Source organism: Bos javanicus, chromosome 4 (genome assembly GCF_032452875.1).
Source record: "Bos javanicus breed banteng chromosome 4, ARS-OSU_banteng_1.0, whole genome shotgun sequence".
NCBI classification, from domain to species: Eukaryota; Metazoa; Chordata; class Mammalia; order Artiodactyla; family Bovidae; genus Bos; species Bos javanicus.
The window spans coordinates 114244883-114489437 of NC_083871.1; the positions used below are offsets into that span (position 1 = coordinate 114244883).

At 57.7% G+C, this 244555-nt stretch overlaps 13 protein-coding genes and 1 long non-coding RNA gene across 37 annotated transcripts; 6 read left to right on the forward strand and 8 right to left on the reverse strand.

Moving 5' to 3' along the window:
• Positions 1-12592: 12592 nt before the first annotated feature.
• Positions 12593-31334, forward strand: NOS3 (nitric oxide synthase 3). Of its 2 annotated transcripts, XM_061415180.1 has the most exons (26): positions 12593-12797; positions 14097-14214; positions 14516-14664; positions 14907-15069; positions 16407-16498; positions 16591-16732; positions 17387-17526; positions 17617-17791; positions 18486-18587; positions 19074-19268; positions 19378-19451; positions 19630-19774; positions 20025-20129; positions 22774-22841; positions 23267-23383; positions 23503-23677; positions 25717-25849; positions 25991-26069; positions 26345-26532; positions 27160-27332; positions 27632-27842; positions 27953-28040; positions 29042-29163; positions 29925-30073; positions 30404-30598; positions 30740-31334. In XM_061415180.1, exons 1-26 carry the CDS (start codon positions 12640-12642, stop codon positions 30899-30901), a joined length of 3618 nt encoding a protein of 1205 aa, XP_061271164.1. In that variant the 5' UTR covers positions 12593-12639; the 3' UTR covers positions 30902-31334. The 2 variants fall into 2 exon arrangements, with proteins under 2 accessions (XP_061271164.1, XP_061271165.1); XM_061415181.1 differs by lacking the exons at positions 12593-12797; positions 14097-14214; positions 14516-14664; positions 14907-15069 and adding an exon at positions 15557-16309.
• ATG9B (autophagy related 9B) lies at positions 31216-39127 on the reverse strand. Its single transcript, XM_061415204.1, has 14 exons — positions 38578-39127; positions 38379-38422; positions 38171-38235; positions 37892-38053; positions 37206-37347; positions 34902-35656; positions 34583-34736; positions 34269-34448; positions 33329-33565; positions 33034-33167; positions 32785-32881; positions 32462-32588; positions 32236-32378; positions 31216-32079 (listed from the first exon to the last, which is right to left on the reverse strand). The coding sequence occupies exons 1-13, from the start codon at positions 39125-39127 to the stop codon at positions 32251-32253; spliced, it is 2775 nt and encodes a 924-aa protein (XP_061271188.1). The 3' UTR covers positions 31216-32079; positions 32236-32250.
• Positions 39128-41589: 2462 nt separating this feature from the next.
• On the forward strand, positions 41590-59213 carry ABCB8 (ATP binding cassette subfamily B member 8). Of its 2 annotated transcripts, XM_061415190.1 has the most exons (17): positions 41590-41812; positions 46580-46892; positions 47232-47387; positions 47470-47564; positions 47660-47765; positions 48479-48640; positions 48754-48839; positions 48958-49055; positions 49437-49542; positions 52838-52871; positions 53075-53211; positions 53404-53498; positions 53631-53764; positions 54480-54627; positions 56249-56499; positions 57151-57279; positions 57611-59213. In XM_061415190.1, exons 1-16 carry the CDS (start codon positions 41718-41720, stop codon positions 57274-57276), a joined length of 2142 nt encoding a protein of 713 aa, XP_061271174.1. In that variant the 5' UTR covers positions 41590-41717; the 3' UTR covers positions 57277-57279; positions 57611-59213. The 2 variants fall into 2 exon arrangements, with proteins under 2 accessions (XP_061271174.1, XP_061271173.1); XM_061415189.1 differs by having other exon boundaries at positions 57151-59213.
• Positions 59214-59296: 83 nt separating this feature from the next.
• ASIC3 (acid sensing ion channel subunit 3) lies at positions 59297-65132 on the forward strand. The gene is made up of 12 exons (XM_061415198.1): positions 59297-60514; positions 60851-61688; positions 62683-62833; positions 63011-63138; positions 63253-63448; positions 63540-63596; positions 63713-63860; positions 64146-64237; positions 64337-64416; positions 64525-64599; positions 64785-64843; positions 64944-65132. The coding sequence occupies exons 2-12, from the start codon at positions 61155-61157 to the stop codon at positions 65020-65022; spliced, it is 1599 nt and encodes a 532-aa protein (XP_061271182.1). The 5' UTR covers positions 59297-60514; positions 60851-61154; the 3' UTR covers positions 65023-65132.
• A 988-nt stretch (positions 65133-66120) lies between these two features.
• CDK5 (cyclin dependent kinase 5) lies at positions 66121-70489 on the reverse strand. 2 transcript variants are annotated; one of them, XM_061415201.1, is made up of 12 exons: positions 70345-70489; positions 69584-69672; positions 69427-69494; positions 69251-69311; positions 69096-69152; positions 67967-68062; positions 67755-67829; positions 67514-67610; positions 67303-67373; positions 66692-66751; positions 66500-66580; positions 66121-66388 (listed from the first exon to the last, which is right to left on the reverse strand). In XM_061415201.1, the coding sequence occupies exons 1-12, from the start codon at positions 70379-70381 to the stop codon at positions 66302-66304; spliced, it is 879 nt and encodes a 292-aa protein (XP_061271185.1). In that variant the 5' UTR covers positions 70382-70489; the 3' UTR covers positions 66121-66301. The 2 variants fall into 2 exon arrangements, with proteins under 2 accessions (XP_061271185.1, XP_061271186.1); XM_061415202.1 differs by lacking the exon at positions 66121-66388 and having other exon boundaries at positions 66495-66580; positions 66692-66750; positions 67304-67373.
• Positions 70490-72354: 1865 nt separating this feature from the next.
• On the forward strand, positions 72355-87371 carry SLC4A2 (solute carrier family 4 member 2). Its single transcript, XM_061415179.1, has 23 exons — positions 72355-72445; positions 74689-74802; positions 76625-76796; positions 76940-77181; positions 77272-77390; positions 78870-79102; positions 79197-79339; positions 80774-80954; positions 82213-82348; positions 82428-82593; positions 82724-82838; positions 82943-83127; positions 83240-83465; positions 83588-83803; positions 83900-84048; positions 84213-84407; positions 84933-85187; positions 85308-85397; positions 85560-85726; positions 86075-86328; positions 86440-86609; positions 86870-87043; positions 87133-87371. The coding sequence occupies exons 2-23, from the start codon at positions 74752-74754 to the stop codon at positions 87211-87213; spliced, it is 3720 nt and encodes a 1239-aa protein (XP_061271163.1). The 5' UTR covers positions 72355-72445; positions 74689-74751; the 3' UTR covers positions 87214-87371.
• Positions 87372-87468: 97 nt separating this feature from the next.
• Positions 87469-92036, reverse strand: FASTK (Fas activated serine/threonine kinase). 7 transcript variants are annotated; one of them, XM_061415196.1, is made up of 11 exons: positions 91817-92035; positions 91542-91595; positions 90575-91000; positions 89776-89874; positions 89444-89583; positions 88734-88947; positions 88469-88628; positions 88162-88253; positions 87964-88078; positions 87775-87889; positions 87469-87677 (listed from the first exon to the last, which is right to left on the reverse strand). In XM_061415196.1, the coding sequence occupies exons 1-11, from the start codon at positions 91896-91898 to the stop codon at positions 87570-87572; spliced, it is 1605 nt and encodes a 534-aa protein (XP_061271180.1). In that variant the 5' UTR covers positions 91899-92035; the 3' UTR covers positions 87469-87569. The 7 variants fall into 7 exon arrangements, 6 of the variants coding, with proteins under 6 accessions (XP_061271180.1, XP_061271175.1, XP_061271177.1 ...); XM_061415191.1 differs by having other exon boundaries at positions 89695-89874; XM_061415193.1 differs by having other exon boundaries at positions 89695-89874; positions 91484-91595; positions 91817-91907.
• A 261-nt stretch (positions 92037-92297) lies between these two features.
• TMUB1 (transmembrane and ubiquitin like domain containing 1) lies at positions 92298-95026 on the reverse strand. Of its 2 annotated transcripts, none has more exons than XM_061415199.1 (3): positions 94690-95026; positions 93364-93782; positions 92298-93111 (listed from the first exon to the last, which is right to left on the reverse strand). In XM_061415199.1, exons 1-3 carry the CDS (start codon positions 94801-94803, stop codon positions 92760-92762), a joined length of 885 nt encoding a protein of 294 aa, XP_061271183.1. In that variant the 5' UTR covers positions 94804-95026; the 3' UTR covers positions 92298-92759. The 2 variants fall into 2 exon arrangements, with proteins under 2 accessions (XP_061271183.1, XP_061271184.1); XM_061415200.1 differs by lacking the exon at positions 94690-95026 and adding an exon at positions 94133-94388.
• Positions 95027-97656: 2630 nt separating this feature from the next.
• Positions 97657-154177, forward strand: AGAP3 (ArfGAP with GTPase domain, ankyrin repeat and PH domain 3). 6 transcript variants are annotated; one of them, XM_061415182.1, is made up of 18 exons: positions 97659-98274; positions 127774-127832; positions 128092-128179; positions 128391-128476; positions 128638-128779; positions 129203-129337; positions 129466-129593; positions 131106-131264; positions 134699-134791; positions 139092-139196; positions 145375-145543; positions 148628-148747; positions 150121-150258; positions 151931-152085; positions 152174-152264; positions 152359-152581; positions 153228-153483; positions 153595-154177. In XM_061415182.1, exons 1-18 carry the CDS (start codon positions 97950-97952, stop codon positions 153799-153801), a joined length of 2679 nt encoding a protein of 892 aa, XP_061271166.1. In that variant the 5' UTR covers positions 97659-97949; the 3' UTR covers positions 153802-154177. The 6 variants fall into 6 exon arrangements, with proteins under 6 accessions (XP_061271169.1, XP_061271166.1, XP_061271167.1 ...); XM_061415185.1 differs by lacking the exon at positions 131106-131264 and having other exon boundaries at positions 97657-98274; XM_061415183.1 differs by lacking the exon at positions 148628-148747 and having other exon boundaries at positions 97660-98274.
• Positions 154178-180179: 26002 nt separating this feature from the next.
• On the reverse strand, positions 180180-197319 carry ASB10 (ankyrin repeat and SOCS box containing 10). Of its 3 annotated transcripts, none has more exons than XM_061415216.1 (6): positions 196406-196854; positions 195947-196214; positions 190814-191333; positions 186427-186540; positions 185991-186176; positions 180180-185041 (listed from the first exon to the last, which is right to left on the reverse strand). In XM_061415216.1, the coding sequence occupies exons 1-5, from the start codon at positions 196704-196706 to the stop codon at positions 185991-185993; spliced, it is 1389 nt and encodes a 462-aa protein (XP_061271200.1). In that variant the 5' UTR covers positions 196707-196854; the 3' UTR covers positions 180180-185041. The 3 variants fall into 3 exon arrangements, with proteins under 3 accessions (XP_061271200.1, XP_061271201.1, XP_061271199.1); XM_061415217.1 differs by lacking the exons at positions 180180-185041; positions 196406-196854 and adding exons at positions 185505-185843; positions 197002-197319; XM_061415215.1 differs by lacking the exon at positions 180180-185041 and adding an exon at positions 185505-185843 and having other exon boundaries at positions 196406-196844.
• LOC133246662 (uncharacterized) lies at positions 196916-202365 on the forward strand. 6 transcript variants are annotated; one of them, XR_009736101.1, is made up of 6 exons: positions 196919-197053; positions 197725-197787; positions 198256-199024; positions 199420-201001; positions 201342-201399; positions 201664-202365. It is a non-coding gene; the product is annotated as an uncharacterized LOC133246662 (long non-coding RNA). The 6 variants fall into 6 exon arrangements; XR_009736100.1 differs by lacking the exon at positions 196919-197053 and adding an exon at positions 197093-197605; XR_009736097.1 differs by having other exon boundaries at positions 196916-197053; positions 197685-199024.
• Positions 198220-216831, reverse strand: IQCA1L (IQ motif containing with AAA domain 1 like). The gene is made up of 19 exons (XM_061415220.1): positions 216725-216831; positions 215598-215925; positions 214220-214339; positions 213780-213965; positions 210838-210909; positions 209284-209489; positions 208265-208349; positions 207721-207843; positions 207511-207586; positions 207055-207161; positions 203831-203914; positions 203677-203735; positions 202912-202994; positions 202642-202749; positions 201813-202012; positions 201284-201370; positions 200856-201033; positions 199907-200145; positions 198220-199497 (listed from the first exon to the last, which is right to left on the reverse strand). Exons 1-19 carry the CDS (start codon positions 216733-216735, stop codon positions 199390-199392), a joined length of 2460 nt encoding a protein of 819 aa, XP_061271204.1. The 5' UTR covers positions 216736-216831; the 3' UTR covers positions 198220-199389.
• Positions 216832-218742: 1911 nt separating this feature from the next.
• LOC133246660 (histone H2B type 2-K1) lies at positions 218743-224257 on the reverse strand. Its single transcript, XM_061415218.1, has 2 exons — positions 221161-224257; positions 218743-219005 (listed from the first exon to the last, which is right to left on the reverse strand). The coding sequence occupies exons 1-2, from the start codon at positions 221290-221292 to the stop codon at positions 218769-218771; spliced, it is 369 nt and encodes a 122-aa protein (XP_061271202.1). The 5' UTR covers positions 221293-224257; the 3' UTR covers positions 218743-218768.
• Positions 224258-224359: 102 nt separating this feature from the next.
• Positions 224360-239069, reverse strand: ABCF2 (ATP binding cassette subfamily F member 2). Of its 2 annotated transcripts, none has more exons than XM_061415208.1 (15): positions 238995-239069; positions 238084-238286; positions 233508-233720; positions 232677-232859; positions 232422-232593; positions 231186-231281; positions 229820-229922; positions 228267-228362; positions 228005-228124; positions 227824-227913; positions 227352-227462; positions 226659-226721; positions 226325-226453; positions 225654-225857; positions 224360-224983 (listed from the first exon to the last, which is right to left on the reverse strand). In XM_061415208.1, exons 2-15 carry the CDS (start codon positions 238241-238243, stop codon positions 224846-224848), a joined length of 1878 nt encoding a protein of 625 aa, XP_061271192.1. In that variant the 5' UTR covers positions 238244-238286; positions 238995-239069; the 3' UTR covers positions 224360-224845. The 2 variants fall into 2 exon arrangements, with proteins under 2 accessions (XP_061271192.1, XP_061271193.1); XM_061415209.1 differs by lacking the exon at positions 238995-239069 and adding an exon at positions 238473-238555.
• Between the last annotated feature and the right edge of the window lie 5486 nt (positions 239070-244555).

Consider the following 244555-nt stretch of genomic DNA (forward strand, 5'->3'; position numbering starts at 1 on the left):
CCAGTTTCTGCAGAGAGAGGAAAGTGCTCAGCCTTAATACCTGAGCCACCAGAATCCGCCCCACCCCCACTGGGGCTCACGAAGCAATTTGCAGGGATGAGTTCTAGGAAGCATCCTCCCCCACCCGGCCTGAGACCATGCAAGGGGAGAGGGAACAGGCTGCACACAGACAGTGAACCACAGAGGCCCTTCTCAGCTCCTAGAAAGAGACAGCGCAGGAAGAAAAGTCTTTGGACAACATCCTGCCCACCTCACTCTCTGCTCCTGCTCAGTCTGAGGGCACCTGTCCCTGGAGACAAAGAGGAACTGAAGCCTGCTCCAGCTGGTGAACCCCTAAGGGACAGGCCAGGCGAGTTGCAGCAGGCATGGGGCCCAGGAGAGCCAGTGACAACCACCAGGACCAGGGAGCAGTTCCGGGCAGGTGGGCGCAGGAAAGAGAACTCAGAGAACGGGGCTTCTCAGAAACCCGGGGCAAGAACGCAGAATGCAGAGCCGGCCCTTGCGGTGCGGGGTGAGGGGCGGGGGTGCGGTAGGCATGGATAGCACGTGGGGCCTGGGTTTCTGTGTGACTGGGTCCTGAGAAGGAAGGTATTCTCAGAAATGAACAGGGGTTAGAGGAGAGGAAGGTCAAAGAAACAGCACATTTTCCCTCCAGAAATGGGTGCTCAGGGCTTGCTGAGAGCAAGAAGAGAGAGGGAGGGACCCACCACAAAGCCCTGGCCAGGAGCCAGAGCTCCATCCCTGCCCGGCCATCTGCAGCTTCACCCCCAATGATCCTGTCACCCCCAGCCACAACCAAGGTCTTCTCCCACCCACCTGATAGCCTCCATGGCTGGGACTTTCCCCTGCCATGGTGCTATCCAGAGAAGCAAGCACGGTACTGGAGACTAGGGTTCAGGACACCTGACTTTCCATTCTGGTTCTGCTACTAGTCACGTCAACAGATGTTTGCTGGGGCCTCCTAGGTACTGGGCCCTCTGCCAGGTGCTGTGAGGGACAGAAGGGACAAGCCAGGTTCCCTCCTCCAGGGATTCACAGTCTGCTGCAGCTTGAAGAGGCAGTGTGCAGACAGAAACTGTGCAGTCTGCAGTAAGTGCTATGGGATTCCAGGGAGGTGGCGATCACCTCCAACTGGAGGAGTGCGGCAGGGCCCGGTGAAGGGGCGAGATTCCAGAACAGGTCCTTGAAGACCGAGAAGGTGGGGCAGATGGAAGGGACAACATGAACGAAGGCAGAGAGTGGAGAGTGAATTCAGGTTCAGGGACAAAATATTTCAGTGTGGTGTCTGGAGCGGTAGGCTGGAACCATGAGCAGAGGGCTGAGGAGTATGGGTTTTATTGTGTGTGCAGAGGAACAGTGGTGGCACCTGAAATGTATTGTCCTTGAGTGTAGAAATCATGTCTGTTTTCATACATCTCCTAGCATATGATCGGCATCTAATACAGATCCATTGAATTAATGAAATGTGTATCATAGTTTGGAGAAACAGAGGCAGACATAAGGTGTTTCAATCATCCCAAACCTCAGTAACTTAAGTCAATGACAGCATTTATTTTGCTCATGGGTCTGCCATTTGGACCGGTTCCACCAAGACCACTTGTGTCGGCTCCACTCAACCCAGGACTGAAAGGCTCATTCACTCACATTTGGTGGTTGTTGCTGGCTGTCAGCTGGGACCTCAGGACCGGGGCCAGATTGCCTACATGAAGCCTTTCCTCGTGGCTGCCTGGCTTCCTCACAGCGTGGTGGCTGGGTTCCAAGGACAAGTGTCCCCAGAGAGGTCCAGGCAGCAGCTGCACCACCTTCAATGACTTAACCTAGAAAGTCACACGACATAAGTTCTGCCATAACGATGGCCCATCAGATTCAAAGGAACACAGACCCCCTCTTCTCAATGGAGGAGCTGACATAAGACAAGCACGTGCAATGGATCTGTTGGCATGACTATCTTGGAAAAGTATCACCTGCCACATGAAGCTGTGCAGCAGTCCAGGGAAAGATGTGGAACACTTGAACCAGGTCAGAGGTGATGGAAAGGGGCCTGTTGACTGTGTAACTATAGGAGGATCGCTAAATCTCACTTTCCTTACCTGTAAAATGAGGAGACCAAACAAGCTGATCTCTGAGATCCCTTCCAGCCCCAAGAGTGAGTGATTCTTTCCTTCTACACAACCACATTCCCTACCCACCAATCCACTCTCCATTTGCCCTCCTTACCCATCTCCACCTCTACTTCCACCTCCAGCCTTTGCTCTCTGATCTTAGGAATCCTTGAGACCATTGGTTACTCCTCAGCTAGGACCTTGGCCCATTCTACATGTTTATTTCAGACTAAAAATAAGTGGAGTGGGAGATACCTCAAGGGCAGGTGAGAAGATCCTTAAACCCATCCATCTCTCAGTCCACCTTGCTGTGTATTTCTCACCGTGGGGTCTTTTAAAAACAGACAGATGTATGATATGGACCCCCACCTGCAAGGGGGTCATAATCTAACTGGGGAGGGAGAACCAATGAACCTGAAATGAAAATGATCTGGTGTGACGCTGTTCTACTGACAACACGTTCGAGGGAGTCCAGAGGAGAGAGGGCTCTGAGGGCGCCAGGGGAACCAGGAGGGCTTCCTGGGAGAGCTGAGCCCCCCTGGATTGGAAGACTTCTCTCAGGCACAGAGGAAGGGAGTGAACATCTTCATAAGGCAAGATCCCCATAATCGTCAGGTGTGAGTCCTCACACCGATCTACTTACTCCCAAATGAAAAAGAGGAGGGACCAAGTTAAGTTTATTCTGCCTGCGAACTTAACAGCCATCTGTTCCTTTGATTAAAGAATGGGGCTTGGCCTCCTCAAACACAAGAAGGGACTTAAGTGAGGCTCTGAAGCTCAACAAGTACCGGAAGCTCCAGAATTATTATATAGGAGGTGCTAATGAGGAGGGGGAAACCTGATTATAAGGGGGGATGGCTAGGACACGTGTCTGGAGGCTGAGTTTTCATATGTTCTTTTAAAGTGTTTACTAAGCACCTACTATTAATACGTACCTGAAACTGTTGTAGGATATAGTTGTTATTGTGGCAGTTGTGAAACCATGCCATCAGAATTTGCAGAACTAGTGCACTGTTTTGACATAGATTGGAGGTTTATTTTAGGGTGTCTTTGAAAAATATTAAGGAGCAAACCGGCTTTGGTGCCACTCTGCCAGAGAAGCTGGCCTGGCAGGCAATCCCAAGCTCTCTTGGCTGCCCAGGAGCTCTGTCTCTGTCCAGGGTGCTGAAAGCCCTTCATGCCAGGCTCAGCAAGAAACCAGCAAGGGCAGCTCAGGTGACCAAGACCGGGGCTCTCCTCCAGAAAAAAGTAAGTTAAACAGTCCCCCAAAGCCATGGAAATGTTTCCGGAACTGGTCAGTAGCTCCAGGAGGCAGCATATGATGAATCGAGAGCTGGCTTTGCCAATCAGTGCCTGGAAGCCTCATCTCATTTCCATATGACCAGAATGGGCCTTCCATTCTCACCCCTACACAAGTCATCAAGGAAAGGATACGAATCCTCCTCTGAGCTTTACCCTTGCAACTCTTTCCCCTGAAGATTTATGGTGCTTTATGAAATATTAGAGCCAGAAAGAAATAACGTTCATGTTTCAGATGAGAAAACAGATTCAGAGCAGTACAGACCCTTCCTCGAGGTTATGCTACAAGTGAGAAACAGAAGCAGGTCCTCTAGATCTCAGTCAAGGGATTTCCTCATGGCATATACCAGATCGGGTATACAATCATACACCACATACAGTAAGAGCTAAAAGAAATTGAGGGGCTTCCCTGGTGACTTACTGGTAAAGAACCCACCTGCCAATGCAGGAGACACAGGTTTGATCCCTGGTCCAGGAGGATGCCACATGCCAAAAAGCAACTAAGCCCATTCACCACAACTATTGAGCCTGTGCTCTAGAGACCGGAAGCCCAACTGCTGAAGCCCTTGCTGAAGCCCTTGCACCCTCAAGCCCATGCTGCACGTCAAGAGAAGCCACCATAATGAGAAGCCTGCGCACTGCATCTAGAGAGTAGTCCCCTCTCCACAACTAGAGAAAAGTCCACGCAGCAAAGATGAGGCACAGCCAAAAATAAGTAAATGAATGAAATTATTTTTTTTTTAAAAGAAATTGAGAATTCAAGGTGTGTGTGAGAGAGAGACAGAGAAGATACAAGACACAGAGAATTCTAGATACAGATGCGGCTATGTCAGCTCTCCAAAACTATTCCCTGTTCATTCTGTTAAATTCATCAGGCAGAATTTACAGCATCGGGACTTCCCTGGTGGTCCAGTGGCTAAGACTCTGAGGTCTCAATCCAAGAGGTAGAGGTTCGATCCCTGGTCAGAGAATTAGATCCAACATGCTGCAACTAAGACCCAATGCACTCAAATAAACAAAATAAATATTTTAAAAAAGAAGAAGAAGAAGAATTCATAGCCTACCCCAGCTAGGTGGTAGGGATGAGCTTTGGAATGCTAACCCATCACTAGCTCCATATCCTGAATGAAGGGTGTCCATCCCACCCCATGAATCATCAGGCGACATGAAGGACTGGAGAAAAGAACTCAGGTCCAACCGAGTCCCCCATTCCAACATCTCCCCAATCTACTCACAAACAAATATCCTTTCTATGCATCCCATGATGTGAAGAATCCAGCCCCTGGGCCTGAAAAAGTTTGTAATTAGGAAGAAAAGATGCTTACACAGAAATAGACAATATTACAGGAGCCAACTACAAATAATGGCAGCCAATTAAGATAAGCCGCATGGTCCAAGATCGCAAGTACTAGGTACTGGTGCAAACCATGAAAGCTGTGACTTCAGAACAGGGAGAGATCATTTTAAGGCTGGAAAGGAAAAGGAAGTCTTCACAAAGGAGCAAGGCTTAAGGGGAACTTGGCTGAGCTGAGAACGGCAGTCAGGACACCTCATCTCTGTCCCTCTAGAGAACATCAGTCCAGCATGGGCCCTTCTGGCAGGAAAACAAAGTTGGTGATGCTCTGAAAGTGACAGCAGACGCCGATCACGATCACGGGGGCAGGGGCCGGGAACGTCCAGGAAGACAGGATTCTTATCTTTCTCCCCTGGAAATAAAAAAGCGGAGGCTTGGAGGGCTCCCTCTTCTGGATCCACAAAGCAAAGCACCATATAAATCAGGCTCCTCTAAATCATGGGCTTCCCAGGTGGCGCTAGTGGTAAAGAAGCTGCCTGCCGGTGCAGGAGACATCAGAGACAAGGGTTCGATCCCTGGGTCTGGAAGATCCCCTGGAGGAAGGCATGGCAGCCCACTCCAATATTCTTGCCTGGAGAATCCCATAGACAGAGGAGCCTGGCGGGCTTCAGTCCACGGGGTCGCCAAGGGTTGGACATGACTGAAGTGACTGAGCACGCATGCACACAGAGCAGGGGTGTACCAATTCCTACAGCTGCCTAGACTAGAACTAAGGAAGCCAGACAACAGAATGAGGACCCAGGAAAGGCCCAGGTCACCATCGACAGCAAGTATAACAAGAATGGCCCGTTTGCTGGTAACCGGAAGTCAATTCAGTCAGTTCAGTCACTCAGTCATGTCTGACTCTTTGCGACCCCATGGACCACAGCGTGCCAGACCTCCCTGTCCATCACCAACTCCCCGAGTTTACCCAAACTCATGTCCAGATGGTGACTGCAGCCATGAAATTAAAAAACACTTACTCCTTGGAAGGAAAATCATAACCAACCTAGAAAGCATATTAAAAAGCAGAGATATTACTTTGCCAATAAAGGTCCGTCTAGTCAAGGCTATGGTTTTTCCAGTGGTCGTGTGTGGATGTGAGAGTTGGACTGTGAAGATAGCTGAGCGCCGAAGAATTGATGCTTTTGAACTGTGGTGTTGGAGAAGACTCTTGAGAGTCCCTTGGACTGCAAGGAGATCCAACCAGTCCATCCTAAAGGAGATCAGTCCTGGGTGTTCTTTGGAAGGACTGATGCTGAAGCTGAAATTCCAATACTTTGGCCACCTGATGAGAAGAGCTGACTCATTCGAAAAGACCCTGATGCTGGGAAGGATTGAAGGCAGGAGGAGAAGGGGACGACAGAGGATGAGATGAAAGTCAAGGGGCTTGTGATCTGGTTGGGAGGAAAGGAGAAAGACAAAACGACTGAAGATGTACCAGGGCTTGGGATCAGGGTCTCTCCATCTCACAAATCAGAAGCAAGGATACAAAGTCTTCTCTTCCACTCTGATTTGGAGAGAGAGCCCGTCCCCGGCTCAGGGGCACCTGAGAGGAAATGGAAGAGATGCTGCCCTGCCAGTCCCCAGCGATTGTTGCTAAGGAATTTCCATGCTGGGCACACTAGATGCTCAAAGTCCTCGTTCCCTAGAGACCCAGAACCACACCAGCAACCACACCAGGAAACTGGGCAGCCAGAGGGATTGAAGGAGAGAGGAGGAGAGAGGAAGTGGGTAGGGCCTGCCAGGCTGATCCCCGACAACCACCGCTTCTACGTAGGGCCCCCCATGGTCGTCCATCAGGAAACCTCAGCCTGACCCTAAAAATACCTCATTTTCACTCAGGATCTCAGGAACAAAGGGCATTTTCTAGTCCCCAGGGATGTGAAAACATTCATTTCCACCCTGATGTTCTTGGTCTACGTTAGCTTTGGAAGGGGCAGGGAGCAGAAGAGAAGGCAGGGAAAGGAGTGACCCGCCCCGGGTCACACTACCTAAGGGCATGTGCACACGCAGACACACATACACATGTGCATACACACACACATCATATACACACACACACACAGTCACAATCAACTGTGGCTGAGAAGGAAGAGTCTAAACTTCAAGGAGAATCAAGGAGACACCAGGTTTCAAGGCAGGGGTGGGGGGAGGTGGGGGAGAGGGGGTTGGGGGGAGGGACAGTGGGGAGCGGGGAGGGACAATGGGTGGTGGGGATGGGGTTTCTCAGGCTGGACTGGTCACAGAGTCATCATCAGGAGCTTCAGGTTTATGCAGACGAACCACTCCAGGATCCCAGGGAACTAGTGTGGACCCACCACCCCGGCCGGGCACACGCCACAGTCCCCAGCACAGCCGGGGTCTCCCTGAGGGTCTGAGGATCTGAGCTCAGGCCTTTGCAGCAATCTCTTCTCTCCAGCTCTCTGCTGCCTCCATGTGGCGTCCTCAGGAAGGGCTCGCTAGATGGCTGCCCTGGTGCCCTCCAGGAGCCCCTTGCGGACAGACAGCATCTTCCAGGGCCTGAGCCCTGAACACCCCACACCCTGCCCATAGCCCCCACCACCACCCCCAAATACCCAGCTTTCTGCCTTGCAGTCGGGAAGCTCGGCCAACCTCTCTGCTCCCACCCTCAACGTGAGTTACGTTCTGAGAGTCAAACCCCACCCCACCCCCAGCAGCCTCGGGGGAAGGGGGCCCCAGAGGGCTGCCTGCTCCTCCCTCACCCGCTTCCAGCTTCCCTCCCCTCCTTTCCCCTCGGCTCCCCACCCAGGCTTGCCAGCAGGCGGGAAGGAAACTGCTCATAGCAGGGAGGGTGGGGCACTTCCACCTCACACTGAACAACCCCGGGTTGGGCTATAAAGAGCCAGGGTCTTCCGCTCGGTCCCCCTGCCAACGCCACCACCCTCCACAGTCCCACAGCCCCGACACAGGCCCCCACCCCCAGCCAGGGCCTTCCCTTCCTCAGGGTCAGGGCATCCCGCTCCCAGCCCCGCAGGGCTTCCTTCTCTGACGGGGAAGGCAGGAGTAAGGTGGGTTGCCTTCTGAGGGAGCAGCAGGCTGGCTTACTCACCCACCAAAGGGTCTCTCACCCTCGTGGATCAGGACTGATGGGGGCTGGGGGCTGGGGGCTGGGGGCTAGGGGCTGGCCTCCCCAGGGGCAGAAAACACAGCCACTGTCAGGGCTGGGGATCCCAAACTGATCCTCTCCAAGTCCATTCCTGCTCGAAATCCCAAGTAAGTTAAGACAGCCAGTGGGAATTTGCTGTATGACTCAGGGAACTCAAGCAGGGGCTCTGTAACAACCTAGAGGGGTGGGATGGGGAGGGAGATGGGAAAGAGGTTCAAGAGGGAGGAGACAAGGCTGATTCATGCTGATATTTGGCTACTCCTTGGAAGGAAAGCTATGACCAACCTAGACAGCATATTAAAAAGCAGAGACATTACTTTGCCAACAAAGGTCCATCTAGTCAAAGCTATGGTTTTTCCAGTAGTCATGTATGGATGTGAGAGTTGGACTATAAAGAAAGGTGAGCACCCAAGAATGATGCTTTTGAACTGTGGTGTTGGAGAAGACTCTTGAGAGTCCCTTGGACTGCAAGGATACCCAACCAGTCCATCCTAAAGGAGATCAGTCCTGAGTGTTTGTTGGAAGCTGAAACTCCAATACTTTGGCCACCTGACGGGAAGAACTGACTCATTTGAAAAGACCCTGATGCTGGGAAAAGATTGAAGGTGGGAGGAGAAGGGGACGACAGAGGATGAGATGGTTGGATGGCATCATCGACTTGATGGACATGAGTATGAGTAAACTCCAGGAGTTCATGATGGACAGGGAGGCCTGGCGTGCTGCAGTCCATGGGGTCACAGAGTCTGACACGACTGAACAGAACTGGTGGCTGATTCATGTTGATGTATATTGCTGATTCATGTTGATATTTGGCAGAAAACAACAAAATTCTGTAAAGCAATTATCCTTCAATTAAAAATTTTATTTGGAAAAATGAAAATTCTTAGAAATTCCCTGGCAGTCCAGTGGTTAGGATTCCCTGCCTCCACTGCAGGGGGACCAGGTTCAATCCCTGGTCGGGGAACTAAGATTCTGAAAGCCATGCAGTGCAGCTAAGAAAAAATAAGTTAAAATTCTCTCCCATCAACGGAAATTTCAACTCTGCGGATTTTGAAATTTTTGTTTTTTCAGCAATTGCTCTTTTTTTTTGGCCATGCAGCATGTGGGATTTTGGTTTCCCGGACCAGGGATCGAACCCACACCCCCTGCAGTAGAAAGGCAAAATCTTAACCACTTGACCACCAAAGAAGTCCAGCAACTATTCTTTAAAATGCAATTGCTAACCTAGATGGTGGAATTGGGGGAGGACAAGGGGGAGGGGATATGTGTATGGTGGTGGTTTAGTCACTGAATCATGCGACTCTTGCAACCCTGTCGACTGTATCCCAGCAAATTCCTCTGTCCGTGGAATTCTCCAGGCAAGAATACTGGAGTGGGTTGCCATTTCCTTCTCCGGGGGATCTTCCTGATCCAGGGCATTGGCAGGAGGTCTCCTTTGCAGGCAGATTCTTTACCAACTGAGTCACACGGGAAGCCGGATATGTGTATACATATAGCTTATTCACTTCACTGTATGGCAGAAACTAACACAACATTGTAAAGCAATTCTACCCCAACTTCAAAAAAAAAAATGCAGTTGCTAAGAAGAGTAATAAGCCACTTAGACGCATAAGACTTAATGCCCACTGGGGATGGCTGGTAAAGATCAAGGCAGGGTCTACGGGGAGATGGGAATGACCTCAGCCCAGAGGTGGGAGGGTCAAACGATCAAGCATGCCAGGGTCTCTGGATGGGAGCTAGGACACGTGGGGCAGTGCTGGCCAAAACTCCAGGAAATGCAGCCAAACAGAAACTCCCCTGCGGCAAAGCCTCATCTCTGGCTTTCTCTAACTCTACTTTTTCTGTCTCCCTTCCTAAAACCCCTGCCAGGCTTCCTCTGCCCAGACCAGTTCAGGGCCCCTGGTCCTCACCGTCCATGCAGCGGTGCTCCACTCTCCCCAGCCTCCCTGGCCAGAGAAGGCCCCCTCTTGGCACCATGACCTTGCCCAGTCCAACCCGCTCCTTCTGCCCATCGAGACCCATGAGCCTCAGCCAATTTCCTGCTCAGTGGCCCCTCTCCAACTGCCTTGAGAACATAGCTGCCAGGCCTGGACAGCTGCAGGCATCTGGAGCTGCGCAAGCCAATATCCACAAAGCACCTACTTGGTGTAGAAGACACAGGCCTGGTAGAACCCCAGAGGAGCAGCGCTTGCCCTGTTCTTCCAGAGCAACACAAGTTCATTTGGAAGAGAAATCTGCCCGGGAACCGCCCCTGGGAGGAACCAGGACAAGAGATATTCCCAAGGCCTGGGGAGCCTGGAGAAAGGGGCTGGTGGAAGCAAGGAAACGCAGCGGGGCCATGCATCCTCTGGGAAGCACACCCAGAAGGAACTGGAAGCAAAGGGATTCATGCCTGTGAAAGATAACGGGGAGGCAAGGGACAGGACACAGGTCTGACATCTGTGGGAGGAGAGGGGAGAGAGGACTGGATGGGATTGGCCTCGAACCACAGCGAGGCCTGAGATGGTCTCAGCAGGCCAACAGGAGCACCGCAGGAAGGCAGCCTGGAGAGACCCCCTGCAGTGGGCAGCAGTGCTGAACCCACGTACCTCGGGGGCCCAGGGACCCTCTGAAGCCCTGCAGGAGCAGGTGGTCTTGGGCTGGGTGCTGGGCAGTCTCAGGTCATCACACCTGCTCTTCCTGTCGCAGGTCCTCCCCGGGCAGGATGCCTCCGGGGCAGCCACGGCTGGGCCACGAGGAAGGAAAAGAAAGATCTCCCTTAGTCGGAGGGCTAAGGGAGAGGGCATGAAGATGGCGTAAGCAAGGGCCCGGGGGCAGGAGGTCACAAGGACTGTTTGGAAACTGTGTGGAAGCCCGTTGTCTAGAACAGAGGGTTGTGAGTGGCACAGGAGGGGAATTGAGGCCCGGGGTCAGTGTGTCAACCTTGGGTTGAAGGTTTCAGGAAGGGTCAAAGCATGAGGTCGGCCCTGACTTTGAGGTTGATCTGGCGGCAGTGTGGAGCGCAGATGGGAGGGGAGACCTCGAGGTCAGGAGTCCACAGGGAAGGGCTGTGGCCAGGGCTGCAGGCGAGAGGTCGTAATGACTTCAGCATCTGCGGTTCGTTGCCGCTTTGTCCCTGGGGAGGCCAGTCACAGCTGTTAGCTGGCATCTGGAAAAAGGAGTCATTTTCAGTCATGTGCATTGTAGGTGGTGGCTACATGGGAGCCAGAAATGGGGTCCATCTGTTTCTGCCGTGGTGGGGAGAATGTCTGAGAGGTAGGGGCCTGGACCCCGTCTCCTGCCTCCGGTGGCAAGTGGGGTGGGGCCTCGGGTTTCAGGGCCAGTGGAGGGGTGGCGGTGGGGGGGAACAGGCCCAGTTGAACACAGGTCTCATACTTCTGAATCTCACCTGCCCCCTGGCTGAGGGAGGGGCAGCAAAGTTTCTGGGAGCCCAGGAGGTCAGGCTTGTCCAGGCATACAAGGGCCCCCTCACCCTCTTCCCTGCAGACCGGCAGACCCCACCTTCTTGGTGTGACCCCAGAACTCGCAGCACGGCCCGTTCCTTCCGGTTGGTCCGCCTGCTCGCCCCCCACCCAGGCCCGCACCCATCATATCTTCCACTGCTTTTCGAAGGAGCTCAGCCAACACAAATCTACATGTTTGTTTGTCTGCCTGTCTGCCTCTCCCGGTCTCTGCCCATCCCAGTCGCTCAACTTCTGTTTCTTTCTCGCAGTTTCTCTTGGTCTGCGTGGTCTCAGATCCATGAGGCTCGAACCCCTGTAGATGCTGAAGCCCCAGCTTACGGCCCTTCTCCAGCCCCTAGATGGCTTAGAACTACAAACCCCAGCATGCACTATGGCTCATGGTGCCTGAGGAGTGTCTGAGTACACCACCTGCATTCTGGGAATCGTAGTTTCCCTCACCCCACACGCTTACCAGGGATCCATGGTCTCCCCAGTGGGCAGTCCCTGCCTCAGCCCTGACCGCTGGGTCTATCTGCTGACCTACCCCCCACCCCCACCCCCTGGGGAAGCATGCGTCACTGGATGACAGGGTGGGGGGTGGAGGCCCTGGATCGCAGCTTCCTGCCCTTTTGTGTCCCCCAACTTGAGTCACAGGGGGTGGCGGGGTGGGGCGGGGGTTCCAGGAAATAGGGGCCGGGAGGGAATGGAATACCCTAATGCCAGACCCAAGGACAAAGGGTCAGAGCGCCCTTGCTGGGCCTGTATCCCCAGGAACCCGAAAGGACTCAACAGTAGGAGTCCAGGAGTGCTTAGATGTCGGCAAGGTGGTCAAGCAGAGCCCTGGGGTAACCCTAGCAGTCCCTGTGGTCACTGAGAGCAAGGGACTTGTTGTCACCTGCTGCGGCCACAGTGCCCACCTTCTGCTTGACGCCTCAGGGTGAGGCCAGCAAGGGCGAGGTGGAAGGCCTCCCCTCTGGTCAGACACCCCCGCAGGGTTCTTTCGGGCACTCTGGCTAGCCCACCCCGCCATCCCACTTCACCCCAGTCCCTGCGCTCTGGCCCCAGGGTTCTGCCAGACACCTGGGTTCCCCCTTATCACCCTCCTTCTCAGAGCGGAACCCAGGCGTCTGGCGCTCCACCCTCTGGGCCAGCGGGCATGGAGCCGAGGCTCTGGAGCCTCCCGGCCGGGCTAGTTCCTGTCCCATTGTGTGTATGAGGGACGGGGCGGGGCGAGGGCCCCCTCCTACCGCCCCCTCCCCTTCCTAAGGAAAAGGCCCGAAGCTCTGCTGGGAGCCACAGAGCAGACGGAGGCCGCCCGTCCGCCCCAGCGACATGGGCAACTTGAAGAGTGTGGGCCAGGAGCCCGGGCCCCCCTGCGGCCTGGGGCTGGGGCTGGGCCTCGGGCTATGCGGCAAGCAGGGCCCAGCCTCCCCGGCACCTGAGCCCAGCCGGGCCCCCGCACCCGCCACCCCGCACGCGCCAGACCACAGGTGAGGGCCACGGAGGCCAGGGCACAGGTGGCAGGGTTGGGGCACGGCCGTCGAGGCCTGCAGGCTGGGCTGGGGAGGGTTGGAGCCTGCTTCCCACTCCAGAGAGCCAGGTGGCAGATGCCAAAGGCTCTCGGTGCAGACAGATCACCAAGGAGGCTCAGACCAGAGACCCGAATCGGGGCCAGCAAGCAGCAGGTGAAAGCTGAGGGCGAGGCTGCCAGCGTAGCAGGTGCGAGTGGCCAGGGTTTGAGGGCAGCTCAGCTACCAAGAGCTGTGTGACTCGAAACAACTTACTTAACCTCTCTGAACCTCCGTTTATATCAAATATGGACCGAGCGGTCCTTTATCCCTACGGGGTTGTTCTGAGTTGCTGGTTTACGGCAAGACTTCACACACAGCCGTGACGATTTAACGGGAATGGAAAGGAGCTGGGGAGAGAGAGGGTGAGGGACTGAGGCCATGGGGGAGAGACTGAGAGCCTTGGGAAGAACTGAGAGCACAGGGCAGCCAGGTCCCCCTTCCCCTCCTGCAGACCCCTCATCCCACTGGCCATCAACCCCAAAACTCAGCCTGCAGCCCCGGCCCCCAGCAGGGCCACCCTGCTCCCACCACCCACCTCCAGGGCAGAGGTCCCTGGGGACAAGGACCAGGTAGGGTGCCAGGCCAGGCAGGTGGCTCTGCGGGGAAGGGCTAGGGGCCAGAGGCCCTGAGCACCGGGCGCTCCGAGCCCCGAGGTCCTCCCTTCCTCCTCGAGGCTGGGCCAGCGGCTCTGGGAGGAAGTGATAAGGCCCGTTAGGCTTCCCTTCACACACACACTGCAGCCACTGTCAGGAGGGGCGTGAACTGGAGGGAAATCTGGGCCAGGAGTCTCCACCGGGGCTTCCTTAGGCTCATCCCGCTCCAGGCCAGCAAGGGCTCATGTCAGCCTCCGGGAGGATGTCCAGAGGAGGCCGTGGGGACCAGGACCAGCCTTGCGCCAGGGCCTCGGGATCCCAGCGCCACAGCCCCCATGGCTCCGGGTCTGGCTGAGAATCTAGGGTGGATGTGAGGTGGGCCTGGGTATAGAAGGGGCAGTTCAGCCCCTGGACAATCTTGACGTCCTCTGAGCCTCAGATCGCTCATCTGTACCCCCAGGGGAGGCAGGGGGCGATACCACCCACCTCCTAAAGCCGTAGTGGGTGCTGTGAGGAAAGGTGAGAAAGCATGTGGCAAGAAACGAGTCACGGGGCTCCTGACGCGGCCAGAGAGGTCTCTGGGACACTCCTTGAGGGTCCCGTGCTTCTCTCTCTCGTGACCCAGCCCAGCTCCCAACAGCCCCACGCTGACCCGGCCTCCGGAGGGGCCCAAGTTCCCTCGCGTGAAGAACTGGGAGCTGGGGAGCATCACCTACGACACTCTGTGCGCGCAGTCCCAACAGGTAAGGCCTGGAGCCCTGCCTGTGTCCCAGGTCAGGGTCCAGAGGGCTGAGGCCCGCCGTCCGGGAGGAACCGGAGGGGCTGAGGGACACGCTGGTGGGGTACTTTGTTCATTCTCAAGCCGCCCTAAGCCAGCCCAACCTCCCGGCTGTTCCCGGCTGTTTGCTAAAGTCTTAGCTGGGAGCCACAGCCCCCAGCCCTCCCTGGGATCCCAGACTCTGCCTCCAGGCCCCAGCCCCATACCCCTCAACCCGCCATCAGCCCTGATCTGGTCCTGACCTTGGCTCTCCTCCACCGACCCAGGACGGGCCCTGCACTCCCAGGCGCTGCCTGGGCTCCCTGGTGTTGCCCCGGAAACTGCAGACCCGGCCCTCCCCGGGACCTCCACCCGCTGAGCAGCTGCTGAGCCAGGCCAGGGACTTCATCAACCAGTACTACAGCTCCATCAAGAGGTGAGACCCTCCCCTGAGCCCCTCCTTGTCCTACGGCTCAGGTCCTGCTGCGACCAAGAAGTGGGTGACACTTCCCTCGAGGCAGCTCCCATTCCCTCCCCCCATCCTGATACTACACGGGGGAGGGGGGGTCCTGAGCTCAACACCCGCCAACACTGCACCCCCCCTAAAAAACGCTTGCCGAGCCTGGGGGGGGGTCCTCCCCTGCCTACGACTTCCTCCTGCTCCCCTCTTCTGCCTAGGAGCGGCTCCCAGGCTCACGAGGAGCGGCTTCAGGAGGTGGAGGCCGAGGTGGCATCCACGGGCACCTACCACCTCCGAGAGAGCGAGCTGGTGTTCGGGGCCAAGCAGGCCTGGCGCAACGCACCCCGCTGCGTGGGCCGCATCCAGTGGGGGAAGCTGCAGGTGTGGCCAGCCGGCAGGCACCCAGTGTGGGGGCCAGGGGATGTGGAAGAGAAAAAAGAGGGGTGTGACAAGCTCCCGAAGCTTCCTGGGGCAGGGGGGGTGGTCCCAGTAATGGGGAGACCCCTGCCCATTCCCCCTAGAGACTAGCATCCTAGGAGAGCCCTCAGCCCAGGAGCCAATGGCTGGTTGTTAAGACCCACAGCAGTGCCCTGGCTGGGTGGGGAGAAACAGCCAGATGGGCAGAGGGGTGCACTGTGTAGGTGAGGACAGCTGAGCAGTGATCCCTGGGGCAGGGGTGGAGTGGGGGGGGGGGTTGTCAGAGCAACAGAATCTTCCAGAAAAGTCCCTCACTTGCCCATCCCAGCCTCCTCACCCCAAACACTGCTCCCTCCCAGCACACACACCCCCCCCACCCCACTGGAGCCTCTGGCCCACACCCTCCTCCGCACGCCCGCCACATGACTCACAGCCAGCCCGCCCTTGTTACTGGGACAGCCTGACCCATGGGGGAGCTGGGTCCATGACCTTGGCCTCCTTAGCAATAACTGGACACCAGAGAATTTGGAAGGAAGCCATGTGCCCTGTAAATCCCAAAGGAGTCCCAAATAAAATCAGAACGGTCCTGTCTGACTCTGGCACGACCCTGGAAGTTGGTCGAGGCTGTGGCTCAACTCTGAATCCATCAGAGATTTTGTATTTGACCCACCCTTGACCCCAGGCCTGCCGCCGTCACCAACACAAGTCCCCTCCTCCCTGAAGCAGGAATCAGACCTCCCAGCCTCTGGGGCTTCCACCCCCCAATTAGGATGGCTCCTCCTAGCATCAGAATGCCAGGATGGGCAGGGTCCCCGGAGGCCGCCTACTGCAGCCACCCCCATTCCCATCATCTGTGTGCCCAAGGAGGGTCAGAAGATGGAACGGGCTCACCCGCCTTTGCTTGAGCACCGTGAGAAACAAGGAACTCTCGCCACCTACACCCTGGGTGGCCTCACGGCCACGTGGTGGCCTTTCCCCAGTGATCAGTTTGGCAGTGACTGGGTCCCTCCTCTGTACCAGGGACCAAGTCAGCCTACAGGGATGGGGAGATACTCGCCAGCATAAGGAATAGGCCAGGCTATGCTGGGTGTGTGGGGTGCAGGACAGGAAGGATCGATGTGGGGCCAAAGGGTCAGGGAGGCTGCCCAGAGAAGAAAGAGCCCTAGTTCACAGTTCTCGGCACCGCCAGCCTTCAAGGGCTGTGGTAAGGTTGTCAGTCCCTGCCCCACTTCCCTCCTTTCTCCTGGGGCTGCTGCTCAAGACCCACACCTCCCTCCTGTCTCCCTGCTGGGATGGCTCAGGTGTTTGATGCCCGGGACTGCAGCTCAGCACAGGAGATGTTCACCTACATCTGCAACCACATCAAGTACGCCACCAACCGCGGCAACCTTCGGTGAGTGCCTCCCTCCCTGTCGGCTCGAGACCCCACCCTGCCCCAGCGCGAGCCATGGACCCGGGCCCTAACCAGCTCTCGTCCCCTATCAGCTCGGCCATCACAGTGTTCCCGCAGCGCGCCCCGGGCCGCGGAGACTTCCGGATCTGGAACAGCCAGCTGGTGCGCTACGCAGGCTACAGACAGCAGGATGGCTCTGTGCGTGGGGACCCAGCCAACGTGGAGATCACGGAGGTGGGCACAGGGAGAGGAGAAGGGGGACCCAGCAAACGAGGAGATCATGGAGGTGGGCACAGGGAGAAGAGAAGGGGGGACCTGCCAACGTGGAGATCACGGAGGAGGGCATGGGGAGAGGAAAAGGGGGGACCCGCCAACATGGAGATCAGGGAGGTGGGCACGGGGAGAGGAGATGGGAGGACCCACCAACATGGAGACCACGGAGGTGGGCACGGGGAGAGGAGAAGGGGGGACCCGGCCAACGAGGAGATCATGGAGGTGGGCACGGGGAGAGGAGAAGGGGGACCCGGCCAACATGGAGACCGTGGGGGTGGGCACAGGGAGAGGAGAAGGGGGACCTGCCAATGTGGAGATCACAGAGGTGGGCATGGGGAGAGGAGAAGGGAGACCCGCCAACATGGAGATCAGGGAGGTGGGCACGGGGAGAGGAGATGGGAGGACCCACCAGCGTGGAGACCACGGAGGTGGGCACGGGGAGAGGAGAAGGGAAAGCCAGCCAGTGAGGACCCTGGGAGGAGGCAGAAGGGTCCAATGGAAGAGCGGTCAGCGTAGCAGGGGGAGGAGACCTCACTGAGACGAAGGAGGAAGGGGGCCCTGAGGAGACTGCAAGGCTCGGCCCCCGAGACCCCGCTCCTGCCCCTCTCCCCCCAGCTCTGCATCCAGCACGGCTGGACCCCCGGAAACGGCCGCTTCGACGTGCTGCCCCTGCTGCTCCAGGCCCCAGACGAGGCTCCAGAGCTCTTTGTTCTGCCCCCCGAGCTGGTCCTTGAAGTGCCCCTGGAGCACCCCACGTGAGCACAGAGGGGCTGGGGCAGGTGGAGGCGGGGTGGCCAGGCGGGTAAGGCTCTGCAGAGGCTGATCCCACGCCCTGATGCCCCCAGACTGGAGTGGTTCGCGGCCCTGGGCCTGCGATGGTATGCCCTCCCGGCCGTGTCCAACATGCTGCTGGAAATCGGGGGTCTGGAGTTCTCCGCGGCCCCCTTCAGCGGCTGGTACATGAGCACGGAGATTGGCACGCGGAACCTGTGTGACCCTCACCGCTACAATATCCTGGAGGTGAGGACCAGTGTGGCGGGGGTTAGGGGGGATGTGCCGGATGTCAGTAACAGGGAGAAATCTGAACACGCCAGGTCCAGCCTGCCTGCTGAACTAGAACCGAAGGTTGGGGCAAAGGGGGTTCCCACGTGTGAAGATGTAGTTATTTTTCGGGGGATGGGGGCTGGAGCTTTCATCAGTTTCTCAAAGCACAAGTGTGCATCATGTGTCCTAAGTCGCTCAGTCGTGTCTGATTATTGTGACCCCGTGGACTGTAGCCCACCAGCCTCCTCTGTCCATGGGATTCTCCAGGCAAGAATACTGAAGTGGGTTGCCATGCCCTTCTCCGGGGGATCTTCCTGACCCAGGGAATGAACCCGCATCTCTTACGTCTCCTGCATTGGCAGGCAGATTCTTTACCACTAGTGCCGCCTGGGAAGCTCTCTCAAAGGGTATTTTGACGCAAAACATGTTAAAACCCATTTTAGAGATGAGAAATCAATGGGGCGGACAAGTCACTGGCGCCAGGGTCCCTTTCTGCCCTGAGGTGCCTTTGCAGGCAGGCACGTGAATCAGCCCCCAGTGAAGCAGGCGGGCCTCCGGATGGCCACCCACGCACCCACACTCCCTCCCCTCATGAGTTAGAGACAGAGCTGTTCTCTGCCCACCCTCCCCCACCTCCATCCCAACCGATGCCGGGCACCCCTGCCCCCAGGATGTGGCCGTCTGCATGGACCTCGACACGCGGACCACCTCGTCCCTGTGGAAGGACAAGGCGGCCGTGGAGATCAACCTGGCTGTGCTGCACAGCTTTCAGGTACACGGGCCCCGACGAGCCAGGAGTGGGACTGGAAGAGAGGGAGGCACTTAGATGGTGGGCTCTGAGCACCTAGGCCGCTGGTCCCAGTACAGGAACCCAGCCGACTGGCCCATGCCCGGTAATTGCGGTCCCCGGGGGCCTTCCGGGCTTCGCACTTTAGGGGACCCACTGGATTCTGCAAACTCTAATTCTAGGATCGAGTATTATAATTTGAGGAAACTAGGGTTTGCCGAGGACTTCCGCGGGATCTCAAGAGCTTCGGCTATCTTGATGTGTGGGCTGGGGACAAGGTGGGCACACAGACATCGGAGCTCAGAGCTGCTGCTTCTGCCGCTGACTTGGTAGCAGGACCACGTGTGCCCCAGGCAGGGGTGACGCTGGCTCCGGGAAGGCCGTGCATGTTAGGTTTGGGGTGAGTGGCCGAAGTGCGGGTCTGTGGGCTGGGCCTCAGCCTGGCCCCACCCCTTCCCTCCCTCTCCCCAGCTCGCCAAGGTGACCATCGTGGACCACCACGCCGCCACGGTGTCCTTCATGAAGCACCTGGACAACGAGCAGAAGGCCAGGGGGGGCTGCCCCGCCGACTGGGCCTGGATCGTGCCCCCCATCTCAGGCAGCCTCACGCCCGTCTTCCACCAGGAGATGGTCAACTACATCCTGTCCCCTGCCTTCCGCTACCAGGTACCCACCCCACCCTCCACGGGCTCCTGCCCACTCCGCCAGGGGCCTCCGACCTCCCTTTCTTCTCTCCTCTCCCCGCTCACTCCCGCCCCTCCTCATCCCCCTACAGCCAGACCCCTGGAAAGGGAGCTCGACCAAGGGCGCCGGCATCACCAGGAAGAAGACCTTTAAGGAAGTGGCCAAGTAGGTGCCTCCCCCCGCCGGGTGGGGGGCTGCCCTTCCCCCACACCCCAGGGGACCGCCCCACCCCCATCAGTGGTCTGGGCACACCACCCCTGCAAACCCACCAAGACCCTGCTCTTATGGGGAGGCCCTTGGCTCTGTGCGCCTGGGACCCCCTTCATCCCCTCCTCGCCCACAGCGCGGTGAAGATCTCTGCCTCACTCATGGGCACCCTGATGGCCAAGCGAGTGAAAGCAACCATCCTGTACGCCTCTGAGACCGGCCGGGCCCAGAGCTACGCTCAGCAGCTGGGGAGGCTCTTCCGGAAGGCCTTCGATCCCCGGGTAGGGCTGAGCCCAGCAGGCAAGGGTCTGAAAAGAAGTGGTGGTGGTGGTGGGGTGTCCTGGCCCTATCCTCATTCACACGCTGGAGGACGGGAGAGGGTCACAGTCAGGGCCCACGAAGAGTCCGGGACCCTCAGGGACTCAGGGATCAGGTGAGGGCCTGAGCCTCGCCCTGCAAAGAGGACTAGAGTGAAACAGACCGGGGCAGTGGGCCTGAGTCCCCAGGACTCCATCTTCTCCCTGCCTGCAGGTCCTGTGCATGGATGAGTATGACGTGGTGTCCCTGGAGCACGAGGCGCTGGTGCTGGTGGTGACCAGCACCTTTGGGAATGGCGATCCCCCGGAGAATGGAGAGGTGAGGCCTGCCAGGGAAGGGGGCACCTGGCAATAAGGGAGACTCAAAACTGAGCGCGGCTGGGCAGCACCCTGAGTCCGAGTCCCTTCCACTATCAGAGCAAGTGTTTCACACTTGGGAGGCACTTCCTGACTGGTCAGGCATTGACAGATGGGAAAGGCGGCAGCTAAAGTGAGATCGCAGCTTTTTGTCTTTTCTTCCTTTCTTAACAAAAGAAAAGACCACTGCTCGGATGCTAACAGAAATTAGGTAACCTCACTTTCTGAACGGATCTTGAAAGAAACCAACTGGAGTAGAGTCCCACGGGCCAGATGACTGACTGTTAGCCCTCGCCTTCCCTGCTTCCCGGTCGCGGCAGCCCCCAGCTGCATTCCTTTCTGGAGCTCTTGTCTGCTTCTGCTTTTAGACGTCTTCCCACTTACACCTCAAGTCCCCTAGAGCAGGACGCCCAGAGGGCTTCTCCCCCACCACGCTGCCCCTTCGGTCCTGCATCTGACCTCGCTTCTAAAGGAAAACACACTCACCAGCTGTTTCTAGAGTGAGAGTCATGTTTGCATCCGTGGGACCCACCATCCTATTGAGACAGAGAACATTACCAGCACTTAGAAAGGCCCCTAGTCAACTCCTCGAGTCAATCCACTTCCCAGTCTCCCCACCAAAGGCGACCCCCGTCCTGATTCCTGTCGCCTGCGTTAGAAGGTCACGGAAAGGGGGCACGCGGTGTCTAGCTTCTTTCACCCACCCCACTTTGGAGGCTTATCTGGCTGCTGGACGATTCAGTGCTTCATTCCTGTCCACCTCGGGGGCGTAAACAGTTTATTTCTCTGCTCCCCTGCTGACAGACACCTGGGCTGTTTTACAGTGCTTGGTATTGTGGATAAAGCTATTATGAACAGTTTTGTACGAGGCTTTTGTGGCCTTATGTTTTCATTTATCTTGGATAAATACCTAGGAGTGAAACTGTTGGGTCACTGGGTAGACCTATGTCTAACTTTGAAACTGCCCAATGGCCAAACCAATTTGAACTGCACCCTTAAATTCCGTGCATTTCAACGTATGTACATTTTTACCTCAAATTCTTTTTTTAATGGAGGAAACCTAGGAATCTGCCCCATAGAAAATGGCATATATTTACTAACGACATGAACAAGAATATTAATAGCAGCCTCCTCATGGTATCCCCGCACTGGAAACAATTCAAATGACTCTCAGTCATAAATGGGAAAAATATATCGTGGTCTATTCAAACACAATGCAGCAACGAGGGTGAACAAATTACAACCACACACAACGAAACAGATGATCTCAGACATCACGTACGAGTGGGAAAGAAGCCAGACACGAAGAATCAGACCATCAGACTCACTTTGTACCAAGTTTAGAAACAGGGAGGACACATCTCTGGTGTTTTAATCAGGAGAGCGGGTGGTGACCCCAGGGCAGGAGGTGGGGACCTGGTGACTTCTAGGACGCTGGTGACGTTTCTTGATGGGATGCTGACTACACAGGTAGGTTCAGTTTGTGAAAAGCTATAAAGCTGGGCGTTTTATAACATGGGTGCTTTTCTGTGGGTACATTATACTTCAAGATAATGTTCAGAAAATAAAATTAAAGTAGCACATGTTAATTGTGGAGAACTTGTAGACCCACCACCTAAATGCATCTGCAGCGAATCCCGGGATGTTATGGCCTTGCTGTGGTTTGTTTTTTCCTGTGCAAAGGTTGGCATGTGTAGTTCTAAGCTGTTTCCATGGCAGCACGTGATAACGGCTTAGCTTTCTAGAAGGTGTTAGCGCCGCTAGTGTTCAGGACAACACAGGGAGACTGAGAGCTGTTTTCCACCTATCAAATTGGCTGAAACATTACGGAGTGGTCACCTCCAGCGTGGACAGGATCCTGGAGGACAATCTGATGACCCATTGAGTTTTCAAATCCTGGCTCAGAAAGTCCACGTCCAAGGACTACCCTCCTGAAATATGCAGAGAAGGAAGCAGGCACACATGAGTGTTTGAGCATTGTTCGTAGACCATCCAAATGTCCCTGTCAGAGGGAGATCTCATACGTAATGGTACCTACAAATGATGGGGTGCTGGGTCGTCATTTAAAAGACTGAGGTCAGTGTTGGTGTGTGGACATGAAGGACACCCATGATAGGTTATTGGCAAAAAGCAGGTAAGCATAATATGGTCCCATTTTCACTCAAAAGGAAAACTAGGGACTTCCCTGGCAGTCCAGTGGTTAGGACACGGTGCCTTCACCTTGGGGGACCCTAGGTTCAACCCCTGGTTGAGGAATTAAGATCCCACAAACTGCATGGCATGGCCAAATAAATAAATAAACTTTAAATACAGACATATATTAAGCACAATGAAAAAGGGGCTAGAAAGTGTAACAGCTGTCCGTGGTACACCTGCTCTGATGGATGAGACTGGAGGGAAGAGAAGGGTAGGGTTTCTATTTTATTACTTGACACACTTCTGTAATGTTTTCCAAAAGCCCATACCTCTTTTTGTTTTTGTTCAAAACAAGTTAAAAATTAAAATCATAACTAATGGTAACACGGACTGCTCCAGTGCAGTATGAGCGTCTGTACAGTCTGAAATAAAACAAAACTAATCACGATGCTAACACTTGCCCTCACCAGAGTTTTGCAGCTGCCCTGATGGAGATGTCGGGGCCCTACAACAGCTCCCCACGGCCGGAACAGCACAAGTGAGCGGGGGCGGGGGTTGGGGTGGGGCGGAAGGGAGGAGGAGTGAGGGAAGGAGGAGGAAGGGAGGCATTTGGAGACACAAAAGGAAAGAGGGCTCTGGGCTGCAAGTCAGCCTCCCAACAAGCTGGAGGAAGCTGAGCGCAGGCCTGAGCCCCCCCACCTCGCCGCAGCCTCAGCACACCCTCTTGCTTGTGACGCACCCACTTTCAGTCCTGGGACTCTGAGGGGCCCGTCTCCTGCAGAGAGAGGAGGGGAGGCGGGGCCTAGGGCTCAGGGACCCCTGGACGTGGACCCTTAGCCAGGAAGCCAAGCCGCCCCCCACCCAGCACCATGGAGGCAGAGCCCCTGAAGCTGCCCCCGGGCGGTGTTCAGGCCCAGATGGGTCTCCTCCCCTGTGACACCCTTGTCCCCTCATCTCCTGCAGGAGTTACAAGATCCGCTTCAACAGCGTCTCCTGCTCAGACCCGCTGGTGTCCTCCTGGCGGCGGAAGAGAAAGGAGTCCAGCAACACAGACAGCGCGGGGGCCCTGGGGACCCTCAGGTCCGGGGGGCCTCAGCGAGGGGGGCTCTGCTGGTTGCGGGGGGGTGGGGGGCGGTGAGCTGCCTGGGCACCAGGGGCGAGGACGAGGGGATCTGCCCTGACGGCTCCCGGTACCCCAGGTTCTGTGTGTTCGGACTGGGCTCCCGGGCGTACCCCCACTTCTGCGCCTTCGCGCGAGCGGTGGACACCCGGCTGGAAGAGCTTGGAGGGGAGCGGCTGCTGCAGCTGGGCCAGGGCGATGAGCTCTGCGGCCAGGAAGAGGCCTTCCGTGGTTGGGCAAAGGCGGCCTTCCAGGTGAGCTCCCCCACTCCTGCCACTCCTCCAACTCCAATGCTGACTCCTTCCATCCACCCCCAGACCTGCCACATGGAGGAGGCTGGGGCCTCACCAATGCCCTGACTCTTTGGGTTCTCCAGCCCCTTCCAGCTCCTCCAAAATCCACCCTTATATTTCACCCCACTGCACAGCCAGACCTTCTGGCTGAGTCCTGATTAGTAATGATAGACATGGCCCCGACGGCGCCGGAAGCAGCAGCCAGGGCCCCAGCAGGCAGGCACAGAGGCACAGTCGCTCCCTCTCCCAGGTGGGTGCAGGGGAGAGGGTGCAGGGCAGGATGAAGGGAAAAGGGAAGACAGAGGCAAGGGCTGAAGCTGCGAAACTACAGGAAGTCAGGGGCCAGACAGGCTTGGGGTGGTGCCTGGGCCGGAGGGGGTTCCTGGGCTAGGGGAGAACAAGGCGGGACTTTCTCAGCCTGGACTTCCTCCAGAGCAGCCCTGCCTGGTCTGGGGACCACTCCTGGAGCTGGGGGCGGGGGGTTCCTTCTCCCAGTCCTGACACGGCTCAGGACACTGCTGGCCCCACCAGGGTTCCCAAGGTTGAGCTCAGCAGGCCTGGACTGATGGCCGAGGAGGAGGGCTCCCCAGGAGGAGGGGTGGGGAGGGCCAGCCAGCACAGATGGAGGCTTTGCTGGAGAGGAGAGTGTTAGTCGCTCAGTCGTGTCTCACTCTTTGCAACCCCATGGACTGGAGCCCGCCAGGCTCCTCTCTCCATGGGATTTCCCAGGCAAGAATTCAAGAGTGGGTAGCCATTCCCTTCTCCAGGGGATCTTCCTGACCCGGGGATGGAACCCAGGTCTCCTGCATTGCAGGCAGATTCTTTACCATCTGAGCCACCAGGGAAGCCCTCGCTGGAGAGGAGAAGAGGGAATGGAAAACAGGAGTAAAGAATCCAGACAAAGGGAAGCGACAGGAAGCTGGGAGCGCGAGGAGAGAAGGCGGGGAGCAGGCATGAGGCTGGCGGACAGCGCTTAGAAACACAGGGCTGACGGGAGGGGCATCCAGACAGAAGCAGGAAGGCTCTGAGCTGACCAGGGTGGGAGCAGAGCGGGGTAGGAAGGAAGGGAGGGGGCCAAGGAAGGAAGGAAGAGATATAAGACATTACACACACAAAAGAAAGATTAACAGGACTGGCGATACGGGTGGGAGGGGAGGCGGCAGCCAATCCTGGATGAGCCGTAGGTTTCACACTAAGGGACAGGCTAAGTGGTTTGCCAGGCTTGCGCCTGAGCAGAAACAAATAGGATACACACCCTCCCAGGGTCCTGCCCCAGGCCCCGCCCCCCTGTAGCCCCTGGTGTGTGGTGCAGACCAGCCAGAGACCCCTCCCATTCTGCACCCACTCCAGGACCACTTAAGGGCTTTACCTAAGCTTCTCACTTCATCTGCAGCAGACTCTAAGGAGGTGTGTAAAGACTGGGAAATGGAGGCTTGCAAGCTGTTAGTCTAGGAATCCCTGGGCTTCCCCGGTGGCTCAGATGGTAAAGCGGCTGCCTACAAAGTGGGAGATCTGGGTTCGATCCCTGGGTCAGGAAGATCCCCTGGAGAAGGAAATGGCAACCCACTCCAGTATCCTTGCCTGGAAAACCCAATGGCAGGAGGAGCCTGGGAGAAGCCTGGTAGGCTCCAGTCCATGGGGTCGCAGAGGGTCAGACATGACTGAGCAACTTCACTTTCTTTCACTTTCAGTCTAGGAATCAGACCGTGACCTTGGGTCTGAACACACAGATGCCCTCGCTGAGGGCTACTTACTGTGTGCAAGGAGTTCTGTGCCTCTTGCAACACGAGATTAACACTCACCAGGTTAACTACTGAGTGGGTGTGACATAAATACATGCAAAATAGTAGCCAGCACAGCGGCACCAAGTGGGCTAAAGGACAAGGTGCCGTCAGCCTCTGTTTCGGGGAGGTGGCAAGGATCCAACAAGCCCTTCATCAGCCCAGCCCGTCTGAGCTCCCTGCTGCTCCGCTGGTCCTCAACATTCACCTCACCCCCAGGCCTCCTGTGAGACCTTCTGCGTTGGGGAGGAGGCCAAGGCCGCCGCCCAGGACATCTTCAGCCCCAAACGGAGCTGGAAACGCCAGAGGTACCGGCTGAGCACCCAGGCCGAGGGCCTCCAGCTGCTGCCAGGTGGGGCCTGACGTCACCCCAACCCTGCTGGCCCTCTGGGCTCCGGGGGGGGCCCAGGACCCACTGACTCGGGGACCAGGCCTGAGTCCCTGGCTCGGGTTCAGTCTCATCTGCTCCCCTCCCCACCCCCTCACTCCTCAGGCCTGATCCACGTGCACAGACGGAAGATGTTTCAGGCCACAGTCCTCTCGGTGGAAAATCTGCAAAGCAGCAAGTCCACGTGAGGAGGGCCACTCCCCACCCCCACTCGCCCACCCCTGCTTCCCCAGACCCCAGCACCCCCAACCCCCACCCACCCACCCCCGCTTCCCCAGACCCCAGCACCCCCCGCCCCCACCACCCACCCCCGCTTCCCCAGACCCCAGCACCCCCCACCCCCACCCACCCACCCCCGCTTCCCCAGACCCCAGCACCCCCCACCCCCGCTTCCCCAGACCCCAGCACCCGCCTCCTCGCCCCCAGCCCTCCTGTAACTTCCCCCTCTCCCCACCCCAGCCGGGCCACCATCCTGGTGCGCCTGGACACTGCAGGCCAGGAGGGGCTGCAGTACCAGCCGGGGGACCACATAGGCATCTGCCCGCCCAACCGGCCGGGCCTGGTGGAGGCGCTGCTGAGCCGCGTGGAGGACCCGCCACCGCCCACCGAGTCTGTGGCTGTGGAGCAGCTGGAGAAAGGCAGCCCAGGTGAGGGGCCGTCTAGGGAGCGGGGGGGTGGGGGGCCAGCGAGGGCCGCTCCATCCCTCTGGCCCCAGGGTCCCCTCAGGGTCAGGACCCGATGGAAGGCTGCTGCAGCCCCCACTCGCAGCCACTGTGCTATCTCCATGGATTGAAGCTCCTTTCTCAGAACCCACCCCGAGCCCCCACAAAAGGCCACCCCTCCCTCTGGGCCCGTCCCCATCCCCAGCTGTCTAGCCTGCTCTGCCTTCTGCTGCCCCCTGGCCTGGAGTTACAATAAGATGAGTGGGGGAGTGGCAGGGGCCCAGACCAACCCAATCCAGCAGGGGCCCTCAAACACACACACACATACACACAACCAGACCAACCCAATCCAGCAGGGCCCTTGAACACACACACACACACGCACGCACGCACACAACCAGACCAACCCAATCCAGCAGGGCCCTCGAATACACACACAAGGACTACCCAGACAGGCCCACCACCACTGTCCAAGGGCCAGCCGTCCAATGACACCATAAGGTGTGGTCAGCCCCCACGTCCTCCCCAGAGAAGCAGCCGTCGCCCCGGACAAGGCGGGCCCAGCGTGGCCCCCATCCTCTGAGCGTCTCTTCGTGCCCCCCACACCCCCAGGTGGCCCTCCTCCCAGCTGGGTGCGGGACCCACGGCTGCCCCCGTGCACGCTGCGCCAGGCTCTCACCTTCTTCCTGGACATCACCTCCCCACCCAGCCCCCGGCTTCTCCGACTGCTCAGCACCCTGGCCGAAGAACCCAGCGAGCAGCAGGAGCTCGAGACCCTCAGTCAGGTCGGGAGCCCCCCACCCCCACCCCAACCCCTGCCCCTGGTGGGGCAGCAGGGGCCCGCGAGACAGGATGAGCTGCGGGGAGGGGGACTTCCAGCGAAAGTCCGCCCCCAACTCTGGAGTTCCTATTCATCTCTGAATTCTCCAGCCTTAAAGAGGCACGCGGAAGGTGCTGGAGAAATGTTTGTGGCCCCAACTGAGGAGCAAGAAGCCCCCTACCAGGAGGCTCAGCTCAGGGGGGTCAGGAAGGGAAATCGACAGGAGGCAGGTGCCAAGCTCACTGCTGCCCCCGACCCCGCCAGGACCCCCGGCGCTACGAGGAGTGGAAGTGGTTCCGCTGCCCCACGCTGCTGGAGGTGCTGGAGCAGTTCCCGTCCGTGGCGCTGCCCGCCCCGCTGCTCCTCACCCAGCTGCCCCTGCTGCAGCCCCGGTACTACTCTGTCAGCTCGGCCCCCAGCGCCCACCCCGGAGAGGTCCACCTCACAGTGGCCGTGCTGGCGTACAGGACCCAAGGTGAGGCAGGGGAGGGGGGACGGGGCCGGGACCCCGCAGTGACCCCCGGGGCGGGGTGGGGGGGTGCGGGTCCCTCACCGGTGGCCCTCTTCCTCCTCCCCACCCCCTAGATGGGCTGGGCCCCCTACACTACGGGGTCTGCTCCACATGGCTGAGCCAGCTCAAGACTGGAGACCCCGTGCCCTGCTTCATCAGGGGGTGAGTGAGCACTGTAGGGGGGGCGGGGGAGGGCACGGGGAAGAGGAGGGCGTCTGTCCAAGCTGGGATGGACAGAGCGCCACGCGGATGGCTGAGGACAGATGGACAGGCCGGCTGCACAGGGGGAAGGGGAGAAGCCTTGGTGGAGCCTGTGAGTGAGAGCAGGCAGGCCCCGCCTAACCCAACCAGGAAGGGGCATCCCGTTAAGCCACTCACTTCACAACTCTGGCTTAGCTTTGGGCCTCTCACTGATTCGGACTTCAGGTCCTACCTTGAAGCTGCAGCTCCCAGGAACAGGCTGGGATCCCACCCCAGCAGGCCGTCCCTTTTAGAAGGTGTACCGTGTCCCTCCCTACATCCCTGGGGTCCCTCGGATATTGGCAGGCAGGCACCTGGGAACTGTGCTCCACCCGCCTTTAGTCCGGGGAGAACTAGTTAGCTCACCATAATGTCACTAAGGACTCAAGGGAAAGGGAAGGATCTCAGGACACCCTTCCATCCCTGCTGTGTCCAGAAGTCTTGCCCCATCCAGCACCCAGGAGCTGGAGGCCTAAGGTGGCACAAGCAAGAGTTCCCAGAATGCAACAGCCAGGCCCAGTGACCCGAACCCATCCAGCAGGCCAAATTATAAATAAACTGCCCATCTAGTGAACACATACCAAATGCTGATATTGAGGCTGTGGTTTCAAATACACTCAGTGAACCCATTATGAACCAAAAGGCTGTCTGCCCTTCCCTTCCCCATGCTTTCTATATCTCCTAAACGGAGACATCAAAACGTTCTTCAGTTCAAACTTGAGCTTTACTTCCTTTGACGCAACCTCCAGAAACTACAGGTCCAGAGAGTCTCTGCCAATATGGAAAGTTCTTTTACTAAACACACCATGCTCACTATAAGCTAGACCCAAACAGGTTAAGTTCTCCTCTCCACCCTGCCGAGGTTGGTAAGAGTGGGGGGTCTGGGGGTACAAAGGGGGCCTGATGGAGGGTGTCTTGGCCAGGGCTCCCTCCTTCCGGCTGCCGCCTGACCCCTACGTGCCCTGCATCCTCGTGGGCCCTGGCACTGGCATCGCCCCCTTCCGGGGATTTTGGCAGGAGAGGCTGCATGACATTGAGAGCAAAGGTGAGGCTGGGGCCCAAGGGAATGACCGGAAGGCAGGAGGGAGTCACACAATTTAGGTGGACCAAGGGGCAGGGCGCTGAAAGGCAGGAAACAGGGCAAGAAACAGGTCTCCAAAGGTGAAGTTTATTAGACCGGGGGGTGGGGGGAACCCCCTAGAGACAAGAGCAGTGCCCTGTTGGTCTGGCTTCCTGGTGCCTAGCACAAAGTAGCGTTGGATTGAATTAAGGACAAAGGGAACCTGGAAGCCTGGAGAAGACAGGGTTGGAACTCAGAAGATGGAAACGCCCCAGGTGGACTCTGGACTGTGTCAGAGGTCAATGAAGTGTGTCTGAGATCCCAGGAAGCTGACGGGTGTTCAGATTGGGCGCTGGGTGCCCAGGGGAGCTGGCCGATCAAAAGAAAGGGGGCTCGTGACTAAGAGGAAGGCACAGAGTGCAGAAGCTGAAGGTGTGGGAGAACGTGGGGTCCGAGCAGGGACGGCTGGTTGTCTCAGGCCTCAGGGCACGGATTCTGAGTCAGAAGGCCCTGCTGTAGCAGTGTCACCACTGGCCATCCCGCCAGAGGGAAGTCACCACCTCCTGTGACTTTGGGCTTCTCTGTGAAAACATCCCTCTCCTAGAGGCCAAAGAGTGGAGGGTGGTGGTTTCTGCAGGAAAAGGTGGGCTGTCGGCCTGAGTGAGGGAAGCCAGTGGGGGGTGTCTCCGGAGCTGGGTCCCCCAGGAGGGCTTGGGGGCGCTCTCAAGCCACAGTGATGCCCGCAGGGCTGCAGCCCGCCCCCATGACCCTGGTGTTCGGCTGCCGGTGCTCCCAACTCGACCATCTCTACCGCGACGAGGTGCAGGACGCCCAGGAGCGCGGGGTGTTTGGCCGCGTCCTCACCGCCTTCTCCCGGGAACCTGACAGCCCCAAGGTGCGGGACCCTGAGGGTGCTGGGGTAACCCGAAGCTAGGGAGGGAGGAAGAACCGCGGTGCGCTCCAGCTGGGCTCTGAGACCCAGGCCGGCCCGGCCCACTCCGATCGACTCGTTGGGCTCCCTTTGGGTCCCACTCACCCTCGCCCAAGCCCCGCCCCTGGCTCCGCTCCGTCTCTCCAGACCCCAGCCCCGCGCACCTGGGCCCCACCTGGCACCCGGGGCATCTCTTCGCGCCCAAGACCCGCCCGCCCCACCTCGCTCCCCTGGGGTCTGCCCTTACTCCGCGGGCCCCGCAGGGGTCCGCCCCTAATCCCGCCTCCCCTTCAGACCTACGTACAGGACATCCTGAGAACCGAGCTGGCTGCCGAGGTGCACCGCGTGCTGTGCCTCGAGCGGGGCCACATGTTTGTCTGCGGCGACGTCACTATGGCAACCAGCGTCCTGCAGACGGTGCAGCGCATCTTGGCGACAGAGGGCGACATGGAGCTGGACGAGGCGGGCGACGTCATCGGCGTGCTGCGGGTGCGGAGGGGCGGGGGCGGGGCCAGACCCGGACGGGGGCGGGGCCATGTCCGGGCGGGGGCAGGGCCAGACGGGGGCCGGGCCGACTTCCGCTCCACACTTCCACCGGGGTTTTGATCCTTCGCGCTCTTTCCCTCCCAGGATCAGCAACGCTATCACGAGGACATTTTCGGCCTCACGCTGCGCACCCAGGAGGTGACAAGCCGTATACGTACCCAGAGCTTTTCCCTGCAGGAGCGGCATCTGCGGGGCGCGGTGCCCTGGGCCTTCGACCCGCCCGGCCCAGACACCCCCGGCCCCTGAGACCCCTCTTGCTTCCCACTGCAGTTCCCGGAGAGAGGGGCTGTCATTACACTATGGCTCTACCGCTGTCCTGTCGGCCTTTACCGGGACCGGCCACCTCTCCCTCCCCTCCCAAGGTGACTTCCCAGAGACTGTTGGGATTCCCTGTACTATCTCATCCTCTCATCTCTAGGTCTATTTCCCCACCCTAAGTCCATCTGGAAGACCCCTCCCAGCAGCGGTATTCCAGAGCCTACAGTCAGCCCTTTGGTGTTTAGGTGAATTTTAGATTCCCCTCGCCTCTCTCCGGAAGTATCTTATCTTGAAACCTGATCTCTAAATCATTCAAATATTTATTATTGAAGATTTACCATAAGAGACTGGACCAGAAGTTAGGAGACCTACTAAGATGCCTAAGCCAGTGCTGTCAATTACAGTTACAGAATAATGACAAGCTTTGTCTTTTAACTTGTGCACAAGGTGTGGGGGTGGTAACTCTTGGACGGAAGAGTCCTGTCCCACAGGCTCCTCTCTGACTCCTGCCCTGGAGAAACCTGGTTTCCAGCCAAGAGCAGGCAGTTCTCCAGTGTGGCTTCCCTGCTCTTGACGAGAAGCAGGGACAGCCCTGGCTGCCAGGCATGGGGAGTCCAGGGCTAAGGTCACAAAGATGAGCAGCACAGCCGTGAGCAAACTTGACTGCTGGTTCCCCACAGCAAGAGGAGCCACAGCCACTTTCTCAGACGTCACACCGCCGTGAACTCCAAACACATCAGGCCCCTCTAGTCTTTTCCGCTCACAGTGCCCATGCCCTTCCACCAGTCCCATGGGAACCTAAGGGCCAGATGAACCTGAGCACCTACTGCCTTTCAGGTCCCGTCCCCCATCGCTCCCTGATGTGTAGCTTGGCCTCTACCTTGGCCCTGCCCACCGGCATGAGGTCACTTGGTAACTTCTCCCCGGGCCACCACTCCAGGACCGACAGTTGTCCCTTAGCCCCTCCACGTGGGGACTGTCTCCAAGACGTGTTTCCTGAGGCCTTGGGAAGCTCCTCTCCTACCGTTCCTCTGTGCTCTGGGCGAGTTCGTCAATGACTCCCAAGTCCTGCCCAACTAAGCACCCGTGGGGGTCTTGAAAGAGGGCTTGGCGTGCCTTTCCACTCTGCCTCGCCCGATCTCCTGTGACTGGAGAAGCCAGGGAGCCTGGGGGAGGAAAAGCTCTTGGCAGGCAGTCCAGGGGTTCAGGTTCCAGAGATGAACCCCCCGTCACCCCAAATTGCCACCACTCTTCCCGCCCCTTCAAGTCTGACACCACCCAATATCCTACCCATTCCTCCAGCCCCGTGAGACGATACTGACCCCCGAGGAGCCCACTCAGTCAGTGCTAGTAGCCTGGCCAGGCTCCTTCTGGGTGTCTGTGGGCTCCTGGAACCCTCCAGGAAACGAACTCTGGGTCCTCTGGGCACTCCACTGCTGTCTGGGGCTGGAGGCGGGACTGGAGCCTGGTGAGAAAGGCCATGAGTTGGGAAAGGCCATGGTGGCCGCAGCTCCCCAGCGTCTGTCCCCTGCACACCCAACCGCTCACCATCACTGGACCAGCATGGCTTCTCCTCATCTGGAGAGAGGCTCTGTGGGGGGCTGGGCCAGGCCCGGGACAGCGGAGAGGCTGAGGCCTCGCCCCACAGTTCCTGCTGCTGCTGCTGCTGACGGAGCTAGGAAGGGAGAAGATGAGAGGCCTCCCTCCTGTCCCGGTGTGAGGCTCAGCCCCAGGCCAGGTGCAGAGGCTGTCGACACCTCCTCCCCCAGCTCCTGTTGACTAAACTCCTTACACTCCAGCCCCTCCACACTCTCCCCTTTGTTCAGCTGCCTCCTCCCTCCCCTTCTCTTTCTGGCACCCCCTCTGCTCACCTGGTGCAGGTAGATGGCATGGAGACTCATCTCAGCAGATGCAAGCTCTGGGAGCTGGGCCAGCTTCTGGCCCCCAGTGCCTCCCGGGGACACACAGCTAGAACAGAGGGCACCATGAAGACACGCACAATCCCCCAGGGAGAGCCTGGCTTCAACTCCCCTTCCACATCACTCCCCACTCCAGTGCCCCTTCTCCTGGAGGATCAGCCCCACCCCTTGTTCCCGGCATCTCAGGCCCCCACCCCTCACCTTGAGTCCTGGGTAATTCGGGAAAGGGAGGCCAGGAGGCTGGCCGTGGCTGCGGCCGGGCAGGGGGCTGTGGGGCTGAGGTCTTGAGGCGGCCGGAGGGGCTGCACCAAGAGGTTGGCCAGGAAGGCCTCCGGCTGGGAGCGAGAGGAGAGAGGGTCCGGAGAGAGGACAGAGGAGAGGGAGGAGGTCTGGGAAGGCAGGAGAGCAGACGGCACCAGCGAGCAGGCTAATAAAGGGGTGAGGCCGAGGGTGGTGGGGACGGGGGAGCAGACGGGCAGGTCCGGCTCCGACTCACCAGAGGGGAGGGAGAGTTGCCGAGGGTCCCGGGGGCAGGGGGGCTGCGCAGCGAGCTGGCGCCCCAGGAGGCTGCGTCTTGCTGCACCCGGCCTCGCAGGTGTCCCAGGAACTTGGAGCTGTGGCCTGGGGGGCGCCATTGTGGGTGAACCAGGGAGAACCTCATCAAGGAGAGTTCCGTCTTCCCATCCTCAGCGCGCTGAGACAGTGAGGCCTCGGTCTGTCCCTCGGAGAGCCACTAAAAGGAACGATGGCCCTTCACGTGCTGCCACGATCGTGCAGTACAGCTTGCAGGATCTCAGATCCCTGGCCAGGGATTGAACCGGGGGCCCTGGTAGTGAAAGCGCTGAAGCCTGACCACTAGGCCACCAGGGAACTCCAGCCAACTCCACTTGGATAGCTGTGGTGGGGGCCTCGTGGGGTAGGCAGGACAGGAAACACTAACCCAGGGCGAAAGGATGGAGGCCACAAGGGGATGAGTTCAAGATCAACCAAAAAAAACACAGCCGGAGGGCAGGACCCGGGTCCAGACCCAGCGCTAGCGTAGGACATGGGCTTAGTGTTTTGCCGGCCCATGCACACTGGCTACCACTACTGGCCCAACAGCCTTGGTCAGGAAACCCATCCGTACCCCAGTCCCATCCACTGACCGAGCCGTTTCTCTCCGGTGGTCTGTGCTCCCATTTACTGGTGTGTGATGGTGCTGGGCACCCTCTTAGGGCTCTCCACCTGTCATCTCACGTGACCCTCCTAAGAGCCCCAAGCACTGGCTAGTCATTGCCGGCATTTGAGAAATGAGGGCTCAGGAAAGTGACGTGAGGAGCTCGAGGTTGCAGGTGCCAAGCAGTGAAGGTGGGGGTGGAACCCAGTTCTGCTTCCAGTGAGGCAAGCCAACGCCTACCCAACCTACCTACCCAGCACCTCCGGGGACAGGCTCTCACCTGCGGGTGGCCGTGCCGCTTCACGTCCATAAGGGCAAAGGAGCAGATGTCGCCGACCCCAGCCACATCCACAGTAAAGTGCCGAAAGAAGTCGATAATCTCCAAGGCTCGGGGCCGAAACCAGAAGATCAGAAACAAGGGGGTGAGGACAGGGGACAGGAGCTCCTCCACCAGGGAGACCTGGAGAAAGCAGGCCCGAGGCCGAGAAGGGCTTGCTGAGGGCAACCTCCAACCCCATCACTCCGGGGGCCCACCCCCAGACCCCGGCGGGCAGCCAAAATGCCCCGCAGCGCCGCTTCCGGCGTGACCCTCACAGCTCGGTATTGCAACAGCCGCGCCATCTGCCTGTAAGAGCTGGTCCTGCCGGCAGGGCCGGTCTCCTCGGGGAGGTAGTGCATGTGGGCCAAGGCCGCCTGCAGCAGGAGCTGCGGCGAACGGCCTTGGCCTTGCTCATCCGGAATGAAAGACCTAGAGGGCGGGATCGGGGTGGGGAAAGAAGGGGGCCTGCGGTTCAGAGGATGTGCGGGGGTGGGGTGGGGGTACACTAGCGGGGTGGGGAGAGGGAGGGGTGCGCGGAGGCTCCGACCCAGGACCGAGGAAAAGGGCCCCCTTCCCGGCTCTCTGCCATCGCACCTGGCCACGGTGGCCGCGATCCCGAGCGCGGTCATGGCGGTGAGCACGTGCTCCACGGCGAGCACGTCCTCGTCGTACACGGTGAGCACGAGCAGCGCAGCTAAGGGCGCGCCGGCGAAGAAGACGAGCTGGCGGGCCAGCAGCGCCAGCAGGGGCGCGGGGGGCGCGGCGGCGCGCAGGAAGGCGGCGGCCGGGCGGTAGGCGCGGGCCAGCCGCGCGCGCAGCTCGTGCGGCAGCTCGTTGAAGTGGCGCAGCTGCAGGCGGGCCAGGCGGGACCAGCGGCGAGTCCCCAGCGCGCCGGGCTCGCGCCGCAGCAGCTCGGCGTGGCTGTAGAAGGCGTGCAGCACCTGCCAAGCCAGCACCAGCGGGCTCAGCGCCAGGTTCGCGGCCGCCAGCAGTAACACCGTGCGCCGCCAGCGCGCGGCCAGGGCGGCCCGCCGGTCGCCGCGCTTGTAGGAGTCGGGCAGCTCCCAGCCGCCGCGGAAGAGCGAGAAGGGCCCGCGGAAGAGCAGCAGGTCGACGTTGAGCGCCAGGCCGCGGCTGAGGAAGGCCGCGCCGCCGCCCCAGGGCAGCGCGGCGCGGGCGGGCAGCAGCCCCTTGTTGGCCAGCGCCACCTGGTAGTTGGTGTAGCGCAGTATGCGGTGGTGGACATCCAGCTCCGTCAGCGGCCTCGGCTGCACGCACAGGCCCCCGCTCCTCTGCAGCGCCAGGAGGCGGGACTGCACCTCTGCCCAGGGCACCGAGCTGAGCTCCTCCTGCGGAGAGCCGACAGCTGAAGCCAGCGCCCCCGACCCCTCTCTATCGCGATGCCCACCCTCCGCGTGGCCAGAGCGGCATCCCGGCGTGCCCTCCCCGCCGGCCTCACCCGGGCCCTCCCGCCGGAAACCCACCGCCTTTCACGGCCGCCCCTTCGCCCTCCTCTCTTTGCCACCTACCAGGGGCACCTCATCCTCGGTCTGGGCACCTCCCCAGGCCCTTGCCCCTCCTGGGCCAGGAGTCACGTGCTCGCCAGGGACCCCCCCCCACCCCCCCCACCCCCACCCCCCGCGCCATAAGCTAAACTCCATAGGTATATGAGCTCGGCCCCTTCCAAGCAGATCTTCCAGACACGCCCCCTCCCCGTCCTGGCAGCCCTACAGGCACAAGGCACACCACAGCTGGAGGTAACAAGGCGATCACTCTTTCTCCTTCCTAGGGTGCCAGCCAGCCGGACGCAGAAGCCGCACAAGCTTTTACCTCGGCATGCTTGGAGACCCCACCCCCACCCTCATCCCCTCCATCAGATTAATCTTCCTAAGGCAGTGGCCACATCCCCATCTGGGGCAGGGGGAGGCCGTCAGATCTCACTTGCTGCTCAGCTGCAAAACTCATTTTAGCCCAGTTTCACCCAGCTTCCCCAGCCCAGCTTAGTCACGTCCCTCCAGGCCAGCCTCTCCAGTCCATCCCAGGGTCTCCCCTACCTCTGAAAGGAAGCAGAGAAGAGAAGAAAGAAGGAAGGAGAAAGAGAAGGGGTCAGGCGCCTTCCTGGAGGAGCAGTGGTCCAGCTCCCGACGTTCCCTGCGTCTGTCCCCAGCCCTCTGCTGTGGCTCGGGCTCCCCTACTCAAGGGGGCTTTCGGAGGACCTCTCCCCTTTGCTGCACTGGAGGGCAGGGTTCTGGACTTCTGAGGGGAGCAAGGGAAGTTGACTGCTGAAGGTAGCCTTTGTGCTGTGCCTTAGAGAAAGAATTAAGTACAGAGGCAGATGGAGTGAGACCAAGAGGAGGAGGGGAGAGCGAAGTGTGGCCAGGAACAGTGAAGGGGCCCACGAAGTAGCTTCCTGCAAAGAGAAGCCAGAAAGGGGGGTGGGCCCCCCGGACAGGGCCTGAACACTCAGTGGCAAGCTGGTAGGTCAGTCTCCTCATCGCTGCCGGAGATGCTCACTGCTCCCCCCTCCACCCCTTTCCTTCATGGGGCCTGGAACACCATCTCACCTCCTATCCTTCCCAGCCAGGTCTCAGTCCTTCCTGCTCTGTAAAACCACCCCTCTAAATCCCCATCATCTGGACCACAGGCACGTGGCTGTACATATCTTCCATAACTATCTGCATCAACTAAGAGCCACAACAGTAAGGACCTCAGGTTCTAACGGGTGGTACTCCACTTCCTAGCGTTATTTGGGGCTAAGCCTAGGTAGGTGTGTCACAAAGGTCTTCTGCCCTCTTTGCAGGGGCTCCTCCTGTCCGCACAGCCCGCCACTCCTCCCTATCCTCTGCCCCCCACCCCCCCGACATGGCACCCCTCCACAGACACGCTCATCCAACTCACCGGGGGGATGTGCAGGGCCTCCCTGTAAAACACCTGGATGTCCCAGTAGCTGAAGAGGTTGCAGACCGAGCGAAGCAGCTGGAACAGCCAGAAGGCAGCAGCCAGGATCAGCAGGAAGACCAGGAGGGGGCTGGAGCAGATCCTGTGTGAGGCGAGACAGACAGCAGAGACAAAGTAGGGCCCCATAGCAAGGGAGACCAGTCTTGGGGAACGATGGAGGTCAGGGAGAGGGGGCCCTTCCAGACCAGCGATTCTCAGAGTGTGGGTCCTAGAGGTCCCCTGACTCTTGTGTCTGCAAGGTCAGAACTTTTCAGCTAATATTCAGGTTTTCTGCCATTTTCATTCTCATTCTCCCAAGAGTATCCAGTAGACTTTTCCAAAGTCTATGTGACATCATGTTCACAGACGGGATGTGTGTTCCTACATTCATAGATTTTAAAGCCGTTCTTGGCTTTGACGTCTAACAAGGTAAATGCAGATAGGATGCTCAGAACAAAAGCCCCTGGGAGTTGGTTCTCAACAAACATTAAGTGTATTAAAGGTGTATTCTCCACCAACATTAAGTGGATTAAAGGTGTCTTCAAACTAAAACCTCGGAGAATGGATGATCTAGACCAAGGAACAAAAGGAGGGGAGGCTTTTGTGTTGGTCTCCCCCAGCCCCTGCCCCCGCTGGCTTTCACTCACCGCTGGGCACACTGGGAGGAGGGTAGGACAGCGTCCGACAAGGTCACTTTGCTATGGAGTGGCTCAGGTCGTGTTCGGTTACTCAGTTGGTTGGCAAAGAGAACACTGTAATCCACGCAACGAAGGAGGAAGGTTGTGAAGGTGACGATGAAAATGAATTGTCTGGGACGAGAGGAAGAGCGGTGTGCTCAAGCCTGAAGGCTGAGTGGGCTCCTGCCCCAGGCCCCAGGCCCACCGAGTCGGTTAGCCCCTCCTGCTGGGCCCCTGGGCACATCTCACCCCAGCTGGAAGACATCCTCCAGCAGGATACAGGTAAAGCCATTCCTCTGGTGGTAGCTGTAGATGTGGCCACAAGTCAAGAAGTCAGCCTGAAGCCTGATGGGCTTTTCCTGAGGATGCCTCCTGATTCCCACCAAGTCCCCAGCCCACGGCACCCATCCCCCTGCCTGCCGTGCCCCTTCTGCCAGGCTGCGCACAGAAAGGATATCTTGGTGAAGAAGCTGTCCAGGTTCTGGATGTGGTGCCAGGAGCCTGGGCACAAAAGGGAGAGCATTGGGGCGTGGCGCTCACCCGACTCCATGCCCTCAAGCTGCTGCCAGAGGCCCAGCCAGGGGCGGGGTTGGGGGGAGGGGGTGGGCAACCCTAGAGCCTCCAGGGCCTCCCCAGCCCCACACCCACCCGCTCACCTCGGAGCCCTTCCGGCACATGAAGCAGGGGCTGCTGCTCCTCCCCATGGAGGGGTGAATCTTGGGACCCCTCGGGGTCACCATCCTCCAGCCGCTCATAATCCTGCTCGGGGATCAGAGGGCCTATCCGCAGCCCAGGAGAGTCCTGGGGGCATCGGCGTGGGGGAGGGGGAGTCCCCGAGGCCGGGGGAGGGGCAGAGTGGGAACCCCAGAGAGGGGGAGCAGAGACGGGTGTCATCAAGGGCTGGGGCTGCACTGGGGGTGTGGCTGGGGTGGGGAGGGCACTGTGGCAAGGCTGAGAAGCCCCTGGGGCCTGCACCGCTGGGCAGGGGAGCCCCGAGGCTGAAGGAGAAGCTGAGGAAGGGGCCCTTCTTGTGGGAGGGACAGGGGACAGAGAGAAGAAGGAGACCCTCCCGGCCCCAGGTCCCCGACAGGGAGGAGGAGGAAGAGGAGGCAGTGGCGTGGGGAGGAGGGGCACAGATCCAGGCCCCAGGTCTCCCCAACGCCCCAACCGCCCCCTGGTCCCCCCCCAGCCCATTCGCCTCACCATCAGGCCAGTGGCTTCTCCTGAAAGCTCAGAAGGATGGGAGCTGCTGCCGTCTCCGCAGAGGGCTGCGTGGCTGAGCGGGGACTTTGACAACTAGGACGGGTGACAACAACAGCTCATGACTCAGTGGGGGCGGCCTCAGGCATCCCAACTCGCAGGCACCAGTCCAACCACTCACACCCCTTCCAGGGCAACCTGTGGCCAAACCTCTTAGGGCTCCACCTCCACACCTGGCCAGGCAGGAGCTGCAGAGGTCGGAAGGAGATCCCCACAGTCCCACCTTCAGACCTCCAGGGGATTTAAAGCCGAGGCCAGAGAGCAGCAGCCAAAGCAAAGGCAAAAAGAATCCTATTAAAGATGCTAGAGCTATGGGGCCAGGACAATACTGTACATCTTTGGTTTCTTAATACCTAATCTCAAAACAAAACAAAACTTCTCTCTCCTCCCTACATACACACACACAGAATGATCAGCAGAGAAACACTTTGAAACCAAAAAGAAAAGAAAAATGTGTGCATGTTTTGTTGTTATGACGGTACTAAAGAAGGGAAGAGGGGAGACTGACATGGCAGTCGGGTCGGGGGAAACTGAGGACAGGAGAGAACTGAAGAGAGAGGAGGGGGTTCTTTTGGATATGAGATGGTTTTTGGAGCTTTTACAGTAGGAAAGCGTGGTTCTTGAAGCTCCATTATGTTTACTGATTCATCCTCTTGAAACCCTCTCCACCAACTTCTGATCCAGTTTTGCCAGCCGCCTCCCCCCCCCCCCCCCACCCCAGCCAGAAGCATCAGGGCTGACCCAGCAGAGGGCAGCTGAAGGTCTGGAATTTGCAAGGGCAGGTAATTTGGGTGCCCCGTGACGGAGCTGAGTTCCTTGTTGCCACCTCAAGAGGGGGCGGAGGCCCAGACAGCTGGTTTGGTGGCTTGTCCAACGCCATTCTTGAGGTCCTGAATCATTAGGTTTCCTACTGAAGCCCATTCCTGCAGTGCTGACTCAACCACCCAGGTGTTAGGGCCCCCAGGGCTTAGGCCCAGGGGTTGATGTAGGGACCAGCCCAGGAAATGGAGAGAGAGAGAGAAACAGAGTGCATTCCAGACTGTCTTCTGGAGGAACTTGGAGGAGGAACCTGTGCGTCTTTCCTGGGAGGGAAAGTGTCATAATAGCTCAGGACTTATAGAGTTCTATCCCAGAGAAGGAGGCAGAGCTATGAAAACAAGACTTCTGGTGTCCCCAGATGTAATCTCACACTGCAGAGGGGCCAAGAAATTCCCACGATCTCTCTGACACGTCTGCCCAAATGGGTTTTGTGGGGTTTCCTCTGGTCTCTCCCCAACCTCACTCACCCCACTCACTTTTCCACCATACGCACTTTAGGATCCTCTCATACACCCTCTGCACCCAGTCGAACTTCAAACTAATCCTGGCACATATTCCTCCCCAGTTTCACTCCAGATTCATCAATGGACAGCCTCCCTACCACCAGCCCAATTCAAGTTATTGTAAAGGGCACTTTTCCTTGCCAGGCGTGGAGAGGGGAAAGAGGGGACCGATGAGCGAGACACAAGAGGAAGAGGAAGTCACAGCCTGGTAGGGAGGCGGCTATGCAAGCAAATAATTACACGGAAGAAATAAATAAGAGAGAAATTGCAGGTGTAAGAGCTGTGCGGTGGCAGCTACAGGCAAGTCAGCCTGACTGCGGTAGGAAGGCATCTATCAGGGAGATGGCTCTGGGGTCGCGCCAGTGGTTCTAAACCATGGTGTAGCGCGAGCTTGTCAGAATCACCAGGGGAGTTTTTCCCCAAATATATGTGGTGGCCACAGCGTGTGGCGAGCTAGTAGTAAAGAATCTGCCTGCCAATGCAGGAGACAGATGCAGGTTCTAACCCTGGGTCAGGAAGATCCCCCGGAGGAGGGCACGGCGACCCACTCCAGTGTTCCTGCCTGGAGAATCCCATGGACAGAGTAGCCTGGCAGGCTGCAGTCCGTAGAGTCGCAGAGTCGGACAAGCCTGAAGCGACTAAGCAAGCACGCACGTTGTCCCCGGAGCTCTGACTCGCCTAGGGGAGCAGGGTGGGTGGAAAGGCACGTGCACATATTTTGGGGAAAAAAAAAAAAAAAAAACACCTCCAAACGATTTTTGTCCCTTGGTCTCCCAGAACCAGCGTTCTACACTCCCCGGAGATTCCGGGTCACCTAGAATGCTCTGAGAGAAAACGTGAGAGACTAACCCCGCGGTCGGCCGCTGACGCGTTTCTATGGATACCCGGCGGGGCGGGGGAGCACACTCGGCACGCCCTCAAGACGTCACCTCAGAGCCAACCCCGGAGGCGGGCGGAAAACATTGCCGCTTCCGGCTCGGCCCCGCCCAGAAATGGATGGGAGGGGGCGGTCCACAGGCGGCTCTCGCCAATTATCGTTGAGGCGCGAACGAGGTTACCTCCAATCACAGCTTGCAGTGAAATTGATGCTTCTTTCCGCCAATCAGCGCCGCGTCGCGCGGGGGTTGTCGGGATGCGGGCCGGAGCCAACATGGAGCCCTCAATGGGGTCACGGTGAAGCCGCTCTTGCCGGCTGGTCCGGTTCTCCCCACATCATGCTGGTGCACTTGTTTCGAGTCGGGATTCGGGGTGGCCCCGTCCCAGGCAAGCCGTTGCTACCCCTCCGCTTCCAGACATTCTCGGCTGTCAGGTAAAAAGGGACGAAACCTAACTGGGAGCGTGGGATACTGACCCGCCTGAAGGGCGTGGGGCTCGCCGGGAGATGGAGTCCCGGGCTCTCGCAAGGTCTGCTGGGGGCTGTAGGCCGGCCTGGCCCGGGGGTCGACTGTCGTTCCTGGGAGGATCGGCCTCGATTATTTATAGAGACGGCCAGGTGCCGGCGCGAAGCTCGGCGCATCTGTGTCCGCGCGAAGGCTGGACGGAGGGGGGCGCTCTGGGTCGGGGACCACGCTAGGTCTGCACTCCCCACCAGGGGGCACCGTGCTGCACAGGTGTCAGTTCGGTTCAGTTCAGTCGCTCAGTCGTGTCTGACTCTTTGCGACCCCATGGACTGCTGCACGCCAGGCCTCCCTGCCCATCACCAACTCCCGGAGCTTATTCAAACTCATGTCCATCGAGTCGGTGATACCATCCAACCATCTCATCCTCTGTCGTCCTCTTCTCCTCCTGCCTTCAATCTTTCCCAGCATCAGTTTTTTTCAAATGAATCCGTTCTTCGTATCAGGTGGCCAAAGTGTTGGGAGTTTCAGCATCAGCATCAGTCCTTCCAATGAATATTCAGGAGTGATTTCCTTTAGGATGGACTGGTTGGATGTCCTTGTAGTCCAAGGGACTCTCAAGAGTCTTCTCCAATACCACAGTTCAAAAGCATCAATTCTTTGGTGCTCAGCTTTTTTTTATAGTCCAACTCTCACATCCATACAAGGAGAAGGCAATGGCAACCCGCTCCAGTACTCTTGCCTGGAAAATCCCATGGACAGAGGAGCCTGATGGGCTGCAGTCCATGGGGTCGCGAAGACCTGGACACAACTGAGCAACTTCACTTTCACTTTTCACTTTCATGCATTGGAGAAGGAAATGGCAACCCACTCCAGTGTTCTTGCCTGGAGAATCCCAGGGGCGGGGCATCCTGGTGGGCTGCCCTCTGTGGGTCGCACAGAATCGGACACGACTGAAGTGACTCAGCAGCACATCCATACATGACCACTGGAAAAACCATAGCCTTGACTAGACGGACCTTTGTCAGCAAAGTAATGTCTCTGCTTTTTAATATGCTGTCTAGGTTGGTCATAACTTTTCTTCCAAGGAGCAAGTGTCTTTTAATTTCATGGCTGCAGTCACCATCTGCAGTGATTTTGCTGCTGCTGCTAAGTCACTTCAGTCGTGTCCAACTCTGTGCGACCCCATAGACGGCAGCCCACGAGGCTCCCCCATCCCTGGGATTCTCCAGGCAAGAATATTGGAGTGGATTGCCATTTCCTTCTCCAATGCATGAAAGAGAAAAGTGAAAGTGAAGTTGCTCAGTCGTGTCCAACTCTTAGCAACCCCATGGACTGCAGCCCACCAGGCTCCCCCTAAAGTCTGTCACTGTTTCCACTGTTTCCCCATCTATTTGCCATGAAGTAATGGGACTGGATGCCATGATCTTAGTTTTCTGAATGTTGAGTTTTAAGGCAACTTTTTCACTTTCATCAGGCCCCCCGTTTCTGGCCTCAGTCCTCATTCTTGGATTGGTCTGGAGATGTGGACAAAAATTAAGTGTCCAGAGACATTTAGCATGGCTGTTGTTCTACAGATTCAGTGTGAACTGAACAAAAATGGTTCCTAATCTGTATAGTTTCAGCAGAGATAAAAGAATATGTATATGTTGGTGTTCATTTGCTCCGCACATGTTGGTCCCAAGAGAGAAAAACACAAATGGGGAATGAAAAGGACCCAGAGACTGCGACTCCATTGTAAACGCTTTACAAGAAGCAACTGATTCCTTTCTAATCCTAGAGTGAAAGCCCAAGAGCCAGGCAGGCAGTAGATCACAGGAGCAGGTGGATGTGGACTTGTGTCCTTCGGGAAGCACATTTGACTGATGGAGGGCAAGAGGGGTGGAGCTGCAGCTTAGACGTACTGGTGCTGGGACGTAATCGCCAGTTTTTGGCAGTGTCCAAGCACTGCTTAGACCTTAGTGTGGAGAAGATGAGAAAAGCTGGAAAGTGGCCATGGTAAATTATTAAAAGGCTTGAATACAGTCCTTAGGAAAAGAGTAAGGGTGTCGATATTATTTAAACGAGAGCACAACCCCAGGAAAGACATCAGATAGTGTGTTAGAATTTGTGTGTTCATAGCGCAGTGTTTTTCAGACCTGCAAGTCACAACACAATAGATCAGAAAGTGCATTTAGTGAGTCTGGACCCTCTAGAAGGGATATAGGACTTCCCTGGTGGTACAGTGGATGGGAATCCACTTGTCAATGCAGGAGACACGGGTTCAATCCCTGGTCCGGGAGGATTCCATATGCCTCAGAGCAGCTGTGCCCGTGGGCCACAACTGCTGAGTCCGCACTCTAGGGCCTGGCCAGCATACTGCGACTACTGAAGCCCACACACCTAGAGCCTGTGCTTCGCAGGAAGAGAAACCACCACAATGAGGAGCCCCAGGGCAACACACAGTATCCCGGGTACACCAACGAAGACCCAGCACAGCCATAAATGAATGAAATTTTAAAGAAAGTGAATATAACAGTATACATGTTTAAAAAACAAACGAGGGAGGGACTTGCCTGGCGATCCAGTGGTTAGGACTTGGGCCTTTCACTGCCAGGACTCAGGTTTGATCCCTAGTGGAGGAACAAAGATCCTGCAAACCTTGAGGCAAAAAAAAAAATAATAATAATAAGGAAAGTATTGTTCTGTGAAGCATTTCGATTTTCTGCAACATGCATATGTTCACTGTGCTGGGTCATAAAATATATTTCGTACTATTGTCTACAGTAAGTCTAAATCTTTACAAACATTGCAGCAGTGAATCAGTTTACTTGTTGTTCAGTCACTAAGTCATGTCCAACTCTTTGTGACCCCATGGCCTGCAGCATGCCAAGCTTTCCAGTTCTTCACCATCTCCTAGGGTTTGCTCAAACTCATGTCCATTGAGTCAATAATGCTGTCCAATCATCTCATCCTCTGTCGTCCCCTTCTCCTCCTGCCTTCAATCTTTCCCAGCATCAGGGTCTTTTCCAATGAGTCAGCTCTTCGCATCAGGTGTCCAAAGTATTGGAGCTTCAGCTTCAGTCCTTCCAATGAACATTCAGGGTTGATTTTGTCAGATTGTTCTGCATTTCTAATGAGGGCATGCACTCAACAAACATAACATTTGCTGAGCTCTGTTTTGTACCAGAGCTCTGCTAAGTGTTGTGGGGATACAGTGGTGAATAAGATCTGACTTCCTGCCACCAAGGAATATATATAGTGTGATGGGGAAGTGGGGCATTTACAGAGAGCAGGACAGTGAGCTTCTCTGTTTATATATTTTTTCCATTTATATTTTGGATAGATAGGAAATATGCAGTGGAAAACAGGCAGGTGGATGGGGTGGGGGGAGATGTCACATAGAGGTGGCAAGAAGCGCAGGCAGGCCTCATTGAAACAGGGAAGGATGAGACTGAGTGTAGTTAGGAGGGTCTGGAAATAGGAAAAACCATTGTGGTAAAGGAAAACCCTCTCATCCATTTGTTTTTTAAAAGCCTCTCCTCATCAGTAATCTTATTTGCATCTTTGATCATCCTCCCATCTACTCTTGGTCAGGTAACAGATACTTCTAACAGGCCTCCCTATAGCTGCTCCTGTCCTTCAGCTCACTCCTCTCTGCAAGGATCTTTAAAATGCAATTGTGATTATGGTCTTCCTTGCCCTCTCAAGTCCACATGTTTTAAAGGGACAGTAATGGGTCCCCCCGCCCCCACCCCCCCACCCTCAGCAAGCTTTGTCGTTAGCCTTTTTTGTGTCCCCCCTGCCCTATACACTTTTGTTGTTCAGTCACCAAGTCATGTCCAACTCTTTGCCATCCCTCGGACTGCAGCACGCCAGCCTCCCCTGTCTTTCACCATCTCCTGGAGTTTGCTCAAGTTCATGTCCATTGAGTCGGTGTTGCTATCTAACCATCTCATCCTCTACTGCCCTCTTCTCCTTCTGCCTTCAATCTTTCCTAGCGTCAGGGTATATATATTCATACACCCACGCTAAAGCTTAACCACCACGAGGGCCCTTACTTGGTCTGTCCTGTTGGCCTCTTGTTCCCTGGACCTCGGAGCAGAGTGCGGTGCACAGTAGGCTGGTCACCCTGCATTGTCATCTACAGATACCGAAACTGCAGGATACAGGGGATCTTGGCCTATGTGAGATGACAAGATACAAGTTACTTGGATTTTATCGTCACCCTTTTTTTCCATACCTTGTCTGTCATGTTAGCACTCGAGGCCCAGGAGGGGACATGGTGATGGGGTGTGATAAGCTTCCAACCAGTGGGCAGAGTCTTGGGATCACTCCTGGCCTCCCCACATGTAACTGTGAGCTCATCACACCTAATCCTGAGCCTGGATTCTGGAGTCAGACAGCAGGGGTCCCACGTTGTCCCAGTTCTGCTGCTTGTCTATAAGGGGAGCACCATCCAGCTCTGATGACCCGTCATTCTTCTGAAAGAGCAGGGGTTGGAGGTGGTCACTGATTAGGGCCAGCCATCCCAGAGAGGAGCCAGGGGCAAACACCTTTGAGACTCGATGACTTTCCACTGGGTGTGTTCGTCTCAGAAATGGAGGTTGCTTAAGAGCCTCCGAGACGGCCAGGGGGAGCTGTCACAGAGAAGCCTCTGTCCCCCAGAGGGCTGAGCCAAGGGCCGAGAGCCAGGCGCTGCGCTGCTCAGCTGAGGGCCAGCTAGGCCCGTGAGCCATCATGGTGTTCTCTCCCTGCAGGTCCTCCGATGGCCGTCCCAGCGCCTGCCTCCTCGGGGCCATGGCCCGGCTGCGCTCCCAGCTCCGGGCCCGCCTTCCTCGAGCACCCCCGGCTCCCGTCCGGAGCCCCTCTGCCTGGCGCTGGGTCGGGGGAGTCCTCCTGGGCCCCCTGGTTCTGAGTAAGTGCCCCCGCCTCAGCCTTGTGGCACTGTGTGAGGCAGAAGAGGCCCCCCTGGCCCGCTCCAGACCCCGTGTCCTGGAGCCCCGCTTTAACTGGACGCTCTTCTGGCAGTTTCTGCGCCCCCACCTGCTGGTCCTGGGGGCAGCCATCGTGGTGAGGTCTTCTCCCGCCCCGCCTCCCAACACCAGGGAAGGGAAGGATACACCCCCGGTTTGCAGAAGCCCCCCAGCCAGGGCCGCATGGGGACAGCTTTCCTGCTGGGCTGAGTCTCAGAGACCTGGGGCCGCTGGCATGGGGACACGGCCGAGGGTCCCTTGGAGGACCTGCACAGGGTGGCTGGGGTACAGGGTCCAAGGGTCCCCAGGGGCTGGCGGCTGGGTTTGCCTTTCTGAGAGATATAGGAACCCCCACAGCGGGGGCATCAGTGAGAGAGGAAGGTTCAGGGACCGGGTAGAGGTGGTTCCCCTCTGACCGGCTGCCCCCACCCCCAAGCTGGCCCTGGGCGCGGCCTTGGTAAACGTGCAGATCCCCCTGCTCCTGGGGCAGCTGGTGGAGATCGTGGCTAAGTACACGAGGGACCACGCGGGTAGCTTCCTGACGGAGTCCCGGAGCCTCAGCACCCACCTGCTCCTCCTCTACGGCCTCCAGGTACCGCAGGAGGGAGGGCTGGGGGGCCTGCCGCCCCCGCGAGGAGCCCTGGGCGCCCCTGAGAGCCGGGCCTGTCTCGCAGGGCCTGCTGACCTTCGGGTACCTGGTGCTGCTGTCGCGCATCGGCGAGCGCATGGCCGTGGATCTACGGAGGGCGCTTTTCTGCAACCTGCTCCGGTAGGGGGCGGGGCCCTGGGGCCTGGGGGCGTGTCTGGGGCGGGGCCTCGTCCTGAGGGCGTGTCTCCCTCCTCTCCACCTGCGGCTGCCGCCAGCCAAGACATCGAGTTCTTCGATGCTAAGAAGACAGGGCAGCTGGTGAGCCGACTGACGACGGACGTGCAAGAATTTAAATCCTCCTTCAAACTCGTCATCTCCCAGGTCAGTGTCCCAGGTGGGGAGGACCTGGCCTGGGGCACTGTTAGAGTCACACACACATTTGCCCACACTGTCGCAGGCCAGCCCCGCCCCAGTCTTGGGTCCCCTCGCCTCCAGCTCACACCAAAGCTAGAGGCCTGCCCTCTGGTGAGGATGTGGATGAGGGTACAGGGACATTGACGGGTGGGAGGACTCATGGCCGTGTGTCTAAGGTCAGGACAGGCTGTTTCTCTCCCGCGGTGAAATCCAACCTCCCCCGGAAAACCCTTCCCAAGAACTCAGACAAGAGCCTTTGCCAGCCCTGCTTGCCAAGATGTTCGTAATGGCCTGGCCCCAGAGTGCCTGGCCGGCTGACAGGAGAGCCAGCGACAGCTCTGCTGAATTCCTGATGTCCTCTCTTCATCCTCTGCTCCCCACGTTGTCACCGACCCCCTAGCAGGCCCTGGGTGGCATCGCCAGGCGGTCATTTTTTTGGTTCAGTTTCTGGAGCAGAAGAGGGCAGTGGCATTAGGAGGAGGAGGAGGAGATCTTGGTCCGTAGTTTCTCACCCCTGCTGGTCAGGAAAGGGTTACAGTGTGTGACCAGTGGCCTCCCGGGGGTTAGACCTGTGGCCTCAGCCTGTGAGTGGAGTGGGGAGCTGGCTCTAGCCATCTGATGCTTGGCGAGTCCCCACGTCCTGGTGCTGACGCCTCACAGGCTTCCTGTCCACTGCCCAGGGGCTGCGGAGCTGCACGCAGGTGGCCGGCTGCCTGGTGTCGCTGTCCATGCTCTCTACACGCCTCACGCTGCTGCTGATGGTGGCCACGCCTGCCCTGATGGGAGTTGGCACCCTGATGGGCTCAGCTCTCAGGAAACTGTCTCGCCAGTGTCAGGAGCAGGTATCGGAATTCCCGCCCTCCCCTCCTGTGCTCCCCTCCTTCTCTGCGCCTTGTGCTCCTCGGTCCCCCTCCCCATCTGCATCCTGGCTTTCTAACTTCTGGGTCCCTTGCAGGTCGCCAGGGCAACGGGTGTGGCAGATGAGGCCCTGGGCAATGTTCGGACCGTGCGAGCCTTCGCCATGGAGCAGCGGGAGGAGGAGTGAGTCCTGAGCAGGGGTGGAGTGCAGAGCCAGGGGGTGCTCCCCAAAGGCCCCTCCATCCGCCCTGGGCCCAACCTTGCCAGCTTCCTGAGGGCCGGGCTTGGCCTCTGTCCCCAGACGCTACGGAGCGGAGCTGGAGGGGTCCCGCTGTAAGGCAGAGGAGCTGGGCAGAGGCATCGCCTTGTTCCAGGGGCTCTCCAACATCGCCTTCAACTGTGCGTGAGCAGGGACCCCCAGGGGGAGTACGGGTACAACTCGGGGTGAGCTCGGAAGAGCCAGGGCAGCCCTCCCTCCACCTGCTTGGTGGCCAACGTCTCCCGAGTGCCAGGTAGCTGGTCTGCTAACTAGGGGAGAAGGCTGCCAACTCAGGCAGGGAGTGGGCACACAGGCCCAGTACCACATCTGAGCCATGGGCAGAGCTGCTGGAGAGGAAGCAGTGAGGTGCCCCCAACCCCCTCACTGCCAAAGGAGGAACTAAGGCAGAGATTCGAATGACTTGCTGAAACAGCAGTCGGTAGAGCGTGGCAGGGGCCAGCACAGGGGCCAGACTCTGTCCCCCGCCCTCCTCCCTGACCGCCTCTCCTTGCCCCTCGCAGGCATGGTCTTGGGCACCCTGTTTGTTGGGGGCTCCCTCGTGGCCGGGCAGCAGCTGACGGGGGGAGACCTCATGTCCTTCCTGGTGGCCTCTCAGACTGTGCAGAGGTGAGAGTGGGCCGTTCTCTTCCCGAGGGGCCCAGCTGGGGCAGGGGGCGCCAGTCTTCTGTGGATACGGTGACCAGCTCCCCCAGTGAAGTGCAGGGCTGGGGAGGGGGCCCCTGCCTCCCAGCAGTGCCCACTCAGGGCTCCCCGCAACCTCATTCACTGTGCCCTCAGAAACACACCGTCAGCTTCAACTTCCCAACAACTCAAAAGTGTCCTTGATAAGCTGTTTTTAATTTTGATAAAATGTACATAACAAAATTTACCGTCTTAACGTATTTAAATAGTTTATTAGCATCACATAACGCTCATGTTGTGTGACCTTCACCAACATCCGTCCTCAGAACAGCTTCACTTTGTGAAACCGAAATGCTGTCCCTAGACGACCCCCTCCCCAGCCCCCGGCAGCCCCATCCTGCTGTCTGTCTCTGTGAATCTGTCTGCTTCAGGCCCTCATGTAGGTGGGCTCATACGGTGTCTGTCCCTGGTGAGGGCGTCTTTCTCTGAGCGCGACTTCTCCCAGGTTCATCCACGTCGGGGCAGGTGTCAGAATTGCCTTCCTTTTTAAGGCTGAGTAAGACTCTGTGTGGGCTTCCCTGGTGGCTCAGACGGTAAAGAGTCTGCCTGCAGTGCGGGAGACCTGGGTTCGATCCCTGGGTGGGGAAGATCCCCTGGCGGAGGAAATGGCAACCCCCTCTAGTATCCTTGCATGGGAAATTCCACGGACAGAGGAGCCTGGCGGGCTACAGTCCATGGGGTCGCAAAGAGCTGGACGTGACTGAGCGACTTCACTTTCTTTCTCTAAGACTCCATGTACGGTAGGCCATCTGTGATGCGCTCACTAAGAGCTGGCCTCCCGCCCTCTGCCTGACCTTCCCCTCCACGTCCCACCCAGCTGGCTCACCGTGTCCGCAGCTCCGCCGGCCCCGTGTGCCCACCGGCTCTGCCACGAGAGGACCCAGGGTGGGAGGCCTCCTCCCCCCCCGCCCCTTCTAAGCTGAGTTCCTGGCAGCTCCTTCCCCTGATTCCGTTTCTCCTTGCTTTGTCCTCTCCCCCATGTACCATATACACCAAAACACATAAAATGTAAATAGGCGCTAGATAAATAGAGTAAATGTGAGATAACAAGTAACTGGAGAGTGAAGACCCGTGTTACCACCAACCATGTGGAGAAAACGGCATCAGCCCCAACGCCCCCCTGGGTCCCCCTCCTCACCCCGATTCCCCCAGTCTGTGTGTCCTGCTCTGCTCCGGGTCTCACCCCCACGAGCGTGGGGGGCATTTCTTCCAGAGTCCTTCACTATCGGCCTTGTTACCATCCGGGGCAGAGGGCGCTCACCCCGAGGCAGGGCAGGTAGAAAGAATCCACCTTTCCCAGCCCCAGGCCAGTGTCCCACAAAGACCAGAATCCCCCCGTTTCTGCTCAGTGCTGCCTAGTCAGGTCCCTTCACACCCTCTCTGGGCCTGGGCACCCTTACCCTCCCCTGTGGCCTTGGGACACAGAGGTCTGAGGGTTCCAGAGACGGAACGCGGGCTGCCCCTCCCGCGGTGCTGACCTGCGTGGACCCCTGGCTCCCTGCACGCGGCCAGCCCTCCTCCCTCAGACTCGCCTTCCGCTGGGCCCCTCCCACTGTGGCCTGGGCACAGACCTGCTCCTTCCCTCCCCACTGCACGGCCTGGCAGGCTAGCAGACTGCCGTTACAGGCTCAGGAAAGCTACTCGCAGGCTGCTAGGTGGGGCTGCTCGCTGGGCCCTTGGCCCAGCCTTTTGGGGGCCCCTTGCTAAGGATGGGGCTTCCCTGGGGGCTCAGATGGCAAAGCGTCTGCTCACAATGTGGGAGACGTGGGTTCAATTCCTGGGTCAGGAAGATTCCCCCGGAGAAGGAAATGGCAACCCACTCCAGTACTCTTGCCTGGGAAATCCCATGGACGGAGGAGCCTGGTGGGCTACACTCCATGGGGTCACAAAGAGTTAGACACAACTGAATGACTAACACACACACAGACACACACACACACAGACACACACACACACACCCCCCCCCCACATGGAGAGCCTTCACCACCCACCTTGGAGAAACTGGGTGTCAGTAAAGAAGCTGGTGTTTCCTCCTGGGGTCCGGCATGGGGAGGCAGGGAGGCAGGCCTGCCTGGAGTTCAAGCAACCTCAAGCAACCCCACCCGAGGGGTTCTCAGTGGTGGCCCTGGTGTCCTGGAAGGGAGGGGGAGGTGCCCAGATGGACCAGGGTCACAGCCAGGCTTCCGGGTCTGGGTCCCCCTGGGAATGGGCCCAGCCACCACCCTGCCCTCCGGGGCCTCCAGGGAGGGCGAGGGCTGCCCCCCACACCATCCCCGTGAGCAGGGTCACGCGCAGCTGGTTTCCAGTGGTCGCATGGCACCCCCGCCAGGCCCTAGTGGCTTACAGGTCTCTGGTGGACAGTGCTCTCCCGACATTGGCCGAAAGCGCCCCGTCCCAGCTCCCCTCCGTGTCTCTCGCCCCCTCCAGCAAGTGCTCTGAGCCCTGTCTGCCCCCCCCGCCCCCAGCCCCTACCTGGGTGCTGGGACAAGTGTGACCCTGGGGAGGCAGTCTTGCTTCTAGAAAAACCTGCACACACCATCGCAGACGCACAGTCACGGGCGGCCAGGCCAGCCGGGCACTGTGACTAAGGAGCAGTGACTCACCCCCCTCCAGCCCCGTGTGACAGAGGCAGCCGCCCACCGTCTGGGTGCAGCTGCGATGAGATAACATCTTCAGGGAATTTTCTTATGGGGTCCCTCCGGCCGCCCCCACCCCTGCGGCCTAGTGTCTTCTGTTTCCTTCTTCCTGTGGAAGGAGTAACATCCTTTTTTTCCACTTCATTAGGCCTTGCTCCCCCGGGCCTGGACAGCCCTAGATCCAACCGCCTGGGTGGGCCTCACCCCGTGCCCTGCAGGCTGTGGGCAGCCTGGAGCCCAAGCCCCCTGCCCGCCGCCCGCCTTCCTGGCCGTTTCCTCCCTGGAGCCCGGCCCTCAGGGAGTCCCTGGCTGTCAGCCCCCTCCGGGCCAGGAGAGAACGCGGCTCTGAAGGGAGGAGTGACTTGTCCCAGGACTGGGTGGTCTGCCCAGGGTTGCCAGGTCCCGGGGCCCCAGGGGCCCCAGGTTTCAGGAGAAGCCTCTCCGTTTGGCCTCAGGCTGCCCGGTTTCCCGCCTCGCTCAGCACGCCCGCCACCCACCCCCCCCCAGACCTGCCCCTCCACCTCCGGGCCGCCTTCTCTCAGCCTCGCTGCTGCCTGCTTTCAGCCCACGTCGTCTCCTTGCAGGTCCATGGCCAACCTCTCCATCCTGTTCGGGCAGGTGAGCTGCAGAGAAGGGTCTGGGGGTGTGGGCCCGGGATCTGGGCTGGAGTCCCGCAGCCACCCACGTAACTTGCATGCTGCGAAAACCAGGCGTCCGGTGAAGGGGACGCCATGAGCTCTTCCCGCCCGGGTCGGCCAGGAGATGCTGCCCCTTCCCTCGGACCCAGGCCTCCCTCACCCCAGACTCGAACCCCTCCCCAGGTGGTGCGGGGGCTCAGCGCAGGCGCCCGCGTCTTTGAGTACATGACCCTGAGCCCCGGCATCCCGCTCAGCGGGGGCTGCAGCCTGCCTCGGGAGCACCTGCGCGGCTCCATCACCTTTCACAACGTCTCTTTCAGGTCGGTGTCAGCCGCCTCCTCTCCTCTCTGGGCTGAGGGCAGGGGAGGGGGAGGTCTGGGGACCCGTAGGGCAGTGTGGCCCTCTGAATAAACCCCCCTCCAGGGCTCAGGGAGACTTGAGAGTTCAGGAGGGACCAGGTGACAAGGGTCCAAGAACCTGGTGCGACCTGAGGGTCTCTCGCCTCCCACCAGCTACCCCTGCCGCCCCGGCTTCCCTGTGCTCAGAGACTTCAGCCTCACGCTGCCCCCAGGCAAGATCGTGGCCCTGGTGGGCCAGTCCGGGGGAGGTAAGAGGGGCCCACTACCCCCCCGCGCACCTGCGACTCCGCACCTGGAACCACCCAGTGTGGCAGGAGGGGCCCCGCTTTCCCGGAACATGCTCTGGAAACCCATGCCCTCCTCCCCTCCCTGACCCCCAGGAAAGACCACCGTGGCCTCTCTGCTCGAGCGCTTCTACGACCCCACGGCGGGCGTGGTGACACTGGATGGGCAGGACCTGCGCACCCTCGACCCCTCCTGGCTCAGGAGCCAGGTCATCGGCTTCATCAGCCAGGTGAAGCTTGTTCTCAGTCCTGCGGCCCTTGGTGGGGGGGCGGGTGGGCTGTCTTCACTGGTCCTGGTGTTCATTCACCGGGTCCCAGCTGCTCAGGAGCCAGGTCATCGGCTTCATCAGCCAGGTGAAGCTTGTTCTCAGTCCTGCGGCCCTTGGGGGGTGTGGCGGGTGGGCTTGTCTTCACTGGTCCTGGTGTTCATTCACCGGGTCCCAGCTGCTCAGGAGCCAGGTCATCGGCCTCATCAGCCAGGTGAAGCTTGTTCTCAGTCCTGCGGCCCTTGGGGGGGGGCGGGGGGGCTGTCCTCACTGGTCCTGGTGTTCATTCACCGGGTCCCAGCTGCTCAGCTCTGCCTTTGGACTCTGTTCCTCAATTTAAGAGATCCCACGGGGCGGTCTTTTTAGGATCTCTGACAGCTCGTGGCATCCAGAAGGTCAAATTGTAATAAAATCTGATTGGCCGTCTTCCCAGAGTAGGGTGCCCTGCCCGGCCAGCTGGTCTTGCTCTCCTAGCCGCCTTCCCGAGGGGCCCTGTGTCCTGCAGCGAGCTCGGCCTCTTCCCACTCTTGATGGGTCTCTCTCTGACCTGTAACTCTGAACCTCCCTACCTGCCCTCCACGGGGTCCTGTTGTGGCCAGAACTCTCCTGATTACACCCTTCAGGGGTTCGGAGCAGAGTTGAGATGTTTCCTGTGGTTCCCCCCACCTCCTGCCCCCAGGAGCCCGTCCTGTTTGGAACCACAATCATGGAGAACATTCGTTTTGGGAAGGTGGACGCCTCTGACGAAGAGGTTTACGCAGCCGCCCGGGAAGCCAATGCGCACGAGTTCATCACCAGCTTCCCGGAGGGCTACAACACCATCGTGGGTGAGTTCAGGCATGGCGTCCCACATGGGCTGGGGTGCGGGGGGGCGGGAACGCGGTCATGGCCTCAGGGGAGACCAGACCGGGACTGTGGCCTCGAGGGACAGAGGCGGCTCTCCGGGGACAGAGACCATGCTGGGGTGGTTCAGGCACAAGCCGGCTGCAGGGACAGGAGCGTGGCAGGGATACACATGATCCATGACGTGGGGACTCTTCAGAGTTCACCACGTCAACCCCCGAGACCTGACCAGAAGCACAGGGAATCATTCTCTTTCTCTCTCTGGGTTTTATCCTTTAATGAAAGGTGTTTCCACTTTTATCCACAGGGATGGTTTTGGTTGAGCACATCTCTGTTCTGACTTACCCAGAAGAGGGCTCTGGTGGTTCTAGAACATTAGAACGTTGTAGCATCACACGAGAATCTTCACGTCGAAGCTTGCAGCTTCGTGTGTTCCTCTCAGAGGTTCTCTCTTCAACCTCTGGGCTCGTGTCCATTATCCAGAGTCTCTTGGCTCTGTTGCAGAATGTTCCAGCATGTCTCATGGTGCTGGACATGTCCTCCTCTTTGTGACAGGCTGCCAGGCTCCTTTGTCCATGGGATTCTCCAGTCAAGAATACTGGAGTGGGTTGTCATTTCCTCCTCCAGGGGATAACCCAGGTCTCCTGCATCTCCTGAATTGCAGGCGGATTCTTTACCCCTGCGCCACCTGGGAAGTCCTCTCATGGTGCAGGCATATCTAAAGTTCTCAACTCTCTTTTTTTGGCCACACCTTGCTTCACACAGGATTTTAGTTCTCTGACCAGGGATCCAGCCAGCATGCCCTGCAGTGGAAGCACAGACTTGTAACCCCTGGGCCACTGGGGAAGTCCCTCTCAACTCTTCTTGACACTTAGGTCTCAGTCAGGGCTTCCCTGATGGCTCAGATGGTAAAGAATCCGCCTGCAATGCAGGAGGCCCAGGTTCGATCCCTGGGGCGGGAAGATCCCCTGGAGAAGGGAATGGCTACTCGCTCCAGTATTCTTGCCTGGAGAATCCCATGAACAGACGAGCCTGGTGGGCTACAGTCCATGGGGTCGCAGAGTTGGACAGGACTGAGCAACTGACACAGTCAGGCCTCGATCTGCTGAGCTCAGCCTGCCCCGTCGAGCAGCCATCCTTTGAGGTCCGTGTTTCTTGCTGCTGAGGCTCTGCTCCTTGGACGCTGCCCTGCCTGGAGGAGCTGGCCCTCCCTCTCCCTCTGGCACCTGCTCTGTGACTGTCGTCACCGGGAGGCTCTTCTTGGTGCTCAGTGTGCCACCTCTGCTGTTCTCTGTGGGCGTTTTGGACTCCACATGTGGTCTTTCCAGAATGTCCAGGGGTAGGGTGGACTCCCGCTATTCTGCCACCCGAACTCCAGGAGCCACGTCTGGGTCCAGCAGGGACCCAGGAGGCCAGGAGAAGGCGGCTAGAGCTTCAGGGCCAGGGCAGGTGGGCCCGGGCCCGTCGTGGCTCCGAGCCGTGCCCTGGTGCGAGGTGGAGCCTGGCCTCCTCGGGCGTCACTGCGCCCCGCTGTGTGCACAGGGGTGGGGGATCAGGGTGCTGCCAGGCATCACGCCTGCCCTCTCCCCACCTCCTGCCCCCCAGGTGAGCGGGGTGCAACCCTGTCTGGTGGCCAGAAGCAGCGCCTGGCCATCGCCCGAGCGCTCATCAAGCAGCCTGCCGTGCTGATCCTGGACGAGGCAACCAGCGCGCTGGACTCAGAGTCCGAGAGAGTCGTGCAGGAGGCTCTGGACCGTGCGAGCGCCGGGCGCACCGTGCTGGTCATCGCCCATCGGCTCAGCACCGTGCGCGCAGCCCACCGGATCGTCGTCATGGCCCACGGCCGTGTCTGCGAGGTCAGCCAGGGCCCTGGGGCACGGGTCGGTGGTCTGGGATGGACACAGGGAGGTTGGTGGCTCAGCTGAGCTGTGGGAGGGTCTGGCCTGACCCTGGGGGCTGGGGGTTATGGTCTGGTAGTAGCACCGTGTGGATTCAGGAGTTCTTGCCCTTCAGTAAGCCCTGGCTGCTCTGGGCCCCTGTTTCTTCCCCTGGAGGTGGGCGAGCAGTGAGCAGAGCTGCAGTGAGACCCCCAGTGTCACAGGGGAGAGTTCTCAGAAGCACTTGGTGCTGGGGGAGGGCCCCAGGGCTGAGGGGCTGAAGTGGGGGCCCAGGGAACCTGATCAGGGCCAAATGGAGCAGCACCCCAAGGCTGGGTCTGCAGCAGGGCTCGGAGGCTGTATGGGGCCCGGTTCACAGTCCCCCAGCCGCCTGCACTGGGCGAGGAGCGCCAGGCCCTGTAAGGCGGACAGGGGGATCCGGAGGCTCTTACACAATCCAGCTCGGCTAACAAGTACAGATGCACCAGCCGCGACCTGTGACCGACGGTGCTGTGTCCTCCGGAGGGGCTCTGGCTTAGGTGGAGGCTAGCCCAAGGAGCTGGTCCTCTGAGGGCTGTGAGCTCTGGGCCGGGCGGGGGATGACCATCTGCCCCTCCTTCCTTTGTGCAGGTGGGGACCCATGAGGAGCTCCTGAAGAAGGGCGGGCTCTACTCGGAGCTCATCCGGAGACAGGCCCTGGACACCCCACCTCCCGAGGCGGCCCAAGTCCTTGGGCACCGGCACTCCAAGTCCTGAGAGGTCTGGTCACCGCCAGGCATCTGTGGCTGAGGCCAGAGCTCAGCTCAGGGGGACCTCCTGCAGACTCCACCCCCAGGAGGAGAGCCAGCATGCTGGGTGGGGCAGCTCCCCCTGCTTGGAATAAAACCCCGGGCCAGGCACTGGGCTGGAAGGAGGCTGGCCCCAGCTGTCCTCCTGCCGCCAGGCTGCCTGCCTCCTGCTGGAGCTGAGAGTCCTTGGGCTGGCCGCCCAGGGGAGGGGGTGGGCTCCCAGGCCCCAAGTGGGTCCCCTCCCTTTGCCCAGCCCTCCTGACCCCTCTCCCTACCCTGCTGGCCTCCCTTCTACCTGACAGCTTAATGGTGTCCAGGCTGCAGCTGCAAGGACTCTTCACAAGTCAGCGCTGGGGAAGGGCAGTGGGGACTCACCCCAGCGTTCCTCCCACACCCAAGCCATGACCTCGAGTTCCTCCACGGACTCTTAACGTGTCTCTTGGACCCTGGGAGAAGCGGACCAGCCTCTGAGCCAACCCTTCAAACCCACAGCCCCATCCTGGGCACAGCTTCCCTTCTCCCTGCCCCGTAACAGTCCTTTAGATGTCGCCCCCGCCACCGCTGTCTGAATGGGACAGGTGCCTGGCGGGCCCCCTGGCTCGGGGGCAGGGGGGCGGGGGTGGCTGTGGTCTGTTCCACACGAGGTTGCCAGGAGCCAGCCCGTCTCCCCACTGCCCCGGCCCCGTGCACCTCGAGCCTGTCACCTGGTGAGAACGTGGACCCTCACCCTCTAGGTGGGGACACCTACCTCTGAAAGTGACAGAAGAGGGACACAGGCCCCAGCCCCCAACCCTGGGGGACAGTCAGTGCTAACGCCCACCAGAACCCACTAAGGAGCAGCTGACGCCAAGCTCCTTGGGCTGGCGAGACAGAAAATCAGGCCAACGAGGAGCGGTCACAGCCAGCCTCCCTGGGGTGGTCAAAGAGGGTCCCAGGTACAGGTCTGACCAGAGCCGCTTCTTGAAAGAGAACAGGCCAGCTGCCCAGTGGCACGAGCCTGCGACCCCAAAGCTGTGAGTGGGGCGGGGTGTCAGCTTCCAGGGGACCTCGGAGCAGCCAGGGTTTCTCTCCAGCCCTGGTCGCCCCAGAACTGGTCACCCCTCCTCCCTGAGTTCTGCTCATGGCACTTCCCTCCAGAAAGCTTTCCGCCCTTCACAGCCCCGTCCAGGCTGACGACCCCACTAAGTCTCACCCTGGGGTGAGGAAGCAGGTTGCCCCAGTGAGCCCATTTGGGTTTATCCCACGGCATAGAAGGGTGACTGCGGGCAGCTGTGGCTGGAGGCCAGCCTGGGGCAGCTTGCACAGCTCCGGTGTGCATGTGGCAGCCAGGGCTCAGTCCCCCCGCGGCCTCCATGGATGTGGTCCGGGAGCAGATGCTACCGTTGGGCCACGACCAGCCTGTTTGGATGCCCTGCTTTCTTGCTGATGAGAGGTCAACTCCCTGGGCAGGCCTGGCCTGGCTCCAGCTTGCTCTGCCACTAAATCCCTCCCTGGAGAGGGCAGCCAAGGGCAGGTCTCAGCTTCCCGCCCTGGTCCACACTGGCCGGCCAGGCCCCTCCCAGCCCTGGCCAGCTCCTGCTCCACCAGCAGCCTCGACACCAGATCCCAGGTCTTTCCTTACCTCTGCAGGGTGGCCTCTCTGAATCCTGTCCCCCACTCCCACCCCACCCCCTTTAGGGAAGTAGTGAGACCACGGAAGGCCGGGCAGTCAGCCGGCCACTCGTAGTCTTAACCTGGACCTCGGTTCCTGCAGCCATTCCGAGTGGGTCATAAACCCAGCTGTACTTCATTTTGAGAGCTTGTTTTTAAGAGTTTAATTAGAATGACCTGTGGTAACGTACTTAGGGCTGCAGCCTCAGAAGCTGGTTACATCTGTGCAGTAAACGGTGTTATTCACTCCTTCAAGATGTGTGTTCATTAAGCGCCTGCTGCGGGCCGCCAAGCCCACGACGGGGGTACGGGGAGGCCCCTGCCCACTGCAGTCTCACTGGGAGGATGGGCGGTCACGGTGCAGCGTGGCTGTGTTCAGTTGGCACACTTCCCCTCCCTGCCAAGAGCCCACGTCTCGTGGAGCCTCGCCACAGAGGCTCTGTGGAAGGACACGGAGTAGAAATGAACCCAGTTGACAAACCAGCGGAGATCAACCCGCAGCATGTCTCAGGCCGGCAGCGCCTCCTGCAGCGGCGGGCAGACCAGCGGCTAACCAAACAGGGTCTGGCGGCCCGGCAGGCCCTCCCCAGCTAGGCCCCCTCAGCAGCTGCCTCCTTCCTGTCCCCTGTACTTCAGGTCAGCAAGACACTGGAACCCCACGAGGCCAGCAGGCCTGAAGCTCTGCTGTCTGTTTTCCAGTAGCCGGGAGCTCTCCTCCGCCGACCCATCTCTGAAACATCTGAGGCCTCATTCAAGGGCCCCGACTCTGCCCAGAGACGGCCAGTGTTACCACCCTGTGCTGGGCCCTGTGGCCCAGGACTCTCCAGCTGGCCCAGGGGCCATGTAGTTCCTCCTTTAGAATAAGCGCCCCCACCCCCTGCTCCCGCCCACCTTTGGAAGACAGACACACGCCCCTGTTCCTGATGGGAGCGCCCACTGTGGGGAATTTCACCACGGTGTCGATCAGATTCCCCATGCAGTTACCTCTTCTTGACCCGGCGGCTGTATTTCTGGGAGTTTCCATCTGTGCAGCGTTACTGAGAGCGCTGTTGTTTGCCACGAAAGACTGGAAACCCCCAGTATCCATCAACAGGGGTGTGGCTGTGTTAATACAAACGATGGTGCATCCGCATAAATGAAATGGTATGTGGCCATTTAAAAAACACAGAAGGTTTCCGGGCGCTGGATACCACACAGCCTCTAGGATGTGTTGTTAAGTGAAAAGAGGTGTGAAGTTCACAGAGCATCCGTACTACCCCAGAGGGCGGCCCATGGGCACCTATGTCCCACCTGAAGGGTGACGGGTGAGCCCACCGTCCCTGCGGCAGAGGCCAGCCCCCCCCCACCCAGACAGGAGGGCCTGCGCACGCGGAGGTGGGAGAGGATCGCCGGAGATGGACCACCTCTGGACGTGGGGCCAGAGGAGCTCCCAGCACCCAGAGTCGTCTGGGACACTGGGGGCCCGGAAGGAAGAGCTCACTGATGCCAGCTCCCCATCGCTTTCCAGCCTGGTCGAGAGCCAGCTCCGCTGTTTGCGAAAGAGCAGATGAACCGGGGTGAGGTTGAGGGGGTGGGGGGGCGAGGGCTGGGCCTGAGGGTCAGCGGCTGCCCCTCAGGCCCAACATTCAGGGGCTGCAGCTGGGAACCTGGGGTCCACCTGGAGCACCCCAGCCCCGATTTGTCTCCGGGCTCCCCCTCCTCAAGCCTGATCCAGGAATGCTGTGGTTTCCTGCTGGCGCCTCTGGTAGTCTCCACTGCCACCCCCCTCCCTTACCCCCCCCAACGCTGCACTAATGGCTCAGCCTGGGGCCCCAGGGACCTCCCCGCCCCCCCCAGACTGTTCTGCCAGCCCCCTTGCCCCCTCACCGCTGAAACCCAATCCTCTGCGGCAGCTCCGGCTCAGCCAAGCAGCCTCCAGCAGAGCTGCCCTGCCTGCCACGTCGGCTGCACCCTACCTGGTCTCTGCCACGGAGTGCCCCCCGCACCCTGGGGCCCATCACTGTGCCCAGCGGGGCCACCACCTGGGGCCAGAGGAGGCCAAGGGGACCCTCCGACAGACAGGACAGCCCGTCTCCCCAGGCCAGTGCCCCGCCTCTCCCCTCCTTGACCCACCCCTGCATGACCCTTCCCAACCCTTGACTGACCCTCTCGCCTGCCCCCTTGCGCCCCTGCACCCCCGCCCCGGGGGCTGCAGCCATGAAGCCCCCTGCGGGCCCGGAGGAGGCCCGGCTGCCCGCCTCGGATATCCGCGCGTTCGCCAGCAGCTGCACCATGCACGGGCTGGGCCACGTCTTTGGCCCGGGGGCTCCGCCGGCACGCCGGGGGCTGTGGGCTGCCGCCGTGCTCCTGGCCCTGGCCACCTTCCTGTACCAGGTGGCGGGGCGGGTGCACTACTACGGCGAGTTCCACCACGAGACGGCCCTGGAGGAGCGCGAGAGCCGCCGGCTCACCTTCCCGGCCGTCACCCTGTGCAACGTCAACCCACTGCGGCGCTCACGCCTCACACCCAACGACCTGCACTGGGCCGGGCCTGCGCTGCTGGGCCTGGAGCCCGCCGAGCATGCTGCCTACCTGCGCGCCCTGGGCCGGCCCCCCGCGCCCCCCGGCTTCATGCCCAGCCCCACCTTCGATGTGGCCCGGCTCTATGCCCGGGCCGGGCACGCCCTCGAGGACATGCTGCTGGACTGTCGCTACCGAGGCTGGCCTTGTGGGCCTGAGAACTTCACCACGGTGAGCCGTCTGTGCCAGCCTCCCCCAGAGCCAGGGGTCCTGGACAGCCGTGCTGCGCCAGGGGCCAGGGGTCCCCTCCCCTCGCCTCACCAGTGCCTTTCTGTTCAGCCCAAGAAGCAGTCCTTCTCAGTCCCCTCCCAACTCTCAGCTGGACTGCAGAGGGCAAGGTCACATTGGGGGCACTGGGGGCCCTCACCCAGGCTGGCTCTGGGCCCAGGTCTGGTCTGGGGAGAGCCTGCTCCTAGGGAGTTGGGGTGTGCTGGGAGTGTCTGGTGTGCTGGGCCAGGGCCCCCTACTTCTCTGCCAGCAGGGAGGGAGCTTGGTTTCCCTCTGCCTCTTCTGCCAAACCTGAAGGAGGGCAACTGGGACCTTCTTCCTTTTATGCCAGTCTCCAAAGAAACACTTGTCCTGCGGGCTGTGCCCAGGGCCTGTGGTGAGGGTGAGGCATGGGGGTGATGGGAGCTGGTGAGAGTCCAAGTCCATGTGCCGGTTAAGGGAGGGTCTGGAGGCATGAGGCTTCCCTGGTGGCTTAGCTACCAGGTAAAGAATCCGTCTGCAGTGCAGGAGACCCAGGTTTGATCCCTGGGTCGGGAAAATCCCCTGGAAGAGGAGATGGGCTACCCACTCCAATATTCTTGGGCTTCCCTGGTGGCTCAGCTGGCAAAGAATCCACCTGCAATGCAGGAAACCTGGGTTTCATCCCTGGGTCGGGAAGACCCCCTGGAGGAAGGCATGCAACCCACTCCAGTATTCTGGCCTGGAGAATCCCATGGACAGAGGAGCCTGGCAGGCTACATACAGTCCATAGGGTTGCAGAGTCAGACACGACTGAAGCAACTTAGCACACATGCTGGGGGCATGAAGATGCGGGCTTCAGTGTTCAAAGAGAGAGCCAGGTAGAGGCCAGGGAGGAGAGAGGTGGCAGGGTCCTCGTGCTGGCCTCGGGAAAGGGCCTGCTGGCCCCGGAGACGTCTGTCCTCTGCCTGCCCCTCAGATCTTCACCCGGATGGGGCAGTGCTACACCTTTAACTCTGGCGCTGATGGAGCCGAGCTGCTGAGCACCCCCAAGGGTGGCATGGGCAACGGGCTGGAGGTTATGCTGGACGTGCAGCAGGAGGAGTACCTGCCTGTGTGGAGGGACGTGGGTACGGGGAGGGGAGCGTGCAGGGGGCGTCCCGGGAGTGGGCCCGCATGGAGCCAGGCCTGTCCTTTACTGTGGGAAGGGGTGGGGTTAGCTGGTCACAGTCCTGGGGAGAGGGGGCTGCAGCAGGGGGCCCCCTGGGACCTGGGCCTCAGGACTCAGGGTCCCCCTCTTCCTGCAGAGGAGACCCCGTTTGAGGTGGGGGTCCGAGTGCAGATCCACACCCAGGAGGAGCCGCCACTCATCGACCAGCTGGGCTTCGGGGCAGCCCCTGGCTACCAGACCTTCGTGTCCTGTCAGAAGCAGCAAGCATCCTCCCTGGTGCCCCCACCCTACCCGCCCCAGACCCCATCCCAGCTCCTCACACCTGCCCCAGGGACCTCACTGCCCGCCAGGGAGCCTCCTTAACCCGCCCGCCTCCAGCTGAGCTTCCTGCCGCCGCCCTGGGGGGACTGCAGCTCTGTCTCTCTGGACCCTGACTTTGAGCCAGAAGCGCCTGGTCCTCTGGGTACCCCCAGCCCGGGCCTCAGCCCTCCCTATAGTCTAATGGGGTGTCGCCTGGCCTGCCAGAGCCGCTATGTGGCCCGAAAGTGCGGCTGCAGAATGATGCACATGCCAGGTAAGAGGCTGGGGGCCGCGGAGGAGGGGGTATGGGGAAGCGGGGGTCCTGGGGGCCGCTCCTGAAGCTGTCTCCTGCCCCCGCCGTGCAGGCAGTGCCCCAGTGTGCAGCCCCCAGCAGTACAAGGACTGTGCCCACCCGGCGCTGGGTAAGGGGAGAGCCTCCCCCGCACCCCGGCCCCACCCCCACCCCGCACCCCGGCTCTGCACCCGGCGCCGGCCCCGCGGGGCGGGAGGACCTGACCCGGGCGCCTGTGGCCGGCAGATGCCCTCCTGCGGAAGGACGCGTGTCGCTGCCCCAACCCGTGCGCCAGTACGCGCTACGCCAAGGAGCTCTCCATGGTGCGGATGCCCAGCCGCCCCGCCGCCCGCTACCTGGCCCGGAAACACAACCGCAGCGAGGCCTACATCGCGTGAGCCCGGCGGGGGGCCTGGGGGCGGGGCGGGCCCCCTCCTCCGGGCGGAACCTCCCTGCGCACCCAGGGCTGGGAAACCCGGCTACCCATCGCTCCCCGGCTCTGGGGGCTCTGGGCAAGCGCCTCAACCTTCCTGAGCTGGGCTCTTCTGAAAAACGGGCTCCCCCCACCACCACCCTCCCCACCAGGGCTCACGAAAGGTCCCAGAGACCAGAGAACGGGGTACCCGTTCCTGCCAGCAGCCGGTACTAGGGGTGTCCAACAAACACTCTCCTCCTCCAGGGAGAACGTGCTGGTGCTGGACATCTTCTTTGAGGCCCTCAACTATGAGACGGTGGAGCAGAAGAAGGCCTACGAAATGTCTGAGTTGCTCGGTGTGTCTGCGCCTACGTGCAGCTAGCGCCCTGCAGCCCAGGGGGAGGCGTGGGCAGGGCAGACAGCTGTAGGCTGACGGGGTGACCCCGCCTCCACAGGTGACATTGGGGGCCAGATGGGACTGTTCATCGGGGCCAGCCTGCTCACCATCCTGGAGATCCTGGACTACCTCTGTGAGGTGGGTGGGCCTGGGCCCCAGCTGGGGGAGGGGGAGGAGTCAAGGCACAGCATTGCGGGGTGGGGGTGGGTGGGCGTGGGGTCCACCTCCAGCGCTGCTTGTCCCCAGGTGTTCTGGGACAGAGTCCTGGGTCGTCGCTTCTGGAACCGAAAGCGCCCCCAGAGGCCCTCCAGCGCCAATCTGGTAACAGCCCCCCGAACCCTACCCCTGCCATCGCCACTGTGGGTGCTCAGCCCCCTCCTAAGTGTAGAACACCATCCCTACCCAGCTGGGAGGCAGGGGAGGGGCAGTGACCCTGGCTGGGGTGGCGGGTGGGAGAGACCCCTCCATCCCCGCCCCTACCTCTGACCCTCTCCCTCCTCTCACAGCTTCAGGAAGGGCTGGGCAGCCATCGGACCCAGGTTCCCCACCTCGGCCCAGGCCCCAGGTAATAAGAAATGGCCTCCTGAGGTCAGGAAGGAGGGCAGAGCTTAGGTCTGGGAGGGCAGGGGCCAGGCAGGACCCAGCGCTGTGGTCTGTCTCCCCAGGCCTCCCACCCCCTGCTCCGCTGTCGCCAAGACCCTCTCTGCCTCCCACCGCACGTGCTACCTCGTTACCCGCCTCTAGACGTGGGGGCGGGGGCGCGGTGCCTTCAAGGCCGCACCCCGACACCCTGGATGTGGCTGACCTGCCTGCCTCTTTGCCGCCTTCACCCCAAATAAAGTTCTAGCACGTCAGCCTCCTCTGCCATTCCTCTTACAGGCCAACTGGCCCAGCCACCCTCAGCCCTACTCAGCCCCAAGAAGGCCCCTGCCCACCATCACCCAGCAGATGCGGTGTCCAAAACATTAACCCCCCAGAAATCTATGAGAGAAGTGCGCTGGGAAGGCAGGGGTCACTGCACCTCCCTGTGAGTGAGTTTTGTCAAACGGACAACTCAGAGGCAGGCAGACCCGAGGCAGCGGTAGGACGCACCCCTGGGGTCCTGTCAGGGAAAGGCGGGCAGGAGGCTCTTATCTGGAGCCCCCCCGAGAAGCGGGGGAACAGGCAGCGGGAAGCGGAGGGGCAGCCCGCTCCCAGGAACCAGACTGCTGTCCTGTTTGAGGTGGTTGTGATTTTTTCTCACGTTAGGGACTGAGTGCTGGTGTGGCCCCCATCTCCAGGGGAACCTCTCTTTGCTTCCCCAGCCTCCTGGCAAGAGCCAAAGGCCCCAGCTTGGGGTTGCGGGGGAGCCCCTTCCCACCCCTGCCAGGAAGCACACACCCAGACCCACTTTCCCTGCACCTTCTCTGTACCCTAAGTGTTGGAAAAGGACAGATTAGGGAGCAGGGCTGGGGGGGTTCCCAACCACAGCTGTGGGCCTCTCCTGGCCCAGCCTGCAGGCCTAGGTGTGGGGGATGAAGATGGAAGAGGAGGGGCGGGTACACAAGCAGGTACCTCCTGAGCAGAGGAAGGGGCGGGGACAAGAGCACACGAACCACTGCACACACACACCTGCAGGAGCAGCGTTGCCTCCCGCCCCCAGCACAGACACATGGGGTGAGCGTCACAGCCTCCAAGCCCCAGCCTCTGGCCACTTACAGTAGCAGAGCAAGGGTGGGACAGTTAGGTCGCTGGAGCTGGAAGCAGGGTGACAGAGGGTGATGCAGTGAAGCAGACGCTCTCCCCCCAGCACTGCCCTGCCCCGCCCCACCCCAGAGCCGCGTCACCACCACATCAGCCAGACAGTGGGAAAGGAGCCAATTTATGAAATTAAATAAAGTCCACGGAGGGAGTGAAGACCACGGGTGAGGGCACCTCCACCCTGACCGGCCCAGCACAGCTGGAGCTCGGCACACGGCGCATCCCTGCCTTTCGCCCCTCCCCAGAGGGGGTGTCAAGTGGGCCAGGCCCCCAGCCCTGGAGCCTAGGGGGGGCAGAAGTCGGAGAAGTAGGGATGCTGCAGGGCCTCCTCCGCCGAGATGCGCTGGACCGGGTTACACTTGAGCAGGTTCTGGATGACAGGAAGAGGTGAGGTGGGTTCAGGCCAGGAGGCCTTGGGCTACCCCAGTCCACACCAGCCCCAACAAGTGCGCTGGCCGCCCCCCACACTGCCCTTCATCACCTGCAGCAGGTCCCTCCCTGTGGCGTTGAGCTTGGGCACGACGTTCACCAGGGACGTTGTGGCCGGGTACATCGGGTAGGGCTGTGGTGGGACAGGGAGAGTCAGACCAGCGGTGAAGGGGCGTGGAGACTGCCAGGGCCAGACACTTGGGGTGAACCACGCATGACCCCCGCCCCCCTTGCCCCATCACACCTTATAGTCTGGCAGCTTGGTCATGGCAGGCCACTGCTCCTCGGTTGGCGTGCCCAGGAGTGTGTCCACGGGGTCAAGGGCCACTCAGGTGGAGGAAAGGGGCAGGCGAGGGGTTCTCTCCCCGGGAAAGGAGGTTCCTCCTACCCACCCCCACCCCAGCCCTCCTCACTCCATCCCCCAGTTCATGACACAAGCCCATGCCACCCTCATGCAGTCTCAGCTGCATGCTGTTCTAGCAGACCAGATACTTGACAGCCATGATTAACTACTTTGACTGAAGCCCTGAGGTCCATGGCCCCGGTGAGGCGGTCAGCCTCCCCCTCTATCACCTTCCTGCTCCTTTCTGCTCCCTCACCCTAAGGATTCAGCTCTCAGCGGGGGAGGAGAGAGCCCTCCCTGCCTCCCAGCCACACCAGCCAGCAGCACGCACCTGCCCCATGACCTCTAGGCTGCTCACCACCCTCTGCCCTCAGGACAAGCCCACAGGTGCCCCCAATCCTGGCCCCGCCCCTCACTGCCCTCCCTGCCTGCACTCTGAGCTCTGGGGGGGGCTTTCAGATCCCCTCTCAGGGGTTGGGGGGTGGCGTGAGGTGAAGGGAGATGGAAGGATATCGGAAGATCCTCTTCAGCTGGTCGTCTACATCATTGCCAGGAAAGAGGGGCCGCCCAGCGTTGGCCAGCTCTGGGGGAGAGGCGGGGGCGATATAAGAAGAACCCCTCACCCCCATGCCCCCCACTCCCACCGCAGGGGCCCCACTCCGTTCCCCGGAGGTACCCTCCACTCCAATGGGAGAGCGCCTCCGCAGAACCCGGACACGTCACCTGCGAAGATGCAGCCAGCTGACCACATGTCGATGGACGTGGAGTACAGCTTGGCCCCAAAGAGGACATCGGGTGGGCGGTACCACAGCGTGACGACCTGGAGAAGACCCCACCCATGGGAACCCCTAGTTAGAGATGGAGGAGAGTGCTCAGACAGGAGTCCTGGAGGAGGAGCTGAGCGATGCTCATTGGGGACCCCCTCCCTCACTCCCAGCATCCCACCCTTACCCCTGCAGCTCACCTCAGCTGAGTAACAGCGAACAGGGATCCCAAAGGCACGAGCCAAACCAAAATCAGCCAGTTTCAGCTCCCCATTCTGGGGGTGGGCAGGGAGACAGTCATGGAAAGGGGCTCTTCACAGTCTGAGGGCAGGCCCCCTGCTCCCACCTTCCTGCCTGGCTCCCCTCACCCTGCCCCCACCTCCCAGACACACTGCCCCCTCCCCTGAGGTACCCTGTTGATGAGCAGGTTCTGAGGCTTCAGGTCCCTGTGCAGCACGTTTCGGCTGTGACAGAAGCCCAGGCCTTTCAGCAGCTGGAAGAGGAATGACTGGGGGCGGGGCAGGGAGGAGGTCATCAGACCCTCTGGATGGGACGTGCACCCTGCAGGGGATTACGGGCCCTGAAACCCCAGCCGTCTTTCAGCACCAAGCTCAGGGCAACTCACCCCTTCACTACTGAGGACCTTCTTTGTACTCTGCTGGGTACTCGAAATGAAGGCCGAATGGGGGAGCCCTGGTCCCCACCTTTCTGGAACTGGCAGCTTGGTGGGGCTTCCTGCCTTCCCATCCCACACTGCTGTCTGTCCCCTACCTGGCCTCAATTGAACATGGACATCATAACCATTCATGTGTATATTGTGCCGTGTTATCATTTATCATTCTTTTTTTTTTTTTTCCATTTATCATTCTTGAGAATCCCTTGGACAGCAAGGAGATCAAACCAGTCCATCCTAAAGGAAATCAACCCTGAATATTCATTGGAAGGACTGACGCTGAAGTTCCAATACTCTGGCCACCTGATGCAAAGAGCCAACTCGTTGGAAAAGACCCTGACGCTGGGAAAGATGGAGGGCAGGAGGAGAAGGGGACGACAGAGGATGAGAGGGTTGGATGGCATCACCGACTCAATGGAATGAGTTTGAGTAAACTCCAGGAGATAGTGAAGGACGGGGAAGCCTGGCGTGCTGCAGTTGATGGGGTTGCAGAGAGTCAGGACTGAGCGACTGAACGACAACAACAGTCATCAAGCACTTATTTCCCTTGGAACCTTGGACAGGGCACTTGGGCCTAGAACAGTGCCTGGCACACAGCATTCAGTAAGAATCTGTAGGATGAGTGAATCTCTTGGAACCTCATTTTCCCACCTCTCGAATGTAAATCCGATCACTGACATCAGAGTTCCTTTCAGGTTAAAGGGGTCACGTGAAAATGATCACTAAAACGGAGGCTCCTAGAAGCAGAAACAGGGTTTTCTCCTCCTCTCGTTCCCTGAGTGTCTCCATGCGGGGCCTGGGAACATGTTCACTGAATACAGACTCCAAATCCAGCCTCAATGAGCTCCCAGGAAACCGGTTTCCTTACCTTCACAATTTCAGGATCTAGGTCACCATTGCAGCTGTCGAAATACTTCTTAAGGTCCTGAAAAAGGAATGGGGGTGGGGGATGGGACAGAGATGAACCTCAGCTGGGGTCCCTGTATCCTCCCAAGGCTACTGGCCCTCCAGCCCCTGTTTCACCTGGTCGCAGAACTCAAAAACCAAAGTCAGCTTCTTGTCGCTGTGCAGGACGTCATGGAGCCTGGGGAGAAGCGAGGGCTTGGGCAGGCAGGGCCACAGCCTGCACCTAAGAGCCCAATATCAGCCCAGCCCATCTCTGAAGCCCCCACCTCCTCTGACCCAGCCCACCCACACACCTGACGATGTTCTTGTGCTTCAGCTCCTTGAGTAGGCAGATCTCCCGAAGGGCAGAACTCGGCACACCCTACACGTTGGAGGGGCCAGGTGGCCACAGTCACATCCCACCCGGCCCAGGCCCCCAGCCCCTCCCTGGCCCTGGCACCCAAGTCCTACCTCGTCATCGTCATCCAGCCTCACCCGTTTCAGAGCCACAATCTCATGAGTCTCCCGGTTTTTGGCCTTGAACACTGTTCCATAGGTGCCTAGAGGAAGGAGGGGAGGGGTAGGGAAAGGATGGGGCACACTTTCCCAACTCAGGAAGCCCCTGCCGGGACAGCAAGCAGCGTGGGAGGGTGTTACTGCTGATACTGGAGGAGCAAGGGAAGAGATCTGGGGTAAAGGTTGGGCACGGCAGAGAGCTCTGTGTGTGGTGATGTGGCAAAGAGGTGCTGCAGATGGCTCAAGGGTGTCTGCAACAGGCAGAGGCTGCAGGGGCCAGGTGAGGAGGTCTATCACAAAGGCCGAGCTTCTGGAGGGTCTGGAAATAGGGAGCAGGGGTCTGGGAGAAGAATAAGGGCTGGCAGGAACGCAGAGGTTGGAGGTCTGCAGAGAGAACTGAGGCTGGGGGTGGGTGAGGTTGTGCAAGAGGTGCTGAGTGAGGATGGAGAGGAAATGCAGGACGTGTAGAGGTCGGGAGGTGGGTCACTGGGAGTGCTAAGGTGGGGAGTGGGGCGTCCATGGGGAACGCTAGCGAAAGGGGGGTGGGGTGGGGGGACTGCTGTCTGCACGGAGTGTTGAGCTAGGGGGCCAGGGCTGCAGCCAGTGCTGAGGTCGGAATCTGTGGGTACTGCTGACGGTAGAGGAGCCAGGGCTGCAAGTAATGCTGAAGGGTCTGGAGAAGAAGATTTTGCAGGAGCATCTCGCGGTCCCATTACCTTCCCCAATCTTCTCCAGTTTCTCGTATTTCTGCATCACGGCAGCCGCGCGAGGACCCTTGCGGGCCCTGGGTTCTAAGACTCCGGGCCCGGCGTTGCAGAGGAGGCGGTACCCCAGCCTCCGGGCCCTGCCCCGCCCTCCCGCCTGCGCATGGGCTTCTGGGGCTTGTAGTCCTAGGACGCCAGGTGTCCCAGTAGCGCCCGGGATGGTAGGCAACAAAAAGACTACAACCCCCAGCAGGCTGCGCTCGGGCTCGCTGCAGCTCTTGCCTCCCGGGGACTCCGGTTCGACCGCGGAGGCCACTCTTGGACTTCAAGTTCCAGGAAGCACTGCGTGTCCGCTTTCCCGGCTCCCCACAGTCGCGCGCGGCTCCCAGGGTGCCCCGCTCGGGTATTCCTCTCAGTGATTACACGCTTCTTTGGGAAAAGAGTCTCTCCGGGACTACACGTTCCAGAATGCTGCAGGGGTGGGGGCGGTGGTGGGGTGGGGTGGGGTGGAGTGGAGGGGCGCTTTCCAGAGTCCGGGCTTTGGCAGCCTGCCTCCCGAGCCCAGGTGGCCCTGGCTCTGCCCGGGTTGATGGTGTTGAGCTTCCAGCGACCTCCTGACACTCCCATAACCGGTTCGAACCTCTCCCTGGGCCGTCCAGTGAGCTCAGGATTGCCTGGGGAATGGCTCTGAGCCATATCTTGCCGATGATGACCTCACAGGGGCCAGCTGCCCGCAAGGCTGGAAAGAGAGACAGGTGTGCCCCACTGGAGGCTGGATTCACCATAAGCCAGAGACTTCTCTCTCTCCCCTTTTTGTGGTCCCGGAACCCACCCGACTCCAGCAGTTCGCTCCTCCCTGATATTCCGAGGCAAGCTGGCGCACTGGGGAGGTGTACCCACCCTCTCCCACCCCACCCCCACCACCTTACAGAGCCCCGGCCCACTGGAGTCGGCCAGGGTGTGGCCCTAGAACTGGCAGGTTGGTTACCGCCCTCAACAGACAGAAGGACAGACAGAAGCTACACTTGAAGCGGCCTTGACCTCATCCCTTAAGGAGTTGATTATAGATTTATCTTGTGGCTTCTCTCTAATTGTCTCATGATTGCATTCTTGAGGGCTGTGAACTGGATGAAAACTGCCCTCAAACAGCACTCCTCGGCGCCGCCGGAACCGACGTAGGGGCTTAAACAGTTTGTTAATTAACTCGTTTATGTCTGAACGTTTTCTGCGTACACAATGCTGTCCTTCCCTCGGTGGCAGACTCTCAGAAGCGAAACATAGATTCGCTTATCTGGAAGAATTTATAATTTAAGAAAACAAGAAATAGATCTTTAAATGACAGGTGATGACTATGAGTAGGGTTCGAGAAAGGAGGTCACGGCAGGGAATCTCTCCGAGGCAGAAGTCCCCCGGTTCGGAAAGACTTAGCACAGAGCAAGGGGTATCCAACCCGCGCCGCCATCACCGCTCTTCGACCCCACCCCCGTCCTCCTGGCAAAGATAGGGGCTTTCTTGGAGGCACTGGGGACTACAAAGGGTGGAAGGCTGGGGCTGCCTGCGGGCGCTGAGAGATTCTTGACCCCCGATGCATTGATATTTCAATTTCCTCCGAATTGCCTAATAGCTTGGTGCCTCTTTTTTTTTTTTTTTCCCCCTGCCTGGGATTCCTAGGATGAGGCGGGCTTCCTTTCCGCCCAGAAGGGCCAAATGAAGCTAGGAGACGGCGTCTCCAGGCACCCGAGCTCGTTGCGGGGAAGCGCTGGGCGGCCGCCTCCCGCCGCGCGGAGGGTCAAGCCAGGGGCGGCCTCCTTGGCTCTGGGATCCGGGCGCCGCGCAGTGCTTGGCCGCGCGCCTCCGCCCCCTGGGTCTCGGCCCCACTCCCCGCCTCCAGGCCCGCCGCGCCGGGAACGCGCACGGTGCGCCGGGGCGCGCGCACGTAGGGGGCTGGCCTGCCCGCGACGCGGGGGAAAGTTGAGTTGGGAGAAGTTGGGAGCGGCGGGGGGCGCGCCCCGAGGTGGGCCCGGGGGAAGCCGTCGGGAGCGTGCGAGGGCTCCAGAGCCGGCGGGGAGAGAGACCCCCGAGACCCCTGGAGCGCCAGGTCCAGAGGAAGCGGGTAAGCTGGGAGGTGGCGCCGGGGGAGGGCTGGGGCCGCGGAGAGAGGAAGGGAGGGGGAAGGAAAGGGGGGAACTCGGCACTCGGAGCGGGGAGGGAGTGGAAGTGCAGGAAAGGGCGGAGACTGGGGCGCGGGGACGCGAGCTTTTGGGGGAGAAGGATGGGGAGGCAAGCGGAGTGATTGCGGGTCGGAAGAGGGGTCCAGAGTCCGCTTCTTCGAGTTCCCTAAAGCGAGGGTGCCGCGCCCCCTGCCACCGGGAGCGGGTACTCTTTGGCAGGCGCCGCCGGCCCTCCCGAACCCGGGCAGTACTCCAGACGACACCCTTCCCGTGCCACCCCCTACTCTAGCCTTAAGGCCCGTCCAGGGCGCCCCTGCCTAAGAGTTGCCCCGAGCCTCAGCCTCTGCCCCCCAATCTCGGGCTTGGGAGGCGGAGCCAGGAATGGGGGTGGCGGGTCAGGTCGGGACAAGGGGTCAGGCCGGAGAAGGAGCAGCTGGGTGGTGATGGGAAAGACGAGCCCTGGAGAGTGCGACCTAACTAACTCCTGGCGGGAGTGGGAGAGGGGGTGCTGGCTGGCCCAGGTGGGGAGCTCTGTGCTGGGTGTAGGGGCACGGCGCTGACCTGCACTCCAGGGTCCACTTTCTCCTCCTCCCTGAGCTCCCCACTCCCGCCAGCCCCTCGTCAGGAGAGCGGTGGAATGTGAGTCCACTTGGGGGGCGGACGGCGGTGGTGATTAATGCCCAAGTGGGGGTCCGGAGTGCTAATCCTCCGGGCCGGTCGGGGCTGGTCCCTGGAATGTGCCCCCACCCCGGATTATCGACACCGATGCTCTGGACAGAAGCAGCTTTGTGTTCTGGGGACAACGCGGTGGGGGTAGGGGGAGGTAGAGGGAGGAGGGCGGGGGAGGACGGAGGAGCACACCAAGAGCCCAGTGGGAAGTGGGAGCGGGGCACGGGCAGGTGCCAGGCACTCCCTCCCAGACCCGGTTGTCTTTTCCAGTGCCCGGCGCCCCGACAGCAGACTTGCCCTGGCGCAGAGCCTGCTAAGGGGGGAGCTGAAGAGAGCACTCAGCTGAGCTGGAATGCCCCGCTAGGGGCATGTGTGGCTCCAGGCTCCCCACCCTGGACCGACCTATATTGTTTGACCCTACACTGACCTGTGTCACCCCTGAGTTGGCCCTAAATCCGGTAACCCTGACCACCACTCCGACACGAGCGACACACCGGGGAGCTCAGTTCTCTTGCCATCACAGAGCACCCCCTCCACTAGGAATGGGTCCCCCCCAGTTTGCTGGTCAGCTTCCCTAACCGCAGCCCTTCTGCTGGCCTCCTTCCGCGCCCGGCGGCCTCCCCAGAAGCCCCTACAGTCACAGTCAGGAGGGCGTCAGCCCGGCTGCTCAGATTTTCCTGGCCGCGGGTTTGGGGAAGGGAAGCACTAAGACTGCCCCCAGGGCAGAACCTCGGGGTTTCTGTGCCCCCTCCTCCCCGGGCGTCACGTGCCCCTCCCCCAGTATAAAGCGCTGCCCGGCCAGTGCCGCCTGCCCGGCCGCCCTCCCACTGCCAGAGTGGAGCTGGGCTCCTGCCCCTCCCTGGGAGCCTCCTCCTCCCCCACTTCGGGGCTGGGCTTTTTTTTTTTTTTGGAGGAGGGGGGGCACAGGACAGCAGCCCCCTTTGCGGGTTGCTCTGGGCTCACTCCAGAGTTCTGTCTGCCTTCCTTCATCCCCCTTTGCCCCGGCCCAGCTCTGGGTCTCACCCCCTACCCCCGTACACCCGTCTCCGGTCTCAGCCCCCTCTGCCAGCCGTGACCAGCCCCCTCCGCTCCCACTGCACTTCTGGCTCGGCCTGTCCTCCCTCTTCCTCTATCTCCCCAAGCTGATCTCTGCTGCCGTCTCTCCAGGTCTGGGCCTGTCTCCTTCCTGCCCCCAACCCCAGGGGTCTCCCACCCTCTGCTCTCTCCCCCTGCCTCCGTTCAGTCCCTGGGCCTGCTGGGCCTCCATCCTCGCTTCAGTTCTTTGTTCCTCTCTTTTCTTAACTTTCCTGTCTTAACTTTCTCTGCTCCCCGCTCCACCCTCCCAGAGTCAGGCGCCAAGGCCCTTGGGAGCCTGGGAGGATCGTGTGCAAGCAGGAGACCCCCCCCCACCCCCCGCAGGGCCCTGCCCTCGCCTGGGCTGGGGGAGCTGTGTGATGTGGGGGTGCTCCCGCTGGCCTGGGGCCTCTCTCACCTGGTGAGTGGTGCCCTCCCCCAGGTTATGCCGCCACCTCGTCTCCCTGAAAGGCGCAGCTACAGCGAGAAGGGCTAAGATTTGGCCATGAGCAGCGGCCCCCGGCGCCCCGCGTCGGGCGCGGATTCCTTCCGAACGGTGAGTATTGCTCACTGCTCCTGTGCACCACCATCACTGGGGCTGTGGCTGAGGGTGTGTGAGTGAAGAGGCCACCACTGGGGCTTTGGCCAAGGGTGAGGGTGTGTGTGTGTGAGTGAGAGGCCGCCACTGGGGCTCTGGGCAAGAGTGAGGGTCTGTGTCAAACAGGGGTGTGAGTGTGTGTGGGTGTGCGCGTGTGAAGAAGCCCGAGAGGGGAGCCTGGATGGACTTGGGAAGGGCATTGCCATGCCTCTCCTTGCACGGGCCACCGGGTCTGGGACAGGTACTGGTGGTGGCGGTCAGATGGCTTCCAGCCCTGGGGAGGGCCTTGCGGCTCTGTTCCCTGAAGCCTTGGGAGGTTGTTTATCCTCCTCAGCGGGAGAGGAGGAACTTTGGGAATCCTGGGTCTCTAACCGATGACAGCCCCCTCCCCCGCCCTGGGTCTTGGAGGCTGTGCCTGCCGGGCCTGCTGCAAGGGGCTTCTGGGCAGACCGCCCCGCCCCCCGGCCCCACGTGCCACCCAGGCCCGGCCCCTCCCGGCCCCCACGTGGCCGCCGCCCCACGTGTCCCCCTTCCAGTGTTCCTGGGAAGGGCAATGATTAACCCCAGCGCCGGCATCATCCGCGCCTCATTGGTCACTTGGGCCCACGGGGGCACGTGACTGGGGCGAGGTGCCGGCCAGTCCCCTCCCCCTCCGCCCCCAGTTCACCCCAGCCCGCAGCCGTGGACTTCCTCCTGCGGCCTCAGGTGCGAGGGGCTCTCTGCCCTCCTCCCCCCACTCCGGGCTAGCCCCCTTCTGCTCGCTGGCTTCAGCCGCCCCGCTCTACCGCCTTCCTCCGGTGCTCTTTCTGGTGAGAGTGGGGCCCCGTGCCTGGGGGTAGTTGGCGGAGAAGCCGGGCTCGAGCGGCAGAGATGGGCTGACCAGGGTTGGGGCGGGGGGTGCAAGCTTCTGGTCCTGGCCTCTAGTATCCAGTGTGTCCCCCCTCCCTGCCCCACCCAGCGGCTCCTGACCCCACCTCCCAGGCTCTGCAAGGCCCGCCCTCCTTCCCAGCCCACCTCCCTCCGCTCTTTCTTGCTCGGGTACCCCTGCCCTTAGAGATCTTGATGTCCTTCAAGTCCAGAAGCTCTTGCTTGAGCAAATATTTGGTGGTGCCTGGAGCTGAGACCAGCCGGCAGGGGGTGGTGGTGGTTGGGGGGGCGCTGGACCAAAGCTGCAGAGTGGTGGCTGCCTGCACTGCTGGGCTGAGCTCTCCGAAGCGCCACCACGGTCCTGGGCTCCCGCAGAATGACTCAGGTGCGGGGGGTGGGGGGGTGGGGCGGGGCGGGGCAGGGCTGCAGCCCAGGGCGCTGGCTCCCTCCGGTGGGCTTCCAGTTGACTCAGACCGAGCCTGGTCGGTTGGTTAGCTCAGGCGCCGCACCCCCCCCCCCCCCCCACCAGGAGTTACTTGGCTCAGTCGGACAGGTCAGGGTCGCATTCACGACCATCAGTGTCAGCCATGTGAACGGCCCAGGTCACACCTCCGACCTTGACCTCCGGGGTGGACACACGGGAATTCTGCAGAGGCCTCCAGGGCTGACGCTTCCCACCTGCCCTAGAAACCGACAGGAATGGGCCCAGCCAGGGTGCTGATGGCCCAGGACTCCGGTGGGGGGGCGGGGAAGGCTGCTGGGGATAGGGTGCTGAGTCCCCGGCTTTGGAGTCGGGGCAGCTGGGGGAAAGGTACTGGATTTCTTCTGCTAGGCGGGCAGGGGGTGTGCTGGGACACCCCCCCACCCCCACCCCCGCTCCCCGAGAGTCCTCACTGCCCCTTCTTCCTTGCAGCCAGAGCCTGAGAGCCTGGGCCCTGTGACTGCACCTGGCTTTGCAGCCGAGCAAGAGGAGGATGAACTCCACCGCACCCTGGGCGTGGAGCGGTTTGAGGAGATCCTTCAGGAGGCGGGGTCCCGAGGAGGGGAGGAGCTCGGCCGCAGCTACGGGGAGGAAGACTTTGAATGTGAGGGGGTCGGGGGAGGCGAGTTGGGGGCTGACAGGGTGTTGCTCCGGGCTGGGGGCCTGGGGGCGGGGAGAGGCTGGGGGCCCGCCAGCTGGAGAGGGGGGAGCAGGGCCCATTGGCAGCCAGTGCACCTGTCCCTGCAGACCATCGCCAGTCTTCCCATCACATCCACCACCCGCTGTCCACCCACCTGCCTCCTGACACCCGGCGCCGAAAGACACCCCAGGGCCCAGGGCGGAAGCCCCGCAGGCGCCCCGGAGCCTCCCCGACTGGGGAGACCCCCACCATCGAGGAGGGCGAGGAAGAGGAGGATGAGGCCAGTGAGGCCGAGGGGGCTCGGGCCCTCAGCCAGCCTTCGCCTGCCTCCACACCCTCTTCCGTGCAGGTGAGCTGGGCAGGGCTCCCCGGGGGTGGGAGCGCTATCTGCAGGATCTCTGGCCCAGCCTCCCCTGCTCACACAGCTTCCTTGTTCTAGTTCTTCCTCCAGGAGGATGAAGGTGCCGACCGGAAGGCAGAAACCACCAGTCCCTCTCCACCTCCACCCCTGCCCCACCAGGAGGCAGCTCCCCGGGCCACCAAAGCAGCCCAGACTGGGTAAGGGTCCCCACACAGAGACCCCCCATGCCAGCATCGGTCAGGTGGGGTGAGGAGACAAAGCAGGAGCCTTGAGAGGCTCAGGCTGTGGTTCAAACCCAGTTATGCTGCTAGGATTTGACTCTGGACAAGAACTGACGTCTGTGAGTCCGTTTCCCCATCTGTAAACCAAGCGTAATAGGACTTTTCCCACAAGGTGGTAGTAGGTTTCAAGGGTGGTGTGAATGAAAGTTTTAAATATGGTCTAGGCGCCTCCTCCCACACCTGCCATCTCCCCCCGGCCATGGCTTCAGGCGAGCAATGTCAAACACAGGTCAGACTGGACAGGTGACCTCCTCACACCCCCGGGACCCCAAGGGGGTGAGAGGAATAGGAGGCCCCCCTCTTGCTTTTGGGGAGTTGCCAGTCCACCCTGGCTGTGGTCTCGTGAAGTGGCAGTCAGCACAAGTTACTGCGCCAGACGACTGGGTTCAGGCGGAACATCGGTACGAACAGGTGATTGTGGAGTTTGGGGACATCAGCCAGGGAAGGCTTCCTGGAAGAAACCACTTTGAACGAGGTCTCAAGGTCACTACTATCGCCTCCCTGTTGTCTGGGTGCCAGGCAGTGTGAAGGGGTGGGGGGAAGTGAAGGGCAAATTGCCTCTCCGGGGCGGCACAGACTCGCTGGGGAGACAGGCCGTGTGGATGGAGCCAGGTCCACCTCAGCCGTCTGCGCGGGGGTCGCAGGCCTGCGGGCCAGCAGACGGCCAGGAGGCGGGGGAACCCAAGAGAGAACAGGGCGTCGGACAAGGGGTTCAGATTTGTGGGCAGGAGTGCGAACAGAACCTCGGGCACGGAAGGTGGGTGCAGGCGGAGAGAGCCTGGCTCAGGGGGTGCTGGTCACGGCGCGGGACAGGGGCTTGGAGCCGTGGGGGTGCCGGTCGCCAGGGGAACGGTGTACAAAGGTGTGGCAGGGACAGGGCCCTCTAGGGGAAGCGGGGAGAAAGGAAATCCCCACCCCCAGTTTGGGAGCTAAGAGCAGAAGCCAGAATCCTAAGGGACAGGTACTCATACCCTTCTCATGGCTGTCGGGTGGGGGCAGGCGTCTCCAGCTCCAAAGGCCCATTTCCACGTCCTTTACTCCATTTGATTAGAAACACGGGCCCCTGTGAGCCCTGAGTCCGTTGCTAGCGGTCCCAACCTGGGCACTTTCCCGACATCACTGGCCTGCCCCGGGGAAGGCTGGCTTCAGCCTCCCTTTGGCGGCTTGAGTTTCTGTCCCAGGGCAGCTCGGAGGATTGCTGGGAAGGAAGGAGCTGGGTTCAAACACCACCCTCTGCTTCCAGAACCCTCTCTGCACTTCCACATCCTCACCTACCAAGGCCTGTGGAGAGGGAGGTGGGGTTGGGGCCTGTGGGGGTCCCCTTTCCTGGGGGCCCTGGCTGAGCGGGAGGGGCCGGCCTTCCCAGGCTTGCTCATGGCCGCCCTGTCTGTGCAGGGCCCAGGTGGAAGAGGTGGTGGCCGTGGCCAGCGGCACGGCGGGAGGCGATGATGGGGGTGCCTCCGGGCGCCTCCTGACCAAGGCGCAGCCCGGGCACCGCAGCTACAACCTGCAGGAGAGGAGACGCATCGGAAGCATGACGGGGGCTGAGCAGGCGCTGCTGCCCCGGGTCCCCACGGACGAGAGCGAGGCACAGACGCTGGCCACGGCTGACCTGGACCTGATGAAGAGTGCGTGCCGGGCCTGGGCAAGCCTGGAGCTGGTGGGGCGGGGGGTGGGGGTAAGAGAAAGGGACCTTTGACCCTCTCCTCCCCACCACTGCAGGTCACCGGTTTGAGGATGTTCCTGGGGTACGGCGACACTTGGTGCGGAAGAACGCCAAGGCGTCTGTGCAGAGTGGCCGGGAAGGGCGAGAGCCTGGCCCCACTCCTCGGGCCCGGCCCCGGGCCCCCCACAAGCCCCATGAGGTGAGTTCAGCGCTCCATGGTCTTCCATCATCTCTCTGTAGATCTGCTGTCCACAGCCCCCACCGCTTCTCAGACCAGCGGTAATCTCAAGCCCCAGGGTGGCCATGTATGGTTTTCAAGGTTGCGCACTGCACAAGAGTGCAGTCTTCAACAGTGTTGATTTTTTTTTAATTGACATAGTTGATAACACAATATTATGTTAGCCTCAGGTGCCCCACATAACCAATCAACATTTAAACAACATTATAGAATATTCACTACGGTTAACTCTAGTAGCCATCTGTCCCCAAACCATTATTACGGTGTTACTGAGCTGCCGTTGTTGGTGTGGCTGTTACAGTTCTGGTCCACATTCTAGACACATTGACTTCTCTCACAGCCGTTTTCTGGCAGCTGGCAGTGAGGTGTCTGAGGGTGGCTTCATGCAGCAGTGTGCTTCAGGTCTCAGAGTCCAGTCACTTCCCCACTCGAGTCCTCCCACATCCTGTCAGGGTGACAGGCACAGTGACTGGCCAGGGCCACTCAGGTATAGTCAAAGTGAAAGTCGCCCAGTCGTGTCTGACTCTTTGCGACCCCATAAACTATACAGTCCATGGAATTCTCCAGGCCAGAATACTGGAGTGGGGAACCGTTTCCTCCTCTAGGGGATCTTCCCAACCCAGGGATCGAACCCAGGTCTCCCACATTGCTGGCAGATTCTTTACCAGCTGAGCCACCAGGGAAGCCCGGTCCTTAGTGATGCTGCCCATCTAAGATTCCAGCACTCTGGTTTTGAGCCCTAACCCTGCCAGTGGGTTTTTTTGGGTAACCTTTTGATTGCGGTCAGACACAGTAAAAGCACACTGAGGTTAAGTGCACAGCTCCATGATGCTTTGCACATGTAAACCCTAGCCAAGCCTACCTTGATACAGGATGTCCCCACGCCCAGAGAGTCCCTTCAGGCCTCTGCCTCATCAGCACCCTCAGAAGTCACCGCTGTGTCCCTCTCCAGTTTTGCCAGTTCTAGAAATGCGTGTAAATGCATCCTGCCAAGTTCCTGTGTGTTTAGTGACCGTTCATCAAACACTTCCTCCGAGTCATGTACGATGCTAAGTGTTCTGTGTACTTTTATCGCCCACTGTGCCCCCATTTTTTAAAATTATAGTTGACTTATAATGTGGTGCTGGTTTCAGGTGTATGGGAAAGTGGTTCAGTTATACGTACGTATACATACCTGCGTTTTCAGGCTCTTTTCCCTTATAGGTTATTACAGACTATTGAGTGCTTAGCTCTATGCTGTACAGTAGGTGGGTCCTTCTTGGCCCGCTAGAGGCCTTTGAGGTGGGTGGCATCGCTCTTACTTCACAGACGAGGGAGAGCCGCGAGGTGGGCTGCGCCCTGTGCGCCCTGGGGTCACAGCCTCCATCCCACCACGCCTTCTCCCATCACCCCAAGGTGTTTGTGGAGCTGAATGAGCTGCTGCTGGACAAAAACCAGGAGCCTCAGTGGCGGGAGACGGCCCGCTGGATCAAATTCGAGGAGGACGTGGAGGAGGAGACAGAGCGCTGGGGGAAGCCCCACGTGGCCTCCCTGTCGTTCCGGAGCCTCCTGGAGCTGCGCCGGACCCTGGCCCACGGTAACGCGCGCCCGCCCGTCCTCACCGTGGGAACGGCCTTTGCCCGAGCCCGTTCTCCGAGGACCAAACGGTCCCACACCTTTGTCTTGAGCAACAGGGTGTGTAATGTCACCAGAGCCCAGAAGGGAGCATCTCTTGTCATGATGTCACTTCTCACGAGGCCAGCCGTTCCTCGGGCTCTGTCGTTGGGTGACTGCAGGGCAGGCCTGACCCTCTTCTCTGGTCTGGCATCTTCAGCAAGCAGCTTCTCTAAGTGATATTTTCAGATAAACTGAAGCTGGTATGTTTTGGATGCTGCAGTGTTGTTAAATGGTTTTGGTGGAATGCTTTCTGAGATCCTAGACGTTCTGGGCAGCCTGACCTAACCTGTAGGGCGGTGTGGGCTCCCAGCAGTGTGACCTAACCTGTAGGGCAGTGTGGCCTCTGCTGCATGAGCGCAGGTGCTCACGTCTGATGTTCTGCTCTCGGCTTGTTTCCTCCTTCCTGGTGGGGAACTGCTCCCACTTGCTGTCAGCGGCCAAGGACTCAGAAGCCTGCTGTCAGGACTGTTTCCCAACTAGGAGTTACTGGGCTCTGAAGAGGCTTGAGGGCTTTGGGTGAGGTGCCAGAGCGCAGGGCTTGATCGCCAGGCTGTGCCGTCTGGCTTTTGGCTGCTTGGGGGGCCTTCGGTTTTGTTTGTTCCATGTCCCCCAAGTTGACCTTGACGGAAAAATGACCTGGTGACTTTTGAGAGGACCTTCATCTCTCTGGGAAATGGCAGCTCGGAGCAGGGACAGGCTGGGTGTCCTTGAGCAGCTGCTAGACTTGGGGACACTGAGGAGTCCAGGGTTGGGGGGGTACTCTCTGGATGGCTCCGGGGCTGCCACGACCGGCTGGGTTGTGCTCTAGAGGGCAGAACTAGGCCCTCAAGTGGACAGCAGAGGTGGCAGCTCGGTCCGGAGGAAGTTCCCGGCAGCGAAGGGCAGTCCAGCCCATGTGGGTGGCCTGGGACACTTCCTGCTGCGTGCTTCCCAGAAGGGGTGTCTGGGCAAGGTCTAGCCAGGTGGCCTCTCTGAGAGCTGTGGTTTCCTGGCCTCTGCTGAGCGTCACAACATTCCTGCAGGGAGAGAGGGCTTGGGGACTTGGGCCTCAGGCCGAGCTGGGCCCCGCTCACCGGTTTCAGGGCTGGGCAGTGCCTCCCTGGCTGTCCCCCCATCCCCAGCCCGGCCCCCCATTTCTTGGCTGGGGATGAGGCCCCTCTGTGTCGTCCTCGTTCTAGGGGCCGTGCTCTTGGACCTGGATCAGCAGACCCTGCCTGGTGTGGCCCACCAGGTGGTGGAGCAGATGGTCATCTCGGACCAGATCAAGGCCGAGGACAGAGCCAACGTGCTGCGGGCCCTGCTGCTGAAACACAGGTGAGGCCTCGGGCACCACACCCTGCCTGCCCAGCCCTGGCCGCCAGCCCGCCTCACCTCCCTGCCTGCCGCCCCACAGCCACCCCAGTGACGAGAAGGACTTCTCCTTTCCCCGTAACATCTCGGCCGGCTCCCTGGGCTCCCTGCTGGGGCATCACCATGGCCAGGGCGCCGAGAGCGACCCCCATGTCACCGAGCCCCTCATTGGAGGCGTCCCTGAGACCCGGCTGGAGGTGGAGCGAGAGGTGAGGGGGAGAAGGCAGCCCCGCCGGGGTGAGGTCCAGCCACCCCAGAGGCTGCATGACATGAGCGAGCGGGGCGGGGGCGGGCAGGGGCAGGGCGGCCCAGCTGAGCCCCAGCCTCCTGCCTCCCCAGCGTGAGCTGCCCCCTCCGGCTCCTCCGGCCGGCATCACTCGCTCCAAGTCCAAACACGAGCTGAAGCTGCTGGAGAAGATCCCTGAGAACGCCGAGGCCACAGTGGTCCTCGTGGGTACGTGAGGCGAGGACTGGGGATGGGGTGGGGTGGGGCAGGGCGGGGGGCAGCCGGAGGCCACCCTTGCTGGGCTCTCGCCCACGACAGCCACACACCCGCAGGCTGTGTGGAGTTCCTGGCCCGCCCCACCATGGCCTTCGTGCGGCTGCGGGAGGCGGTGGAGCTGGATGCGGTGCTGGAGGTGCCCGTGCCGGTGCGCTTCCTCTTCCTGCTGCTGGGCCCGAGCAGCGCCAACATGGACTACCACGAGATCGGCCGCTCCATCTCCACCCTCATGTCCGACAAGGTCAGCCACTCCAGAACGCCACCCCCACCCCCAAACCCCCAGTGCCCAGCCTGGCTCCCAGGCCCTGGCCCCGCGTCTTGTGTCCTCACTCACCCCGGTCCTGCCTTGGCAGCAATTCCATGAGGCGGCCTACCTGGCGGACGAGCGGGAGGACTTGCTGACGGCCATCAATGCCTTCCTGGACTGCAGCGTGGTGCTGCCGCCCTCGGAGGTGCAGGGCGAGGAGCTGCTGCGCTCGGTCGCTCACTTCCAGCGCCAGATGCTCAAGAAGCGGGAGGAGCAGGGCCGGCTATTGCCCCCGGGCGCCGGGCTGGAGCCCAAGTCGGCTCAGGATAAGGGTACGGGGCCAGTAGGAGCCAGGGGGCTGGGTCGGGGCTGCCCGGGTCCGGCTGGGGCGTCAGGAGGGCGGCTGGGCGAGCGAGGGCAGGGACGGTGCCCTGACGCGGGCCCCGGGCTGCAGCGCTCCTGCAGATGGTAGAGGCGGCCGGCGCAGTGGAAGACGATCCCTTGCGGCGGACGGGCCGGCCTTTTGGGGGGCTGATCCGAGACGTGCGGCGCCGCTACCCCCACTACCTAAGCGACTTCCGGGATGCGCTGGACCCCCAGTGCCTGGCCGCTGTCATCTTCATCTACTTCGCAGCCCTGTCTCCCGCCATCACCTTCGGGGGGCTGCTGGGTAAGGAGGGGCTTAGCCGGGGCGGAGTGGGGAGGGCATGGCTCCCCCCACCCCCCGCCCTGCCACCAGCCCCTGAGCAGGCTCCTGCTGCCCTAGGGGAGAAGACGCATGACCTGATCGGAGTGTCGGAGCTCATCATGTCCACAGCCATCCAGGGCGTGCTTTTCTGCCTGTTGGGAGCCCAGCCATTGTTGGTGATTGGCTTCTCCGGGCCCCTGCTGGTCTTCGAGGAGGCCTTCTTCTCGGTGAGTGGCCACAGGCTGTTGGCGCTGGTTCCTCCTGCCCGACTCAGCTCCCGCTCCCCTTCTGCTCCGCCCCGACCCCCACCCCGCAGCCCCCACCCGCACTCCTCAAGAGCCCCCAGGCTCTGAGCCTGACTCCGCCCACCCCCTCGCCCTGCCTGCCCCAGTTCTGCAGCAGCAACAACCTGGAGTACCTGGTGGGCCGCGTGTGGATCGGCCTCTGGCTGGTGCTGCTGGCCCTGCTCATGGTGGCCCTGGAGGGCAGCTTCTTGGTGCGCTTCGTCTCCCGTTTCACCCAGGAGATCTTTGCCTTCCTCATCTCGCTCATCTTCATCTATGAGACCTTCTACAAGCTGGTGAAGGTGGGTAGGGCCCCCATGGGACCTGGCCCACGAGGGAGCTGGGGGCCTCCTTGCCCCTGGGTTCTCCATGCGTGAGGCCTGTTGCCAACACACACACACTGGGACTTCAGATCGGTCTCAAAGACTCACATAGTTTTAATAACAAAGGTGACGGGTGCTTTTGATAAGGTGGCAGAGGATCCAGAAAGTCAGAGGGAAAGGCCCCCAAGTTGACAGACATACTCTCACATCTGTGTCTGGGTCAGGATCAGATGTGTCCCCAGTGTTTGCCACGCTCCCCTGGATGCTCCTCCAGGCCTCTCTGGAGCCTCATTCCAAGCTGCCTTCCCCAATTAGACCAGCCCCGCTCTCTTAACCCCCAGTGGTCTTGCGCTCCCATCTGTTCACCTCAGTCATTTTCTTAATCAAGACAAGCTCCTTGAGGGTAGGCTGACCACCCTGGGCCTGCCTGTCCCAACTCAGCAGACAGCTCAGTCCCAGACCTCTGGCCAGTTAAGCGTATGGAGTCCTTTGTTCTCTCCCCAGATCTTCCAGGAGCACCCCCTCCACGGCTGTTCCGTCTCCAACAGCTCCGAGGCAGGCAGTGGCGAGAATGCCACGTGGCCCGGGGCAGGAGCCACGCTGGGGCCAAGGAACGAGAGCTCAGCCAGGCCGCCCGGGCAGGGCAGGCCCCGGGGCCAGCCCAACACCGCCCTGCTGTCGCTGGTTCTCATGGCCGGCACCTTCTTCATCGCCTTCTTCCTGCGCAAATTCAAGAACAGCCGGTTCTTCCCCGGCCGGGTGTGTGGGCTGGCAGGCCCGAGGGAGGCGTAGAGCCCCCGGGTGGGGGAAGGAAGGGGGCAACTTGCAGTCCGGCCTGGACGGCGGCGTGGGGCCTCTGAGCGCGGTGCTTGCCCACAGGTACGGCGTGTGATTGGGGACTTCGGGGTGCCCATCGCCATCCTCGTCATGGTGCTCGTGGATTACAGTATTGAGGACACCTACACCCAGGTACGGCGGTGTGCAGTGGTGAGGGGGTGCGGGGCTCCAGGCCCCAGGACCAGGACTGCTGCTAAGCCAGGCAGACGCCAGGCCTCTCCCACAACACTCACTCACCATCCCCCCAGCCCCAGTACAACTCAGGGCACTCCCCCCCCACCCTCTGCCCTGCAGAAGCTGAGCGTGCCCAGTGGCTTCTCAGTGACAGCCCCAGAGAAGCGTGGCTGGGTCATCAACCCCCTGGGGGAGAAGAGCACCTTCCCCGTGTGGATGATGGTTGCCAGCCTGCTGCCCGCCATCTTGGTCTTCATCCTTATCTTCATGGAGACACAGATCACCACGTGAGTGGTCCTGGCAGAGGGGTCGCTGTGCAGACAGGGACGACCTGCTGCATGAATGGGCTGGAACCCCCAGCAGGCTGGCTGCTGAAGTTTGTAGACAACAGAAAATCCCACTGAAATGTGCCTGCATGGGCACAGGACATGCTAGGTGCTGTCTAGGGGGTGGGTGGTGGCCACTGGGACAGGACTCAACTCCGTGATGGAACCCTCGTCCTGAAGAGGATGGGCAGGGACCTCCAGGTTCCAGAAACAGGAGGAGGTGACTGCCTGGGTGCTCTGGAAAGACCCAGTTGTCTGCTGAGCTGGGCTGGGGGGCCCAGGGCTCAGGGCATGCCTGTCCCTGTTCAGGCTGATCATCTCCAAGAAGGAGCGCATGCTTCAGAAGGGTTCTGGCTTCCACCTGGACCTGCTGCTCATCGTGGCCATGGGCGGCATCTGTGCCCTCTTCGGCTTGCCATGGTTGGCTGCCGCCACTGTCCGCTCCGTCACGCACGCCAACGCGCTCACGGTCATGAGCAAGGCAGTGGCACCCGGGGACAAGCCCAAGATCCAGGAGGTCAAGGAGCAGCGGGTGACAGGGCTGCTGGTGGCCCTGCTCGTGGGTATGTTCACCTCTCCCCCCAGCCTTGCCGGAGGGGTCTCATGGCCGTGGCCGCTGCGGGTGGAGGGATGGAGCGCCCCGGGGCCAGCTGTTCCTCCCCCTCGCCCCGCAGGCCTCTCCTTGGTCATCGGGGATCTGCTCCGGCAGATCCCCCTGGCTGTGCTCTTCGGGATTTTCCTGTACATGGGCGTGACCTCCCTGAATGGGATCCAGTTCTATGAGCGGCTGCACCTGCTGCTCATGCCGCCCAAACACCACCCGGACGTCACCTACGTCAAGAAGGTGAGACCCGGCTGGGAAGGGCCCCACACCTCTCCCCCGCGCCACCCAGTCTGTGTGGGTCACCCTCTGGCCCCCCATGTATCCACTCTGGCCAGCCACCATTCAGCCTGTGCAGACCTGGCTCCCGTAAGCACCCAGGCAGGCACTTCCACCTGCCCCTGCGGAGGGGAGAGGGACCGTCATCCTCTGGTCGTGGTAGGCCCGGATGGCCCTCTGGGGCCCAGGCTCACCCTTCTTGCCCTGCGTCATTCCGCCCCCAGGTCCGGACCCTGCGTATGCACCTGTTCACGGCCCTGCAGCTGCTCTGCCTGGCCGTGCTCTGGGCCGTCATGTCCACCGCGGCCTCCCTGGCCTTCCCCTTCATCCTCATCCTCACCGTGCCGCTCCGCATGGTGGTGCTGACCCGCATCTTCACCGAGCGGGAGATGAAATACGTAAGGCCTGCGCTCCTCCCTAGCCTTGCCTGACGCCCCTACGCGGTCTTGCTGGGAGGTCGCCCACCTTCCTCTGTCCTCGCCCACAGCTGGATGCTAACGAGGCAGAACCGGTGTTCGATGAACGGGAGGGTGTGGACGAGTACAACGAGATGCCCATGCCTGTGTAACTGCTGCCTGGACGGACAGCCACGGGATGGACGGACAGAGGGAACGGGCTGGGGGCGGTGCTTTCCCCATCCTCCTCCCTCCTCATTTTTATTTAAGTGAATAATTTAAGGCCCTCCACCACCCCCCCCAGGCAGTAAAGTGCTTCGGACCCCACCTATCCCTGGTCTCTGTGTGTGTGTGTCTGTGTCAGCCGGTTGTGAATGGGAAACACGTGGGGGAACCCAGCCCACCTGTCCCAGAAACAAAACGTGCGATGGGGAAGGAGAGGGACTTTAATGACAAGTCAAAGCAGAGGGAAGCAAAGTGCAAATTGTCCATCCCCACGAGGGGGCCATCCTGAGCCTGTGTGCACCCCTCACCCTCCTTCAGGTCCCCAGCGGAGGCCCAGGGCCTGGAGCTTCTGCCTCAGGTAGCTCTTGAGCTGGGGCAGGCCTCTCTGGGACTCCAGTTCTTCAAAGGGTAGCTGCGGGGCGGAGGACAGAGTTCGTCATCCCTGGGGGCTGGGGAGCTGGCTGCCAGGTCCTAGTGGGGGTGTGGTGGGGCTGGGGGCGGGGCCTCACCGGCAGGAGCTGATACCCCATCAGACCCAGGTGCCTCTCCCGCAGGGCTCGGGAGCCCAGCAGCACCCGGCCATCCCGACAGAAGTGCCAGCGCTCCCGCAGCATCAGCACCACCCTGGAGAGGAAGGGACTGCGGCTCAGGCGCTATGCGCGGGGGGCCGGGGAAGCTCTCCCAGGCTCCCGCCTTACCTTTGGGCAGGGTCCCGGGTGGCGTGGGGACAGGACCTGGGAGGGTACGGCAGGAAGGGGTCCTGGGCTCTCACGGGCAGCACCGAGCCGCAGCTGCTGACACACAGCAGGAAGTCTGTGGGGCCGGGAGAGAAAGAGCCACTGGCTTCCGGCGGAGGCTCTGCTTCCCAGGGGCTCGCCGGCCCACCCAGAGCTCACCTGTGCTGTAGCCTGGAGGCACGGTCAGGTCCTGCCGGTATTTTTCCTCCCCCAGCAGCTGGCGCAGCCCCTCTGCTACTATGTCCTTGTGACTGAGGGAACAGGAGCCCGGCTCAGAAGGCCCCCCAGGGCATTCTTTTTAGCTTGGTCCCACTTCCTTCGACACCCAGGCTGGGAAATGGCCTTTGCGGCTTAGCTTTCTGGTGACCCAGAGTGCAGCAGCATAGACAGCTCAGGGTCCCCCAGGCCTGTCTACCCGGCTGCTCCTTGCCAGCCAACCCCTTCCCTCCCCCAGCTGCCCACCCACCTGTACTTGCAGCGGGCGCGGTCAGTGATGAGTGGCTGGGGGAAGATGGGCACTTGCTGCCTTCGGGGAAGGCGGGCGCCCCGATAACCTGGGAGCTCCAGCTCCACTGCCGTGTCTAGCAGGGAGAGGTAGCGCCGCACGATCAGGGCATGAGGGGTGCCTGTGGGGAAAGCAGAACGAGGCTTACTGGGGTGCAGACCCTCACTCCTGCTTTCCCCAGCCCCCCGGCCCTCCAGGATACAGCCAGCCCCCCAAGTCTGCGCACCACTGATGTGGTTGATGAAACCAGGGGAAAAGACAAAGTGCAGGGCTTGGAAGGGCAGGCACTGCAGCTGACACAGTGACATCAGTATGTTGACAGTTGCCAGGGGGGCCACCCCTGCTTCCCGAGCCAGGATCCTCTCAAGGCAGGGCATAAACTGCTGCTCCAGAGGCACGTAGTTCAGCCGCCCAAAGGGCAGGACCAACTTCTGTACCACCTGTGGGTCAAAGAGCAGCCCATCACCCAGGGGGAAGGTTCTCCTGTCTTCTTTACAAGCTGAACCTCAGGGAGACTTGGCCTGCAAGCTGATGACATCAGTCACTGGAAAGGCAGGACAGTCCCTCTACAGCACAGATGCTCAATAGCATAAGCACTGCTCAAGCCCCAAGTGGTCAGTCTCCAGACAGGCAGACGTTGCTGTGGGTTCTGGCCCTGAAGACTTGGTGGAGTGGGATCGACTAAGCTAAGGCAGTGGCTAAGGATGTTTGGACAAGTGCAGAGAACCAGGTGTACCTGGTGGGGAGTTGGACAAGCCAGTGCGGGTGTGAGCCAAGGTGGTACCCCAGGGGAGAGGCCAGAGAGCCTAGGTAGGTGGTCTGCTGCAGGAAGCAGCAGCCAATCAAGTGGACAAGGTGGGGGTGGGGGGGCTAGGCCTGCTGGGGTGTCTGAGGACCACTAGGAGAGGAGCTTGGGAAGGTGAGAGGCAATCCCACCTTGCTATTGAGCTGGGCTTCCTGAACCACCAGGAAGTGGGCAATGGCTTCCAGAAGCTGGGGCTCCCTCAACCGGTGGCGGGCCAAGTGCTGGGCCAGGAGCACCATCACGTGGGGAGTCAGTTCCTCGGGCCTGGCCTCTGTGAAGAACAGCTTATCACACTGGACCCTCAGGCCAGACCCGGGCGAGATTCCAGCAGATACTGCTTGCCTCCATCCCCGCCCCCATCTCCTGTCCCCGCCTCTGGCACCTGCCAGGCTGCGGATGAGGTGCTGCTGAGGACGCCGCTGGAAACGGGGACAACTTAGAGCTGCTTCCAACCTTTGCCCACCTCGAAGGATAGACGGCAGAGGGGGCGGTGGCTTCAGAGGGAGGCGGAACCTTCGCTCCTGCTCCAGGGCGCACATCAGGGGCCCATCTGATGGGAAGCCTGAGAGGCAGAGGGTCAAAGGAGGCAGGGAAGGAGCTGCTCTGCTCTGCTGCAATCCTGCCGTTTTAGTTAGTGAATCCTCAGTCCTTCTCATCTCTGTTTTCTGGGCTGGAAGTTCTGCTACAGAGCACGTGGAAACACCAGAGAAATGGGAACTACCACGTGAATAAAGGTATCACAACCATCTGTGGGGAAGGCCGTATAAAAAGAAGGCGGTTTAAGATCTCATCTCTTGCCAATGGTGATAAATTGCAGTGGCTCCCTAGAGCACTGTATTAGAAGAGACCTGGTGGCCCAGTGGTAAAGAATCCGCCTGGCAGCGCACAGGTTTGATCCCTGGGTCCAGAAGATCCCCTAGAGAAGGAAATGGCAACCCACTCCAGTATTCTTGCCTGGAGAATCCCATGGACAGAGGACCTGGCGGGCTATGGTTCATGGGATTGCAGAAGAGCCAGACGTGACTTAGCGACTAAACAACAATAAAAAAGGGGTGGCACCCTAACCTAAGCTGCGACTCATGCTGCTTGACTCGTGATGGCTGTCATGGATACTGCAGAGCAGCAGCAAGTGTGGCATCACTCAGCAAGTGTGCCGTTCCTGGCAAAGCTTGAGGTGGGGTATGTCAATGATCTCAGGTGGGTCTGCTACGGTTTCTCTATCCTTCCATTAACACCCACCCACCCACAGACACCGTCCTCACCCAGTAAGGCTGCAAGGTGCAGACACACGTGGATGGTGTGAATGTCAAAGGAGGGGCAGTTTCGGATGATGAGCTGACTCAAGTCCTGCAGCGTGGCCTGCTCCACAGGAGGGGGCTGCGGCAGAGACCCCAAGAGCTGGCTCAGACGACGAAGCGCCACAGGGTAGTGGTGGGCACGCACTTTGGTGGGGTTCTGCCCCAGCCAGCGCAGCAGCTCCCCAGGGCTCCTCGCCTGTTCCAGAAGCCGCTGCAACCCCTGCACAGGGCCTGCATGGGGGCCTCCTCCAGGAGGCCAGTGGTCTCCCCATTTGCTGGGTCCCAGACAGCAGGGCTGTACTGGTGGGAGCAGCAGCAAGCCAGAGAGACGAGCACTGGAGGCCTGGGCAGAGAGCAGGACTCGAAGCATGGAGTTGGGTGCTGGAGACCCTGAGGGGTGGCCCAAAAAAGGGAGTGAGGTATTCTCCAGAGGGGAGAAAGACCAACTCTCTATTCCTCACCTCGCTCCCCATTCAGAGGAGTCTGGGGTCAGAACAACCCGGACTCTCTTCACCCTTGTGACTGCTCTGGTCCTCTTCCCCAACCCGCCCCTCTCTGACTCCTTCCAACCTTTGCGAGAGCAATCGGAATCCTTCAGAGTTCTCACGGAGTAATTTTTATAGAGCAATTCCACATGCATCATCTCCTCCGATCCTCCTCTGACACGCCCGTGAGAAGGCAGGCAGAGGCTGGTACTATCTCGATTTCACAGGTGGAGAGACCAAGGCCCAGGGAGGCGAGGGGGTTAAGGCAAGCCCCGAGGTCCCGAATCTGGTTAGTGGTCGCGCCCAGCCTGGAGCCCAGCTCGCCCCACAGATACGCTCCCCGCTACCCCCGACCACCTCCCCCTCCCGCAGGAGGCGGCGGCGGTACCGGAGGGTGGAGCGCGGGCTCCGCGGTCCTGGGTTCCATGCTGGGCGCTCCCACTTACCAGCTGCGTGACCTTGGACATGTGGCTTCAGTCTCCCTGCCCAAGCCTTCTCGCCTGTGAAACGAGAACGCAGGGCCCACCTCGAAGGGCGCCCGTGGAGCCCGCGAGCGCGGCCTGCGCTACGGCGCGGAGTCGGCGGTGTCAGGGGGGCCCCCCCACACACACCCCCACCCGCGGCCCGGGGGGAATGCCAGGAGACCGTGGTCGTGGTCGCCAACACCAACTCCCGCCGCCCTTCCCCGCGGCCCGCCCCGCAGCTGCGGCGCCACCCCTACATGACTCCCCAGGCCCCGCGCAGGTCGCTCCCTCAGTCGGTCTCGGGGCCCGGGAGCCGGGCTCCCCCCGTGGCCTCCTCATCAGGGGGCCACTGAGTCCTCCATCTTCCCGGCAGCCCCCGAACCGCGCGGCCCGGACGCCAATCGCCGCGCCAAGTAAGTCCTCCGGAGCAAAGACGTGGCTCCCGGCAGGCCCCGCGCGCCAGGGCGCCGCGTGCCCCGCCCCTTTCTTCCGGGAAGCTGCGCGCGCGCGGCGCCGGGGCGGGGCGGGGCCAAAGGGCTGGGGCGGGGCCGGGGCGGGGCCGGGGCGGGGCCAAAGGGCTGGTGGCTGAGATTGGGGTGCAGAGGGGAGTCGGCAGCGGTTGGCCTGGGCGGGCAGGGCAGGGCGAAGCGTCTGGCCCACCCCTTTTCTCCCAGTAGGGGAGAGCGCCCCGCAGCCCCCCTCCCCCGCGACCCACACACGCAGACACTAGGCCAAGAGTGAAAACTTCACAGTTATTTAATCTGCACGTGTTCCAGAAAGCTCCCTCCACCCATCCCGACTCCCCTTCTCCAGCCCTTCCCAGTCCTCGGGTCCCCAAACCAGCCAAGGAGCGATCCGGGACTAAGAGGTGCCCAGGTCCTCAGCCTGAGCCCTAAGGGCCCAGGGGCGTGGCCCGGCTCTGTCCAGGGCCAAGGCAGCGACAGCAGCTGTCTGACCCGGGGTAGCCCACTGTCAGTGGGCGCTGAGGGCCAGCTGCCCGGGGAGGTGGCCCAGAGCCATGAAGGTCACAGGGAGGGGCCTCCGCCGATCCCCGGAGTGCTCTGCCTCGCAGCGCTGGGCTCCAGGGTAGCGGGAAGAGGCAGGTCGGAGAGACGGGCCTGGGCAGACAGCAGCTCCCACCTTGTCGTTGCGAGCAAGATCCGGAGGGGCCGGCGGCGTGGCCAAGAGCCCGTGGAGGCACTACGGGCGGTACATGGCAAAGGCCAGGAGGCTGAGGAGCAGGGTGAAGCCGGCCAGACCCAGAGTGGCGGTGAGGGGAAAGAAGGGCCGGTACTGGATCTGGCAGTACCAGAGCAGAAGCAGCAGCAGCAGGAGAAGGGGCAGCAGCAGGCTGCCTACTTCCAGCCCGGAGGGGCCTGGCTCGGACCCCGGCGGGCAGGGCGGGAGGGGGGGACCCACCCGTGTGGACACGTGGCAGTGGAGGACACAGTTGGGAGGGAGGTGAAGGCTGCCCAGGGTCTGGGTGTCGTCTCCCAGTAGCTGCCCTTGGTAGATGAGTCGCACGTGCTGTTCCCGGCCGGGAAACTGGGTCCTGAGGAGAGAGGGACCTGGGTAATAGAGCGGGTCTCAGGCACTCCTGGCCCCTGGTCCGGAACAACTCTCCTACCCTCACCTCTGGCCTCCACGGTGTGTTGGGGGGGTGGGGGGTCATACAGTGTGTGACCAGGACCCTCAGTTTCCTCATCTATAAGAGGATCTCCCGGATCTCTGCTGGCCCTTCTAGGACTGTGATCGTCCCCGTCCCACTCTTTAGCACTTCCTTCCTGTCATCCTCACGGCTTACCTTTTCAGGGAGCCAATGGTGTCGTGGGGCCAGGCTCTGGCCACCTGCTCAGAATCATTGAGGAATTTCAGTCGAAGTACCAGGGGCTCCTGGGGGGAGTCCGGAGGTGGCGGCGTTGCTGCAAGCCCCACGCTGGGTTCTGGTGGTGCTGCCTGACCTCGGTGTCTCAGGCTGGGGGTCTCAGCTCCTGGGGCCTCCCCTCTGATGCTGTCCGTGACCGCCATGGCTTCGCTGGGCTGCGTTGGTGTTGGGGTCCCTGACGGCTGGGGCAGTGGATCCGCGCCCTCGGCAGTGTGCGTTGAGACCCAGGCGAGAGCCAGCACCAGAAGGCAGGCAAGCGCCGAGAAAAGGATGGTCACCTCATCACCTACCCCTTCAATCAGGGCCATGGCACCTGCCTTGCCCGCCGCGCTACCGAGCTGGAGAGGCACAAAGAACCCATGAGCGGCTGGCTCACCTGCCAAGAGCCCTCTGAACTTCAGGGGGCCCCTGACCCTACCCCACCACAACTCTCCCACAGTCCTCATTCCGCCCAGTTATCCCAGCCCTACCCTGGGACATAACACTGCTCTGACAACTGGCCACCCCAAACTTGCCCCACATACCCCTTCCCAACACCAAATCACAAGTCCTAATTTTCTGTAACCTAAATTTCAGGTCTTTAAGCAGTTCCGCAATTCACCCAAACCCTATTCCGAAGTCAGAGCTTTGACCTTCTAAGCAACCTCTCCCTTAAATTCAGCCCCCACCAAACCACCCCAAAGCTTACCTATTCTTCCCATTTAGGTCATCTCAAAGTTTATCTACTCCTTTGCCTATTTCACGGCAAAGCCTATCTATTAATACCGCTCCATCGCTAAAGTTTCTCCAAGGGGAAGAAAAAAGGTCTCTACACACTCGCACACCGACCCCTTACCATTCAGCCAACCCCCACCCGCAGCACAGGACGGCTTCCCAAGGCTTCCCCATGCCAAATGTCAAACTGCTTCCCTTTGGCAAACTGGAACCTCCGAGGGTTCCCACCCCCAACCCTAGCCCCCACCCCAACTCGGCGCCCCCTGGTCCACTTAAACCCCACCCGAGGCGTCCCGACCCCGCGCCTTCCCTGGGAAACCTCTCCAAACTCAGCCTGCTGCAAGACCCCTGATCTCTCCCGGGAACCCAAGACTTTGCCCTCCCCACCTCCATCCTCCACCACCCTTCGCATCTTCCCGCCGCCCGCCCCCACACCCCGAGTGGCTGGCGGGCGCGGGAGATCCAGGGGCGGGGCCAGTAGGGCCAGCTGCTGGGGCAGCGGGGTGGTGCGGCCAAGGCGCAGGGACTCACCGCCCGGCTCCGCCAGCTCCATAGCGGACCCTCGGGCACTTCCGGGAGGGAGGTGGCGAGGTCGCAGACACCTGAAGGCACCCCCTCCTTCCCCGCCGCCGCCGCCCGGAGCATTGTGGGTCTTGTAGTCTGGAAGGATGCGCAGTCCAGCGTTCTGCGCTGCGGACCCACGTGCAGGGTTCCCAGCCTGCGCCCAGCGCCCACAGATCGCTGAGGGGCTGGCGGCGGCGGCTTTGAGGTTGTGGTAGCCCGCAGAGGTTCGAGGCGAGGTGGGGTGGCGGGGGGCAGCAGGATCCTCTCCCTCGCCCGCGGGCAGCCAGGACGTGTATCACATCAGAAACCAACGTCAGCTGGTTTCTGGCTAAGCCTGTCATGTCACCCCCCCGCCCCACCCCCGTGTTTGGTGATGCAGTCTTTGGGGAGCGCAGGTGGACCCTATGCCGGCCTACTCTTAAGTCAGAGTGGACCCTCCACGTTGATTCTTCAGCCCAGAGCCCAGTATCCACGGGCTGTACCCCCCTGCCCCCGCCCCCAAGGCTGACTGAGGAGATGGGTCTTCAGGGCTGGCCATGGGAGGCTTCAGTTCAGTTCAGTCGCTCAGTCGTGTCCGACTCTTTGCGACCCCATGGACTGCAGCACACCAGGTCTCCCTGTCCATCACCAACTCCCGGAGTTTACCCAAACTCATGTCCATTGAGTCGGTGATGCCATCCAGCCGTCTCATCCTCTGGGGGGCTTGGGGCTGTCTTATTTACCTGGCTCCTCCTCCACTGGGCTCCTGTAAGACTGTGTGAGGAGCATGGACTTCGGAACATGGCAAAAAATTCTGACCCCTTATCCTGTGCTTATCAACTATATGACCTTGAGTGCGTTATTGAATCTATATGAACCTAAATTTCTTCATTCTTAAAACTTACCTCGGAAGACAATTGTAATGGGGGAAATTTGGTGTTTTATTAAAGAAGTGTGAAAACTGTATAGGGGATCTGTCACACGGTAGATATTTATTCACTTAGAATGCTTCCTCCCCTAAAATTTGGGCTCAGAAATTGGATCCTTAGAGTATTGCTGTACAGGCGACATTGAGCCTCGTGTGGCCTGAACCAAGTTAATTTTTATGGGTTTTCCCTCCTTCCTTTGGGCTCCTATAGCCACAAACTTTATAGGTCAGTCTTGATTAAAAGTAATGTACCCTGGTGCCCTCATAGCCTATACCTACTTATAGGAGCAAACACTCCAAATGTTGCCTTGGGACTGTCAGTTTAGACTTACAACATACAGAACTATTAATAACTTATCTCTAGTTCCTTCCCATTTATCCATTTATTGTAGAAGTATTTATTAAATGTATACCATGTGCTGGGCACTGGGTCAGACTCTGGGAATACAATGGCGAATCAGACTGTACTCCTGCTCTCATGTAGCTAATGTACTAATACAGGACACAATTAGCCCACTAGTGCTAAAACAGGTGTGTGCCAACTGCTGGGGCAACACTTTTGAAGGGCTCTTTACCTTCAGCATCTCTCCTGGGAAGTACCTACTGCAACCTCTTGCTTTCAATTTTAATTAAGCATCTAAAATATATGTTGGGTACTGCTTTTAGACTTACAGAACATCAGGCTAGGTGATCTGTCCAACCACTATATTTTTTCAGATGAAACCCAAAGAGGGTGAAAGACATTCTTCAGAACAAGCAGGTAGGTAGGACTCACACCTCTCTGGAGCTTGGGAGGCCCCAAGGTGTTGATTAGCTTGCACCAGGTTCTTTGGAAGGTTCAAGATACTTAGAAAGGTGATTAGGTTGGTACTAGGGTCGAGTGGTGTGGGTAGCTTAAATGGTGGGCAACTTTATGCTGGGAAAATACCCAGCTTGGGTATTTTGGAAGTGGAAGTGTATGTAAAAAGGAATGGTATCTGTCAACTGCGCCAGAGGACATTGGGGTAGAGTCCTGGCAGGCTAATTGGCTGGGACCTGGGTTCTGCACAAGCCACCTCTTATGGGGTTTAGGAAAAGTTGGGGGGAAGGGGGTGGCTAGTGAATCTGCATTCAGCTTTAGCAATGAGGATGCAGAAGAACTAGGACATTGAAGGGGACTTCCCGGCCCCAAGAGTGGACAGGAACACAGGATGGACAAAGGAGAGAAAACAAGGAAAACTGAGGCCACCATGTGGACCCTGGTGAGTGTCTTAAATGGGGTGAGTGGGGGAAGAAGGCATAATATTTGATTCTTTTCTTCCTTCCCCTTTCCAAGGAGATCCAACAGCGTTCACTGAATCCTCCACCAGTTCGGCAGTGGGGATTTTTTAGGAGAGGCTGGAAGATAAGAGAGAGGACATTGTTGTTTCAAGTGTCATTTTCAAGGGCCCCGCAGATGAAGGTCTCAGGAAGAACTGGAAATAGAAACCAGGGACCCAGATTCCCAGCCTCGGTGTCCGCAGCCGGCAATGGAAAGTCCAGGGAGGGCCTGAGAAAGAACCCTGAGTTGGCGTGGTCTCTAGCGGTGACCTCGGGGCCCAGGGACAGGGGAGCCTGTGCCGCACGGATGGCAGGACAGTGTAGGCGAGGCGCAGTTGGGTCCGGGGCGGCGACCCTCCTCGGCCCACCAGCCGAGTTCATCAGCATCCCGGCACTGCCCGGAGAACAGACACTCCACCCAGACCAGCGCAGGGGGGCGAAAGCGACAGCTGGGCGGGCAGGGCAGCTGTCCCCTCCAAGCGAGTGGCCCTCGCAGCGGGTGTGGTGGGGGTTGGAAAGGAGGCGGAAGGGCCCAGGCTGGGTGGGAGGGGCCGGCCGCCGGGGCCGAGCGCGCGACTCGGGGGTGGAGGCTGCTTCGCCAGCCAGCTAGCGAGGGGCGGGGGCGTTGGGGCCCGCGCGCTGGAGGGGCGGGGGCGGCGGGGAGGGGGGCTCGGGCTGCGTGTGCCGGAGCCGGCGGGGGCGGTGGTGCGTGCGCATGACGCGGGGGGGAGGGCCCGGGCCGCGCGCTCCCGGTCCCGTTGTTGTTGCCGCTGGAGGCGGCTTCCAGGCAGCGGGATCGCGGCGCCGGGGAGCGCCCGGCAGCAGCGGCCCCAGCGTGCGCGGCGGCGCCTCCTGGCCTCTGCCCCCAGCCCTCGGCCCCATGCACTAGCCCCGCGCCGCCCGCTCCGTAGTCCCGGCCCCGCCAGCCCCGCGCGCCCGCCCGCCGCCGCCGCCGCCGCCGCCGCCGCAGCGCCGCCCCGGCCCTGGCCGGGCCCGCCTCGGGCCCCGCGGCTCCGGAGCCATGAACTTCCAGGCGGGCGGGGGACAGAGCCCGCAGCAGCAGCCGAGCCTGGCGGCGCCGGGAGGCAGCGGCGGCGGCGGCGCGGGGGGCGGCGGGCAGTTCGGCGGCGCAGGGCCGGGGGCCGGGGGCGGCGGCGGCCCCTCGCAGCAGCTGGCCGGCGGGCCCCCCCAGCAGTTCGCACTCTCCAACTCAGCGGCCATCCGGGCCGAGATCCAGCGCTTCGAGTCAGTGCATCCCAATATCTACGCCATCTACGACCTGATCGAGCGCATCGAGGACCTGGCGCTGCAGAATCAGATCCGGGAGCACGTCATCTCCATCGAGGGTGAGCGGAGCCGGGGGCTGCGGGAGCCGGGGCGCGGTGGCCTCTCCGGCCCCGCGGGCCCGTTCCGGCCACGCTTTCCCGGTCTGGGGGTCCTCGCGCGCCTGAGGTCGGGTCACGCGGTTTGTCGATCGCTGGCGCTACAGATCCGGCGGCCAGGCTTCGCCATTTCTCGGCTGGCGACACTTTGGGGCTGGGGGGCAGGTCCCGGGCCGGGGGACACGTTTTCTGATCTGCGTGCTCCAGGCTGTGAGGGTGGCGTCGCTGCGGGAACGGGTGTGCTTGGAGCCGCGGAGGTTCCGGGGCCCTGGGGCCCGGTCTGGTCGGGCATGGCCCAGGAGGGTGGGCGCGGCGGAGGGCCTCGGCGGGCCAGGAGGTGGGGCCGCTGCCGGAGAGGCGTCTCAGCTGCCGCCCCAGCCCTGCCCGCCTCGCAGCGGTGAATCGGAGCCTACCGTTAGTGGATGGCAGCGTTCCCGGGCCCGGCGCCCGCGGGCCCCGGAGGGTGGCGCTCCCCGAGGCCCTCTCTGCCGACGCACACCCCGCACGCCGCGGCGGCTGGGAGCGGGGCAGGCCTGGCGCGGGGCTGGGGCACCGGGGGCCGCGTGAGAGGCCTCGGCCGGGCCAGTGTCGCCTTCGCTGGGTCCAAAGCGCGCCGGACACCCGCCGCTGCTCTCCAGGGAGAGGCTCCAGAGGCGAACTGGGGGCTCCTGGGCGCTGACCGACCTCCAGGGACTCCGGTGCCAGGTGTCGGAAACTGGAACCGTGGGCCACTTAGTTACCCAGCGCTCCTTTCTCTAGGCTCTCAGGCCTGGACTTGGCAGCCGAGGGGCAGAGGAAGTTGGGGCACACTGCTGGCAGATGTGCCAGGACCCCTGGTGTGGTGGGGACAGGCAGCATCAGCAGGCCCCCACCTCTTAGGCGGCATGGTGACCTTTGAGCGCCGGTGGGGCAGATGGACCTGGGCCTGGGCCATCTGCTTCCTCCTCCCTCTCCTTTCCCTTTGAAGGCTGTCACCCCCCAGCAGGTGGTGGGTTCAGAAATGCCAGGAAAAGGCAGGGCCTTTTGCTGAGGACCTGGAGTTGATGGGAAGGGGCCTGTCCACTACTGGGGCCTCACAGGAGGGCCCCACTGGCATCTTTCTTTGTGTGAGGCTCTGGGGATGGGGTGTCCTTCCCCTGAACAACCCCTGTCTGCTTTTAGGGGTCCCCACGGCTGAGGAAGGAGTCGTTGGGCTTTTGGCGGGGGTAGGGGACCTCATTTAGAGCCGGAGTCCCGCTCTGTTCTTGACATGGTCCCTTCTGACTTCTTCCTGTCCCTTGCCCAGCCCTTGCTCATCCCTCTCCAGGCTGAGTTCACTGTGAACTAATTAGGTGACAGAAGAAAAAAAAAAAAAAAACTCATTAGCTTGGATCTGAGTAAATGGCCTGAATCATCGGTGTGGCTGGGGACCAGGAGGTGGCATCTGTGTAAGCCAGGGGCCCCCAAAAGAGAGGAGATGACCAATTTTTCCTCCTCGGTCTGAAGAGGTGGGGCGGGGAGAGCCGCCATTCCCTGTGGCTTCCCTCTTTCCCCCCGAGGAAGTAAGTGCCCATCATCAGTGCCCAGATGCCTCCCTCACCCACCCCCCGCCCCCTACAGGCCCTTTTGGAGGGGGAAGAGGCTTGGTGGGACAGCCATGGGGTGGGAGGTGTGGAGGAAGGCAGGCCAAGCAGGGAGAGGCAGGAGTCTCAGCTGGACGCCGCCTCTAACTTCCGATTCCTTAACAGCGATCGCCCACCCCTGCTCCCCAGCTCAGGAGGTCTCTGGCCAAGCATCTTCTATGATGTGCAAGCCAGTGTTCCTGGGCCACGCTTGGGTATTCACCTCCGTCCTGAATCCAACACGACAGGCAGAATTTCCCCCTTTAGAGCCCACCCCCGTGACCAACTTCCCCACTGCGGTTTGGAAGTACCCTGCTTTCCGTCTGCCACGCCTGGAAGCTCCGTGTCACCATCTCGGATTCTGGGACCTGGTGTCTCATTGTCACCAGGCCCAGCTGCTCCTCACACATCCGTTCCCAGCTCTCCTGGTCTCTACTTCCCTGCTCTTTCTTGGCGAGGCCGCCTCCCTCTTTCCTCCGTCCCCCCCCCATAGCCCCCCCCCCTTTTTTTTTGCCAACCTTTCTCCTGGAACCCATCTTGATTCTCCACCTCACCCCTGCTTTCCCACTTATGTTGCCCTAGCTTTTCCACTGTAGGCAGGCATCAAAAAGAAGAAAAAAAAGCCCAGAAAACTCCTTCTTCAATTTCTGCCCTATATCCTTCCTTTCGCCATCTGCCAAACCATATTGCTGCTGTCCTGCAAACAGCATCCCCGCCTCCCCAGCAGAGGGCGGGGTGGGGGCAGCTTCACAGGCGGGGCGTTTCCCTGCTCACCCAGGGAGCCTGACCCGAGACCCCGCCAACCCCCTGCCAGAGCCCCCGCAGACCTGGGTCGAGAGGCTGTTACATAAACACATCCATCACCCGGGAGGCTGACCCTATGTTTACTAGACATGGGCCTCGTAGTAGCAAGGGATGACATTTCCCTCGTGTGGAGTAAGCCTCACTCGGTGGTGCTTTGGTGAAGGGTGTTCATCCCAACCCTGGAGGTGACCGGGGAGGTGTGGTCAGGGGTCCCTTTGGGACTGAGAAGGCTCTGTGGCACCCTGTCTTCCTGCCCTCTCTCAGCCCCTCTGAACCCTGTGGCCAGGGCAGGAAGAAGCAAAGGAACTCTGAGCTTTCCTGTGTTTCAGGACAGGATCTGGAGGGAGGGAGTTCCTTTTCCCTCCAAAGGCAAAGAAAGAGAGAACCTGCCCGCTGTTAGGCCTTACGGAATGTATGAGGGTCTCATCAAGAGCCGGGATGGATGGGCAGATGGCTCAGCACCTGCGGAGCCTCTGGGCCACCCTCGCCACCCTGGTGGGGGCACCGAGGCTCGGAGGGGTTGGGGACCTGATGGTGTGCCCTGTGTCCTAGAAAGAGGGCCACAGAGGATCTGGGTCCAGATGGGGACAGCCTAGGCGCACGGGACCTAGGCGTGCTGGGCCACGTGAGCCGGGAGCTGGGATGAGCTGTTGGGAAAGGCCGCCCCGGGGTTCCCGCGGGTGGCCTGGAAAGGCAGGCTTGTCCCTGAGTAGCCCTGAGCTCAGGGAGGTCTGCCCGTGTGACACCCGGCCAGGAATCAGACTGTGGTCCTGGGCAGCTATTCGTCAACTGGGTAACTTGTTCCTATGGCTCTTGGTGTTCCTGCAAGTTTTGGGGGCTTTTTTTTGAGATGTTTTAACTTATTTTAGTTTAAAAGCATGTTTTATCAATGTAATTTGTCTACAGTGTGAAAAAAAGGGTTCGTCGCACAGTCATGTCCGACTCTTGGCGACCCCATGGACTGTTGCCCGCCAGGCTCCTCTGCCCATGGGATTCTCCAGACCAGAATACTGGAGTGGGTGGCCATTCCCTTCTCCAGAGGATCTTCCCAGCCCAGGGATGGAGCCTGGGTCTCCTGCCTTGGAGGCAGATTCTTTACCATCTGAGCCACCTAGGGAAACCCCTATTATAAAATAAAACTTCAGGACAGTGAAGCCTCCAACTGCTGAGCCGGCGCCCAGGAGTGTGGTCCTGCTGGAGACCTGGCTTGGGGAGTGGCCCCCAGGATTGCCCCAGTCCTCAAGCTGCGAGGCCACCATGAAGAGGGAGGGAGTGAGGAGCTTGGCCTCTGCTGGGTCCAGGCCTGCCTTCCTCCAGGGGCTTTTAAGCAGTGAAATTCCTTGGTCGGGGTGACACATGGCTGTCCTGTTACCCCTCACTCACTGAGGCATTGTCTGCCTTACCTCCATGGGCTCCGGGCTTGGTAACATTCTAAAGGGACTCAGATAAAAAGAGGTTTGGGTGTTCCTAGTTCAAATCCAGGCCAAGGGGAGAAGGTGGCCCGGAACTGTGGGCAGGGTGGTCAGAGCCTCTGCAGCTGCAGGTCTCCCCAGAGCTGTAGATTTTGTCCCTTGTTGTTTCCTGTCCTGTGACCAGATCCCAGCAACAGCCCTGTGATGTGGAGAGAAGCACTGGGTCCATTCTGGAGACAGAAAAGCTCTGTCCTGAGCTGATTCCCTTCTCCTGCTCCTGGGGATAGGCATTCCCCAACCTGCTGATAATACGTGCCTGCAGGGCTTGCTGCCTCCAAGAGATCTCACTTGGTGGGTTTGGGATGGGGGCCCAGGGTGTGTAACGTCCCCTGGGCCATTGTGGTAATTAGCTGCTTTGGGGAATGCGTGCCTCGTGGGGGACCGGTTATTGAGGACTTTGCACAAAAGAGCTCTAGGAATTCTCAAAAAGAGGATATTGGTGTGGGTGCCAGGGGCCAGGGAAAGCTGCATTTGTTCCAGATACGTGTATTAGCTCCTGCGATGTGGCCCAGTTGCATCTAGCACTGCGGAGAGCAGGAGGGGAGGGCGGGGGCTGAGCCAGCACTCTGGACACTGAAGGTGAATGGATCAGCCCTTAGCAGATCCCAGAGCGGGGACTGGGAGTGGCAAGAGTAAAGCCCAAGTTTTAAGAAAAGCAGGGCGAAGATGAGAGGCTGGGAAAGGCTTGTCAAGCCCCCAAGCCTGCAGGAACTCGGTGGGGGGAGCCTGGAGATGCCCCCCCACCCCTCACTTCCAACCATTTAGTCCTTCTTCACTGCTTTCCAGCTCTCTGCCAGATTTGGAACACAGTCCATGTTCCTAAACACGCCTATGGCTGGCATGTACCATAGCTTTCTTCTACCATTTATTCATGCATTTATTTGTTTTTGGCTGCACTGAGTAACATGTGAGACCTTGGTTCCTTCACCAGGGATCTGCAGTGGAAGCTGGAGTCTTAACCACTAGACTGCCAGGGAAGTCCTTACCATTTACTTCTTTAATTCAATGTGTGTGCCGGGCACGGGGTCTGGTAGATGCTCTGTGCAGAGGGAGCAGGTGTGCAAAGGCAGCAAGGGATGGGGCTCAAGGAGCCACAGGCTGGTCTGTGTGCCTGAGCACTGAGTCTACGGGGGGAGGACCCTGGTGTAGGAGTTTTGAACGTTTAATCCTCTTATGAATTCATTTACAGCTCACCTTGTTCTAGGAGACCACTCAAGGTGGCACTTAAGCCTGCAGGAGATAGGCAGTCACTGGAGGGTTGAAGCAGGAGCTGTCTGGCAGGTGTTATCTGAAAGCAGGTTGGGGCTTCCCTGGTGCCTCCGATGGTAAAGAATCTGCCTGCAATACTGGAGACCTGGGTTCGATCCCTGGGTCGGGAAGATGCCTTGGAGAGGGAAATGGCCACCCACTCCAGTATTCTTGCCTGGAGAAGCCCTATGGACAGAGGAGCCTGGTGGGCTACAGACCAGGGGGCCGCAAAAAGAGTCAAGCACAACTGAGCGATTAACTCTTTCCCTTCTCACTCACATTTGAGAATGAACTCTCCATTTGGTGCCAGCTGGACCAGAGGGCACAGGGCCACAGGGAAACCAGGCAGGAGAAGTGGATGAATGAGCTCTTAGTGTCCATGCCATGCATTTGGCCGTGAGCCCTTCCCAGCTGCTGTCAGCGGGCCTCTGATCTCAGAACCTCAGGAATGGAGGGAAGAAGGAGACCCTAGCCTGGGGGAGCTGAGGCTGAGGGGGGCCAACCCAGGGCCCTGTGAACTGAGGGGCCTGTTCAGCATGGCCTGAACACCTACCCAGGACCCTTTGGCTTGCCCCTATTCTCTGCAGGTAACGCGATTAAACAGAGAACAGAGGTTTTCTTGAACCAATTGCATTCTTCCTGACGTCTGGCCGGCTTCCACCACGCAGGCCAAGGGCGGCTAGTTTGGCTCAGGGAGCTAAGCTCTGGGATTATGGAAGCAGGAAGGAGAGGTGACCTGAATCACCTGCTTTGAGGATGTGGACCTTGGGCTATGCGGTGTCCCACCAGTGAGCATTCCTCGCCTGCCTGCTGGAGATTGTCATGAGGCCTCTGCCGTCCCTTGCAGTCTTCTCGGGTATGCATAAAGCATCCCCATTTTGCAATGAGATTGCCTAGGACTTAGAAGAGTGTCCCTGATGGCTCAGAGGTAAAGTGTCTGCCCGCAATGCGGGAGACCCCGGGTTCGATCCCTGGGTCCGGAAGATCCCCTGGAGAAGGAAATGGCAACCCACTCCAGTATTCTTGCCTGATGAATCCCATGGATGGAGGAGCCTGGTAGCCTACAGTCCAAGTCACATCCCCAAGACTGCCCAGGGACTCTGCCTGGTTTTCCAGTTCCAGGCCTGGGGCTCTTCCCCTCACATGGATGGACTGATTGAGCTCTGCTGGGCCAGGCTGACATGCAGTCAGCTGTGCTGGGTGCTTCTCAGGCAAGCTTTTGACCTGGAGTTTCACCTTTGGAAGCTTTTAAAGTACAACTTAAGGGCGATTCAGAGCTCTTCTCTCCTGCCGTAGTTTTCTTCTGGATGTCTTGTATGCCCAGCTGAATGATGCCTTTTGGAGAGGGGCTCTCCCTTCTGGGAGCAGCGTGGATACTGCGCGTGGTAGAAAAGATGCTCAGTCAGGAAACACTCCAAAACATTTGAACATCTAAAAAATGTAAATATATGTTTAAACAGGGAAAATAACGCCTGCTTGTTAGAACACATTCCAGTGTGAAAGGAAGCAGAAACACCCTACCCCTCCCCGGGGCACCTGCTGTCTGTCTGATGGGTATCTCCGATCTGCCTCCTCTCCCGTATCTATCTACTATATCTAATTACTCCACGATCAATGATATTATTGCCATTTCATAGCAGAAGTGGGACTCTGGAAAATACTCCACTGGGAAGAAAGGAAACCAGAGCCGCAGATTCATGAAAGGCCTCTGTGTTCAAGCACCTGTCTGGCAGCTCCCCGTCGGGGAATCCGGAGACGGGGGGTCTCCTTCCTGTTCTGCAGCCGACTAGCTGCGAGAACTCAGGCCCCCAAACCTCCCTCCCCACCCTGGCCTGTCCTCCTGATCCTGGTCCTAGCCTGTGGGCCATCTCAGTCTTGGATTCCTGCTCCATGGAGGACAGATTCCATTCAGTGTGAGGTTCCGAGCTTGCCTACCTGTGCGCCACGTATGATACACGCTGCCTGGCACAGAGTGAGTGCCCGGTACGGGCTCGTGGTGATCTGAGAGGCTGCGTGGTGCCCAGGGCAGGGCTGTGCAATCAAGCCAAGTCTGCTGGCGCCTAGATCTTTGCACACTGAGATCTTTACACGCCTAGATCTGTTTATTCCCTTTGGACAGATTCCCAGAAAGAAGAAAACGGTAGGGCCGTTGGGCTCACACGACCTTTTGGGGACTTTGGCCACACGTGCCACAGTACCCCGTAGGCAAACCCTTCCTGTTTTCTGGGGCAGAGACTGCCTGTTCCCTGCCCCTACCCCCTCCACCTGAAAAGAGAAGAGAAAGGATGAAAGGGTTTTGTGTGTATTTGATTACTAGTGAGAGTTAAGATTCAGCAATGGTTTTTTGATCACTGTATTTTGTTGAATTTCGTTCACATCCTTTATTCGTCTTCCCCGTGGTTTGTTACTCTCTTGCTTAACACGTGTTGTCGTTTAGTCGCTCAGTTGTGTTTGACTCTTTGCAAATCCGTGGACTGCAGCATGGCAGGTTTCCCTGTCCTTCACTATCTTCCAGAGCTTGCTCAAACTCATGTCCTTTGAATCGGTGATGCCATCAAGCCATCTCATCCTCTGTTGCCCCCTCTGTGTCCTCAATCTCTCCCAGCATCAGGGTCTTTTCCAGTGAGTCAGCTCTTTGCGTCAGGTGGCCAAAGTATTGGAGCTTCAGCATCAGTCCTTCCAATGAATAGTCAGGGTTGATCTCCTTTAGGATTGGCTGGTTTGATCTTGCAGTCCAAGGGACTCTCAAGAGTCTTCTCCAGCACCACAGTTCAAAAGCATCAATTCTTTGGTGCTTAACCTTCTTTATGGTTCAACTCTCACATCCATACGTGACTACTGGAAAAACCAGAGCTTTGACTAGACGGACCTTTGTTGGCAAAACGATGTCTCTGCTTTTAATACGTGTGGGACAGTTTTAATCTCTGAATTCAGAGCAGGCGTACATTGCTGATTGCTGGAGGTGAGCTGCGGTCTGGGTCTCTCTGGCGGCCCTCTGACACTCCTGGGGCCCTGGGCACCAAGATGAGTGAGCCCACACCACGTGGTCCCAGAGGGACGTGCCTTTGCTGTTTTCGTGCCTGTTTATAGTGTGTATTTTCTTTCTCTTTCTTGTTTGTCAGTATCCCTCCTTGCCACTGTTGGCGCGCCCGCCCACAGCAATTTCTCTTTTGCCTTTTAATTTGATGTTTTGATGGCTTGCGAACCTGGAGCCCAAGCTGGTAGAGTGGGATTTGAGCCCAGGCATGGCCTCTCTGAGTGTGTTTGTGTCTGTGTCTGTGTGTGCGGCGGGGTGGGAGCCTGGGAACTCTGGGGGTCCTGCTCTGCTCCTGGTGGGAGGGCCCAGCCCTTCCTCTGCGTGTGGTCTCTTCCAGGGAGGGGTTGACGTGCTTGGACTCTTGGTTAAACAGGCCCTAAACGAAGACCCTTTGGTGAGAAATGCTTTGAAGATTTGGTGGCTTTCAGTCCCCTCCGAAGCCCCCACTTATCTTGGTTATTGTTTCCAGACTCTTCTAGACCTTTTTACATCAGATGATGCGGTAGAATGGAGCCTGCTGCCTGGATTTGGATTCCTAACACTTAGTAGCTGTGTGATCTTGGGTGAATTCCGTAACCTTTCTGTGCCTTGGCTTCCTTGTGGCTAAAATGAGGGTAACAAGCACCCATCTCATTGCTGTGAGGATGAAGTGTATTAACACGTGCGAAGTTTTTAGACCAGCCCCGGCTGTGTTCACAGCGGCTCCAGCCTCTGCAGGGCTGGGGCGATGACTTGGTGAGGTCATCACCTGCCACTGTGGCTCCGCAGTCACCCTCCCTGAACCCAAGTGGGCAAGTGGGCAAACCTGGGGAGCAGAGTTGGGGGTAGGTTGGTCCAGCTTGGCAGACGCTGGGCAGGGGTGCTTGGTCCCATCTTGTCTGAGGTTCCAGCTGATAGACGCAGACGCTGGACCACAGCTGGTCACAAGGCACCCAGCGTTGCTTTCCTCTGACTGTTTGCCTGTCGATTAGTGTGTTTCCTCTAATTCAGCACCAATTACATATGCGAGTCACGTGTAAATTCAGATTTTCAGGTAGCCATAATGAGAAAGTAAAAAGATGGGCAAGAATGGATACACGTGTACGTATGACTGGGTCCCTTCGCTGATCACCTGAAACTGTCAGAGCATCGTTCATCGGCTGCACCCCGATACAAAATAAAAAGTTTAAAACAAAAGGGAAAAGGAAATCAACTTTAATGCTGTGTTTTATTTAACCCATTGTATCTGAAATATTATCATTTCAATGTACAATTAATATAAAAATATTTAATGAGCCATCTCACATTCTTTTTTCAACAACGTCTTCAAGCTCTCCTGTTTTACACCCTCAGCGCCTCTCCATTTAGACCGGCCACATTTCAGATGCCCAGGAGCTGCCGGTGGCTCTGGTATTGGAAGAATGGCTCTAATTTTATCCTGTCAGATAACGAAAGAATACCTCTTTGTTGGAAAAATTGAATATAGAAGTATATCCTTTTGGATTCATCTTCCTGAAGTGTTACATTCGAAAATTTTTTTTAAAGTAATGTGACCTTCACGTATGTCCTGCTGTTTTCATTCAGTCAGCAAGCACTCCTTCACCACGCACCTGCTCAGGCCACAGTGATGGGGGGCATACAAATCCATCTAGAAGTGTTACTGAACTCGCAGTGGCTTTTTGTTAGCACAGATTTTCTTAAAACCTGAAAGTGTAACCAGCGTTGCGGGGGCTGGGGCACTAAACGTGTTCCCATCGAGGGAATTCTCAGATTTTGGAACCGAGACTCACAGAGTTCTGCTTAAGGTGGAAGGTGGGGAACGAGCCCAGGCCCCGCTCTTTGGCAAGATGCGGGAGGAGAGGGTGGGTGTCTGGGGAGAGAGCACGTCCAGGCCCCTCTGAGTCAGCGTCTTGGTTGCGGATGGCTCTGCCCACAAGCTCCAGCATGGCTCACGTCACTTGGGTTTGGTGGTTTAGCCCCACGTGGCTGCTGCGCTGCCCTACTTAATGTCCCCGCCCACCCCCTCTGCATCACGGCCAGATAATCCTGAACCCAATCCTGACCTGAGTGAGGGGAGAGAGGGGGCGGGAAGGGACTCTCCCATCTGCCGCTGGGCCAGCAGCGATGGTGGGCCCGACCGGAAGTGGACGTGCCAGCCTCGAACCGGGTGAATGGCACAGTCAGGGACTGGCTGACCTCTGCATATCCGCCTCGGGCTGGATGGAATAAAGTGCTGGATTGGGAGGTGTAGGCTTTTAGGGGAGAGTGAAGTCGCTTAGTCGTGTCCGACTCCTTGTGACCTCATGGACCATAGCCTGCCAGGTTCCTCCATCCCTGGGATTTTCCAGGCAAGAATACTGGAGTGGGTTGCTGTTTCCTTCTCCAGGGGATCTTCTTGACCTGAGAGTCGAACCCGGGTCTCCTGAATTGCAGGCAGACTCTTTACTGTCTGAGCCACCAGGGAATCTGCTTAGGGGATAGGGTGCTGATTGTGTAGCCAGTGGTGCAGGCCAGAGACAGTGGAAGCCACCTACGCGGGATTCAAGGTCACTGAGGAACAGCTGGGTGGATGAGGCCCCCAGCTCTTTTCTTTTCGTGGTGGGGGCCTCCTTCCAGCTCACAGAGCAAAAGCGGGCTGGGTGATCCTGCCAGCCACGTCCCCCTCAGCCGTGACCCCCGGTAGTGGTACTGGGACAAGTCACCAGCAAAGCTGCAGTGTACCCCTCACCCCATCCTGGCGTCACAGGCAGGAGCTGTTTTTGTAAGGCTTCTTTTTCCTTCTTGGTCTGTGTTCTGTCTTTGTGCTGAGTAACATGTATATAGAACAGCGGAGAGTTCGTAAACAGACACATATGCTCAGAAAAACACGTGGAGCAGTCAGGCCCCTCTCAGCCCGAAGCCCTGGTTGTTGAATCCCTCAGGCCACTTCCGGGCCCTGAGATTAGGGAGCCCACCCCCTCCCCTCCCCTCCCCCTCTCCTCCCTCTCCCCTCCCCCTCCCCCTCCGGCTTGGAGATGAGATGCTAGTGGAACCGCCCAGGAAGGAGCATCCCGAAGTATTGCAGCAATAAACACCACCTCCCTTGCACCAGCTCCCTGTTAACCTTTGTCCAGGGAGCCAGCAGGGAACATGCCGATGGGCCGGGCTGGGCAGCCTTCTGCCTTCAGGAGGCCCTTGGGTAAGCCTTCCTGAGTCCCCCTCCAGCCAGCCTAGAGAAGACAGAGGTCGTCACCCTGCAGAGCTCTCTGCTCCCAGCGTGTCATTCAGAGGGGACATGCCATCCTGAGCTGGTGCCTACAGGCACCTCGCCTCCCTCCCCGGTCCCCATCACCTGCTGGCTAGGGCCCTGGGGCTGCACTCTGCTCTGTGGGCTCCGGGGGCACTTACTGCCCTTTCCCGGGTCGAAGAGCTGGGCTGTAAAGCCGCCTGTCTCCAGCTCCATCGCTGTCCTTTCTGGTGCAAGGCCCTGGTCTGTCCTCCGCCCCCCATCCGCCGAGACTCCCCTGACCTGGTCCCTGTGGGCCTGGAGCCGTGTGTGTCTCGCCCCTGCTGGTCCCGAGCTGGTGTCCACCCGACTTGCTGTCTCCCTTCTGGATGCTGAGCTGGTGGCAGGCGGGCCTCGGGCCCCCAGCCCAGCAGAGACTGGTGACCGGGGCCCTCCCTGCTCGGTTCAGAGCCCAGGAGCCCTGTGGGGCCTGGGGGTCTCTCAGGGAGCCCGGTACCACCTGTAGCAGCCCAGAGCAGCCAAGGATGGGGAGAGGGGTTGTCAGGGGCCTGAGGTGGAGCTGGGCTGGGAGGAGGCCGTCTGTAGCAGGGCCCAGCTTCTCTCTCCCAGGCCTGTCCTCCCGGCGGCCGAGTCTGGGCCGTGTGCTCTGCGCCCGGCTCCAGCCCGACCTGCACCAGCATGGCCCCCAGGTGACCCCTGGAGGAGGGTGGCAGCGGCGTGTGGAGTTCTCTGTCCTCTCCTGCCTCCTCCAGGGCTCAGAGCTCGGTCAGAGCTGCCAGGTCGTGGAGAGCTGGGTGTCTTGCTTTTCAGCACGTCGGCCAACGCAGACCTTAAACACCCCGCAGATGTGTGGGAGTGGCCGTCCTTCCACCTGGCCCTGGAGGGCGGTGGGGACAGGAAGGTGGTCACATTCTAGCCCACTTTGTGACCCTCACCCGCCACCAGCGGGCCTGAGACCAAGGGAGGGACACCAGCCAGCATCTGGGTCTCAGGTGGGTGCAGGGGGGCGGACAGGCCCTGTGTGGGTGGGTGGAGGGGCAATCTGGTTGAGTCCAGGCCGAGGGCACCGGTGACATCAATACGGAGACCCTGACCCAGGTCCAAACAGCTTAACAGTGACTCGCTGAGGGGGCAGTGTGCCCGGGAGACCCAGGAGAGAGTCCTTCCTCTGTCTGCAAGGGAAAATGCGTTCTGGAGGATGAGGGGGCTGGGCCGTCCAGGTCTGGGAGCTGTGTGTGTGGTGGTGGGGTACGGGAGGGGCAGGAGGGGGAGGCCCTTCTGGATTCTGAACCAGGTGCCCTGGACACTGTCACTGCCTTTCCTTCTGGTGAAAAAGTGAAAGTTGTGAGTTGCTCAGGCAAGAAGACTGGAGTGGGCTGCCATTCCCTTCTCCAGGGGGTCTTCCCGACCCAGGGATCCAACCCAGATCTCCTGCATGGCTGGCAGATTCTTTACTGTCTGGGTCGGGGAAGCCCTTCCAGTGAGTGAAAGTCGCTCAGTCGTGTCTGATTCTTTGTGACTCCTATAGTCCATGGAATTCTCCAGGCCAGAATACTGGAGTGGATAGCCTTTGCCTTCTCCAGGGGATCTTCCCAACCCAGGGATCAAACCCAGGTCTCCCGCATTGCAGGCAGATTCTTTACGATCTGAGCCCTTCCAGGGTGCCCCCTAAACTTGATCAAGGGTACAGTTGATTTCTGCAGCAAGTGGGCTATAGGTCCCAGAGCAGCTCAGCCAGGAGTGGGCTGTGTGGGGGGGTCCCTCTGCTTCTGAGCAGGAACGGTTAGATACCAAAGATAAATCATATTTCTCAGAGAGTGCGCCACGTGCCAGGGAGGCGGGTGGGAGGGGGAGCCCCGCGGCGTGCCTGGCTGCCGTGAGAGGCGCTGGGAGACACTGTTTTACCGGAGTCGTGATCGTATTAGGAAAATCGCTGGCGTCGTGTGTTTTTAAACTATTCACAAGTGCCACCCCACACTCTAGCACTTTGTTTGTGCGGCAGACGTCGTAAGAATGACAGCTTTTGCTCTGGTGCCGGGGAGCGGCAGGTTCTGGAGTAAGGGGTGGCGCATCGGATCTGTTTCCGCTGCGTGTACCCCTCCGTGCCTGCTGGTGATTGTTGAGACTGCCTTGGGGTGTTGGCGCCCCCACCTTGCAGATGAGGGACCCAAGGCCCACAGATGTGACAAAGGCAGGATCTGGACCTAGGACATCCGGTCTCACATGCCGGGCTCTGAGCCGTCACGCGCCGCTGCACCGTGGAAAAGATAAAAGCTCTGAAAAATACAGGGGGAAATCAAAAGACTATTGTCTCATCTTGGGATGAGAGGATCCTCTTAAGCCAGACAGGAAACCCGGAACTCATAGAGGGAAAGACGGACTGATTTTTTTCCCCGCCCTGAGCCTTTTACTTTGGAAAATAAGCTACCTTGAGTGATTCATGGTTAACATCTATCTGTTTGCTTTCCCTCTGTCTCTCTCACACATTTTTTTTTTGGTGGAGGTGATGGTCAGTAGTTGTGGACACAATGGAGCTTTTCCCCCAAGCACTCTAGCGGGCATTTCCTATGAACAGACAGTCTTTCTACATGACTTCACACCAGGGTCATACCTAAGAAGAACAGACAGTCTTTCTACATGACTTCACACCAGGGTCATACCTAAGAAGATAAGCGAGGACTTTCAACCATCACTGGATAGCTCATCCATAACTCAATGTCCTCAGAGAACCCCCGAACGCCTTATATAACCTCTTTGTTTTCCCATGTCAGGACGGCACAGGCCCCATTGTGATGCTTTTCCCTATCACGCAGACTCTTTTTTAAAAAGTTTACTGAAGTATAGTTGATTTACAATGCTGTGTTAATTTCTACTGTACAGCAAAATGACTCAGTTAGACGCATTCTTTTTCCATTATCGTTTATTACAGAATACTGAATATAGTTCCCTGTGCTATACAGTGGGTTTCCCTGATAGCTCAGTTGGTAAAGAATCCGCCTGCAATGCAGGAGACCCCAGTTCGATCCCTGGATCGGGAAGCTCCGCTGGAGAAGGGATAGGCTACCCACTCCAGTATTCTTGGGCTTCCCTGGTGGCTCAGCTGGTAAAGAACCCACCTGCAATGCAGGAGACCTGGGTTCGATCCCTGGATTGGGAAGATCCCCTGAAGAAGGGAAAGGCTACCCACTCCAGTATTCTGGCCTAAGAGTTAGACACGACTGAGCGACTTTGACTCACTCACTAGGCTAGATTTGTTGCACTTACGAAGGCGCTCTTGGAACGGAACTTGTTCGTATGTATATAGTAAACATATATGTAGTGTTTAGTGAAAGTCGCTCAGTCGTGTCCGACTCTTTGCGACCCCATGGACTATACAGTCCATGGAATTCTCCAGGCCAGGATACTGGAGTGGGTTGCTCTTCCCTCCTCCAGGGGATCTTCCCAACCCAGGGATTGAACCCAGGTCTCCCTCGTTGCAGGCAGATTCTTTACCAGCTGAGCCACGAGGGAAGCACAGAACACTGTACTTCCTCCGTACTAGTTTGAATTTACCAAGTCCCAGATTCCCAGCCCTCCCTCCCCAGCCCCCACCCCCTTGGCAGGCCTGAGTCCGTTCTGCTTCTGTGTCACAGATATCTTTGTTTGTGTCATAGCTGAGTCTCCACGTACACGTGATACCGTACGACACTTGTCTGTCTGACTCGACTTTGCTTTAGCACCACAGTCTCCAGGTCCACCCAAGTTGCTGCCCGTGGGGTCACTGCGTTCTTTTTCGTGGCTGCTGAGTGTCCCATCATGAGCCCCGCATCTCTGTCTGTTCATCTTTCAGCGGGCATTCAGGTTGTTTCCATGTCTCAGTTCCGTTCAGCCGCTCAGTCGTGTCCTGCGCTTTGCGACCCCGTGGGCCGCAGCACGCCAGGCCTCCCCATTCATCACCGGAGCCCGCCCCGCGTGTGCACTGACTGGGCTGTTGTTGACAGTGCTGCTGTGCGCACAGGGGTGCAGGCATCTGCTAGAATCAGTTTTGTCCCAGGTTCCCAGGAGTGGGATCGCTGGACCTTGTGGCAGCCCTTATTTTTGGTTTTTTGAGGAACCTTCATGCTGTTTTCCATAGCAGCTGCACCGGTGTGCATTCCCACCAGCCGTTGCCAACGGTTGGGAGGGGGGTCCTTTTCTCCACACCCTCTCCAGCCTTTATTATTATAGACATTTTAATGGTGGCCATTCTTACCTGTCCATCATGCAGACTCTTGAAGAGTCTGGGGCAGGTTTCTCATAGAAGGCCGTGCTCTGATTCAAATGCTGGGGCCAGCTGGTGTTATTTAACTTGTTCTTTTATCCCTGCTTGCTGCCCATGACCTGAAGTGAGGTCGGGGGGCTTTGGTGAGATCTAGGTTAAACCCTTTTGACAGGAATACCTCCTGTGGTGGTGTGTCAGGCTCTGTTCTTGGTGATGCTAAAGAGATAATTACCAGACCTCCTCATCCTGAAGGCCCCTTGCCTCCTCCTCTGTAATTCACAGTCTGTGGGGTGAGACTTCCTCACCTGGGCCCTCACTCAGTGGTTTTCAGCGCATCGGTGACCTGAATCTGTCCTGTTGGGGTTGCCACGTGGTGATTTTTCTCATCTGGACTTTCCTTCTGCAAGTCTTAGCTGGTATTCTTCTGTCAGTAATAGCCCTTGGCTGTTTTTAGTATCGCTCTTGTCTTGTGGATATTTGTTGTCATTCAGATGTTATAATCAATTACAAAATTAACAGATTTAATTACATTTTTGTAGACTACAGTAAGAGAATTCGCTTGCCATGAACATATGCCAGATAAATGGTTAAGATGCTTGTTACACAAAGAATTCCTCTAATTTTTTTTTTTTTTTTTTTTGGTTGCACTGGTGGGTGGTGGGATCTTAGTTCCCCAGCCAGGGATTGAACCTGGGCCTTCGGCAGTGAAAGGACAGGGCCCCGACCACCGGACCTCCAGGGAATTTCCTCCTCTAAATTGTTAAGAAAAGACTTTTAAAACCCCAAAGACAATTAGACAAAGAATAGAACCAGGTGGACAATTCAGAGAAGAGGAAATGCAAATTGTTGACCATAAAAAGATGCTTAGCCTCAAAGTAATCAGGGGAATGCAGATCTGAAGAGCAAGGTACTGGGTTCCCCCTTTAGAAGTGGAAACTGAGCTGATGACTTTTGATGCTGGTGAGAGTGGCAGAGTGGGCATTCTCATGCGTTGCTGGTGGGGGACTGGTCGGTGGCGGGGTGGGGTGGGGGTTGCCGCCTCCTGTTTGGAAGGGTCATCAGGCATTATCCATGGACATGAAAAATTCATATTTTTCTTTGAACTCAACTCTTCTACTTTGGGGCATGTAACCTGTGAAAAGAACATACATAGTTGTTCTTTTACAGGTGTTGGTTACAGCCTTGATTGTAGACATTAAAAAAGAAAAAAAAAAGGAAGCAACCTGAAGGTCCTCAGTAGGGGGAATGGCTGGATGACAGATGGAACATACATACCATGAAATATTGTGATGCTTTAAGCGTGAGTGAGGCCCATGCCCATGGGCCGGGGATGGTTGCCAGCCCATTCCATGAGCAGCTGCTCCAGCTGCCCAGGCTGGGCGTTGTGGTGAAATGCTAAGTCCAGGTCCTAGCCTTGGGGCTCTGGTAGGGGGAGGGGACACTCATTCTGGAAGCTTCCATGTGAAGGAAAGAGAAGAGGGCAAAGGACCAAGGGCAGCTTTCTAAGCATGTTGTGAATGTGCTTTTTTAAAAGTGATGATATTCACGATTTTTTTCTTCCTTTATTTCTTTGCACGGTGTCTTCACTGCTGCATGGGCTTTCTCTCGTGGTGTGTGGGCTCCAGGTTGCCGTGACTTCTCTTGTTGCAGAGCACGGGCTCTAGAGCGCCAGCTCAGTAGTTGTGGCTTACTGCTCTGCAGCATGTGGGATCTTCCCGGACCAGGGATCGAACCCGTGTCCCCTCCATTGGAAAGCGGATTCTCAACCACTGGACCACCAGGGAAGCCCCAGGAATGCGCTTTTATACCCCCAGATAAAATTCTAAAAAGGTTGGCAGAGTGCACATTTATTTGACTAGCCCCAGCCCGCTTTCTTCTTTCAGGTCCCACAGACCTGGGTTGGAAAGCTCTTGGGAGCCCTGCTCAGGCTGTGCAGTGACCCAGAGCAGCTGCAGATGGGGGACTTGGGGCCTTCAGGGCCTAGGGTTCAGCCAGGAGAGTGCAACAACAACAACCCCCTCACCCCCTGTCTTTCTCACTCACCAGGTATTTCTTCCTTCACCCAGCCCTCATCCCTCACCCAGCCCTCATCCCTCATCCAGCCCTTATCCCCAGCTGGAACAGTCTTCTGTTTCCTCTGTTTCATTTTCTTTGTACAAAAGTAGTGTATTCTCTACAGACATTTTAGGAAACAGGGTGAAACACACATTTCACAGACAAATAGAAAGAAACAGAAAAAAAAAAATCACTGCAGGGCTTAACTGCCAGAGTTGGCCTCTGTCATCATTTTAACATGCTCATTTTTCCCTCTGTTTTTTAAGACAGGTCCATGTTCCCTGGTGACTCAGCTAGTAAAGAATCCACCTGCAATGCGGGAGACCTGGGTTTGATCCCTGGGTTGGGGCGATCCCCTGGAGAAGGGAAAGGCTACCCACTCCAGTATTCTAGCCTGGAGAATTCCATGGGGTTGCAAAGAGTCGGATACAACTGAGCAACTTTCACTTTCTTTTCACTTTCTGTGTTACATACAATTTTGTATCTTACTTAAAAAAAATGATCATAAGGGTTGCTGCTTTGCTAAGTAAAAGTCTCTGCCGACATTTTATTTAATTATTAATTTATTTATTTTCTGGCCGTGCCACCTGGCACGTGGGGTATTAGTTCCCTGACTAGAGATCGAACCCGAACCCCAAGCACTGAGTCTAAACCACTGGACCGCCGGGGAAGTCCCCAGATGCTATTTTAAATGGTTGTGTGATGTCCCACCGTCTGCAGACACAGTCGCTGAAGCCCTCACTTCCGTGTTGGTGGACACTCTGGTTCATATCACTGTTTCAGAAGTGCTGGACTTCTTTGGGCCTCAATCTTTGTGTCCACATCAGGGGGTCTCTGTTGGAGCCCCTGTGGCTTTCAGTGTGAGGAGCAGAGGGCTGAGCTTCTGGGGAAGGGGGCTCACATGCTTGCCAGCATGGGCCTCACGGACACAAAAGTCATGCCTGTTAAGGGTTTGGTAGGTGAGAAGTGGAACTTCATTTTTAATTTCTATTTCTTTAAGTCCTAAGTGAGAGTGAGCAATTTCCATGTAAATCGCCCATTTGTAGTTGCTTTACTTTGTTAAGATTTTATGTTTTGTTTTGTTTTTTAAAGTGACGTCTGTATGCTTTGCATGTTGGTATGATGTTAACCCATTAGCATAGTCACATTTTTTATCCAGGTGTTTATTTCCCTTTTGGGGGTTTCCCACATGGCTCGGTGGTAAAGAATCCATCTGCCAATGCAGGAGACACGAGAGATGTGAGTTCAGTCCCTGGGATGGGAAGATCCCCTGGAGAAGGAAATGGCAACCCACTCCAGTGTTCTTGCCTGGAGAATCCCATGGGCAGAGGTGCCCGTGGGAAGGGGTTTCAGGGGTGGGGAAGGGGTTGGGGGTCCAGGGCTACAGTTCACGGGATCCCAGTCTGACACCACTGAGCAACTAAGCACAGCACAGCATAGTCACATTTTTATCCAGGGGTTGATTTCTCTTTAGCTGTATATTCTTAGGGTTTTTTTTAAAACAATTTTTTATCATTTAGGACTTCATTTTTATGCCATGAATCTGTCGATCTCCTCTCTCTGTCCTTTATATCCGAGGAGCCTTGTTGCAAATGGCATCTCTCAGGGCCTAGCACAGCGCCCCCTGCAGCTTGACTGCAGCTCCACAAAGGCAGACTCCATGGCCAGTGGGCTCCCCTCTCCCACCCCACCACTGCCTGGCCAATCTGTGCTGGGGGCGGGGTGGGGTCCGGTGGTTGGGGTGGGGGGCTGGTGGCTGAGATCCGAGGCTCCAGGCTTCAAGGAGGAGGTAGGCTGGGTGAGGCAGGCACGCAGCGGAGCGTGGATGAAGGTACCCAGGAGAGAGGTGGAAGGGACCTGCCCTCGTGGGGTCTCCAGACTCAGGATGGACGTTTGAGGAGATGGTTTGCAGGGACCCCTCCCCCTCTGCCCTGCGTGTCATCCGGCTGTAGCTAATGACAGACCGAGGGGAGGGAGGGGGTCCAGCGGGGGCTCCTGGTGGGCTCTGCCCGTGGCGTGAGTTCACGAAGCAGGGCAGCTCTGGCTGTGACCTTGACCCCCATGCCCTTCTCATCTCTCAGCCGATGGCCGCGTGGGGAGGCTGCAGTCGGCCAGGCAGTCTCTAAAGCTTCCTTGGAGGTGGCCTCCTGTGAGCCCCACGCGGTCACCAGGGTTCCCTTGCGCTGTTTCATGGTGATGCTGTGGCCCAGGGACCCAGGCCTCGTAGCTGATTAGCTGGCAGGGCAGGGAGTTGCCAGCTGAAGACGGACGGGGGTAGAATTAAGAGGAAAGCCAGGTCTCCGATGCCACTGAGCATGCACAGGCCAGGCCTCTCAGCCGCCGTGGAGATGCGCCTCGTCACCTCCTACCTGCCCGGCGCCCTCAGGTGTGGTGCATCCCCCCGGCTCCAAGGATGTGAGAAGATCCTGGGCAGTGCAGGCACCTTGGTGGACAATGACCAGCTCTACAAGGTCATCTGTGAGCTGAAAAGAAAGAACATCCCAGACATCATGGCCCAGGGTGTCGGCAAGCTGGCCAGAGCACCCACTGGCTGGGGACTGTGGCTGTCTCCACTGCCCTAGGATCTGCAGAAAGACTAGAAGGAGGAGCCAGAGGAGTCAGACATAGGGTTTGGCTTATTCTACTAGAGTCCCGCTTCTCTGCAAATAAAACCCTTTTACTTTAAAAAAAAAAGAAGAAGAAGAAAGCCTGAAACTGCCAGGTGCCAAGGCTCTGATTGCCATTCCCAGTCACTCTGTGATATAAGCAGACTGGTGGGACTGGGAGCGCTTGCTGGTGCTAAGCAGAAAGTGTGCATTTGAACGGGCTGCTTGGGGCTGGACAGTGGAGCCCCTGCAGGGTGGTGGGGACAGGGTGTTGCAATGTAGACCCTGCTTTTTTATCCTCTGTAATGGGAATTCAGATGCTTTTATTTATTTACAGCTTTATTTTATTGACATAGTTGATTTACGATGTTGCATTTCTGGTGAACAGCAAGGTGATTCAGTTACACACATATAATCTTTTCCATATTTTTTTACATTATGGTTTAGTACAGGATATTGCATTCATATTGATCTTCCTCTGGAGGAGGAAATGGCTACCCACTCCGATATTCTTGCCTGGAGAATCCCCACGGACAGAGGAACCTGGCGGACTGGGGTTGCAAGTCCATGGGGTTGCAAGGAGTTGGACATGGCTGAGCGACTGAGCACGCACACCTTGAATATAATTCCCTGTGCTGTTCCCTCTCTGTTTATCCATACTCTATATATGATAGTTTGCATCCGCTAATCCCAAATTTCCATTCCTTCCCTCTGTCACCCAGAATTCAGATGCTTTTAAACTTTGGTCCATTAGACTCTCAAACTACCTGAGTCTTTATTCTTAATAGTGTACACTGACCCTCAGCCCCCCTTTCCTTGAGACCCTGAACTTAAACATCTGTATTGGAGTTCCCAGGTCGAGGAGCAGTCCTCTGTCATGCAGCAAAAAGGGTACAAGTATTTGAATACTGTATTGCGTCTCCCCTTTATTAAAATCTTTTACTTCTATTAAAAAAAGATGAAAGCAGACCTATGAGCATGTTGATACTGCTGATAAAGGAATGAAGAGCTACCAAGTGAATGCATTGTAGAAACCTGTTGGACTGGAAGAGGCAGTTTTTTAGCTCATGGGATTCGGCTGGACCGTTGTTCAGTTCTGAAGGAAGAGAACAACCTTTAAAGACAGATAAAATGCAGGACACGTGTCTAAACTGGGATGAGAAAGCTGAGTGCCTCGAGGGGGCGTGCAGTTTGACCTTCTGAGGCCAGAGTCCCCTCGACCCACCGCAGTGAGGCTCACCCCACCTTCAGGGTCGTCGGAGGGTTCTGAGGGATTTGGGGGTGCATGCGGTGTTCCTGTCCTCTTTGGGGGAAAGCTGTTGAAAGGCAGCAGACTTTTCTCGGCGGAACACATGGTCCTCAGTTGTGATGCTTCTCAGCAGGGAGCTACGTCTTGTCTGTCTGGTCTCCCTCGGGGTTTTAGGGTGAGGTTAGGAGGCCGGTTTTTCCGGTAGTCATGTATGGATGTGAGAGTCAGACTATAAAGAAAGCTGAGCGCCGAAGAATTGATGCTTTTGAACTGTGGTGTTGGAGAAGACTCTTGAGAGTCCCCTGGACAGCAAGGAGATCCAACCTCTCCACCCTAAAGGAAATCAGTCCTGAATATTCATTGGAAGGACTGATACTGAAGCTGAAGCTGCAATACTTTGGCCACCTGATGCGAAGAGCCGACTCCTTGGAAAAGACCCTGATGCTGGGGAAGACTGAAGGCGGGAGGAGAAGGGGACAACAGTGGATGAGTTGGTTGGATGGCATCACCGACTCGATGGACATGAATTTGAGTAAACTCTGGGAGTTGGTGATGGACAGGGAGGCCTGGCGTGCTGTAGTCCATGGGGTCACAAAGAGTCGGACACGCCTGAGCGGCTGAACTGAACTAGGAGGCTGGTAGGGGGCGTACAGAGGGGACTGAGCCTTGCTCAGACTTGGTGGACAGGAAGAAAAATGAAAAAACCGCTGTCGAGTAGCTGGCTTGCTGCCGGAAAGCCTGTTTCCAGCTTTCCATGGGGGAGGGGACGCAGTCCCTGGGGAGCTCTCTGACTCCAGGACCTAGCAGCTGGGGCAGAATTCCCTGGGGGGTCTGGGAAGGGGCTCCTTTCTCTGTGCTGGGCCCCTGGAGTCTATAGCACCTGTATGTTTTTTACATCCCTCTTAAAGTTCTCGGTAAAGAATCTGCCTGCCACGCAGGAGACCCAGGTTCAATCTCTGGGTCGGGAAGATCCCCTTGAGAAGGGAATGGCTACCCGCTCCAGTATTCTTGCCTGGAGAATCCCATGGACAGAGGAGCCTGGCGGGGCTGCAGTCCATGGGGGTCGCAAAGAGTTGGACACACGACTGAATAACTAACAGTCGAAGTGCTAAGGATGATCCTTGGCTTGTAGATGGCCGTCTTCTCCCCGTGTCTCTTCACATCATACTCCCTCTCTGTGTGCCTCTCTGTGTCCACATTTCCCCTTTTTATCAGAACACCAGTCATAGGGAGTGGGGCTCACCTGAATCCAGGGGGACCTCATCTCAGGTAATCCCATTTGCAACCACCCTATTTCCAAATAAGGTCACACTGTCAAGTACCAGGGGCTAGGACTTCAAAATACAGATCTAGGGGGAACCCAGTTCAGTCCATGACAGCTTTCATCAGATTTTCAGAGAAAGACATGATCCAGAAGAGCCTCGGGATCTCTGAGGTCGGCCTCTGTGGTCTCTTGGGGAAGAGATGGAGGGACTGGTAATCCACAGGCCTGAGCTGATGAGGAACTGGCTCCCGGGACCGGAGAGAAGAGGGTGCCTGTGTGTACAAGCACGGCCTGGGGCTTGGGGCCTCCAGCTCAATCCACAGGCCCGAGCTAATGGGGAATTGCTGAGGTCTCCAGCTATATTGGTCACCTGCTTCGTGCCAACTCGGTGCCAGACCCTCCATAAACACATCACTGCACAGCAACTTCAGTTGGAAGGGGGATTATCCCCGGTTTACAGAGACCCCCCCCCCCCGCCACTGACATTCAGGGGACAGACGCGGAGCCAGTAGCTGCCAGAGGCTGAATTTGCACCCAAGTTTTCTTGGCTCCAGAGTACGTGTCTTGCCATCACACCCCTGTCCGTCTCCACTTTGGATCTGATCTCGACTGCGATTTATCTCAACAAACGTTCCCAGCCAGGACCACTTTCATCAGTCTGCCACCCTCCCCACAAGGGGAGCAAAAGCCAGGGTGTGCAGTTTACGCTCAGCAGCTAAGACGAATGTTCTTCATTCCTTCATTGACTCGTTGATTCATTCAGAGAATCACCACGTGCCACCTATGTGGCCCTGTTCATCTCCCTCGGCTCAGCAGTCAAGGGGCTTGATGGACCCGTGTGGCCGGCCACTGCCAGGGTCCCTACTCCTTCCCGGGCGGCACAGCTGGCAACCTCCTGGGCTGCAGGAAGATGTTTTGCTGCCACCTTGTGGTCTAGAAGACACCAGCCGGCTGTCATCAGGAAGCTCGCCCTTGCTCGGCCCGAGAAGGACCTCCCCAGGCTCCTTGGCTCAGTGGCCTCATCTGGGCGCGCCTCCACACTTACCAGTGGATCATCCGGCAGATATTTGAGAGGGACTAGGTACAAGGTTCCATGGGATTCCCGGGCCCGAGGCCGCCCTTCTTCCTCCCACCATGGCACTGCCCCTCTGCACAGCATGCCTTTGCAGGGGGTTTCTAATTCTCCCGAGACATCCTGGGTTTCGTTGTCCCCACCGCCCCCAGGCCACAGCCGCACACACAGGCGCCCTCTTCTCTCAGGTCCCAATACCCAGTCCAGCGCACCCAGCTCTAGAGTCGGCTCTTCTCCTTCTGAACTGCCTGTGCTCTGGGCTGCTCATTGCTTAGCCTCCAGGGACCCCTGTCTGTTCTCACCCAGGACCACGCCCAGGAATGAAAGAGACTGCGTCTTCAGTTCCCCCAGAACCTTCCGTGGGGTCTCTGTGCAACAGATTTAGCCTGCCATTTCTGATGACCTTAAGCACCAGAGAACTGACACGAGAGCTAGCTTTATGGGATTTCTGTTTGGTTGGTGTGGCCCTAGCCTAGAGCTTTTTAGGACTGCCCTACTTTCCTTTTGGAGAAGGCAGTGGCACCCCACTCCAGTACTCTTGCCTGGAAAACCCCATGGATGGAGGAGCCTGGTAGGCTGCAGTCCATGGGGTCGCTAAGAGTCAGACACGACTGAGCGACTTCGCTTTTGCTTTTGCTTTACTTTCCTTTGGGTTGTGTTGAGTGAGCTGTTGGCTGCTTCTCTTTGGAGTTGAGTCTTGTGAGACGGAACACAGAGACCTTGTCCATGACCAGGGGCGGTGGCGGTGGCTGATGCCAACAAGGAAGAGAGGTGTGCGCCTGCCCTGATCTCTTTTCTGGGGTCTTTGTCTGAGCCGTTTATGTGCAGGCTGGTGCCCTTCTCTGTCTAGTCTCCCCGAGTCAGGAAAGGTTTCTGGGAAGAAGAAGTAGGAAGGAGTCAGCCAGACGAGGAAGAGGAAGCTGTGCCAGGTTTAATTCTTTATTGCTCTGCTGAGGCTTCATTGCTGTGCTGGCTTTTCTCTATTTGCGGGGAGCGGGGCTCTTCTCTAGCTGGGATGTGTGGGCCTCTATTGTTGCAGAGCATGGTCTCTAGGGCGCACCGGTTTCTGGAATTGGAACACTTGGGCTCAGTAGCTGTGGCGCATGGGCTTAGTTGCTCCAAGGCATGTGGGATCTTCCTGGGTTAGGGATGGAACCCATGTCTCCCGCGTTAGCAGGCGGAGTCTTTACCCCTGAGCCAGCAGGGAGGCCCCAGGCTCAGCATTTTGCTTGGACCAATTCTGCAGGTGCAGTGGGAGCCCAGAGCTGGTGTGTCCTCTGAGAATGGAAGGTGTTCTTTCACTTTCTGGCCTGGGCACGGCTGCCTGCCTTCCTGGAGCCTGTGTGTGTCTGTGTGTGTGTGCATGTCTGTGTGTCTCTCTGTGTGTGTCTATGTCTCTGTGTATATGTGTCTCTGTGTTTGTGTGTCTGTATGTGTGTGTGTGTGTGTCTCTGTCTGTGTGTCTGTATGTGTGTGTCTGTAAGTGGGGGCCTTTTACTCTCCTGTTCGATCCTGCTCCTCTCCGCCTGAGGGTAGCCAGTTGGGTTCTAAAGCAGCTCACCCCCGTTGGGCACCTTGTCCCCTGTCCCCCTTTAGTGCCCATTTGCCTCTGATAGCTGCTGTCCTGTGCGTGCATTTTCATTGGCTCGGGGAGAGGGTTTAGAATGAGCCGCCTTATTCTGTGGGGGAGGGGTCATCCCATATGTGTGCGTGAGAGAGGGCAGACAGACTGATATGAACAAAGATAGGGAAGTTCAGTGTGTGAGGCTTAAACTTGGGAACGTGAGTCAGGATTCCTGGGTTGCATTCTTGTCTCCACGCCTGAAGGATCCTGGGAAGGGCTCTTCTGCAGAACCGACTATTATGTGGGGGAAATGTACCCCAGAGAGGAAGGCGCTGTCCTCATCACCATTAATAACCAGTCCCGGGAAAATACGGAATCACCCCCCGGGGCCCCGGAGATCCAGCCCGGGACTTGGAAGTTTCCAGCTCGAGGTTTCGCAGGAGCACCCAGGATGGAGGCCCTGCCTTCCTCAGGCATTCCCCCACCCCAGCCCCCTCTGGAATGTGCCACTTTTATCTTGTACTTTGCTTCTGACCAGGACCGTGGAATTCTAAAGCTGAGAGGGACAGATATGTTGGGAGTTGGGCTGGACTGGGGCTGGAGCAGACCTGGGAGTATTATGTCTTCAGAGGGAAACGCAAGCCCCCTCAACCTTGCCACTACCTAAACAGGTTTGTCCTGATCTGCTTGTGGTCCTTGTGGATTATGCTAAACTGGCCCATCTCCAGGACCCCGGAGAGGAGGACTGACGCTTGAACGGTTAGTGGAGAGCACAGCACAGCAACGACCTGTCCTCTGCCCCATCCTGGAGGAAGCCCTGCATTTAAGAGCCTGGGGCAGCCCACGAAGGGTATATGTGCTTGGAGTCAGCTTCCCACGAGGTCTGCAGTCTGCAGCTTCACCTCTGCACAGCCTCTGGACAGGAGGAGGGGGACCAGCGAGCTGGAGGAGCTGGGAGACTTCAGGGGCTCAGAAGTGAGTCACTCGTCCAGAACGATACGGTTCAGGTCCCAAGGTTATCTTCAGATTTTCTGCCGCCCTTGGGCAGGACAGCACTTATCCTAGTCCAGGTGATTTTATAGTCTTCAAGGAAGAAGATAGCCTCAGTCATTAACAGAAGAGCTGACTGAAACAACCAGCAACTCGGATTTGCAAGTTTCCCAACCTCAGACTGAGCCAAGAGCCAAGACAGGATCACCTCGTTCAGGCTCCGTGTTTTCCAGATAAGAAGCCCTCAGTGTAATTCCTGACTCATAATTTAAGCTTTTACCAGCTCCCACCCTGGTGGATCATCTGGTTCTTCCCTGGAGAAAAGAGCGAATGGCCCGCTTCTCTCCAAAACCGAGCCCAGTGCATGGTGTGCCCAGGACTGTTATTTATTTGGCCTGCTCTTAATGACAGCTCCTCTCCTACCTGCCCCAACTGAGGAGGAGCCCTGGGCTGGAATTTCCTGTTTTCTGAGGGCTCGGGGGCCCCCCGCCGCCGCCGTTCCCGGGTGTTCCAGGCCAGGCTTGCCGCCTCTCTCGGTGCTGGGCTGGCTCCCGGCCTCTCCAGGTCTGGGCTTGCCGGCTTGCGAGGTGGAGGCGTTGAGGGACTCAGTCGGCCGACACCAAGTGCCCAGAGGCCGGAGGTCCGTGCGCCCCGGCCGCGGCCCCGGCCCGGGCCCAGCCCCGCGCCCCTCGCCATGGGCCTGGCCCTCGCCCGCGGGCCCTGAGCATGGAGCGGGGCTGGCCGCCGGCGGACAGCTGCAGCCGGGAGCGGCCCGCCGCCTGCCGCCGCGCCCTCAGCGTCTGCGACTCGCTGGACCTGCACGGCGCCCCGGCCGACCGCGCCGCCTCCGCCCTGCAGGCCGCCCTGTGCGCTGCGCGCGAGCAGCCGGCGCGGCCGCGGAGCGTGTGCTCTGGCGGCCCGGGGCCGCCGCCGCCCCCCACCGGCGCCCGCAGCCTGCTGCTCGGACTCCTGCGCCCGCGCCTCGGCCGCCGCGGCACCCCCGACGGCCGCGCGTCGGCTCCCGGGCCCGCGCCCAGCCCCGCGCCGAGCCCCGCATCCAGCCCCGCGCCGGGTCGCCGCAGCCGGCCTCGGGGCGCCCAGGCGCCGCGGCCCACCAGCATGACGTTCCTGGAGGTGAACCGCCTGGAGCTGGCGGCCGAGGCCGAGGGCGCGGGCGCGGGGCTGGGCCGCGCGGGGAGCTCCGGCTTCCTGCGGGGCGCCTCGCTCTGGAGCAGCCAGCGCTGGCAGGTGCTGCGCGGCGGCGGCGGGCGCAGCGCCCCGAGCCCCCGGCGCGGCCTGTCGGCGCTGAGGAAGAGCTTCAGTTTCCGCCTGCGCCGCGGCCAGGAGATCCGGCGCGCCGAGTCCGGGCTGCTGCCCCGCGTGCGCACCCGCAGCGACGGCGACGCCAGCTCCCTGGGCGCCTTCCCCAGCCGCCGCGACCTGCTGCTGGGCACCGAGGCCCCGCGCGCCGCGCCCGAGGCCGGCCGCCCCCGCACCGCCGCCGGCCTCTGGAGGCTGCTCACCAGCCGCTTCCGCCGGAGAGAGCCCATGTCCGCGCCCGCGCCGTCCGAGCCGCTGTGGAGCCGCCGGGCGGCCGCGGCCCCCGGACTCCTGGGCGCGCCGAGCGGTAAGGGGGAGCGCCCGGGCCTGGGTGTCCTCTCCGGTTGGAGTCCGGGCTTGAGGGCGAGTGTGAAACAAACCGGACACCTACCGGGAGAGGTGGGCGTGCCGTGAAGGCGAGCGGGGGGCGGGGGGGTCCGCCAGACAGGGCTGGACCAAGTGGATCAGCGCCCGGCAGGGTCTAGGGTCGCTGTTGGGTCTGGAGACGGTGGCTGTGGCAGAGGCTGGCTTCCAGGTGGGTCCCGGGAGGGCCTGCCTCCCGTGGCCCTAGCGAAGTGGAATGAGAGCAGAACGGAAGGGCCCCTTTCTCACTTTTGGAGACCCAGGAAGGGGCTCCGGGACGGATGAGACTCACTCGGAGCCCGGGCCGGCTCTGGAGGGCGGGGAGGACTAGATCAGCAGCAGCTCTAGCTCCCAGGTGAGGCTCTAAGCTGCCTTTGCAGATGAGTTTAGGGACTGGACCCGCGCGTTGTAACTACTCTTGGAGGCAGCCTGGGGAGGCGGCGTGAGCCCCGCCCCCAGAGCCTGGTCCCTGCGGAGCTGCCTGGAGCGGCCCCAGGATGTCTGTGCCAACCTAGAGGCTCAAGGAGAGGGGCTGACCCTGGCTGGGGCTCTGGGTAGCGCCCGGGTGAGGCAGGAGCTGGGGATGGACTTGAGAGGAGGAGTGCTGGAGGCGGATCTTTGAGAAAGAAAGGGTGGCTGGCTCCTGCCAAGGAGGAGCCTGGGGAGGAGGGCCGGCTGGGAGGGGCAGACAGCTCCCTGTTGGACCGGCCTCTCACCAAACAGGGCCAGGTGAAGGGCTCCGCCCTCTTTGCTCACCAGGAATGTAGTGGGTGGCCCCACCCTGCGAGGGTGAGCTGTTCCTTCTGGCTGCAGAGGCGGGCCCCCAGCCCCGCCGAGACCCACTGGAGCGGCCTCTCACCAGGCGGGGGCGCCGGTAGGGCGTGACTCAAGATAGTAGCTACCCACTCTGCTGGAGCTGAAAGAGGAGGGATCCGGTCTGTCCAGACTGGAGAACTGAGGGCTGTCACCCCGCTGTTCTATTCTCAGAGAGCATTCTTGCTGCTCTCTAGGGAGCTAGGGGCTTCCCGGCGGCGCTAGTGGTGGTAAAGCACCCGCCTGCCAGTGCAGGAGATGTAAGAGAAGCGGGTTCAATCCCTGGGTGGGGAAGATTCCCCTGGAGGAGGGCATGGCCACCCACTCCTGTATTCTTGCCTGGAGAATCCCCAGGGACGGAGGAGCCTGGCAGGCTACCATCCACGGGCTCGCAGAGCGTCCGACACGACTGAAACGACTTGAGCGTGCGCAGGAAACTAGGGCTGAGGGTGTTTTCTGGCTGTGGCCTCGAAAACGGGCCAGGTCGTGGAGGCCGCCGGTGCCGGATAGCCAAGGGGCTGTGCCATCCCAGCCCTGACGGGTGGCCTTCTCTCCTGCAGACTCCTTTGTGAACAGCCAGGAGTGGACCCTGAGCCGCTCGGTGCCGGAGCTTAAAGTGGTGAGTGAGTGGGAGGCACAGGCAGCCCTGGGCTGGGGGTGCGGGCTAGAGTGGTGGGCCGGCGTGACTCCCCCTGACCACCCCGGCTTCCAGTCCCCTCCGTCTCTAGGGTCGGCCTCGCCCCGCACCCGTCTCTTCCCGGTTTCTCTTGCCTTTCCCATCCTTGGCCCTGGGCCGTCTCCTCCCAGGTGGATCAGCCTGTCCTGCCGTGCCGTCTGTCTGTCCAGCCCTCTGATCGCTGCTCCTTCCTCTCCCGCAGGGCATTGTAGGGAACCTGTCTAGTGGGAAGTCGGCCCTGGTGCACCGCTATCTGACAGGGACCTATGTCCAGGAGGAGTCCCCTGAAGGTGAGCGTTAAGGGGCCGGCCCCGGGCCCTGCGGCTGCTCTCTGCCCACCCGTCCCTGTCTCCCGCTGCCTGTGCAGGGGGCTGCAGCCCTGTGTCTCTCTCCATCCTCCCGTCTTCTAGCTGTGGGTCCCTTCTCTGCGTGGCTACCCCTCCAACCCCCGCCGTGGGCTCGCTCTTGCGGCTTGGGGCCTGACTGCGCACTCTGTCCTAGGGGGTCGGTTTAAGAAGGAGATTGTGGTGGATGGCCAGAGTTACCTGCTGCTGATCCGAGATGAAGGAGGCCCCCCCGAGCTCCAGGTAGCCCTGGCCCGTGGTGCCCCCTTTTTCTCGAGGTTCCCAGCTGGGACCCCGGCAAGATCGTGTGCAGGGCGGCAGGGGGTGGGGTGGGGGTGGCAAAGTTCACCTGTGCCCAGGTGAGGGTGGTAATTCTGCTCCGCCCCCCACCCCCCACCCCCCAGTTTGCCGCCTGGGTGGACGCAGTGGTGTTTGTGTTCAGCCTGGAGGATGAGATCAGCTTCCAGACGGTGTACAACTACTTCCTGCGCCTCTGCAGCTTCCGCAACACCAGCGAGGTGCCCATGGTGCTGGTGGGCACACAGGGTGAGCGGGCCTGCTCGCTGGGGCGGTGTGGCAGCTGTGGGTCCCCATGGGCCGGCGTGAGAAAGCCTGGCCCCCTACCTGCCTCTGCCCTCCTGGCGCTGATCCAACCCTTCCGGTGGGCCACCCCCACACCCCCACTGTGAGCAGGCACCTCCTCTCCGCCCCCACACAGCCCGCCGGCTGTGACCCTGCCGTCGTGTGATGGCCGTGTCCCGCGGCAGTCTTTGAGGTGGACACACAGGGGGCTGGCTCATTTCCACTCAGTGAGTCGGCGGCAGAGCTGGAACGAGGCCCAGACCCCCGTATTCTCGTGCTCTGTGGTGTCCACTACCCGGGCTCTTGGCCCACCCCACCCTCTGACCACACGGCCCAGCGTCAGCCGGCTGAGTCAGTCCCCGACCCCCCCCACTCCGTCTCCGACAGACGCCATCAGTGCCGCGAACCCGCGGGTCATCGACGACAGCAGGGCCCGCAAGCTGTCCACAGACTTGAAGCGGTGCACCTACTACGAGACGTGTGCCACCTACGGGCTCAACGTGGAGCGCGTCTTCCAGGACGGTAACTCGGCGGGTGCCAGGCGCTCCCCCGGAAGGGGGTCAGGCAGGCTCTGTGGAGGGGGGAGTCGGCTCTAAGTGGGGTTTCCCCCGCCTCCCCAGAGGGGTCATTGACTCTGCTGTCCCCTGCAGTGGCCCAGAAGGTAGTGGCCTTGCGGAAGAAGCAGCAGCTGGCCATCGGGCCCTGCAAGTCACTGCCCAACTCCCCCAGCCACTCGGCCGTGTCCGCCGCCTCCATCCCGGCCGTACACATCAACCAGGTGCGGCCAGCCTCCCACGCTCCCCGCACCACATGCCCATCCCACCCCACCGTGGCCCTGCCTCTCCATTCTGTCTGTCTGCCTGCCTGTCCCTGCGCGTCTGGTCTCCCCACTTGCAGATGGTTTGAAAGCACTGGCTCGGGTCCCCTCAGCCTGCACACCTGGCCTGGCCTGGCCCCCCACCTGTGCCCTGCAGTCCCTGCCCTCCCACTCCCAGCTCCCCTCGCTGCTCCACACGTCTCACCCTGCAGCTGCCGCCGCCTAAGCATTTGCTCTGGTCAGCTGGGGTTAGCGCGGGCTCAGTGCCCACCTCCAGAGGAGTCCCTGGAGGCCCGCCCCCTCCTCACCTGCTGGCCCCTGCCCCTGTGTTTGCGTTTAGAAGAGCAGCACTTACCCCACAAGGGCTGATGGCCTTCATGCTGCGTGGGGTCCTTTGGGGGGGGTGCCTGAGCTGGGTCCTGCCGTGTCCCTCCCAGATTACCCCCTGGACACCTGCCCGCCTGCGGGGCCTACTGCCTGGTCAGTTCTGGGCCCTTGACATTCAGCCCAGGGCTTCTGTAACTGTGTTCCCGGACTCAGTCTCCCGCGCTGCGCAAAGCCCTGGGCCAGTACAGGTGTGCATGCTGAGCGGTCAAGTCTATGCTGCTCCTTTAGTTCCACCGAGGGCTGTTGTCTTTGCAAAGCCCTCCCGGCCCCCAGCGTCCTGACGGCCTGGTGGGCTTTTCCAGGGATTCCCTCCCTTTACAGCTGTAAAAGATCTCAGGGCTCCCCTGTAAGAAAGGGAGAGCCGTACACAGGTCTTCTCCACCGTCTCTGAGCCACTTGGCCTTGTAGCAGACTCAGCTGTGCGCAGGGACCCTGTATCCTTCACGGGGCGGCAGCTCCGGTGTTGGCCTCGGACCAGAGGAGGCTGCTGGGGCAGGGCACGTCCTCTACTTAGTGACCATCTGGTGGGCCGTCAGGGGTGGCCTTGTCACGCTGCCCGTGGCTCCCGGAGCCACCACCAGCGGACACCGCTGTGTGTGTATCCCGCCGTCCTCTGCTTCCTCCGGTCAGCAGCCTTAGTCGCCGTTCGCTCCCTGCCCAGCCCTCCTCCTCCCCGTATCTCACGCCCTGTCACACACAGCCTCACCCTCCCCCCCGCCCCACCCCATTGGCGCCCTGAGCCCCACCCAGCCTCCCGAAGCCTCCGTTCTTGCAGGCCTGGGGAGCTCATCCAGGGTGACCTGTCACCTGGTGTCACGCCCAGCTGTGAGCCAAGACTCCGCAGTCTTGTTCTCTCCCGGCCCCTGCCCTTGACTCCAGTCCTTTGCCTCTGATTCAGCTAGGGGCCCTAGGCAGGAGGTGGAGGGTGGGCAGCCCAGGGCGGTGACCATGGGGTCCCGCAGGCCTCCAGGCCTTTGCTGCCCGCCTCCTGGGTTAGCCTCTGTAGGAATGGGCGGCCCCTCTGCTCTGCCCTGCAAGCCCCAGGCCCCTTGGTGCAGCCGCCCTGAGAGCCCTCTCTGTTCTCAGGCCACGAATGGCGGCAGCAGCGCCTTCAGCGACTACTCGGCCTCAGTCCCCTCCACGCCCAGCATCAGCCAGCGGGAGCTGCGCGTGGAGACCATCGCTGCCTCCTCCACCCCCACACCCATCCGCAAGCAGTCCAAGCGGCGCTCCAACATCTTCACGGTACGTGCCCGCCCCTCCCGCCGCCGACCAGGCAGAGCCGAGCCCCCAGCCTCCAGGACGCTGCACCTGCCCTCTCTGCATCCGCACAGACACGCACTGCTCCCGGAGGGAGCTCTGTGCAGGCGCCCCCCACCAGCACCCAGACTGTGACCCTCCGTGGGCTCCGTGCAGACGCCCCCCCACCCCCCCAACCCCACATCAGCACCCAGACTGTGATCCTCCTCTGAGCCCGTGGGGCCGCCCCTCAGCACAGCCACACAGAGACCTTCCTCCCAGCCCAGCTGGAGGGCTCTTTGGACCCGTCTGCTCTCTTAACTCCGAGACACCCTGGATCCCGCCCTTGTGGACCAAGGCCCTGGGTGGTTGGCCCAAGGCCGCAGGAAACGGTAGATGGCAGAACCAGAGCAGGTCCAGGCCTCCCAGTCCGCCTGCACCCCACCCATCCCCGTTATTTCCATTCCACCGCGCTTCCCCACCCCCCCCGCTGCTGCCATCGGCCCAACAAAAGGCCCAGACGTCTTTCCCCAGGCCCCTGTGTCTCCCGAGTCCTGCCTCGGTTTCCCACCCCACCAGCCGCCCACCACAGGCTCTGCTCTCAGCTCCTTCACGAAGACCCCCAGCCCAGGGTCCTGTGCGCCTCCTGCCACTAGGGCCCTGCCCGTCACCTCTCGGAGGCCCAAGCCTGTGTCTGGCCCGCAGACACACTGTCCAGCAGGGGGGGCTTGGCAGGACCCTCCTGGGAGTGGTGGGCCTGACGAGGCGGGCGTGCCGCCCCGGGCGGACCCGCATGGGGAGATCGCCCGGTCTCTCTGCGTCGCTCCTCATCCCGCTCTCCGAGCGTCGGGGCTTGGGTGTCGGTCGGTTGGTCCGGCCCCCGGCCAGGGTCAGGCCCCGGCCAGGCCCTCAGGAACCCAGCTCAGACAGAGCCAGTGCTCCCCAGGCCTTGTCCCTGCATCCTCGCTGTGCGCGCTTCTGCCTCGTCTGCCTGCCTGTCCCCTACGGCCCTGCCCTGCGCCCTCCATCCTGCTGCTGCCGCGCGTCACCCGCCACCCCCAGCCCCGACCCTGCCTGGACTCACAGCTTCTCATATGTTCACGCCTGCTGAGATACACAGCGCCCCGGCTGCCTGCTTGTGCGTGAACCCCTCTGCGGCCGCCGTGGGGCCCGTGGGCGCCTGGGTCTAAGTGACTGCCCTCTGTGCCCACGGTGCCCGCTCGCTGACGTCCTGCCCACCTGCTCCTCTCCCCCCGTCCCTCCCCTCCCGCCTTCCTCCACTGTTCGCCCAGCGCCTCCTTGCGCCCCGCCGCCTGCTCCTCCGAGCTGCCTTCACGTGCCCCTCGCCGTGCCCGTCCTCCACGGCACAGCCGCCCCTCCAGGCCTCTTTCATTCTCTCCATCTTCACTGTGGCGACCTGATTTTTTTTGTTTTTTTCTCTCCATTGTTTCCATGGTGACCTCACTTGAGCCATTGTCCTTGAGGGAGCCTCCAGACGCGCCCATGTCTCTCGAGGTGCCTCTCGGGACCTCCCCTTCTCATCGTCACTGCTCGGGGTGGGAGGGTGGAGGGTGGAGGGTGGGGGTTCCCCCCTCTTGCCATCCTCCGGCAGAGCTGTGCCTGCTCCTGTCCCACTCCCGTGACTTTCCTGCTGGACGTGCCGCTGACGTCCCCCTGGTCTCTCCCCTGTGACTTAATGTCCTTGTTTTGACGCTCCTCACCCTGGTTCCCATCCTGGGTGGGGTGCACACCCCATGCCCCCTGCCCTCCTCTGGGCTCCCAGGGGTCCTCGGGTGGTTGTGGGGTGGGGGGCCTCTCTGCTGGCCAGCCTGGCTGGGACAGGCCGCATGTGAACCCCGCTCCCCACGACTGGCTCTTCCGTCTGGGGGTGCAAGGGGCAGAGGCCACAGTGCCCAGGAGAGGCCCCCGGAGGGCAGGCGCTGGTAGCAGAGACGTCCATGGGCAGTACCCCGGCTCTCCCTGCTGGTCTGGCCGCGGCCCCCATGGCCTGCTCCCTGGCAGCTTGGAGGAGCCGGGGGAGGGACGTGGGGCCTGGAGCGCAGAGCACCCCCCTCCCCGCACCCCGAGATGGACCGCCGGCCTGCAGCCTCTCCTCCTCCTCCTTCTCCTCTTCAGCCGCCTCTCCTCCCCGGGCGCCCGGGTTCTCTGCCCTCGCCACCTGCTGACCCACTGTGTGCGCGGCTTGAGTATAACTTGCCAAAAATCTCTATTCTTTCGATATTTGCAGATATGTGCCACTGTTTCCAACTTTTCATCAACAAAAAGGCCTTTCCAACTCCTTCCAAATTAGAAGACCAGGTGGTGACACACAGCACCTCTGGACATTGTCCCCCGTGCGGGGCCGGGCCCTGGGACTGCTCTCAGATGAGAAGCGGCCGCCGTGCTCCCCACTCCAGAGACCCACAGGAACCTTTGTAACTAACCCCCACACCCCCAGGCAAGGCTAGGAACTGCTGGAGCGCCCCGCCAGCCCGCGCGGCCAGCCCGGCGGAACGCACGGCGCCAGGCTCTCGCCGCACGGAGAAGAAGGGAGCTCGTCCCCTGTCCCCGCCCGGCGCGCCGGCCAGCGACGAGGCCCAGAGGCCGGGGCGTCCAGCGCCCGGCCGGCGGCCCAGCTGCTCCCGGGGGTGCTCCCCGCCCCTCCCCTCCTCTGCTCCTTCCTGCATGGACTTCTCTGCTGTTCCTGCTCTGCTGGACGCCGCCGCCGCCTCCTCCTCCTCCTCCTCCTCGCCGCGCTTGCCTTCCCCTCTCTTGGCCCCCCCCAACACACCCCGTTTCCTAGGATCCACATCGGGCCGGGCTCTGCCCCAGGAGCCCTGGCAGGGGCGCAGGGCCTCCTCTGGCCCGTCTCCTCTCTCTCTCCATCCACTGTGCCCCCTCGGGCCTCGTGGCCGCTGAGCTCGGCACGCCGTGCCGCCGCGTGTGGTGTGTCTGTGCCCGTGGCCGGGCCGCGGCCGGCTCTCATTTCTGGACTTTGCTCTCCCCCCTACCCGGTGGTCGTGCCCCGTGCTGCTCCCGGCCAGCCTACAGCCTCCACCGTCCCACCTTTCCTCTCCGGGCCCCTTCCCTTCTCTTAGGCCCCAGCCTCCCCCTGGTTCCCCATGGGCTGCGCGCTCCTCACGCCCTCGGTATCTCGTGTCCTCGCTCTTCTGTAAGGGGCGGGCCCGGCCCAGTGATGACCTGTGCTGCTCTGTATGGTGCCGTGTGTAAGAATAAACACCCGTTGGAATACTCGTGGTCTCCATTCCTTCCCAGTCCCGCCGTGCCCACCCAGCCTGGCCCTGCCTGGCTGCTAGGGCCTGTCCAGGGGGAGGGAGGGATTTGGGGAGGATGGGGTGCTAGCTGGGGATTCCAGGCGGGCAGCTGAACCCCCACAGACCCCGGGGCCCCTCTGACACGCCCCTTCTCTTCTCTTCCAGTCTCGAAAGGGTGCCGACATGGACCGGGAGAAGAAGGCCGCCGAGTGCAAGGTGGACAGCATCGGGAGCGGCCGGGCCATCCCCATCAAACAGGTCAGCGCTCCCTTCCCCCCTGGGGCTGGAGAGAAGCGGAGAGGAGGCCCCGGCAATGCTGGAGGATGGCTCTGGAAGACGGGAGAGGCCAGCGCCCCAGGCCCCTGCCAGGCCTGAGCTGTTAACACCCCTGGCAAGGTTGGCCGGAACGCTCACCGGGCCTGGCCTTGCCTGTTCACCCTCATCACCACCTGGGGGCAGCAGAGAGCCACCCGCCACCCTCAGCGGCTCTGCATTGGTGGTGGTGATTCTGGAGGTGCCCGACCCTGCAGCAGGACTTGGTCTCCCCCACCTCTCTCTCCTCCTCCCTCCCCCAAAAGGGAGGGAATTCACAAAAGAGCACCCTGAGGAGTATGGATTGAGGGGGCGTACCAAGGGCTGGTCCTACCCTGGGTTCACCGGCCGAGTCTTACCCAGTGAGCCTCTTCTGTGTTTGAAAAGAGGAAACTTAGTCCTGATATAGTCTCTGGAGTCACTGCCCAGTAGGGCCAGGGCGCCCAGACCGCCTGTCCTGGGTGTCTTTGCTAGAAAAAGGCATTGAGTGATCAAAAGGGGTCTCTGGTGATGGAAGGCAGAGTTGCTTGCTGGTGTGCTGTATAGGGCTGTAGAACCACTGCCGGATGCAGTGGAGAGAGGAGGTGTCAGGTGAAAGCCTGCTGGCCCACGTGCCCCCCGGGATGGCCAGCAGCCTGGTGGTTAGCCTGCTGTGTCCCCAGGATGCTGCACTTGGCACAGACACATCTTCTCGGGACCCGGTGTTTAGAGATGCCCCGTGTCTACGGGAGCCGTGATGTCCGTGTTTGAGTGGAGTAGACTTGTGTGGCCAGAGGACCTGAGGCCAGCCTGGCCAGGGTCCTGTGATCAGGTCTGGCCATCCAGGCTGGGGCTTCTGCGACCAGAATTGTGTTAGGGATGGGGGTTTCTGACCCCACAGTGAAGGGCCATGGCAAATGGAGAACCCTGAAAGTGTCTCAGGGCCCAGAGGACACAGTGGGGAGCACTGGGTATGCTTCAGTCCTCCAGAAGTGTCACCAAGGGATGCTCCCCAGGGACCCTCCTGGTAGGCGGGCAGCTGGCTGTCTCCTCCCTGTTTCGCTGTATGCGCAAAACTGGCCCAGAAACCTGTTGATGGCATGTCTCTCTGGCTGTGCCAACTCAGGCCTCCTCGAAGGGCCTCTTGCCAAGCCAGGCAATGGGGACCTGCTCCAGGCAGGGGACCGTCACTCCCTGCTTTGTGGCATGTGCTTTCTGAGTATACACACAGGCACAGGCAAACGTTCAACAAACGCAACGCTTCCCCCACCCAGCCACCCTTCCTTGCTTTGAGATCAGTCTAGCCCCCAAAGCACCCCGCTTCCTGGCTGGGGTCTGCCCTAATTTATCTGCTCCCTGAATCCCACACAGGGAGGGGAAAGAGGGTCTGTGCAGTGGGGGATGAAGCCCCGTGAACTTGCACCTGAGGCTCCAGTCCCCCTGGAGGGGTCAGTGAGGTCACTTGAGGATTCCAGGCCCCCTCTAAACTCAGGGATCCTCAGAAGGAGGGGCCTGGCCAGGAGGCTGAGCTGCCGTACCTGTCTACAGGCACCAGGGATCACACAGTGGGGGGCGGTTTGGGGATGTGCCTACTGTCGGGATGGGGTGCCACCGCACCCTCTCCTCTAGCCTGGGCCGGTGGCCATTCCTTGGGCCCCTCACCGCCGCCCCGGGCCTGGCTCACCCCTTTCCCAGCCCTCCTGTCCCGCGCTTCTCCCGGTTCCTCGCTCCCCCTCCCCCTGCTCCTGCTGGGAGTGGAGATTGCATTTCAGTTGCCATTTGCATTCCCAATCAATCCGGACTCCGCAATTAAGCCGGCTGGCGGAGCCGGGCGGGAGGCGGCGGGGAACGGGTCCTCTGGGGGCTGTCGCCCCCGCGCACTGCTCACATTCCGCCCCAGATTGCTTCCTGCGCCGCCGTGCGCAGCCGGCCTGCCCGGGGAGGGGAGCCGGCGCCCCTGGGGCGCGGGGAGGGCCGGGCCGGGCCGAGCGGGCAGCCCCTGGCAGGTGAGCGGCGGGGCCAGGCGGAGCGCGTGGGCGCGGGCCAAGCCCCCCTTGCAGCCGCGATCGCGCCGCCCCCCCGCCTCCCGGCCCAGGCGCTCCTCCCACGCCCCCGGGCTAACGCGCGCCGGAGCCTCATTCCCACGGTCCGGAGAGGGGCCGGTGGAGGAGGGGAGAGACTTCGGGCAGAACAGGTCTGCCCTCCTCCGCTGCCTCCGGCATCCTGACTCCTGATCTCCTGCTGAGGGGGTGGGCGGGGGGTGCTCCGTAGGTGAGTCTGAGAACTGCGCGTCTGAGACGGAGGCTCAGGCAGTTTCCGGGACTTGGGGATGTAAAGAGCTCGTGGGTGGCAGAAGGCGAGGTGGGGGGGTGGTGGCGTGAGCCCGGGGGGACCAGGAGGGCACCCAGTGAAGGTGAAGGGACCGAGAAGGGAGCTCTGGGCGTGAAGGGGTTTGGGACAGAGGCCCTGGTGGAATCTCCCGCGGAGGCTCAGGGAGCAGGTGGGAAGGGAGGCGGGGGATGGGGCGCCCCCACCCCCACCCCCACCCCGTGTCCCGGTCCGCAGCAGCAAGAGGAGCCTGGGCTGCCTTCTCCAGAGGCCGGGCCCCCAGTTCTCAGGGCCCAGGGTCCACAGTCAGCAGAGAGGTAGCGGCTGAGCTGTGTCCACTTTCCTGGCCTGTGAGGGGATGGGTGCCACGCCCCCGAGGCCCGTCACCAGGGCTCCTTCAGGGACCACCAGACCGGAGCCCGCTGCCTTCCGAAATGTTCCAGGCACCCTACTGTCTAGGGAAGGTCTCGGTTCATGCCCCTAGTCTTCAGAAGCTGCTCCTGAGAAAAGGGGACCAGGTCTCCACAGTGTCCTTAGATGGCTCCACCTCCTCCAGCTGGAGGATGAGGGAGGAAGGGGTTAAAACAACTGTTGAAAAGCGGGACTGGCCTCCACCTCTGGCCCCTGATGTGGGAATCCCAGGCCACCTGCTCGCTAACCTGGCCCACCTGCTTGCTAACCTGGCCGTTCCAGGGCTGAGCCTCCTAGTAAGAGGCCTGAGCCTCCTAGTAAGAGGCCTGAGCAGGGGAGGGCATCCTGGAATTGGGGTTTACCCCCACTCTATCACACTGAGTCTCCTGACCCCCATTTCCAGCCTGCCTGAGGGCAGGGCGCCCCCCTCCTGAAGGAGAGGCCAGCACAGCGGCCCTAAGCTCCTCTTGTGACCCCCTTGCGGGGCGGGGTGGGTACACTGGGGGACCCTCAGAGTGCTGCCCCATCCCACCCCCGCCGGGCCATCCCGCTATGGGGCTCTCCCCCAGGAGTGGTGTGTAGGAATCTCTGGGGAGCACTGCCTCTTCTCAGCACCCCAGGTTTGGGGAGGGGGCCCACAGGGGTGATGCTGGTCCAGGGCAACCTGCTGCTGGGCGTGTCCGTGTCCTGTCCCGACCCCGGCTCCATCCTTGGCCCGTCCCCTGTGCTGGCCGCTGTTTCAGGAGCCAGCAGTGGGCGCGGGACCACCAGGGGTCCTCGTTAGGGGAGGGCAGCAGAGACTGTCGGGGCTGTGGGCAGTCTTCCTTGGTGGGGTCCTCCAACAGCCGCAGAGTCTCTGCTGGCTTTTCCCCACTCTCCGACAGCCGCAGGGTCTCTGCTGGCTTTTCCCCACCGTCCACCAGGGGTTCTCACACTGTGCTGCGGTGCCGGGGGTGGGGCAGGGGGGATGTTGATGAACAACACTCCCAAATCCTGGCCCTCGTGGGACCCTTGTCTATCCTGGGGCTCATCCAAGCACCACACCCAGCATCCTCTCAGCTCCCATGGGAGATATGGTTGCCGATCTGGATGGCTGGAACTCCCCACTCCCTGCTTTGGGGAGACTAGGGTATTCTGGGGACATTCAGGTGCTTGTCTGCCCTCTTCTGGGGCTACCACAGGGGTTAGGAGGCCAGGGCCCCCTGAGGTCTCTGTGTTTCACCCCACCCCTGGAGATCCTGGGAGGCCGTCTAGACCCCCGCCTCCCATTGCGGATGTAGGCCCACAACCTGGGGTAGGGGGTGCCCCCGCCACAGGACAGTGGTCCACGGTAGCTGGAGGGGGCCCTGAGTCCCGTGGACCGGTTGGTTCGGGTGGCCCTCCCCGGTTCAGCTCCCGTCCCGCATGGCGTCTCCGTGCCCACACGCACAGTGACCTGGGAGGAGGGGGGTGGAGGCCCACGGGGCCTGCGGGCGCTGAGACCCTCCCCACGCCTGGCTTCCATCTCTGATGCGGCCTCTGTCCCCAGGGCATTCTGCTCAAGCGGAGCGGCAAGTCCCTGAACAAGGAGTGGAAGAAGAAGTATGTGACCCTGTGTGACAACGGGCTGCTGACCTACCACCCCAGCCTGCACGTGAGTCAGGGGGCTCGCTGCACCTGGGGCGGGCTGGGCATGGGGGGCCAGGCGGGCGTGGAGCGGCTGCACTCCAGGACTGGAGGGAAGCGTGCCTGAACTCAGAAAGTCCTGCCCTTGGGAAAGGGCCCTCACTGTGGGGGCTCGAGGGCCACATGGACCCTAAGGCCCGGTGCCTGGAAGCTCTGAGTCTTGGCCGGGCCCTTTGGAGTAAACCCATCCCCCAGGCGGTCGCCCCCAGAGCTGCACTGGTGTGCAAGTCAGGTTCTCCCTCTTCCGCTGGAGCTGTTTTAAGAGCTGGATAGGGCCTGTTTACATGGAGTTGCTCACATTTTGGGGGGATGGGGAGGGGAAGATGGTGTTGCCAACACGTGCCACATGTGTGGGTGCCCCTGGGCTCCCAGAACAGTGGGGCGCAAGAGGGCAGTTAAGCCAGGGCCGCTGGGGGGAGCCTGGGGCCGGGACAGACCCCCTTGGCACAAGGCGCATGGGGGCACAGGGCCTGGGCAGAGGGGTTTGCAGGGGGTGGGGCATGGTGACTAGGGGGGGACCACCGTGGCGGCTCCCACACTCTCCCCCCCTCCCCTCGCTGCGTGGCTCCAGCGCACAGCTGTCACCGGAATCCATCTCTGTCACCACCCCACTGCGGGCCTAATGAGTTCTCCCACGAAGCCCCTCGAGCACAGCACGCGGGCCGGCCCCACCCCTGGCCCGGAGGCCCCCGGGCCAGCCTTGGAGGGGCCCTTGCCCACCCCTGAGTTGGCACGGGGGTTGTAGGGGGCCCGGCTGAAAGGAACTGGGGTCCACGCTTTGGCCGTAGTCCAGTCCCCTTGAGGGCAGCGCCCAGGACCCCGAGGAAGCCCACAGGCCTGGGGTGGGCCCTTCCAGTCAACCCGGCCCTTCCCCTCAGCTTGGGGGCCTCTCACTCCACAGGTGGGAGCTGGTGCTTGGATACTGGCTCGGGGGGCTGGTTAGATGAGGGGCCTCGGCCTGGCGACCTCAGGGGCTTCCACACAGAGGCTCCTGGGCCCCATCCTTGCCCCCACTCTAGCCTTCTCCTCCCCAAGTCCTGCCGAGTCCAGAGGTGGCAAGGCTCCCCACAGAGCCCTGATGAGGGGCGCGGTGTCCTAGGAAGCAGGGACGCCCCCCTCCCCGCATCCCCACCCCCCGACCAGGAAGAGGACCGCAGTGTCCCCAGGGAGAGGGGCTGGGCCTCCTGGGCCCAGCGCCCACAGCTCCTGCCCCGGCGCTTCCCAGCTGCGGGGCCGGGAGCCCGTCTGTGGCCTCATTCCCCACCTGTGAGACCCGCCTGCCTTCTCCTCTCTGCTGCGTCCTCACTGCCCCCGGCCTCCTGCTGCCCTGGCTGGGCACTCATGCCCCTTGGGTGGCCCCGTGCCCCGGAAGGAGGAGGCAAGGGCTGGGAGGGGGGGTGTCTGGGGACAGGGAGGACAGGGCCTGGTGCAGAGGGGAAGGGAGAGACCCTGTGGGGTGGCTGTTTTCACACGCGACTTCCCTGGTGGCTCAGCTGGTAAAGAACCCGCCTGCAGGGCGGGAGACCCCGGTTCAGTTCCTGGGTTGGGATGATCCCCTGGAGAAGGGATGGGCTACCCACTCCAGCATTGTCGAGCTTCCTTTGTGGCTCAGCTGGTAAAGAATCCGCCTGCAATGTAGGAGACCTGGGTTCGATCCCTGGGTTGGGAAGATCCCCTGGAGAAGGGAAAGGCTATCCACTCCAGTATTCTGGCCTGGAGAACTCCAAGGACTGTATAGTCTAGGGGGTCGCAAAGGGTCGGACACGATTGAGCGACTTTCACTTCACTAACAACCCAGAGAGCGGAGGCTCGGTGGGCTTTGTCGACTCCTCGGTCACCCAGCCGGTGGCTCACCAGTGAGCTGGCCCCCCGTGACTTGGACTGTAAGAATCACCCAGAGTTTCCTGCACAATGCAGGAGCGCCTCCCCTCCAGGCTACCTATGGATCCCTGGAGAGGTACCATCAGGGCAAGTGAGGCCGGCTGGGTGGCCGCCATGCCTGGGAACCGTGTGTGGTCAGTGTGCCGGGCCGGGGTGTGGTGACGCTGGCTCCAGGCTGTCCCTGCTTGGGAGGTGAATCTAAGAGGCTGCCGGCTCTGCGGGTGGGGAGAAGAGGCTGAGCGTGGCCTTCCCGTCAGTCAGCCCTTTAGTCGCTGTACTCTGCTTCTGGGCTCCGAGTGCACGTCCTTCCCCAACCCACGCTGGATGCCCTGGGCACCTGGCCCGCCGTGCAGATGGCAGCTTCCCTGCCTGGTCCACGCTTCTCTTCTTGTCCGGGAGACCCAAACCAGGTTCAAAACCGTGGTAACAGTGAGAGCACCAGTGAGGCCAAGCCCAGGGTCTCTGTGCACGCCCCCCGGGGTCCGAGGTCCCTTCTGACGGAGGCTGTCTCTCCGTCTGCTTTTCATCTCTTGGTGTCCCTCCCTGGTGGCCGCCGAGCTCCTGTTGTTGGCTTCCCTGCCTCTACCCGCCTTGACCATGTTTTCCAACCTGAGCAAACTTTCCAACCTGAGCAAACTTCCCAGCTGCCGGCAATGAGCAGGGACCTGCGCTCCCTGGGAGCCATCTGCTCCCCTTGGAGGCACCGTCCTGTTTGGAAGCCGTGGAGGAAGGCCCTCCGGGAACTCCAGAGGGCACACACTCCCCCTACCAGGAGACTCGAGGGCAGGGGTGCTGGGGACTCGCCTACCGGTCAGCAGGCCGGTCGGACTGGTGGGACCCGAGGGGTGTGCGGAGGAAGGGCTGGTGGGCAAGTCTCGAGCCTCACGCCCGGTCCTTGCCGGGGCCCAGGAGAGCCCACCACAGCCTCCCCCATTTTGCAGCCAGCGGAGCCATTCACACAATCACCTTCTGTTAATTCTATCTGCAACATCAATTAAATTGTTTGTAGAAACTAATTGAATGTGGCTTAATCACACATCTTAATAGCTTTCCACGCTCTGAACTCGTTGTTAATTCCAGTAATAAAACGAGATGAGAACGCTGGCTGGGTAATTAGCGAGGAGGCTGGGGAAGAAATTGCTGTTTGATGGTGGGTAATAAAGGCAGCCGTGGTGACCGCTCTCCCGAGCCGCCGCGGAGCTCCCCCGTTCTGCTGACGGAGGGAAACGCTCCCGACGACACCCTGTCCGCCGCCACCTCTCCGGCTCACCCGTCGCAGTCTCCTCGGGGGGCCCGAAACTGGTCCCCCACCACCCCTCCAGCTGGCTGGGTGCTGGCCTGTTGGGTGGTCCGCGCTGCTCTCCCCCTTCCGTTGGTGTCTGACTCTTTGGTCCCGAACGGAGTCTCTCCGAGCGGCTCTGGTTTCTTGGCCTGGGGTCAGCTTCCCCCCGCCTCCACCCTGACCCGTATCCCAGCTTGGGCAGCCCAGGGCTGTCTCAGAGCCTGGAAACTGTTGCAGCTGCTGTGACCTCCTTGCGAACTAGAGCAGCCCGAGCCCCGCCCCCGGGAAAGGGACGGCAGCTGTGTCTTCGGCCCTGCCAGCTGTTGACAGTCGTCTCGAGCTGAGATGTGACTGTGTGTGGGGACCCGGGATGGGATGCGTGCGGAGCCGATCGGAGGGCCGTGGGGGCCTGGAGTGCGGGGGCCGCTAGGATGGTGGGGTGCACCCTGGGTGCTAGGCAAGGCCAGAGGGCCCAGCAGTGACTGGAATGGGGGTGGGCGGAGTTGACTGGGGAAGGGACCAGGGCACAGGGAGGGGCTCAGGCTGGGGACAGACCCCTGGCAGCACTCAGCAGAGCATGGGTGGGAGGTTGGGGCAGAAGGGCCCTCCTGTGGTGGAGCCTGCCCTCGTCCACATCTCAGCAATGCTGTTCTGTGCTTCTGAGACACAAACCAAGCACCCTGGGAGCAGAGTATGCCCAAGGCTAGGCACCCAGCCCCGTCCCTCACCAGGAGGCCACGGACGCAGGGCAGAGCTGCAGGGCAGGGCGCTTCTCCTCTCTGGCTGGCAGGGCCCCTGTTGGCCTTCTGAAGAGCTTCCCAGGTGGCTCAGCAGTAAAGTATCCATGTGCAATGCAGTACGTAGGTTCGATCCCTGGAGGAGGGCATGGCAACCCACTCCAGTATTCCTGCCTGAAGAATCCCTTGGACAGAGGAGCCTGGCGGGCTGCAGTCCATGGGGACGCAAAAGAGCTGGACACAACTGAAGTGAGTTAGCATGCACAGGCCCAGCTAGGCCTCTGGGAGTCGGCCTGCATGCTGGCATCGGGGTGCTCCGTCCTCCCCGTGGTCCTCCCGCTGGCCCCAGTGATTCCTGCAGGGAACTCCAGCCTGCCGGGGGCAGGAGCAGGGCTGGTGCTGGGCTCTCTGCTCCCTCGATCTCACTCCTTTTCTTCTTTGGAGAAGCCCGCGTTCTCTTGGCTCCTTGGCGCCAGGTGACCCCTTTCTCCTCAAGGTCATCTCGGTCGTTCACAGGGTGAGGGTAGGCCCTGAGCCCCTGGTCAGCCCGCCCTGGCCAGCACTCCCCGTCGGCTCTTTTAAGCAGAGGACATCCTCCCTTTTCCCTGAAGCTGCAAGATGGCAAGGCAGGAGAATGCCTGGGGACAGGAAGTGGTGTCCTCGTGGGTGGAGTGAGAGGGCTGGGACCTGGAGGCTGAGCCCAGTGCTCAGGGAAGCGCCCTGGATGCAAAATGTACCAGAGGCACTCCCGACTACGGAGGAGAGGAGCCCGTCCGAGTCCAGCCGGTGAAATTCCCTCCAGAGTTAAGCTGGTGCCACTGGCCCAGCTTCTGCCCCCTGAGGAAGGACCGCCCAGGAACTCGCCAGGGCCATGGACGAGGGATTAGCACCCGAGAAGATCAGAGCAGTAGGGAGACCAGGCTGGGCTGGGCAAGGTTTTAGGCAGAGGGAGGGCAGAGGGAAGCCATAGGGAGGGCAGGGCTCCACTCTGCATCCCCCATCCTACCTCCCACCCTGCCAGGTGCCACCCCCCACCCAGGGCGAGGTGAAGACAGCAGGTATGATGGGGTCAGCACCCAGCCGCTCCCGCTCTTGGGGTCCCTACCCGCCTTGTCCACGTCCAGCCCTCCAGGTGCTGACATGAAGGCAGGGCTGGTTCGCTCCGGGGCTAAAGAGGAGGTTCCTTGGGGACCTGAAGAGGCTGGGCTTAAGTCTGGCCCTGTCACCTGCTGATTGTGACCTTGGGCAGGTCATCTGTTGTAAGAATAACCTGTTTTTCCATCTGTAAAGCGGGCACAGTAACGCCGTCCTCCTGGGTTGTCGGGACACTCACGTGAGGCAGTGCGTGAAATAGAAACGTAATGTCAGCTGTCGCGCGGGGGACCCCAGCGCATGGCTGGGCAGCTGACGTGTAACGTTAGCGCTGGTTACTGTTCCTGCCGCTGGGATGTCCACTGGTATCTGGAACCTTGCCCTTGGCTCACTGTTCCTCAGGACGGTAGAAAGAATCAAAGGCTTCCCTTTAACTATTCGACAAATATTTATCATCAGGCACCAGGGCTTCCCTGGTGGCTCAGACAGTAAAGAATCCGCCTGCAATGCGGGAGACCCGAGTTTGGTCCCTGGGTTGGGAAGATCCCCTGGAGAAGGGAATGGCTACCCACTCCAGTATTCTTGCCAGGAGAATCCCATCGACAGAGGAGCCTGGCGGGGAACAGCCCACGGGGTCGTAAAGAGTCGGACAGGACTGAACAGCTTATACACATTCTAAGGACTGGGCGCTGCTCTAGGCTGTAAAAGTTCTCGAGGCCCCAAGTGGTGGTGGGAGCGTCTGTAAACAGGGCTGGGGTCCTTGGTGACCAGCCACCCGTGGCCCAGGGCAGCCCCATCATCCACGTCCCCAGGGGCCTGTCGGTCCCTCTCCTCGGCCATCCGGCCTCTCTCCGAGTCCCGTCTCTGGTCAATACTTGGCCTCCTTTGCGTTGCCTCCCGAGCTGTCTTCCATAAAGGAGCCCGGGAGTCACTCCTGGCCCCAGGCCCTCTGTGGCCCCTGCCCTGCTCCCGGCGGAGCCCCCAGAGCCACACGCGGGCAGACCTGGAGAGGGGGTGCTGGGGGGTGCTCCACAAACGTGGGCAGTGTGGGGAGAGACCCGGGAGTCGGGAGGGTCTGGATGGGGTTTGCTGCGGAAGAGTGACCTGTCCTAACGAGTCTCCCCCCCAACCCCGTCTTGTCCACGTGGCCCCAGGACTACATGCAGAACGTCCACGGCAAGGAGATCGACCTGCTGCGGACCACCGTCAAGGTGCCCGGGAAGCGCCTGCCGCGAGCCACGCCGGCCACAGCCCCTGGCACCAGCCCCCGGGCCAACGGGCTGGCCTTGGAGCGGAGTAGCACGCAGCTGGGCGGGGGCACAGGTGAGGGGCTGCTGAGGTGGGGGCGTGGGGCGCACTGTGACGGGAGGGGGCCTGGGAAGGTAGGTGTCGGGGGGCTGCGCCCAGCCTGGGTCCTCAGGGCTCCAGGCAGGCTCGTGCCAAATGTCAGGCTTCAGGATCAGCCCCACTAACTCGTTGGCCAAAATGCGGTCTTCGTGGGGTCAGTAGGGGAGGTGGCCAGCGGACAGCCCGGTGGATCAAAGCAGGGACGGGTAGCCTCATGCCAACAGGTGGCATCAGCGTCTGGAGCGGGGCAGGCAATGGGGGCGCAGGAACTGGGGCCACATCTCAGCCACGCTTGCCGAGCGAGCTGCCTGGGGCGAACCCAGTAACCGTCCTCAGTTCTGCAGTGCGGGGTGGGGTCTTTGTTCAGAGGTGTGGACGCCGCCCCGTCCAGCAGTCAAGAGAGAAAGACGGTGCTTGTTTGAGGCAAGGGTCCCCACCCTGCCAGGGTGCCACCCTGTCTGAAGGCGCTGAGGGGTCAGGGACGCTGGCACCGCTGATCGAGGGGGTGCCGGGTGTGCTAGCCCTGACGTCGAGATTGTGTTCCCATGTTACGGATGGAAAAACAAAAGATTCAGAGCGGTTAAGTAACTTGTCTGTAAAATCCTCCAGAGGGGCTTCCTTGGAGGCTCAGTAGTAAAGAGCCTGCCTGCAACGCAGGAGATGCGGGTTCAGTCCGTGGGTCGGGAAGATCCCCTGGAGAAGGAAATGGCCACCCACTCCGGCATTCTTGCTTGGAAAATCCCATGGACAGAGGAGCCTGGGGGGCTGCCATCCATGAGGGTCGCAAAGAGTCAGACACGACTTAGTGACTGAGCAGGCAGCAGTATTCTTACCTGGAGAATCCCATGGGCAGAGGAGCCTCGTGGCCTACAATTCATGGGGTTGCAAAGAGTCAGACACGACTTAGCAACTGAGCACCCAAAATCCCACTGAAGTAGTAGAGGGGGATTTGAACCTATGCGTGCCTGACTGGGGCAGCTCTGTGCTTCCACTCAGCCTCCCCGAGCTCAGAACGAGGCCCTTGAAATAGGCAGAGAGTGCGCTAGTGGACGGGTGAAGAGGGGGACGCTAAGGACAGGAAAACAGGAAAGATGGGTAGGGTGCTCGGAGCTGCCGGCGGGGGTGCGCTTGGGGGCAAGGGGGCGGGTTCGCTGGCCCAGGGACAGCGAAGGCAGCCCGGGGTGGGGCCGGCCTAGGGCTTCTCAGGTGGCACCAGAGGGCAGAGGACACGGAAGTGGATGGAAGGGGAGCCCTGCTTGCAGGCAGGCAGCAGGGGGCCGCTGGCTGCTTCCTTGGAGCAGGGACACCCGGGACCCTGTGTCCTGCCACGTCCCCCAAAGGCCCCCAACCTGGGGAGCAGAAGTGGTGCGTGCAGCAGGGGTGCAGCCCACTCCCCCACGTACCCAGCTGCGCCCACCGACGGCTCCCCAGTGTCCCCGGAGCACGTGGCCGGGCCGCCCCCCGGGGCCACGTCCCCCCAGCGCACCGCCAGCGACCTCGCGCACACTCACAACGCGTCTCCGCTCACCGGGCGATGTTAACATCTCATTATCTTTGTTACTGTAATTACATTATCCGCTGCTTTATGCAGAATTATCCTCCGAGGACTAATTGATGGCTCCATGTTTAATTCATTAATCATTAGCATCAAATTCGACAATTACAGTGCACACTGATTGTGGGATTGCAGGCGTAATGAGGGGAGAATTAACAAAGAAAAGGGAAGGCGCCCGCCCTCCCTCGGGGTTTTGGCTTGGGGGGCTTGGGGGGAGGAGGTTTGGGCCTTATGGTGTCTTTGGGTGGGGTTGGGGTCGGGGGGCGTGAGACCTGGAACCTCAGGGGAGATGTGAGGGGGTGGTGGGAAGTCGGCCCTGAGGCTGCTGCTCCCCTGGAAGGTTTCCTGACCAGGCTTGGGGGGGTGGGGAGAGGCCACCCCAAGAAAATCTGAGTTGGCAGGGACCTGTTAGGTGGAGCAGGAGGGGGCAGGATTCCGGAGAGCGGGGCCTCGGTGTATGGCCGCAAGGGGCTGGCTCACACGGGTGTTAATCAGCACTTGCTGTGTGTCTGCTCCTGCCGTGGGTGTCAGGAAACACAGAACTCGCCCCATCCTGCAGCGTCCTGCGGGCCCCAGAGCATCAGTGTGACACGGCCAGCCTATTCCTTTCCCTTCTAGGCGCTTCCACTCGGGGCTGCCTGGCTTCTTGCAGACACTTGCCCCTTGTGCTCGTGGGGCTGGTCGGGGGGCCCCCTCCATCAGGCTCGTTCAACCCCAGGGGTCTCTGCCTGTCACGAGCACCCAGCCCCCGGCCACTCCCCCCTACCCCGCTGTCTGTGCAGACCCCTGGGCGTGGCCGCTGGTCCTTAGACCTGCCTGCCAGCCGTGGCCTCCTGGCCTCCGGCCCTTCAGGATCTCAGGTCAGTGGCCTGAGGCAAGAGGTCTGCGATCGCCTCCGGGGCTGTCCATGGTGACTGATGAGCCAGGGAGGGCCCTGCCACTGCCCCTGACACTCCTGGAGCTGCCGCCCCATTCCCCTGGCTCCGCCGTCCTTCCCCCTGATGGGAAACGAAAGATTAATTTTCTGCAGCCCAACAGGATAATTACTAATACTAATTAGACATAATTACTTGAATTTGATACACTTATTTCTCGTCAGAATGGCAGCAGAGCTGAGGCACAGCCCACGGCGTGTGTGGCCTGGAGTGTGGACTTGAAGGCCTGACCAGGAGGGTCGGCTCGGGCTGTGACAGGGAGTCAGCCCCACTGTCCCCCCCACAACTTCTGGCTCTGCTCACAGGGTGGGGTGGAGTGGGGGAACATGATGTGTGCAGGGAGCGAGGTGAGTGTGAGGTCTCAGGCTGGCCGAGTCCCCCACCCTGGTTCTCTGGCAAGCCTGGCACGGTACTTGGTGAACCCAGGAGCACCTCGTTTTTTTGCCAGTGTCCCGCGGGCATTTCTCAAGCTCTGTCCCTGGGTAGCTGTGCTTTCAGGACAGCCTGTGGGCCACCCTTCTCCCGGGGTCCCTCCCCATCTGACCCTTCCCCCCACCCCCCCACCCCCAGGTACCCCCCACCCGGCCGGCAGCCCAGCCTGGGCCGGTCCACGCCCCGAGGGGCTGCACCAGTGCGCCTGCTCTGTGTCCAGCGCCGACCCGTGGACTGAGGCCGCTGCCCTGCCCCCAGGTATGCAGGACCCGGTGAGGCCAGGAGGGAAGCGAGGTTCCCCCCCACCACCCCAGAACAGCCCTCCAGGGCTCAGCGGAGGTGGGGGGTCAAGTGTGCCTGGGAAACAGGGAGTTGGGGCGGCCACGCCCAGGGCCCTCGCCAGCGGCCGGTGCAGGAGACCCTCCCTGCCTCTGCAGCCCCCCTACCCACCCTCTGCCGGCCCCAGGCAGCACTGGTGGCGCTGGCATCACCATCAGCCCCCCGTGCAGCCAGCTCATCAGCCTCGCTGCGGGGGGATGGGGAGGGAAGCCGGGGGTGAGGGGACGGGTGCTGGGGGCTTTGAAGGCAGGAAGGGGGCCCTGCAGACGAGATCAGGGAGTGGTCCAGACGGAGTTTCTCCCCACACTGCCCCTGCGATAGGCCGAGGCCCATCCCGGACTTCCCAGGTGGTCGGGAACCTCCCTTCCCACGTCCCTTGCTCTCTTTACCGGAGATTGCTGTCTGGACCTTGCTCACAGGGCTCTTCCTCTTACCTCTCCCCTGCCTCTTCAGCCGGCACCTCACTCTCACCTGCATCCTGACCCTCAGCCCTGATCTGTCAGTCAGTGCAGCTCAGCGAGGGTGTAGACGGGAGGAGACCCCCCACCCCACCCCGGGGCCGGTGCACCTGCTGCCCCCCCTGTCCCCCGCTCCAGGCAGCGGAGCATCAGCTCCTCCCAGAGACCCTTCGCAGGTCCCCACTAAGCCCCCTGCCCCAGATCGGACAGCGGGAGGGGCTGGCCGCCCACAGCCCAGGGTCTGCCCCCACGTCCCACGCCCAGCCCAGGCCAGCCCGGGGATGGGGGGTGGAGGCCTGGCCAGGGCAGGTCACCGTCCGGGGCATGCGGCCTCCATGGGCCACTCTGTTGAGTCTGGAAGGAGGCAGGCAGGCAGGGAGGGAGGGCGCTGCGTGTCTGCCTCTAATGAAGTTTGACATTTAGTGGTGAGCGCCGGGCGGGGTGCGGGAGACGGGAGCTTGATTAGCGCGCTCTAATTGACAGTAATTAGGCAGCTCCCTGATTGTCTCTAATTCTGCTATTAATTGTGAGGAGCTGGGAGTGTGATTGAGGATAAATTTGGTGCGGAGCTGCTGGGGTTTCAGCTCCCCGCGAGCGAGTTCCCAGCCGCCTTCCGCCCCTCTGGGCTGCAGAGGCTGGCTTCCCCTGCCTTCCCCCTGCTCTGCCTGAGTTTCCCACTCTCTCCTCCTCCAGGCCTGGGGCTCCGGAGTGAGGTGGGATGGGGTTGGGGGGAGAGGGCGGGAGGGGCTTCTCCCCCCAGGTGGGTGCCCCAGCTGCAGGTCAGGGTGCTGCCCCCTCCCCGCTTCCCACACGTCTCCCCCTCTCCCTCACCAGCCAGTGGCCCCGCTGAGGTGCTCAGCTCCAGCCCCAAGCTGGAGCCCCCCCCATCTCCCCACTCCAACCGGAAGAAGCACCGGAGGAAAAAGAGCACCGGGACCCCCCGACCAGACGGCCCCAGCAGTGCTGCTGAAGGTTAGGGGGAACCCCCGAGGGAAACCGGGGCACAGGAGGTGGGCAGGGGGACTTGGGGATCGTCCTCCTTGAAACATCATGCCCTCATACCCTCTTGTCTGTATTCGGTTAAGCATTTTCTGATAATAATTTCCCATAAGAGCAGCTCCATAACTTCTGGTCATTTGGACCTGGTGTCTTAGAAAAAAAATCTCCTTCTTTGGCCTAACTTAACCCCTTTCCTTGTGAAAACATGGGCTTCCTTCGTTTACTCTCTTAGAAGGTAAAAGACGGCAGGCTGCCAGTCCCATACCTCTTCCTGGGTAATGCGGGCAGGACCTGTGTTCCCTGCGTCTCTTGTAGCGCCCGTCGAGTTTTTAAGCATCCGCGTGTCGGGCTGAGTCTCTCCTTAGTTGTCTCTGGGCAGAGAAACCCCTGCTCCTTAGATATGTTCCATAGGTTCTTCCTCCTAATTCCTTATTCATCACAGTGCTGCTTGTCTGGTTTTCCTCATGTCCTCTTCAAACTGTGTCTCTTCTCAGTGGCTGGAGTCCCTTTGGAAGTTAACTTAGGTGGATGCACAGTTGCTGGGCTCTGCTCCCATGGGCAGGGGCAGGGCTGTGGGGAGACCATCACTAAGGGAAACAGTGGCTTCTGCAGAGCCAGCATGTGATACAGGGGTGTGCTTGGTGCTCATGGCCCGGGGGCCCACCTGGACCAGGGAACTGTGTCCCCACGGATGATCAGGGCTGTGGGGTTCAGAGACGGTGGGGAGCGAGGTGAGGTAGAATGATGGAGCCTGGGGAAGGAAAGGTTCCAGCTTTTGCCATGAAGATGGTTCTATTCGGGGCTTCCCGAAGCGGGAACCTGGCCCCAAGGACTTCCTGGGTGGAGGGGGGGGTCAGTGTCACAGGGGCCATGAGAGGCTGCCCTGCAGAGCCTGTGGCCTCATCTCTGCAGCCCCCACAACACACATCTGCTGGTCGGGAGCTGTGTGCCCCCTGGGGAGGGGTGGCGAGCGGGGGTGAGCATCAGGAGTGAGGCTCATGGGGATGGTCTGCTGGGGGCGCAGAGCCTGAAGCAGCGCCCGCCCCCACACTGCTGGGGTGTCACAGTTCAGCCCCCAGGGCTTGTGACCGCACACGTCTGTGGGTCCATGTCTGCTCATACATCCCAGGTGGTCTGTGGAGGAAACGGAGGCTGCTCCCCACCCCGCCCTCCCTGCCTGCCTGTGCCAGGGGAGGGGGGAGGGGCCTGGCTCCCAGGAGCCCCACGCTGACGCCATCAGGAATATTGGGTTTAATGAGCTGCAAAATGAGGCGGCTGCAGCTGACATGTACGGATGGTGCCCACACCCGCCTCCAACACCCCCACACACACCCCCATCCCCCGGCATTGCCTCCCAGCACCCCGGCGCATCTTCTCCAGACACTGGGCTCCGCTTTCTCTGGCAAGCACCCCTCTGACTTCCAGACCCGTTCCTGGCCTCACCGGGGCTGCCAACAAACCTTGCGTCCCCACCTTTTCCACCCAGGCTCCACAGTGGCCAGGTTGGCGGGCTGCTCTCTGCGCCCCAGCTACCACCCCCCCACACACCCCCCCACCGGCGGGGAGCCCCAAGAGCACAGTCCTCCAGGCTGGGGCCCCAGGGGGGCTGCCCTGACGGGTGTGTGTGCCCTGTATGTGCCCACAGAGGCCGAGGAGTCGTTCGAGTTCGTGGTGGTGTCCCTCACCGGGCAGACGTGGCACTTCGAGGCCTCGACGGCAGAGGAGCGGGAGCTGTGGGTGCAGAGTGTGCAGGCCCAGATCCTCGCCAGCCTGCAGGGCTGCCGCAGCGCCAAGGACAAGGTGGGCGCCGGGCGGAGGGGCTGGGGGCGAGTGCCCTACGCTGGCCTCTTTACTCACCAGCCACCCGCCCCCTACCCCATCCCTTCAGACTCGACTGGGGAACCAGAACGCAGCTCTGGCCGTGCAGGCCGTGCGCACCGTCCGGGGCAACAGCTTCTGTATTGACTGCGATGCCCCCAGTGAGTGCTGGGGGGTGGGACCAGGCTGGGCGCTCCGGGTGCGGGGAGCTCAAGGGTGGAGGGGGCGGCTCCATCACGTCCTCTCCTTGCCTAGATCCAGACTGGGCCAGCCTGAACCTGGGCGCGCTCATGTGCATCGAGTGCTCCGGGACGCACCGGCATCTGGGAGCTCACCTTTCCCGGGTCCGCTCCCTCGACCTAGACGACTGGCCACCCGAGCTGCTGGCCGTCATGACGGCCATGGGCAACGCCCTGGCCAACAGCGTCTGGGAGGGGGCCCTGGACGGCTATGCTAAACCGGGGCCCGAGGCCTGCAGGTGAGGGCATGAGGCCCTGGGTGCCCCTGCCGGGTGGGGAGATGGGAGGGGCAGTGCGGCTGTGACAGGGCTGCGGGCTGGAAGGGTTAAACCCGGCGGTTGCTCTGCTCGGCCGTGGGCCCCAGGGGTGCCCTCCGCCTGTCACTCAGAGCCTCACAACAGCCGGCCCTTTCTCCGCAGTTATCAGCACGTCGAGGGGCGGGGGGCGCATGCGCAGGGCCCTATCGCGCGGTGGCGCAAAGGCTACAGCCAGAGTGCCGAGATGCAGAGAATAGGTGGTAGATAGATAGGGTCGTGCGTGGGCCCCGAGGGCAGGCCCCCGCCTCCTTTGTTCCTGCAGGGCCAGATAAGCTGCCCACCCCCAGCCCCCAACCCTGCCTGGAATCCGCCCGCCCTCGCGGCCCCCTGAGTCCCCGCCACCACCCCCAACCCCGCCCCGCGCATCCCTGTCGACCCCAGGGGGTCTCCCCCCAAGAGTTCCATCCAGTATCTCCCATACCCTCTGCGCCACCCGCTGCCCCCAACCGCCCTGGGTCCCTCGGGCTGGTCTTTGCTCTGATCCTGCCCCCCTCCCGGCCCCCTACCCACCACCTCACTCGCTCGGTCCCCTGACCGCCCCCCGGCCTGGCCCTGCCTGTGCCCGCAGAGAGGAGAAGGAGCGCTGGATCCGGGCCAAGTACGAGCAGAAGCTCTTCCTGGCCCCGCTGCCCAGCTCGGACGTGCCTCTGGGCCAGCAGCTGCTCCGGGCGGTGGTGGAGGACGACCTGCGGCTGCTGGTGACGCTCCTGGCGCACGGGTCCAAGGAGGAGGTGAACGAGACCTACGGCGACGGGGACGGGCGGACGGCCCTGCACCTGTCCAGCGCCATGGCCAACGTGGTCTTCACGCAGCTGCTTATCTGGGTGAGTTGGCGCGGGGGCGGGGAGGGGGCCTTCCTGACATCCGTCCTCCCCACCCAGGGTGGGGAACCCACACCTTTTCTGCCAACCGTGAGAACGTGCTTCCTTCTGCAGTACGGGGTGGACGTGCGGAGCCGGGACGCCCGCGGCCTGACCCCGCTGGCCTACGCTCGCCGCGCCGGCAGCCAGGAGTGTGCCGACATCCTCATCCAGCACGGCTGCCCCGGGGAGGGCTGCGGCGTGGCCGCCGCCCCGGGCAGAGAGCCGGCCAATGGCACCAACGCCTCCGCCGAGCTGCACCGCAGCCCCAGCCTCCTGTGAACCCCGGGAAGAAGCCGGAGGGGCCAGGACTGACGCCGGGGCGCAGGCACCCACCTCCCTCCAGGCCCTGGGGGAGACGAGAGACACAGAGGCTGAGACCCGGGGACCTGGGAAGAGTCTGGGAGGAGAGCCAGACTGGAGGGTCAGAGGAGATGCCCGGGACTCCAGCCGCCGCAGGTGTTTGCCCGGCCAGCGCTGCTGCGAAGGGACAGGATGCTTTGGGGGTGCTGTGAGAGGAGGGGAGCAGGACCTCGCCCTCCTCTAGGTTCCTGCCTTCTCGTGCCAGCCCCCTGTAGGCCCCCGACCCGGAGACGGGAGCCTGGGCAGGCCAGAGGTCCCATGTAAATGTGTACATTGCAATATTTATGTTTGTGTACATACTGGTGTGTGTGTGTGTGATGAGCCAATAAACCAGACCGTGTGTGGGGGGGGCCTGGCTCTCGCCTTTCATCTCCCCACCTTCTGAGAAAACACCCCTTGGGGCTCTGCTTCTATGTCCCTGTCCTCTCCTCTCTGCTGTACTTTGGGGTGCCCCTCCCCGCCGCCCAGCCTCCTCCGTGGGCTTCTCTCAGCCCCTCTTTCTCCAGGGGTGGCGTTGAGTCTGTCAGCCGCCCCAGGAGGGGAGACTGGCCCTGTGCTTCCCACTGGAAGCTCCCCGCCGCTCCCCCATCACCCTCACAGAGGTTTCCTGTTGGTCTCCTTGTTTTCATCCGTATGCTGTCAAGTAGCCTTATTAACACCACGCCTGTGCTGGCCCGAGGTCACCCACAGAGAGGGCAGGAGTCGTCAGGGAACCAGCCCCACAGCCAGACGTGCAGGGGGTCAGCACCCGGGAGAGTCTGAGGATGTGATGGGACAAGGGGGGCTCGTGCCAGGGGAGGAGACACATCGCCGACGGCAGGACGGTCCCCTGGACTGCCCCCAGCCTCCCCGCCAAGCCAGAGGCAGGACCCGGGGCCCCTGCTTGTTCCTCGGACTGTCCCTTAGTCTCGCTAGAAAGACGACCCGTAGAAAACCTCTGCATGTGCTCTTGAAGAACTTGCCAGGTTAGGGTCCCCGCTCTTGAAGGCGCTTGCCGCCACCCTGCTGATGGCCTGTGTGCGCGGTGGGTGTGGCGGGCTTTGCGTGGGCGCCTGCCAGGGGGAAATTAACCAAGTAAAGCTATTCAGAGAGAAAACCGGATTTTATTTTCTTCATCCACAGCCCCTTTCGCAAGGCGGATAAGCGCCTTAAGCAAAAATAAGGGCAGAATAGAGACAGAGCTATGGATACGTGTGAGATTGGGTTCCTGGGCTTAGAAGAATGCTAGCAATAATCATCTCCTTAGGTTCCCTAAGGAAAAGAAGCCGCTTGAGAGGGTGAATAACTGCCTGGTATAGTTCAGGAGGCTGCAGAGGCAAAGCCAGAAAAAAAAAAAAAAAGGCAGATGAGAGCCTTGGCTTTGCCAGTTCTCCGTGCCCACCACTTGCCCCCAGCCCCAGGGCGGGGGCACAGAGCCTGAGGGCCTCTGCTCCTGCTGTCATTAGATCTGCGGACAGGATTCCTGAGAGCGAGGTGACAACAGCTCCTGGGATCCTTGATCTCTCTCTGCCTGACTTCTCTCCTAAAAAGAATCTCACCCTGTAGGTTCCCTCTGTGGGTGAGTCTAAGGTTTCAGACAGCCTTGATCTAGATCAGGGTGGGGCTCACCTGGATTACATTTTTCTTGGCCTCCAGCCTTCCTGGAATTTAGCCAAAGAAGAGAGAAGACACTGGATGTGTGTCCCAGCCCGGGCGCTGTGCCGCCGTGGCTCAAGACCAACCACAGCTCCAGGGTCCCTTCATTCTGGCTGCCAGAGCCGCTGGGAGGGAAGGGCTGTCACAGTCCCATTGGGAAAGGCGGGCAGTGGACATGTGAGTGACTAGATGGCTGACCAGCCCGGAGCCAGGACCCACAGCACACTGCCCTGGGGCAGTGAGGAGGCTGGCCAGGGCTGGCCGGGGCTGCCCTTCCCTCCCCTTGCTCACCTGCCTCCCTCGGAGCCTTTTAATCTCAGTGGCTCAGGAAGAAAGCAGGTCCTGTTTCTTCCCAGGCAGGCCCGTTAACCGTGACAGCAGCTGCAGCTGGTTTCTCTGGGTACAGGATGTCAACCCGTCTTGCGAAGGCGGGGAAGCGGCCGACAGCCTCAGCTTGTCTCGTTCCCTCCTGTTCTACCCTGTGCCCTGAGGGTGTCCCCGAAGCCTCATGTCTGTCTGTCTGCTTTGTCCACCGCTGATGCTGTTCCTTAATTTGCTCGAAGAATTCCCACCCTGAAGCCTTTAACTCCTATCTCTGTAGCTTCCCCCACAGCACACACCCTCCCAGAACCACCAGACACGCATTCCTGCCTCCTGCACTCTGCAGTGGGCCCTCTCAAACGGAGGAGGACCTGGGGTCCCAAGCTTTGCACACGGGGCAGGGTGGGTGGGAGGGGAGACCACCATCAGCGCTGTAAGCACAGAGGACTGGATGTGGGTCTTCTGCTCCAGGCCCTCACGTCTGGAATGTCAGAGAACAGCAGACATGGCCTGAGCTGCCTAGTCCTCTGCGCAGAAGACAATTTATGATGGTTGGGCTCGCAGGTGACGAAGGTGAGCCCCTGGCCTGACCCAGGCCCTCACAGGACTCATGGCCTCCACCTAGTCAGACATGCTCTGGATGTACCGGCCCCTGAGAACCTGGGCTCCAGCACTTCACTTCCTCTCAATTCAAAAGCGAGTGAGTCCTCTACCCTGAAGTTGGAAGCAGCGGTGCCTGTTAGGAGCGTGAGATCTGGAGGCGGGAACAGTGGGCAGTGAGTGCAGCGGGTAAAGACAGAAGCAGAGGTAGGTTACGTGGGGGAGACGGTGAGTGCTGAGAGGGTCCCTAGGAGGGCAGCAAGAGTTCCAACTTTTGCTTGTTTGCATGTCCTGCGCTGTAGACTGGCAAGGCAGTGCCCACCCTGGGGCTGGGAGGTTAAACTGAGGCTGGAGGAGACACGACCTCCCCAGTCCCTCTGGAAGACACAGACTGAGGCAGAGAGCTCCATATATACAAACTTTACACAAAATAAATAAGGAGCTGTGACCAGCTTGGCAGGTCTCACCCTGGCTGCCTCCCACCCCTCAAAAGCGACTCTAGGGCATCAGTTGAAGGAAGGGGCACCCTGCAGGCCCAAGGAGCCCCCTTTTAGTCCCAGCAGCTCCTCAACAGCGAGAACCCCTGAAGTCCAGGCCTGGGGCCTCCGGCATGGCCCAGGACCCAAAAAGGGTCCGCATTTCAGGTTGCCAGGAGGGCCCCCCAGAGCTGTGCCAATTGCCGACGGAGCCCCATCCAAGAGCAGGACCATGGCAGGGGCCCCTGTGGTCCCCAGAGCCCAGCCCAGTGTCCGCGCAGACCCGTGCCTCCCCAGGTCCCCTGGGGGCCCCTCAGGGCCTGGCCCCCTGCTCCATCTGTTGGTGCTGGCTCCTCACGGCAAACCTGTTGACGTGCACGGGTATGGGGACCACGATCTTGGGGTTTCTCACGGGCTCCCCAGAGCGGCTGCTCACGTTCCCAGCTTTGATGCGCTTCCACTTGGCCCGCCGGTTCTGAAACCAGATCTTGACCTGCACCTCGCTGAGCTTGAGGGCGTGCGCGATCTGGGAGCGCTCGGTCAGCGAGAGGTACTTCTTGCAGTGGAACTCCTTCTCCAGCTCCAGGAGCTGCTCGCTGGTGAAGGCCGTGCGGCGCCTCCGGCTCTTGCCCCCGGGGGCCGGGACTCCTGTCGAGGGTGCCCCCTCCTCCACTGCGGTCCCCAGGCCACCCTTCAGCTTCGGTTTAGGTCCCAGGAGGGCCCCGGGGCCCCCGGCAGAACTGTCCAGAAAGGCGTCATCCTCACTGTCCGCGCCCGAGCCCTCTTCCTCCTGCTCACTGCCTGCTGGGTCTCCTGCGGGTGCCTCCAGCTTTTCCTCATCGGAGCTGTACACCTTCCCCTCTGCTGTGGGGAGTGGGGGCCAACGGGGTGGGGTCAGGGTGGGATCGGGTTGGGGTGGAGGCGAGGAGAAGGCAGACAGGTTGGAGGTGGCACATGGAACCGGGGCCAGGCGTGGACAGCGTGCCAGCCGGAGGAGAGACAGACATGGAGGGGATGAGACAGGAGGCACACAGGCAGGGCAGAGTGGGAAGAGGTTTGGGAAGACAGAGAGACGGGAAGAAAGGTATTAACCAGCACAGACTTCACTCGGGCAATGTGAGGGAGGCATCCATCAAGAGGGCCCCATTCCTAGGACCTGGATGCCTCGGCCCCCACCGCTCAACCTCATTTCCCTACCTGCTACCTCCCCGGCTCTCTCTAGACCCCAGTGAAGGGCTCCCCACTCACGGACCGCCCCTCCAAGCCCAGACCCTGCAGCTGCTCATGGTGATGAAACAGCTGGAGCCGGGCTCGGGATCCTTTCAGTCACTATAGGCAGGAGTGAGAATGCAGGAGGATTCACTTTTGCAGGACAGAGAGGAGGCCGCCTCTGTTCTCCTCCTGGGCTCCTCACTTGGCCTCATGGGAAGAGCCACGCGAGCCCCTCTGGTCCGCCCCCCTTCCTTCCCTCTTTCCTGGAGCTGGGAATCTTGGCATCTTGTTTCCAGATGGAAACTTCGGGGTCATGTGATTCCCTCCTGCCCCAAACTGGGATCTAGGAAGTGTTACCCAAGGACCTGAGAGTCAGGAGGTGTCTGTACCCCCACCTCACCAATTCTCTGTAACCAAACCATCCAGCCTAGACCAGGGAGCCCTCCCACCACACACACCACCTTCTTGATGGCCAGGTTTTTCTTCCAATCACGCAGCTCCCCCAGGACCCTTTGCAGCCTTCATTTTAAAAAGATGCCATCTCAAAAAAAAAAAAAAAAGATGCCATCTCTTTTCCACCTTCCCTCTGTCCCAGCCAAGCCGGTGAGAAGCATCAACAGCTGCTTTCTGCCCAAGTTCAGAATCCCGGGGACCCTGAGCTCAGTGTCAGCTGAGAACCGGAGGGAACACGGGAAGCAGAGGAAGAAATAGAAGTGCAGCTGGGGAGGGAATACAGAGAGGAAAAGGGGGAAAGAGAGATTCTGACTCAGTAGGCTGCTGGTTATTTGTAATCACAGGCATATAAACATTTTAACCCATACATAATTCTAAAGTTTAATTCCATTGTTGGTCGCATCATAGGGACATTTTTATCGGAACCGCAGATAAGGCATGACAAGTGTTTTTTAGTATTTGAGTTTTACAAAATCCCTTGTTTTCTGCCCAAAGGACCAATCAACAGGGGAACCACAAAAAATCAAAAAGAACACCGACCGGTAGAAAGGAGAACGAGAACAAAACAGATTAACCCGTCAACTGAACAGTCAGCCCCTGGCCAGAGGAGCTCGCGATGTACAGGTGGGGGCGCATGTGTGCACATCACCACATGTGTCGCACGCACACTCCGAGGTCGAGAAGGTGACCCCGCGAAATGCTTCCTAGACGGGCCGTGTGCGCGCACGCATGCGCGAGGCTGGAGCCGCGGGGCCCCGCACCAGCCCACTCACTTTCCTCTCCCTTTCCCCACCCCAGAGCTGTCCTGAAAGGATGCTGTCCGCCCCTGTTCCTTTTGCTCAGGAACCGCGTTTACATTCTCCTTAGAGGCCACGATACAGCCTCTTCTGGCTCACCCACCCCATCCCAGTCCGCGCACGTTTCCACCCCTCCTCCGGTGGTGTCATTCCCGGGCCCTGTCTCTTCCTGGAGGGCTTCCTGCCGTCATCCACCATCTCAAAGCCCACGTGGTACACCCCGTGACAGCCTCACCCAGGCCTTACTGCTCCCCTCGAAGGTGGGCTTGGTTCTCTGCCAGCCCACCCAACTTCACCCACCTGCGCCGCGACCCCCCCACCCCCACCCCGTGACCTGCCTCTCGGGGCTCACCTCCCAGCACCCTGGGCTTTCTCCCTGCCCTCATCCTGATCCAAAATCGGTTTAATTTCTGCAAGATTCACATCCCTGTGTCCCCCTTTCATGTCATTAGGGGCCCTTTCCCAGGCCATCCCCACCTCCCCAGAACGCAAGTGTAACCCCAAACTGGACTCCTGGACCTTCTCCAGAGTCAGCTCCTCCCAGTCCGAGCTCCCTCCCTTCCCATCTCAGGTAGTGCTAACTCCCCCCACCCACCCCCATCATTCAGACCAGACCTTCACTCCCACCACCTGTGACCAGCCCACCAGTAAATCTCAGTAGAGCCGCAGCCCAACTGACTTCTCATCACCTCCTCTGGGTCCAACTAGCCCGAGTCACTCTCCTCTCTTGCTAGTTCATCAATGTTTTCTCCTGCCCTGCCCCTCCCACCCCTTCCCCTGCCCTTCCCATGGGTTATTCTGTTTGGAATACTAGATTCTTCACCTAGATTCTGGCACTGGCTCATTCCCTATCTCCTTCAGGCCTTTATCAATGAGAGCTTACCCGATCTTCCTTTTTAAAATCAAAACTCCCTACGCTTCCCATCTCCCTTCTCTGCTTTACTTGTTGCTATGGTATACATAACCAACTTTGTTCATTTATTTTTATTGGATTTTCAGGCCTCTATTGCGCAGCAAGTATGTGGCTCCTCAGACACCAGACCTCTGGGCCTGCTCCCAGGGCCTCAATTCCCGAGTCAGGGGCGCGTGTCAGCCAGCACTCTGCGAGCCTTGCAAACACATTCCTAGGTCAGCGCGGTCCTGCCCATGGGGAAGGAGGCTGCGGGAGTGTGTCTGATGGGGCCGGGTGCCGTGCCGGGGTCTCCTGGCTCGAGGGCACCTGGCACCTCCCATGGGCCCCCAGCGAGGAGTGGCGGGCCGGCCCCTGGCTTGCCAAATGCCCAAGCGGGGAGCAAAGCTAGCCCTGGCAGAAGGAAGCAAATAGCAACGGGATGCCTTTGCAAGCAGTTGCTGGGCTGCCCCACGTTAGGGCTCCCCGGGAGAAAAATGCCATTTTGGCCCCTAGGCCTGGGATCCAGGTAGGTGCCCAGGGTGTTCTCCCCGCAGGATCCCAGCACGGTGCAGACAGACCTAGGCTCACGAGCTCTCTCCTGCAGAGCAAATGTGACGGAACAGCCATGTGGAGGTTGCCTTGATGTTCCCTGGGAGTGTGGGAGCCCTCCCTGGGCGCAGGGCCTCAGGGGCCATTGCCACTGCAAAATGAACTCTGTTTTATTGGCTGTCTCTTCCTACTAAAACGTTAAGTTCCATGAAGGTGGGCTTCCCTAGTAGGTCAGCTGGTAAAGAATCCGCCTGCAACGCAGGAGACCCCGGTTCGATTGCTGGGTCGGGAAGATCCCCTGGAGAACGGATAGGCTACCCACTCCAGTATTCTTGGGCTTCCCTGGTGGCTCAGCTGGGAAAGAATCTGCCTGCAATGAGGGAGCCCTGGGTTCGATCTGTGGTGGGAAGATCCCCTGGAGAAGGGAAAGGCTACCCACTCCAGTATTCTGGCCTGGAGAATAGTCCATGGGGTTGCAGAGAGTTGGACACGATTGAGTGACTTTCACTTTCTTTCACTTTCCAGGAAGGTAGAGATTTATATATATATATATATTATATATATATTTCACTGCTATATTCTCAGCATCTAGAAAGTTACCTGCACAGAGCAGGCACTGAGAAAATACCTCCTTTTTAAATGTATTTTTATTTGGCTGCACCAGGAATTAGTTGTGACATGAGGGATCTAGTTCCCTGACTAGGGATCAAACCCAGGCCCTCTGCAATGGGACCAGCAGGGAAGTCCTGGATAAGTATTTGTTGACTGAAAGAAAGAAACTACTCCGGAGCACTTTCTGATTCTCCCTCTCTGTCCCTCCTTTCTCAAGCCTCCCCTAAAATATTCCCTACAACCCTGTTTCTCCAGCCCAGCTCCAGACATAAGACATCCTCTCCATAAATATTCTCCCCACTTTCCAGTGAAAGTGAAAAGTGAAAGTCACTCAGTTGTGTCTGACTCTTTGCGACCCCATGGACTATACAGTCCATGGAATTCTCCAGGCCAGAATACTGGAGTGGGTAGCCTTTCCCTTCTCCAGGGGATCTTTCCAACCCAGGGATCGAACCCACATCTCCCACACTGCAGGCAGATTCTTTACCAGCTGAGCCACAAGGGAAGCCCTAGGTCCTCTGATCTCAGAGTCGCTGGAGAGAATTTGTGTGGGGTGGGAACGACAGGATCTTATGCTAAAGGAAATCAAGGGCAACCCCAAACATCATTACTAAATCCTCTAACTTTTAATTTCTAATTTTTAAAACATGGCTTGCAGTAAACAACAACAGAAAAAAAAAAAAAGCTTGTTAAAACCCAGCCCAGTACTACACTACTTTAACCAGCTGCTACAAAAAGGCAGAAACTAGGATTCAGGGCTTGAAGGATGAAATCATTTAGCACAGCTCTAAGCACCCAGGGGGTGTCCAATAAATCTAAATTGATGATGACTGAGATGAGGTTCCCAGGTTCCCGATCTGGCAGGGCCCTCCTGAGATCACATCATCCATCGCTCTGTCTTCACACAGATTCCGTGAAAGTCGAGCCCACATGAGCAGGCCACCCCCAGCGCTGCTTTTAAAGCCATACAGGAAGCACAGGTTCACAACCTCTCTTGGTTACTTGATCCCGGCGGGATTCTGCGTGGTGAGGGGTTGGGGGAGGGGAAGAATTTTTCTCTGAGCCTTTATTATCATGACATTGAGGGGTCTGATAAGCAACTCTTGGAAGGAGATGGCAGGGAAATAGAAGAAAGCAACAGAGAAGGGAAAATACTGCTAGCTCTCAGAGGAAAGGGTCAGGGACAGTGAGTGAGGCTGGGGGAGGCGGGGCAGGCAACCAGGGGCAGAAGAATCAGATGATCAGTCAGAGAAACTGAAAGGGCTGAAAAGTTTAGGGAGAAAATAGGAAAAAAAAAAAAAAATCGGGGAGTTGCAGGGGGAGAGAGTAAAAAGCCTTCCAAAAAAACCAAAAACCCAACAGATGCTACACTCTAAACCCTGATGGATTTGGAGCCCAGCCATTTGCTCTTTGTTCCACCAGCGCTGGGAGCACTTCAGAACTCAAGACCCAAAGTGACCGAAACGTATCCTGAAGGACTGGCTGAGCAACAGAGCAGTCCGGTCCTTTACAACACAGCAATCCCGAAACAGCCTTACTAGTTTCTCATGAGTTAGCTAAAAAATTAATGCAAACTCTTTTATTGAATTCATAATACATACCAAATAGCTGCTACTGCTAAGTCGCTTCAGTCATGTCCGACTCTGTGCGACCCCATAGACGGCAGCCCACCAGGCTCCCCCGTCCCTGGGATTCTCCAGGCAAGAACACTGGAGTGGGTTGCCATTTCCTTCTCCAATGCATGAAAGTGAAAAGTGAAAGTGAAGTCACTCAGTCGTGTCCGACTCTTCGAGACCCCATGGACTGCAGCCTACCAGGCTCCTCTGTCCATGGGATTTTCCAGGCAAGAGTACTGGAGTGGGGTGCCATTGCCTTCTCCGTACCAAATAGCAAGCACACTCAAAACAAAAATTGCACATAGAAAAATGGTTTTGACTAAAACCTGAAAAGAAGCACATCTTGTTGATAAAATTTCTATTTGCAAAATTTGATTGAGAATAATTGAACCTGGTGGATAAACTGTCCATGAAAGTAAATTTCTAACTGCAGATGCTGTATAGCTGGCTGATGTGAACCAAAAAATTTGATCAATAAAACATCGTGAAAAATTTTCCATGGGAAATAATGATCTTGGTGAGAAAATTTGGGGCAGAAGGAAAAGTGTTGCATTGGGAACAATCTGGCTGTGCTAGGTAGGATGGCCAAACAGAGAAGCTCTGTCCTTTGTGATTAAAAGTGACATTACTGGTTATATAAGAGAACATTGACCTATATGTAAAATAGATAATCAATAAAGACCTACTGCATAGCACAGGGACCTCTACTCAATACTCTAATTACCTATATAAGAAAAGAATCTTTAGAAGAATAGTTTACGTACGTGAACTGAAGTGAAAATCGCTCAGTCGTGTCCGACTCTTTGCGACCCCATGGACTGTACAGTCCATGGAATTCTCTAGGCCAGAATACGGGAGTGGGTAGCACCTCTCCAGGGGATCTTCCAAACCCAGGGATCAAACCCAGGTCAGGCAGATTCTTTACCAGCTGAGCCAGCAGGGAAGAAAATTTATGTATATGTATAATTAAACTTGGACATGGAACTGGACATGGAAAAACAGACTGGTTCCAAATCGGGAAAGGAGTACATCAAGGCTTTATACTGTCACCCTGCTTACTTAACTTACATGCAGAGTACATCATGAGAAATGCCGGGCTGGATGAAGCACAAGCTGGAATCAAGATTGCCGGGAGAAATCTCAATAACCTCAGATATGCCGATGACACCACCCTTATGGCAGAAAGCAAAGAACTAAAGAGCCTCTTGATGAAAGTGAAAGAGGAGAGTGAAAAGTTGGCTTAAAACTCAACATTCAGAAAACTAAGATCACGGCATCTAGTCCCATCACTTCATGGCAAATAGATGGGGAAACAATGGAAACAGTGAGAGACTTTATTTTCTTGGGCTCCAAAATCACTGCAGACGGTGACCTAAGCCATGAAATTAAAAGATGCTTGCTCCTTGGAAGAAAAGCTATGACCAACCTACGTAGCTTATTAAAAAGCAGAGATATTACTTTGCCGACAAATGTCCGCCTAGTCAAAGCTGTGGTTTTTCCAGTAGTCATGTATGGATGTGAAAGTTGGACTATAAAGAAAGCTGAGTGCCAAAGAATTGATGCTTTTAAACTGTGGTGTTGGAGAAGACTCTTGAGAGTCCCTTGGACTGCAAAGAGATCAAACCAATCAATCCTAAAGGAAATCAGTCCTGAATATTCATTGGACAGACTGATGCCGAAGCTCCAATACTTTGACCACCTGATGTGAAGAGTTGGCTCATTGGAAAAGACTCTGATGCTGGGAAAGATTGAAGGCAGGAGGAGAAGGGGATGACAGAGGATGAGATGGTTGGATGAAATCACCGACTCAATGGATATGAGTCTGAGCAAGCTCTGGGAGATAGTGCAAGACAGGGAAGCCTGGCGTGCTGCAGTCCATGGAGTTACAAAGAGTCTGACATGACTGAGCGACTGAACTGAATGGATAACTAAATCACTTTGCTGTTTACCTGAAACTAACACAACATTGTAAATCAACTATACCCAATATAAAATAAAAATTTTAAAAATGAGTACAGTTTCCAGCTTGTTCCCTGTGGGCAGCCTTTGTTTATCTATCCAGGGGAAATGGCAGTGGGGCAGGTTGTTATTAGGAAACATCAAGTCCTCCTAGATGCTACTGTCCTGAAAAGCAGAAATCACATGGTTTGAACCATGATTACTTGTAGGGTCCACTTCAGGGGCATTGTCCCTCTGCAGAGAGCAGCACACAGGCTTCAGGGGCGCCCTTGCAACGAATCTTCCTTGGGAGAGGACAAGAAGCCCTAACTTGGGGCCAGAGACCCCGTGGTAGGTGTTCTCCAGTAGGAAGAACAAATACCACCAGGCTCATACCACCTAGACAGGAGTCTATGGCCGCCAAGGTCAGCGAGGATGACAGGCCTGGGTCATGAGGCAGAAGAGCCCCCAGGATGCAGAACCACCTTAGACCCCCAGCCATGGGAACTCATAGAGCTTCTGCACCGTCCAGCCCTCACCCAGCCTGCTCTGGTCCAGCTGACATATAACCAAGTCATTATTATTTGCTGAGAAGCCTCTCCCCCACTACACTCAGTTCTGGCTTCTCTTCCCTCCATTTAAAGAACAACGACCTTCACAGGCAGGTCTCCCCTGGTAGCTCAGCGGTGAAGAATCCGCCTGCTAATGCAGGAGATGCAGGTTTGATCCCTGACTCGGGAAGATCCCCTGGAGGAGGGCATGGCAATCCACTCTAGTATTCTTGCCTGGAGAATCCCATCAACAGAAGAGCCTGGCAGGCTACAGTCACTGGAGTCACAGAGTTGGACATGACTTATCGACTAAACAACAACCCTCACATGCCCCAAACCCCTCTCTGGACAACTATACCCAGCTTCCAGAAGGGTGGGGTCAAAAGGTGGGAAAAATCCAGGTCATCTCCCCAGAAAGAGGCACGTGTGCACCACCTTCATTTTACCATCACACCCAGTTTGTAATTATTTCTCTTTTTGGAGATGGTACCTTCTCCCACCCTTCATGGCAACTGACTTGCTTTCAGTGTGTCTTTCATTCGTCCTCACTAATTTCATGCCCTGCTATGCTGCTACTCCTTGCTATACTTTTAGGTAAAATAACGAATATTCACTTCCTCTCTCTCCACTCTCCCCGTGACTCTTCAGCATTCTTTACTCCAAATCCACATGAGAACTTCGTCTGTGTCACTTCGGTCCAGAGCCCCTCCCACCTTCCTGACAAGGTCACAGAGACTCCCCCACCACCACCTGCCCACCCCAAGCTTGGAGCTCCTTTCAGGGCATGCTAATGCCACTCATTGGAAAAGACCCTGATGCTGGGAAAGATTGAAGGCAAGAGGAGAAGGGGATGACAGAGGATGAGATGGTTGGATGGCATCACTGACACGATGGACATGTGTAAGCTCCGAGAGTTGGTGATGGACAGGGAAGCCTGGTGTGCTGCACTCCGTGGGATCACAAAGATTCAGACATGACTGAGCAACTGAACTGAACTGAATGTGATCATTGCCAAGAGCACCCTTGCATGACCTTTAACCTTCCCAAGCAATTTCACACTTAGTACTGTCATCTTCAGGCAACTCACTGAAGTAGAGCTGACCTAGCAGTGGTAGTAATGGGAGGTTAGGCACCTTATTCTCAGGTGGAGAAACAAAACTGAATTTCAAAAAGATTAAATGATTTCCCAGTCACACCACTAGGGACAGAGCTGGTCCAGAACCCTGCTCTCCTAAGTCTCCAATCAGCTCTTCCTACTCTTCCCAGTAAACTGTCTTCCTCCCTCCACTTGGAGAAGTCCTCCCCAGATGCTTCATCAGATCAACAGCTTTCCTATCAAAGCCAGCTTAGGTTTAGACCTGGCCCTTATCAGGACCACTTATCACCTCATCCTCAACACCTTCCCTTAACATTCTTGGAGATGATCCTTAAAATCGCTGCAGGAGAGGCCTCAATCCCCGAATCTCACCTTTGTCCTGTAACAGGCCATTTCCTCCTCATTCCCAAGACAAAATTCCCACCTGATCTTTCTCCTGTTTGCTTTTTCCATTATTACTGGTTTGTATGAGATCACCTTACCAGTCACTATTTCTTTTATTTAAAAGTGTATTTTCTCACTTAAAGAACAATACTGCCCACTGATGGAAACAGTTTTTCTCTCCCCAAATATTTATTTATTCATTTGGTTGCCTTGGGTCTCAGCTGTGGCACGCCGGACTTTCACTGTGGCTTTCCTCCCTGATACCGAAAGGGAGTTCAAGGAACATTCTTTCCTTCCTTTCCCCTTGCGCCTCCTGTTCACTCATGGCACCTCCTTCTTTGGCCGTTGTTCTCCATCAACTGCCCAGGGGAGTGGGGATGTCAGTCACATTTCCCCACCTTCACAATCACAAGGACAGTGACCTAGAGCTGGCCTATCCACACATTCCCATCTCCTGGGGCCTTGACTCAAGCTAGTGAGTCGGTCTTCTTAGGACTTCACACGTGCTGTGCTCCACTGGGGTCCCGGCCTGGGATGATAAGAATTGAGGGCGGCTTAAGCTTGTGCCCTACCTTCTCACTCACCAGGAGAAATGGAGGTGGAGGCAGAGAGAGGAGCCAGACCAAGAGCAAGACAGAAAGACCCAACAACATGGCTTGCATTTTTGGATCCACATGAATCAATAAATATCCATTTTAGTTTAATTAGGGAAATGTCCCGAATATTCACTGGGAGGACTGATGCTGAAGCTGAAGCTCCAATACTTTGGCAACCTGATGAAAAGAGCTAACTCATTGGAAAAGACCCTGATGCTGGGAAAGAATGAGGGGAGGAGGAGAAGGGGGCTACAGAGGATGAGATGGTTGGATGGTATCACCGACTCAATGGACATGAGTTTGAGCAAACTCTGGGAGACAGTGAAGGACAGGAAAGCCTGGCGTGCTGCACTCCGTGGGGTCGCAAAGAATTGGACATAACTGAGCACAGTTGTGCCAAGCAACCCAAAGAGTTCTGATTACAGACACCGCTGTAACTAGAAGTGACAGGAATCACATGACTCCAGGAAAAGGAAGCCTCCTGCCTCTCTCCCACACCTCTCCCATCCAAAATAATTTCCCCCCAAAGATACCTAGGTCATCCCTCAAATTACTCATAATAGTGCCACCTAAAATTTCACAAGTTTGAAAGTTATTTGGACTTTTAAAAACCCTCCTTAATCCGTCCAGCGTGAATTATTTTAATCCAATAGCCGTGCTCCTAACACTAAGCTGAGATAAGACATATGAGGGAATAGGGATTGTGATGAAGAAAAAAGTTTTTTGTTTATCTGTTTGCTGCTTTTGGTTTTACGTTTGTTTTAACGGGAAGAAAGGAAGAACAGGCTCCCTGGGATGCAGCAGAAATGCTTTGGGCAGCCGTGTCCACAAGGTGTCTACACAGAGTTTCTCACCAACATGTAAGACAGGAAAACTGAAAAGAGGGAGAAAGAGCCAAAGAGAAAACCTGGAATCTACCTGCATTAGATACATGCAGCGTTCTCTCCAGGTATGCCCCATGTAGACTAAGTCCTCTGGATACAAGGCTATGTTACCATCACCCCCAGAAACATCTGTCCTTTCCAGTTCAGAGAGTGTCACCCATCACCGCCTCTAGGAAAGATGCCTTTCCCAGCTTAATCCCCAGGAAAGCTCCCCATCCATTTCTAGCACGTGGACAATACCGATAATTTCTCGCCCACCTATTACTTTAGGAGGCTGGACAAACCGCTTCTCATTTAATCTTCAGATCCATGAGGTAAGGATTGCTGCCGTTTATTTTACTGGTGAGACAACAGAGACTGCAGAGGTTAGTCTTCTGCCATAGGTCACAAAAGAGGTGGTGCTGAGATCGGTATCCACTTGACCTCAGCCAAAAGGCCAAGAAGCGATTGAGATCGGTATCCAAAACCTGTGTCTGTTCCTCCAGGCAGCACGGTCTCTCTGTTATCAATGAATGAAACAGAGACTGAAACCCAATGTCACCCTGTCATAAATCCTGTACCAGGGACATACCTGATGGTCCAGCGGTTAAGAATCTGCCTGTCGGTGTGGGGGACACGGGTCGATCGCTGGTCTGGGAACTAAGAACCCACATGCCACGGGGCACCTAAGCCCGTGGGCCACAACTACTGAGCCTGCGCTCCAGAGCCCAAGAGTCACAACTACTGAAGCCCGAGCACTCTGGAGCCCATGCTCCCCAACGAGAGATGTCACCGCGGTGAGAAGCCCGTGCACGGCAACTAGAGGAAGCCGGGGCGCGGCAACAAGGACCTGGTGCGGCCAAAAAATAGCCAAATAAAAGTTACCGTTTAGAAACCCTGATGGAGAAATAGCACAGGGGACCAGGGGCTGACCGCACAGCGCAGCTGTTCTGTCTCTCACTCGCTGTCGGGCACTTTTTCCTTCCTCACGACATCCAGTCGGTCACAACTGATCTCTTAATGGAGATCAGTTAAGATCTACCCCCTTTTATCAAAGGTTCTCTCATTCCGTACGACGGCTGTCCATGGCCTCCACTCAGGTAACACACCCCTGGTCACAGATGATGGAGCCTTTTCCACCCTAGAGCCCAGCCCTGATTCCATCCTGAGATGTGGGTGTCCGGGTGCTGCCTCCTTGACACTGACCAAGACAACTCAGCACTGAAAAGTAGAATCTGCCCCCCCGACCTGCCGACCCCTTGCTTTTTTTGTGTGTGTGTGGTGGCTTTTTTTTTCTATTTTAAAGGGAACAATTCACTAAGAAAGGTATCCTTACAGACAACAGAACTGTCAAGCTGGAGTGACCTTAGAGGTTACCTAATTCAAACCTCTAATTTTACTGATGGGGAAGCTGGGACACACAGAGGCGTAATTTGGCTAAGACCACTCTGTTACACACTCCCAGTACCTGTGCATAATTTATAGGATAGTTGTCATCCATTCCAGCACAACCCAGGGCTTTCCAAGTGGCTCAGTGGTAAAGAATCCACCATCCAATGCAGGAGCAGAGGGAGAAGCTGGTTCAGTCCCTGGGTCAGGAAGATCCCCTGGGGGAGAGCATGACAACCCACTCTAGTGTTCTTGCCTGGGAAATCCCCTGGACAGGGGAACCTGGCAGGCTACAGTCCACAGGGTCACAAAGCGCTGGGCATGACTTACTGACTGAGCACCCACGCATGCCAACACAAACTGCTTCTCACCTTCAGTCTCGGGGTAATTTCGTCTCCCTTCCTCCTGGAACACCTGCATCGCTTCTCTTCCCATTGCTCCCAGTATAGAGTTCCGGCTTATCTAAGACGTCTACTTTAACACCTGAAGTTCCAATACTTTGGCCACCTGATGTGATGAACTGACTCAATGGAAAAGACCCTGATGCTGGGAAAGGTTGAAGGCAGGAGGAGAAGGGGACGACAGAGGATGAGAAGTTTGGATGGCATCACCAACTCAATGAACAGGAGATTGGGCAAACTCGGGGAGATAGTGAGGGACAGGGAGATAGTAAAGGACTGGCATGCTGCAGTCCATGGGGTCGCAAAGAGTGGGACACGACTGAGCGACTGAACAAAAGCTAACATAATTCTCAGTCAAGGAATCCATCTCCCACTGCCCCCAGCTCAGAAGGAGTTTCCAGTTTCCCCCACCCTCATTTTCACAAAGTGCTTTCTCCACACAACCCAGGTCTCTGTTAGTCTTGGCCCCACCCTGCCTTTTGCTTCTAATAAGACACCTCCTCTCATCTCGGGGAGAATATTCCTTTCCCTTCCGTGATGGAAAGGGAGGGAAGCCACTGCCTCCGGACGACTTGCTTTGCTGTGCTGTCCCTTCCGACCACAACTGAATTCACCCGTGAAGGTCACTCTTCTGTCACACCAATTCAAGCTTCTCTTTTCCCTCTCACTCTCCCAATGAGCACTTCAAAACTTCTTCCACATGACTCTAAGCTGTAACTTTCTCGAAGAATGAGTCTTATCGTCAGTGAAATACCCCAACCTCTCCTCTCCCGTTCCTAATCCAGACCTCCTGCATATCACCACGGCAGCACCTGAAGAGGGCGCTCTCCACTCTTCCTTGGTTCGGAGGCAGGGAACCGCTCCCCCGCCCACCCCGACCCCCCGCCCCTACCCCCCGGCCCCACCATTCCCTCTGGGGAAACTTCTCTCCCAGGGAGTTCTTTTCTTCCCACTGCTCCTCTTCAAGCGCCTCTCTTTTTTGTATATCTACCCCACTACTTGTATCATTGCTGCTGCCTAACTCCCAATCCGTTTCACCGCAAAGATCCTTCTTTCTCTGTTATTTCCAAGGCAAAAATCCTTGCCTGTAGCTTCTCACTCAAACACTACCCTCAATGCCAATACTTGGCTCAGAATATTACGGTCCTCCTTTCCGGTTAAAACATTTGCCCCTCCTCATTCCAATTACTGCCTCTCCCCCACTAGTCCCAGTATAGACTATTCAAGCCCATTGCACTGAGTATAAGAATTATGCCCCAACCTTCTAGACTCTAGGCTTCCCTGATAGCTCAGTTGGTAAAGAATCTGCCTGCAATACGGGAGACCCTGGGTCGGGAAGATCCGCTGAAGAAGGGATAGGCTATCCACTCCAGTATTCTTGGGCTTCCCTGGTGGCTCAGCCAACGGTAAAGGATCTGCCCGAAATGCGGGAGACCAGGGTTCAATCCCTGGGTTGGGAAGATCCCCTGGGGAAGGCAAAGGCTACCCACTCCAGTATTCTGGCCTGGAGAATTTATACTCCATGGAGTCACAAAGAGTCAGACATGACTGAGTGACTTTCACTTCTAGAATCTCCAGTTCCCTAGTTAACAGCAGAGACCCCTCCTCTCCCAACCCTCCCAAGTGCTGCCCTCACTGAGGCACGAGGTATCTCAATATCCATTCCAATCCTCCCAATAGCATTCTCTGTCTCACCCAGGGTCAGCCAAAGGTGGCAGCCTGAAAAAGCCTGTGAGCCCCTCCTCAGAACAGCGCTTTTAGGTGCATAACTTAAAACACAGAGGATTACACTAGGGAGCAATTATATAAAATACAGTTATCAAATATTTTAAATGTATTTGAGATATGCTGCTGCTGCTGCTGAGTCGCTTCAGTCATGTCCGACTCTGTGCGACCCCATAGACGGCAGCCCACCAGGCTCCCCCGCCCCTGGGATTCTCCAGGCAAGAACACTGGAGTGGGTTGCCATTTCCTTCTCCAATGCGTGAAAGTGAAAAGTGAAAGTGAAGTCGCTCAGTCGTGTTTGACTCTTAGTGACCCCATGGACTGCAGCCTACCAAGCTCCTCCGTCCATGAGATTTTCTAGGCAAGAGTACTGGAGTGGCTTGCCATTGCCTTCTCTGATTTGAGATATAAGCACTTACATTTCTTTATCAATTCATTAAACAGCAATATGTCTCCAAAAATTGTTAATTTGTATGAAAATAGCTGTGATCTCTATTGGCGACAAAACTCTCAGATACTGTGGACCCTGCGATGGTTTCTGGCCTACCTTCATAATCACAGGACGTGTCAAATTTCAGTGAGAAGCTAGTAGAAATGTAGACAGAAAAATTTTTTTCCACATCCATAATTAACAGATTTCCTCACAAGGGGTCCATGGAGTCCATGTTAACAGTCTGACTCTAAATTCTGAGGCTAGAAAACCAAGCTTTTAGTTCTATAAAGCTGAAAGGAATGTTAAAAATAATCTGAACTAAAACTTTTACATTATAGGTGAGGAAACTGAAGCCTAGAGAAGTGATAAGATTTTGAATCACCTATAGGGTCTTAAGTGGCTTCCCTGGCAGCTCAGACAGTAAAGAGTCTGCCTGCAATGCAGGAGACTCCGGTTCCATCCTTGGGTTGGGAAGATCCCCTGGAGGAGGAAATGGCAACCCACTCCAGTATTCTTGCCTGGAAAATTCCGTGGACAGAGGAGCCTGGGGGCTAAATCCATGGGGTCACAAAGAGTCCAACATGACTGAGCGATAAACATAGCATCTTAAGGGCTTCCCTGGTGGCTCAGCAGTAAAGAATCCTCCTGCAATGCAGGAGCTGCAGGAGATGTGGGTTCAATCCCTGGGTCGGGAAGCTCGCCTGGAGAAAGGAATGGCAACCCACTCCAGTATTCTTGCCTGGAGAATCCCGTGGACAGAGAAGCCTACAGCCCATGGGGTCGAAAAGAGTTGGACAGGACTGAAGCAACTTGGCACCCACACACGCAGAGTGTCTTAAAACTAAGGTCATAACAGACACACAACAAATGTTTCCTGAATTGAACTCAGTGGCTTGCAGAAGCTGTAGAGCTAATGACTGACAAAGTTGAGACCTGAACCCCTGCGTCACTCCTAAATAAATGTCCATTTTCACTCACATGAAGTTAATGCAACATGTGCCTTTCTGTAAACGTCAATGGAACAGTCCCTTTCCCTGTACGCTCGTCCTCAAAATTTCTAGGAAAACATGCTCTCCAGCAGTCCCAAGAAAAATCTCCCTCCTGTTTCTAACAGAAGTCTCTAATTCCACGTCACATCATTCTTCCCAGTTTTTTTCTCTTGTGAGTAAATATATTCCAGCAGTCATAATGGATACCTGTTCAGAAATTAACTGATGGGTCGTCTTCAGCGCTCCCTGGCTACAGCCAGGTGCGTGGCTGACCTCAGTCAGCACTCAGATATCACACTAGCCTCCTTGAATGGTTTCCATCATTATTGCCAGTCTCTATTCAGAAATTAGCAAATTTTTTTCTGTTTAGTTTTAGAAGAGAATGCTCGCTACCCTGCCATCGCCCTCCCAGGTTAGTCCCCCCACGTTTTCTTTTCCATACCATCTCAACCACAAGTGGTTTTTCCCTCTCCACGCTCAGCAGTGGCATTATGTTTCAAAACACTCTCACTCTATTTGTGTTGCCGACACAACAATCACATACAGAGTATCCACCATCCCTTAACTATTTGTTTTCAGGCAATCCAGCCCTTTTCCTCCTTGAATGAATTGCTGCTCTGAAACATCTCCAAATCAAAGTTTTCTCCTGAATTTTTCTGAACGGACAGCTCTTTTCATCATTCCCTAGCACGCAGCATCCGCTTCCCCCATCTTCTCTGTGACGTGTGTGAGCTCCACGTTCTCAAGTCAGCTTCCATAACTCAGTCAGAGCTCACACACCTTCACATGCAAGATCATCTCTGCCCATCCCACTCAAGGCAGAACTCTCTTTCTTCATGTCTTTTGGGGCCAACTGGTCTCTTCCCTCCATATTCCTAACACATCAACAACTTCACTACCCACCTGTTTCAAAGCTCCTTTCCCCTCATCCCTTTCACAGGACCGTTCTTACAATTCTCCAGATTTGATACGTCAGCTATGGTCCACACGAGGCTACAGACCACGTGAAACGTGGCTGGTTTGAACTTGAGGTGCGCTGAACGTGTGAAACAAACACTGGATTTCAGAGACAGCGTGAACAGAGGATATTGAACATCTCATTAAATTTTTTATATTGAATAATGCTGAAATAATATTTTGGACATGCTGGGTTAAATAAATTATAAAAATTAATTTCACCTGTTTCATTTTACTATTTGAATGTGGCTAAGAAAATTATTTTAATGACATAAATGACTTGCTGGATGGCACTGCTCTGGGAGCTTCTGTTGATTCATACTTTTAAATCTTCCCTGCTAGTTCAAAATTCTGTTATCACTCCTATTAAGACATCTCTCCCAGTTATCCACATCGACTGCTCCCATGCTCCAAACTTAGAATTGCTTTCAGGGTACCATTTTCAAATCTTTTCTGCCCCCATTATTTCTGTACATGGTATTTCTCTTTGCCTGCTAATATAGCTTCTACCCTGCCATCAAATCATAATAAAGTTCTGCTTTCTTCCTCATCAATTCTAGTAGGGTGCTATCTGTCTCAACTCTCAGCAAAATTTTTAGAAATAGTCCTTCAAATTCCCAACAAAAAGAACTTCACTCACCATCCTCCAAATTGGCCTATCTTCACTGTAATTTCATTTAAATGATAGTAATTGTAAGACACTAGACAAATGTAAATTAATAACTTCAGACCCACGTTACCCATTCACAGTAGAATAGCAATTCCTCCTCTGTCACTTTAAAGATGCCATCCCGTCTCCAAAATCTTCTGTAATGAGGTTCCAACTCCATTATTCGCTCTAAGAACTCTTTTACTTCATACTAAATACTCTAATACAATTTGCCAAGCGGAGTGTTCGCTTTCCCACCACTTTCAGCATGGGCCATGTGTCATCACTCCTCAAACCGATTTTATGTCTAACGTTTCTGGAATTGCTATTTTCTTTTCTCAACTCTGTTGGGGAAAAAAAATCAAGACTGGGAAGGTGGACATGAGTGGTGAGGTGAAGACGAGTCGGGAGAGTTTGCACTAAGAGGGAGAAGAAGCCGCAGTCACAGGAAGCCCTCCCATTCATTAACTGTGAACCTTCCATTTGAAATCTCGCCTTTCTGCTCAGCCCCAGAAGCCCCACTGAGAACCCTTTCTGTGCCTCTCTTCCTAATGGGGGGATGACCTTCACTCCAGCACCTCTCAGAATTCTTCCTCTGGGAGGTCTCCTTCTCATCCTTCTTAGCAAAGAAATTCCTTGTCGTTACTCCAGGAACGATGAACAATCCCCTTTACTGCTTTCAACGTTCTCTTTAGGTGATGAAGCTCTTTTCTTCCTCGTTCTGTATATAAATTCATTTCTTGTAACTCTCAATATTGACAAACCTTAAAAAAAATTATTCCTAGTGTTGAAACGTTCCCCTCTCTCCTACTAGTATATTTATTTAGCTCCTTCCCAGTCCTCTCAGGACAGAACTCTTGCACACACACACACACACACTTCTGGCCCAGAAATGCTGCTCCCCTTTTCCTGGAGCCAGCACTGGAAACCCCTTGCCCGTCTCTTCCAACAGGCAGCCCTCTCCATGCTCGCATCTCTGGACGAGCTGGGTGCGCAGTCCGTCTGTGCGCCTCTATTCTATTCCTCAGCGTTTCTCTCCTGTCCTTTCCTTCTGCTTTCCCCACCTCCACGCCTGGTGTTCCTGCCGATATTCTACCTGCTTCAGAAAAGAGGCCCCACTGCACAGATGGGGCAAAACAAGAAGCGGGCGGAGCGGGGAACCTGAAGAGCAGGACGAGTTGCTTGGTCTCCCATGCCCTGGGGATACTCCACCCCTGCTCTCCTCCACTGGGACGTCTTCCTCTCCCCTCCGGCTCTGCTCATCTGCTCCTCAAGTGTCTGCTTCTCCTACTGCCTCCAAACCCCTTCACCCCCCAACGCCACCAGCCTGGCTCTCCCTTCTGTCTCAGGACTCCCCACCGACCCTTCCCTCCTCCTGTCCTCCTGTGGCTCCTCCCCACCCCCACCCCTTATCTTGTGGACATCTCCTCCCACGTTCCAGCTGCTGCTCTATCATTTCCTCTGGATCCTTCCCAGGAGATGCTGCCTAGATTTCAGTCACTGGTTCCTCCTGGTCCAACCAGGTACAAAAAACCAGCAGCTGAGTACCCCAGAGCCAGAATGCCCAGGGCTAAAGGGGGAAAGAAGAGGCAGACAGACTCCAGAGCAGCCCTTGGGGTCTGGAAGAAGTACTGGCCCTTTGGACAACTCTGAGAAAGGGCCCAGGAACCCCTCCCCAGGAACAGCTCTCCTGACGAAGGACAAAGGGGGTTCCTGGCTCTCCTTGTACTAGAGTCCTCCCCCAAGCCTCCTGGGTCCCTTCCACCTGCTAAACTGGATGTGATGAACGGTTAAGCAGAGGCAGCTTCATCCTGATGTTAAAGAACTTGAAGCTTCAGAACACCACACTTGGAAGAAGTCCCTGTTTTTCTTAAATAGGGCCCACCCACCAAACTGCATAAGCTGTGGGTCTCAGCACACCTGAATCTGCCTCTGGAGAGTGAAAGCTTTTCCAGCTTCTAGGGGTTAAAGGTCAACAGGGAGGCCTGTTTGGACTAATTAGAAACAGGGTTGTTTGAATACACCTCACCTCTCCTGAGAGGTGATTCTCCTATGGAGGACTGGAGGTCCCTGAACGATCTCTTAGCTGAATCTCACTGGTTCCAGGATCTTAGCTGGATTCTGGACTCCCAGGCCTTGGGGCCACACCCCACTCAGCCCTGCCTTCAGCCTGTCTCTCCGCCTCCCAGACCACCTCAGTCCGCAGTGCGAGGCCCTCGCTTGATTCTCCAAGGCCTGGCTGTAAATCCGCCAGTTCAGAAGCGACCTCCACACCCAAGAGACACACAGGTCCCCCCACCATCAGCACCACTTTAAGACGCTCCCGTTGCCCCTGCGTTCCCAGGGCCCGCAGGGGGTCAACCACCGCCTCCGCAGAAGCCCTTACTGAACTGACAGCTGCCCCACTGCCGCCTCACCCGGGGGTCTGGCTGGTGTCCCCAGGAATCCCACACTTGCAGCTTCTCTATTCCCAGCAGAGGAGCAAGAGGTTCTGCAAGCAGCCGCGGGAGCCGGGACCGGAGGACTAGACCGCCGGGAGGCAAGCCGCTAGTCTGGCCGGGAGCACGGGCGAGTCTCGGGGCCGAGGCTGCAGGCTCTCTGGAGGCAGAGCGGGCGGCGGATCTGGGACCTGGAGGTGGCTTCGCACAACGGCGGCGCATATGGGGCTCCGGGACTCAGGGGGCTCTGAGCAGGTGCCGGGGCTCCGAGAGCAGGCTGCCGCCTCGGACTTCCAGGGGGACCAGCCTCCCGCCCGGCGACTTGGTCGGCCCCGGGCACTTACCCGGCAGACTTGGGAAAGTCTCGGAGAAGTGCGCAGGCGGGGGCGCTGGGGGTTCTGCCACTTTCTCGCGGGCGGGCAGCGGCTCGTCGGTGTCCAGCCCGCCCTCCGGGCGTCGGCCGCCCGGCTCGGGGTGGTTTCGGGCTGCAGTGGCGGCGGCGGCGGCGGCGGCGAGCTCCGGAGGCCCGTAGAAGGCGTCGGGTGGCTCCGCGAAGCTGGGCAGCGCGGTGGTCAGCGCCACCATCGAGGGCACGGCCTGGCCCAGCCCCGCGCAGAAGGTGTTGGTCAGGCGGCCGGCGAAGGAGGCAAGCGGGGCGAGGGGCGGGAGGCCGGCGGGCAGCGGCGCGGGAGCCAGCGCCTGCGGCAGCACGAGGGGCCGGTAGGGCATGAACATGGGGTAGCCGGTGTACAGCAAGTGGCCGGAGCGCGGCGGCGGCGGCCCGATCAGAGAGTCGATGGAGAAGGCGGTGCCCGGGCCCCCCGCCGCCGCCGCCGCCGCCGCCGACCCCGCTGCTGCCCCCGGAGGCGCCCCCGCCGCCGGCTCGCTGCATGGTGCCCGGAGCAGCGGCCACCCCGGGGCGCTCCCCTCCGGGCGCCGCCGTGCGCCCCCGCGGCTCGGGCGCCCCGCGCGCGCACGCCGGGCTGGCTGCCTGGCTCCCGGGCCGAGGTGGCGGCGGGGCGCGGGCTCGGCGCAGTGTGGCTCCGGCGCCGCGCTCCTCTCGCTCATAAGGAGGGAGGGGGCGGGCAAGCGGGCGGGCTGGGGGTGTCGCCCTCCGGACTCATCCATCTTCCTCAAATTACGCTTCACTTCCTCCCTCCGCCCGCAGCCTCCGCGCCCGGGCTCCCGCTCCCTCCGCAGAGCCCGTTCCCAGAGGCCCGGCCGGCCGGCCGGCCCGGGACCCCCGCCCGCCCCCCGCAGCCCAACCAACTATTATTAATGGAGATTGATGAGGCCGGACATGCCGCTTTGTGAAAGTTTGCGGCCGCCGAGGAGGCAGCGGCAGCGGCGGGACCGGTGCCCCTCCCTCCGGCCCGCCCGCCCCCCGCTCCCCCCCCCCCCCCCCCGGCTCTGCCCACTCGGCTCCAGGCGCGGATCCGGAGGCTGGCCCCCGCGTGGACCGAGTGCGGGGCTGCGGGCGCGGCGAGGGCGTGGGGGCGGGCGCGCGATCGGAGAGCCCCCCGCCCCTGCCCCGGCCCGGGCCGCCGCCCTCCGTCGGACTCAGGGCCAGTCCCTCAGCGTGGCCTGCAGCCTGCCCCCCGACGCCCCCTCCCGGGTCCCCCGGGCGGACCGCGCGGCGGGCGCCCCCTCGGGCGGCGAGACGCGGACGGCAGGGGGCGCGCTCCTCCGCGGTCCCGCGACTCTGGACCGCTCATCTCGGTGTGTCGTGGCGGGGAGGGTGGGGGGGTCCTTTTCGTCCTCGGGAGACCCGGTTGACCCTCGCCCCCGGCGGTCCCCCTTGTCCCTGGCTCCTCCTCACTCCCCCTCCTTCGCGGACTCCCCGGGTCCCTCACCGTGGCCTCCGTGGGCGATTTCCTCCAGTGCCCACACTGTACCAAGTACTCACCGTTCCTCTCGCCCTGCTCCCTCCATCTTTCCCATCCTTTTCGTCCTTTCCCTCCCTCCCGCAGTCTCCTTTCCCGCCCTCCTTTCTATCCCAATTCCTATTTGATGGCTCCTGTTTCTCCCTCCCTATCCCATCCGCCTTTTTCTATTTGCCCCCTCATTTCTCGCCTACATCGATCTCTCTTGTCTGTCTGTCTGTCCGGGTTTCCCTCCCTCGCTCGCTCTCCCTCTCTTCCGCTATTAATTTTCCTGATTGGCTCCCCGACTCCCGCGCCGCTGATGAGCCCTATTCATTCCCGGGCCTGACACTCTCGACCTGCCCTGGCTGATTGCTGGGGGCTGGCCCCGGGAGCGCTGATGAGCCCCAAGGGTCAGCGGCGCTAATTATCCGCTAATTGCAGATGACTCTGCTCACCTCCCCCCTTCTCAGACACGGGAATGGCGCGCCTTCTACCCTCCCCTCCTTCCTCCTGATTTCCAGAAGTAGACTCGTCAATCTAGAGGCAAAAGTCACGGGGCTCTGCTGCTGGATAGCAGCCTCAGGTCAGTGGGCAAGAAAGACTTTAAGTCAGGAAAGTTACCAGAAGAAAAGTGACCCGAGCCTCAGGAAGGAGAGCAACCCTGGCTAACTAAATGAAGGTCGTCTGCTCACTGCTATTCAGGTGGGGCCAGGGAGAGCCAAGCAAGCTTAAATTCACAGTAGCAGAAGCAGGCGAGTTTAAGAAGATGCAGTCTAAATGGAAGAAAGTTATCTGGTTCCGGTGAGGAGGAAAACTCACACTGGAGTCTCAGCGTTTGGACAGAAGGCAAGGCAGGTGGGAACTCTGGATCTCGGGGAACTTTATTAATATTGGGAGTGTCCTGTTGGCTCATGTCAGGCTGATGTATTCAAGTCAGCACCCTGAAAGACACTGCCACCAAAGAGGGACAGAGAGGGTGGGACTTGCTTTCGTTATGCTTGACTGGCAGTGCATGAGAGGCCGAGGGAGAAGGGTGTGGTTTCCACATGGTCCTGATCTGTCTCAGGCTCTGTCTTGAAACTTCGCAGAGATCCAGTCTGGAGGGACATGTCCATATGGAGGAAGAAGAGGTGCCTTACCTCAAGTCTGCGAACGCCAGTCACTACTAAAGTACAAGGGTAATCCTTGTCCATCCTCCTAAAGGTATTCTGAACCCTGTGTAAAATTGACCAAGTACTGCATGGTACCCATGTGGAAGACCAGACTTCAAAAATGTATTAAAAAGTGAGAGGTCAGTACTTGGGGTGATGACTTTACAGTGTTGGGTAGATAATAGAAGCTTATTGACTTGAAAAATTACCAAGGCAACTTTGGGGCTACAATCACTGAAATTAAAGCTGTATGAGTATTAACACCACCAATCAAATATAGCATGAAGGAAGAGCCTTTTTTTTTTTTTAAGTAACTACATTCACCTTTTGCATATGTAAGAAAACCACCAAACACAAAATTCCAAAAGTTCAAAAGTATATATATATATATATATTGAAATCTCCTTCCTGACTAGCCAACTAGTTCCCCCAGTAAAGGGCCACTTTAATAAGTCTGTCACTTTTTGATGGGATGAAATGGATCAAGTGTTGTCAAGGATTCAAGGTTAAAGACCCTCTAATCTTGAAGAGGTTGATCATCTGGTTCAAGCCAAGAATGCACTGCCCAGAACTACACTCTGTAAAGTGGAATTCTCTGCTCAAGCTGTCACAGAGCGTAAAGGCTTAAAGCTTGTTGCCAACAAGTCCCAGTGGGCCACCAACTCTGAAATAAGGCGCGTGAGACTTCCGGGGCTTTGTATGGCTCTGGTGTGGTGTGTGTTTGTGAGATACTGTATTTGGCAATCCATTTATATCCTCAATCTGTTCCCTTGCCATGCTGGGGTCATGAAGTGTGACTTCTGCACAGTCCTTGACATTCAGTAGCTGAATTAGAATAAAACCCTCACATACATAGTGGCAACTGAAGCAGCCCATTTCCTTTTCCTGCCCTTTCATGGACCGTGGAACTGAGGCTGCATGGTAAATGGAAAAGAGCACTGGTTGGATTAAAAAAAAAAAAAAACAACCCTAAAATTAAGTTTCTGTTCTGACTCCTCTCTGGGCCATGTGATCTTGGCCCCCTTTTGACTTAACTTCTCCACCCATGAGCGAGAGCAATTAATATCTACTCTGAGTTTCTCAGGTGGCACAGTGGTAAAGAACCCGCCTGCAATGCAAGAGATGCAGGAGAGGCGTATTCAGTCCCTGGGTGGGGAAGATCCCCTAAAGGAGGAAATGGCAACCCACCCCAGTATTCTTGCCAGGATAATCCCATGGACAGAGGAACCTGGTGAGCTACAGTCCAAAGAGTTGAAAGAGTCAGACACAACTGAGCAACTGAGCATACACTCTGTCTTGTCAGAAAGCTCCTGCAACAATCACGTGAATATAAGGAAATACCCTTCAAAATGAGTTCTTCCTTCACTAACTGGACAAAGGAAAGCAGAGTGGTCGATTATGGACGTTCTTCCTATCAGTGGCTCTCCAAACACAGCTTCTAACTCTCCCATCAGTACCAAGGACAGAAGCTGTCACTCTCAAACCTGAAAGGAGCCGCCTCATTTCTCTACTGAGAAGAAAACTCTCTGGTTCTCCTATTGAATCCCTGGACAGGCCCGTATAAGTAAGCACCTCCTCTCAATGTCTAAAATGGAATGCTAAAAATGCTTCTTTGGCTGCCCACGTGCTGACTTGTCCCATCTAACTACTCACCAATTGGGGAAATTCTGTACGGAAGAATTTTATTTTGAATCTACCCTCTCTGCGTGTGCCTGTGTCGACCTCCACATCTGGCCACCCGTTCACGGACTGGGAGCCAGCACTCAGAAAAAACAAACAAACAAACGAAGTACTCTTAAGTCAAATCCAAATACACCTTCGCCTCCCTCATTGGCGGGCGAGTGTCCACTGACGGTGGGGAGCTTCGGGCTCTGTCCGCGGATACCCTCTGGTGGCAGCAGCGCGCAACTGCGTCACCGCGAAAGAGGCGCGGAGTGCTGCAGCGCCCCCTAGCGTTAGTCCGGGAGACACGCGGAGAGCAAAGGAACCGCACCAGGTGAGCCGTCCAAGGGCCAGCGCGCTGGGCGCTGCAGGTGCCTTCACTGTGAGTGCACCGATTGGGGCGGGAGGGGCGGGTGACTGTTGTACGCAAGGGTCTTAAAGCCTAGCAAACACACGTGTAGTTTCATGTATGTTGGCTGTATCCAGGTACTTGAACTCTGCATATCGTGGGGTTAAATGTGTGCCGATTGTGTGCCGCGCACGTGATACACGCGGGTAGGTTGGTGGTGGGGAGGTCCGCGCTCCAGTGCAGGGCGGAGTCCTCACGGAGGCGTGAAATTGGTTTGGAGCAAACACATTACGGAAAGCAATTACCGGGGAGAGGTTCTGGGCCCGCGGGACCCGCAGCCAGGAGGCTGAGGAGGAAGCTCCCTGGCTTGCAAGAAGTGTCTGGATGTCTAACCCCAGAAAGGACCTTCCCAACACTGCCCTGCTAAAGGGAGAACGTGCGAAGCTGGCCAGCAGCCTCCTGTATTGACCACTCCACATCGCCTTTCTTCCCTTATGCCCTACATTCTTAAAAGGCCTCCTGCATGAACCAGTGCTCTCCAGATATGGCCAGAAATCCTCCCCCTTTCTTACCACTTTTGGGGAGGCACTCCAATTTCTGTGCAGTCTTCCCAGGACCCCCTGCTGCTCCTGCTCTCCTTCCTCCTTCAGGCCTTCAAATCCTGCTCCCACAAGTCTTTTGCATTCACTACATTGCCCTTTGTATCTGAACTCGGTATTCACACACTTGTTTCTCAGACTAGATGGAAAATTCTCAGACTAGGGTGGGAGCAGGTCTCATTCACAGCCCTGTATCTAGTGCCTAAAACCTGGGACTCAGGAAGCACAAAATGAATGACGTGGATGCAAATGAACTAGAATTTCCATCAAAATGCATATACAGGACTTTCTCAGAAAAGTCATCCCCATGAGAGTCAAGATTCTCTTGGGACAGAGCTTTAAATATTTTTCACATGCAAACACATGCATTCCCCCCTATTTATATCCTTAGGCCTGTCCTCATCCTTGGATTCCAAATTCATAGATTTAAATGACCATGTCACACAGCTTCTTTGCTATCTGTAAGAGGCAGTTCAAACTCAACATCTCCCAAACAGACTTTCTGACTCCCCTGCCATCTGCCCCTTTCTTATCTTTCCCACCTTAGCAAATTAGTCCCACCCTCCATCCAGTGTTGCTCTGCCAAAAAAAAAAAAAAGGGTGGAGGAGTCATCCTGGACTGATTTCCTTAAGCCTTCCATTTCTACTCCATCACCAAGTTCCATGGAGTCTCCAGAAAGGATCCCAAGTCTCACCCACTGCTTCTCCATCTCTGCCAGGGCTCCTGAAGTAGCCTCTGAACTGGTCTCTCACGCTTCCTCCCCACCTCTTCCCTCGCCCAAGCCACTCAGTAGCCAGAGCCATCTTTCAAAATACACATCAGTTCATGTCACTTCCCTCTCTCCCTCACTCCACTCATGTGGCTGGCTCCTCCTTGTCACTCAGGCCTCAGATTAAATGTCACCTACTCAAAGAGGAGGTGTCCATGTCACCTGCGCTCAGCGGCTGATCCGCTCTTGGACAATCACCAATGAAACCCTCTGCGGAGGTCTTATCACTCTGAAACTTTCCCGTCTGTTTGCTCAGTCTCTGTCACCATTGGAGTGAACTTTCTAGTGGGGACGGGAGAGCCAGGCCTTTGTGTGGCCGGTGTCCTGCCCACCGGAGGCCCTCAAACCCCTGCTGAACCAATGAATGGAATAAGGGGCATTCTGCCCAGGTCCCACGCTGGGATAAGACGGGGCTCCCCAGGACGGGGGCGGGGGAGGCCCCAAGCCGTGAGCGAAATCTGTGCCTGTCCCAAACCGCTTCCTGATTTCTTCGCCTGCGCCCACTTCCCCTGGGAGGGGGCCCTGCGGGGTCTGGCCGGGTCTGGACCGTGTACAGCCTAGGGGTCAGGCCTCAGTCAGCCACTGTCCCGACCGCTTGTGGGCCTGGGTCCCAGGCTCAGCCCTTCCCGTCCGGCTGTTCCCGCGCCCTACAGCTGGAAGCCCACGCGGGCCGGTCAGCCCAAGGGCCGTGAGGCCGGGTGGGAATCAGGGCCGGCTCACCTCGGCGATCTCGAGATCGTCTAGGACTTCGCGCCGTCGGTCCATCTCAGGCCACGCCCCCTCCGTCTCCCACCCTCTAGGCCCCTCACCTTGCTGCCTCGCTCCTAGCGACTGGTGGGAAAAATTGCGAACTCCGGCGCGTGCGCATCCTGGGCCGCTAAGAAATCTGTCCGGCGACCCTTGACGTCACGGGTCACCGTGCACTGGATTGGCTGCCCCGTGGCTCCGAGCAAGGCCACCTCCCTCCTGTGGTCGCAGACGGGCTCCTGGTTGTTGGGGCTGCCTGTTCTTAAAATCCCGGGACTCCAAAGACCTTCAGGGACCCTCTCCTTCTCTCTTGTTTGACAAATGCAGAAGCTTGCGTCCAGAGCAGGAAGAGACGTCTGTTCCGCAAGTTAATGGCAAAGCTGGGACTAGAACCCAGGGGTGTTACGTCTCAGCTCAGCTCCCGAACCCAGGTGTACATCCGACCTATGGGACAGGCAGCAGGCAGAGTTTCAGCTTTTCTAAACCTGCGTCTTTCACTCTCACCTGGTCCAGAGCTACGCCAAGCTGGCTGCCCTGTGCATCCACCTCTGGTTGTCTTCCTGCCCTCACTTCGCTGCCCAAGCCTGGGGCTGCCTGTACCGCCCTGCCCCACAGTCCGCCCGGCCTCATTCCACAGCCTCATTCTCTTTACCCAAGCCTCTTTGCTCCCCCGTCCTCCCGCTGGCTCTCTTTCAGGCCTTTTCTGCACTATCTCACCTGATGGCTATTCCCCCTCATCGTGGCCAGAGGGTCAGGTCTGCCTGGGATCCCTCAGTAGCTTGTGGAGGCCAAAGGAGGCAGGTGATAGAGCTGGCACCATGGGGCAGATCCAAGGGACCCCATAAATCTGCCCATCTCGAGTCCCCGTGAACCAGCCAGCTTAGAGGAGGGGCTATTGGAGACAGCATCCAATAACACAGGCCTGCATATTTTTAATGTAAGCACAGGGTTTGGACAGTCTGGAGGGGGCCTCAGGAGACACTCCCTCCCCCGGGAGAGTATATATCATTTGCCATGAGTCCTAGCTCTCTGTCCATCAGATGTCACTTGGCCACCTGGTCCGTCTGCCTCTCCTGGGGGGAATGACAGCACTCCTCCCTGTGGAGTTGGGCCTCCTGCTGAGAGGGCCACCTCGGCCTGAATCCGTTCAACTCAATCCCAAGTCCCAGGCGCTGTGAGCAGTGGGCTGGCATCCCCTAGGGTCTGGGGCATCTGCTTTCAGACTCCCTCAAAAGGCAATGGACATCTGGAAGGAGAGGGGTGGATTCAGAAAGGTCTGGTGGTCTGGGGAGTTCTGTCTAGGGCCCTGCCCCCACGTTTATCTTGCCTGGGACCCATTTCCACCCCCTCTGGCCCCCAGCGACTGGGGCGGTCTGCAGAGCCTTGGGCTCACCTAGTAGAGCACATCCTCGAAATCCAGCTGCAGGTAGCGGAGCAGGCGGGGCGGCAGGGGCAGGCGAGGCAGGGCGTGGGGCAGGCAGGCCGCCAGGTGGGCACGGAGCGCACAGCGGCTCAGATGCTGCAGCGATCTGGGCTGCCTCACCAGGGCGAAGAGGGAGGAGTAGAAACGATGGTGCGTCTGGGGGCAGAACGAGGGGCTCAGAGGGAGCCCTGGGCAGGGGGCACCTGCTTCTAAAGTGGGAGGCGGGGTGGGAGTCTCCAGGAGCCTCTTAGAAGTCAGGAGCATTTCAGGTATTCACTCTGAGTTTTCGTTTCCTTAGTAACTTCTGTGGGGGCCGAATGGGGGAACCCACAGGGCTTCCGTTTAGGAGTTGGAAGTCTCTTGGGGCAGGCTGGGTGACTGTGTGTTCAGGGTCTGAGAATCTGACCTGTAGAGTTTCAGGAGGCACCAGGCCCACGGCGTCCTCAGGAAGCTTCACGACACTGTAGGTGTTCATCAGGACCTCAATGGTCCGCGGGGACGTGCACCAGCGCTCCAGCACCTGCAGGGGGCAGAGCTGCGTCAGTGCTCCAGGGGTTACCACACGCGGCTGGTCCCTGGCGGAACAGGCCTGGTGACGAGACAGCCAAGGAACAGCTATTGTGGGTTGAACTATGTCCCCCAAGAGATATGCTGACGTCCTGATCCCAGTACCTAGAAATGTGACCTACATAGAAATAGGGTCTTTGCAGATGTAATCAAGGTAAAAATGAGGTCATTAGGGTGGGTCCTAATCCAATATGACTGCTGTCTTCATAAGGGAAAACGGACACACAAGGAGAATGTCATGTGATGATGGAGGCAGAGACTGGAGTGATGTGCCCACAAGCCAAGGCACGCCAAGGATTGTGGACAGCCACCCGACATTAGGAGACAGGCCTGGCATAGATTCTCCTGAGTTTCTGGCAGGAGCCAACCCTACCTACACTTGGGCTTTTCCAATGTCCAGCCTCCAGAACTGAAAGGGAATACATCTCTATTGCTTTAAGCCTCCCAGTTTGCATACATTGTTATGGCCATAACAGGAAACCAACACAACAGCTAGCTTTTCTACTCTGCGTAATTTATGCCAGATATTTTCTTAGCACTTCACGTGTGTTGACAATTCTCAGCCCTGCCGGTATGGACTATTGTTGTCCCCATTTTACAGACAAGGGAAGCTTAGGCACAGAGAAGTAACTTGCCCAAGTTGTGGTTGCAGCCATCCAAGCCCGGCGGTGTACTCTCTGCCCTTAACTACTACCTTCTCCTGCTCTCCTATCTGCCTCTACAAGGCTCTGTGCTGCATCTTCCTGGGTGGGAAAGCAGTCCCTAACCTGAGGCTGGAGCTCCTGAGCAGACAGAAAGGTCAATCACGTATAAGGCAGAACCCGCTGGTGCCAGGGGAGGGATGGAGACAGGGCAGGAGTGCTGGGTGGTCCATGAGGGATTCACAGAGAGGGAAGCTTGGGCTGTAAAGGCGAGGAGAGCATTTAAGAAGAAGGAAAGAGGCCAGCAGACACCTGATGTGGGAGTGCGCCTAGGATCAAGCTGCAGCCGGGTTCATCTTTCATTCTTCCTTTAACAAACATTTACTGAGGGTCACTCTGGGCCAGCACTGGGGGACCCAGCCGTGAGGAGGAGACACAGGTCCTTGTCAGCTGGGAGCTTCTCTTTCTGAAGGAAAACTTGGGATTTCCCAGTGTTTAAGAATCCACCTTGTAATGCGGGGGACGCGGGTTTGCTCCCTGGTCAGGGAAGTAAGATCCCACATACTGCAGGGCAACTAAGCCCGCGTGCTCCAAGAACACATGTGCCTCAACGAGAGAGCCCATGCACTGCAATGACTGAGCCAGCATGCCACAACCAGAGAATGCATGCTCCATGACAGAAGACCCCACGTGCTGCAATAGAGCTCTCGCGTGCCACAAGACCCGACACAGTCAAATGAACAAATATCGAAACAAAAAAGAAGGAGCACACAACGCATTAATAGCCACTTACGTATATGCTGCTACAAAGAAAATAGGCTCAGGGGCTAAGTGCAGTCAGGAGGGCACGGTCCTAGATGGGTGGTCAAGAAAGGCCCGTCTGAGGAGGTGGCCTGTGCTGTGAGGGGCGAGCCATGCTGGGCAGCAGCTTGTGCTGGGCCACCGTCCTCACGGTCAGAAAGTCAGCCGTGCACAGCTCGGGCATACCCAGGAACCATCATCTGCTCCAAGCCTGCACCTGATGCATGTAAGCCGAATCGTGCTTCAGCCACTCTGTCTCTTGCTGTTTCTCAGGCAGTGGCCCTGGACCTTCCACAACACCTGAGAACAGCTGAGAGCAGTCGCTCGGGCAGCGTTCCTGAATGTAAGCTGCGCACACTTGCATGTAACACTAGGGCCTCTAATACCCCTGCCTGCAAGGAAAGGAGACCTTTCTGCCTGGCAGGCTGGGAGTGCTGCACGTGCTGGATATTGCTGGGCAGTGGGAGCAGGTGGAAGGCCTTGTCCAGGGAGAAAGCATCTCACACACCAGAGTCCCTCTGCTTCTGTCCCTGCATCTGGGCAGTGCTTACCGGAACCGCCCCAGTTCGTCTGCCTGGAGCAGGCCTCTTGGTCTCGCTCCTTCTCAGAGCTTCAGGCTGGTTATGTATAACTTTCCTGTTCTTACCTGCTGCTACTGCCTGCCGCTTATGCCAGTCTCTCTGCCCTTCCCAGGCCACTCTGGGAGTTCTGCCTCTGCCCTCCGCCCGGAATACCTGTATCTTCCTCCTCCATCTCTCCAAGCCCTGCCCATCCCAGGTCCCACCCCCTCCAGGAAGCCTCCTGCGGCTATTCTAACCTGCAGCACTCCATCCCTTGTCTAAAAATCCCCTACATTGGGATCATGCCCAACAGCTTCCCAAGTGCTTTCATCTACATTATTTAACTTTAGAACAACACTGGCTAACTGGCGAGGAGCAGTATCTCGAGGTTAGGCCTTGTCCAAAGGGCTTGATATATGTGACTCATTTGTTCTCACACTAACCCGTGAAGCAGGCATACTGTTATACCCCTATTATAAAGAGGAAAACGGAGAACTGGAGAGATTGAAGCAACTTGCTGATGGTCACACAGGTAGTGTCCTTGGCTCCAGAGCCTGTGTTCTCAGTTGCCATCTACCTCACGGGGTTGTTGGGAGGACTGAAGAAATCCATGCGTCTAAGGTAACACACCTTAGAACAGGTCTGGAGCGTGGTCAGGGCTGTGTTTGTTTCTATTGTTCCCACTAAGTTTAAGTCAAGACTGTATCACACGCAAGGAACAGGGGTTCAAAGAATCCCAGGACTTGCCTAGAGTCACATGAACACGCATCACAGCCAGACCCTGGCTCCAGTCTGAGCACCCAGACCAGTATGGTGGCTTCTGCAGCACTGGCTGGGGGCTGACAGTGGTCACTGGTGGGCCAGGGAGAAGCTCTGCACTGGAGGACAGGCAGCCCAGCCAATCCCAGAGCAGCTACAGGTTGTGGGAGATGAATGCCAACTGTTTGATCACCTGGGATACTGTGGAGCCCAGATGAAGGGATGCAGGGGGCACTTTGCTGTGTTGCCCTGTCCCCAGGGCAGTGAGGACAGAACAGGGCTGCAGGGGCGGGCAGTGGTGTCCCAGAATATCTGTTCGCTGCTCTGCCTTCTCTTCCCACCCCCTCCCCAAAGGGGAATCATTAGCTGTCAGAGCCACTGTCAGATTACCGGGAATTGCTCCTCTCCTAATTATCTGGTGTTAATAGGAGATTAATTAGTGTTAATTGTTGATTTTCTTGTATTTTCCCAAAGGGGAGACCAATCTGCCGAACTCTCGGGCTGTTTAATTATTTGGCCTTGCTTAGGAATCCACACAGATGCTTCTAGGTTTATGAGTGAAGGGGAGAGGTGGGGATAGCAGGGAGCGTCCAGGACTGGGCGGGGCTGGATGGTTCAAGCCCAGAGGCGGGTGAGGGACCTGCACGCAGCCTGCTGCCCTACACCCATCCTGACCCAGCCCCTATGAGAACCAGGGTCCTCACCCCGGGGTCCATCATCCTCCGAGATATTATATAGCCCTTTCCAGACACAGCACAGCATGGACAGGGTCCCCTGCCAGGGCATCGGTAGCACATGTCTTCCGCCTGAACCCGTCTCGGGGATATTAACGTTAAATATAAGGCAGAGATTGGAAATTGACAGTGAGTGTGTTTTCTTTGGTGCCAGCATAACAGCTGCTGGTGCCCCTGGTGCATGTTCTGCTAAGCTCTCACGTCCATCTGCAGATGGTCAGGAGGCCTTGAAGCTCAAGACCAGGCTTATCACTCTGCTCCGGGCCAGTGTTTCCTGTGACTGGAGTTTCTCTCTGAACGGGTCCCACTGTCAGGGGGAGCTTCCTAAACGCTTCATTCATCCGCTCTCTCCTCTGAGGAAGAAACTAGCCCTTTTGGCCCCCATCAGACCTGACTCCTCCTGTCTTTTCAGATCCTTTAGAGACCGGCCCCTCCGCCCTCGGTTCACATTCATCACCCACGCACGTATACACACACGCACATGCAAACACGTGGATATGCACAGCACGCAGTGGATATACTTGTGCGCAGGCGCACAAGCACACATTCCTCACCTGCTGGTGTGCGGTTTGCGCCCTGCTGGGCTGGGCTTTCTCGACGAAAGAAACGAAGTACTGACTCCCCCGCCCCCCGGTCTGGAGCTACCTACATCCAGAGCAACCTGGCGCCGACCGGGTCTCCCCACACCCCTACCCCGCTCTCGCGGCCCTCCTTCCGGCCCCACCCGGTACCTTGGGGAGAGCCCCTGGCCACACTCGGACGGCACCGTGATTGAGCAGCGCCCGCACCGTGCGCTCCGGGCTCTGGGCCAGGGCCGCGGCGGGGCCCTGCAGAGCGCAGTGCAGGGCCGTGTGTCCCCCGTAGTCCATGGCGTTGGCGCCGACGCCGCGGGCCAGGAGCAGCTCCACGACGTCCGCGTGGCCGCGGCGACAGGCCAAGTGCAGGGGCCGTTGCCTGTCCTTGTCGGCGGCGTCGGCGTCGGCCCCGGCGGAAAGGAGCAGGCGGCACAGCTGGAGACAGCGGGCCGTGGTGGCCTCGGCGTCGGCGGGGGACATGCAGCGGGCGTCACAGGCGGCCAGCAGCGGGGTCCAGCCTTCGGCATCGCGGGCATCCGGGCAGGCCCCGCGTCTCAGGAGGAGGTCCGCCAGCTCCACGTGGCCCAGCCGGGCGGCTACATGCAGAGTGGTCTCCTCCTCCTCCTCCGACCGACCATCCACTTTCGCCCCAAATCTCAGGAGCAGATCGGCGCACCTAGTAAGGGCAAGACAGCCGTGGGGGAGGAAGAGAGACGTGCAGACCTTCGCCCCTGCATGATTGCTGGTGTGAGCAAAGCAAACCCCGGACACCCTTGGGCGGCCCTGGTGCTGTCTGCCAGTCCCCTTCCAGCCTGCCTCGCACTAAGATCCTGGCAACATTCTGCAGCATCTCCAGTGCCCTCTCTCAAGCCCCGTACTCTCGGCAGGAGAAGTGCCCTAAACCCTGGATGGGAGCAAAGGCCCCAGCAGCCCTTGCTCAGTTAGAACAGGCGCCTTCTGTGGGCACCACATGCCCTGACTTGGTTCATTCCCAGGGTGGGTTCAGATGAGGACACCGAGGCCGTGAGGGTGGAGGGTCTTGGCGGGTTCACACAGCCAGTGAGGGAAGAGTTAGCATTCTGGTCCAGGGGCACCAGGATGGTTGGAGGGCTCTGCATGCTGGAACTGGAGTGGGGAGGGACCTGAAAGTGGGCACACATGGAAATTGGGGTGGTGGGAGAAAGACCAACAAAACCAAAATTGCCCAGCCAGATTTGCAGCAAAACAGTCCTCTTAGAAGACTGTGTATTACTATTACTGCAAGGACCTGTGCCCCAGAATTCAAGTCTAAGGGAACTCAGTCTCTTTGAGCTCCGGCAGAGCTGTAGAAAGGGTATAATTGCTAATACCTAGACTCAAGAGGTTGTTGTTAGTGCCGTATGAGACAATGCCTGAAAAACTATCAGCTATGGGAAATAGATGGGGAAACAGTGGAAACAGTGTCAGACTTTATTTTTCTGGGCTCCAAAATCACTACAGATGGTGACTGCAGCCATGAAATTAAAAGACGCTTACTCCTTGGAAGGAAAGTTATGACCAACCTAGATAGCATATTCAAAAGCAGAGACATTACTTTGCCAACAAAGGTTCGTCTAGTCAAGGCTATGGTTTTTCCTGTGGTCATGTATGGATGTGAGAGTTGGACTGTGAAGAAGGCTGAGCACCGAAGAATTGATGCTTTTGAACTGTGGTGTTGGAGAAGACCCTTGAGAGTCCCTTGGACTGCAAGGAGATCCAACCAGTCCATTCTGAAGGAGATCAGCCCTGGGATTTCTTTGGAAGGAATGATGCTAAAGCTGAAACTCCAGTACTTTGGCCACCTCATGCGAAGAGTTGACTCATTGGAAAAGACTCTGATGCTGGGAGGGATTGGGGGCAGGAGGAGAAGGGGACGACAGAGGATGAGATGGCTGGATGGCATCACCGACTCGATGGACGTGGGTCTGAGTGAACTCTGGGAGCTGGTGATGGACAGGGAGGCCTGGCGTGCTGCGATTCATGGGGTTGCAAAGAGTCGGACACGACTGAGCGACTGATCTGATCTGATCTGAAGAGTTCAAAACAGCGATGGGCAGTGGAAGTGGGTGGTATAGATGGTGCTGGATCATGGGGCTTATTGTATTATCCTTATTGTATTATCCTGTCCACCTTTCTACAGGTTTGAAATTCTCCATAATGATTAAAAAATATTTATTGATTGATTTATTTGTTGGCTGAGCTGGATCTTAGTTGCTGCATGCAGGATCTTTAAGTTGCACTATGCAAACTTAGTTACAGCACGTGGATTCCCTGACCAGGGATCAAACCCAGGCCCTCCACATTGGGAGCACAGAGTCTTAGCCACTGGATCACCAGGGAAGTCCCTCCATAATAATTTTAAAAATATGTGTACTTAATCAAGGGGCTCGGAGAAGGCAATGGCACCCTACTCCAGTACTTTTGCCTGGAAAATCCCATGGACGGAGGAGCCTGGTGGGCTGCAGTCCATGGGGTCTCGAAGAGCTGGACACATCTGAGCGACTTCACTTTCACTTTTCACTTTCATGCACTGGAGAAGGAAATGACAACCCACTCCAGTGTTCTTGCCTGGAGAATCCCAGGGACCGGGGAGCCTGCTGGGCTGCCGTCTATGGGGTCGCACAGAGTCGGACACGACTGAAGCAACTTAGCAGCAGCAGCAGCAATCAAGGGGCTTCCCTGGTGGTTCAGATGGTAAATAATCTGCCTGCAATGTAGGGGACCAGGGTTTGATCCCTGGGTCAGGAAGATCCGCTGGAGAAGGGAATGGCTACCCACTCCAGCATTCTTGCCTGGAGAATTCCATGGACAGAGGAGCCTGGTGGGCTACAGTCCACGGGATTGCAAAGGTCAAACACGACTGAGCGACTAACACTTTCCCTTTGTTTTTTTTTTTTAAAAAGGAATGATTATCACCAAGTGTGATCTCGGGGAGCCGGGCTAGAACACAGGGACTTCACTAAAAATGTGGGGCTTCACAGAATGGCATTGTCCGATTCTGTGGCCACCAGCCACATGTGGCCACCAAGCACTTATTGGATGGCTAGTCCTGACTAAGATGTGCTGTAAGTGCAAAGTACACACCAATTTTGAAAACTTGGTACAAAAAAAGAATGTAAAGTATCTCATATGTTCTTTTTATATTGGTTCCATGTTGAAATGAGAACATTGTGAATACATTGTATTAATTAAAATATATTATTAAAATTAATTTCACTTGATTCACAGATATTTATATGCTCATGTTCATGGCAACATTATTCATAATAGCCAAAACATGGAAGCAACCTACATGTTGCTTCCTACATGTTGCAACCTTTCTATATCATGCAACCTGCATGATGACTACAAGCAGTCATCAATAGATGACTGGATAAATAAAATGTGACATATTCAAGGGAATATTATTCAAGCCTTTAAAAGGCAAGAAAATTCTGTTACCTGCTACAACCTGGATGAATCTGAGGACATTATGCTAAATGAAATAAGCCAGTCACAACAGGACAGATACTGTATTATTCCACTCATTAGAGGTGTGAGACCATTCCAATTCATAGAGTCCAAAAGCAGAGGGTAGTTGCAAGGGGCTCAGGGGAGGGGTAGGGAGTTATTGTTCAAAGGATACAGAATTTCAGTCTTGCAAGATTTAAAAGGTTCAGTGGTTAGATGGTCCTGCCGGTTGCACAACTGTGTGAAGGTACTTAGTGCTACTGAAATGGACACTGAGTAACAGTTAAGATGGGAAATTTTATGTTACATGTAATTTACCACTATTTAAAATGAATTTCACCTGTTTCTTTTTCATATCAATTAAAAGACACTTGCTTCTTGAAAGCAAAGCTATGATAAACCTAGACAGCATATTAAAAAGCAGAGACATCACTTTACCGACAAAAGTCCATATAGTCAGAGCTATAGTTTTTCCAGTAGTCATGTATGGATGTGAGAGTTGGACCATAAAGGAGGCTGAGCTCCGAAGAATTGATTCGTTTGAACTGTGGTGCTGTTCAGAGTCCCTTGGACTGCAGGAAGATCAAACCAGTCAACTCTAAAGGAAATCAACCCTGAATATTTACTGGAAGGACTGATGCTGAAGCTGAAGCTCCAATACCTTGGCCACCTGATGCGAAGAGCTGACTCATTGGAAAAGACCCTGATGCTGGGAAAGATTGAAGGCAGGAGAAGGGGACGATAGAGGATGAGATGATTGGATGGCATCACCGACTCAATGGCCATGAGTCTGAGCAAGATCTGGGAGATAGTGAAAGACAGGGAAGCCTGGCATGCTGCAGTCCATGCAGTTGCAAAGGCACTACTTAGGGACTGAACAACAACAACAGAAAATTTTAAATTACATATGTGACCCATGGTATATTTCTACTGGACTGTGCTATCATAGATACATCTTCAAACATAATATGAGTGAGTCAGTAGAATCCTTTGAAGGCCAATGAAGTTAACAGGAGGGAGAAGGCCCAAAAAGGGAAGCCCAAGGATCAAAAACGGGGCCATTCAGGGACAAGATGTGAAAATTGGCAGGTGTATAGTCAGTAGAGAGAAGACCTCTGTTGTATGTACAGTTAGTACACAGATGTGCCAAGTTTCCCTTTGCTTGGATTCCAGACTCATCAAAAAATTGTGAGAACTTACTCTCTAAGGCCCCCGATACACAGAGCATAACTATTTGGGTCACTGTAAATGAATATCCCCTACAGTTATAATACAGGGTCACATTTGGGTATAGCCATCCGTTTCTTGTGAGTTTGGTTAGTGGGGTTCAGTCCCTGAGCCCACTGATCTGAGGGTGCCTGCCAACATGGAAACGCCGGACCTGCCAAGTTGCAAACCAGACCCTGCCCTCAAGGACAACTGCAGGCTCCAGCTGGGGGTCTTCTGTCCTCTACAGCCTGTCTGGACAGTAGAGGGCAGTTCCCCGAGGGCAGGATCGGGCCTTAGTTACAGGGCCGTGTGTTGTGCTTCTTAGCACAGTGCCTGGGATGTAGGGTAAGCTCAGAAAAATGAAAACCTTAACCACCTCCCCATAACAGATCCACAACTTCCCCAATGCAGGCCATGTATCCAGGCCCTGCCACAGCCCTCTGCCTGCACTGGGGAAGCAGAAACCGTTCCAAGCACAGGCCATCCTAAAGTCCACTCCGACCAGCTCACCGGACCTGCCAGGCCCAGACAGGCTCCCTCACCCTCCCTGCGGCTATCTCTGCCTCTCCCTTAAAGAGGGGAGCAGAGTGGTTGGGGTGAGGGGTCACTCACTCGAGGCTGCCAGCCCCCCCGCAGAGGTGCAAGGGGCGCCTCCCGTCCTGGTCAGGGATGTTGGGATCGGCTCCTGCCACCAGCAGCACGTGGACGCAGGCGGCGTGGCCCGCGGCACAGGCCTCATGCAGGGCAGTCCGGCCCCCGGGGGCACTGTCGGGCCTTGCCCGCCGCCTCAGCAGCAGCCGCAGGATTTCCACGTGGCCCCGGCTGGCCGCCACGTGCAGGGGGGTGGTCAGCTCCTCTTCATAGGTCAGCGACCAGAGTCCTAGGGAGAGATGGGGACACAGGACCTCAGAGCCTGGGTGGAGGCAAAGACCTGCCATGCAATGGGGGGTGGGGGTGGGAGGTGGGCAGAGGCTGGGAAGCCAGAGCCCAGGCTCCTTCCCAGGCTTCCCTCCCACCCACCCCCCACTCGGAGCTCCGAGTCCCCCCCACCCCCATGACCCTGGCCCATACTCAGAGCGCGGATGTTGAAGCGGAAATCTCTCCATCGCTCTGGGTCGCTGGTATCAAAGATGGAATCCGGAGCCAGGCCGTTGCTGGAGTCGGCCAGGATGCGGGAGACAGAACCCACGTCCCCGGCCAGCACTGCCTGCCAGAAGGCCAGGGCAGGTCCCGAGGCCGTGCGGGTGACAATGGGCCCTGGGCCAGACTCCGGGGACCCTCCGTGGGGCTTCTTCACCAGCCTGGCACAGAGGGCGTGTCTGTCACCAGGGGGCTCGCCCTGCCCCCTGCACTCTTCTGGGGACCAGCTCATGAGGGCAGGGTGTAAGCGTGCAGGGGGTGTTGGGGGAGGGGAGGCGGGAGCCCAAGAGGAGGAAGAGGGGGACGGGCCAGCGTCTCTGGGTCCTCAGCGTCTCTGAGCCTGAGCTGGCCACTCACTGGGCTTCAGCAGGAGCTATTCTGGGCTCCGCATGACTTGTCTCCTGGGCCAAGGTTTAGGCAAGCCTCGGGCTGGAAGGGAAACAGCCCCGGGGCCTGCTCCTTATCCTCAAGCTCTGGGTGCCACCGCTCCCGGATCCCCTGCCCTCAGCCGCGTCTGGGGCCCTCACCCCTCTGGCAGCTGGTCCAGCGAGGCTCCGCCGCCCGGCTCTCCAGCAGCAGGTCGGCTGTGCTGTGTGGGGGGAACAGCTCCTGCAGCCTCGCCAGGTCTCCCGTGTACAGGGCGTTCTGTAGCGCCATGTCCGGGCACAGCAGTGGCGGGCGCCCAGGGCGCTCCTGGGCCGCGTGGGACCAGGCCCCCCAGAACTGGCCGGCCGGGGCCGAGGGGGGGCACCCCAGAAGGCGTCCCCGCTGGGGAGGGGAGCTCCTGCTCCCAGGCATGGCCACTTTCAGGGCGAGAGCAGGGCCCTGGGCTATGCTGCTGGCAGTTGGGGTGGGTGGATTCTGGGCTGAAGCCAGGCTCAGGCCCTGGGGGGTTGGGGGGGTGGGAGGGGCAGGGAGCACACAGAGGCCATGCCATAAATAGCCCATCCATAGGCCATAAATAGCCTGGACATCCCAGCCTTGCCAAGCAAGGAGGCCTCAGGCTGGGGAATTAGGGAGGAGCCTGGAGGAGGTGGTCAAGGCGGAGCTCAGAACTTCCCCCGCAGAGCTGGACAGGCGGCAGGGCTGAAGGGACCACCCAGACGTAGAGTCCAACCTGCAGTTTCCTGGGTGAAGGGAAAGGGAGCCCCGGGGGCGGCGGGGGGAGGGGGTGGTGGTGCTGTGGCCAAGGTGTGACGTGGTGTTGCAGGGATCGGGGTGGGGGTCAATCCCAAGCTGCTGTCTCTCAGGCTTTCTCATCTGTCCTGTGCTTCATGGAGCCAGCTTCCAGCAGCCCGGCTCTGACTTTAGAGGTAGGGCAAGAGGGGGCCCTGCCTTCCGAATGTCACCAACTACCCCATACCTTCCCGCTCCCAAACGCAAGCTAGGGGTCTCCAGCAAACAGCAGAGAACACCTCCCCCTCTGTGAGGAATCCCCACCATGGGTGCTCTGCGCTGGGGACAGAGGGCTCAGCCTGCAGGCAGCCCAGCTTGGCGCTGACCCTCATCTCCCTGGGTGACCCCGGGGGTCTCCCATGCCATCACTACCTGGAAATCAAAGAGGAAGTACTCTGTCCATTGGGGGTACCTTAGGATAAAGAGAGCACTTCTCCAGGGGAGATGAAAAGGGGAGAAGGGAGAAAGGAAACTCGAAACCAGCCCCCAGGGGGACCTCCTGCCCAGCACAGGACCCTCTCAGGCCGGTCCAGTGGTCTCCTCTCCCTTGGCTCTCAAGACACGGGCCACACGCTTTGACCTTTATTCATATGATCCTTACACAGCTTTTTCGGCGATCACCCTGGGGCTCCCAGAACTCGGTGGCATGGTCATCCCGAGCTCCCTAGGGTCCCCCTCGAAGCCCGTGGGTGGCCTTCCACCAGGAGCAGGAGGCTGCGTCCCTTTCATCCCCCACCTCCGCCACCGAGGGTCATAGGAAGGAATGCAGAGCTCCGGCAGGTGGGAATGGGAGAGGTGGTGTTCAGAAGAACGCTGGAGACCCCTCAGCGAAGATGCTGGGTCTGCCCACAGCCCTCGCCCTGCCCACGGGTGCCTGCCTTTCCCTACCGCCTTTTCCCCTAGAACCATTTCCCCTTGCCCCTACTCCGATCCACTGCTGCCCCAGAGACGCTCTTGTAGAAATAAACCCTAGAATAGAAGGGATCTTGGAGATACAACCTCTCCTCACTTCACTGAAGAAGGAAACTGAGGCCCAGAGATAGGAAAGGACCACGTGAGACCACTCAGGTTACAGCCAGGGTCTGCTGGCCCCATGCTCCGGCTTTTTTTTTTTTTTTTCCTTCTATACTTATTGTAGGCCTTTTTTCCCTTCTTTTCCTATGTTTCTCCCTTAAACGCCTCTGACTCCCCACATGGCACTAGTACTAAAGAGCTCGCCTGCCAATGTGGGAGACATTAGAGATGCACGTTCAGTCCCTGGGTCAGGAAGATTCCCCTGGAGCAGGGAATGGCAACCCACTCCAGCATATTCTTGCCTGGAGAATCCCATGGACAGAGGACCCTGGCGGCCTCCAGTCCACGCGGTTGCAAAAGGTGGGACACGACCGAAGCGACTAAGCATGCATACACGAACACCTCGGGGAGGGAGAGGGCTGGGGAGCCAGGGCGGGGAAATGACAGCAGGCGAAGACACCAGGTGGGGGTCAGAGGAGTCTGGGAACCAGAGCGGAGCCGGCTTGTGAGCAGTGTGGCCGGGGGTGGGGAGAGGGTGGGTGCAAAGTGGAGCAAGGCTGAGCCGGGCAGGGGCACAGAGAAAGGGGCAGGAAGCACGGAAATGGACAAAGAGAGCAGGTCCCCGAGCCGTCCGGCCGTTTATACCTCTGCCCCGCCCCTAACCCCTCCTGGCCCGTGGGGCCCCACCCGTCCTGCTCCTAATCTCAGGCACCCCAGCCTCAGCATCACTTCTTCTTCTTCTTCTCCTTTGCCAGCTTGGCTTCCTCAGCAGCGTCCTGGTCCTTGAGAAGCTTCATCCTCTTCTTGCCCAGTGGGGTCTTGAAGTACCAGTCCTGGGTTGCAGGAAGGGTGAAGGTGACGGGTCAGACCCTCCGCTCTGCTGGGTGACCTCGCTCTTCCCTTCCAATGGATCTGTGTCTTCTGCACGCAGGTCCTCTGCTCTCCTCTGGGGTCCTAGGGTTCCTGCCAGAGCCCTGGTTTCCCTCGCTCGTCACCGGATACTCTGGGCCATGGTCAGGGGCGAGAGGCCTCCTCCCCTGCCCTGTAGCCCCTGGTCCTCCCCCAGCCATCCCCGGGGTCAGTGGCTGTGGGTGCCCAGCTGGCCCTGCCCACAAGTCCTTCCCTTCTGAGCTCTGTGGGGAGCAGATGGAGGGATCCAAAGTACACTATGGGCCTGGGAGGGGGGGCTTCAGAGGGCTGACTCCCCCATTGCTGTTGGTCCTGAACCCCCCAAAGCCTCACCTTCAGGGACTCCTCCTCCTCCCTGTACACCGGGTCCAGCTTCGCCAGAGGCCCCAGGAACTCTGAGGTCAGGAGGGGCCGCTTGGACAACTGCAGGAGCCGCCGCTCGGTCAGCACTGCCTGGATGGCTTGGAGGATGCAGCCAGCTGTGTAGCCATCAGACACCTTGGCCAGGGCACTGATGTCCAGGTGCTGGGTCCCCTGGACTCCCTGGGCCTCGATCATATGCCTCCAGAGCACTGTGTGCAGTTGGGGGTGGGGGACACACGGCAGGGAGAGGCAGTGGGCGCCTCCGTGTCTACAGAGGAGCTCTGTGCTTCTGGAAGCCGCCCGGCGTCCAGCAGCAGCCCTCCTCCCGGGGAGGTAAGGATCTTCCTCCCCACTTAACACGGCAAGCGAGACTCCGAGGACTTGAGAGGCCTGCCCATGTCTACAGAGGCACACCAGGCCCCAGGCCCCAGGGCAGCTTGTCTAGTCATCCTTCCAGAGCACCTGGAGTGGAGGTCAGGACTCAGCAGGGGCAGATGGGGGAAGCGGGGAGCTTTGGCAAGGGCAGTCCTTCGACCCCTTCTCTAACCTGACCCCACATTCCCCAGCCTCACCATGAAAAAAGTGAAAAAGCGTTAGTCACTCCATCGTATCCGACTCTGTGCGACCCCATGGAGACTGTAGCCTGCCAGGCTCCTCTGTCCGTGGGATTCTCCAGGCAAGAATACTGGAGTGGGCTGCCATTCCCTTCTCCAGGGGAATCTTCCCGACCCAGGGATCGAACTTGCATCTCCTGCATTGCAGGCAGATTTTTTTACCATCTGAGCCACCAGGGAAGACCTGGGTTGGGAAGATCCCCTGGAGGAGAACAGGGTTACCCACTCCAGCATCTTGGCCTGGAGAATCCCACAGGCAGAGGAGCCTGGTGGGCTGCAGTCCACGGGGTCACAAGGGGCCTCACCATAGCGAGAGGCATAATCGGGCCGAGGCAGGAGGAGGATGCGCTCGTAGGTGCGGCAAAGGCCCTTCATCTCGGCCACCTGCGGCCGGTCGGTGGTCCCGATCAGCATCACGCGGTCCCCGGGACTCAGCAGCCGCAGGGCCTTGGTGAGGTCCTTCTTTATTCGCTTCGGGTCCATCTGTTCCGGGGACAGTGGGGAGGGCGGGGTGGGTGGGAACCAGGGACATCATGCTGGCTTCTAATTCACAAACCTCAGCCTCACAAGGACTGCGGTAGGGGTGGGGGCAGATGGGAGGGGCCGTCGGTCCCGCTTTAAGGGTAAGGAAGTAAGGCAGGAGAAGGACTTGTCCGAGGCCACCTGGCGGGTGAGGTCTGGAGTGACGTGAACACACCCATGCCTGCCAGCCCTGCCCACAGGCTCTGCCCACCTCCTCCTCTTCTTTGGGGACTCGCTTGTAGAAGGTCTTCTCCGCATTCCCAATCCAGATCACAGAAGGCTGTAGGTATCGAGCCACCTGGACGCATCAGAGAACAGAAGCCCAAGGTTAGACTTTCCTTGGGGAAGGGTCCCCTCCCCATCTGGTCAAACCCAGGGTCAGGGCCATCCTCGGTCAGTGGCCGGATTTGTTCACACATCCTGCCAGCCCCACCTCTCCGCCCTTCCAACACCCATCACCCCACACCCTGGGGTGGGGGGTGGTAGTGCGGGGAGCTATGTGTTCAGCTTCATCTCTGCCAAAAGAAGAAACTACCCTGCCTCCTACTTCCTTCCCACCTCCCTCATCACTGGGGCTTTGGGAATCCACAGGCTCCCAGCAGGGACTGACTGGTAGGGAGACCTCACCAGCTCCTGAAACGACACTGCACCTGGGTGACCCCCCCGACCTCCCCGCCGAGCCCACCCGGCCCTGTTGTCACAGTCTGAGAACTGGAGATGCCGTCGGGAGACTCCCAGACCTTAAAGACAACGTGCACCAGCATCTGCACCCCAGTCTTGCCGGGGTATTTGCCCTGCAGGTTCTCCGGCGACAGGTCGAAAAGGTTGGCACCGGTCTCCGTGCATACGGCCTTCACCAGCATCTTCTTGCCCATACCGGAGGGGCCCACCAGGAGGATGGAGCGGATGAGGGGAGCCATGGAGTGTATATCTGGGGAGCCTGAGAGAGAAGACGGAGGGGGTTGGCTAGGGGCCGGCAGGGGGCCGGGGGTGGAGACGTTGAGTGAGGGGAGGCCATGGTCCCCAGGCTGGGCAAGACGAGGGTCAGGTCATGGCTGCACTCTTCTGCCCCAGGGCCTGGACAAAGCCCCCGCGAGAGGCAGCCTGGATGGAGCCTAATGGTTTAGCAAGCCTAATTCTGAAGGGCTACATGGGAAGGGGGGCACTGGTGGGGAGAAGGGGTTCAGAAGAGAGCCTCCTTCCTCCCAGTGCCCCTTCTTCTTTCCATTCCACCTGTTTCCACTCCTGGATTTTGAAGGGATGGAATTAAAGGGCGTAAGCCCTTCAGAAAGATCCAGCCTCTGGTGTGTTTCAGGCGGTTGGGGGCTGGTCTTCTGGGAACAGGACAGACTAGGGGAGATTGCTCAGGACTGAGGGAGGGGCTGGAAATGTGGGGTCCTCAGCAGATTGAGGGCCTGCCTGGCTTCAGTGTGTGACCTCCAGGGGGGCCCTGAGGAAGGCACAGGGGGAGCCCAACACGCACCCACAGCCCAGGACGGATCCACCTGCCTCAGCGCCCACCCCGAAGCCGCACTGCCCCAGGGCCTGCCTCCCCACCAGGCCTCTCACCTAGCCGCAGAATCCCATACAAGGCCATGTTCTGCCGGATGTCAGCCAGGGAGGGCATAGGCAGCTTGTTTGCCAAGTTCAGAGCCGATCCGAGATAGAGGCAGTCACCTGGGGAGGGGAGGAGGGCGCAGCTGGTGAGCAGCACCAGCTGGGGCAGGGCACATGGGGAGAGGGGTCACGCAGGGCTAGCAGTCGGCTTCGGGGATGGCCACGGCCAGGGGAACCGCTCCTTGGTCCAGCCCTGGAGTAGGCGCTGGGGGGAGGTCTCACCAATGTAGTCTTTCAAGGGCACTGTCTCGCTCTTCTTTAGAAGGCCTAAGACGACGAGCTCTTCAAACAGGGAGTCCATAGGCCTGGCAGAGGGTGGCACAGGGGGGCGCCCAGGACAAAGGGAAAGGGACACAGATTGGCGGGGGTGCTGCTGCAGGCAGGAGCAGGGGGCAAGGGGGACTCGCCAGTGGTGCCCTGTCTGCCTTCCTGTGGTCAGACAGCATCAGAAGGCACGACGCTGGCCCGCTGGCCCAGCCGGCAGCGTGCCCCAGCTGGGTGCCCTGGGGTCTGAATGGCCTGTGAGAAGGACCCTCTGAGACCCAACGTGGGTGACACACAGCCCCTTCCTAGAAACCACACGGAAGATGTACACACTCTGGGAGGCTGGGGGCGGGGCTGGCCCCAGTGCACTCACACCACCAGAGGAGTGGAGAGGGGCCACTGGCAAGGATGCCCAGCGGGATGCCCAGGGGTGGTGGGGGAGTGTGGAAGGAAGGAGACACAGGAAGCAGGCGGCGTTTGGAACAACGCCCCACTCACAGCTCATCCCCAATCTCCACTTTCCAAGCACTTTCTTGTGCTTGAGTTCATCCTCAAGGCTCTCCCGTGAGTTTGGCGGGGCAGGGACTCAGGTTACCGAGGACGGGGGCTCAGGGAGGTTAAGTGACTTCCCCCAGGTCACACAGCCACAGAACCAGGCCCTGACATCAGATCTGTCCTGGACGAGGGCTCACTCCACCACCCCCAGTGAAGTGCGGGCTCTACCTGTCTGGGGTCAGGTCTTTTTCCTTCTTCTTCTTCCCAGGTTTCTTGCCCGCCTTCTTCTGGTAGAAAGCAAACACACAGGCAGTGGTCTTCTGTTCCTTGACTCCCCCGCCTGAGAGCCCTGCCTTGTTCCAGCCCCAGCCCCTCGTCTTGCCTTTGGAGGCTTCACGGGTCTCGTCTCCTCCCTGTCCACGGCCAGCCTCAGGTTCTTCAGCTCCTGACGCATCAGATCATCCACCTGGGGGCCGGCAGGGGGTGTGCTCGGGTGACCAGGGCTTGGGAAGGACAGGTAGGAGGCTGAGGATGAAGTCGGGGTCAGGGGGCCCTCAGGGAAGATCCAGCCCAGCCCAGTGATGGCAGCTGGTGGGGGTGGAAGGTTCTTTCAGAATGTCCCAACCCTGACCCACATCTCACTCATGCTCAAGCCTGGCATTCGTGTGGGCAGAAGCTCCGAGGATGGAGCCAGTCAGCTTTCAGTTCAAGCCCCAGTTCAGTTCAGTTCAGACAGTCGGGTCCAGTATTTTGCAGACCCATGGACTACAGCACGCCAGGCCTCCCTGTCCATCACCAGCTCCCGGAGCTTACTCAAACTCATGTCCTTCGAGTTGGTGATGCCCTCCAACCATCTCATCCTCTGTCATCCCCTTCTCCTCCTGCCCTCAGTCTTCCCTAGCATCAGGGTCTTTTCCAATGAATCAGTTCTTCACATCAGGTGGCCAAAGTATTGGAGCTTCAGCTTCAGCATCAGTCCTTCCAATGAATATTCAGGACTGATCTCCTTTAGGATTGACTGGTTGGATCTCCTTGCAGTCCAAGGGACTCTCAACAGTCTTCTCCAACACCACAGTTCAAAAGCATCAGTTCTTCAGTGCTCAGTTTTCTTCACAGTCCAACTCTCACATCCATACATGACTGCTGGAAAAACCATAGCTTTGACTAGATGGACCTTTGTTGGCAAAGTAATGTCTCTGCTTTTGAATATGCTATCTAGGTTGGTCATAACTTTCCTTCCAAGGAGTAAGCATCTTTTAATTTCATGGCTTAGGTCACCATCTGCAGTGATTTTGGAGCCCAAGAAAATAAAGTCTCTCACTGTTTCCATTGTTTCCCAATCTATTTGCATGAAGTGATGGAACCAGATGCCATGATCTTAGTTTTCTGAACATTGAATTTTAAGCCAACTTTTTCACTATCCTCTTTCAGTTTCATCAAGAAGCTCTTTAGTTCTTCTTCACTTTCTGCCATAAGGGTGGTGTCATCTGCATATCTGAAGTTATTGATATTTCTCCCAGCAATCTTGATTCCAGCCTGTGCTTCATTCAGTCCGACATTTCTCGTGATGTACTCTGCATGTAAGTTAAATAAATGAAGTGAAGTGAAGTGAAAGTCGCTCAGTCGTGTCTGACTCTTTGCAACCCCATGGACTATATAGTCCATGGAATTCTCCAGGCCAGAAGACTGGAGTGGGTAGCCTTTCCCTTCTCCAGAAGATCTTCCCAATCCAGGGACTGAACCCAGGTCTCCCGCACTGCAGGCCAATTCTTTACCAGCTGAGCCACAAGGGAAGCCAATATACAGCCTTGACGTACTCCTTTCCCTATTTGGAACCAGTCTGTTCTTCCATGTCCAGTTCTAACTGTTGCTTCTTGACCTGCATACAGATTTCTCAGGAGGCAGGTCAGATGGTATGGTATTCCCACCTCTTGAAGAATTTTCCACAGTTTGTTGTGATCCACACAGTCACAGGCTTTGGCGTAGTCAGTAAAGCAGAAGTAGATATTTTTCTGGAACTCTTGCTTTTTTGATGATCCAACGGATATTGGCAATTTAATCTCTGGTTCCTCTGCCTTTTCTAAATCCAGCTTGAACATCTAGAAGTTCATAGTTCACATATTGTTGAAGGTTGGCTTGGAGAATTTTGAGCATTACTTTGCTAGTGTGTGAGATGAGTGCAATTGTGAGGTAGTTTGAGCATTCTTTGGCATTGCCTTTCTTTGGGATTGAATGAAAACTGACCTTTTCCAGTCCTGTGGCCACTGCTGAGTTTTCCAAATTTGTTGGCATATTAAGTGCAGCATTTTCACAACATCATCTTTTAGGATTTGAAATAGCTCAACTCACCTCTACTCTTGCCTGGAAAATCCCATGGACAGAGGAGCCTGGTAGGCTGCTGTCCATGGGGTCGCTAGGAGTCGGACAGGACTGAGCAGCTTCACTTTGACTTTTCACTTTCATGCATTGGAGAAGGAAATGGCAACCCACTCCAGTGTTCTTGCCTGGAGAATCCCAGGGACGAGGGAGCCTGCTGGGCTGCTGTCTATGGGGTCGCACAGAGTCGGACACGACTGAAGCAACTTAGCAGCAGCAGCAGCTACTAGCTTTGTTCGTAATGATGCTTCCTAAGGCCCACTTGACTTCACATTCCAGGATGTCTGGCTCTAGGTGAGTGATCACACCATCGTGGTTATCTGGGTCATGAAAATATTTTTTGTATGGTTCTTCTGTGTATTCTTGCCACCTCTTCTTAATCTCTTCTGCTTCTATTAGGTCCATACCATTTCTGTCCTTTATTGTGCCCATGTCTGCATGAAATGTTCCCTTGGTATCTCTAATTTTCTTGAAGAGATCTCTAGTCTTTCCCATTCTATTGTTTTCCTGTATTTCTTTGCACTGTTCGCTGAGGAAGATTTTCTTATCTCTCTTTGCTATTCTTTGGAAGTCTGCATTCAAATGGGTATCTCTTTCATTGTCTCCCTTGCCTTTAGCCTAGTCCAGATCCACTGTTTAAAGTCTGCGTGGAGGACTTTCCTGCTGGTCACGTTGTAAGAATCTGTCTTACAATGCAGGGGACGCAGGTTCAATCCCTGATCAGAGAATGAAGATCCCTTATGCCACAGAGCAACTGAGCCATGCTCCACAACTACTGACCCCTCACCCACAACTAGCGAGTCCGCGTGCTGCAATGAAACGTCTCAAGGGCCGAAACGAAGATCCAATGTGGCCAAATAAATTAAATAAAGTCTGCATGACCTTGAGCAATTTCGTGACCTCTCAGCCTCGGTTTCCTCACATGTGATGTCAAGAAAATCAAGGCGCCTGCCTCATGCGTTGTTGGAAAGATTGTGTGATCCAATGCTCCCAAAGTGCGCAGCACAGGGTGGGCAGAGGATCGTGGGTATGACCCTGGCATAGAGCCCCTTGCGTCCCCCTCCCTCAGGGCTGCGTCAGAGGACCCCGGGGACCAAGACGCACCCAGATGGAGCCAGGACTACGCCGGGCAGGTGGTGCCTAGAGGCAGGGTGCTGCAGAGGCTGGCGGGCCGGCCGGCGGGCAGCAAGGATGGAGCCTGATCCTTGGAGGCCCCGCAGGGACGCTCACCTGTATCCGGATTTCCTGCTCCACGTCTTTCCTCTCTTCTATCTTGAGGGTCTCAGAGTCAAAACTCTGGCTGGGAAAGAGGCTGTCAAACCGGTTCTTCCACAGATCTGCCGGTGCAGGGGCGTGTGTCCGGGATCCAGATGGACACACACACTCACACTCACGTGCACACAGAAGCTCACAGGTCCATGCACGCCCGCTGGCCCAGCTCTCCTCTCACCGAACTGCCTGGCACTTCCACCCAGACTGCAGATCGAGGCCTGATCCCAAGGCCTATGGCCACAGGATTCAGACCCACAGCCCAGGGAGCACACCTCATGCCCCTCTCCTCTTTGGCTTTCTCCCCTCAGCCGTCACCCCCACGTCCCCACGTCCCCGCACGTGGCACGGGCCCACTCTCCCGGGGACCAAGGTCACCCCAAGACCCCACAGGCCTGACCGCCCCTCTGCTCTCACTCGTGTACTCCTTGTGGCCGGCGTTAATCGCAGGGACGGATTTGGAAGGCAGTGCTCTAAGCATCGTGTCCGCTTCCTAGAACAGAGACATCCTCCCCTCGAAGCCCTCACCTCCGTGCATCACCGCGCATCTGGGCCTGATCTTCCCAGACCCGCCTCCCGCCAGGAATTCTCTGCCCCCTTGGTCCGTGGCTCCAGGCGGTGCCTTACTCCCTTCTTGGTCTTTTCTCCCTTCTTCTTCTTTTTCTCTTTTTCCTCCTTTTCTTTCTCCTTACTTTTCTCTTGCTCTTTTTTTTTGTTCTCCTGGACTTGCACCTCCAGTTCCATCCTCACCTGTGACAGACACAGGAAGATGCTTTGGGGAAGACTGAGGGGGTTGATACGAGTCAGAGAATCCCAGGGCCTGAGCTAGGGGTGGACCCAGGATTCCCAAGGCCTCGCATCACGGGTGGGACCCAGGCGCCGAGAGTCCAGGAAGAAAGGGGCTCAACTGAGCAGGTGGGTGCTTGCTCAGAGCTGCTGCTCTCCCCGGGGGTCTCCATGGAGGTGGGGAGCTGGAGTCACAGTGCTCTCATCAGACACATCTCCTCTCTCTGACCCAGGGGGCCTTCTCCAGCTCCTTCTGGGGACCCCCTCCTCCACCACATCTGCATCCTCCCACCCATCCCCCACTACCCTCAGCTGACACTCAGGTTACTCTCTAACCTCAGATTCCACCTAACAAAGAAACACCTCCATTCCCACCTCTGGGTACCTGTTCTGGAGTCTTGTCTGCAAAGATCAGGGAGGATCCACCTAAAGACTCGTCTGGATAATCAGGGAATCGGCCGGTGAGGGCACTAAATGGACATAAGATGGTCGGAGAGATGGATGGATGGAAGGATGGGTGGACGGATGGGTGGACAGAAAGGTGGATGGGTGGATGGGTGGGTGGATGGATGGACAGATGTATGGATGGGTGAATGGGTGGGTGGATGGACAGATGGGCGGAGGCACAGAAGGATAAATGGATGATGGATGGATGGACAGATGGGTGGGTGGACGGATGGTGGATGGACGGATGCATGGAAGGATGGACGGATGGGTGGATGGGTGGGTGGATGGACAGATGGGTGGGTAGACGGATGGGTGGATGGATGGATGCGTGGACAGATGTATGGATGGGTGGATGGGTGGGTGGATGGACAGATGGGCGGAGGAACAGAAGGATAAATGGATGATGGATGGGTGGTCCCAGGGGGTGGGTCCATCCCATGGACAGATGGGTGGATGGATGGATGGATGCGTGGACGGATGGACAGATGGGTGGAGGGATGCATGGATGGATGAACAGATGGGCGGAGGAACAGAAGGATAAATGGATGATGGATGGGTGGACAGATGGGTGGGTGGACGGACAGAGGGGTGGACGGATGGGTGGCTGGCTGGATGCGTGGATGGACGGATGGATGAAGAGGACAATGGAGAAAGACGAAGAACAAGGAAGACAGAGGGAAAGGGAGAGGGAGTGGATTGTTACAGAACAGAGTAGGGAGACCAGTGAGGGGGTGTCCCTGGACACTTTCCCGTCTTATTCTGGCATTTTCTCTGCCATCTGGGGAAGCAGGAAGTCACGTGTGGAGCTGTTCCCGCAGGCTGGGGGCCCCGAGTTTACACCCCGTGTGTCAGCAGCATGTCAGGGGTTGGGGGGTAAGCCGGGGTCGGGTGAGGAGGGCAAGAGGGGGGTTCACAGCGGGGGAGAGGGGTGGGTCCGTGGAGGCCGGGGACACTGACTGGCACTCAATGAACCACTGTCGGATCTGCTCCTTCATCTTCTCCTTCATGTCGGGCCCCTCCACCTCCCTGAGGTGGTCGTGGGCCTTCACCACAGCCAGCTGGAACTCCTCCTCCTTCTCGGTCTGCCGGAGCCTGCGCACATCTGCCCCGAGGCTGGCCTGGGACCGGGCGCCCATGGGCTCCACCGGGCTGGCTGAGGGGAGCTGGGGAAGTGGACGGGAGGCAAGGGGCTCAGGGGTGGGAGTGGGGCGCCCCAGCACCCCCTCATCCCCGCACAGAGCCCCGCGCACACACACACCCACGCGGAACAACAGGGCTTGCCTGCATCAGGAGAAATTGTGTTTGGAGCCTGAAACTCGTCTGTGTAAATTACTCTGATAATGAGTTTGCTAGATGCATCCGGGCTGGCCCCCTCCACCCCGCCGGCTCCCCCAGCACCCGCACCGCCCCCCGTCAGCCTCCGGCCCCAGCCCCACCCCCACGCCCAACGCCCGTGTTGGCAGCCGCTCCGCAGCCACTTTCCCGCCTCATTGGCTCCCAAATGTATTTTAAATATCACTCTGTGCAGAGACAATTACTGAAAACGCTGAGCTCACACTGTTGATGGGCCCAGGCGGCCGGGCTCATTCCTCACCCACCAGTCGTGCCATGGCCCCCTGCCCCCACGCCCCACCAAGACCCGACCCAGCCCTGGCCTCCTGGGGTCCGGCTGCCCCGGTCATCAGCGAGCTCCGACCTCCGCTCCCATGCGTGGGGCCACCCGGTCCCTCCCTCCTTCTGAAGCCCCCAGCCTCCTTGGAGCAGCCATCCCAGCCCTGGTCTCCAATTCTTCTGCCCCCAACCCCAGCAATCCCTCCCAGACCCTCCTCCAATCTCCCTTTATAGGCCAGGCTTTTGCGGCTCTGCCCAGGGTCCAGCGCCCTCTCAGGGATCACAGAATCTCACCCCTGTGATGGCTTCCTCTCCTAAGTCAGCAGAGACCAGCTGGGGGCCGACCACCGCAGAGCAGAGGACTTGGGTCTGTCTTCCCCGCCCTGTACCCTCACCCCTTTCGGCCCATGCTCCCCGCCCCCACCCTCCACGTGCACATTCGTGCCCATCACCTAGTTCACACTTAGCCATTCTGCCTGCAGGGCAGAGGAGAGGAGGGAGTCGGGGATCCCAGAGTGAGTGGGGAGCCTGTGCCCTCTGCGGAAGGCTCTGGGGTGAAGGGGGTGTGTCCTCATCCCAACTGGCCCCCCCACATGCTTCTCCCAGAGGCTTCAGGAAACCCACTGGCCCTGGGAACTGGCCTCGTGCCACTGCGGGGCCCACCCCCTGCAGCCTCTCCTGCCAGCTCCATCATGGGCCAGGGGACAGGATGCTCTGAGCCATTGTCCCTCACCCCACCCCATGTATGACTTCCTTCCAAAGGGCTCTCGGCAGGGGGGAGCGGGAAGGGACATGGCTTGGCAGTGGCTTTGTGGTGACCCTCCATCAGGGTCCCCAGACCCCCTTCCCGCAGTCCTCAGTGGAGGGAAGTATGCACAGGGCTGGGGGCAGGACGCTCACCATGCCGATGAACTCCATCTCGGTTCGCCGGTCCTGCTGAGTGCGTTTCCTCTGCAGGTAACCCTTCCATACCTGGGGGGACACACGGGCCCGGACACTCCCCACACTGCCTTTCTGCTGGGACGCAGGGTAGGGGGCAGAGCTCTGGGGAGGGCACCTCTAGGACACAGCTCACTGGCCACTGACCCCTGAGCAGAGATAGCCCAGACGGGGTGGAGCCGGTCTGCACTCAGACGCCCGGCACTCTCAGAGCCCCCCAGGAATTCCCTCTGTCTCATCTCTACCTTCTAACCTGCCTTTAAAAATATTTCTTTTCTTAGTTGCGGTAGGTGAACTCTTAGTTACAGCATGTGGGATCTAGTTCCCCAACCAGGGATCGAACCTGGGCCTCTTGCGTTGGGCGTGCAGAGTCTTAGCCAACAGACCACTAGGGAAGTCCCTAACCTGCTGCATCTTTTGAGGCACAAATCAGAGTTCAGATTCCACCTCCTCTGAGAAGCCCTCCCCACTCTCACTTCTCAGCATACTTCCAGCATCTGGAGTAAATGCTTGCTTCCACTCAGGCCCATAGACCTGGGTGCTGTTGAGACCATGCAGCTCCCCTAATTAATTCCTACATGTTACAAGGAAACTGAGGCCAGAGATGGGACATGGCCTCTCCCAGGTCTCAGGGCCGTTCGGCGCAGAGCCAAGACCAAGGCCCTGTTTTTTGACTCCTCACCCAGGGCTCCTCTCCCACCTAATCTTGGGCCCGTGGACAACCCAGTGCCCTGGGGAGGAGAATAGAGGGAGGCAGGGCCAGTGCCTCATCTGGCAGTTTGAGACAGAGCCTCAGCGGGCAGGCTCCTGGCCAGGCTTTGTCCTCCTTCTCCCACAATGAGCACAGCAAAGAGCCCTGATAACTGAGGGCCTCACATACTGTCCCCTCTGATGAGGCCAGTGGGGAACCCAGGACCTGGGACGCAGTGTTTCCATGCCCTCGACGTCTGGAGACAGGGACGAAAGGACTCGCTTTGACTTTCAGGTTGGGGGAGGATGCTCCAGCTTTGGGGCTGACCCACCTTCTCCAAAGGCTTGTTTCAGCGAGCCCCGAGGGCGAGGACCCCCTGTTCACCCATGGAGCAGCCAGACCTGGGTACGGGATGCACAGCACCCCAGCCCGAGTTCCCTGATTTGCAATCTGAAAATCTATCTCGCTTGGAGAGGACATCTGTTCTCAAGGCTGCTGTCTGTTAGTTGGCTGGTTTGCTCTGGATTTTGGGGAAGAAGTCCTAAGTCCCCTGCATTGGGCTGGGAAACAGAAGTTTTTGAGGCTCTGGGACTTGATAGTAGATGGGAGAGGAGCTTGACTTAAGAGAGAAAGCTCCAGCAGCCCCAGGTCAGCAGTCCTGGGCCTTCCTGCCCTGGCATTCTCTAGGGCGCCTCCCATCTTATCAAGCTGGTAACCACTGCCCCCATGTGGGTCGGCTTAGCAGCACCTGGGGGGAGATCCACAGGGCTGCCAGGAGACAGAGGAGAGGCCGGCCCACCAAGACAGTGGGGTGGCACGGGGGATCTAGAGATGGAGCTGGGTATTCTGTAGTGAGGTGGGAGGGGGTGTGATGAAAGGGTGACCTCGGGCAGCCCAGAACCCGAAGACACCTGGAGTCATCAGTTCTCAGACTCCATATTCTTCATCATGCTTCCTTTTGCCTCAGCTACCCGGAGGCTAGGCTACAATTCAGTGACTCATTTCTTTGCCTTTCTTTTATATTTTTTCAGTTATGACAGAATGATAACGTTTACAGGAGACTTGGGAAATACAGAAGAGTTACACATGGTTCCACTACATATCACAACTAATGTTTTTAAGTGGGTAAACTAAGATTTTAGCTGGAGCTTCCCTGGTGGCTCAGATGGTAAAGTCCTGCAGTGCAGGACACCGGGGTTCGATCCCTGGGTCAGGAACATACCCTGGAGAAGGAAATGGCACCCCACTCCAGTATCCTGGCCTGGAAGATTCCATGGATGGAGGAGCCTGGCAGGCTACAGTCCACGGGGTCGCAAGGAGTCGGACATGACTGAGAGACTTCATTTTACTCACTTTCAATATCAAACTCTCAAAAATTCATAGAATGAATAGACATAAAAGCAGAAGGATATAGCAGGCCGGAAAAGCTTTTGTGACTTATTTTTCACTGTCTTACAAGTTTTGGGGATGATCATCTACTCTGTTCTGCTGCTGTATTATGGATCTTTCTCCCATAATTTCAAATTTTTATTTATTATTGTTATTTTAAAAATTTTTGGCCGCACCATGTGGCTTGTGGAATTTTAGTTCCCTGAACAGGGATTGAACTCAGGTCCTTGGCAGTGAGAATGAGGAGTCCTCACCATTGGACTGCCAGACAATTCCCTTTCTCCTCTGATTTTAATGATCCTTCTGTTTGGGGGGCTTTTATGGCATCCCACTTCAAGTCTTTTGGGGGAGATGGAGAACAAATAATAAATAAGATACATGTTTATTACCGATGAAAGTCCCTAGCTTAACATCTCGGAGAAGGCAATGGCACCCCACTCCAGTACTCTTGCCTGGAAAATCCCATGGACGGAGGAGCCTGGTAGGCTGAAGTCCATGGGGTCGCTAAGAGTCGGACACGACTGAGCGACTTCACTTTCACTTTTCACTTTCATGCATTGGAAAAGGAAATGGCAACCCACTCCAGTGTTCTTGCCTGGAGAATCCCAGGGATGGGGGAGCCTGGTGGACTGCCGTCTATGGGGTCTCACAGAGTTGGACACGACTGAATCGACTTAGCAGCAGCAGCAGCTTAACATCTAGTTGTGGGGCAGCAGAATCCAAGCGCCTGTATTTCTGTCATCAATTGCTGAGCCAGGCAGTCTTCCTGGAGGAGGTGACTTTCCTCCAGGGTGCCTGGTGTGGGGGGTGGGGGGGGGTTTACCTTCTGTATGGTGACGGCTGCTTCGTCCTGACTGAACTTGAACCGACCTTCCTCCCGAATCTTCCGGTCTCGCTCCTCCTCTTTCCGAATCTCCCGCATGAAGGTGGCCCGGAGCCTGCCTTGCCTGGCCCGCTCGGCCTTTTGCAGTAGGATTATGGCCTCAGTCCGGCTTAATATTGGAAAGCTCTGGCCACAGCAGGAGCAAAGGAGGAGGAAATGAGGGAGGGTTTGCCATCTCCAGTTGGGAGACCAGTCCCCCAAAGACGTGCTGGGGGCATGTCCCAGGGCAGTGAGGTGCCCAAGTCGTGTGCCTCTGCCTTGGCGGGGGAAGGTTACGAGGAGCATAGCACAGCCGTGAGGGTGTCAGGACTACCCAAAACGCACTCTGAGGTGGTGAAGGACAGGCTCTGTTCCAGGGCCGGGCTGTCTCCCTGACTCACCCGCTCTGAGATCTCTGGCTTCAGTCTGGACAGCAGCTCCACCAGCATGTGTTCTCGCTCCTTCAGGATGCTGGACCGCTCCAGCTCGAAATACCTGGGAATCGGAACCTCCAGGTCTGCCTTTGGGGCAACACAGGAGGAGAGTTGGGAATAAACCTCCAGACACTCTGGCCAAACCGTTACCGCCTTCAGCTGCATACACACCCCTGGGGCTGGCTTCCTCTATCCTAGAGCTGCAGGGGGGTGGGGGTGGAAATGTACAGATTTTGGGCAGATGGCCCCTAGACTCATTTCCCTCTTTCTTTGACCCTGTCATGTGGCCAGAGTTGAATTCTGAAGGATCATGGTAGGTAATGGGCAGTGGTCCCAGTCCTAGCTGTACATCTGAGTCAACTGGGACCCAAGCTCTTAAAATGCAGGCTCCTAGGCCCTCCCTGGGCAACCACATCAGGATGGCAGGGCCTGGAGAAGGTCTGTTTTATCAAGCCCACAGATGGGTCTCAGGCAGCTAGTTGGGGAAACTCTGAGTCCTCCTTAGACATGGAACAGGGAGCCCTGACCTTGGGGCGGGCTGGAGGCCAGTGCAGAAGCGCTGTGCTCTGGGACTTGCTGATGCACAGACATCCACTGAGGGTCTTGTGAAAATGCAGAGGCAGAGTAGTGGTTTTGGGGTGCAGCCAGAGATTCTGCATCTCTAACAAGCTCCTAGGTGATGCTGATGCTGCTGGTCCATGAACCACACTTTGAGGAACAAGCCTCCAGGGGACCCTTTCCAGCAATCCCCTGCAGAGGGGTTCGTGGATTCTCCGAGCCAGACAGAACTTCCAGCCTGACTCCCCAGCCACCCTTAACTACTTTTTTTTTTTTTAAGATTTATTTATTTATTTTTGGCTGTGCTAGGTCTTCGTTGCTGCACACAGGCTTTCTCTAGTTGCTGCAATGGGGGTTGCTCTCTTGCTGGGGACGCACAGGCTTCTCACTGCGGTGGCCTCTCTTGGGGAGCTCAGGCTCCAGGCTCAGTCGCTGTGGCTCATGGGCTCAGCTGCCACATGGCACGTGGGATCTTCCCAAAGCAGGGATTGAACCCGTGTCCCCTGCATTGGCAGGGAGACTCTCAACCGCTAGACGACCAGGGAAGTCACCTCCTAACCACAATGCGTGAATTTTCCAAACCCCATGGTCCAATCGCCCTGCCCGCCTTCCCTTGCAGATGACATCCCAAAGCCTGGGGTGTCCGAGGAAAGTCAAGGCCACCCCTACTCCCAGCTGGCTGGGGCTTGGTTTGTTTCCACAAGGAGGGGGAAATCAAGGCTAGCCCTCCCCCCAGCTCCCCGCCCCCTGAGCTGGGGTGGGCGCACTGCTTGAGCAGCCCGCGCACCGGGGTGAGCTTTAAGTCCTGCAGGACTTGGTCCAGGCAGTGGGTCTCACACAGGTCGGCGTGAACCAGATCGTCTTTGAGCTCCAGCACGCGGCAGGCCACGCTGTCCAGCAGGCGCCGCAGCAGCCGCCGCTTCTGCGGCTGCACCATCTGGTCGTAAAGGGTGTCGAAGCGGCGCAGCAGCCCCAGGTAGTGCAGATAGAGCGAGGAGAGCCGGTACTGGAAGGGCTGCCGTTCGCTCTCGGAAACGGCTTCCCCCAGCAGTGGCTCCTGGTCCAGAAGCTCTTCCAAGATCAGGTGGGAGGAGTCCCAGAGGCGCTGGTAAGCTCTGGGAGGAGAGGGCGGCAGGGGGCACCCTGAGCCTCAGAGGAGGGGCAGGGGGCGAGGAGGGGGTGCCCTGAGCCTCAGAGGAGCGGGTGGGGGGCAGCAGGGGGCGCCCTGAGCCTCAGAGGAGTGGGGAGGGGGGCTGAGGAGGGGGCTCCCTGAGCCTCAGAGGAGTGGGGAGGGGGGCTGAGGAGGGGGCTCCCTGAGCCTCAGAGGAGTGGGGAGGGGGGCTGAGGAGGGGGCGCCCTGAGCCTCAGAAGAGTAAGGGCGGAGGGGGAGGGATGGTCTCCCCTGAGGCGCCTGAAGACCTGAACTCGAGGTCCCAGATGTGATGCTAAGGAGACTCATGGCCCCGGGGTGGAGTTCTGGGAAGGGAGAGACCTTCAGGGAACTGAGATGGTGCCCCAGGGAGACACCCTGAGGCTTAGAGAAGCCAAGGGACTGAGGGAGGAACAAGGAGGGTGACGAATGGGCACCTGCCACGGGTCCTGCCAAGGGAGGGGCCTTTCAGAGTCTGTGGCTGGTCCCTCCAGGCTGGAGGGACACCCAGCAATGCTGCAATGGTCTAGGATGGTGGGCTGGAAGCAGGGGTGAGGGCGAACTGTAGAGAAGGGGACTGTACGGAGGGACTGTTCTGGAATCAGTAGCCCAAGGGAAACCTGAGCGCAGGCAGGAGCGGCCAGGGTGGCTGTGTGAGTGTCCGGGGTCCAGGTGGGGCCGGACCTCAGAAGCCCCTCTCCCACCGGCCTTGTCCCCAGGACCAGGGAGGCGCCATGCCCTTCGTTCTCCCCTCCTTCACTCACGCCTCGGACATGGTGCCCAACTCCTCTCTGCCCTTTGTGAGCTGGTCCTGGAATCCACAGAATGTCTGTGGTTCCACCCGGACTCCGCTCCACAAAGCCAGAATAGCCCAGTTTTAAGAGTTCTGTCCCATTGTCTCAAAGTTCTAAGGCTGTGAGGGCAAGGGGTGCAGGTACAGGATTGGGGACACTTATCTCGGAGGACACCTCGGAGGTGGCATGCCAGAGGGCGTGGGCTCCCTTGTAGCAAGCCGTGGCCAGGGTGGACAGTAGGGTCAGCCGTGGCCACTTCCCTTGCAAGGATCAAATGAAAGAATGGGCTTTGTTTGACGTCACCCTGTAGACCGTGAGGTTTTGGATGGTTGTTAGTCCTAAAGGCATTTGTCCAGCTGTCCTCTCGGCTGGAGACCAGGCCCAGCCTCCCTGTGCTCGTGTGTGACTGCACCGCAGGGGCGAAGGGGCAGGAGTTGGGCTTGGCAGGCCTGGGCTCACGCGGCTTGTGGAATCTTAGTTCCCCAACCGGGAACTGAACCCAGGCACGCGGCAGTGAAAGTGCAGAGTCCTACCCGTTGGGTAACCAGGGATGTCCCCATGCTTCCCCCTTTAAGTGAGCACAAACACGCCAGTTCCCCTGGGGTCTGACATCAATTCACATGATTCGAGTGAGCTGTACCTGTGTAAAGAATGGCGTTGCAAGGAGTAGTGGGTGGGTCTCAGTGGTGTTTGGGGGCTCCTTCTGAGCTCTCTGTGGGTTTCCCCATCACTGCTTCAGGCTCACAAGGACATTCTTTGGAAAATTCAAAGCATATCAGCCTGGCTTGGGTCTGCTGGGGTGTGCTTTTGGCTCAGTGTCGAGTGGGGAACGTCTGAATAAATATATGAGGCAAGGGGCAAAGGACAGGGGAGGAGAGAGACAGAGGCAAAGAGGATCGGGGGAGGAATCCACGTGTCCCCAGAGCTTCCAAGGACGTTGCCGAGATGCAGATTCCCATCCAGCACTCTGAGCTGGGGCCCAGGATTCTGCATTCCTAACAAGCTCCCAAGGTGTTACAGAGCTGCTGGTCTGTGAGTCACGCCTAGAGTAGCAAGGAGTGTAAACACAGCAGGAGTGGGGAGGAGCTGAGCTTCTGGGCCAGGTCTCCTGAGCCAGTCTTTTTCCTGCCGTGGGACAAAAGCGTGGATAATTAGTTCTCACCACGTGGCATCTCCACCATAGGCTTGACAACGGAGGAAACATGCATGACGTATGTTGGGTAACAATTCAGCCATCATTACAGCGAGCCTTTTAATATATGAACTTGAAGTTACAAAGGGAATGTAAAGGATTTTGGACTGTTCACTCAGTCCTAGCCAGCCCTTCAATCCACCGCCGCAGAGGCTGAATTAGAGACAAAAGGAGACTGTGGTCGTGTTATGTAGTGAATCTAGGTGCCGGGTGGACAAGTGGTTATGGTACTATTTTTGCTTTTTTTTTTTCCCAAAATAAAATGGGGGAAGAAAAGTTAGGAGTCTCAAAAACATTCTCACCAATTTGTTCTGAAATTAAGGGGAAGAAAACCTTAGAGGAAAATAAAAACATCTTCAAGATCCCAGTAGGTTACTTCAAAGCTGGTTTGGGCCTTTAGTTTTTGTATCTTGTAGATCTGTGTAGCCCCTATGCCCAGCACAGGACAAAAATAATAGTCTTCTAGAAATGGCCTCACAGAACCCCATCCCGAAGGAGGGATGCACGTGGAATTTCAGGCCCGGAGAAGGCGTGATGGAAACAGCCAGCGGCAGACTCAGGATTCCAACCCAGACCAGGTCGTCCCTCATCTCACCTAAGAACAAGACTGCTGTACATTTACAAAGAGTCACATGTCACTCATGGGCCCCACCCAGAACGCAGGTGTTAAGAGGTATGAGGTATGCATAAGTGTTCTTCTATCTTGGGGGCGTGAAAAGTAGTGACACCCTGCCCCACACCACACCTCACCTCCACACATCCCTTTTGAAATCAGCACAACACAGGACAGCAGTGCAGCCTTTATTAAGGTCGGGCCCCGGCTCACTTGGAGCTGGTGTACTTGGTCACAGCCTTGGTGCCCTCGGACACAGCGTGCTTGGCCAGCTCCCCAGGCAGCAGCAGACGCACGGCCGTCTGGACCTCCCGGGACGTCAGTGTGGTTCGGCCTGAGTACTGGGCCAGCCGGGCGGCCTCACCGGCCAGCCGCTCAAACAGATCGTTCACGAACGAGTTCATGATGCTCATGGCCTTGGAGGAGATGCCGATGTCGGGGTGCACCTGGGGAAGCAGCAGGAGCAATCTGTTAACAGGGGGGCTCTGCCTGATGCCACAAGCCCCACCCCCAAGTTGGGGACCGCAAGGCTGCCTCATCACCCTCTTTCCAGAGGCCAGACAGGTTACTACTATATCCAAGTTAAAAAACAGAAAAGTTTGTTCCAACTGCAAGAGATAAGGAATGCTGCCTTTTTTTCCCCCCCTTTTTCCATTTAATGATTTGCAGTGTTTTGTACCATGGATGCATCATAGTTTATATCACCATCCCTCTCTCCATGGACATTTAGGGGGTGTGCTTTACTTTTTGCTATTACATCGTGTTATAACAAATACATGTCTTTGAACACTGAATACTTGTACGAGCAAGCTGGTTATCCCTAGAAGTTCCTAGAGGGCTGGTGCGCATAACTTGGTAGATCGTTAACCAGATTATTTTCCAGAAAGGGCGCACTCGGGACACACTCTCCGCACCAGCCTGGGAGTGAGGAGACTGGGATCTGGGGCTGTCCTGTGAGTCCTGTGGGACCTTACACAAGGCACTTCCCTCTGAGCCTGTTTCCTCTTCTGTCACACCAGCTTTTGAACTAGGTGATCTCTAGTAAAACAAATGGGAGGGACCTTATAACAATCCTAACACGAGAGCAGGCAGACACCATTTCTCTGAGAAAAGTAAAAGTAAAGTGAAGTCGTTCAGTCGCGTCCAACTCTTTGTGACCCCATGGACTGTAGTCTACCAGGCTCCTCCGTCCATAGCATTTTCCAGGCAAGAGTACTGGAGTGGGTTTCCATTTCCTTCTCCAGGGGACCTTCCTGACCCAGAGTCTTCCGTGCTGCAGGCAGACACTTTACCATCTGAGCCACCAGAGAAGCCCATTTCTCTGCAAAGTGGGAGGGAAGTGACTGCTGACATACACATCAGGCCAGTGATGGAGGTGAACGAGCACCCTGGCTCCTGGCCCAGCCACTCCCTCTCCACACAGCCGCTAGTGGCCACGGATCTGACAGCGGGAAACCTGAGCTGGACCCTGGTCATCACATCTTCTTCCCTCGAGGTGCCAGGGCAGTGGCCCCTCCTCGACCCAGGGGACCCGCTCAGCAGCTGTCTTCAGGGAGCCCAGTCCTGCCCCAACACTCCCTTCACAACTTTGGAGCTGAAAAGCTAGGCTAAGCTGCAGGGGGCTCACTAACACCGGCTCCCACCCCACTTGCATCGGGACCCCGGAGTCTTCTCTGCTGCTGCCCTTTGGCCCGTCCACGTGGGTGCCGGGCCCACCCCGTGAGAGCGCTCCTGGAGACCCTGGCCGTCCGGTCACTCAAACTGCTTATGGGATTTCAGACCGGAGACAAGGCCCATGTCTGGGGTCTGGTCTCACAAGGGGTGAGACTCAGGCAGGGGAGGGGAGGAGACCCAGGGCAGGCAGCTCCCTGCCGGGCCCAGCTCTGCTGAGCAGGGCAGAGCATTTGAGGCCAGGCGGCCTGGGATCCTTCAGACACCACGGTTGCGTGCCCTTTGGTGGCAGTGCGTGAGTCCCAGGGGTAGATGGTCCTCACAGGCATGCTGGGAGTCTGAGTGTGGGTTACAGTTGGGCTTACCCAGGCTCAGGGCCGGCCAGGGATGGGGAGCTGGGGTAACCTCCACTGCTGTCAGGTCATGTGACCCAGTCACCCCGCTGAGCCCTTAGTACTTTAGGTTCCTTATCTATAAGGTAGACCAACCCCTCAGCCCCTCAAAGACGGAGCACCGCCCAGCTGGGGGGTTCCCCCAAGACTGCAATTCACTGGAGCTACTCCTCGCTTTGGCCACAGCTAACTAGTCCCTCTTGTTTGGACCAGCCCGTTTGACACCTGATCACCGTCAGCCCTACACTTTCCGGTGGTCTTCCTTTACTTAAACTGTCCCACCTAAGGTCCCACATGACTGTTTTGTCTGTCTCAGAGCCCTGTAGCCTCTGGACCGGGGTGGGAGCACGTTTGAATTGCCTCTTGCCTGTCACAGGCACAGGACAGACACGGAGCGGCCTCCCGGGGCCTCTGAGATGAAGAGAGACCCCACAAGAGGGGCACGGGGGCCTCTGTGCAGGGAGTGAACTCCATCTAGGCCCTTTCCAGGCTTTCGCCAGCCCCCACCCCACGCCCATGGTGGCCCCCCCATGCTCACCTGCTTCAGCACCTTATAGATGTACATGGAGTAGGTTTCTTTGCGCCGGCTGCGCCTTCTGGACTTCTTGTCCCCAGGACTCCGGCCGCGCCGGCCCCCAGACTGCTGCAGCTGTCCGTGCTCAGCGCTCATCCTCCTGGTCCTCCCGGCGGCCTCCTCCCACGTATTGGGCGAACTTTTAAGAGGTCAGCTGCCCGTCCACCTGGAGGGGCTGGGGGCCAGCACCTGGGCTCAGGGGCGGGGCCGGGCCCAACCCTGTTCAGAACGTGCTCTGCGTTAATCCTGAAAGAGCCTAATGGCTCCTTCCTCTCCACTGCCCCCAGGACTCCATCTCTGAATAAGCCTCCACCAGCCCCCTTCCCCACCCTTCTGTCTCCCAAAATACTTGTAACACACACGTTAGAGTTCAGGCTGTACGCTCACTCAGCACCCGTGTGCTCGAATGGATGGCTGAGTGCTGGAGAGCTTCAAGAGGAACACAAGGCCCCCAGCACCGCCCACCAAGTGTTATTCACTCAGTCTCATTAGTGTTATTCATTCATTCACTTTGTGACCCCACTGTAGTCCGCTAAGCCCCTCTGTCCATGGAATTCTCCAGGCAAGAACACTGGAGTGGGTCGCCCTTCTCTGGGGCATCTTCCTGATTCAGAGATCAAACCTGGGTCTTCTGCATTGCAGGCAGATTCTTTACCATCAGAGCCACCAGGGAAGCCCCCCTCCCCTTCTCCAAGGGCCTACAATTTAGCTAGAGAGATAAGACTGTTTCACCGGAAACCATCAGGGAAGGGTGAAAGGGTAAAAAGTGTGTGAAACTGAGTTCGGGAAAAAAACGTAGTGAGGTCACCGCAGAGCACCAAGCTGAGCTCCCTGTGTTATCTGGCAGCCACCTGCTTCACATGTGGTCACATATATATGTCAGCGCGACTCTCCCAATTTGCCCCACTCTCCCCTTCCCCCGGGTCTACACGAACCTCCTCTACCCTTTGTCTCTGTTCCTGCCTGGAACTAGGTTCATCTATACCATTGTTCTAGATTCCATATACATGCATTAAAATATATTTGTTTTTCTGACTTACTTCTCTCTCTCTCTCTCTATATATATATATTTTAAAGATAGGCTATAGAAATAGACAATTGATTTTAAAAAAGAAGAAACCTCTGGCTTCAGGAAATAAATGGGGATTTGAAGCTGGTCTGGTAGGACGTGCGTGTGTGCACAGTTGTGCCCGACTCTCTGCGACCCCATGGACTGTAGCCCGCCAGGCTCCTCTGTCCATAGGATTTTCCAGGCAAGAATACTGGATCAGGTTGCCATTTCCTTCTCCAGGGGATCTTCCCCACTCAGGGATCAAACCCGGGTCTCTTGCGTCTCCTGCATTGGCAGGCTGATTCTTTACCACTGTGCCACCTGGGAAGCCCCTGGTAGGATAGGTACAATTTAACTGGGGAGAGAGATTTTAGTTAGGAGGAAAGGGAGAAAGAAATCAGTGGGTATGGTTTCGGGGAGGCAGAAGATGGAGCAGAACCTGAGCCCAGACAGGTGAAGGCAGCAGGAACCACAGCTGGCAGGGCCTGACAGGGAGGGTTTCGGTGAAGGCGGACTGGAAGAAGCCGGAGTGAGAAACACGGGGTGCTGTCTGTGAACATGGGGCCCCCATGGAAGTAAGCTGTGAAGGGAAGGGAAAAAAAGGTGCTGTTCTGCAGAGAAGGTGGTCTCACTTTGCACCTTGTGTGACTATTTCAGGTCCGTGAATGCTGTAGTTAAGGAAATCGAGAGCAACGGGATAAGCCCAGGCTGTGAGAAGAGGGTTTTCTCAATAAAGAGGTGGGGAGGAGCCAAATGAGCATCACCTGCCATAGGCGCCTGAGCACCCTCCACCGCACCAAGCCCACACGCCCCCAGTTCCCACCATTCAGCTGCGGCTGCGTGCCGGGGGTTGGAGGAGCAGGAGGGCGACTCTGGATCCAAGATAAGGCACTGATTTTAGGCACTTGTAGAAATGTGTTTTTTGTGGGATTTTTTAAACATTTTAAAAAATGTTGAGGCTGGCCTTTTTTCTGGACAAGCTGACCAGCCTACTGTGTCCCTTCCTCCAGGCCTGGAGACCCCTTCCCCCTGTCCTGGAGATCCCAACAGACTTCAGCGGGAGTTCTTCACACAACCAGGCCCTCCCTTGGCCAAAGTAGCAGCTCGTCTCTGTTCTCATTATCCTCCTAACCAAGCCTCTGGACACTCAGGACAGACTGATGAGCCATTTTTCTCCGGGCTCCTGCCGTGAGGCACAAAGCAACCAGGCCAGGCCCCTGGGGGTCAGAGGGTGGAGTCCCTCACTCCAGCCTTGGGATCCAGGGCTCAGCTGCAGGCACTCACCTGATACCCTATTCCCTCTGCCCAGGGCAGCTCTGGGACTCCACAGCCATCTGAGAAGACCCTACTCACCTTTCAAGTTAGAGCACCGATCCCAGCTTTCTGGGCAGCTACTCACGAGAAACTTCCCTCCCTTTGAAGGTCTCCTGTGTAGCCTACCATCTAAGTTACAAGTTAAAGGGCATTGATTTATGCCCTTTTCTGTCTTTTTGGCTTTCCCATTAGACCATGAGCTCCTCGGGGGTTGAGAGACCATCTGGGACTTTTTTTGTGTTATACTGTCTTAGAAACCATGGCTGTGTATGTTTCCCCACTGCGGGAAACAGGGATGGTTGCTGATTTCAGAGGTGAAGGCAGGCAGGAAGCCTGGTGACACAAAGGCTGGATGTGCTATTAAAGTTCAGTCAGGCTATGCAAAGCCCTGGCTTGGAAGTGTTGATAAAATGGACACAGCGCTGATGAAAATTAAGGCTGTGGACAGGTTAACATCACAGAACTTCTTGTATCCCACCAGGAATACAGCAGCAGCAGCACTGGGGAACGCTCAGCAATGTTAATTCCTGGTCTCATCTAGACCTACGGAACCAGAAACTCCGAGGCGAGACCCAGCAGTCTGTGATCAATGAGTCTTCAGCTGATTCTGACGCACGTTAATGTTTGTGAACCACTGGCCTAAGTAAAGGCATGAGTTCAAATCAGAAGAGAAGAGAGTTCTTCCAGTGCCCACGGACAGTCCTCCGTTTGCACCCAGCCCATGCTGAGGGCAGGTGAATGGTGGCACCGCAGGGAGGAGCAGGAGAGGACCCAGAGACCCAAGGAGAAAGGCGGGGACCATGGCTTCTTCTTTCTTTATTGGACGCTTTGTAGATGTCACGCAGGTCTAAAAGTTACACCGTTAAATAATTATTTAAAAACCGACCAGGATTAAGGCCCTGGTCCAGAGCTCCAAACCAGAAGCAGAAAGGAATGGGGGCGGTGGGCTGGGGGGGTATTCCTCCAACATCACCAAAACCCAGAGAACGAGGATCCTAAGCTTTTTCACAGGCCAACCCGGGGCACGGGCCTGCGGGCTGACCCTCGGAAGCCTCTGGCTGCATCACTATCAGGTCAGAACCAGCGAGGAGCTGGCGGGAACAGCCAGCCGAGTCCAGACATGGACACAGTAGCTGGAAGGACACGAGACGGACAGGTCCTGTCCAGCTGTGGACAGGATCAGAGTGCAGCTAAGGCAGGTGGGGGCAGGGGCTGGGGAGCAGGATTGCAGCAATGCAGGATGTGGCCCCGGGGGCCTGGCTCAGCCGGCCGGCCGGCGAGGCCTCACACGTTGTGGGTCCGCCTGGTGGGCTGGGGCTCCTCGCCCACCAGCTTGGACTTGAGGTGCTCCTTGTAGGCGAGGATGTCTCCAGGCCACTTGGTGATTGTCTGCTTCTCACAGACCCAGATTTCCTGTGCAACCTGGAGAGCAAACCCCAGACTTAGTCACCCTGGCCAGCGCCCTTCCCACCCCGGCCCAGGAGACTGTTCCCAGCTGAGTCTGAGAAGAAAACCCCACAAGCTCCCGCCGGCCCACATCCAGCTCCATTTCACCCCCTCAGCGTTTCTGGGGATGGTCTAATCTAGACACCCGCAGAGGGTGGGGCCTTCCAAGCTGGAACCTGCCGGTCACCCCAACTGCCAGTTCCCCAGCAGGACCCAGACCTGTTCAGGGCCTCACTCTCGGCTTCCTGCGTTCCACCCCGTCTTCCTCACAGCTTCAGAGAAATGACCAGAAGCTTTCTCCCCAGTGACAAGCAGGAGCCCTCTGTCTAATCCAGAAGCTCCTTAGTACAATACTATTTCCAGGCTGAAGAATCCTGGAAACAATAACAAAAGCACCCTGTTCGCTACTCAATTCTCTCCCTGATTTTGGCCAACGATGCCAAGTAGGTTAACAGCCACAAACAGCTAATGAAGAATTAAAGTATCTCTACGAAGGCTTTCTAAGTTTCTCAGAGAAACCATAAAATCTGGTCCTCTCCACCCTAAGTCCTGCGCCCTTTTCCCAAACACGGTAATGTGGATTCAGTGTCCCCCATGTGCCATGGGGGTGTTCTACCCCCAACCGCATCCTGGCCGCGAGTCTCACCTGTTGGATGAGTCTGAAGTCATGGCTGACCAGCATCATACCGCCCTCAAAGTCATTGATGGCATCTGCCAGGGCATCGATGGTCTCAATGTCCAGGTGGTTGGTGGGCTCGTCCAGGAAGAGCATGTGGGGGTTCTGCCAGGCCAGCCAAGCCAGACACACTCGGCACTTCTGCCCATCAGACAGGTTCCGGATCGGGCTCACCTGCGTGGAACCAGGTCATTTACGAGGTCTGGGGTTGCCCTCACCAGGCATCAAGACTTACCTCTCCCCATGGCTTCTCTGTTATCACACAGACAGCAGGGCTCAGGAAGACCCCAGATCACACAGTAAGACAGTGGCACCCTGCCAGTCCCTCAAGGGCCTAGAAGGGACACACCTGGGAGTCTGAAGCCTGCCTTAACACAGGGTCTTCACGCAGTGGAGCCGTCAGGGGACCTGAGTCTGGATCAGAGGACCCTGCGTTCTAGGTCTCAATTTCCCTTGCTTTTAACACCATGGCCCATCCTGCTAGTCTGGGGGCAAGGGCATGTCAGAGACCAGCACGCGACCCCCCACCCTCCCTTGAGACTTTAGAGCTCCAATCTGTAACCACCTAGAGCAGAGGAAAAAACAGACGCCCAGCCCGTGTGTCCCAGTTGCCTGGGGTCCTCCCACCCCAATCCACTGACCTGCTGTTTCCCAGTGAGACCGTATCGCCCAATGATCTTCCGCATCTCCTCCTTCTCCTTGATCTCGGGGTAGCATTTCATCATGTACTCCAAAGGCGAGAGGTCTAAGTCTAGCTGCTCTTGTAAATGCTACAGGGAAAAAAAAAAAAAAGAACCCACCCAGGTGTGCCTGGCGTTCTTCAAAGGCAGCCTGCTGGGGTAGCTGCCGCGTACCGTCTCTCTACCTCTCCCTGGGCAGCTGTTCAAGACTGCAGAAGCACCCGGAGCTGACCTGGGCACACTCGGCCCTGCTCGCACACCCTGGGCAGCTCCCTGCTCCCCGCCAGGACTGTACCTGATGGTAGCGCCCTATCTTGACATGAGAGTGTTTTCGGATCATTCCATCTGTGGGCAGTAGCTACAGGAAGATAAAAAAAAAAAAAAAGAGTAGACCGTGGAAAGATAAGCACACAGACAAGGAAACCTGGTCAGAAGCAGACAGGAAGCAAACATACGTTCACACCAACCAAGACTCCTACAACTTCCAAAACAGAACCTGCACCACCACCTCACAAACTGCTCTTCTGGCCACTCGGAGAAAATACACCGAGACAGATGTTCTCAGGGGAGGCAGAGACACACACCACATGATCCACTGGGTAGTTATTACAGGACTACTATCCCCTGCACTGAACTGTGACAGAGGACTCGCAGGGGTCCAACATACGTTTTCTACAATAAAGACGTTTCTAAATGCAGAGCCGCTCCTGTGTTCTAAATGCTCTGAACGAAGACACGGGAAGACGGTGAGAACAGGCCTGGGTTGTCTCTCACAGGCTCTCTCACACACACACTCCTTCTCCCAGTTTTCTCTAAGAAAATGCCCCAAACATCACTCTGGCCAGTGATGACCCGCCCCCCAGAGGACGGCTCACTCGTCATGAGAGCACGCAGGCCCTCCAAGACCAGTGGCCCTTGCATGCCGCCCCCCGGCCCTGACACGCTGGCATCTAATGCTGGAGTCCCACGCCCCGACTTGGCACCATACCTCTCCAGTTAGCAGCTTCAGAAGAGTTGACTTCCCTGCTCCATTGGGCCCCACCAGAGCCACTCGGGTGTCGAGATCGATACCGAACTCTAGATTGTTGTAGATGCAAGGCTGAGGGGGGCGGGGGAGAGAAACAGACCCAGGGGTAGGGTGATCAATACAACTGGCAGAGCGATCTCACTGAGCCCCCAGTCACCACTAGAGGCGGCGGGAGTGAGGAGGAAGGAAGCTCCATGGCAGCCCCCTACCACTGCCTCCACCCACCAGTGCGGCTGAGCAATGTCCCCTCCAAGTACTTGAAGGGGACCCCCACTCCTCTAAGGCTCTCAGTGAGGCAACCCAGGCTGCCAGGTCTGGAAACTCCCCAGCACCACAAGGGTTAGTAGATGTGGTCAGCAAACAGGACGCTCTTCTCGCCAGCTGACACCTCATACAATGTACCCCAGCCTCCCAACCACACCCAAGTACTCACCCCATCTTTCGTGTACTTGAAGCTGACATTCTGCACCATAATAACAGGTGGAGGGATCTTGCCACATGGTGGGAAATAAAATGACAGCGTCTAAGAAGAGGATAAAGAGGTGTTTATCAAGTCAGGTCCTTCCTTATCCATCTCACCTTAGGCCACATAATTCCACCCAACCAGACCCTACCTTGTCGCTCACAACCCTCTCTGTCAGTCCTGATGCCATCATTTTCTGTAGCGTCTTCTCCTTGCTCTGGGCCTGCCGGGCCAGCTTGGCACTGCCATGACCAAACCTAGCAATGTAGTTCTGAAAGAGTGCAGAGAGGGGGCTTGCGTGTGGGCAGGTACCCCGTGATTCATCTGAAAAGAGGGTAAAGGACTTCTCTAGCCCCCTCACCTCCCCAGACGCCTTCCGTCAGCTCTCTCGGAGGAGGAGATCGTGACCCTACCTTCATATGTGCGATCTGATCCTGCTCCCAGTGAAACCTCTTCATCTGGTTCTCTTCCAGCTCCAGCCGCGTCTTCACATACTGATCGTAATTACCCTGCAAGAAGACGCACCGGGTGAGATGGGCAGCACTAGCCTCGGCCCTGGGTCCTCACTCAGGGGATGTTCGAGATGGCACCTGACTTGGCCCTGGCTATGAGGTGGTGCAGCGGGGGAAGAGGAAGTGCATTAAAGAAACATATTCTGGGACTTCCCTACTGGTCTAGCAGTTAAGACTCTGAGCTCCTAATGCAGGTGGCCCGGGTCTGATCCATCATTAGGGAACTAGATCCCACATGCCACAACTAAGACCCAACACAGCCAAATAAATAAATATTAAAAAAAAAGAAGCATATCTGAATTTAGAAGCTGAGGTCTTTTCAAACTATGTGCCTCTCCTTCCTAGAGCAGGGCTTCAGACTAAATCCTCGGGTTAGCCATAAAGACATCTACAGCCCAGGCAGGAGCCCTGAAAACCACTGTCGTACTGATCATCAAGAGGCTCACAGCCTTCCAAGGGCACGTGCATCCCCTCCCCACCTGGAGAGGCTGAAGCCCCAGGTGGGCCACAAGAACTGCCTCCAGGTGGGAAGACACCAGACCAGTCAGATTTAGGACCTGGCAGAAGGCAATGGCACCCCACTCCAGTACTCTTGCCTGGAAAATCCCATGGATGGACGAGCCTGGTAGGCTGCAGTCCATGGGGTCGCTGAGGGTCGGACACGACTGAGCGACTTCACTTTCACTTTTCACTTTCATGCATTGGAGAAGGAAATGGCAACCCACTCCAGTGTTCTTGCCTGGAGAGTCCCGGGGACAGCGGAGCCGGATGGGCTGCCATCCATGGGGTCCCACAGAGTTGGACACGACCGAAGTGACTTAGCAGTAGCAAACCCTGCACTATGGATTTCCATGGTGTCTGTCTGAAAATACCCAGACTCAAGCTAAACATCCATCAGAGTCTGACAAATAAGTTATAGGACAGCCACGCAATGCAATACCATGCAGTCACTGGGAAAAAAAGGGGGCAATTTAAATATACTCATACGGAAAGCTCTCTAAGACATATTAAAATTTAAACTCAACCAACAGGATCATGGTATAGGTACATAAAATTTTTTACAAATGCTTGCAAGTACATGTGAAATTTCTGAAAAACTATGTAAGAACTATTAACACTCCTCTGGTGAGTACAACTATGAATAAAGAGGAATTCTATTTTTCATAAGCAGCTACTCAAGAAGGCAGAGGGCAGCAAGGCCTGCCTGGGCACCGTGAAGAGGCAGCCTCTCTGCATAAGGCAAACATACACCCTGTGCACAGGCTGCCAATCCGTGGCCTATGGCCTGAAAGCAATTACTTTGGGACTAAAATAAAACAGGCTGCAGAACTCCCTGTCCACATCTTTTTATAGCAATAGGTAGAAAAGGGCTGCTAAGTCAGTTTTTTTTTAAAGGAGAACTTCACGGAACGGGTAAGCACAGAGGGCACTGCGGAGGAGCTGGGCCCACTCACCGTGTAATACTTGAGCTTCTTGTTGTGCATGTGAATGATGTTGGTACAGACACCATTCAGGAAGTCCTGGGAATGGGAGACGAGGACCAAGATGCGCTTAAAACTGCAAAGCCAGAGAACCAATCAGGGAGGAGCTCAACACGGTAGACAGTTCACAACAGGGGAGCTGAACATCGGGCCCAAAAAACCTTCATCCTTTCCCACCCTTATGCCTGAGCGTCCTTTAGATTTCCTGGCCAATTCCCAGCTCTGAGCTGCCAATGCTCAATCTGTGTATAAGGACACTAGACGTTTTTCAAAGTGTGGCAAGGCAGTCGAAATTCCTCAAACTTCTGTTTTAACTTTCAAAAGAATGGAGTGGAGATGGCAGTAATAGTGATGGTAAAATCAAAAGTGTGCACAAGCACCCATAAACACATTTAAAGCCAGAAGAGAACTGGAATGGGTATAGTAAAAATCACCAGGCTCTCCTTTTCATATTACTACCTTCATAGCTCAGTTGGTAAGGAATCTGCCTGTGATGCAGGAGACCCAGGTTCGATTCCTGAGTTGGGAAGATGGCTTGGAGAAGGAAATGGTAACTCACTCCAGTATTCTTGCCTGGAGAATCCCAGGGGCAGAGAAACCTGGCAGGCTACAGTCCATGGGGTCACAAGAGTCAGACATGACTTAGCAACTAAACCACTCCTTTTTATAAAGGTAGCAGGTCACTGAAGAGACCATGGAAAGCCTTCTTCTAGAACTGGGGCAACTTTCCAGGTTATCTGGCTCTCAAGCAAAGGACCACGGCCATATGGGCTATTTTTCTCTTTGTCACTGCATCGTGATCTTATATAAGGATCCTTGTTTAATATGATACAAATACAATTAAGAAAAAATATTATCTTTAATAAAGATGTTATACTTTAAATAATAGGAAAAAAAAATAAAACAAAAAAATTCATATATTTAAGACTAAACAAAAGCTAACAAAATGGCCTGCCCTAAAGACGGTTACTGGGCTTTGCTGGTGGCTCAGTGGTATAGAACCAGCCTGCAATGCAACAGACATGGATTTGATCCCTGGGTGGGGAAGATCCTCTGGAGAAAAAAATGGCAACCCACTCCAGTATCCCTGCCTGGAAAATCCCACGGACAGACAAGCCTGGCGGGTTAGAGTCCATGGAGTCGTAACAAGTTAGACACGACTGAGCGACTAAACAAGAACAAAGGTGGCCACCACCTCTTCAGTCTGGTCTCCCTCTGGCCTCACTTCGCTCCATTGCTCACTGCTCTAGTGTCACTGTGGGCCTGGGTGTCATCTCCCCTGGACTCTGCTCAGCCCCTCCCTGAGGACCTGCCCCTTCCCCCCAGCCCCGCCTCTTACGTCTTTAGCTCTTCTTCCAACCACACACAAGCATCGAGGTCCAGGTGGTTGGTGGGCTCGTCCAGGAGCAGCATGAAGGGTCGAATGAAGAGGGCTCTGAAGACAGGAAAGGAGACAGAACCACTTCAGTCTACCACGTGCTACACAGGAGGGGACGGCCTGCCTGCCACCTGCAGCTCTGGTCAGGCCTGCGCTGAGTCCTGAAATCAACTCTAGGGTGTACACCTCAGACAAAAGGTGAGAAGTAGGAGAGAAACCAAAGATGAAGGGTGGGGGTTAAAGAGCAGAAAATAGAACTGGGAAGCAGAGGGAAGATATAGCTCGGACGTGAGGCTGTAAAAGTTCCTTTTGAGTCTACAAGTCTCTTACACTGAGGTTGGTGACCATTGGGATACACAAAAGGATACAGAAAAAGTACACTGCTAAAAAGCATGCAGGTGAAACCTAACTGGTGGGTTTGTGAGACTCTAGCAAAGAGGCCCAAGAATGTTCTTTTCTTAGATGGCATCTCAAGCAGGAGGAACAAGGGGACAGCGCTGGTCCCACCCCTGCGGTCACCACATCTGCAGCGCTTTTTAGAAACCAGGTTTCCGGACGTCTGACTCCAGCACAGATGCGAAGAGGCCAGGAAATCCGTGTGTGTAAAAGCTGCCTAGTGAATCTGAGGCTACAACTCCTTGCCGGCTCATGACACCAAGGCTCTTATGTTCCAGGGCACACTCACGCAGCCTTGCTGAAGCAGTGTATCAAGCCTCCCCAAGGCTCTGCGCAGAGATGGGTGGGGGAGGGAACCACTTACGTGACTGGGGACTTCTTGGGGGATTGGTGCGGAAATGACGGCCTACAGAAACTGGTTCCGGGTCAGGTCAAGAGAGGCAAGAAGGACAGATACCCTAGTGGCTGCCTAATAGTTTATCTTTATACAACAAGAATTAGAAAGGCTGAAGCCCAAAAAGCAGGGGGGGGAGAGCAGTCGAGAGGAAAGAGACAGACCCATCCTCCCATTTACCTAGAGCTGGCCCTAGGATTCCTGAACACAGCACCCAAGTCCAATAGGGACCACTTGGGTCAGGAAGCTCACTCTTTAGCTCATGTACATCACCCCCGCCCATCCACACTGTTGGTATCTGGCACAGACTGACAACCGACCCCTGTTCTAAATAGTTCTGTGGGAGACAGCACTCAACCCTGAGAAGAGACAGGGTGCCACGGAGGGCGGAGGTGGGGGAGACGCACCTGGCAAGGGCAACCCGCATCCTCCAGCCCCCACTGAAGTCTTTGAGCTTCTTGCGTTGCATGGCAGGCGTGAAACCCAGTCCGTGCAAGATCCGCGAGGCTCTCATCTCCGCCTTGTCCGCATCCAGCTCCTCCAACCGCTCGTAGAGCTCTAAGAGCTTCTCACACTCCGCTGTGGATGGCGCATGGCCAGTGAGGCTCCTGGGGCCTTTCCCGGGGAGAAGCCACCCCATGCCCCTGGGTCCGGAGCCCTACCGTCCTCGTGAGCCAGCCGCTCAGCCTCCCTCTCCAGCATGGCCCGCTCCGTGTCCACTTCCATCACACACTGCAGGGGCGTCTTGTCACTAGGGGGCATCTCCCGAGTCAGATGGTAGATGTCAATGTGCTCGGGGATGGGTACTTCACGTTTCCCAATAGCAGAGAGCAGCATGGACTTTCCTGAGAGGGGCAGGCGACAAACAGGCAGAGAAGGGGACGCTCACCACAGCTCTGCCTGTCACTGCCCCACATCAGTCCCTCCACTCCAGTCAAACCAAGTTAGTTCAGTCGCTCAGTCGTGTCCAGCTCTTTGTGACCCCATGGACTGCAGCACGCCAGGCTCGCCTGTCCATCACCAACTCCCGGAGCCTACCCAAACTTATGTCCATCACGTCAGTGATGCCATCCAACCATCTCATCCTCTGTCATCCCCTTCTCCCGCCTTCAATCTTTTCCAGTCAAACTAAGACCTCCCTGTTTATTGAGTCCTTTCTTTCCTTTCATTCATTGAAATCCTATGACTGCCCCCTCCGTGGGACACGGTTCTGCCAGGTCCTGTCCCAGTCCTCCTCTGTGAAGTCTGTGCACCTACAGACACTTCACACACCACTCCCACCCGCTCCTACCCACTTCTCCAGCACCTACTGCCTGCAATGACTCACGTGGTACTTATCACATGACTACTCTGTATGGGTAGGTGGGCACATCTGGCTCCCACCCATATTGCAAATGCCCAGCTTTGTACACAGCTGGTGCTAAGGAAACACTTGCTGAGCAACAGATGAGCCAAGAAGAGATACCTCCCACCTTGCTTTCCAAGGGCCTCACCAATTCCATTCAAGCCGATGAGGCCATAGCGACGGCCTGAGTTTAATTCCAGTTTGGTGTCACTGAGCAGCTCTTGACCATGGAAGGTGAGGGAGAGGTTGATGATGTGGGCGTCGGTACTGTTGGGGTGAGAGGCGAGGACGCCAGTGACAGCTCGAGCAGCAGCTTTCTTCATTTCGAAGTCCTCCAGCTCCTTGGTCAGCAAATCCACTTCTGGGGACAGAAAAGAAAAACAATCTGGGAAGAGGGCTGTAAGCCATGCTAAGCTCTTACACAAAAAGGCACATCTTGGGGCATCTGGGTGGCTCAGTCAGAAGGGCATCAGACTTTTACTGTGAAGGCTGAGGGCTCAGGCCCCTGCTTGGGCATTTGTGGCTTTTGCCCTTCTTTAAGTTACCACGTATTAACACATAAAAATCCAAAGGCTGAATGCGTGTCCTGAAGGACCAGGGCTGAAGATCAGGTTGAGCTGACTCAGATGTTTCACAAGCTTTAACAGGGTGTACACTACATGTAGTTCGGCCCTGGTATCCTGCTTTCATGGACATTTTTTACTTCACAACTTGTCCTTTTAATTCTAACTTCTCTTGTTCTTAGATGATATGACGCATGGTAGCAATGGCTAGAACTCCAAATCGTCCTCTATGAGTGTGTATTAAAGAATTAGCTGTCGTTGTTCAGTCGCTGAGTCACGTCTCACTCTTTGTGATCCCCATGGACTGTAGTCCACCAGGCTCCTCTGTCCATGGGATTTCCCAGGCAAGAATACTGGAGTGGTTGCCACTTCCTTCTCCAGGGGATCTTTCCAACCCAGGGATCGAACCCGTGTCTTTTTCATGGGCAGGCAGATTCTTTAGCACTGAGCCATCAGGGAAGCCCCCAAATTAGTATCAATGCCCCAGAGAAAGCAGATGCTACAGAGGTGCAGCTCTCTTCCTCTACAACCTAGAGAGTTTCCAGGTGCTAATTCCAAGAAGCTACACTGCCTGGAAGGAACCAGTACGAGAAAATACAGAGGGGTCCAGGGCAGTTCTGATGGAGGAGAGGAATTTAAAAAGTCTTTCTACACAGTTGAGTCACCAGGTTTTTCACAGCCCCATTTTGTGCCAATCCTTGTTCTAGATCTTGAGAAGACAGTGTAGAGAGAAGTTTATGATCTAGATAAGGAGTTAGTACGGAGAAGGCAATGGCACCCCACTCCAGTACTCTTGCCTGGCAAATCCCATGGACAGAGGAGCCTGGTAGGCTGCAGTCCATGGGGTCGCTGCCAGTCAGACACGACTGAGCGACTTCACTTTCACTTTTCACTTTCATGCATTGGAGAAAGAAATGGCAACCCACTCCAGTATTCTTGCCTGGAGAATCCCAGGGATGGGGGAGCCTGGTGGGCTGCCGTTTATGGGGTCGCACAGAGTCGGACATGATTAAAGCGACTTGGCAGCAAGGAGTTAGTAAACTTTTTCTTAAAGGGCCAGATGGTAAATATTTTAGGGTTATAGCCCTAGTAGCAAAATCACAACTATTACGTAGGTACATCCATTACCATTTGAAACATAACCACTTTAAAAATGTAAAAGACGTTCTTAGCCTGGGAGGGGGTGGCTTACAAAACAGGCTGGCCACATTTGGCCAGCTGCCTGCTTTTGTAAATAAAGTTTTATTGGGAGACAGTCACACCCAACATTTTCATGTTGTCTATGGCTGCTTTCCACCACAATGGCAAAGCTGAACAGCTGCATCAGAGACCAAATGGGCCACAGAGCTGCAAATATTCACTATCTGGATCTTTACAGAAAAAGTTTGCCGATCTCTGGACTGTATCTCCATGTGCTCAGGCAAGAAGATCAAAATGAAAGGAAAGCTACACAGCCAACCCTCTGTATCCACAGTTCTGCATCCAAAATCATGTTTAATTCAAATGTGGGTTAAAAAAAAACACTCCAGAGAGTTCCAAATAGTAAAACTGGAATTTGCCACACACTAGCAACTATTTCATGTATTTATGTTGTATTAGGTACAGTAAGTAATTTAGAGATGTGCCAGGTTATATGCAAAGACTACATACGCCATTCTATGTAGCAGCCTTGAGCATCTGTGGATTCTGGTACCCACAGGATCCTGGGACCAAACCCCAGCAGACACCGAGACACAGCTATACAACTTTTCTCTTGATCTTTGACAGTTTATTGGAGAAGAAAATGGCAACCCACTCCAGTACTCTTGCCTGGAAAATTCCATGGACGGAGGAACCTGGTAGGCTACAGTCCATGGGGTTGCAAAAAGTTGGACACGACTGAGTGACTTCACTTTTCCAGTTTACAGCATCTATGACCTAAATCATCTCCTGAGCTTTAAGACTTATACCTTACTGTCTTGGCCTATAGCATCCTAGAAAACAGGCTCAAAAGATAAGTGAACAGCACTGAATAAATGGGAGAAAGGATTCTGGAATAAACTTTATCAGAAGGAATACTGTAGACTTCACAAGCAGCCCCTTTCTATTCATTTCCCAAACAAGGGGACCAGATGAACTCCAGTACCCATCCTAAAGGGTCTCACATTCGAAAGGTTGAGTAGTTTGTCAGAAGTCACTTTCTTTGATATTTCTTGATCTTTCCATATCTCACTACCTAAAGAAGACCATGTAGCAATGGTAACTACCAGGTTGGAGAATTAAGTAATTCCAAACTCAGAGAAGAGAGCAGACCCAGTCTTGTGAGAGAGGACAGATTATCCATTAGTTATGAAAGCAGAAATGACCCTGGGTCCCTGGCAATATTTTAGAACAGTAGCTCCCTGAGGAAGCAGGGTGAAACCCAAAGCTCCCTTATGACTGAGTTAGGGGTGGTACAGCTGGGTTTGCCCTGACAAATTCTGGTTTTCTAGGGAGAAGGGCAAAGAAGTTTGTAATGGGAACTGTGGACAAGAGTCTCAAAGTGGGATTCGGTTGTCTACTTTTCCAACTCATCCAGAAAGTACTACAGAATTGAGGCTTAACCCCTGTCCCTGAGAGCCTAGAGGGAGCCCTACTTGACAGATCACAAACCAGCCCTCTTGTCCCCTCCCACCGTTCTTACCTATCTCCCTGCTCCCCTGGCCAGGAGGAAAATCTCCCCGCTGCCCTGGCTGGAAGGAAGGCTGCCTGACCTGACCACACAGTCCTCCCTCACAACTCTTATTCTGGAGACGATTCCTACCATTTAACTCTCTCCTCGCAATCATTTTAGACCCTGCTTTTTTTGGAATTCCTGTCTCTGTTGCAACTTGCATGAATAATTCTCTCCTCTTGCTACTTTACCTAGTATCTCTGTCTGCAAGGGTAATCATGCAAAAAAAGAAGTATTACCTAAGACACAGTCCCTGCACTCAAAGATCAAACAATTCAGATGGAGAGAGAGATACAATGAAGGTAACGCTGGGACTCCCCTGGAGGTTCAGTGGTTGGGACTCCTTACTTCCTCTGCAGGGGGCATGGGTTGAATCCCCTAGTCTAGGAACTAGGATTCCATATGCCGTGTGGTACTGGCCAAAGAAAAAGCAACCCTAGAGATAGTGTGTGTGTGTGTGTGTGTGTGTGCGTGCGCACGCGCTCAGTTGTATCTGACACTGTGACCCCATGACTGTAGCCCACCAGGCTCCTCTGTCCACGGGATTCTCCAGGCAAGAATACTGGAGTGGGTTGCCATTCCTTCTCCAGGGGATCTTCTCGACCCAGGGACTGAACCTGGGTTTCCTGCATTGCAGGCAGATTCTCTACCATCTGAGACACAGGGAAGCCCTGGATAGATAGTACAGGGATATAGTGAATAGCAGTATTATTGAGGTCAGGCTTGACAGGGAAAGATTTTACCACCTTGAGCTGGGCCCTAAAAGAAATGTCAAATGTAGCTAGTATAAAAATTAGAGTATAAGAACCTCAATTTGTAAGTGGACAGAAATGTGGTGACTATTCAAGGGACAACAGTAGACAATAGAGAAGGCCTGTTTAGAAAGCTTTTAGGAGCAAGGAAGAAGGCTGGTATAGACAATCAAGAGCCTGGAATATTCTTTATCACACACTTCCCTGTTTCCCCATCTAGACTGCAAGTTATCAGAGGAAAGCCCATGCTTATAGTGCCTCAGTATTCAGTGATCTTGTGTCTAATACTTGAGAAGCGCTTGTAACAGAAACACATCTCTTTCCCAGGAAAAACCCATAAAACAATTCATATGTTTCTGTCTTGTTGGTACAGTCACTGCCCCAGGAGGACAAGGGTATCAGGTGGCAAACAGCCTGGCACACTGCCTCCATGTGTAGAAATGAAAATTCAGAAAGGGGCAGGGACCTGACCTGCAAATCTAGAAGACAGGGCAGCAAGGCAGCACAACAACTCTCATATTTGCTTGCCACTGTGTATGTGAGAACTGTGTTCAGTTTCCTTGATCAAGCTCCAACCCTACTGGTTCGGTTCATCATGAAAAGTTTGTGGCACCAGATACACTCTCTGGAATCTCCAGCATCCCGACTCAGATTCCAGCAGGGGCATCCACTGGGTCCCAGCAACCATCCCAGGAACCCACCTCTCCCTCTATTCACCTGTGGTCTCTCGGCCATTGGCCTCCTCATTTCTCTCCTCTGCCACCTGTGGCTCTGTGATGGCATCTCCGTTTTCTTCATGTCCTTTTCTGGGCCGCTGTCGGGCTTTGGCAGCTTCCTTCTTTTTGGCTGCCTTCTTCTTAGCCAGGTCGGAGGGCATGGTGATGAACCACAGGGAAACCGTTACTGTTCTTCCAGAGAGCCTGAAGGAAGGCAAACACCCCCAAATTCTAAACTTCCGCACAGTGCCTGGGCCTTGTGCTCCATCCGTTTCAGGAATTTCCTAGCAAGCTTCTGCTACCCAGCTCCGCCCCAGCCTAAAGTCGCTTCCAACTTTTGTCAGGATGTCTCCAGCCAGTTCGGCTTCTCTGCCGCTCTTCCCATCTCACCAGCTCTTCCCTCAGGGCTTTGTCCACCAATCCCCACGGCCTCGCTCTGAAGACGCTCCTCCTTTCAGGGCCTCCACTTGAGGGACCGGGTTCTGCCCCTCGGCACAGGTCCCCGGTCTCCAGTTTCCCCACAACTTGGCGCTCCACGCTCCGGCCGGCCGCCTCACTTTCCCGGGCTTCCTCCCTCCCGTCTACCTCAGGCCTCCTCCCCGTCTTCCCCATCCACACCACCCGGCCGCCGAGTCCAGCTTCTCCCCGGGGCGCCCTCGTCTTCCCCCCCACCCCCCGTTGTGAGTACCCCCCGAAGTCTCTTCATTCGCCACCCACCACCACCCCTCCGAGCCTCCCCCAGCCTCCGCCCGTCAGCTTCTCTCTCTTGGCCCCTTTTCCTCCCTTGCAGTCGCCTCCATCCCAGCCCAGTCCCTCCTCCCTCTTCTCGTCCCCCCCCTCCGCCTCACCCCCTCACCGGCCTGCACCCTCCCCCGCCCCCGCCTCCTTCCAGCGCCCCTTCCCCCAACTCACTGGGCCTCGCCGCTCGGCCTCTGTCGCAACAGAGCGGCTTCTTGAGCTCCTCCGCGTGCGGCCGGCTCACCAGCCAATCACGGCCTCGCGCGGCTCTCGTCGCGCCGCCGCGCAGACTCCTGGGAAGTGTCGTCCTCCGGCCACCGCTGCCGAACCTGAGACCCGCTCCTCGAGAACTACCGCGGATCCCAGGGGCCTCGCGGGCCGGAGTGACGTCATCACGATGCGCGCGGCTGAGGGGGACTGGAGTCCCAGAGCCCTCTCTGCTAGCGGTCCGCTTCGGGCTCCGGAAGCGGCGAGTCCCAGTTTTGCTCCTCAGAGGAGCGGCTGGACCGTCCCTGGCTCCCCTGCCGCTGGAATAGCTGAGGGGTTATGCGGAACTACCGGCTTCATCAGTGTCGCCAAACCGGCTCAGACAGCAGGGCGAGCTACTACACTTCCCAGCAGGCGTCAGGCTGCAATGGGTCGAAACAAGGGCGGGGGGGGGGGGGCGGGGGGGGGGGCGGGGGGGCGGGGGGGGGCGGGACGGGGAGGAGGAGAAGGAGAAGGAAAGATGAGCCGACCGGTGAGAGAGGGCCGGGAAAACGCTCATCGCTTCCAAGAGGATGCGAAGAACAGAATTATCCCTCCGTGAAGGAAAGGCGTCCTCGTTCCGTGAAACCGAAGCTTTAGAGGCTGGTCCAGTGATAACCAAACTTTAGACGGTGCCGAGCGTTGTTCCTGAATCGTCGCTGCTCTGCCTATCCACTGCAGAACTTGTTAAGTTTCCATCCAAGGTCCGTAAGTTTGATGGGAAGAGCCCTGAAGTGAAAATCAAGACTTCGGAGTTTACCTTTAATAACGTCACTTGCCCGTTATTTTTTTTTCTTTCTTCCTTCCCCCTCGTTACTTTTCATAGTTTTAAAACCCCTCACGGGCTTCTCATAGCCTGCAGTAAGCAAATCCTAAATCTGTAGTCTATCAAATACTTCTCCAGGTTTCCGATCAGTAATGCCTCCCACAGGGACACGGCTAGGGGGAGCAGAGGAAGCTGTTATTTCCGGCACTGGAAACGGCAAATCTCAGTTTGCTCCTCGGCTTAAGCGAAGCACCTGATCCAAAAGTAGAGCCCCCGACCCTTTAAAAAAAGTGAGCTCACTTCACTTCCTCATAGAATTAGTTTTCCTTCTCAAACTTGATGCTCCAGCAGAATCTAATTACTTGCGTTTCTGAGGTAAGCCATGCCACTTCACACCTCTTGGCCTTTAAGCATGCTTTTTCCTAGACTAACTCACCAACGTGTGACTCATAGCTAGATACTAGAGTTGCAGTGGTGGTACGTCTTTCCCTGGTCTCACGGAGCTCACAGTTAAGAATGCCAACTGAAAGTTATTGCTCACCATCCGGTTTTAGAACGATGAGGTCACTAGCTACTGCAGTCATGGAGCATCCACACACCTTGAAAAGAGTTCAGGACAGAGATCAGGAATGAGGCACTCTGTGCTCTGGGGAAAATTGACAAAACAGACCTTAAGATATTTTCTGGGGAAGATTTTATGAGCCCAATTTCTTGCATCTTCTCATGTCTAAAAAAGTGGAGACAAGGGCTCTTTGTGGCTAGGAACAACCTTCTGCCAAAACGTGTGTTTGACTGTACATACCCCCTCCTCCCACCACTTCCACCAGCCACCAATCATATATATACTCACCTCTCCTACTTCTTCAGAGTAGTTTCTCAGAGCTATCTGAGAGGTTGTTTCCTGGGCTATAGTCCTCATTAGGCCCCCAAATAAAACTTAACTCACAACTCTACCGACAAGATGAAAAATTTAAAAAGGAAACAGATCATAACATGTAGGTAATAAGTGCCATACGAGCCAAACATTGTTCTAGGTAGAGATATACAGACAATAGTTCACTGCTTGCAGTGCCCTTCTTTATGAAATAAGGAAGTTATATATGATTGTGGTTCACATAAAATTACTCATGCAAACACCTAGCCTCCTGGGAGGTCTACAATATGCCTGCCTCTCCCAGCCTCAATAAAACGCCGGGTTACAGGCAGGTTTCAGGTTACAGAGAACTAACATAATTATGCTCCTTCATTTATGCCATCAAATTTAATTCCCCCAACAGACTATAAAGTGGGTATAAATACAATTTTACAGATTGGAAATAAAGGCACAGAGCTATTTAAAAAATAACGCTGCTGGTAGGAAACAGTACCAGTGTTTGAAGCTCAACTCTTTTGGTACTGGGAACCATTCCAGCTATGTAAAGTGACTTGGGATGGCAAGGACTAATGAGTTACTTCTCTAAATCTACCTGCAGACCAACCAATCACGTCCATGATTTCCCATAAATTAACAGTTGCTGGGCAAAGTCTCCTCCACAGTAAGAGTGGCCTAGAAAAGTTAGAAGTTCTGCCATTTTCATCCAGGGTTTAGGTCTTGCAGGGGACAGACCTGGACATGAAGGGAAAGTTCAGTTCCGTTCAGTCACTCAGTCGTGTCCAACATGCAAACATGTCGTCCTCTGTTGTTCCCTTCTCCTCCTGCCCTCATTCTTTCCCAGCATCAGGGTCTTTTCCAGTGAGTCAGTTCTTTGCATCAGGTGGCCAAAGTATTGGAGCTTCAGCATCAGTCCTTCCAATGAATATTTAGGATTGATTTCCTTTAGGATTGACTGGTTTGATCTCCTTTCTGTCCAAGGGACTCTCAACAGTCTTTTCCAATGCCACAATTTGAAGGCATCAAGTCTTTGGCACTCAGCCTTCTTTATGGTCCAACTCTCACATCCATACATGACTACTGGAAAAACCATAGCTTTGATTAGACAGACCTTTGTCAGCAAAGTAATGTCTTTGCTTTTTAATATGCTGTCTAGGTTGCTCATAGCTTTTCTTCCAAGGAGAAGAAATTTCATGGCTGCATTCACCATCTGCAGTGGTTTTGGAGCCCAAGAAAATAAAGTCTCTCACTGTTTCCATTGTTTCCCCATCTATTTGCCATGAAGTGATGGGACTGGATACCATGACCTTAGTTTTTTGAATGTTGAGTTTTAAGCCAATTTTCTCACTCTCCTCTTTCACTATCATCAAGAGAGAGGCTCTTTAGTTCCTTTTCACTTGTGCTTCATCCAGTCCAGCATTTAACATGATGTACACTGCATATAAGTTAAATAAGCAGGGTGACAATATACAGCCTTGACGTACTCTTTTCCCATTTTGGAATCAGTCCGTTGTTCCATGTCCAGTTCTAACTGTTGCTTCTTGACCTGCATACAGATTTCATAAGAGGCAGATAAGGTGGTCTGGTATTCCCATCTCTTTAGGAATTTTCCACAGTTTGTTGTGATCCACACAGTCAAAGGCTTTGGTGTAGTAAATAAAGCATAAGTAGATGTTTTTCTGGAACTCTCTTGCTTTTTTGATGATCCAATGGATATTGGCTGTTTGATCTCTGGTACCTCTGCTTTTTCTAAATCAAGTTGAACATCTGGAAGTTCTCGGTTCAAATACTATTGAAGCCTGGCTTGGAGAATTTTGAGCATTACTTTGCTAGCGTGTGAGATGAGTGCAATTGTGCAGCAGTTTGAACATTGTCTGGCATTGCCTTTCTTTGGGATTGGAATCAAAACTGACCTTTTCCAGTCCTGTGACCACTGCTGAGTTTTCCAAATTTGCTGGCATATTGAGTGCAGCACTTAAACAGCATCATCTTTTAGGATTTGAAGGGAAAAGAAATGGGGAAATAAGAGGGAGAGAGATCAGAGGAGAAAAGGCCTGGCTAAATATGAAAATCACTGAAGGTCAGTGCTGGAACAGGAAGCAGATGCCAGCCTCTTCATTTAAAATACAAAGAAACTGAGACCCAAGGGAGGAAATGTTTCACCCAGAGTTACCTAGAAACCTAGTAACTGAGAAAGGTCTCGAACTTTGCTGTTCAATGTGGTAGCCTCTAGCCAGATGTGGCTATGGAGCCCTTGAAATGTGGCTAGTCTGAACTGCGATATGCTGTAAGTGTGAAATATGCATGAGGTGGGGGTGATTTTGAAGATTGCATGTGGATAGGAAAAAGATTAAAATATCTCAATTTTTATATTGATTACTCTATATGCAGAGTATATCATGGGAAATGCCAGACTGGGTGAAACACAAGCAGGAATCAAGGCGGATGGGAGAAATATCAATAATCTCAGGTATGCAGATGACACCACCCTTATCGCAGAAAGCAAAGAGGAACTAATGAGCCTCTCTCTTGATGAAAGAGCAGAGTGAAAAAGCTGGCTTAAAACTCAACATTCAAAAAACTATGGTCATGGTATCCAGTCCCATCACTTCATGGCAAATAGATGGGGAAACAATGGAAACAGTGAGAGACTTTATTTTCTCGGGCTCCAAAACCACTGCAGATGGTGAATGCAGCCATGAAATTTCTTCTCCTTGGAAGAAAAGCTATGAGCAACCTAGACAGCATATTAAAAAGCAAAGACATTACTTTGCTGACAAAGGTCTGTCTAATCAAAGCTATGGTTTTTCCAGTAGTCATGTATGGATGTGAGAGTTGGACCATAAAGAAGGCTGAGTGCCAAAGACTTGATGCCTTCAAATTGTGGCATTGGAAAAGACTGTTGAGAGTCCCTTGGACAGAAAGGAGATCAAACCAGTCAATCCTAAAGGAAATCAATCCTAAATATTCATTGGAAGGACTGATGCTGAAGCTCCAATACTTTGGCCACCTGATGCAAAGAACTGACTCACTGGAAAAGACCCTGATGCTGGGAAAGATTGAAGGCAGGAGGAGAAGGGGACAAGAAGACAAGATGGTTGGATGGCATCACTGACTCAATGGACATGAGTTTGAGTGGGCTCCAGGAGATGGTGAAGGACAGGGAAGTGTGGCGTGCTACAGTCCATGGAGTCTCAAAGAGTTGGACATGACTGAGCAACTGAACAACAACGTGGTCAAATGTTAATATTTGGGATATATTTAATATAAAATATTAATTTCACCTGTTTCTTTGCTTTTTAAAAAAAATGTGGCCACATGAAAAGTTTAACATCACTAATTATTAGAGAAATGATACAATGTGAGGTATCACTTCACACCTGTCAGAATGGCCATCATCAAAAAAATCTACAAATAATTACAACTCTGGAGGGGGTGTGGAAAAAAGAGAACCCTCCTACAGTATTGGTAGGAATGTAAACCATTGCAGCTCCTATGGAGAATAGTACAGAGGTTGCTTAAAAAACTAAAAATACAGTTGCCAGATGATCCAGTAATCCCACTCTTAGTAGGAAATGGCAACCGACTCCAGTATTCTTGCCTGGGAAAATCCATGGACAGAGGAACCTAATGGGCTACAGTCCAAGGGGCCATGAAGAGTCGGATATGACTGAGCACCTAAACAGCATCAGATCAGATCAGATCAGTCGCTCAGTCGTGTCCGACTCTTTGCAACCCCATGAATCACAGCACGCCAGGCCTCCCTGTCCATCACCAACTCCAGGAGTTCACTCAGACTCATGTCCATCGAGTCAGTGATGCCATCCAGCCATCTCATCCTCTGTCATCCCC

Excerpts from the sequence above, each read along its gene's own strand:
- CDK5 (XM_061415201.1), bottom strand. The coding sequence starts at position 70,381 with ATGCAGAAATACGAGAAACTGGAGAAGATTGGGGAAG. Across the intron at positions 69,153-69,250 it reads TTTTTGAGTTCTGCGACCAG|GACCTTAAGAAGTATTTCGA; the intron begins GTGAAACAGGGG and ends TTCCTTTTTCAG. Across the intron at positions 66,752-67,302 it reads AGCTGAAGAGGATCTTCCGA|CTCCTGGGCACGCCAACCGA; the intron begins TATCCTTCCATC and ends CCCGTGGACACA.
- LOC133246660 (XM_061415218.1), bottom strand. The coding sequence starts at position 221,292 with ATGAGCGCTGAGCACGGACAGCTGCAGCAGTCTGGGGGCCGGCGCGGC. Across the intron at positions 219,006-221,160 it reads TCTATAAGGTGCTGAAGCAG|GTGCACCCCGACATCGGCAT; the intron begins GTGAGCATGGGG and ends CTGCTTCCCCAG.
- FASTK (XM_061415191.1), bottom strand. The coding sequence starts at position 91,898 with ATGAGGAGGCCACGGGGGGAGCCCGGCTCCCGGGCCCCGAGACCGACT. Across the intron at positions 91,596-91,816 it reads CGCGGGGCCTGGGGAGTCAT|GCGAGAAGGCTTGGGCAGGG; the intron begins GTAGGGGTGGCG and ends CTCGTTTCACAG. Across the intron at positions 89,584-89,694 it reads CCTCATCCGCAGCCTGGCAG|AGGCCAGGCCCGAGGAACTG; the intron begins GTGCCAGAGGCG and ends TGTTCTTCACAG.
- ASIC3 (XM_061415198.1), top strand. The coding sequence starts at position 61,155 with ATGAAGCCCCCTGCGGGCCCGGAGGAGGCCCGGCTGCCCGCCTCGGAT. Across the intron at positions 64,417-64,524 it reads TCCTGGACTACCTCTGTGAG|GTGTTCTGGGACAGAGTCCT; the intron begins GTGGGTGGGCCT and ends GCTTGTCCCCAG. Across the intron at positions 64,600-64,784 it reads GGCCCTCCAGCGCCAATCTG|CTTCAGGAAGGGCTGGGCAG; the intron begins GTAACAGCCCCC and ends CTCCTCTCACAG.
- ASB10 (XM_061415216.1), bottom strand. The coding sequence starts at position 196,706 with ATGAGCTGGTCCCCAGAAGAGTGCAGGGGGCAGGGCGAGCCCCCTGGT. Across the intron at positions 191,334-195,946 it reads GGGGGGGCTGGCAGCCTCGA|GTGCGCCGATCTGCTCCTGA; the intron begins GTGAGTGACCCC and ends TGCCCTTACTAG. Across the intron at positions 186,177-186,426 it reads TGCCTCCTGAAACTCTACAG|ACGCACCATCGTTTCTACTC; the intron begins GTCAGATTCTCA and ends TTCTGCCCCCAG.
- ATG9B (XM_061415204.1), bottom strand. The coding sequence starts at position 39,127 with ATGGTGAGGCGAATGGGCTGGGGGGGGACCAGGGGGCGGTTGGGGCGT. Across the intron at positions 38,423-38,577 it reads TGTGCCGGAAGGGCTCCGAG|GCTCCTGGCACCACATCCAG; the intron begins GTGAGCGGGTGG and ends TTTTGTGCCCAG. Across the intron at positions 35,657-37,205 it reads AGGCCCTGCACATCCCCCCG|GAGGAGCTCAGCTCGGTGCC; the intron begins GTGAGTTGGATG and ends GGCTCTCCGCAG.
- TMUB1 (XM_061415199.1), bottom strand. The coding sequence starts at position 94,803 with ATGCTCCGGGCGGCGGCGGCGGGGAAGGAGGGGGTGCCTTCAGGTGTC. Across the intron at positions 93,783-94,689 it reads GGAGCTGGCGGAGCCGGGCG|CTCGGTAGCGCGGCGGGCAA; the intron begins GTGAGTCCCTGC and ends GTGCCTCTCCAG. Across the intron at positions 93,112-93,363 it reads ACCATTGGCTCCCTGAAAAG|GACCCAGTTTCCCGGCCGGG; the intron begins GTAAGCCGTGAG and ends CTCTCTCCTCAG.
- ABCB8 (XM_061415189.1), top strand. The coding sequence starts at position 41,718 with ATGCTGGTGCACTTGTTTCGAGTCGGGATTCGGGGTGGCCCCGTCCCA. Across the intron at positions 47,766-48,478 it reads TCAAACTCGTCATCTCCCAG|GGGCTGCGGAGCTGCACGCA; the intron begins GTCAGTGTCCCA and ends TCCACTGCCCAG. Across the intron at positions 49,056-49,436 it reads CTCCAACATCGCCTTCAACT|GCATGGTCTTGGGCACCCTG; the intron begins GTGCGTGAGCAG and ends TGCCCCTCGCAG.
- NOS3 (XM_061415180.1), top strand. The coding sequence starts at position 12,640 with ATGGGCAACTTGAAGAGTGTGGGCCAGGAGCCCGGGCCCCCCTGCGGC. Across the intron at positions 14,215-14,515 it reads TGTGCGCGCAGTCCCAACAG|GACGGGCCCTGCACTCCCAG; the intron begins GTAAGGCCTGGA and ends CCACCGACCCAG. Across the intron at positions 30,074-30,403 it reads GGGAACCTGACAGCCCCAAG|ACCTACGTACAGGACATCCT; the intron begins GTGCGGGACCCT and ends CCTCCCCTTCAG.
- ABCF2 (XM_061415208.1), bottom strand. The coding sequence starts at position 238,243 with ATGCCCTCCGACCTGGCTAAGAAGAAGGCAGCCAAAAAGAAGGAAGCT. Across the intron at positions 233,721-238,083 it reads CAATGGCCGAGAGACCACAG|AAGTGGATTTGCTGACCAAG; the intron begins GTGAATAGAGGG and ends TTCTGTCCCCAG. Across the intron at positions 227,463-227,823 it reads TCAAGTACACGAAAGATGGG|CCTTGCATCTACAACAATCT; the intron begins GTGAGTACTTGG and ends CGCCCCCCTCAG.
- SLC4A2 (XM_061415179.1), top strand. The coding sequence starts at position 74,752 with ATGAGCAGCGGCCCCCGGCGCCCCGCGTCGGGCGCGGATTCCTTCCGA. Across the intron at positions 79,103-79,196 it reads TGACCTGGACCTGATGAAGA|GTCACCGGTTTGAGGATGTT; the intron begins GTGCGTGCCGGG and ends CCACCACTGCAG. Across the intron at positions 82,594-82,723 it reads GGCTGGAGGTGGAGCGAGAG|CGTGAGCTGCCCCCTCCGGC; the intron begins GTGAGGGGGAGA and ends CTGCCTCCCCAG.
- AGAP3 (XM_061415182.1), top strand. The coding sequence starts at position 97,950 with ATGAACTTCCAGGCGGGCGGGGGACAGAGCCCGCAGCAGCAGCCGAGC. Across the intron at positions 139,197-145,374 it reads CCTACCACCCCAGCCTGCAC|GACTACATGCAGAACGTCCA; the intron begins GTGAGTCAGGGG and ends ACGTGGCCCCAG. Across the intron at positions 150,259-151,930 it reads CCCCAGCAGTGCTGCTGAAG|AGGCCGAGGAGTCGTTCGAG; the intron begins GTTAGGGGGAAC and ends ATGTGCCCACAG.
- IQCA1L (XM_061415220.1), bottom strand. Across the intron at positions 209,490-210,837 it reads AGATGGAGTTCATCGGCATG|CTCCCCTCAGCCAGCCCGGT; the intron begins GTGAGCGTCCTG and ends CCACTTCCCCAG. Across the intron at positions 207,844-208,264 it reads CAGACAAGACTCCAGAACAG|GTGAGGATGGAACTGGAGGT; the intron begins GTACCCAGAGGT and ends TGTCTGTCACAG.